We start from the raw sequence: 233,437 nt of genomic DNA, 5'->3' as shown, positions 1-233,437 counted from the left end.
CACTAATTCATTTTATCCTCACAACAACCCTATGAAGTAGGTACTATTATTATCCTCTTTTTGCAGATGAGGAAACTGAGGCACAGAGGGATCAAGTAAACTTTCCCAAGATCAAAGAGCTAGAAACTGTTGAATCAGGTTTTGAATCCAGGCAGTCTGAATGCAGAGTCTGACTGCTAACTACTCTACATACTGCTCTTCTACATATATGTTTAAACATTCATATTCAGTTAAATATACACAAAATAAAACTGATAATTAGGAAGAATTAATGTTTTGTATTATTCAGTTCTTCCTGACTTCGTTCATTCCTCTCACTTCTCTTTCTCAACCTTCTTCAATATCATTTACCTCCAGCTCAGCCTCATTAGAACTGTATACTAATTTCCATAAAGATGTTAACTGATAATTAAGTTGTTAGAACGAGATAATTTACATTTTTAGGGCTAACTCTTGGAAACCAAAACAATTTTACCATCCAAAAGAATGAAGCCAGTGGCAGGTGTTAAGATTTACATTTTTGGGTAAAGTTAACATTGTTGGGTAAGAGGACCTGGTTAAAATTTCTTCATATAAGTGACTATATATTTATCTGTGTGTGCATACATGAGTGCATGTGCCTATGGTTTGTATGTGATGTAATGTACATTTGAAATTAGAGATGAGATCTGTGCATTAACATTTTACTTATTCTGTAACAAAAGCTATAAGAAAAATTTCCATTTACTCTAGGAGCCAGGATTTTCAAAGTGGGAAAAGGAAGCTAGAAACACCAATGAAGGAAAAGCAAGCACAAATGATATGAAATTGGTCTGGCATTAGCAGTATCCATAGGTATTTATATAAGCCCATTACTTAATATATATATATTAAATCATATGAAATTGCCACTTTTCCCAGAAAGATCCTATAAGCAATGACTCCAGTAGCAGTGAGCCTATCAAGTGCCCAATAATTTGTTTTCTAAACACCATTTCCCACTAAAAGGAACCAGGATCCTTGGGAAAATTGCTAATTCCAGGGCTGAGCCAGGAACCTGGAACATCTGCCAAAGAGTAAGGAAGTACTCAAGAAATGGCATACTTAAAAAAAAAACCACAAAGCTTTTGAGTATTAAAAAAAAAAAAAAACCACAGGAGTCAGCTGAAGAGATGCCTAGTAGTCAAACATTGGACAAATTGTGTATTGATATGAATGAGAGTAATAAATTATAACCCAATGAATACAATAAGAATCCATAAGTCCATTCTGATAAGAAAAGGGAGGGTAGGAGGGGTGAAAGGGCAAGTTCTTTCTTACAGTACAGTGCCAAATAAGAAATGTGAAATAATGATAGAGTTGGAAATCACAGCTATAATAGTGTTAATTTATTCAGATAAAAATTATCAATGGATCGAGACTTCTGAAGATGACAACAGAGCAGGGAGATCCAGGACTCAGTTCTTCTACCAAAACAACTAATAACAGGCAGGAATTTTCTGAAACAACTATTTTGAAGTTCAGGAAGCCCGAAGAACGTTGTACAGCATCGAGGGAAGAGCAGGAGTCTCTTTAAAAAGGCTGATCATTTACAGTAGAAAATAGTAAGTTGCTCTTTTTGTATGGTGGTTACTGGTGCCCATCCCCCACTCTCGTGGCAGGCTACCTTGGGGTCCAGTCCCTGCCTAGTTCACAGAAAGACAAAAAGGAACATTAAAAATCCTCTTCCCCAAGAATGGGGAATGCATAAATGCTAGTATTATTGTATTATTGGATTGTGTTGTTTGGCATATAACTCAACTTTTTTACTTCCTACAGGTGCTAAAATGCAAATGCATAAAAAATAATTAATTTATGTTTTTGGACATACAATGTACAAAGATATAAGTGGTAAAAACTACAAAAACATGGTGGGTGACATGGGGGGGTATAGGAAAAGTATATGTGCATTCGATTGAAGGTAAGTTGGTATCAAACCACATATGATTATTATATATTTAGGATGTTAAATTTTAACCCCATGATAACCATAAGGAAAATAGATGAAAAATATATAGAGATAGAAATGAGAAGACAATCAATGGTACAACACAAGAAAGCAAATAAATATAAAAGTAGGTTACAATGGAAGTGAGGGACAAAAAATGGGTATAGCTCTACAAAGACTAAATAGCAGAATGGCAGAAGAAAGTCAGTAGCAACTTTAAATGCTAATGGGTTAAACTCAATAGTCAAAAGACAGAGATTAATAAAATGGATTTAAAAAGCATGACCCATGACTCTGAGGGATGAGCCTGGCCCTGGCACCATGGGCTCAACAATGCGTACCTAGTCAAAAGTGGAACAAGAAATGTAACAAAATAATGTATCAGTGCCTAACAGATTTCAAGTAGAATCAAACTATTCTGGAGGTGACTCTTATACAAGCTTGAGCTACACATTGCTAATTACTATGTTTTAATTCTTACCAATCTTGTGGGAGCAGCCATTTCTTTTAATCCTGATTCAGTACTATAGGTTGGAAACTTTTGATTGGGTTATCTCCCTGGAGATGTGACATGCCCAATTGTTGGTGTAATCTTTTGATTAGATGGAGATGTGACTCCACCCATTCTAGGTGGGTCTTGATTAGATTACTAGAGTATATAAAAGGGGAAACATTTTGGAGAGAGAGTCAGAAATGGCAGAAGCCTCATAGCTGACAGAAACTTCACAGCAGAGCTGACAACAGACGTAGACATATGAAGAACAGATACATGGATATTCAGAGATGTTTGGGGCCCAGCAGACATTGCCATGAGATGTTAAGCAAGCTAGAACGTGGAGAGAGACAAGGGAGGCCAAAAGATGAAAGCCATCCCTGAAGAAGCAAAGTGAGGATCCCTAAAAGGAATAGAGGTTAAAGACATTGGAGCCCTGGAGCAAGGGACCAGCAGATGCCAGCCTTGTGACTACCCAGCTGACAGAGGTGTTCCAGACCCATCAGCCTTCCTTGAGTGAAGCCAACCTCTTGTTGGTGCCTTAACTTGGACACTTTCACTTCCTTAGAACTGTAAGCTTGTAACTTATTAAATTCCCCTTTTTAAAAGCTGTTCCAGTTTGGTATATCGCATTCCAGCAGCATGCAAACTAACACACCATGCTAGACCAAGCCCCAACCAACAGTATTCCTGTAGACACTAAAGAACACCCAGGGCTCTATTAAGTTTCACTCACTAAGTTTATTTTTTCAGAAACCTAACCCCTCCAGATGGTTCCTAGACCAGAAAAGCCCTGAAATCAGAGTTACCAGACTCTCCAAGAACATCAACCAGTTGCATCCTTCTACCCCATAATGTTGATGCACTTTTTCAACATGAAGAAATTATAATTACTATTGCCCAAATATCCCTCAAGATTGGGAAAGGTATCAAAGGAGAAGAAGGATTTGCAATAGAGAAGAAAGGGTTTAACAAATGATTATATGCTGGTTTGAAATTGTGCCCCAGAAAAGCTATGTTCTTTGATTCAAATTCAATATTGCTGGGTGGGATGTTTTTTATTGTTTCCATGGAGATATGACCCACCCAACTGTGGGTGTTACCTTTTGATTAGGTGGTTTCCATGGAGATGTGTCTCTACCCATTCAAAGGGGGGGGGTCACTTACTGGAGCCCTTTAAGAGCCATTTTGGAAAAAGTTTCAGCGCCTACAGAGCCCACATAGCTAGAGGCCTTTGGAGATGCAGAAGGAAAACACCTCTGGGGAAGCTTTATGAAATGAGTAGAGAAAGCTAGCAGACGTCATCATGTGCCTTCTCAGTTGAGAGAGATGTCCGGAAGCCAAAGACCCCAAATGATGCCAACCATGTACCTTCTCAGCTGACAGGGGTGTTATGGATGGTATCAGCTTTTCTTAAGTGAAGGTAACCTTTTGCTGGTCCCTTAATTTGGACATTTTTATGGGCTTAGAACTGTAAACTTGCAACTTAATAATTCCCTTTTCAAAAGCCATTCCATTTCTGGTGTATTGTATTGCACAGCTTTAGCAAAACAGATTATGACTACTGAATTATATATTGATATTTCTTTTTAGTCTCCAGTGACTTGGACCATCTAGAAGGGAATATTGAAATTATGGAATTGTAACCCACATCATACATTGAAATTTGTTATATAACTACTTGATGAAATGTACTTCGAAATTTACCACTTTTTAAATATATGTGTTATATTTCACAATAAAAAGTGTGTTTAAAAAAGCATAATCCTGGAATCTTGAATAGGGCATGAAATTTTGTTGATTTGTCCAGGTTAGTGTAAATCCTGGTTAGTGTAATCCAGGTTAGTGTAAATCCAATAAATCCTAGAGTAATTTGGGTAGTGAATAAAGAGTATTTGCAATGTTGCCTTGGGGGAATGGGGAGAGAGGAGGAAATATTCAACTTCCCCATTTGGAGAATTTAGAATATTCTCTCAAGCAGTGGGGACAACCAAATCCATACGCTAAGCCCTTGATCTGGAGGTTCATCCCTATGAAACTTATTCTTACAAAGGGTAGGCTAAGCCTACTTAAAATTAGGCCTTAGAATCACACTAGAGAACCTCTTATGTTTCTCAGATGTGGTCTCTCTCTCTAAGCCAACTCAGCAGGTGAACTCATTGCACTCCCTCCTACATGGAACATGACTCCCATGGGTGTAAATTTCCCGAACAACATCGGAGAGTAATCCTTGGATAAATTGGGACCCAGCATTAAGGGACTGAGAAAGCTTCTTGACCAAAAGGGGGAAAAGAGAAATGAGACAAAATAAAGTTTTAGTGGATGAGAGATTGCAAACAGAGTTGAGAGGTTATCCTGGAGGTTATTCTTACGCATTATATAGATATCTCTTTTTACTGTATGGTATTTTGGAGTGGGTGGAGGAAAATACCTGAAACATCTTGAAGATGATTATGGAAAAGATATAACAAACAGTTGCAGGGTTCCAGGCCAAGATGGCGCCTTAGCAATGTGTGCGATTTAGTTTGTCCTTCAGAACATCTACTAAATAACCAGAAACAGTACAGAACAGCTCCTAGGGCCATGTCAGTGACTGGACACACAGCATACCCCAATCTGGACCAGCTGGACTGGATGTGAGTCCCCCCAGAACCGTGAGTTCCCCAAGCCATGGTGGCTGTTGCCCCTCCCTCACAGGCTGCTTCCCAGAGGGGAAAAGAAAGAGACTTAACCAGCAGCAGGGACAGAGCCCAACCAAACACCAATTGTAGAATTAATTAACAAATTCTGACAACTAAAAATAGGCCCACAGCTCAGGTGAACCTGGATAAAGCTGAGGTCACTCATTTCTGCCCTGGCACCAAGGGGGCAGGTCTGAGAGAAAAAGAAATAGACGTTTTTGTGGCTGTGTTTCTACAAAGGCTTGACTGCCTTTGGATACAGCAGCAGAACTTCTCAGGCTGCAACTGCCCCAGGCATAGGCAGAAACAAGTTCGTTTGAGGGCTTGTCTGGAGACTGTGCCTTCCCCAGGGGAGGGGTGAAGCCCATCTCAGGTGGAATCTCTCCCTTAAGGAATTCAGACACCAGGGCTTGGTAATTTGAAGCCATTAAAACCAACCTACAACCTCTCCTCTGTCTCCACCATACCCCCAGCAGGGAGAGTCTGCTGAAGTTAAAGGTACCGCATCATCTTATGTTGGTGGGACCTGCAGATTGACAAGAGCCACATACTGGGCAGTATAAGAAAAACAGAGCTCAGAGACTTCACAGGAAAGTCTTTCAAACTGCCGGGTCTCACCCTCAGGGAAAAGCAATGCAGGTGACTCTTTCCTCTTGATAGGAGGTCAGTTTGGTCTGGGAAAGTCCGGCTGGGGTCTATAATACCTAAGTAGACGCTCCTAAGGGTGGGGGTGGGGGAAAGGCACCATACAGGCAGGGCAAGAAACAAGAAAATAAGAACTGAAAAATACTCCTCTGTTAAACAAAACTTAGGCTAGGGGTCCAGTAAAAGCTGAACTGAATGTCAAAGAACAGATAGACAACAAATTCATCCAGCAAGAAAATCCAAGGTAAAAGAAATGAAAGCAATCTCCAGAATAAACTAATTAAGGTAATTAAATGCCTAGACGCCAGCAAAAAATAACAAATCACACTAGGAAAATTGAAGATACGGCCCAGTCAAAGGAACACACCAACAATTCAAAAGAGATACAGGACTTGAAATAATTAATTTGGAATATACGAACAGACATGGAAAACCTCATCAAAAATCAAATCAATGAATTGAGGGAGGATATGAAGAAGGCAAGGAATGAACAAAAAGAAGAAATCGAAAGTCTGAAAAAACAAATCACAGAATTTATGGGAATGAAAGGCACAGTAGAAGAGATGAAAAAAAATGGAAACCTACAATGGTAGATTTCAAGAGGCAGAAGATAGGATTAGTGAACTGGAGGATAGAACATCTGAAATCCAACAAGAAAAAGAAAATGTAGGGAAAAAATGAAAAAATATGAGGAGGGACTCAGAGAATTGAATGACAATATGAAGCACACTAAAATACGTGTTGTGGGTGTCCCAGAAGGAGACGAGAAGGGAAAAGGAGGAGAAAAACTAATGGAAGAAATTATCACTGAAAATTTCCCAACTCTTATGAAAGACTTAAAATTACAGATCCAAGAAGTGCAGCGTACCCCAAAGAGAATAGATCCAAATAGACATACTCCAAGACATTTACGAATCAGAATGTCAGAGGTCAAAGAGAAAGAGAGAATCTTTAAAGCAGCAAGAGAAAAGCAATCCATCACATACAAGGGAAGCCCAATAAGACAATGTGTAGATTTCTCAGCAGAAACCACGGAGGCGAGAAGACAGTGGGAGGATATATTTAAATTACTAAAAGAGAAAAAGTGCCAACCAAGAATTATATATCCAGCAAAATTGTCCTTCAAAAATGAGGGAGAGGGGCAGGGCCAAGATTGCGGCTTAGTAAGGTACGTGCGTCTTAGTTCCTCCTCCAGAGCAACTACTAGGTGAACAGAAACAGTGCAGAACAGCTCCCGGGGCCACGGCAGGGAATGGACACACAGCGTACGCCAGTCTGGACTGGCTAGTCTGACTGCGAGACTCGGCTGCGGTGAGATCCCCGAGCGGCGCGTGATTTCCCGAGCAGCGGCAGCTGTGGTGGCCGGAGCTCCTCCCTCCCTCCTTCCCAGGCCGGCTGAGAGTCTCGGAGAGGCAAGTTTCCCAAGCTGCGGCGGCCAGCGCCCCTCCTTTGCGGGCGGCTTCCTAGACCGGCTACGAGTCTCAGATCAGAGGGCTACCCAAGCCGCGGTGGCCCTCCTCTGCAGGCGGCTTCCTGGTCCAGTGGGGAATTCCCCAGGCCGCGGTGGCCGGTGACTGACGCCCCTCCCCTGCGGACGACTTCCTGGTCCGGTGGCGAATTCCCCGGGCCCGCTGTGGCTGGCGACTGACACCCCTCCAGGGAGAGGAAGGAATTTCCGACAGTGGCAGGGATTGGGTCCAACCAAACACCAATAGAGGAATTAATAAAGGAGCCACAGGGTCCCCTCAAGCCGCGGCGGCTGACGCCCCCACCACACGCGGCCCCCCGAACCAACTGAGAGAATTGGATCGGAAATCCCCAGGCGGCGGAGATCGGTGACCGGGGGGATCCCTTCCAAACACGTGAGACAAACATGTGCCGCGAGCACCACCTACTGGGCAGGATAAGAAAAACAGAACCCAGAGATTTCACAGAACAATCTTACAACCTTGTTGGGTCCGACACCCAGGGAAATCTAACTAAATGCCCAGACGCCAGCAGCAGAAGATGACGGTCCACACTCAGAAGATTGAGAATATGGCCCAGTCAAAGGAACAAACCAATAGTTCAAATGAGATACAAGAGCTGAGACAACTAATGCTGAATATATGAACAGAAATGGAAAACCTCTTCAAAAACGAAATCGATAAATTGAGGGAGGACATGAAGAAGACATGGCTGAACAAAAAGAAGAAATAGAAAAACTGAAAAAAAATCACAGAACTTATGGAAGTGAAGGATAAAGTAGAAAAGATGGAAAAAAACAATGGATACCTACAATGATAGATTTAAAGAGACAGAAGATAGAATTAGTGATTTGGAGGATGGAACATCTGAATTCCAAAAAGAAACAGAAACTATTGGGAAAAGAATGGAAAAACTTGAGCAGGGAATCAGGGAACTCAATGACAATATGAAGCGCACAAATATACGTGTTGTGGGTGTCCCAGAAGGAGAAGAGAAGGGAAAAGGAGGAGAAAAACTAATGGAAGAAATTATCACTGAAAATTTCCCAACTCTTATGAAAGACCTAAATATACAGATCCAAGAAGTGCAGCGCACCCCAAAGAGAATAGACCCAAATAGGCGTTCTCCAAGACATTTACTAGTTAGAATGTCAGAGGTCAAAGAGAAAGAGAGGATCTTGAAAGCAGCAAGAGAAAAACAATCCATCACATACAAGGGAAACCCAATAAGACTATGTGTAGATTTCTCAGCAGAAACCATGGAAGCTAGAAGACAGTGGGATGATATATTTAAATTACTAAAAGAGAAAAACTGCCAACCAAGACTCCTATATCCAGCAAAATTATCCTTCAAAAATGAGGGAGAAATTAAAACATTGTCAGACAAAAAGTCACTGAGAGAATTTGTGACCAAGACCAGCTCTGCAAGAAATACTAAAGGGAGCACTAGAGTCAGATACAAAAAGACAGAAGAGAGAGATATGGAGAAGAGTGTAGAAAGAAGGAAAGTCAGATATGATATATATAATACAAAAGGCAAAATGTTAGAGGAAAATATTATCCAAACAGTAATAACACTAAATGTTAATGGACTGAACTCCCCAATCAAAAGCCATAGATTGGCAGAATGGATTAAAAAACAGGATCCTTCTATATGCTGTCTACAGGAAACACATCTTAGACCCAAAGATAAACATAGGTTGAAAGTGAAAGGTTGGGAAAAGATATTTCATGCAAATAACAACCAGAAAAGAGCAGGAGTGGCTATACTAATATCCAACAAATTAGACTTCAAATGTAAAACAGTTAAAAGAGACAAAGAAGGACACTATATACTAATAAAAGGAACAATTAAACAAGAAGACATAACAATCATAAATATTTACGCACCGAACCAGAATGCCCCAAAATACGTGAGGAATACACTGCAAACACTGAAAAGGGAAATAGACTCATATACCATAATAGTTGGAGACTTCAATTCACCACTCACATCAATGGACAGAACATCTAGACAGAGGATCAATAAAGAAATAGAGACTCTGAATATTACTATAAAGGAGCTAGACTTAACGGACATTACATCCCACAACAGCAGGATACACCTTTTTCTCAAGTGCTCATGGATCATTCTCAAAGATAGACCATATGCTGGGTCACAAAGCAAGTCTTAACAAATTTAAAAAGATTGAAATCATACACAACACTTTCTCGGATCATAAAGGAATGAAGTTGGAAATCAATAATAGGCGGAGTGCCAGAAAATTCACAAATACGTGGAGGCTCAACAACACACTCTTAAACAACGAGTGGGTCAAAGAAGAAATTGTTAGAGAAATTAGCAAATACCTCGAGGCGAATGAAAATGAAAACACAACATATCAAAACTTATGGGATGCAGCAAAGGCAGTGCTAAGAGGGAAATTTATTGCCCTAAATGCCTATATCAGAAAAGAAGAAAAGGCAAAAATGCAGGAATTAACTGTCCACTTGGAAGAACTGGAGAAAGAACAGCAAACTAATCCCAAAGCAAGCAAAAGGAAAGAAATAACAAAGATCAGAGCAGAAATAAATGAAACTGAAAACATGAAAACAATAGAGAAGATCAATAAGGCCAGAAATTGGTTCTATGAGAAAATCAATAAGATTGATGGGCCCTTAGCAAGATTGACAAAAAGAAGAAGAGAGAGGATGCAAATAAATAAGATCAGAAATGGAAGAGGAGACATAACTACTGACCTCACAGAAATAAAGGAGGTAATAACAGGATACTATGAACAACTTTACGCTAATAAATACAACAACTTAGATGAAATGGATGGGTTCCTGGAAAGACATGAACAACCAACTTTGACTCAAGAAGAAATAGATGACCTCAACAAACCAATCACAAGTAAAGAAATTGAATTAGTCATTCAAAAGCTTCCTAAAAAGAAAAGTCCAGGACTAGACGGCTTCACATGTGAATTCTATCAAACATTCCAGAAAGAATTAGTACCAACTCTCCTCAAACTCTTCAAAAAAATCGAAGCGGAGGGAAAACTACCTAATTCATTCTATGAAACCAACATCACCCTCATACCAAAACCAGGCAAAGATATTACAAAAAAAGAAAACTATAGGCCAATCTCTCTAATGAATATAGATGCAAAAATCCTCAATAAAATTCTAGCAAATCGTATCCAACAACACATTAAAAGAATTATACAACATGACCAAGTAGGATTCATCCCAGGTATGCAAGGATGGTTCAACATAAGAAAATCAATTAATATAATACACCATATCAACAAATCAAAGCAGAAAAATCACATGATCATCTCAATTGATGCAGAGAAGGCATTCGACAAGATTCAACATCCTTTCCTGTTGAAAACACTTCAAAAGATAGGAATACAAGGGAACTTCCTTAAAATGATAGAGGGAATATATGAAAAACCCACAGCTAATATCATCCTCAATGGGGAAAAATTGAAAACTTTCCCCCTAAGATCAGGAACAAGACAAGGATGTCCACTATCAACACTATTATTCAACATTGTGTTGGAGGTTCTAACCAGAGCAATTAGACAAGAAAAAGAAATACAAGGCATCAAAATTGGAAAGGAAGAAGTAAAACTATCATTGTTTGCAGAAGATATGATACTATACGTCGAAAACCCGGAAAAATCCACAACAAAACTACTAGAGCTAATAAATGAGTACAGCAAAGTAGCAGGTTACAAGATCAACATTCAAAAATCTGTAGCATTTCTATACACTAGCAATGCTCAAGCAGAGGGGGAAATCAAGAAACGAATCCAATTTACAATTGCAACTAAAAGAATAAAATACCTAGGAATAAATTTAACTAAAGAGACAAAAAACCAATATAAAGAAAACTACAAAAAACTGCTAAAAGAAATCACAGAAGACCTAAACAGATGGAAGGGCATACCGTGTTCATGGATTGGAAGACTAAATATAGTTAAGATGTCAATCCTACCTAAATTGATTTACAGATTCAATGCAATACCAATCAAAATCCCAACAACTTATTTTTCAAAAATAGAAAAACCAACAAGCAAATTTATCTGGAAGGGCAGGGTGCCCCGAATTGCTAAAAACATCTTGAGGAAAAAAAACAAAGCTGGAGGTCTCGCGCTGCCTGACTTTAAGGCATATTATGAAGCCACAGTGGTCAAAACAGCATGGTATTGGCATAAAGATAGATATATCGAACAATGGAATCAAATAGAGTGCTCAGATATAGACCCTCTCATCTATGGACATTTGATCTTTGATAAGGCAGTCAAGCCAACTCACCTGGGACAGAACAGTCTCTTCAATAAATGGTGCCTAAAGAACTGGATATCCATATGCAAAAGAATGAAAGAAGACCCATATCTCACACCCTACACAAAAGTTAACTCAAAATGGATCAAAGATCTAAACATTAGGTCTAAGACCATAAAACAGGAAAATGTAGGGAGATATCTTATGAATCTTACAAGTGGAGGCAGTTTTATGGACCTTACACCTAAAGCAAGAGCACTGAAGAAATAAATAAATAAATGGGAACTCCTCAAAATTAAACACTTTTGTGCATCAAAGAACTTCATCAAGAAAGTAGAAAGACAGCCTACACAATGGGAGACAATATTTGGAAATGACATATCAGATAAAGGTCTAGTATCCAGAATTTATAAAGAGATTGTTCAACTCAACAACAAAAAGACAGCCAACCCAATTACAAAATGGGAAAAAGACTTGAATAGACACCTCTCAGAGGAGGAAATACAAATGGCCAAAAGGCACATGAAGAGATGCTCAATGTCCCTGGCCATTAGAGAAATGCAAATCAAAACCACAATGAGATATCATCTCACACACACCAGAATGGCCATTATCAACAAAACAGAAAATGACAAGTGCTGGAGAGGATGCGGTGAAAGAGGCACACTTATCCACTGTTGGTGGGAATGTCAAATGGTGCAACCACTGTGGAAGGCAGTTTGGCAGTTCCTCAAAAAGCTGAATATAGAATTGCCATACGACCCAGCAATACCACTGCTAGGTATCTACTCAGAGGACTTAAGGGCAAAGACAAAAATGGACACTTGCACACCAATGTTTATAGCAGCATTATTTACAATTGCAAAGAGATGGAAACAGCCAAAATGTCCATCAACAGACGAGTGGCTAAACAAACTGTGGTATATACATACGATGGAATATTATGCAGCTTTAAGACAGAATAAACTTTTGAAGTATGTAACAACATGGATGGACCTTGAGAACATTATGCTGAGTGAGACTAGCCAAAAACTAAAGGACAAATACTGTATGGTCTCAGTGATATGAACTGACATTCGTGAATAAACTTGTAATATGTCGTTGGTAACAGAGACCATTAGGAGTTAGAAATAGGGTAAGGTATTGGGTAATTGGAGCTGAAGGGATACAGACTGTGCAACAGGACTGGATAGAAAAACTCAGAAATGGACAGCACAATACTACCTAACTGTAATATAATTATGTTAAAACACTGAATGAAGCTGCATGTGAGAATGATAGAGGGAGGAGGGCTGGGGACATAAATGAAATCAGAAAGAAAGATATATGTTAAAGACTGAGATGTATAATCTAGGAATGCCTAGAGTGTATAACAATAGTGAAATGTACAATGTACAAATTTTAAAAATGTTTTTTCATGAGGAAGAATAAAGGAGTGTCATTATTGCAGGGTGTTGAAAATGGATGGTAATTAATACTTTAAAATGTCACCTTATGTGTGAGACTAAAGCAAAAAATGTTTATTTGTTACAAAATTTATATTTTACTAGAGCATTTCCTAATATAACTCATGTAGATAGTTTGATTGAACGTCATAAGTACTTGGAATCTCAGGTAGGACATGAGATTTTGTTGGTTTGTCCAGAGTGATGCCCCCATGAATCCCAGAGTGATTTGATCAGTGATTGGAGAAGTATTTGCAAGCCCCCTGCGGGAATGGTGAGAGCGGGGAGAAATTCAACTTTCCCAATTCGAATCTTGATATTCTCACAAGCAGTGTGGACAACCGAAACTACAGGCTGAGCCCCCAGTCTTGGGGTTTGTTCACATGAAACTTAACCCCACAAAGGATAGGTCAAGTCTACTTAAAATTTAGGCGTAAGAGTCATCCCCAAGAGAGCCTCTTTTGTTGCTCAGATTTGGCCTATCTCTCTCCAGCCAATATGACGAGCAGTCTCACCACCCTCCCCCTCTCTGTGTGGGACATGATTCCCGGGGGTGTGGACCTTCCTGGCAATGTGGGACAGAGATCTTGGAATGAGCTGAGACTCAGCATCAAGGGACTGAGAAAAACCCTAGAATGAGCTGAGAATTAACATCAAGGGATTGAGAGAACCTTCTCGACCAAAAGGGGGAAGAGTGAAATGAGACTAAGTGTCAATGGCTGAGAGATTACAAACAGAGTCGAGAGGTTATCCTGGAGGTTATTCTTACCCATTAAGTAGATATCACCTTGTTGTTCAAGATGTAGTGGAGAGGCTGGAGGGAACTGCCTGATAAAGTAGAGCTGTGTTCCAGTAGCCATGTTTCTTGATGATGATTGAACAATGATATAGCTTTCACAATGAGACTCTGTGAATGTGAAAACCTTATGTCTGATGCTCCTTTTAGCTACTATATCAACAGAAGAGTAGAACATATGGAATAAAAATAAATAATAGGGGGAACAAATGTTAAAATAAATTCAGTTTGAAATAGCGGTAAATGAAAGTGAGGGGTAAGGGGTATGGTACGTATAGTTTTTTCTCTCTATTATCATTTTATTTCTTTTTCTGTTGTCTTTTTACTTCTTTTTCTAAATCGATACAAATGTACTAAGAAATGATGAATATGCAACTATGTGATGATATTAAGAATTACTGATTATATATGTAGAATGGAATGATAGCTAAATGTTTTTTTTGTTTATTTTTTTTTAATAAAAAAAGTTAAAACAAACAAACAAAGAAAAAAAAGCCCTGCAGATTCTTTTGCCCTATTCCAAATTAACAAACCTGAATCTCTTGGGAGAGATGAAGCCCAAAAACATATTTTGAACAAAATTATGTGCTCAGGTGCAGAAAATACTTTGCAAACACTGTAGTCTGCAATAGGTGATTTACATTTATTAGAATACCTGTTAAATTGATAAAATTTTTAACATAATCTCAAACTTCTGATCTCAGAATCCTGTTTATATTCTTAAAATTGAGGACTCTAAAGAGTTTTTGTTTATGTATATTTGACAGGTAGTGTGTCAGAAAAAGAAGAGAAAACTGAGCTGTTTAAAATATTGATTTGTTTTAAAAAGTTATGCCATAAACAACATGTCATGAAAAATGTTTTTTAAATAAAAGATGTATTGTTGTACAAAAAAAAAGAGTAGAACATATGGAATAAAAATAAATAACAGGGGGAACATATGTTAGAATAAATTTAGTTTGAAATGCTATTGGTAAATGAAAGTGATGGGTAAGGGGTATGGTATGTATAACTTTTTTTCTCCATTATCGCTTTATTTCTTTTTTTGTTGTGTTTTTATTTCTTTTTCTAAATCGATGCAAATGTTCTAAGAAATGATGAATATGCAACTATGTGATGATATTAAGAATTACTGATTATATATTTAGAATGGAGTGATATCTTATTGTTTTGTTTGTTTGTTGTTAATTTTTTTAATTAATAAAAAAAAGAAGAAAGACTAGAGACCTAAACTAAAACAGGAAGAACTAGAAAAAGAAGAGCAAACTAAAGCCAAACAGCAGAAGGATGGAGATCACAAAGATTAGACCAGAGATAAATTAAATAAGAAAAAAGAGCACGAGAGAGAATCAAGTAAACCAAAAGTTGGTTCTTTGAAAAGACACAAAGTCAACAAACCTTTAGCTAGATTGTCAAAAGAAGAGAGAGGATACAAATAAGGAAAATCAGAAATGAAAAGGGAGACATTACTACTGACCCCACAGAAATAAAAAGGAGTATAAGAGGATACTATGAACAACTATATGCCAATAAATTAGATAGCCTAGATGAAATTGACAAATTCTTAGAAACACAAACTACACATATTGATTTAAGATTACATAGAAGATCCCAGAGTGATTTGAACAGTGAATAAAAAAGTATTTGCAAAGTCCCTTTCAGGCAATGGTGAGAAAGGGGGAAAATTCAACTTCCCCATGTGGAGAATTCCTGACACTCTCATGAGCAGTGAGGACAACCAAAGCAATAGGCCTCAACTCTTGGGGTTTGTTCATATGAAACTTATCCTCACAAAGGATAGGCTAAGCCTACTTAAAATTAGGCCTAAGAGCCACCCCAGAGAACCTCTTTTGTTGCTCAGATGTGGCCTCTCTCTCAGCCAACATGACAAGCAACTTATTCAACACTTATTCAATACTCTTATTCAACATTGTACTGGAAGTTCTTGCCAAAGCAACTAGGCAAGAAAAATAAATAGAAGGCATCCAAATTGGGGGCAGTGCAACAGTGGCTTAGTAGCAGAATTCTCGCCTGTCATGCCAGAGACCCAGGTTCGATTCCCGGTTCCTGCACATGGAAACAAAACAAAACAAAATAAACAAACAAAAAAACCCAAATGTGTTTAAAAGGCATCCAAAATGGAAAGAAAGAAGTAAAACTTTCCCTATTTGCAGATAATATGATCCTATATACAGAAAATCCTGAAAATTTCACAACAAACTCCTAGAGCTAATAAATGAATTCAGCAAAATAGCAGGGCATAAGATCAACATCCAAAACCTAGTAGGGTTTCCATGAGCAATAAACAATGAGAACAGGAAATCAACAAAAATACCCCATTCACAATAGCAACTAAAAGAATAAAATATCTAGGAATAAATCTAACTAAGGATGTAAAGGACTGCTTCACAGAAAACTACAAAACATTGCTCAAAGAAATCAGAGAAGACCTAAATAAATGGAATAATATCCCATGATCTTAGGTTAGAAGACAGAATATCTTAAGATGTTAATATCATCTACCCAAAGCAGTTTATAGAGTCAATGCAATCCCAGTGAAAATTCCAACAAACTTCTTAGCAAAAATAGAAAAGCTAATCATCAAATTTACATGGAAAGATAAGGGGCCCCAAATTGTTAAAACCATTTTGAAAAAGAAAAATGAAATTGGAGGACTCACACTTCCCAATCTTAAAACTTATTACAAAGCCACAATAATCAAAATAGCTTAGGACTGGCACAAGAAGAAATATATAGAGCAGCGGAAAAGAATTGAGAGCTCAGAAATTAGCCCTCACATTTATGGCCAACTGATTTTTTTGTTTGTTTTGTTTTTACATATTTTTATGGAGAAATCTTCACACACATATAGTCCATACATGGTATATAATCGTGGTTCACAATATTATCACATAGTCGTGTATTCATCACCATGATCATTTTTAGAACATTTGCATCACTCTGAAAAAAGAAATAAAAAGAAACAAGGAAAACCCCATACATCCCATACCCATTACTCTTCCCTCTCAATGACCACTAGTATTGCAATCTACCCATTTTTTTTTTTACCACTTACCTCCTCTATTATTTATCTATTTATTTTTCCTTATTTTTATACTCATCTGTCCATACCCTGGATGAAGGGAGCATCAGCCACAAGGTTTTCACAGTCAAACAGTCACATTGTAAAAGCTATATAGTTATACAACTATCTTCATGAATCAAGGCTACTGGAATACAATTCAACAGTTTTAGGTATTTCCTTCTACCTATTCTAATACAGTAAAAATAAAAAGAAATATCTATAAAATGCAGAAGAATAACCTCCAGGATAACCTCTGACTCTCTCAGCCACTGAAACCTTACTTTGTCTCACTTCTCTCTTTCCCATTTTGGTCAAGAACGTTTTCTCAATCCTATGATGTATGGTCAACTGATTTTTGACAAAGTGGCAAAGACCACTCAGTTGGGAAAGGATAGTATCTTCAACAAATGGTGCTGGGAAAACTGGATCTCCATTTGCAAAAAAAAGAGGGAGGACTCATACTTCACACCATATACAAAAATCAACTCAAAATGATTAAAGAGCTCAATATAAGAGGTAGAACTATCAAACTCCTAGAAGCATCTCCAGGACCTGTGTTAGGCAATGGATTCTTGGACTATATACCCAAAGCAACAAAGGAACAAAAAAGAAAAAAAGATAAATGGCACCTCATCAAATTTTAAAATGTTTGTTCCTCAAAGGACTTTATCATGAAAGTAAAACCACAACCTATATAATGAGAGACAATATTTAGAAACCACAGATCTGATAATGATTTAATATCCAGTATATATAAAGAAATCCTTCAATTAAACAACAAAAGGCAAACAACCCAATTAAAAAATGGGCAAAAGACTTGGATAGGTCTCCAGAGAAGATATACTAATTGCCAGAAAGCTCATGAATAGATGCTCAACATCATAAGCTATGAATGCAAATCAAAACCACAATAAGATATTATTTCACATGCATTAGAATGGCTACTACTTAAACAATGGAAAATAAGAGTTGGAGAAGATGTGGAGAAATAGCAGCACTCATTCATTGCTGGCAGCAATATAAAATGGGGCAGCCGCTGTAGAAGGCAGTTTTGTGGTTCCTAAGAAAGTTAAAGATAGATATATCACATGACCCGGCAATTCTACTAGTAGGTACATATACAAAAGCATTGAAAGCAGGGACTCAAACAGAAGTTTACATACTGATGTTCTTAGTAACATTATTCATAATTGCCAAAAGATGGAGGTAACCCAAGTGTCCTTCAACCAATGAATGGATAAATAAAATGTGGTATATACATACAATGGAATATTATTCAACTGTTAAAAGGAATGAAGTCCTGGGTGGGCCACGGTGGCTCAGCAGGTAAGAGTGCTTGCCTACCATGCCCGAGGACCTGGGTTCGATTCCCAGTGCCTGCCCATGTAAAAAAAAAAGGAATGAAGTCCTGATACGTGCACATGGTTGAACCTTAAGTTCAACCTGAGTGAAATAAACCAGACATAAAAGGATGAATATTATATGATCTCACTGATTTGAAACAATTAGATAAGCAAGCTCATGAGCCAGAATCTAGAATATAGGTTACCAGGGTACAGGATATGGATAGGAAATGGAAAGTTAAGACTTAAAATATATAAGGTTCCTATTGGAATGATGGAAATCTTTTGGTAATGGATTGTGATGATGGTAGCACAGCACTGAAATAGGTATCTGAACACGATTAAAAGGGGAAATGTTAGGTTGTATATATGGTAACAAAAGAATTTTTTTTTAATTCTATGGAATTATACTACACAGTAAACCCTAAGTTAAACCATGGATTTTAAATAATAGTACAACTATAAAAATGTGGTATCATCAATTGTAACGAATGTTTCACACCCGTACAGTTTGTTGTTGGTGGGGTGGTGTATGGGAATCTTGTATTTTATGAATGATTGCTCTGTAAATTTACAACTTCTCTAATAAGAAAAAAGAATCATCAATGGATGCAAAACTTAATGGATGAAAGTTTGACGAGGAATAGAATGTTTGCATAGTCTTAAAGTAATTCTCAGAGAGTACTTATTAACTTTACTGTGATGATAACTTTATAGTGGAGAAACCTTGTGGACATTATCTTAATCAAGTCATCAAAGTTAACATTATCCATAATAAAACGAAGAATGCCTCTTGATGAGATGCACTGAGAAGTACACAATCCCACTGACATCATATTCCTGGCTATTAAAATGCACCAACCTGCATGTAATCCTGATAAAACATCAGATAAATCCAAACCGAGATTCATTCTACAAAAACTGGCCTGTGCTCTAAGAAGATCCACATCACGAAAGACAAGGAAAGACTTAGCCTGGTCCATCTTACGGAAGACTAAAGAGACATGACAGCTAAATAAATGTAATGTGGATCCTTGATGAGGAATAAAAATTTCTCGAAAGGACATTAATATGACCACTGGTGAAATTTAGATATAGAGTGTATATTAGATAACAGTATTTTATCAGTGTTAAATTTCCTTAATTTGACAATTGTTCTGTGACTATCTAAGAGATTATATTGTTCTTAGGAAATAGAAACTGAAGTGTTTCGAGGTAAAGAGGCATAATCGTTCAGAAAAATATAACATTAGCAATAGTAATAATAATAATGTGCATATGATGTGTAGTCAGAGAAAAAAGAGAGAAAGCAAATAAACCAATTGTTAACATTCTGCCTCATTTGCTTATCTGGGTGAAGGATGTATGAGAGTACTTTTTATTATTCTTGAACCTCTTCTGTAAGTTTGAAAATATTTCAAAATTTGCTAAGTGAATATACTGGTATATTCATGCAAAGGAATTTTATTCAGCCATAAAAACAAATACTAATACATATACAACATGGATAAACTTTGAAAACCTTATACTAAGTGAAAGAAGTCACACACACAAAAGGACACATATTACACAGTTTCATTTATATGAAATATTCATAGTAGACAAATCTGCAAAGACAGGAGGCAGATTGCTGGGTGCCAGGGGATGGGGTAAAGAGGGAACAGGGTAGAGGTAAAGGGTTTCTTTAGAGGTGATGAAAATGTGCTGGAATTAGATAGTGGTGTATATTGCACAACTGTGTGAATAAAGTAAAAAACACTGAATTGTACTTTAAAATGGTGTATTTTATGGTATGTAGATTATATCTCCATTAAAAATTAATGCAGAAAAATTGGGGATTGAGAGGAACACTGCTTCACTAAATTGTCAGGATCTTGCTTCCTCTTTCCCTTCTAACACACATACAAACCAAAAAAGGCTTAAAATTGGCACATATTCTGTCTTTTAAAAGAGATTTCATAAAATGCCAATTGTTCCATATTTACAGTTTGTTGTTTTAGCACCAAGACTTGTCATGGTTCCTAGGTAGTCCTGCCTTGCTGTGTTTCATTCACAAATATGCTCACATCTTGCTCATTCCCACATGTTCCTATAAAATCTCTCAGGCACCCACAGTGTTGCAGCTGCCTATGTTGGCAGTATTTATATCCTGAAAAAATCTGTCTCTCTTCCCATTGCTGTACAAAAAAAAGAAAGAAAGAAAGAAAAAGCCCACTTTGCCATAATTAGCTGTACATAGGAAGTATGTGACTTATGCCTTAGGGACAAGATCAAAGACAGGTGCCTCACCAGAGGTATGTCACTTAAAATAGGATGTTGCAGCCATGAACTTTCTTTTTTCTTGAGTAAACACACTCCAAAGTCTTTATTCTTCATCCTGCAGAACATGCTTTTAGGGCCCTCAGGTTCCTTCCATTCTCAAGATTCAGTGTGTTACATTGATCTTAGTTACAAGAAATCCACATTTAAAACTGGGGGTTTGAGGCTGAAGGTGTGGGGAGGCTGCCTGCTACTCAGCTGAGCCTTGGGAGCTCCAAGGTCAGCAAGAGTATGACTAAGCTTAGGGAATGGGACATAAACACAGGGCACAGGAATGGAGATATACATGGGAGGCTCTGCACTAACTTGAGAGCTGAGGACCAAATCTTCCCTCTTTACAAATATACTGGCTTCCTGACTGCCCTTTCCAATGTTCTCTGCACCATCGCCACTAGAAAGGAGGCAGGAAGGGAAGAGATAATATCTCTTCCCAGATGCTCTTGCTTTTTTGTATGCCTCCAGCCAGACATGAGAGGATCAAAGGCCATCCCCACCAGCAGGTGGGCGGGGAGCAGTCACAAAACCCTGCCTCCCAGTGTGGGCAGTTTGACGGGATACTTGGGGGCTTGTTGGCAATCTGATCAACAGCCAGAATGCACTCCATTCCAAGCCTGTGCCCCTACTTGGTCACTGAGGCTGACAGCTGACTCTACTGGCCAAGCCTCTGAGGCAGCAGGTCAGAAATCACCCCAGAGCCCTTCTGAGACTGAGGTTCTTGGCTGGGCGCTAGAGTAAATACAAAAGTTAGCCTCTGGTTTCCAGAGAGCCTCTGGCTACTTTTGCCAAATCCTGACTTTGCTCCTAACTCTTCTCCTCACCTCAGTTTACTCCTTGAAGAAAAAGAAAGTGTGTTCTTCCAAATACTAACTCAACAACCAGGTTAAGAGAAGAGTAGCTACTGTTCTCTTTCCAGGGTAAGGCAAAACACTGGGTATGGTCAGAAGAGCTGTACCAAAAAGATGGCTGTTAAGCATCTTTTGTTGTTTTGTTTTAAGACCTGATATCATTGTCTGAATGTCTCAGCAACTGACTCATCAACATATCTAGAGAGTCAGAGGGGGTTGGGGTGGGGATGGAGCAATGGAAGCAAGGATGCTGGTCCCCGGGCTGGAGTTTGCAGGGAATGAGCTAGTACATTCTCAGGCTAAGAAAGGTGATTTAATCTCAGGAGGAGAATTGGTGCTAAAGATTTCCTGGTGACCAATATCTCAGGGAAGTCTTGGCCTCTGCTACATTCAGTGGTCATATCTGTCTTCTTCCCAATGACATATGTAACCACAGATGGCACCGAGTGGGAGGGAAGGTCCAGGGAACTTGCTGGCACCTATGTAAACCAGTATATTTGATCACTGAGGCCCCATTTCTAGAAAATTTGGCCACCACCACTCATTGGGTTGGGATTTTTCTCTTGGAAACAGTAACAAGGTATAAATTGAAGTCTCAAAGGAAGAGAACCCACTGGTAATAGGCAATGCAGTTGTGCTGAAAATAACCAGGTGATTCTGAAATTTATGTCAGGCTGTACCATAGGCCTCACCCTCTCACACAGGTGTTTCAAGCTTTAAGGATGGATTAAATGGGGTTGTACATGAGTGGCAGCATAGGGGCACACTGCTCCAGGCTGCTCAAGCAGCAGAATAAAGCTCATAAAGGTGGATGGTATTGGGCGGGGACAGGAATCTGCTCAGCAGGATGGCAAAGGCCATCTAGCATTAAAAACTCTAAGCAAAGTCAGAAAAGAGCTCAGCAGAGTAGAGCTTCACACAAGCCAGCTCCAGCTCCAGAAGCAGAAGGAGGCCATTCTAGCAGAGAAGAGGCATTTGAGCACCAAGGATGGCCTTTCCCATCATGTACTTGTGGTGCCCCTGCATAACAGGATTTCCCTGCCAGAAGCCTTTCGCCTGCTTCAGGATAGGGACACAGGGGTAATACACTTAAGTGAATGGGGAAGCACCCATAGCTTTATGCCGCTATGCCCCTGTTGAAACATAGGTGTTTTTCACATCTGCAAAGCCAAGGGATCTGCTATTGTGTTAGACATGGCTAAAGTTGCTGATACCATCCTGTTCCTCCTCGATTCACTAGAAGGCTGGGACAGCACTGGGGAGTACTGCCTTTCCTGCCTCTTTGCTCAGGGCCTTCCCATATATACACTAGCTGTCCAAGGGGGTTCTGTTCTCCCACTGAAGAAACAAATAGATGCCAGAAAGAAGCTAAGTAAAACAGTGAAGTATTTTCCTGATGACAAACTCCTCCTGTTAGACACTCAAAAGGAGGCAGGGATGCTGCTCAGGCAGTTGGCTAGCCAAAAGGAATGACATCTTGCCTTTCAAGGATCAGCAGGCCTACCTGTTTGCTCACACTGCAGACTTTATGCCTAGTGAGAGAATGGCTTGGTAGATGCATTGAAAGTCTCAGGCTACGTTCTTGAGCAGACCCCAAATGTAAATAGCTTGCTGCATATCATTGGACATGGTGATTTCCATATGAAACAGATAGGTGCTTTTTCCTTTAAATCCTAGAGTGATTAAATCCCGAAAGGATTCAGGCCTGGCAATGGAGATTGGTGCTACTGATGCTGTAGCCGATATGGAAGAAGACCTTAAGGTCCTAATGAAAGCAGACCCTGAGAAACAGGAATCTTTGCAATCAGAGGCTATCCCAGATCCATTGGAGAGGGAGCAAACCTGGCCTAGTGAGGCGGAGCTGAGTGAGACAAAAGACTTGAAGGAAAATTCCAAGGTGGTAAAGAAGGTCCCCAAAGGAACATCCAGTTATCAAGCTGAATGGATTTTAGATGAGGATGCTGAAAGTGGTGGGGAAGGAGATGATTACGACGATACAGAAAATGAGAATTTTATGGAAGAACACTCTCTGGATGAGAGTAGTGAAGAGGAAAAAGAGGAGGAATGGGAAGCTATCACTATAGGAGGGTCTGAGCGTAATGATCTGTATGATGAGAAGGTGGATGAAGAGGCTGAGGAAAATTGTTAGAGAAATACAAACAAGAACAACTGAAAGAGATGTTTCCAGATGAAGTGGAAACCCCTCAAGATGAGGCTGCTAGAATTCGATTTCAGAAATACAGAGGCCTGAAGAGCTTCCAGACATCTCCATGGAAGCCCAAGGAAAACCTTCCTCAAGATTATGCTCAGATCTTTTAGCTTCAGAACTTTACTAAAACTAGGAAATGCGTCTTTAAAGAGATCGAGGAAAAAGAAGTTGAAGGAGCTGAGTTTGGCTGCTTTGTCACAGTTCATGTCTCTGAAGTCTCTGCCTCAGTGATTGAGTACTTCGGGGTGGGGGTGGGGGCACCCTTGATTGCATTTTCCTTACTACCTCATGAACAGAAGATGTCAGTATTTAATATGGTGTGAGCCTACACCCTGGCAACAATGAACCTGTGAAAGCCAAAGAGAAGCTAATCTTCCGCTGTAGGTTCAGGTGCTTCTGAGTCTCACCTTTATTCTCTCAGCACACTGTAGCCCATAAGCATAAATTTCAGAGATTCCTGACTGCTGATGTGGCTCTGGTGGTAACAGTTGTATGCTCCAATCACTTTTCCTCCTGCATCTGTGCTGTTTTTCAAAAAGAACAGCAATAAATGCACAACATCATTGCTACAGGCCATCTGTTGTCAGTGGATCTGGACAGAATGATCATCAAGAGGGTTGTTCTGAGTGGTCATCCCTTCAAAATTTTTACTAAGATGGCAGTAGTGTGGTACATGTTCTTCAACAGAGAGGATGTGCTGGGGTTTAAACCAGTGGAACTGAGAACCAAGTGGGGCTATAGGGGATACATCAGGGAGCCTTTGAGTAATCTTGGCCATATGAAGCGTGATTTTGACGGGAAGTTAAAATCTCAGGACACAGTTCTAATGAACCTCTATAAAAGAGTTTTCCCCAAACGGACTTATGATCCTATGTTCCAGAACCAGTACCTTGGGGGAAAAGTGAAATTTCTTCAACAATTTCTGAGGTGGACATGGAGTAATGCATTCCAAGGACTCTTTCTTATTGTTGCTAGTTAGCACTGTAGGGTCAGCAACCCATAGGTTGTGATAAGGTAAGTTTGTGTTTTCTACTTCAGCCTATAGGTCTGTCATCCCTTTTATAAAAGACTCTTTTTGACCTTGGCAAGGGGTCTCAGTTAGATAAGGATATTCTTCTATTGCTACTCAGTCCAACAGACTATGAAATCTTACTATATAACAGCAACTCTCAATTAGGATTTTGAAAACTTTTTAAGAGGGAATGATAGAAAGTTGACAGTGGCCAGGAAACAAAATTTTCAATTGTCTAGAGACATTAAACCCCATCTTCTCCACTGGCATAAATTAAACAGAAACAGATTGATATAGGATTGTTTCACCCAAGTTAGGGAGGTTAGGTCTACATTTCCACCACTGAGCACAATACAAATGTTCTTCACTTTTGGGGAAACTGAAAACGTTAAGACAGCACAACAGCCACTCCAATACCAGTATAGTTTCAATGAGTAGTTTCATCCTCTTCACACCAGCTGGGTTGCACGCGGTTGGACAGAAGGAAGTAATAATGAACTGGGAGAAGGGAAAAGGGCTTATTCATTTCATTGTAAAGGCCAGATAAGGGTATGTGCCCATTCTGATTTTTTTCGTTGTTGCTTTGTATGGGTGTTTGCCAACAAAGGGCTGAGCTTTTCTTTTATTCCATCTCTGCTTCTACTGTTGAAAGAGTTGTTTTACTACAGGTAGGGTACCACCCACATGTCATGAAGTCATCTAGTCAAGTCCATAATGCTACTCATAACAAGAGAAATTTATTTTGCCTAAAAAGTTGCTTCCTTCTTTTGTTATTTCCTGTTAGAGCCTCACCTTTATTTGATCTTCTGTGACAGTGAAGACATCATCACGAGGTCCCTTATAATAGTCCAGGTGTTTAAGCCAATGCTGGACTTGACACCATCTGCTACGATCTCTGGAGGATAAGGATTGAGGGCCAGTTCCCCCTTCAGTTTAGATTGGTAGCAGTCATCTGCATTCAAGGACTCAGTAGCATATACCTTCACACTAAGTCTCAGAACCTAGAAAGAGGAATATTTGGCACATTACAACTAGTCACAGCATTGCCCACATGCCTAAAATAAAATACGCAGTATAGCTACATTTCTGCCCAAGTAAGAGGCTTCCTTTTGATGATGCATTTGATGAAGAGAGGACCTTTAAAACACTTTATAAATTATGTCTAATACTGGCCTTAAGTGCCCCAGATTACATCTGGTTCTGCTGGTAATTTGGTAATAGTAGTCTCTGACTTGGATAATAGGCTGGTGAGATGGAATTCAAGGATATATGACTGTGTAGACATTTACTCATTGTAACTGCTTTTGTGCTTTAAAAGTTGTCATGAATTAAGAAGAGGGCAGTAAAGTCCCCTTCAGGGAATGGTGAGAAAGGGGGAAAATTCGACTTCCCCAAGTTGAATTCTTGATATTCTCACAAGCAGTGTGGACAACCAAAGCTATAGGCTGAGCCCCCAGTCTTGGGGTTTGTTCATATGAAACTTAACCCCACAAAGGATAGGTCAAGTCTTCTTAAAATTTAGGCCTAAGAGTCACCTCCAAGAGAGCCTCTTTTGTTGCTCAGATGTGGCCTCTCTCTCTCCAGCCAACATGATGAGCAGTCTCACCACCCTCCCCCTGTCTATGTGGGACATGACTCCCAGGGGTGTGGACCTTCCTGGCAACATGGGACAGAAATCCTAGAATGAGCTGAGACTCAGCATCAAGGGATTGAGAAAAACTCTAGAATGAGCTGAGACTCAGCATCAAGGGAATGAGAAAACCTTCTTGACCAAAAGGGGGAAGAGTGAAATGAGACAAAGTGTCAATGGCTGAGAGATTCCAGAGTTGAGAGGTTATCCTGGAGGTTATTTTTACGCATTAAGTAGATATCACCTTGTTATTCAAGATGTAATGGAGAGGCTGGAGGGAACTGCCTGAAAATGTAGAGCTGTGTTCCCCTAGCCATGTCTCTTGAAGATGACTGAATAATGATAAAGCATTCACAATGTGACTGTGTGATTGTGAAAACCTTGTGTCTGATGCTTCTTTTATCTACCTTCTCAACAAGACAACTAGAACATATGAAATAAAAATAAATAATAGGGGGAACAAATGTGAAAATAAATTTAGTTTGAAATGCTAGTGATCAATGAAAGGGAGGGATAAGGGGTATGGTATGTATAATCTTTTTTTTCTGTTTTCATTTTATTTCTTTTTCTGAATTGATGCAAATGTTCTAAGAAATGTTGATGATGAATATGCAACTATGTGATGATATTGTGAAATACTGATTATACATGTAGAATGAAATGATCAAATGTTAAAAAAAAAAATGAATAAAAGAGCCCTTGGGTCTTGGGTTAAAGCCCCAGTTTGGCAGCTATTAAAAAAAAAAAAAAAAAAGAAGAGGGCAGTGAGACAGATAAAGGGCTTCCATCTCAAGTGCCAAGGGGTGGTGGGAAGGAACGGCACTTTTGTGGGGAATGTTCAACAAATATCCACAATGTACTATAATTTAAGATAAAATTCATGTCTGAAAAAAAAAAGAATGGATTATATGGGAATGTTCTCATATTGATTGTAGTGTTGAATGCATAACTATGTGATTATACCAGGAGTACACTTCGGATGGACTGTATGGTGTGTGAATAAAACTGTTTAAAAAGAAAAGTACAAGTGCTGGAAAGGATATGGAAAAATAGGTATACACTTATTCACTACTGAATGGTGAAGCCACTCTGGAAGGCAATCTGGTTCCTTAGGAAGCCAGTATAAAATTGTCATATGATCCAGCAATCCCATTACTAGGTATATATTCAGAAGAACTGAAAGCAGAGACACAAATAGTCATTTACATTATGGCAGCATTATACATGATTGCCAGTGGATAGAGACAGCCCAAATGTCCATCAACTGGTGTGTGGGTGGGTGAACTGTGTTATATACCTATGAGGAAATATTGTGCAGCTGTAGGAAGGAATGAAGTTGTGATGCATGCAACAATATGGATGAACCCTGAGAACATTATGTTGAGCAAAATAAGCCAAAAACAAAAGAACAAATATTGAATGCTTTCACTAATATGAATTAATTATAATGTACAAACTCTAGGAGTTAAATTAGAAAGCATAGGCTATCAGGAGATAGAAAGAGGGCAGAGATTGGGCAATCGATGCTTAAGGAGAATAGAATGTTCAATAAGGTTGATTGTAAAGGTTTGGAAATGGATAGCACAATACTGTGTGATGATACCACAGTACTGTATGTATAAATAACAAAGCTGAGTGTGAATATGGTTGAAAGAGGAAGGGTAGTGTCTTGTATATCACTGGAAGGAAAGCTAGAGGATAAAAACTAGGACCATATAACTTATCCAAACCTAGAGTTGAGAATGAGAGTGGCTAATTGTACAAATATAAGTTCTTACATGAACTAGAACAAACATACGTCACTATTATAAGATGTTAATAATAGGGTGGTATATGGGAAAAATACAACTAATGTAAGCTAAGGTCTATAGTTAACAGGAACATTGTAATATTCTCTTATTAATTGTAATAAAAGCACTATACCAAAGCTAAATGTCAACAATAGGGAGATATAAGGATAGGGGATTTTTTTGGAAGAAATGAGAACATTCTCATATTGGACTGTGGTGGTGAATGCATAACTATGTGATTATACCAAGAACCATTGATTGTACACTTAGGATGGATTATATGGTGTGTGAATAAAATTGTTTTAATTTTCTTAAATACAGAAAAAAAAGAGAGTACCTACACAAAAAGAATGGGTTATAAATATTTAGGTTTCTCTTTTGATGATGGGGTGCTGGAGATTCCATATTGTCCACAAGGATGTTCTTATCTTCCAGTCTAATGACAATGGGCTCTGTAGTAGGAGGCAGGTCTGGGTTTTTGTGCATATGGGGCAAGCTGTCCCTGCTGCTGTCCAAGATGAAGACACTGAGGATGGTGGTGACAAAGCCAGTGAGGGTGCCTGCAATGTCCATGGCACACATACTATGCCGCTCCATAGAGAGGACAATAGAGGAGGTAACCACCACTATGGTGAAGGACACGTAGTAGATGGAGAACACCAGGGAGGTCCTGAAGATGTCCAGTGCCACAATGAGGAAGTTGACCTGAGTGCTAGCAAAGATGCCAGGATGAGGGACAGGATATGGGGGAGGGAAAGTTGCACAACTGGCATCCCCTAGAAGATGTTGCTAATGGTGAATCCAGACCCTTGATGCAGACACGGAAAAGTCCCCATCACAGAGCAGAGGGTGATATAAATTATGATATTCCTTTGCTCATAAGATGGGGTGATGACGAAGATAAGGGTGAAGGAAAACAACAGAAGCACAGTAAATGTGATGAACCATCATCTTGGAAACCATCTGGATGACTATGGTCCTTCTCTTCTTCAGGGGAATGTACCCCATCACATTGCTATCAGCACATAGATCACACCACCCAGATTTCCCAGCAGATTCAGACCCTCTCCCAAGAAATATCAGGAGAGGATGGCGCTTATGAGGATGCTCAGAACTCCGAGAGGCAAAATGACCCTCTCAGGGAGTGAATGTGTAGGCTCCATTTTCAGCAGTTTTTCCAGCAGCCATGGTGAAAAATCCAGCCCCCACATTTTTCCTTCAGGTAGCTGTAATCTCTGTCCACAATTTCTGAGTGGTCACCATGGTCACCCAGTCACAGGGAATCTTTCTTCTTGAGGATGACATTGACTCTGAAGGAGAAGCTAGACAGGAAGGCCAGTCCCAGGTCAATGTAGGAGCTATAATTCTGCATGATCCTTTCCTGCCAGCCGTTAAAGGTGGCACTGGTGGGCACCTCGGAGCTGAAGGCTCTGAAGATCTAGCACAGGACTTGTTGGGAGAAGCTGTATGGGCTGGATCAGGGTACAATCCTCACAACTGGCAGTGCTGGCCAGCAGCTCCATGGGACCCTGCGTGTACAGTCGCCTCTGGCTTCTCAGCTTCAGAGCAAGTGGTTGTGACTTGTCCTTGGCAGGGCTCATGTAAGAAAAAGATATTCATGGAAATGAGTATGTCATTTCAAACTGAAATAAGTTTTTAAGGAAATGAACATAAAACAAAAAGAATCCGACCTAGACTAGAGGAAGGCTTTCCTGAAGAGGTAATACTTGAGAATGAAAGGTAGAGTTTGAGTTAATTAGGCTGGTAGCAGGGAGAAGGAAGAGGGAACAGCATTTGCAAAGCCCTTGTGGCAGGAGGATAATGATGAATTGAAGGAAATTTTGTAAAAGCCAGTGTGCATAGAAAGTGAAGGGCATAATATGGAAAGAGGCTGGAGAAATAAGATAGAAATCATACTATATAGGCTCTGTAGTTAATGTCAAAAAAAATCTAGCCTTAATTATAACAGCAATGAAAAATCATTGAAGAGTCTTATGTAATGACATGATGAGACTTGTGTTTTAAAAAGTGCACTCTGCACTCTGAAAAATAGTTTGGCAGTTCCTTTCAAAACTAAAAATAGACTTTCCATATGATCCAGCAATTGTACTCATGGGCATTTGTTCCAAAGAAATGAAGACTTATTTTCACACAGGAACTTGTATGTGAATGTGCCACAAGCTTTATTTGTGATAGATCCAAAGTAGAAACTAGCAAAATGTCCTTCAATGGGTGAACGGCTAACCAAGAACAAAGTACTGGTAGACACAGTTTGGATGAACCTCCAGAGAATTATGCTGAGTAGAAAAAAGCTCTTCTCAGAAAAGACACATACTGCATGGCTTGGTTTCCTAGGGCTGCTGTAACAAAGTACCACAAACTGGATGGCTTAAAACCACAGAAATTTATTGTCTTATGGTTTTATGTGTGTGTGTATGTGTTTTTGTCTCATGGTTTTGGATGCTAGAAATCTGAACTCAAGGTGTCAGATGGGCCATGTTCCCTCTGAAGTCTGCAGAGAAAAATCTTTTCCATGCCTCTCTCCTAACTTCTGGCAGTGCCCAGCAATCCTTGGCATTCCTTGGCTTGTGGCATAACTCAATCTGTGCCTCCTGCTACCTTCATCCCATGGCTGTCTTCAGACTGAGAGTTGGTCTGTGTCTCCTCTCTCCTTCTTATAATGATACTAGTCCTACTGGATTAATGACCCACCTTACTGCATATGACTTCATTTAAACTTGCCTAATTCTATCTGTAAAGACCTTATTTCCAAACAGATCACATTCTGAGGTGCTAGGGAGGAAAAAACATATCTTTTTGGGAGACACAATTCAACCCAGAATACTGCATAAATCCATTTGTGTGACATTTGTGAAAGAGCACAACTATAGAAATGCAGAACAGGTTAGTGGCTGCCAGGATTAGAAATGGAAAAGGACTGAATGTGTCTAGAAAGGAGTAACACAAGGGAGTCTTGTCGCAAGGGAGTCTTATGGTGAGAGCTTCTGGTCAAGCATCTTAATTATGGTGTTGGTTACTCAAGGCTATATGTGATAAAATTGCATGGAGCTATGTGCACACACACAAACACACATACACAATTTGGTGCATGTCACCGGCAAAATCTGAATAAGTTCTATGGATTGTACCAAGGTCAATTTCTTGGTTTTTATATTGTAATATAGTTCTACATGATGTTAACATTGGGGGAGTCTAGATGAAGGAAGCTTGAAAAAAAAAAGAGCACCCTGGTTACAGGGTGGAAAACAGACTGGAAAGAGGGTAGGGTGGATATGGGGGAAAAAATTGGTGACTATTGCATTATTCCAGAAAAGAAACAAATAATCATGGGAGGTCTTGGGTAGTAACAATAGGGATAGTGAAGAATAGATACATCTGAGAATATTTAGAAGGTAAATTTTATGTAATCTGATGATACATGGGATATAAGAGGTGAATGAGAATGAGGTTAAGAGCATCTTGAAGTCAGACTTTGCTCCATAATTTGTAGCATAGAAAACAAATTTATATTTAGGACACGGCACCATTTTATGACAGAACGTATTCCAGAATGGGAAGTGCTCTTGATATTAGGTCACTTAGGGAGCTTTTAGGCTAAAATATACACACATTGCGTTGAAAATCAATGTGTTGCCTCTCAACTCCAAAGCTACCTTTCATTGCCTGCTCTGCAAAAAAGAGCTAGATCCTTTAAATATTTTTCCTTTGCCACATGGTATGATATTAAACTTTGTGTCAGTAGAGGGGATGAGAGACATTGTAGAGGAAAGAGCTCTCCTTTCTGTTCCAGTGTGATGCTCTTGGTAGGCTCCTGCAGCACTAACAAGTGCTAGATTCTTACTGATCCCTCAGAGATTGCTGTTGTGATTCCCTTCCACTGTGAGCTTTTGATAGTCTATCCATATTTGTCAACAAAGGGCTCCTGGATATGGTTAACCAATGTGTAGAGGTTGCTAGACTGAACACAGTTGCAATTATTATCATAAAAGCAATCAAACCTTTTGGGGGAAAACTCTCCCAACCTCTGCATAGACTGTAGCCAGGCTTCAACACACTGAGGACCTACAGGGTGCAACTTTCACATAAAGGTTTGTAGCTGTGACAACCATGGTACTGAGTATCAATAACAGTGATGGGGGATATGGATGGACCTTCATGGGAATCTGACATGTCTAAGATAAGCAGAAGTGGAATAACATGACAGAGGCCATGAGGGGGTGAAGAGCATTTGTTTCAGAGCACAGGTATGCTCCTGCTCCTCCCGCGACTGTAAAGAATAAGGACATGTGTGACAGACTTATGCAGTAATGGGCCTAATTTGTTCTGCCTCCCTTGGATAATCCACTTCCACAATGACCCTAGGCTTGGCCTATGAATTGCCATGGCCCATGAGATACAAGCAAAGTCTTGAAAAGTGCTTGTATTTTTCTACTTTTGTACATCCTGCAACTATCACCATATGAGAAAGCCCAGGTCAGCCTGCTGGAATGTAACACATGCCCTGCTACGGAAGCCAACCACTAGACATGTGAGTGAGGCCACTGGCCACCAGTTGTCCACAAATGCCTGAGTCTGTCGAACCATCACTACATTCTTCTGAGAAAAGCCTTCTAGTCTGATTACTCATCCACAGAACCGAGAACATATAAATGGTTGTTGTTTTAAGTTACGAAGTTTTGGGGCGGTTTGTTACATAGCAAAAACTAATTGACATAAGTGATACTGATAAAAGCTAAGTGATAATTGCTAATGATACTCCACAGTCTGGTGTGCATATGTCCTGAGGAAACTTGAGTTGTATCACATTTCTGTCTGCTAGACCTTCCCACTTCAGAATCAAGTGTCCAAACCTAAGCTCATCCTCATCCCTCCTCACCACCAAACCTTCTTTCCCTGTATTCTGTGTTATCTAATACAGGCCTGGGAGCAAATTCCTGATTTGTTCCTCATTTTTCACTCCAAACAATTACCATGTTGTCAGTTTTAACCACAATTGTAGATACTCTATCCCACCTCAATATGAAGCCCCCACTGATCTCTTGCCTCATTTTCCACATCATGTTCTAATGCCTTGTGCCTCTCCAATCTACCTTTTACCTCTTAGCCAGAATGATCTTTCTAAAATAAGATGTGATCATCTCACTCACCACCTTAAACCCTTTAGTGTTTCCTTATTGCCTTTAGAATAAAATCCAAGATTCTTGATATGGCATGCATTACCCTTCACAGATCTGGTCCAGTTACTTCCTCAAAATCAACTCTTGACACTTCTTAAGATGTAGCTTATGCTCCAGCCACTCCAAAATACTTAAGGTCCCCTCAAAATAAATGCTTTCTCACCTCTCTTTTCATTGAGAAGTTCTTTTCTCTCTGATTAGAAGACCCCATTTGCCCTTGCAGTCTGTTTGGCTAATTCCTACATATTCTTTTTAAGGCTCTCTTCAAACATTACAAGCAATCTGCCTCCTAAACTGAGTACAGGGACTCTCTCCTGCATTGACATGATGGTCGATTACAGTACTTAGCACTTTATATTGTCAAAGTCAGTTTAAATCTCTACTACCTTCCTTAAACTGTGAACTCCTCAAAGAGAAAGATCATTGCCTTGCTAATCACTATATCATTGAGTGGCAACGCTGGGTACCAAATGGTTTACAAATGTAGGTCACTAAATCTGCTCATTGCTTTTGAATTACAAGCAGATTTTCAGACCTAATTTCCAGAGTTCTGATTCAGTAAATTTAGAAGGGCTTGGGAACTTGAAATTTTAGAATGCTATCCAGATAATTCTGATATTTAACAACCAAGTAATCAGGAGTTGGAAGGCAAACTCATCTAAAAAATCATGGTTAAGTAAGATGGACTTTTTCTTCCTGATGAATCATCAAGAAGAGGTCAATTTATTTATCTTGATTTACATATAATTTCTGAGTTTTTGGCTTTAGGGAACTGCAACCAGGAATTCTAAATCTCTTAGCAATTATTTTTTTTCACAATCTCTTCTGCACTGAGGATTATATAATAAAAACTGTACATTTCCTATTGACTAATATTTTCAAAGTGTTTTCACATCTTTCCTCAACCCTGAGAGGTAGAGTGAAAGATCCAATTTACCTTATCATACTTACCAAAACCCCTTCAATTCAGTAGTCCCAAGTTTTGAAAACTTACTATGTGCCGGGCACAGTTAGGTACCAGAAGATGCAGGAGTCAGCTGGACAAAATTCCTGCCTGCATGGAGCTTATCTTGTAGTGGGGAGGGGCTTTCCCTCAGATGTGCCTTTGCACCTATGAAACATTTCCCCCAGCCTATCCTAGTCCGAGTCTTCTAAACAGAAATTTCCCCAAAATTTTTATTAGAAAAATGGTAAGACTTGCTCCTGAACAGCCATATCCTATATTTTAGAGGCAATTCCACTGCTTGTCTGTTATGTAGCTGTTAAGATTACACATTGGCTTCACCTTCCCTCTAACATTGTATGTGCGGTTGTGTGAATTCTATGGTCTTGTCTCTGGAAGGATGAGACTTCTCTTTTGATTAGTTTGAGGTCTTCAGATGATTAACGAGTGTTTTCCAGTGATCCTGGCATTACAATAAGTCTAGCGTCTTACCTGTTTGAAGATTAGATCTGCATCTACAGATTTTCTTTAGTAGGATAATTGGAAAGCCTAACAACAAAACGGGGAGAACAATTTCGTAAAAGTACGTCAAAGAATGTCAGAGCTAGAAGAAACCTTAAGGGGCCCCACTGCCTCTTGTAGAACCGAAACCCGACACCCAGAAAGGTTCCCTGAGTTTCCTCAGGTCACACAGCCCAACTGATGCATGTGGAATCAGTGATCAAATCCTCAATCACACAGGGCGACCTCCTTCTAAAATTTAAAGTCTAAAAGAAATGCAGCCTCCTCGCCGCTTCTACCCACCCTCCTTTCTTGCATTAATTCCACGTCGGTCTTTCTTGAAGAGTCAAATAGTGAAAAAGGGAAGTTAGAGCATTCCACTAACAGGTGTCCAGACCACGGAGTCATTAGTATAGTTCTCCAAATACCCGCTGAGAACTCTCCAGCTCCCGCTTACAAAGTTTTCTCGGATCGTACGTTCCTTTTTCAGATCCTTGGCTGCGAGGCCAAGATGCCTGCTGTCGCCTCCGATGAAGTTCGCAGATGCCATTTCTTCACAGAAGCCCGGCCCGGCGCATCCGCCGCAGGGCCCGCGTCCTCGGGCCTGGCAGACCACAGGGGAGCGCGGGGCGGGGCGGGGCGGCCCCTAGGCGCGCACCGCCCGCTCGGCAGCCCCGGTGCGGAGCGAGTGGCGCGAGCGGGCCGTGGGGGGGCTGAACCCAGGCAGAGCGCGAAGCGGCGGCGGCGAGAGGGGCCGCGGGACGAGGCAACGGCCCCCGCCCCCTGAAGTCCGTCCCCGCGCGGGGCTGGGGAATCTCAGGGCGGGGAAGCCGCGGGGCTGCGCCACGTCCCTCGCCCGCCCCAGAGCGGGCGTTGCAGGCGGCTTTTGTGTCTGCGACTCCGGAGCGGCGAGAGCTCAGACCTCCTCCTCAGAGGGCGCTGTGAGTGAGCCGCCAGGGCCGGGCCGCCCGCCTCCTGCCTCCCCTGTCAGCAGCTCCTGAGGCGCGGCGGCGGCGGCGGCGGCGAAGAAGAAGGAGTGGGAGGAGGCGGCGGCGGCGGCGGCGCTCTAGTCCTCCGCACATGCTGGCCCCGGGCGGGGGGCCGCCCCCAGGCCGCGCTCCGGGCCGTAGCCGCTGAGCTCGGCCAGTCCCCGCACGCCGCCTGGCCGCCCCGAGGCCTCGTTCTCCTCCCAAACTTTGCAAAGTCGGCCCGCGTCCCCGCCGCCCTGAGCGGCGCCTCGGCTCGAAAGCTCGCCTTGCAGCCGCAGCGGCCCCGCGAGGAGGAGGAGCCGCCGCCGCCGCAGCATCAAAGAGACCGAATTCCCGCGGCCTGGGGGGGAGTCATGCTTTGCGGTTTGTAATGTCAGCAGAACAGGAGAAGGATCCCATTTCGCTGAAGAGAGTTCGAGGTAACCGAGAAGGGCACCAGATTGGGGGGACCGGGGTGAGCGGAGTGCGCGGGGACCCCGTGCCTGGCGGCTGGGGAGGCCACGGTGCTCTGTCCGGGCCTAACTCCGCGCAGCCCGCGTCCCACTTGCGCCCAGGGGGCCGAGGCTGCGGTCCGAGCCGCGCGGCCCCGGCGCTGCTCGGCCCCCAGACACCGCGCGGAGCCCTCGCCTCCCCCGACTTTGTGTTAGGCGGCAGTTGAAGGCTCGTTCAGCATCCCTTCATACCCCGTTGCTCTCCTACCTTAGCTCATTCTCAAGACGTAGCACAATAGGCACCTCAGAGGGTGAAAAAGAAACACCCCAATGGCAAAGACCACGAACGATGCCCACCCCCTCAAAAAAAGTAAGTTGGGCTGCTCAAGAGTTGACGCTCTCGAAAAAGGTGTTAAGGGGCCTTTGCAACTCTCCCAACCCCCTTTCGCAACCCCACCCCCCACCCCCAAAAGGCAACACATAATCTTTAGCTTATTTTCCTTAGGTTTAAGGGGAGGAACTATGTAAATTCAGAGGGCATTTTCTTTATTGGTTTATGAATAAGAATCACATCACCTAATTTCAGTTTAATGCATGATTGGTTTTCTTCCTCCGTGCCAACTAGTCAGGAATTTTACTGCTTTCTGCCTAAGAAAAATGAGAGGGAGCCATGTACCAGACAAAAGCTACTGTAAGTTCACAGACGCTGTCTGTGAAATTTGGAAATATACTCCAGCTCTTCTAGCTCTTAATAGGGCTACGGAAAGTCCCAAAGTTGTAATAATAGTTCTGTTTGTTCATTAAGCAAATATTTACCGAACATCTACTATGTACTAGACACTGTTCTTGGCACTGGGATAGAGCAGCGAACACAAAGCAGATAACTAACCTTCAGCTAAGAGGAGTTCATACTCTTCTTGGGTAAACAAATGGTAAACAAACAAAATGTATAAAATGCCAAGTGGCTGTGTTCTACAGAGAAAAACAAAGCAGGGAAGGGGATAGGGAACATGTATTGATGAGGGGGTGGGAAAGAGGAAGAGTAGTAGTTATAAAAAAGGTGATGGTGAAAGGATTTACGTGGAAGATGACGTTTGAGCAAGACCCAAAGGAATTGATAGATCAGAGCCATATGAATATATGTGGTAAGAACACTCCAGGCCAAAGGAATAGTAAATACAAGGACCCTGGGAATAAAATTTGGCTAGTGTCTTCAAGAAATAGCAAAGAAGGTAATGTAACAGGAATAGAGTGAGCAAAAGGGAGAGTAGTATGAGATGGGCTGCTGGGTAGAACTATTGTGTATTTGGCCTTGTGGACCATCTAAAAGACTCTGAGATGGGGAGCCATGGACAGTTTTGAACAGAATCATTGATCTGACTTACATTGAACAGGGTTTCTCTGGCTGCTGGGTGGAGAATAGACTCTAGAGAACAAGGTTTAAGCAGGGAGACTAGTAAAGAGGCTATTGCAATTATCCTTTTTATCCAAACAGGTTAAATTACTTTATAAATCAGTAAGTAGTAAGGTAACTACTTTAAGTGACATAGAGATCAAGACCCGAGTCATTCATGCCTTTTTTTCCAATATGACTAGAGTTAAAACACATAGAATTGACTTGTGACAATTTGACAATGTAATATCCAAAAAAAACCCCACCCATTTAAAAGTATTTAGGTAGAGATTAACTTTTTTTGCCATTTAAGGAAAAACAAATTTAGAGTAGAATATTGTTTTTAAAGGCTTAATATCAGCATAACCCTTCATCTGGTGAAGCTTTTCTGTTTCAACCCTTTTCTCTGTTTTTGGTTACAAGTTCTCAAAGCCTTTAAGGAATAGACTTTCTGAGATACAGTTATTCTGATATTGTTGCCATAATATTTTGGCTATTAATATAAATTACTTTGGGATTAAAGAAAGATAGCTATCAGATTTCTACCTTTAAGCTCAATTATTGGTCTTGATCAAATGTAATTGTAAATAAAATGGATAATTATTCTATTGTGGGTCAAGATGATCATTTTCTATATTGGTTTATGAATAAGAATGAAATCACCTAATTTCAGTTTAATGCATGATTGGTTTTCTTCCTCCTTGCAAACTAGTCAAAAATAATGGATGATTATTTTATTGTGGAATTTATTGTGGAAGATTTATCTTTATTTTATTCCAGTCGCTGCTTTTAAGTTTGATACCTTAGCCATTGGTAGTTGGCTCAGGTGTCAGCTCAAGAATATTCTTAAGATTGAAGAATGAAATACTTTTTAAAATTAAAACGTCAATATGAGATGGTGGGCCACAGTGGCTCAGCAGGCAGAGTTCTCACCTGTCATGCCAGAGAGCTGGGTTGATTCCCAGTGCCTGCCCATGCAAAAAAAAAAAGAAAAGGCAATATGGGAAAAGATTTTACAGTAAGTTGTTTTGTAATAATTAGAAAATTAATTTTAAAACTTTTTGTATTATTTTATAATCCATAAAAGGTAATAGTATTTACATGAGCCCCTCTGAAGCACAAGTTTGCTGAACTTTACTGCCTTGGAACTTTTGGTTAAAATTTATATCATATTACATGCAGAATCAGGTGTTTGCAGTTTACTACATTGCATAAACTCTTAAGCAATGCTTCTTAAACTGTTTTCCACGAACTGATGTATACAAGACAGATCTTTTTATTGGTTACATATCTATTAAAAATATATAATTCTTTTCTGTATACCAACAACTTCTCTAGTTTAAAAAATGGGAAAAATAAAAATAAATGAACAATTAAAAAATGTATAACTCATCAAATCCCTTGCTTAGGATAAAGCTAAGTTATATATATTATTTTTAAGAAATCGTAGAAATTATTAAGACAATAATAATTACAGATGGAAAGAAGATATGGCAAAATTATGATAATATGAATGACTGAGGACTTTACAATAGTGTTCTGTATAGACTAAAACAGCAGACTGAACTGTGATCCCCCAATATTCTGGGATATTTCTTTATATCTTTACCATGGTCTTCAATTGATCCTATACACTAAAGTTTGAGAACTGTTACTGATAGCTCTGTATTGCAAAAGTGAGTTGTTCCAGTTTGCTAACTGCCAGAATGCAATATACCAGAAATGGAATGGCTTTTAAAAAGGGGAATTTAATGAGTGCTAGTTTACAGTTCTAAGGCCAAGAAAATTTCCAATTAAAACAAGTCTATAGAAATGTCCAATCAAAGGTACCCAGGGAACGATACTTTGGCTCAAGAAGGCCAGTGAATTTCAGGGTCTCTCTTTCATCCAAAAATGCACATGGCGAACACAGTCACGGTTTCTCCCTCAGCTGAAAGGGCACATGGCAAGCACAGGGTCATCTGCTAGTCTTATCTCCTGGTTTCCTGTTTCCTGAAGCTCCTCGGAAGACGTTTTCCTTCTTCATCTCCAGAGCGCTGACTGATGGACTCTCTGCTTCATGGTACTGCAGCATTCTCTGCTCTCTCTGAATCTCCTTCATTCTCCAAAATGTTTCCTCTTTTATAGGACTCCAGAAACTTATCAAGACCCACCCAAATGGGTGGAGACATGTCATCACCTAATCCAGTTTAACAACCACTCTTGATTAAATCACATCTCCAGGAAGATGATCTGATTACAGTTTCAAACATACAGTATTGAATTGGGGTTATTCTACCTTTATGAAATGGGATTTTGATTAAAACATGGCTTTTCTAGGGTACATACATTGTTTCAAACCAGCACATGAGTAGAGGTAGCTGATTTGTGGTCTTCTGAGCTTGTCCTGATATATTAACATTAGATTCAGAATTACTATTCAGTGGTAATGTATCTTACTCCTATTTTCTACCAGTTCTTGCCACCGCCAGACCCTTGACTATCTTTTTTCCCCCCTTCTTCCTGTTCCTAATTGCCTTCCCCATAGTAAATATCAAATGAATGACTGACTGAATATATGAATTACCTAATTAATTTGTCTTTATGCTACTGCTCTCTTATTGTCCACAGCCCTTCTACTACCTTTATTTGCCTTTTTCCAAATGAATGCCACTTGTCATCCTAATTCTAACTAAAATTGCCATTCTCCAGTATTCTTAAAACTCTGTTGAATGTTGATCTCATGGCAGTATTCATTAATTTATTCAACAAAATTTGGGAATATATTATAAGACATAACCTCTGTGTTTAAGAAATTTTTAGTCTAATTCAGGATACTGAAAAATAGTTACAAACAGCATGATAAGCTGTTAATCATCTATAGGAAATAAAGGTACATATAACCTATCTTTAAGGAAATCAAAGAGGCCTCCTAGTGAAGAGTTCTAAGAAGCAGTGGTGTTCCTATGCATTAAATGATGTAGAAAAGCAACAAGGAGATGAGGAATAAAGGAGTCTAGGAGATCACTGGTGACTTTTGAGAAGGCAATTTTGGGAAGGACCCACATTTCAAAGAGTTGAAAAATAGTGATGAGATGTGGTGTACAGAATATTTTTAAAAGAAGCTTTGTGGTAAACAGAAAGACATAGCCAATAGCTTGAAGAAATGTGGGTGTATCTTTTCTTTTCTTCTTCCTTTGAAGAAAGACTTCAGTGTAATTGTGGATTTGCTGAAGAACCCAATGTAGGGAGAGAAGGGAAAAATTGAAAAGGCAACAGAAAGAAAGGATAAGTAATTACTAAGGCATTCAATACATGCTTTTTAAAGTATCGACTCTATAGTAGGCACTCACTGTTCCAGTCGCTGGGGATGAGTCAAAAAAGGCTCCTATTCTCAATAAGCAGATTCCTGCAGAAAAAGGAAGGGGAATAGCATCAAGGATACAAATGAGGGGTAGTCTTATAATAAAAAATAGAGAATGTAAAAAGAAAGATGGAAATTTAGAGATGAAGAAGGGTGTTGAGAACTTTCATTTCAGATAGAATGCTTTTAACCCGAGATAGAGATGACATGGGAGCTATTAGAATGCATTTTAGAATAGGATTATAACACAAAAATGCTATAAAAGTACTGAAAATAGATTGTACTAGAAAATATAGACTGTCTTGATGGAATGATGTATATGAAAGATTTGGATTAAGGCTGCAGAGGAAGCATAATTTACAGTTACTGAATGGAGAGAAGAGCTGGTGGGAGAGAGGGTCTGAAGGAAACTTTTAAAACTAGATCCATGTACAGTCTAGGCAGATAATGGGAGAAAATGAATTTGGTTTTAGAAACATGATATTCTAATGTAGGCAATGGATGTATGTGGTTTGGAACTGAGATGAGTGGTCTAAGTTAGAAATAGATTTTGGAAATCACCAGTAAACAGGTGAATAATAATTGATGCCTTGGGAGTAGATGAACTCACCCAAGTGGTGGTGAAAAATGAAAAGAGAAAAGCATCAAAAACAGCACTTTTGGGGACACTAACTTTTAGGAAATGGAAAGAAAAGAAAAGCCTGAAAAGAAGAATGTGACGTAATAACCAGAGATGTAAGAAAAAAAAAAAATAAGAGGATGGTGTCACAGAAATACAGGAGTGTATTTATGAGGAGGAGATAAATGAATTCTGTTTTTTAATATAACATAATATAATATAATATAACATTTAACATAAATAACATGTTGAATGAAAGATATCTGCCTGTGAGATGTACAGTCTTTACTTTATTCCATATTCCCTACCATCATTTATCCAGCGGCCCAAAATAAAAATATGAAGTCATTCTTTAATTCTCCGTTTTCCAATCCCATCCCCCACTCCCACTCAATTCTGCCCCAAAGTCCTAGATTATCTGAGTCCTTATGCTTTGTATCCATCACTTTCTTGACCTTCCCACAGCCATTCCTTCAGTTCAGGTCTTCCTTATCTCTTTGATTATTACTTCCCACAGCTACTTCTTTAGGTCAGGTCTTGCTTATCTCTTCGATTATTATAATAGCCCTCTCACAGATTTTCTGGTCTTCCATTTTAACAATTTTCCACCTTTCCTACTACTGGTGATAAATAACTAGCACCTATTGAATATCTGCCAAGCACTTTGAGAAGTACTTTGCTAAGGACTTTAAATGGATTATCTTGCTTAATCCTGTGAACAACCTTATGAGTTAGATGTTAACATCATTCCTGAGGAATTGATGCCCAGAGAGGTTGAGGTTAATATGTGGTTAAGTAATATGTTCGAGTTTATCCAGCTATAAGTTGCAAAGCCAGAACCCGAACTCCAGGGACCGAGCTCTTCCCCACTGTGTTCTATTGCTATAGTGCTTCTAAAACACAATTCAATCATGTTTCCTAGTTTTACAGAATTCTTCTGTGGTTCCCCATTGCATTTAGGATAAAAAGCCAACCTCCTTTTCTTGATCTTTTTATCTGGTACAGGTCTACCATTTAGTCCTCTATTCGTCACGTTCCATTAAATTCTCCCTCTTGTTGCCTGTGTTCCAGCCTTGAGTATTTACACTTCTTCTTTAGATGTTGTCATGATCTCTCTCGCACGTTGTGTTTCTGCTAATCATGCCCCTTTTTTCCCACCTTTACTGATATGCAAAGCTCCAGCTCACTCAGAACCTTCCAGGATGTCTTCCCTGACACACTTCCTTAATCAGGATTAGGTAGGAATTCTTTGAGCTCCCTCAGCAACCAGTGATCATCTCTATTATAGAATTTATCACTTTAAATTTAAGAGTTTAAAAAAAGAAAGAAAAATTTAAGATTTCCTCTAGATTATATTTTCAGAAGCTCAATAAAAAATTTCTTAAATTTAATTTGATGAATATTAACAAAGAAGTTAATTACTAGTAACCAGGTACTCAGCCTCCGTAGTTTACTTCCCCAGGGGCATCCAGAATTTACCTCTTGGGAAGAGTACCCAATTCTTTCTTGTTACACCTTACTCCAGGTTATAGATGTCTAAATTATGTTCATCAAGATTAGCCTAAAAATATAGACAAGAGATTTCAAGTCTCCTTTCCTTTTCCCAACTTCTGTAGATTTGCCAGTATTAGAAATTGCAATATTGAGAAACAGTGCAACCTTGTGATTCTGGAGCCAGACTGCCAGGGTTCATGTATCAGCTCTGCTAATTACTAGCTTTGTGGTCCTTGATGAATTACTTAATCTCTCTGCATTAATTTCCTCAGCTACAAAATTTGAACAATAATGGCACTGTTTTATGGCATTGTTGAAAGGATTAAATGAGTTAATGTATAAAACACCTACAAGAGTGTGTTGTACATTGTAAGTGATCTGCGAGTATTTATTACTAAAATTAGAAATAGAATACTAATTTTGATTAATATGATCAACATTCACTTTTAGGTACCTATATTTAAACAGTAGGTGTAAATGACCTACAGCATATTATTTCCTTCTTTTTATATTGGAGGCAGGTGTGAAGAGAACAGAATGAAAGTTTGCTCCCTCTGGGGAGAAAATAAAGAGCAAAGGAAATATGAGCAGAAACTTCTCAGATTTCACAATTTTGCTGAAAAAAGACAAAGGCTATTTATTGAGAGATTTGTGTGAATATCTGCAGCTTTGTTCTGCCTGCCTTCTAAATATTTTTGTCTAAAAAATTTGGCTGACTGTTAATAAAAGATGTTCATTATTAGAGATATTGTATGGACTCAGCTTCACACATGGATTCCATCTACCCACTCTCCTAGGTTTTACCTCTGTAAGTAACCTTAAACCTCATTGACGTCAGTAATGCACAGATCATTACTTTAGGGAGAAGAGCTGGCACAGGAGCCACAAATACTTGAAACTTTAAATTTGCTGATGCTGAGAGCCTTCTGAATTAATATTTCTTACATGCTCAGATTGATCTAGGTTCTGGTCAACCCATAATGGATACACTGCCTTACATTCTTAAAGGAAGTAACAGCATGTTTGTTTTGTCCTATAAGCCTACTTTTACCGACAGATACTTGCTGGGATTTTAATAATACTATAGTCACAAATTAATTCATACATATTTCCATTCCCTCATGGAGACTAGTATTACAAAAATACTTGTTTCCAATGAAGAAAGAGTTGTTAAGATATTTACATCCATAGTGAATGATAAATACATAACATTAGATCCCAGACTTCTGTGCTATTATAAGAAACTGATTTAAGGCAGGCAAGTCTCCCTGGTGATGTGGGAGATGACTCCCAGGGATGAATCCAGACCTGGCACTATGGGATCAACAATTACATTCTGAACAAAAGGGGGAAAAAGTGTGATTATAAAGTTTCAGTGACAGAGAGAGTTCAAATAGAGTTGAGAGGCTGCTCTGGAGGTTGCTCTTATGCAAGCTTCAATTAGACCTTGCTACCTATCATAACCTGCCAACCTCCAACCAGGACCATTCCAGCCAATCCTAAAGAACACCTAGGGCAAGATATAAGATTCCACAAGGGTTCCATGCACTAGAGTAACTTTCAGAAACCTACAACCTCCAGATGGTCCAGATGAGTTCTGAAACCTAGCCCAGCCTCTCCAGAACATTAGTTAGCTACATCTCCCTACCCCATATTAGTGATAGACCCTTCCAACATCAAAAATTTAGAATTGCCATAGCCCAAACAACCCTGAAGAGAGGGATGGAAAGATCAAAGGTGATAGTGTAGTTATACATAGAAGATATGATTTAACAAATGAATATGAATGCTGAATCATTAAATTGATATCTCTTTTAGTCTCCAGTACTTTAGAGCAGCTAGAAGTAAAAACCTAAAATTTTGAAATTGTAACCCATGTCAAACTCTGAAATATGTTCTACAACTAATTGTGGTGCTGTGCTTTGAAATTTATAGCTTTTTTTGTATATATGTTATTTTTCACAAAAAAAAAGAAGGAAAAACGTCAGTTGTGATGATAAAAAAAAATTTAAGCACTCTAGCCTCCTATATTCTGGAGCAGCTAGAAGGAAAAAATGTGAGAGGATCGTATGTTAGCCCATGACAAACTCTGGGATCTGTCCTGTAACTACTTGTTGAAGAGTGCTTTGAACTATTGCTTTTTTATTTCTTTGCTCTGTATATATGTTATGCTATAGAATAAAAAAAGTTAAAAAAAAATTTAATGCAGGCAAACTAATATTTTAGAGCTAGATAAACCTGCTTTTTACTGAAGCAAAGAAAAAAATTGATAAATTGGACTTTGTGAACATTAAAAACTTTTGTGCATCAAAAGACATTATCAAGAAATTGGGAAGACAACCACAGAATGGGAGAAAATAATTTCAAATCATGTATCTGAAAAGGATCTAGTATTTACCACAATATATAAAGAACTCTCACAATGCAATAGTAAAAAGACAACCCAATTTAAAAACAGGCAAAGATTTGAATAAACATTTCTCCAAAGAAGATAAGCAAATGGCCAATAAACACGTGAAAAGATGCTTAATATCATTAGCCAAATGCAAATCAAAGCTACAATGAGATACTACTTCATATCACTAGGAGAGCTACAATAAAAAAGACAGATATCTCACCTCCCACTGCTCTTGCACTAGGCATACCCTGGATGGTAAAAAAAAAAAAAAAAAAAAAAAAAAAAGATAATAACAGGTATTAGTGAAATGTAAAGAAATTGGAACTTTCATACGTTGCAGGTGGGAGTGTAGCTTCTATGGAAACAATTTGGAAGTTCCTCAGAAAGTTAAGATGTAAAGTTAGCATATACCCAGCAGTTCAGAACCCTAGGTTATTCCCCCCGAAATTGGAAATATGTAGTCACACAAAAACTTGTACACAATGTTCACAGCAGCATTATTCGTAGTAGTCAAAAAGTGGAGACAACCTAAATGTCTGTCAGCTGATGAATGAATGAACAGAATGTGGTATATCCATACATTAGAATGCTGTTCAACCATAAAAAAAAAGTATTGATACAAGTTACAATGTGAAGGAACTTCAAAAACACACTAAGTGAAAAAACTGAGACACAGAAAGCCACATGTTATTTATTGCATTCATATGAAATGTCCAGAAAAGGCAAATTCATAGAGACAGAATGTAGACTAGTGATTGCCAGAGGCTGAGGGGGGAAGGGGAACAGGAAGTGACTGCTAACAGGTACAGGGTTTCTTTTGGAGGTGATGAAAATGTTCTGGAATTAGATGTGATGGTTGTACAACCTGGTGAATATACCAAAAACCACTGAATTGTACACCAAACTAAAAAAATCCTTCTAGTTTTAGATTTTGGTGCTTCTTTAACCAATGGGTTGACCCCCTTAGATTCCATATAATTTTCTTCTTTTTATAAGTGGGGATGACTTACCTACCTCATAGGTTTGTTATGAAGATTAAATTAAACAGCATGGATGTAGTATCTACACATTTCTCAATTACGCTGTAGAATAAGCGACTTTAAATAATCTCTCTTTTTTAATACCAAGTAAATGAACCAAAAGTAACATTAGAAACAAAACAAAAAGTGTTTGGCAACAGTAAAAGACAAAGGAAGTAGTACAACCCCAATATCATAAATCTGAAATAAGGATAAATACAGAAAGAATATAGAGAGACTTCTAAGACAGCCCTTGCCCCTTGGTAAATTACAAAATTTTGAGAACTCTCACTAATATCGTCACATCTTCTCAGTCCTTTGAGTAAGAAAAGAGGAAATGAGGCAGAGAAAGTTTAAAAAAAAAAAAAAAGACTGACTTTCTCTGACAGAAAAGGGATACAAACTGAATCAGGGGACTCAGTGGAAGCCCCATGGGATGGATTACTGCACACACACACACACACACACACACACACACACACACACACACACACACACACACACACACACACACACACACACACACACACCCGGTTACCTGGGTAGAAGAGCATTTAACAAAACCTCAGAAATAAGAGCCATGGGATGGATTACTGCACACACACACACACACACACACACACACACACACACACACACACACACACACACACCAACCCCGGTTACCTGGGTAGAAGAGCATTTAACAAAACCTCAGAAATAAGAGCCAGGAACATGAGATGCTGATCCCTCTCCCTCTCTAACATAGGCAGACATTCTAAACAGAATGTTAGCAAACCCAGCCACATAGAAATGATAAATTCATATAAAATGAGTGAATTGTGTTTATCCTAGGAATGTCAGACAGTGTTCTCGTTTGCTAGCTGCCAGAATGCAACACACCAAAGATGGATTGACTTTTAATAAAAGGGGATTTATTTCATTAGTTCTTCAGAGGAAAGGCAGATAACTTTCAACTGAGGTTCTTTCTTACATGGGAAGGCACAGGATGGTCTCTGCTGGCCTTCTCTCCAGACCTCTGGGTTCCAACAGCTTTCCCGGGGATGATTTCTTTCTGCATCTCCAAAGGCCTGGGCTGAGCTGCAAGTGCTGAGAGATGAGGTATGCGGAGCTGCTTGGGCTGTGCTACATTGCGCCCTCTCATTTAAGCATCCAGCCAATTATATGTCATATCTAATTTTCCTTCTTTTTACCTTTACTCATAGTCTTCCTTTCTACACTCTTCTCTACCCCTCTCTCTTCTGTCTTCGTATCTGTCTCTAGTGTTCCCTTTAGTATTTCTTGCAGAGCTGGTCTCTTGGTCACAAATTCTCTCAGTGATTTTTTGTCTGAAAATGTTTTAATTTCTCCCTCATTTTTGAAGGACAGTTTTGCTGGATATAGAATTCTTGGTTGGCAGTTTTTCTCTTTTAATAATTTAAATATATTATCCCACTGTCTTCTCGCCTCCATGGTTTCTGCTGAGAAATCTGCACATAGTCTTATTGGGCTTCCCTTGTATGTGATGGATTGCTTTTCTCTTGCTGCTTTCAAGATCCTCTCTTTCTCTTTGACCTCTGACATTCTAATTATTGGAGTATGTCTATTTGGATATATTCTCTTTGGGGTGCGCTGCACTTCTTGGATCTGTAATTTTAAGTCTTTCATAAGAGTTGGGAAATTTTCAGTGATAATTTCCTCCATTAGTTTTTCTCCTCCTTTTCCCTTCTCTTCTCCTTCTGGGACACCCACAACACATATATTCGTGCGCCTCATGTTGTCTTTCAATTCCCTGAGTCCCTGCTCATATTTTTCCATTTTTTTTCCCTATAGTTTCTGTTTCTTGTCGGATTTCAGATGTTCCATTCTCCAGTTTAGAAATCCTATGTTCTGTCTCTCGAAATCTACCATTGTAGGTTTCCATTGTTTTTTTCATCTCTTCTACTGTGTCTTTCATTCCCATAAGTTCTGTAATTTGTTTTTTCAGACTTTCAGTTTCTTCTTTTTGTTCTTTCCTTGCCTTCTTTATATCCTCCCTCAATTGATTGATTTGGTTTTTGATGAGGTTTTCCATGTCTGTTCATACATTCTGAATTAATTGTTTCAGCTCCTGTATGTTATTTGAATTGTTGGTTTGTTCCTTTGACTGGGCCATATCTTCAATTTTCCTAGTGTGATTTGTTATTTTTTGTTGGTGTCCTGGCATTTAATTACCTTACTTAGTTTATTCTGGAGATTGCTTTCACTTCTTTTACCTAGGCTTTTCTTGCTGGATGAATTTGTTGTCTATCTGTTCTTTGACATTCTGTTCAGCTTTATCTGGACCTTTAGCTTAAGTTTTGTTTAACAGAGGAGAATTTTTCAGTTCTTGTTTTCTTGTTTCTTGCCCTGCTTGTGTGGTGCCTTCCCCGCCACACACATTTAGGAGGGTCTACTTAGATATTGTAGACCCCAGCCAGATTTTCCCAGACCAAACTGGCCTCCTATCAGGAGGAAAGAGTCGCCTGCGTCGGTTTTCCCTGAGGGTGAGACCCAGCAGGTTAAAAGACTTTCCTGTGAAGTTCTGGACTCTGTTTTTCTTATCCTGCCCTGTGTGTGGCACTTGTCTGACTACAGCTCCCACCAGCATAAGATGATGCGGTACCTTTAACTTTAGCAGACTCTCCCTGCTGGGGGCATGGTGGAGACAGAGGAGAGGTTGTAGGCTGGTTTTAATGGCTTCAAATTACCAAGCCCTGGGGTCTGAATTCCTTGAGGGAGGGATTCCACCTGAGTTGGGCTTCACTCCTCCCCTGGGGAAGGCACAGGCTCCAGACAAGCCCCCAAAAGAGCTCACTTCTGCCTATGCCTGGGGCAGTTGCAGCCTGAAAAGTCCTGCTGCTGTATCCAGAGGCAGTCAAGCCTTTGTAGATACACAGCCACAAAAACTTGTTTCCTTCATTGTTTCCCCCCCTTTTTCTGTCAGTACTGCCCCCTTGGCGCCGGGGCAAAAATGAGCAACCTCCGCTTTGATCAGGTTCACCTAAGCTGGGGGCCTATTTTTAGTAGTCAGAATTTGTTAATTAGTTCCACAATTGGCGGAATTGTGAAACTAATTCCAGTCCCTGCTGCTGGTAAAGTTTGATTGTGTCCAGTCCCTGCTGCTGGTAAAGTCCTTTCCTTTCCCCTCTGGGAAGTGGCCTGTGGGGGAGGGGCACTGGCCGCCGCAGCTTTGGGAACTCACGGTTCTGGGGGGTGCTCGCAGCCGGTCCAGCTGGTCCAGAATGGGGTACGCTGTGTGTCTGGTCACTGACGTGGCCTCAGGAGCTGTTCTGTACTGTTTCTGGTTATTTAGTAGTTGTTCTGGAGGACAAACTAAAATGCGCACGTTGTTAAGCCGCCATCTTGACCCGGAAGTCGCATCCAGCCAATTAAATCAAACATCATTCATTACAGCAGGCATGCCTCTTAGCTGACTGCAGATGTAATGAGCAACAGCTGAGGTTCACGTACCATTGGCTCATGTCCAAACAGCAAATGAACTAGGCACCTTCACCTGGCCAAGTTGGCATCTGAGCCTAACTACCAAGACAGATTTTACATTAAAATCTTTTAAAGGAAAAGAATGATTCTCTCAATAAACACAGAATACCACCTCAGCCAAGCAAACAATCTGAGAGGTGAAAAGGAGGGACTCAAAAAGTCACCTGTGTCATAAATGAAATCAGAAAGAAAGATGGACGATAAAGATTGAGATGCTATAATCTAGGAATGCCTAGAGTGTATAATAATAGTGACTAAATGTACAAATTTTTAAAATGTGCATGAGGTAGAACAAAGGAATGTCATTACTGCAGGGTGCTGAAAATAGATGGTAATTAATATTTTAAAATTTCACCTTATGTATGAGACTAAAGCAAAAAATGTTTATTTGGTACAAAATTTATATTTTGACTAGTGCATTTCCTAATATAACTTATGTAGATAGCTTGATTCAACACCATAAGTACTTGGAATCTTGAGTAGGACATGAGATTTTGTTGGTTTGTCCAGACTGATGCCCCGATGAATCCCAGAGTGATTCGATCAGTGTGTGGAAAAGTATTTGCAAAGTCTCCTTTGGGGAATGGTGAGAACGGGGAGAAATTCAACTTTCCCAAGTTGAATTCTTGATATTCTCACAAGCAGTGTGGACGGCCAAGGCTATAGGCTGAACCCCCAGTCTTGGGGTTTGTTCATATGAAACTTAACGCCACAAAGGATAGGTCAAATCTTCTTAAAATTTAGGCCTAAGAGTCAACCCCAAGAGAGCCTCTTTTGTTGCTCAGATGCGGCCTCTCTCTCCAGCCAACACAACAAGCAAACTCACCACCCTCCCCCGTCTACGTGGGACATTACTCCCAGGGGGTGTGGACCTTCCTGGCAGCGTGGGACAGAAATCCTGGAATGAGATGAGACTCAGCATCAAGGGATTGAGAAAAACCCTAGAATGACCTGAGTCTCAGCATCAAGGGATTGAGAAAACCTTCTGGACCAAAAGGGGGAAGAGTGAAATGAGACAAAGTGTCAATGGCTGAGAGATTCCAAACAGAGTCGAGAGGTTATCCTGGGGGTTATTCTTACGCATTAAGTAGATATCACCTTGTTATTCAGGATGTACTGGAGAGGGGCGGGCCACGTTGGCTCAGCAGGCAAGAATGCTTGCCTGCCATGCCAGAGGACCCGGGTTTGATTTCCAGTGCCTGCCCATGTTAAAAAAAAAAAAGAAGATGTAATGGAGAGGCTGGAGGGAACTGCCTGAAAATGTAGCGCTGTGTTCCGGTAGCCATGTTTCTTGAAGATGATTGAATAATGATATAGCTCTCACAATGTGACTGTGTGATTGTGAAAACCTTGTGTCTGATTCTTCTTTTATCTACCTTGTCAACAGAAGAGTAGAACGTATGGAATAAACATAAATAATAGGGGGAACAAATGTTAAAATAAATTTAGTTTGAAATGCTAGTGATCAATGAAAGGGAACGGTAAAGGGTATGGTATGTATAATCTTTTTTTTTTCTGATGTCTTTATTTCTTTTTCTGAATTGATGCAAAAGTTCTAAGATGATGAATATGCAAGTATGTGATGATATTGAGAATTACTGATTATATATGTTGAATGGAATGATATGTTAATGTTTGTTTGTTAATTTTTTTAAATTAATAAGTAAATAAAATTTTTTTAAAAAGTCACGTATGTCAAATCATAGCAAATAAAAGGTCTGAGCAAAGTTGTTCAAGAAAAAATAAAAATAAAAGCACGATAACTATGCAAGCATACTATAGCAAACTAATAGCTAACAAAAACAAGAAGAAAGGAAACAGCATGCAAACGTGAAGAACTCATAACCTGCAGGGTAGAAGGAAATACTTCACATGTGCTTCAAAGGATAGAATAACTTAAGAACATATGTTCAGAAAAACAACTCAAAGACAAGATGAAAATACAGCAGGATGAGATGAAAAGGTAAATTGCAGACCTGTGGAAACAAATTGAGGGCTAAAACAACATAATTATAGAACAAATACACAAATTAGGAATATAGAACAGAATATAGCATACAATTGAATTACATAATGGAAAAGCTTCAGATAATCAGAGCAAGCACAGATGAAAAAAAACAAAGTGAAGTCAGAGAAATTAACTAATAGACATAGAGCCAAAAATTTCTCTAGCGTAATGATAAATAGTTCCCCTGAAATAGAGTATTGAAAAAGTAAGATGAGGTCTGAAAGTATATTTTCAAATTTCAAGGTAGAGAATCAGTCAAGGCTATCCAAAACGGAAAAAAAAATTCTTCAACTTAATGTTTTTCTTGATATCTATTCTTAACTTAAAGGATTTTTAGAAAATTTCTGTTTTGGTGAAGAATCATTTGGCATATTCTTCACTTTAACATTTCTTTTTATTTTATTGATTCATAAAGTTAAATTTAATGTTTTTTTAATTAAAAAAATAGTATCCCAGTTTTCTAAAAGCATTAGTATTGATATATGTAAATAAAAGGGAAAGTAGGTGGGATTGGAGGTGTTTATCAGTAAGTCAGAGTCTAGTCAGGAAATAGAAACCATACCAATTGTTTTTAGCAGGATGAATTTAATATAATGAATTAATGTGTATTGAACAGAAGAGGCAAAACAGGACACAAGTTTTCATGGAGATAGCAATTGTAGGAAGAAGCTACATTCTTAAAGGAAAGTGATAGGGAGTTTTTAAATATACAACCTCAGAGGAGGGGGCTCTGTGGAGCTTAAAATTGGACCTCTGAGAAGTGGGTGCTGCTTAGGTTAGTAATTAATGCCTTTGGGCTTGGAGAAGGGGACAACTGGTCTGGGTTTTGGTGTCTCGAGAAGAAAACAATGATGTTGCTTCTGCACATGTTGGAAATACTGCAAACTGGGTTAACTGCTACAACTGCTGTTACTGGAACAAATTGCTCTTGTGGGAGAATAAAAGTGAGGGTAAGATGCCACTGAAAGGAACAGGAGGAACAGATTGTATCTTCCTCCTCCAGCTTTCCTGTCTCCCTCTAGCACTCCCTATCGGCGTCGCTTAACAGTGCTCCAGTAAAGTATAGAATAGTAGGTTTGAACTGGCACAGGGTGATTTTTTTTCTTTCTTTGTATCTATATGCATTGCTTAGACTTCTCTATAATGAGCACACACTATTTTCTACAAAAACAAGAAAGTGAATAAAATTATTTAAGTACCTACCACAGGGTTTGGCATATAGCTCAGAAAAGGAAGATAGCATAGACTAATGGGGATGGACTCGTGTAGTATAACTCAAAGAGCGGTTTTTGGACCAGAAACTTGATAGGAATCCAAATTTGTGGGTTTACCCAATCAGATTCTCTGGGGTTGAGGCTCAGGAATCTGTTTTAATAAGCTCTCTGGGCAGTTGTTACGCACACGAAATTTGAGAAAAACTGGGTATGCCAAGCAGTGGGGACAACCAAAGTAATAGGCTGAGCCCCCAGTCTTGGGGTTTGTTCACATGAAATTTAACCCCACTAAGGATAGGCTAAGCCTACTTAAAAGTAGGCTTAAGAGTCACCCCCATGAGAACCTCTTGTTGCTCAGTTGTGGCCTCTCTCTCTCTCAGCCAACACGACAAGCAAACTCACTGCCTTCCCCCTCTCTATGTGGGGCATAACTCCCAGGGCAACATGGGACAGAAATCCTAGAATGAGCTGGGACTTAGCATCAAGGGATTGAGAGAACCTGAACCTTCTTGACCAAAAGGGGGAAGAGATAAATGAGACAAAATAAAGTGTCAATGGCTGAGAGATTCCAAACAGAGTCGGAAGGTTATCCTGGAGGTTATTCTTACGCATTAAATAAATATTACCTTTTTAGTTAAGGTGTAACAGAAGGGCTGGAGGGAACTGCCTGAAAATGTAGAGCTGTGTGCCAGTAGCCATGTTTCTTAAAGATGATTGTATAATGATAAAGCTTTCACAATGTGACTGTGTGATTGTGAAAACCTTGTGTCTGATGCTCCTTTTATCTACCTTGTCAACAGATGAGTAGAACATCTGGAATAAAAATAAATAATAGGAGGAGGAAATGTTAAAATAAATTTAGTGGATTGAAATGCTAGTGATCGATGAAAGGGAGGGGTTGGGGTATAGTAGGTATAATTTTTTTTCTGTTTTCTTTTAATTTCTTTTTCTGAATTGATGGAAATGTAAGAAATGATCATGATGATATACAACTATGTGATGAAAAAAAAGAATGTTCATATTGTATGTCGATTGGTTTTATTAATAAAAATTAAAAGAAAGAAATACAGCATACAAAAAATACTATATATACATATTTGGTTAAAAACTTCATACAGAGGCTTTTGAGTCAGAAAGACACAAAACTGTGTGACTTTGAGCAAGTTAATCAAATCTGAGCCTCCAGGGTTGCATGGGTAGTTCAGTGGTAGAATGCTCACCTGCCATATGGCTGGCCTGGGTTTGATTCCTGTCCCTTGCCCCCCCCGCCAAAAAAAAAAAAATGGAGCCTCTGTTTTCTCATCTGTAAAATGGGGATAACACTGTAGGATTCTTTGAGGAGCAAACAAAATAATTCAGATAGAATACTTATCACAGTACTTGACACACAGTAAACATACACCATTAAATTAATATTATTAAACAGCATTTCCTTTCCCTTCAATTTTGTAACAATCTGCTATAGCATAAATTATCTTTGTCTTTTAATATTTTAGATTTTATAGCTTAAACTCGGTGTGATTCAGCAAACATTTAAAAAGTTTTAAATGTATGTATTAAAATGAAAACAACAGCAAACATTTATCAAGTGTCAGTGGAGAAGGCAATATGTTATAGGAAGAGACAAAATAAGGCATAGATATAATGGGAGAAGCAGACAGTAAAAGTGCCTGTATATACACACACATCTATATATATATTTACATATACATATAGATTTGTTATAAATTTGTAATTTGTTACAAATACCTTGAGGAAAATAAATTCAGTGAGTTGATAAAGAGAATTATAGTTTTGCAATTTCTCAGAAAAAGATGTTTAAGCTGAGACCAAAGGATGATAACATCTCTCATGTGAAAAAGAGAAGAAAGAGCCTCTAGGTAGAGAGGCTGAAGATTCTCTTAAGTAGGTGTGTTTGAGAAATTTAGAAGAGGCCAGTGCATGAACTCTGGAGAGGGTCTCTATAAGAGGTTGAAGAGATGAGCAGGGACCAGATAACTGCAGTTTGTGATAAGGAATTTGGATTTTATTTGTAGAACAATGGAAGGTCATTTAAGGGTTTTGGTCAGGAAAGTATTTTTTAAAAGATTAGTTTAGGAGCTGTATGGGGAACAGTTTAGTGGAGGGTAAGGGTAGAAGCAGTAAGACAAGTAAATGATACCTTAATAGTAGTGGTTCAAGAAAGAAATGGTACTTGGGAATGAAGAGAAATAGTATAATGGAGACAGCTTCCACATAACAGAACTTAGAACAGAATTCAATAGGAGCTTTTTAGTGAGAGTGGGAGTAAGAAACTATGACAAACCAAATCTAGTAAGGGTTCTGGCTATAAGTTTACTATTTAAACATCAAAAACCTTCTTATATACAAACTGCAATCAGTTAAAATATATAACAGAAGAAAACATTTTATTTACAGAAACAAAACTAAACTAAAACAGCTAGAAATAAATTTAACAGGAAATATACAAGATCAATATGAATAAATCTTTAAAACTGTATCAAGGGACACAAAGGAAAACTTTTAATAAATAGAAAGGTATTCCTGGTCTTAGAAATACTGAATATTAATAAGCTTTTGGTTCCCCCTAAATTAATCTGTGAAATCAACATGATCTTAGTAATAAACCAACAGCATTTTTTTTAATGATACAAGTCGATTCTGCAGTCATATGTAAAAAAGATTTCTGAAAGAATGCTTAGGATAATTCTGAGAAAGAAAAGTAATGAAGTATTAAAATAATAGAATCATTTAAAAAATTGATTTGGCTTTTCTAAGTCCCTTGCATTTCCATGTGAATTTTAGGATCAGCCTATCCATTTCTGCGAAAAAGCAAGTCAGAATTTTGATAGGGATTGCATTTAATCTGTCATTCAGATTGGGATTTCCCCAGCTGTGATAACAAATACATAAAATAGGTTGCAACAGGAATTTTGCAGCTCATATTTTCTTTTTCTTTGGGGGGAATGGGTTCTTGGGCTGGGAATCAAACCCAGGTCTCCCACATGGCAGGCGAGCATTTTACCATTGAACTGTCCGCGCACCCTGGCTTTGGTTTTGAGGCTAGAAGTCATCCAAAATTGAGGCATCAGTAAGGTGATGCTTTCTCCCATAAGAAAGCATAGTGTTCTGGGGCTACTTCCCAGCAATGTTTGGGCCCTTGGCTTTTATGACTCATGGCAATGTACATAGTGATGTCCTCTCCTTTCTCTTCCGGGTCCCACTGACTTCCAGCTTCTTATTTCCACACGTGACTTTGTCTTCATAAAGCCTCCAGGAATAAAGAGTAAGGCCCAACCTCATTCAGTTGAGCCATCCTTAGCTAAAAAGAACATCTTTAAAAGGTCATATTTACAATGGGTTCACACCCACAAGGGATGGATTTAGATTAAACACTTTTTTTCCCCTTGTAGTTCATTTACCATATCATCTTATTAATTGTCTTCCAATCTGTGAACACGGGATGTCTTTCCATTTATTTAGCTCTTCTTCAATTTCTTTTAATAATATTTTGTAGTTTGAAGTGTACAAGTCTTGTACTTTCTTGGTTAAAATTATTCCTAAGTATTTTATTCAATTTGATGCTATTGTAAATGGAACTGTTTTTCAATTTCATTTTTAAGTTGTTCATTACTAATGTATAGAAATACAATTTTTTTTTTTTTTTTTTTTTAAAGGAAAGACAGAGAGAAGGAAGGAAGGATAGAAGGAAGGAAGGAAGGAAGAAAGGGAAACATTTTTAAACATTTTCTTGTTTTATTGTATTCTGTTTCTCCGTTTTTGTTACATGGGCTGGGGCCGGGAATCGAACCGAGGTCCTCCGGCATAGCAGGCAAGCACTTTGCCCGCTGAGCCACCGCGGCCCGCCAGAAATACAATTTTTATACATTGACCTTGTATCCTGCAACTTTGCTGAATTTGTTTATTAGTTCTTATACTTTTTTTTAAATTGTGGATTCTTTACTGTCCTCTCTATATAAGATCATATCATCTACTAATTGGCAAAGTTTTACTTCCTTTTCAATCCAGATACCTTTTATTTCTTTTTTTGCCTAATTGCCTTGACTAAAACTTCCATTAAGGTTGAAAATTGTATAAAAGTCATTAATGTAGACACCCTTTGTTCCTGATCTTAGGGGGAAAGCTTTGTCTTTTACCATTAAATATGATGTTAGCTGTGGATTTTTAATAAATGTTCTTTATAAAGTTGAGGAATTTCCTTTCTATGCCTAGTTTTCTGCGTGTTTTTATCATGAAAAGGTGTTGGATCTTGCCCCGTCTTACCTACGTCTGTTGGAATGATCATGTAAATTTTTTCTTTATTCTATTAATATGGTTTACTACATTAATTGATTTTCAGATGCTGAACTAACCTTGTATTCCTGGTATAACTGTCACTTGATCTTGGGCATAATTTGCTGCTGGGCGGTTTGCTAATTGTTAAGGATTTTTATGCCTATATTTGTAAGAGATATTGGCTGTGATTTTCTTTTCTTGTGATATCTTAGTCTGTCTTTGGTATCAGGGTAATATGGCTTCATAGTTTGAGTTAGAATGTGTTTCCTCCTCTTCTATTTAAATGGGTATCACTTTAAGCTGCCAAATTTGTGGTAATTCTTATGCAGTAAAAAAAACTAATATAGCTGCTAAAAAAGGAGCATAAATGACATGCTTCCTGATGTAAGAACTGACTACCCTGTGAAGAAGTCTTGCCAAACAAAAGACAAAAAACAACACAAAACAAAAACAACCAATAAACCCAGAATTTTATCAAGCCTCTAGTCTAGATTCAACTACCAATTTACAGGAATAAGAAACATGTTAAAGTACACTAAGGAGATGCAACAGCAATATTCAGATGTATCAGAAAGATACTAGGTAGGAAAATATAAACCACAGCCATTATCTAATTTAGTTTATAATAAAATTTAACAAGGAATTGGTTGAACAGGTGTTAAAGAACTGAAAGAAACAACAAGATAGTGAGATAACATGGAGAAAGTAATTATAGGAAGGAACTACCTCTCTTAGGGCTGAGGGAACAAAGAAATGAAGTTGGGGTTATTAGAACCTAGAAACTTGGTAGAGGGACCCTATAGAGTTTGGACTCAGACTCTGAGATTGGGAGGGTCTGCCCAGTTGGTACTAATACCTCAGAGAGATATGTTGAATCTGGTTTTAGGAGGCGGGGGAAAGCTTGAGACTGAAACCAACTGTCAATCCATACTGAAGTGGTATTGCTGGGGTGGCTCAGGTAGGAACAGCAAGCAAACAGGAAGGAACAAAAATTCCCTTCTCACCTTCTCTAGTCTTCTATGATCCTCTAGTGCTCCTGTTGAAAGAGGAGCTTTCTTTGCTCCTGTTGGCTGTGAGGGAGCCAACTGGCAAAGAAGAAATGCCCCACCATCACAAAGGGTGGGTTGGGAGCTGAAAGACTGCAGTTTAATAATTGGTATAGTAATCAACCTGATTCTCTGAATTAATAAATTTTAAGAAAAAAGAGATGGAGGGAAAACCTATCAGTTAAATGATATATTAGTCAGTTGCAACGTGTAGGCCATATTTGGATACCAATCTAAACAAACCATAACAAATATGGAATATTTGAATTGAATGTTAGATAATATTAAAGATATTTTAATAACTTAAAAAAAGCATAATCACAAAGCTACTCTTAAATGGAAAGTGGCTTTGTGATTATGTTTTTTTTAAGTTATTGGCTTTTAGAAATATAATCTGAAATATTTACAGATGAAATTTTATGAGGTCTAGAATTTGCTTCAAAATGGTAACAGAAAAGTGGAGCTGGTGTTGAAGGAAATTGTTGATGGTTTTTAGGGTTGGGTAGTGGGTATGTGGGGTTAATTTTACTCTTTTGTCTAATTCTGAATATGTTCGGAATTCTCTACAATAAAACACTCTAAAAGGAAAAAGTTCCATTGATAAACCTTATTTTCACCTCTTAGGTTGATTGTGACACTTTTGCTTTTGCTGGATCATACAATATTGGTGAGAAAAATACTTTTATACATTGTTGCATTTTAAGACTTTTACGAATTAAAACACACATACTTTTGATACTGTAATTTCAGTTCCTGGAATGACTTGTACATATATATAAAGACATTTGTACATGAACTTTTCATTGTAGCAAGAGTAGAAAATTGAGAACAACCTAAATATCTATCACTGGTAAGGGGACTAGTGTAATAAATTTTGGTATATTTATACTATAGAATACTGTTCAGTAGAGAACAAAGCAGTACTGTAAGTACTGATACATAATGATCTCTAAGTAAGAAAGGTAAGGTACAGACTGGTATTTTTGATATACCATCCCATGCCATCATTTGTGTACCTCTGAAAGGATATGGTTGCAGGCATTCCAGGTTATCTTTGGAGAGATACACCAGAAACTAGTAACAGTGATGCTCTCAGAGATAGGGAATCAGATGACTGGGGCCTCAGGGGTGGGAGGGAAACTTTCTTCTTCATTTAAAGAATAGTAAATCAAAGAAAGGGAGGGGTAAGGGGTATGGTATGTGTAATTTTTTTTTCTGTTTTAGTTTTATTTCTTTTTCTGTTATCTTTTTATTTCTTTTTCTGAATCGATGCAAATGTTCTAAGAAATGATCATGATGAATATGCAACTATGTGATGATATTGTGAATTACTGATTATATATGTAGAATGGAAAAAAAAGAATGGTAAAAAATACTATGGAAGTAGAGATATATGACTATTTCTGGTTGAAATTTGGGGAAGACTTTATGAGGAACAAAAATAATAAAAGCTCAGTATTGTTTTTATCTAACAAAAGCAGAGAACAAATTAAAATAATTATAATATATTGCTATGAAGGATTTAAAATTATTTCACTTAAAAATGGAACTACTCTCTGGATTTTAATTTTTTTTTTTTTGTAGGTGGCGATAGTGGACTGGATGGGTTAGGAGGACCAGGTGTACAACTAGGAAGCCCAGATAAGAAAAAACGCAAGGCAAATACACAGGTAAACTGACACCCTAGAACTTAGTGTTTTCGGTATACTTTAGTAGCTTCTCCTTGAAATTGAGTTAGGCAAGAAGGTTAGATCCTGTTGTTATTTAATTTTATGGATATTTGAGATTTTAAAGGTATTTTTAGTTCGAATGCTGTAGTATTTTAAGTCAAAGGCTTTAGTGTTATAGATAAGCCTATTAAATGGAAATTATGATAATAAGGCCTGTTTTGAAAAGTTGAATACTTTTTGGATTTGATGTAAAAATGGATTTCAGCTCAGAAAAGCATAACTCATTTCCTTTCCTAAAAGAAAGAAACCTACATATTTTAATTATTAAATATAAGTACATTTAAACATTAATTGGAATTGAAAGGTCAAGTGAAAGGTTAAATTTTTTAACACTGCAGCACATACCAGGTTCATAGGTATTAAGATAACAGGACAATTTTAATGGCTTCTCTGAACAAAAACATGTATTTTACTTTACATTCTCATTTCAGGGTCCTTCTTTTCCTCCATTGTCTGAATATGCTCCACCACCGAATCCAAACTCTGACCATCTAGTGGCTGCTAATCCATTTGATGACAACTATAATACTATTTCCTATAAACCACTACCTTCATCAAATCCATATCTTGGTCCTGGTTATCCTGGCTTTGGAGGCTACAGCACATTCAGAATGCCACCTCACGTTCCCCCAAGAATGTCTTCCCCATACTGTGGTCCTTACTCGCTCAGGAATCAGCCACACCCATTTCCTCAGAATCCTTTGAGCATGGGTTTTAATCGGCCCCATGCTTTTAACTTTGGGCCACCTGATAATTCAAGTTTTGGAAATCCATCTTATAATAGTGCACTGAGTCAGAATGTTAACATGCCTAATCAACATTTTAGACCAAATCCTGCTGAGAACTTCAGTCAGATGCCTCCACAGAATGCTAGCCAAGTACCTAACCCTGACTTGGCATCTAATTTTGTTCCTGGAAATACAAATTTTAATTCTCCATTAGAATCTAATCATTCTTTTATTCCTCCTCCAAACACTTTTGGTCAAGCAAAAGTACCATCCCAAAAACAAGACTTTAGTCAAGCAGCAACCAAAAACACGAATCAAAATTCCTCTGCTCATCCCCCTCACTTAAATGTGGATGACACAGTGAATCAGAGTAATATTGAATTAAAAAATGTTAATCGAAACAATGCAGTAAATCAAGAGAACAGCCGTGCCAGTAATACTGAAGCTACAAACAACAACCATGCAAATGGGACACCAAACAAGCCTCGACAACCTAGAGGTGCAGCAGATGCATGCACCACTGAAAAAAGCAATAAATCCTCTCTCCACCCAAGTCGTCATGGCCATTCATCTTCTGACCCAGTGTATCCTTGTGGAATTTGTACAAATGAAGTGAATGATGATCAGGATGCCATCTTATGTGAGGCCTCTTGTCAGAAATGGTTTCATCGGATCTGCACAGGAATGACTGAAACAGCTTATGGCCTCCTAACTGCAGAAGCATCAGCAGTGTGGGGCTGTGATACCTGTATGGCTGACAAAGATGTCCAGTTAATGCGCACTAGAGAAACTTTTGGTCCACCTGCAGTGGGCAGTGATGGTTAATCACAGGCATTATCTAAAGTATTTGTTATTTTCCTGTGTTTTACAAAGGTTTGGTGACACAGGATTTTAATGTTTTATATTATTTTTTAAATGCATACACAGATCATTTACCTTTTGGTTTTTATTAATAATCTACTTCAGTACTAGTGCAAATTTTGTATTGTCTTTACTGTCTTAAATGACAATAATGTATATGGGGGTGCTTTAGAAAGTACTGTATTTAGTTGTTGTTCATCCCAAACATAAACACCTCTGGAAGCTTCAAAATAATATATAGCAAATGTAGGGAAGTTTTGACTTTTAAAAGGTAGTGTCATTGAAAGATGTATATTTCATTGCTAAACTTTGAAGATACCACATTAAACATTTAGTTAAAAAATTATTCAAGGATCCATTTGACATGTTTTCAGAACAAAATTATGTAGCTATCTCATGGGGGAAGCATACATTTCAATGAATATTTTTTAAAATAATGGAGTATGATACCAGAATTCTCCCCCACTGGGGTCCTTGAAATTAGTGACTTTCATATTTCCAAGACCATCATTTCAGGGTATCTGTTTATACAGATATGAAACAAATCTTAGCACATAAGTAGATGCTTGGTAAATGATTGTTGATTAACTGGTGGATTGTACCACATGAAATTGCAAATACTGATCAGCTGAAGATTGACTGCAGTTAGTAGAGTTGACAAAGTACGTTTCCATTAATGCTATGTAGAATTAAATAGTTTTATGCTCTTAAATTTCCTTTGATTATTGAGTTGTTTGGTTATTGTTTGTTTTCCAGAGAAATAAAATAGAGTACCTTCAAAAGAATTGCTAATACTTTTTAAATACAAGTTTTAGCTGGGGCGTATTGCAAATAAAGCAGATTGAAACATCAGTTCAACCTTAGAACTACTCAATGGCAATTAAAAAAATTTTGTTCTGAGGACCTGAATTTCAAAACTGAGCCTCAGGGGAAATAAAAAACATTTAAAAATAAGAGTCAAGGTGAAAGCTATCTCAACAAACAACAATTTGAGGCCTTTCAGCAGTCTGAGGAGTTTCTACTGTGATTGGGGAAAGTGTAAAAAAATGGACAAGAGAGTACCCTCTTGAGAGATGAGCAAAAACAGTTGGAGTTATGCTTATTAAGATTCAAAACAGCAGAAACCCATTTTTGGAGCAAATCATAACCTATGACAAAAAAGTGGATACTATGTGGCAATTGTTAGCAATTTATACAATGCCTGGATATTTGTGACATTCTCAAACATGTGCCAACATTACTGTGACCAAAAAAAGTTGTGAAGACTGTATGGTGGTCTACAGAAGGGATAATTCATTACTACTATTTAAATCCGGGTGAAACAATAACAGCATCGGCATATTGTCAAGGAATTAAAAGTGTACATAAAATTTTTATTTAAAAACAGTATCCTTTGGATAAGAAACATGAACTCACACTTTTGTCACATGCCACAATAAGCAAAATTGTTTTGGGATATTAAATTTTGTCACATCCACTAAAATCACTGGACCCTTCTGCAGTGAAGGACAATGTTTTTTAGCATCTGGACCTTTTTCTAAGAAACTATACCTTCCCCAATTTTAAGAAACAGTAATTGGACAATTTAAACAATTTTTTCAGTCTAACAAATGCCCAAGTTTATAAAAATGAAAAATATTACTTAATGTCTCATTGGGAGAAAACTGTCAGTGCTCACAGTCCATATTTTTATTTAATAAAACATTTTTAATGCTTTTAATTTTGACCTACGAAACAACAATTTCGTATGGTACAAGGTAACAGAAGGTTTTGTCCATTTACTCCTGACAAGTTAGACGTGAGGACAAAATATTTTCAAAAGTGAAATATCTGTTTACAATTTTAGGAAATAAAATGGCATAAACTCTAAAGACTAAGTACTCCTTTGTGTGAAAACATTATCAGTGGAAGCTGGTTAAAATGTAATATTTTTGGCTGACTCTGACAATTAATGTTGTTCACTATCATACTTGAAGATCTCATTTTGCTAACAGTTTATTTTTTGTTAAAGATAACATGTGTTTTTAGGTGTTTAAGGACTTAGCATTCCCACGAGTGCTGATTTTTAAGACGTGATGTACTACATGCTGTATGGCCAGTCCTAGGGTCAGATCCTGATTTCTTTTGACTCAGAATAGAACCAGATTGATATTGTGAGTAAAAACCATACAGTGTTCTCAGGAGTTAAAACTTTCCATTGTAGTACTTGAGTTGTGCTCATTGCTAAAATTAAGATATTTCTTAAGCCCTCTATTGCTTACAGTTTCAGTAGAGAGCTGTTTTGTGAAAATGAAATAACTTCTCCCAAGCTAGTCTTAACATTTATGATTCTTTCGTTCCCATTTCCAAGTAGTTTTTAAAAACTTACAAGTGAATTTTTTATTTAAATATTAGGCCTTCAAAGCACCTTACTTAAATAAGAATCTTTTTCTTATTTAATTTTATTTAAATAAGAATCTATTCAAAAGGAAAACATGCAATTGATTAACTACACTATAATCAGCTAATGAATGATTTCATACATTTGAATTAATTTTCTTATTAATTCCACATTCATCTCTATATTAAACTAAGTCAAAAGTTATCTAGGTGCTTTTTGTAAGAAAAGTGATGGACTCTTGGAATGGCCAGATATTAATTTACCCAAAATTAACTGATCCAAAGAAGGTTATCATACAAATTTAGAAGCTTTTCTTAGAACAAGTGATGAACTGCCTTCAAACTTTTAAAAATATGCATGATGGAAAGAAATGCACATAAGTGGAACAATCTTCTGTAACATTGCACCTTTTTTTGGTGTAATCCTTTCCTTTCACTGAAAGTCCCTATCTCATACGTGCACACGTACACAAAGACACACACAAAATTGGGCAGAAAATGAGTTTCAGCAACACTCTCAAGTTTTGCCAAAGTTGGATTAGGCTAACTATCTTTAAAGCATCACATCCTTTATCAGAACTTGCTTTGCTCATTCACTTGCTTCTAGATGTTACTGGACTCACTAGTAGTAAAATAGCTTAGTTTGTAAAAGAAAGCAAATTGCTCTTCAGACAGAGTGCTTAGAATTAGATTTGTAGGCAGTGTTTTCCCTTTGTGTGAAATATTTCTGCTACTATGATTCTTGTTATCCAAATTAGAAGGCTATGTAAATAAGTGAAGATTTTCTTGTACTGGTGCTTATTCTTCATAGACAAACATGCAAAACTATGAAGTGTTTTTTTTTTTTTTAAGACTTCCAATGACCTAGTGATAGAAAAAAATACTCTCAACAGTATGGGTTGCTGTGAAATCTGACACTAACCATCGCATATAAAAAGTATCGCATCTCCATCTAATCTAATATTCTTTCAGACTTGTTTATCTTGAACACATTGAGTGCTACTACTTATTGTCCAACAACTGTAGTAATTGTTTGTTCTTAATAATAAGAAAATACATAAGCAATGATTTTTAAAAGGGAGCTCTAAAGAGTTTTTGGATTTCTTTCTTGCCAGTTTGTTGAGGATTCATATGCATGAACATTTATGCTATTTTAGACTTTTTAATTAAAAAAATTAATTGAAAGCATTCAGGCTCCCAAAGTTCATTTGTAAATAGTGACCTGGGACTCTATAAATGATTAGATTCCTAGAGAAGTTCAAAAAGCTTATTTAAACCATAATGTAGTTAAACAGTAGTACATTGAGGTCTCAGTTTTCTTTAGGGAACCAATTGTAGAAGGGAGCAAGAAGCAGAGAAGGTCTTTCCTTTTTCCTCATGTGATACAGGAAGGTTAAGTTTGTCTTTGTAGTGAGTGTTTCCCAGTTGCCCTATTAGCATCCCAGACTCTCTGGTGGAATGCTATATAAAAAAAATACCCTCTTAAAAGTATGTGTTGCTGTGAAATCTGACAATAACCATTGTGTGTAAAAAAGTATCAAGAGTTTCCAACTAATATTCTTTCAGACTTGTTTGTCTTGAACACATTGAGTGCTACTACTTATTGTCCAACAACTATAGTAATTGTTTGTACTTAATAAGAAAATACATAAGTAATAATTTTTAAAAGGGAGGTCTAAAGAGTTTTTGAATCTCTATCTTCCCTCGACTTAGAATTCCCGTTTCTATTTACCACCAAGATGTGAATGAAAATAGTGAAGAAAGTGAAATTACATTTCTTTTTTTTTTTTTAAAAGGCTGCTTTTTTTTTTGTTCAGAATGAATCTCTAATATTTACATCTCAGATAATATGACATTTCAGGCACTGTGGAAAGCAGTATTTTTGGTGAATTGGCTGGTACTATCTTGAGAGTACTTCAATTTCTTTTTGTCCTGACTTTTCAGAGCTTCCTTTCCTCTACTTCTGGTAGCTTCCTCTTGCTTTCTCCTTCATCTAATCCAGTAGAGCAGTATAAAATCACACCTGCATTTTCCAGCATTTGGTTGTATGGTGATAGGAGTTTGGAGGTACCCCGGAGCATAGAGGCTAGGGATGGCATTAAAACCTCCCAGGCACATGCTCTAGGGAAGATGAAGGGAAGAAAGTTGCCATATAAAAACTAGGCATTAATACATCAGAGGCTGCCTGTATTTCATTTAAAACTTAATGAAACCCAATGGATAAGCTTTATCTTTGTTGAATTTTATCAATAGTACTTTACTTGCAGTTACATTAAAACTTATCCTAAATATCTGTACCTTTCTTGTCCTATAGATGATGTAGATGATGTTGCTTGTTAGTTAAAATATTACCTTTTATAAAAGAAAGTCCTGCTTCTTACCATGATGTATGTGACTTAAATGACTGTTTCATATTAAAACTATTTCTTCCTTATGTACTGTTTACATATACCTCTTTTTGGGATATTAGTTCAGTACTTTTATACAAATCTGAGTGTGTTCCACATTGGTGACATGTATTTTTGGAGTAATTTTTTGTTTTGTTTTTAGAGCATGTCTGAAGTAACACATGCACTGTGCTGTAGTCTGTTGCAAAATTACTGTAATTCAAATTGGAAAAAAAAGTTTCCAGACTTTGTCCAACATTTATTCCTATTGCCAAAGGAAATTACTATGTAATACTAATTATTTCTTATGCTGGTATGTTTTAAGCTACTCTATGAAGTATGTGAAACATCAATATTTGTGGATTAGTAGATGGCCTGATGTCTTTGAAATGGGAGAGGGGTAAATTTTGGTTAGCAATTCATGACATTCATAATACAGTAAATACTTCTTAAATTTTTTGATCTTTGACTTGCAGGTATAATTTAGTAAGGAATTAACATCTTAAGGGACAGTGTATACCTGTACTATTAAAAAATGATAGATTTGAAAAAAAAATTTTTAATGATAGATTTGACTTCAAACTTATGCTGATATTGTCTAGTCAAAAAAAGAAAACATTCACTGTTCCCTCCATGACCAAAATAAATACTAATTTTTATTTATGAAGAAGTTGATTTGATACCACAAAACTCGACTAACTCATTTAGAGTTTAAAATTATTGATACAAGGACTTGAATGGTGTCAAGTTTGTACTATCTGATGAAGGATTTGTTAGTAAAAGTAATAATATAAACAATGTCTCAAAGAAAATGTTTAATCTTAAGGACAAGTTTTAAAGCCTTTTAGAGGCATTTAAGAATACTAGTAAAAAGCATTCTTATTTAGTCATTAAAACAGGTACCCAAAGTAACTGTATCAGGTTATACATGACTAATGCAAATCTGTGTATTTGAAATCATATGCTTGAAAGAAAAAGGAATGTTTATGAGTGCTTAAACTGCATATCTTTTTAGAATATTCAAAGTTTTTAGCCTTTTAACAACTCAAGCAATCCTGAATTAATGAGGATTTACTACATCAATGATGTATGTTACAAAGTGTCTACCTATGTTATGTTAATGATATCTCTATACAGCATCATTTTTGGCATGGTTGTGATATGTTTTGTACTTCTGATTATTGAATACTTATAAAACTGACATAGCAATAAATCTGATTCCGTTTTTAAGATTTTTTTTAATGCCAAAAATCATGTGGTGTCATAATCCAATTATATATTATTTTAATGCCCAATATTTCCATGGGCCTATTTTTTTTGTTAAAAATTATGTTAGAAGTTTATTTTAGGCTGGTACAGTATTTTCACAGATAATCTTCCAGAACTGTGTCTGTTTCTAATTCAATCAGATTTAAAGAAGTATTAGTATTAAATGATTCATGAATTGCTTTGTGGAAAATTTAAATAAAATAGAATTAAATGGCTAGATTATCCCAAATTATTTATTTTTTTTATGTGGTTAAGGTTCGTTACAATTTTCAGAAAAATAAAAGTGGCTTCATAGCTAATTGATTATAATAGATAATGGATAGTTTGACTATTTGAGGTCTCCCAAGTTTTTATACACTTTCAATTCTAAATTACTTTATAATCTTTATTTTAAGTAGTAGTAAACCAATTCTTCTTTTTATTTTTGAACTATTTAAATTTCAGTTTTCCCCTTCTGATCCCTTTCCCTCTTCAAGCACATACCATGCTAGAATTTAAAATTGGAGGAATTTAATTTGTCTTCCACATTTTAGTTTTTTATTCTATAGGTAAGTAGTAAGACAAGTAGAGGTCCTACTGTCAAGATAGTCCATATTACTGTGGCCAGTCTTTTCAGGGATAATGCTAAATGTCATGTGCATTGTGTAAGGAATGTTGTTTATCAGTATGTAGACTTACTGTTGGTAGAAATGATGTATGGCAGGCTTTCTTGAACAATATGTATTGTAAGTTGGTTTCCTATAGTGTTATTTTGCTTCAGATTCTTTTAAATAAAGCTAGTTTTTAAAGAATAAAATAACTTTTTTAAGTGCTTGACTTTCATCAGGAAAAGCAGATGTGAGAATCTTGGTTTTGAGTGGGAGATGTCTGAGAAAACATGAAGCAGAGCAATAGTCTACAAACTGCCAGGAACTTGATTTGATACTGAGGAGAGGACCAATGTTTTTCTATGTACATAGTATTTTTCCTGTACATAGAAGTTTTATATAGCACTGAGTCCTGAGTTTTCCTAAGAAAATGTGAGCATACATATAGAGAAATGCAAATGTATATAGATAAAGGTTTTAACAAATTAGGAGTTCCTATCTGTTGTAGAAAATTAATTGGAGAAGAGTTACACAACCTCAACAGCTTTAAGATCCTTGAGACAGTGACACCACTGTAACAATATTAAGAACAGACTTACTTAATGATAAGATTAGGTTTACAAAAGGCCACCAAATTCTGTTTGAAACAGCCATTAGATGACTTAAGTCTGTTACATGAAAAGAGACTACATAAAATGTGAATGTGTCTGTTGATGCAAGCTTGGCATAATAGGTAGTAAGAGTGACAAGACAGAATTACATCAAGATAAACTTTGAGTTTGAGAAAGCACATAGCAATGATAGATAAATGTGAAAAGATAGAATTGGATTGGCTAATAAATGAGTACAGCAAAGTGGCAGGTTACAAGATCAACTCTCAAAACTCTGTAATGTTTCTATACACTACTACTGAACAATCTAACGGGGAAATGAAGAAAAAACCATTTACAATTGCAACTAAAAGAATAAAATATTTAGAAATAAATCTAAGGATACAAAAGACCTATATGAAGAAAGCTACAAGAAATCGCTAAAAGAAATCACAGAAGACCCAAATAAATGGAAGGGCATACTGTGTTGATGGATTGGAAGACTAAATATAGTTAAGATGTCAATTCTACCCAAATTGATTTACAGAATCAGTGCAATACCAATTAAAATCCCAAAAACTTACTTTTCAGAAATAGGAAAACCAATAACCAAATTTATCTGGAAGTCAGGGTGCCCTGAAAAGCTGCAAGTATCTTGAGAAAGAAAAATCAAGTCGAGATCTCATACTACCTGACTTTAAGGCGTATTATGAGGCTATAGTGGTCAAAACAGCATGGTATTGGCATAAAGATAGATATACTGACCAGTGGAATCAGTGTTCAGTTCTCATCTATGGGCAATTGATCTTTGATAAGGAAGTCAACCCAACTCGCCTGGAACAGAACAGTCTCTTCAATAAGTGGTGCTTGAAGAAGTGGATATCCACACGCAAAAGAATGAAAGAGGACCCATATCTCAGACGTTATATGAAAATTAACTCAAAATGGATCAAAGACCTAAATATTAGAGCTAAGACCATAAAGCTTATAGAAGAAAATGTAAGGAAATATCTTATAAAACTAGTAATAGGAGGCAGTTTCCTAGATCTTACACCCAAAGCATGAGCATTGAATAAAGAAATAGATAAATGGGAACTCCTCAAACACTTGTGCATCAAAGAACTTTGTCAAGAAATTAAAAAGGCAGCCTACACAATGGGAGACAATATTTGGAAACAATGTAATCAGATAAGGGTCTAGTATCCAGAATATAGAGATTGTTCAACTCAACAACAAAAAGACAAATAACCCAATTACAAAATGAGCAAAAGACTTGAACAGATACTTCACAGAAGAAGAAATACAAATGGCTAAAAAGCACATAAAAAGATGCTCAACAAAAAAAAGAAAAAGAAAAAGAAAAGATGCTTAACTTCCCCGGCTATTAGGAAATGCAAATCAAACCACAATGAGATATCATCTCACATCCACCAGAAAGGCCTTTATTACTAAAACAGAAAACAACAAGTACTGGAGAGGATGTGGAGAAAGAGCTACACTTATCCATTGTTGGTGGAAATGTAAAATGGTACAACCACTGTGGAAGGCAGTTTGGCTGTTCCTCAGGAAGCTAAGTATAGAATTGCCATATGATCTGGCAGTACCATTGGTATCTATTCAGAGGACATGAGGGCAAGGACACAAATGGACATTTCCACACCTGTTTATATCAGATTATTTACAATTGCCAAGAGATGGAAACAGCCCAAATGTCTATCAACAGAGGAGTTGTTAAACAAGCTGTGGTATATACATATGATGGAATATTATGCCGCTGTAAGACAGAATAAAGTCATGAAGCATATAACAATGTGGATGGACCTTTAGGACCTTATGCTGAGTGAGACTAGCCAGAAACAAAAGGACAAATACTGTATAGTCTCACTGATATGAACTAACATTAATGAATGAACTTGGATAATTTCAGTTAAGAACAGAGGTCATCAGTAGATAGAAATAAGATAAAGATTGCATAATTGGAGCTGAAGGGATACAGATTGTGTGAGAGGACTGATTGTAAAAATTCAGAAATGGATAGCACAATACTACATGATTGTAGCACAATAATTTTAGTACATGGAATGAAGCTGAATGTGAGAATGATAGAAAGAGGAGGGCTGGGAGCACATATGAAACCAGAAGGAAAGAAAATGATAAAGACTGAGATGGTTTAATCTAGGAGTGCCTAGAGTATACAATGATAGTAACTAAATGTACAAATTTAAAAATGTTTTTGCATGAGGAAGAACAAAGGAATGTCAGTATTGCAGGGTGTTGAAAATAGATGGCAATTCATATTTTAAAACTTTTACTTTTGTGTGAGACTAAAGCAAAAAATCTGTATTTGGTACAAAATTTATATTTTGACTAGTGCATTTCCTAATATAACTTATGTGGACAGTTTAATTGAACACAATAAGCACAATGAACCTTGAGTAGGGCATGAGATTTTGTAAATTTGTCCAGAGTGATGCCCTGATAAATCCTAGAGTGATTTGAACAGTGAATAAAGAAATATTTGTAAAGTCCCCTTGGGGGAATGGTGAGAAATGGGAAAAATTCAACTTCCCCAAATGGAGAATTCCTGATATTCTGACAAGCAATGGGGACAATCAAATCAATAGGCTGAGCCCTCAATCTTGGGATTTGTTCATATGAAATTTATCTCTGCAAAGGATAGGCTAAGCCTACTTAAAATTAGGCCCAAGAGTCACCCACAGAGAACCTCTTTTGTTGCTCAGATGTGGCCTCTCTCTCCAGGTCTCCTTGGCAGGTTTACTTATTGCCCTTCCCCCTACGTGGGACATGACTCCCATGGGTGTAAATCTCCCTGGCAGTGTGGGATCTCACTCCTGGAGATGAGCCTGACCTAGCATCATCAGAATGAAAAAGCCTTCTTGACCAAAAGGGGGAACGAGAGAAATGAGACAAAATAAAGTCTTAGTGGCTGAGAGATTCCAAACAATGAATCAGGAGGTTATCCTTGAGGTTATTCTTACACATTATATAGATATCCCTATTTAGTTTTAGGTATATTGGAGTGGCTGGAGGGAAGCACTTGAAACTGTTGAACTTTGTCCCAGTAGCCTTTATTCTTGATAATGATTGTACAACTATATAACATTTACAATGTGACTATGATTGTGATAACCTTGTGTCTGATGCTCCTTTTATCCAGGGTATGGGCAGATGAGTTAAAAAAAAAAAGTAAGGATAATAAATAAATAATAGGGGGAGATAAAGGGTAAAAAATTAGGTAGATTGAAATACTATGGGTCAATGAGAGGGAGGGGTAAGGGGTATGGGATCTACAAGTTCTTTGTTTTTCTTTTTCTTTTTTTTTTTTTTTTAAAGGAAAGACAGAGAGAAGGAAGGAAGGATGGAAGGAAGGAAGGGAGGAAGAAAGGGAAACATCTTTAAACATTTTCTTGTTTTATTGTATTTTGTTTGTTTGTTACATGGGCTGGGGCCGGGAATCGAACCGAGGTCCTCCGGCATAGCAGGCAAGCACTTTGCCCGCTGAGCCACCGCGGCCCGCCCTGTTTTTCTTTTTATTTCTTTTTCTGGAGTGATGCAAATGTTCTAAGAATGATCATGGTGAAGAATACATAACTATGTGATGATATTATGAGCCACTGATGTATAGTATGGACTGTACATGTGTGAATATTTTTCAATAAAAATATTTAAAAAAATCAATAACAGAAAGATAGCCGGAAATCCCAAAATATTTGGAGATTTAAAAACATACTTCTAAGTGACAAAGGGATGGAAAGAAGAAACCTCAAGAGGAATTTTTTAATATTTTGAATGAAACAAAAATACAACTAATCAAAATCTGTGGTATTTATTGAAAGTAGTACTTAGAAGGAAATGTATAGAATTTAATGCATGTATTAGAAAAGAAGAAAGATCTAAAGTCAGTAATTTAAGATTCCATCTTGTGAAACTCAGAAAGGAAAAGGAAATTAAATACAAATCAAGCAGAAGAAATAAAAAATTAGAGCAGTGCAGCGGTGCTCAGTGGTGGAATTCTCGCCTGCCTTGCCAGAGACCCAAGTTGGATTCCCAGTGCCTGCCAATGCAAAAAAAAAAAAAAAAAAAATTAGAGATGAAACTGACAAGAAGGAAACAACAGAGAAATTTTACAAAACCAAAAACTGGTCCTTTGAAAAGATCAATAAAATTGATAAATTTATAGTCAGGCTAACCAAGGAAAAAATGGAGACGGTCACAAATTACTAATATGAAAAATGAAAGCCATGCTATCACCATTGTTCCCATGGAAAATAAAAGGATAATAAAGGAATATTCAATGAACCAATTCCTTGAAAGACAATCTACCAAAATTCACACACAGAGAATAGGTAACCTGAATATACCTATATTTATTAAAGAAACTGAATAACAATAATAACCTTTCAAAATAGGAAGGATGAAGCTCAAATAGTTTCATTGGTGAATTCTACAAAACATTTAAAAATATATGCCAATTATCTACAAAATCTTACAGAAAATAAAAACAAAGGGAATACTTTCCAACTTACTCTAAGAGTCTAGCATGACTGTAAAACTAAAACCAAACAAAGACTTTACAGGAAAGCAAACTACAGAACAATAACACTCACAAATATAATTGCAAAAATTCTCAACAAAATATTAGCAAATAAAATTCAACAATGTATATAAAAATAAGAATGATATTAACATCAAGAGACTGAGAGAACCTTCTCGACCAAAAGGGGGAAGAGTAAAATGAGGCAAAGTGTCAATGGCTGAGAGATTCTAAACAGAGTCGAGAGGTTATCCTGGAGGTTATTCTTACGCATTAAGTAGATATCACCTTGCTGTTCTAGATGTAGTGGAGAGGCTGGAGGGAACTGCCAGTCCTGCTCAAACGCTTCAAAAAAATTGAAGTGGAGGGAAAGCTACCTAATTCATTCTATGAATCCAACATCACCCTCATACCAAAACCAGGCAAAGATATTACAAAAAAAGAAAACTACAGACCAATCTCTCTAAAGACTATAGATTCAAAAATCCTCAACAAAATTCTAGCAAATCAAATCCAGCAACACATTAAAAGAATTATACACCAAGACCAAGTAGGATTCATCCCAGGTATGCAAGGATGGTTCAACATAAGAAAATCAATTAATGTAATACACCATATCAACAAATCAAAGCAGAAAAATCACATGATCATCTCGATGCAGAGAAGGCATTTGACAAAATTCAACATCCTTTCCTGTTGAAAACACTTCAAAGGATAGGAATACAAGGGAACTTCCTTAAAATGATAGAGGGAATATATGGAAAACCCACACCTAATATCATCCTCAATGGGGAAAAATTGAAAACTTTCCTCCTAAGATCAGGAACAAGACAAGGATGTCCACTATCACCACTATTATTCAACATTGTGTTGGAGGTTCTAGCCAGAGGAATTAGACAAGAAAAAGAAATACAAGGCATCAAGATTGGAAAGGAAGAAGTAAAACTCTCACTGTTTGCAGATGATATGATACTGTACGTCGAAAACCCTGAAAAATCCACAGCAAAACTACTAGAGCTAATAAACAGTACAGCAGAGTAGCAGGTTACAAGATCAACATTAAAAAATCTGTAGCATTTCTATACACTAAAATGAACAAGCTGAGGGGGAAATCAAGAAACGAATCCCATTTACAGTTGCAACTAAAATAATAAAATACCTAGGAATAAATTTAACTAAAGAGACAAAAAACCTATATAAAGAAAACTACAAAAAACTGCTAAAAGAAATCACAGAAGACCTAAATAGATGGAAGGGCATACCGTGTTCATGGATTGGAAGACTAAATATAGTTAAGATGTCAATTCTACCTAAATTGATCTACAGATTCAATGCAATACCAATCAAAATCCCAACACTTATTTTTCAGAAATAGAAAAACCAATAAGCAAATTTATCTGGAAGGGCAGGGTGCCCCGAATTGCTAAAAATATCTTGAGGAAAAACAACGAAGCTGGAGGTCTCACGCTGCCGGACTTTAAGGCATATTATGAAGCCACAGTGGTCAAAACAGCATGGTATTGGCATAAAGATGATATATTGACCAATGGAATCGAATAGAGTGCTCAGATATAGACCCTCTCATCAATGGACATTTGATCTTTCATAAGTCAGTCAAGCCAACTCATCTGGGACAGAACAGTCTCTTCAATAAATGGTGCCTAGAGAACTGGATATCCATATGCAAAAGAATGAAAGAAGACCCATATCTCACACCTTATATAAAAGTTAAATCAAAATGGATCAAAGATCTAAACATTAGGTCTAAGACCATAAAACAGTTAGAGGAAAATGTAGGGAGATATCTTATGAAACTTACAATTGGAGGCGGTTTTATGGACCATAAACCTAAAGCAAGAGCACTGAAGAAGGAAATAAATAAATGGGACACTTTTGTGCATCAAAGAACTTCATCAAGAAAGTAGAAAGCCTACACAATGGGAGACAATATTTGGAAATGACATATCAGATAAAGGTCTAGTATCCAGAATTTATAAAGAGATTCTTCAACTCAACAACAAAAAGACAGCCAACCCAATTACAAAATGGGAAAAAGACTTGAACAGACACCTACCAGAAGAGGAAATACAAATGGCCAAAAGGCACATGAAGAGATGCTCAATGTCCCTGGCCATTAGAGAAATGCAAATCAAAACCACAATGAGATATCATCTCACACACACCAGAATGGCCATTATCAACAAAACAGAAAATGACAAGTGCTGGAGAGGATGCGGAGAAAGAGGCACACTTATCCACTGTTGGTGGGAATGTCAAATGGTGCAACCACTGTGGAAGGCAGTTTGGCGGTTCCTCAAAAAGCTGAATATAGAATTGCCATATGACCCAGCAATACCATTGCTAGGTATCTACTCAAAGGACTTAAGGGCAAAGACACAAACGGACATTTGCACACCAATGTTTATAGCAGCGTTATTTACAATTGCAAAGAGATGGAAACAGCCAAAATCTCCATCAACAGAAGAATGGCTAAACAAACTGTGGTATATACATACGATGGAATATTATGCAGCTTTAAGACAGGATAAACTTATGAAGCATCTAATAACATGGATGGACCTAGAGAACATTATGCTGAGTGAGTCCAGTCAAAAACTAAAGGACAAATACTGTATGGTCCCACTGATGTGAACCGACATTCGAGAATAAACTTGGAATATGTCATAGGTAACAGAGTTCAGCAGGAGTTAGAAACAGGGTAAGATAATGGGTAATTGGAGCTGAAGGGATACAGAATGTGCAACAGGACTAGATACAAAAACTCAAAAATAGACAGCACAATAATACCTAATTGTAAAGTAATTATGTTAAAACACTGAATGAAGCTGCATCTGAGCTATAGGTTGTTTTTTGTTTGTTTTTTACTATTATTATTACTTTTATTTCTTTTCTCTATATTAACATTCTATATCTTTTTCTGTTGTATTGCTAGTTCTTCTAAACCTATGCAAATGTACTAAGAAACGATGATCATGCATCTATGTGATGATGTTAAGAATTACTGATTGCATATGTAGAATGGTATGATTTCTAAATGTTTGGTTAATTTCTTTTTTTCCATTAATTAATAAAAAAAATGAGGGAGAAATTAAAACATTTTCAGACAAAAAATCACTGAGAGAATTTGTGACCAAGAGACCAGCTCTGCAAGAAATACTAAAGGGAGCACTAGAGACAGAAACGAAAAGACAGAAGAGAGAGATGTGGAGAAGAGTGTAGAAAGAAGGAAAATTAGATATGACATACAAACACAAAAGGCAAAATGGTAGAGGAAAGTACTACCCAAACAGTAATAACACTAAATTTTAATGGATTGAACTCCCCAATCAAAAGACACAGACTGGCAGAATAGATTAAAAAACAGCATCCTTCTATATGCTGTCTACAGGAAACACATCTTAGACCCAAAGACAAACATAGGTTGAAAGTGAAAGGTTGGGAAAAGATATTTCATGCAAATAACAACCAGAAAAGAGCAGGAGTAGCTATACTAATATCCAACAAATTAGACTTCAAATGTAAAACAGTTAAAAGAGACAAAGAAGGATACTATGTACTAATAAAAGGAACAGTTCAACATGAAGACATAACAATCATAAATATTTACGCACCGAACCAGAATGCCCCAAAATACATGAGGCAAACACTACAAACACTGAAAAGGGAAATAGACACATCTACCATAATAGTTGGAGACTTCAATTCCCCACTCTCATCAGTGGACAGAACATCTAGACAGAGGATCAATAAAGAAACAGAGAATTTGAATATTACAATAAATGAGCTAGACTTAACAGACATTTATAGGACATTACATCCCACAACAGCAGGATACACCTTTTTCTCAAGTGCTCATGGATCATTCTCAAAGATAGACCATATGCTGGGTCACAAAGCAAGTCTCAACAAATTTAAAAAGACTGAAATCATACAAAACACTTTCTCAGATCATAAGGGAATGAAGTTGGAAATCAATAATAGGCAAAGCGCCAGAAAATTCACAAATATGTGGAGGCTCAACAACACACTCTTAAACAACCAGTGGGTCAAGGAAGAAATTACAAGAGAAATCAGTAAATATCTCAAGGCAAATGAAAATGAAAACACAACATATCAAAACTTATGGGACGCAGCAAAGGCAGTGCTAAGAGGGAAATTTATTGCCCTAAATGCCTATATCAAAAAAGAAGAAAGGGCAAAAATTTGGGAATTAACTGTCCACTTGGAAGAACTGGAGTAAGAACAGCAAACTAATCCCAAAGCAAGCAAAAGGAAAGAAATAACAAAGATTAGAGCAGAAATAAATGAAATTGAGAACATGAAAACAATAGAGAAAATCAATAAGACCAGAAGTTGGTTCTATGAGAAAATCAATAAGATTGATGGGCCCCTAGCAAGATTGACAAAAAGAAGAAGAGAGAGGATGCAAATAAATAAGATCAGAAATGGAAGAGGAGACATAACTACTGACCTCACAGAAATAAAGGAGGTAATAACAGGATACTATGAACAACTTTACGCTAATAAATACAACAATTTAGAGGAAATGGACGGGTTCCTGGAAAGACATGAACAACCAACTTTGACTCAAGAAGACATAGATGACCTCAACAAACCAATCACAAGTAAAGAAATTGAATTAGTCATTCAAAAGCTTCCTAAAAAGAAAAGTCCAGGACCAGATGGCTTCACATGTGAATTCTACCAAACGTTCCAGAAAGAATTAGTACCAATTCTCTTCAAACTCTTCATAAAAATCGAAGTGGAGGGAAAACTACCTAATTCATTCTATGAAGCCAACATCACCCTCATACCAAAACCAGGCAAAGATATTACAAAAAAAGAAAACTATAGGCCAATCTCTCTAATGAATATAGATGCAAAAATCCTCAATAAAATTCTAGCAAATCAAATCCAGCAACACATTAAAAGAATTATACATCATGACCAAGTAGGATTCATCCCAGGTATGCAAGGATGGTTCAACATAAGAAAATCAATTAATGTAATACACCATATCAACAAATCAAAGCAGAAAAATCACATGATCATCTTGATTGATGCAGAGAAGGCATTTGACAAAATTCAACATCCTTTCCTGTTGAAAACATTTCAAAGGAGAGGAATACAAGGGAATTTCCTTAAAATGATAAAGTGTATATATGAAAAACCCACAGCTAATATCATCCTCAATGGGGAAAAATTGAAAACTTTCCCCCTAAGATCAGGAACAAGACAAGGATGTCCACTATCACCCCTGTTATTCAACATTGTGTTGGAAGTTCTAGCCAGGGCAATTAGACAAGACAAAGAAATATAAGGCATCAAAATTGGAAAGGAAGAAGTAAAACTATCACTGTTTGCAGATGATATGATACTATATGTCAAAAACCCTGAAAAATCCACAGCAAAACTATTAGAGCTAATAAACGAGTACAGCAAAGTGGCAGGTTACAAGAACAACACTCAAAAATCTGTAGTGTTTCTATACACTAGTAATGAACAAGCTGAGGGGGAAATCAAGAAACGAATTCCATTTTAATTGCAACTATAAGAATAAAATACTTAGGAATAAATTTAACTAAAGAGACAAAAGACCTATACAAAGAAAACTATAAGAAATTGTTAAAAGAAATCACAGAAGACCTAAATAGATGGAAGGGCATACCATGTTCATGGATTGGAAGACTAAATATAGTTAAGATGTCAATTCTACCTAAATTGATTTACAGATTCAACGCAATACCAATCAAAATCCCAATAACTTACTTTTCAGAAATAGAAAAAGCAATAAGCAAATTTATCTGGAAGGGCAGGGTGCCCCAAATTGCTAAAAGTATCTTGAGGAAAAAAAACAAAGCTGGAGGTCTCACGCTGCATGACTTTAAGGCATATTATGAAGCCACAGTGGTCAAACAGCATAGTACTGGCATAAAGATAGATATATTGACCAATGGAATCGAATAGAATGCTCAGATATAGACCCTCTCATGTATGGATATTTGATCTTTGATAAGGCAGTCAAGCCAACTCACCTGGGACAGAACAGTCTCTTCAATAAATGGTGCCTAGAGAACTGGATATCCATATGCAAAAGAATGAAAGAAGACCCGTATCTCACACCCTATACAAAAGTTAACTCAAAATGGATCAAAGATCTAAACATCAGGTGTAAGACAATAAAACAGTTAGAGGAAAATGTAGGGAAATATCTTATAAATCTTATAATTGGAGGTGGTTTTATAGACCTTACACCTAAAGCAAGAGCACTGAAGAAAGAAAGAAAGAAAAAGAAATGGGAGCTCCTCAAAATTAAACACTTTTGTGCATCAAAGAACTTCATCAAGAAAGTAAAAAGACAGCCTACACAATGGGAGATAATATTTGGAAATGACATATCAGATAAAGTTCTAGTATCCAGAATTTGTAAAGGGATTGTACAACTCAACAACAAAAAAGACAGCCAATCCAATTACAAAATGGGAAAAGACTTGAACAGACATTCTCAGAAGAGGAAATACAAATGGCCAAAAAGCACATGAAGAGATGCTCAATGTCCCTGGCCATTAGAGAAATGCAAATCAAAACCACAATGAGATATCATCTCACACACACCAGAATGGCCATTATCAACAAAACAGAAAATGACAAGTGCTGGAGAGGATGCGGAGAAAGAGGCACACTTATCCACTGTTGGTGGGAATGTCAAAGGGTGCAACCACTGTGGAAGGCAGTTTGGCGGTTCCTCAAAAAGCTGAATATAGAATTGCCATATGACCCAGCAATACCATTGCTAGGTATCTACTCTGAGGACATAAGGGCAAAGACACAAACGGACATTTGCACACCAATGTTTATAGCAGCATTATTTACAATTGCAAGGAGATGGAAACAGCCAAAATATCCATCAACAGAAGAGTGGCTAAACAAACTGTGGTATATACATACGATGGAATATTATGCAGCTTAAGACAGAATAAACTTATGAAGTATGTAACAACATGGATGGACCTTGAGAACATTATGCTGAGTGAGACTAGCCAAAAACTAAAGGACAAATACTGTATGGTCTCATTGATATGAACTGACATTAGTGAATAAACTTGGAATATTTTGTTCATAACAGAGACCATCAGGTGATAGAAATAGGGTAAGATATTGGGTAATTGGAGTTGAAGACTATGCAACAGGATTGAATACAGAAACTCAGAATTGGACAACACAATACTACCTAACTGTAATATAATTATGTTAAAACACTGAATGAAGGTGCATGTGAGAATGAGAGAGGGAGGAGGGCTGGCGGCATAAATGAAATCACAAAGAAAGATAGATGTTAAAGATTGAGATGGTATAATCTAGGAATGCCTAGAGTGTATAATAATAGTGACTAAATGCACAAATTTTAAAAATGTTTTTGCATGAGGAAGAACAAAGGAATGTCATTACTGCAGGGTGCTGAAAATAGATGGCAATTAATATTTTAAAATGTCACCTTATGTGTGAGACTAAAGCAAAAATGTTTATTTGTTACAAAATTTATATTTTGACTAGTGCATTTCCTAATATAACTTATGTAGATAGTTTGATTGAACGCCATAAGCACTTGGAATCTCAGGTAGAACATGAGATTTTGTTGGTTTGTCCAGAGTGATGCCCCAATGAATCCCAGAGTGATTTGATCAGTGAGTGGAAAAGTATCTGCAAAGCCCCCTTCGGGGAGACATTCAACTTCCCCAGGTTGAATTCTTGATATTCTCACAAACAGTGTGGACAACCAAAGCAGAGCCCCCAGTCTTGGGGTTTGTTCATATGAAACTTAACCCCGGAAAGGATAGGTGAAGTCTACTCAAAATTTAGGCCTAAGAGTCACCCCCAAGAGAGCCTCTTTTGTTGCTCAGATGTGGCCCCTCTCTTCAGCCAACACAATGAGCAGTCTCACCACCCTCCCCCTCTCTGCGTGGGACATGACTCCCAGGGGTGTGGACCTTCCTGGCAACGTGGGACAGAGATCTTGGAACAAGCAGAGACTCAGCATCAAGGGATTGAGAAAAACCCTAGAAAGAGCTGAGATTTAGCATCAAGGGATTGAGAGAACCTTCTCAACCAAAGGGGGAAGAGGGAAATGAGACAAAGTGTCAATGGCTGAGAGATTCCAGACAGAGTCGGGAGGTTATCCTGGAGGTTATTCTTATGCATCAAGTAGATATCATCTTGTTATTCAAGATGTAATTGAGAGGCTGGAGGGAACTGCCTGAAAATGTACAGCTGTGTTCCAGTAGCCATGTTTCTTGATGATGATTGTATAATGATATAGCTTTCACGATGTGACTGTGTGATTGTGAAAACCTTGTGTCTGATGCTCCTTTTATCTACCTTGTTAACAGATGAGTAGAATATATGGAATAAAAATAAATAATAGGGGGAAGAAATGTTAAAATAAATTTAGTTTGAAATGCTAGTGATCAATGAAAGCGAGGGTTAAGGGGTATGGTATGTAAAAATTTTTTTTTGTTTTTTATTTTTCTGTTGTCTTTTTATGTCTTTTTCTGAATTGATGCAAATGTGTGGGAAATGATCATGATGATGAATATGCAACTATGTGATGATATTGTGAATTGTTGAGTGTATGTGTTGGGAATGTGTGTGCTTCTTGTAATTTTTTTAGTTAAATAAAGTATGTTTGCGTTTGTTCGTTGTTATATATTTTTTAAAAATTTAAAAATTAATGAAAAAAAGGCCTTAAATATGCTGAACTAGCTAAAGGAAAACACAAAGAACTAAAGGATATCAGGAAAGCTATATATGAATAAAGTGGAAATTTTAATAGAGATAGAAATTATAAAAAGCACGAAATAGAAAAACTTGAGTTGAAGTCTTCAATAATTGAAATATAAAAACACTCCTAGAGGGGTTTAACAGCAGATTGGAACTGGCAGAAGAAGTAATGAGTGAAGTTAAAGACATGACAATTGAAAATTTTCAGGCTGAGGAGCATAAAGAAAAATGAACAGAGCAAAAAAAAACCTATGGGACACCATGAAAAAAATGTATTTTGGGAGTCCCAGAAGGAAAACGTGAAAGGGGAAGAAGGAATATTTGACAAAATAATGGCTAAAAGCTTCTCAAATTTAATGAAAGACAGAAATATATACAACCAAGGATCCCAATGAATCCCAAACAGGATAAACTCAAAGATAATCATGCCCAGTCACATTATAATCAAACTGTCAAATGCCAAAGATACAGAGAGAATCCTTAAAAATGCAAGAAACAAGTAACATGTCATATATAAGGGGGCCTTAATAAGATAAAGTGCCAATTTCTCATCAGAGACATCGAGGCAAGAAGGCAGTGGGGTGAAATATTTAAAGAAAACCTATAACTAGACTGAAGTTCTAGCAGGTCCCTAAAGGTGAGATACAAAGTGTGACCCATGAGGCAAGTGTGCTGTACTTCAAAAGAATGATTTTTCCAATTTTGTAATACAGAAATCTGGGGGAATTATTTGGGAATGAATTTTAAGGGTGTGAGAAAATGGTGGAAGGAATATAAAGTTGGATCAGGCTGAATTTATTGAGATGAACCCACTAACAGAGATTCTGGTTTCATTGTTGTAGCTCAAGACGTTAGAAAGGGGTCTAACAGTTTGTTCAGTTGATTGTTTGAAATATGGATCAAATGGTGGCCTACATGGAAGGAATTTGAAATGCCAGAACTAGCCTTGATATAATGTAGAAGAAAGTATCCAAAGATATAGAGAGATAAGATGTTAGATTGTATTTATCATGTCAGACCTGCTTATCCACCCCAGCAGTGTCCAGAGGACACACTTTTCATCACAATTGTGAGAAATAATATCTTTATATATATGTGTGTGTGTATAAAAGTTTATTCTGTTTCTCTGGAGAGCTGTGATTTGTACACTAACATGAGACAAAAGTACCAGGATAAAACGAGATAAAAAGTGCTTCATAATTACTTGTAGGCACAGATAAAAACAAGGTCACTGTGCCACCCATAAAATGTCAAATCCCCTTTCTTTGCTAAAATGAATGCCTGATACTTCTTTACCCAAACAGAATTGCCCTCACTTTCTGAGAAATGCTGAATCTGGAGGAATTCTTCCCTTCCTTAAAAATTCCTCCAAATTCTAGAAATTCTAACAGCCCTTACTCATGGTTCCCTAATGTGTGTTCTTCCTTGTTCAATGAGCAATAAGCCCAACTATTCAACTACAGGTATATTTGTGGTTTTAGTTGAAGGGTATTGACAATATATATTTTTCAAATATCTTCTTTTATCTTTATTGTGCTTTTCTGTGAAGTAGAGTTCTTAATTTTAGTTCATTTTCAATCTTTCCTTCATGGTTAGTGCTTTGAGGCGTCATATTTAAGTAATTTACTTTTACTCCAAGATCATACAGATAGTGTCCTTTTTCTTTTTTTTTTTTTTTTAAGTTTCAAAGTTTTGCTTTTCACTTTTATGCTTTGGTCCATCTGAAGTTGATTTCTGGGTGTGACACCATATGTATGTAGAGATCCAATCTCATAATTTTCCCCATATGGTAACAATTTCTCCCAGTACCATCATATTCAATAGTCATTTCCTTCTTTTTTTTTCCCCCACTTATATTCAGAGCCACCTTTACCATATATCAAGTTTCTATGTATCCATGGGTTAAACTTTTTTCAATCTAATTAGAAATAAAAATTAAGTCTTTACTTTAAGTTAGTTCAAGGTTTGCAAAATATTGTTGTTAAAAGCTAAAGATGGGAGGATCCAAGATGGCGGCTTAGTAAGGTACATGCGTCTTAGTTCCTCAGACTCCAAATCAACTAATAGGTGAACAGAAACAGTACACAACAGCTCCCGGGGCTACAGCAGGGAATGGACACACAGCGTAACCCAATCTGGACTGGTTAGACTGACTGCGAAACTCGGCTGCGGTGAGATCCCCGAGCGGCGCACGATTTCCCGAGCAGCGGCAGCTGCGGCGGTCCGAGCTACTCCCTCCCTCCTTCCCGGGCCGCTGAGAGTCTCGGAGAGGCAAGTTTCCCAAGCCGTGAGGGCCGGCACCCCTCTTTTGCGGGCGGCTTCAAGTCTCGGCTTCGAGTCCGCAGATACGAGTCTCGGATCGGAGGGCTATCCAAGCCGCGGTGGCCCCACCCACGCAGGAGGCTTCCTGGTCTGGTGGGGAATCCCCCAGGCCCGCTGCGGCCCGCGACCAGCCACAGGGTCCCCTCAAGCCGCGGCAGCTGACGCCCCCACCACGCGCAGCCCCTGAACCAACGGAGAGAATTGGATCCGAAATCCCCAGGCCGCGGAGATCGGTGACTGGGGGAGACCCATTCCAAACACTTGAGACAAACATGTGCCACGTGCGCCACCTACTGGGCAAGATAAGAAAAACAGATCCCAGAGATTTCACAGAAAAATCTTACAACCTTGCTGGGTCCGACACCCAGAGAAAGCTGAATAAATGCCCAGATGCCAGCAGCAGAAGATAACTGTCCACGCTCAAAAGATTGAGAATATGGCCCAGTCAAAGGAACAAACCAATAGTTCAAATGAGATACAAGAGCTGAGACAACTAATGCTGAATATACGAACAGAAATGGAAAACCTCTTCAAAAATGAAATCGATAAATTGAGGAAGGACATGAAGAGGACATGGGCTGAACATAAAGAAGAAATAGAAAAACTGAAAAAGCAAATCGCAGAACTTATGGAAGTGAAGGATAAAGTAGCAAACATATAAAAAATAATGGATACCTACAATGATAGATTTAAAGAGACAGAAGATAGAATTAGTGATTTGGAGGATGGAACATCTGAATTCCAAAAAGAAACAGAAACTATCGGGAAAAGAATGGAAAAATTTGAACAGGGTATCAGGGAACTCAAGGACAATATGAACCGCACAAATATACGTGTTGTGGGTGTCCCAGAAGGAGAAGAGAAGGGAAAAGGAGGAGAAAAACTAATGGAAGAAATTATCACTGAAAATTTCCCAACTCTTATGAAAGACCTAAAATTACAGATCCAAGAAGTGCAGCGCACCCCAAAGAGATTAGACCCAAATAGGCGTTCTCCAAGACACTTACTAGTTAGAATGTCAGAGGTCAAAGAGAAAGAGAGGATCTTGAAAGCAGCAAGAGAAAAACAATCCATCACATACAAGGGAAACCCAATAAGACTATGTGTAGATTTCTCAGCAGAAACCATGGAAGCTAGAAGACAGTGGGATGATATATTTAAAATACTAAAACAGAAAAACTGCCAACCAAGACTCCTATATCCAGCAAAATTATCCTTCAAAAATGAGGGAGAAATTAAAACATTCTCAGACAAAAAGTCACTGAGAGGGCGGGCCACGGTGGCTCAGCAGGTAAGAATGCTTGCCTGCCAAGCCCGAGGACCCGGGTTCGATTCCCAGTGCCTGCCCATGTTGAAAAAAAAAAAAAAAAAAAAAAAGTCACTGAGAGAATTTGTGACCAAGAGACCAGCTCTGCAAGAAATACTAAAGGGAGCACTAGAGTCAGATACAAAAAGACAGAAGAGAGAGATATGGAAAAGAGTGTAGAAAGAAGGAAAATCAGATATGATATATATAATACAAAAGGCAAAATGTTAGAGGAAAATATTATCCAAACAGTAATAACACTAAATGTCAATGGACTGAATTCCCCAATCAAAAGACATAGATTGGCAGAATGGATTAAAAAACAGGATCCTGGGGCGGGCCGCGGTGGCTCAGCGGGCAGGAGTGCTTGCCTGCCGTGCCGGAGGACCCCGGTTCGATTCCCGGCCCCAGCCCATGTAAAAAACAAACAAACAAACAAAATATAATAAAACAAGAAAATGTTTAAAAATGTTTCCCTTCCTTCTCTGTCTTTCCTTCCTTTCCTCCCTCTCTCTTAAAAAAAAAAAAAAAAAACAGGATCCTTCTATATGCTGTCTACAGGAAACACACCTTAGACCCAAAGATAAACATAGGTTGAAAGTGAAAGGTTGGGAAAAGATATTTCATGCAAATAACAACCAGAAAAGAGCAGGAGTGGCTATACTAATATCCAACAAATTAGACTTCAAATGTAAAACAGTTAAAAGAGACAAAGAAGGACACTATATACTAATAAAAGGAACAATTAAACAAGAAGACATAACAATCATAAATATTTACGCACCGAACCAGAATGCCCCAAAATACGTGAGGAATCCACTGCAAACACTGAAAAGGGAAATAGACTCATATACCATAATAGTTGGAGACTTCAACTCACCACTCTCATCAATGGACAGAACATCTAGACAGAGGATCAACAAAGAAATAGAGAATCTGAATATTACTATAAATGAACTAGACTTAATAGACATTTATAGGACATTACATCCCACAACAGCAGGATACACCTTTTTCTCAAGTGCTCATGGATCATTCTCAAAGATAGACCATATGCTGGGTCACAAAGCAAGTCTTAACAAATTTAAAAAGATTGAAATCATACACAACACTTTCTCGGACCATAAAGGAATGATGTTGGAAATCAATAATAGGTGGAGTGCCAGAAAATTCACAAATACGTGGAGGCTCAACAACACACTCCTAAACAACGAATGGGTCAAAGAAGAAATTGCTAGAGAAATTAGCAAATACCTCGAGGCGAATGAAAATGAAAACACAACATATCAAAACTTATGGGACGCAGCAAAGGCAGTGCTAAGAGGGAAATTTATTGCTCTAAATGCCTATATCAGAAAAGAAGAAAAGGCAAAAATTCAGGAATTAACTATCCATTTGGAAGAACTGGAGAAAGAACAGCAAGCTAACCCCAAAGCAAGCAAAAGGAAAGAAATAACAAAGATTACAGCACAAATAAATGAAATTGAAAACATGAAAACAATAGAGAAAATCAATAAGACCAGAAGTTGGTTCTATGAGAAAATCAATAAGATTGATGGGCCCTTAGCAAGATTGACAAAAAGAAGAAGAGAGAGGATGCAAATAAATAAGATCAGAAATGGAAGAGGAGACATAACTACTGACCTCACAGAAATAAAGGAGGTAATAACAGGATACTATGAACAACTTTACGCTAATAAATACAACAATTTAGATGAAATGGACGGGTTCCTGGAAAGACATGAACAACCAACTTTGACTCAAGAAGACATAGATGACCTCAACAAACCAATCACAAGTAAAGAAATTGAATCAGTCATTCAAAAGCTTCCTAAAAAGAAAAGTCCAGGACCAGACGGCTTCACATGTGAATTCTATCAAACATTCCAGAAAGAATTAGTACCTACTCTCCTCAAACTCTTCAACATAATCGAAGTGGAGGGAAAACTACCTAATTCATTCTATGAAGCCAACATTACCCTCATACCAAAACCAGGCAAAGATACTACAAGAAAAGAAAACTACAGGCCGATCTCTCTAATGAATATAGATGCAAAAATCCTCAATAAAATTCTAGCAATTCGTATCCAACAACACATTAAAAGAATTATTCATCATGACCAAGTAGGATTCATCCCAGGTATGCAAGGATGGTTCAACATAAGAAAATCAATTAATGTAATACACCATATCAACAAATCAAAGCAGAAAAATCACATGATCATCTTGATTGATACAGAGAAGGCATTTGACAAAATTCAACATCCTTTCCTGTTGAAAACACTTCAAAGGATAGGAATACAAGGGAACTTCCTTAAAATGATAGAGGGAATATATGAAAAATCCACAGCTAATATCATCCTTAATGGGGAAAAATTGAAAACTTTCCCCCTAAGATCAGGAACAAGACAAGGATGTCCACTATCACCACTATTATTCAACATTGTGTTTGAGGTTTTAGCCAGAGCAATTACACAAGAAAAAGAAATACAAGGCATCAAAATTGGAAAGGAAGAAGTAAAACTATCACTGTTTGCAGACGATATGATACTATACGTTGAAAACCCGGAAAAATCCACAACAAAACTACTAGAGCTAATAAATGAGTACAGCAAAGTAGCAGGTTACAAGATCAACATTCAAAAATCTGTAGCATTTCTATACACTAGCAATGAACAAGCGGAGGGGGAAATCAAGAAATGAATCCCATTTACAATTGCAACTAAAAGAATAAAATACCTAGGAATAAATTTAACTAAAGAGACAAAAAACCTATATAAACAAAACTACAAAAAACTGCTAAAAGAAATCACAGAAGACCTAAACAGATGGAAGGGCATACCGTGTTCATGGATTGGAAGAGTAAATCTAGTTAAGATGTCAATCCTACCTAAATTGATTTACAGATTCAATGCAATACCAATCAAAATCCCAACAACTTATTTTTCAAAAATAGAAAAACCAATAAGCAAATTTATCTGGAAGGGCAGGGTGCCCCGAATTGCTAAAAACATCTTGAGGAAAAAAAACGAAGCTGGAGGTCTTGCACTGCCTGACTTTAAGGCATATTATGAAGCCACAGTGGTCAAAACAGCATGGTATTGGCATAAAGATAGATATATCGACCAATGGAATCGAATAGAGTGCTCAGATATAGACCCTCTCATCTATGGACATTTGATCTTTGATAAGGCAGTCAAGCCAACTCACCTGGGAGAGAGCAGTCTCTTCAATAAATGGTGCCTAGAGAACTGGATATCCATATGCAAAAGAATGAAAGAAGACCCATATCTCACACCCTACACAAAAGTTAACTCAAAATGGATCAAAGATCTAAACATTAGGTCTAAGACCATAGAACAGTTAGAGGAAAATGTAGGGAGATATCTTATGAATCTTACAATTGGAGGCACTTTTATGGACCTTACACCTAAAGCAAGAGCACTGAAGAAGGAAATAAATAAATGGGAACTCCTCAAAATTAAACACTTTTGTGCATCAAAGAACTTCATCAAGAAAGTAGAAAGACAGCCTACACAATGGGAATCAATATTTGGAAACGACATATCAGATAAAGGTCTAGTATCCAGAATTTATAATGAGATTGTTCAACTCAACAACAAAAAGACAGCCAACCCAATTACAAAATGGGAAAAAGACTTGAATAGACACCTCTCAGAGGAGGAAATACAAATGGCCAAAAGACACATGAAGAGATGCTCAATGTCCCTGGCCATTAGAGAAATGCAAATCAAAACCACAATGAGATATCATCTCACACCCACCAGAATGGCCATTATCAACAAAACAGAAAATGACAAGTGCTGGAGAGGATGTGGTGAAAGAGGCACACTTATCCACTGTTGGTGGTAATGTCAAATGGTGCAACCACTGTGGAAGGCAGTTTGGCGGTTCCTCAAAAAGCTGAATATAGAATTGCCATACGACCCAGCAATACCATTGCTGGGAATCTACTCAAAGGACTTAAGGGCAAAGACACAAACGGACATTTGCACACCAATGTTTATAGCAGCGTTATTTACAATTGCAAGGAGATGGAAACAGCCAAAATGTCCATCAACAGACGAGTGGCTAAACAAACTGTGGTATATACATACGATGGAATATTATGCAGCTTTAAGGCAGGATAAACTTATGAAGCATGTAATAACATGGATGGACCTAGAGAACATTATGCTGAGTGAGTCTAGCCAAAAACTAAAAGACAAATACTGTATGGTCCCAATGATGTGAATCGACACTCGAGAATAAACTTGGAATATGTCATAGGTAACAGAGTTCAGCAGGAGTTAGAAACAGGGTAAGATAATGGGTAATTGGAGCTGATGGAATACAGACTGTGCAATAGGACTAGATACAAAAACTCAAAAATGGACAGCACAATAATACCTAATTGTAAAGTAATCATGTTAAAATACTGAATGAAGCTGCATCCGAGCTATAGGTTTTTGTTTTGTTTTGTTTTGTTTGTTTTGTTCTTATTATTATTACTTTTATTTTTTTTCTCTATATCAACATTCTATATCTTTTTCGGTTATATTGCTAGTTCTTCTAAACTGATGCAAATGTACTAAGAAACGATGATCATGCATCTATGTGATGATGTTAAGCATTACTGATTGCATATGTAGAATGGTATGATTTCTAAAAAAAAAAAAAAAATGGTCAGCACAATACTGCCTAATTGTAATGTAATTATGTTGGAACGCTGAATGAAGCTGCATCTGAGCTATAGTTTTTTTTTTGTTTTTTTTTTCTCTTATATATTTTTGTAGTTTTTATTTTTAGTTTTGTTTTCTCTCTGTGTTATCACTTTATTTCTTTTTCTGGTGTCGTGCTATTTCTTTCTCTAAATCGATGCATATGTACTGAGAAATGATGACCATACACCTATGTGATGATATTAAGAATTACTGATTGCATATGTAGAACGGAATGATTTCTAAATGTTGTGTTAGTTAATTTTTTTAATTAATAAAAAAATTAAAAAAAAAAGCTAAAGATGTTTTAAAACGGTATCAGATTCAGTAACAAAACGTTTAAAAATATATAACATATTCAGAGTATAAAAAAATTGTGAGATTAAGGTAGTTAAGAGAAGACAATTTCTCTGTATTAACGAAGTAATTTGTAATATGTTCTCCTGAAACCCCAAACAGCACAAAGTATTTTTATTCTCTCCCATACATAATACCACTTGTGTTTTTATGTAGTGGGAGCACTTAGACTTCAAAACTTTATGTGAAAGGGATGCAGAAATCCTGCCTTTTGAGTTATATGAGAGTTTGAAACAAAATGGTAAAAGTAGGAATGGATCCAAAAGGGGAAGCACAAAAGGCAATGTAAAAACGATCCACAGAATCCATAGGTTTTGTTGCCTAGGGGCCGGAGGAAAAGGAAGAAGTCTAAGATAAACTCCAGAATTTACGGGAAACTTGAGATGAAGAACTGTTGACAAATTTGGTCAAGGTAGATGTGGTCTGTTTGGGGGAAAGACTGCTCCCGCCTCCCCCACCTCCCCAAGTCTGCCACTCCTAAGGCATTTCCCGAGAGCTTTGAAATTTGTGTTAATGACCTACAAAAGTAAAAAGTTTAAAGTCCAAACCCCTAGGTGACAAGTCATTTGTTGGGGATTAATTATCGTGCAAATTTATTGAATCAGCATTAAATTCCAGTTATTGATAAACTGGGTCTACAGAAAGCAAGCAGGAAGAACACTGGAAAGGGAGTTAAAAGAACAGGATTTTAACTACGCTCTACCACATCTGTTTCGTAACAATGGATTTAATGTGTATAGGTCTCGGATTCCTTAAATAAGTATGTAGGATGAGACTAAACGAACTCCAGGTTGACGTCCAGCGATAAAATTCAAGAGTCTACTTATGCAACTGCACAACGAAACGCGCGTAAATCCAATTATTCCTACACCTCAGCTGCAGCAAGTCATTTGTCAGATGTGAGTCCCGGAGTCGCTTCTTTCCAGATTTAAAACCTTGGAGGAAACCCTACCTAGGTGCTTTTGGGCACCTTACTAGTAACAGCATTTGGAGGACTACAATATGGCAAGCAAGCTCCCAGGCCAGGCTGTGTGCCTGATGGAGAACTTTTCAAAGCAGGAATACCAAATAGTGCCAGCCCCGTAAAAAGGGGGGTGGGGGTGGGGTAGGAAGGCCCAGGGCTGTAATGGCGCCTGGGCGCAGCATCTACTCTGGTCGCGCTTTCCCGCGCCGTAAACCAGCATGTCTCTGCATCTTCAGGCTCTTTTCTTTCTAAAGCAGATAAGAAGATGAGGGCCTACTCTTTGGACATCCGTTCAGACTGTGGGAAAGGGGACGAGACCTCAAGAGGTAGCCTAACGTACCACCCCAAGAACCCAGGAAGTCGTAAAGGGTGCCCGTAGGGCGGCTACCCATGGGTACCCAAGCCATGCTAGGCACGCGAGGCGAGGATGCCCGACTTAACCCGGAAGAGCTGGCGCGAGCTGACCCCAACTTCCGTAGCAACCGAGAGTGTGTGGCAACCTGCTTCGTCGTCCGCCGGGGCAGCCTCTCGGGATGCCTGTGCAGGTTAGCGATTACAGCTGGCAGCAGACGCAGAATGCAGTCTTTCTCTCCGTGCCCCTCCGAGGCGCCTGCGTCAGAGATACGGACGTGTTCTGCACTGAAAACTATCTGAAGGTAGGGACGCGAATCATGCCTGCGGCGTCCTCGGGGGTGTGGTCCGAAGCGTCTGCGAGAGCCGTTATGAGTTTATGTTACCTGCGCGTCCTTGAGTTAAGCGTCTTAAATTTTTAATTTTGTTTTTTAAAAAAACAAATGTTATATGGTGGTAGCCAGATGTCATCAAATCCGAGGAGTCGGGCGGGTTATGGTGGCTCAGCAGGTAGAGTTCTCGCCTGCCAAGCCAGAGACCTGTGTTCGATTCCCAGTGCTGCCTCTGCAAAAGAAAAAAAAATCCGAGGAGTCCTCATACACCTTCCTAATCTTTCACGATCTGGGATAAATTTAGTGGGTATTTAAAGAAATAATTTTGGCTTCTCTGTTACTTATTTCTTAATGGCAGTATCTTTTATTTGTAAATTAAATTAACTTCCGTGTTTCCTCTTTTGAATAGGTCAATTATCCTCCATTTTTATTTGAAGTGTTTCTCTATGCCCCCATTGACGATGCGAGCAGCAAAGCCAAAATTGGGAATGACGCTATTATCTTCACCTTGTATAAAAAAGAAGCGGCCGTTTGGGAGGCCCTTTCTGTGTCAGGTGGTAAGGTCTTTGTTCAAAGATGTTTTTCCATTAGTGCTTTTTCTATTTCACATTTTTTTTTTTTAAATATTTTGAAACAACTGTATTCTTTAGGAAAAATAATACACATGAGCCTGATTCAAATGAGATTATCTTTCAGCTTTACTTGAAATAAACAAGCCCTAAGATTGAATTATTCAAAAGTTAGAGCATATTGATAATAGCTCTTAAGCAGAAGATGTGAGCCTATACCTTAGGAAGCTGAGACCTTCCTCTTACAGACATTATTGAGCATTTATTTTGAGTTAGGCATTAACACATTTGTTAATTCTTATAATAATCTTATCATTTAGGTATTATTACAGGTGAAGACACTGAGGCACAGTAGGGTCGAGTAATTGGCAGCTGTTAAGTGCAGAGCTGGGATTAGAACTTTAGTGAGCTTTGACTCCAAAGCAGTGGTTCTCAGCTCTCTCTACATTAGATCTCCTGTGGAACTTTTAAATAATACAGATTTCTGAACTTTACCCTTTGCCATTCAAATCAGTTTCTGGGAGTGTGGCCCAGGCATCTGTAGGTTTTAGAAGCTTTCTAGGAATTGTGATATACAACCAAATTTGAGATCTCTTGTTTTAAAGCTATTCTCTGTGCTCTTAATCATTACTCTATTTTGCTGCCAATATCAGCTTTGTGTGTCAGTTATTGTTCTCTGAGGCTTTAGCCCTCTTTTCTTCCTCCTTGTTCTAGTTGTCATGTTTTCTAGTACTTTATTGCCTAGAATTTCTCTTAGGCCTCTTGCAGTTAAGGTTTGAGCAGGGATTATTGAGAATGGAAGGAATTGCAACTATCTTTATGTTAATACTTTCTTGGCTCCTTGCAGTGGAATTTTATTTTTTAATTTCCATGACCATGACTGAGTTAGAATTTTTCTCTAAGATCTGATATTCAGTTCAGAAAATGCTGACTAAAGTAGGTTACTATAGCCAGGTTGCTTTAGTTCCTTAGTGGGTCCCAAACTACCTGAGGAATTTTTATTGTTGTTGTTATTGTTTTAAATTAGATTGCTTCTATCCTGCCCTTGCCTCCTTTTTTGATTCAGTAAACCTGTGGTGCAGCTTTGGGAATATGCTGTAAAATATATCAAGGATGTTCTAAATATTTTAATTTGTTTCAACTCCTGTTGATACACTTAATTTTGAAGTTAAAAGGGATCTGAACCACCATCTATTTATAATGGTTCATGTAAAAATAAACAGGTGAAAAGGGATACAACTCCCTACATGATTCTGATGACTGGTCAGGTTGGATAACCATTAACTTAGATATTTATGTACATCTCTCTTTGGGTAGCCAAAAGGTTTCCTCAAGAAATATCTGTCCACTACCTTTTTAGGATATAAAAAAAGAGTCTTATCAGGAATCTTGAAACTTTCCCCATGACAGAGTTTTTGACAAAAACACTTTCTATGTCACGTTCCTTTCTTAATCTTAGGGCTGCCTTATCTAGTGATGAGAAGGTGATTTTCTTTCCTAATCATGATCTTTCTTTTTGTTGTACACTTTCTCCTTTTATTGAAAAGCTACTTGGCTCTCTTCTTTCTTGGTTTAATGGTCAGTTTTTCCAAATTTTGGCTCTTTAGACCAGGGTTTGGTAAACATTTGCTATAAAGGCCCAAACAGTATTTTAGGCTGTGTGGGCCATATTGTTCCTGTCACAACTACTCAGCTCTGTTATGTAGCATGAACATACCCATAGACAATACCTAAATGAATGACATAGGCTGTGTTTCAATAAAACTTTATTTATGAACCCTAAAATTTGAATTTCATCTAACTTTTATCTGTCACAGAATATTATTCTTCTGATTTTTTTTTAAACATTTAAAAATGTAAGAGCCATTTTTAGCTTTTGGTCTATAGGAAAACAGGAGGCCAGATTTGTCAGGTGGGCCATAACTTGCCAACACCTGATTTAGACTAATCAAAACAGTCTAAACTCATATAACAATTAATGAACATTGAAACCAGGTTTTAGATTCTGAGTAATCAAACTCAGTTAACATACTACTCAGTGAGATTACTTATTTAAACAATTTTTTTCATATAAAATATCATGGACCGCCAATCTATATTTCAAACCTGTCTGCCTCATTATACAAAATATATTTGTTCCATCTTTTCCTGGAAGTTCTTTCTTTAAAAAAAGAGAAAAAAAAAACCCTTTTTATCATGGTAAAAAATATATGACACACAAAAACGCACGATTTTAACCAATAGTGGTTACAATTTTTGAGTGCACAATTAAGTGGCACTAATTACATTCACAATGTTGTGCAACCTTCACAGCCATCCACTTCCAAAACTTTTTTTATCATCCCAAACAGAAACTCTGTTCCCATTAAGTAATCACAGCTTATTCTCCCTTCCTACCTCATCCTGGTAATCCCTGATCTACTTCCTGTCTCTATGAATATGCCTATACTAGATATTTCATATGAGAGAAATATACAATATTGTCCTTTTATCTTAAAATTGTTTTATGATTAACTCTTTACTTCTTTTAGGTATGGAACATTGCATTTGAAAAATTGATATTCTTTTGCTTGTTTCTCTTTTTGAAGCTAGTCTTTCTACCTCTCTGTTATTAAATAGGGGGACAATTGGGGAGGGGCTTCCAGACCTAATTCCAGTCCTAATTCCCAGCCAAGATCTTAGATGAATAAAAATTACATCCTTTTTGATTACCTCCAACTGAAATTTAACATTTCCTTTAATTGTGAATGTAGGTGACAAACAAGGGTAATATCAACAGAAATCACAAATATTTTCATATCACAGATGCCTTTATCTTTTGCAGTCATTAGTACTTTGAAATTATAGTTTCTGATTAGACTTGTATATTACTTAATGCATTAATAAAGAAAACACATATCACAGATATCACTTTTAGTATTTTTGAAGTATATTTTAACATAACTGGTTTTCTTTTAATCCTTTGTGTTTTGTTTTATGCATTAAAAAGATTATTCTGAGGAAGAGTACATAAGGCTTCACTGTACTGCCAAGGAGTGTGCTACACGAAAAAGGTTAAGAATCCCTCTCTAGAGCCTGACTTATGCTTCCCCTACCTGCCCTGCCCCCCACTTGAGTTTCCTCCTTTCCCCTTCCTTTTTTATATTCTCAAAGGCCAGATCCATTTCCTTAGAGGATGATCCCTCCCCTAAGATAATTTATGCACTAATAGATTCCAAACAACAGGTTGTAAAACACTGAGTTGATAAATATAAAAATGATTATGAATGATAAAGTTCTTTGTATAACATGGCATGTCACTTTATAATTTTCTGAGGGCTAGCCTTGTGCTCTTCATATGCATAAATTACCACTTTAGGCTTGTCAAGGTGATTGATCTTATGGAGTGGTCTCAAACCATATTTCTTTTCTAGGAATCCCCATAGTAATGATTTACTGTGATCAGGTTTATAAGTAAATAGTCCTAGTTTAACAGCTGGCAGAAAGAGGGAGGAGAGTATATGTGTGTTCCTCCCTCTGTCCTGTCCTCCTTCCTTCCTTGCTCTTTCCTCCCTTCTTTTACTCTCCCTCATCTATTTCTCCTTTGTGCCCCCCCCCACCCCATGTTCATGCCCTCCCTACCCTTTGTACCCCCTTGTTCATTTTGTAATACTTCATTATTATTATTATTACAATTACTTGCTTATCTTTTGTTATTAGCTTCTTGGCCATCTAAATTTTGGTCAAAAGAAATCTCATCCTGTTAAGCATTTTTCTCTTAAGTAAGTAAAATGCATCCCAATTCTAATTTAGTGATATTCTTTACGGTTTAGTTGACAAACAGATGATGCAAAGAATAAGGGAAAAATCTATTTTACAAGCACAAGAGACAGCGAAAGAAGCTGCCGAAGCAAAAACTGCAGCAAGGCGGGAAGATCAAAAATATGCACTGAATGTCATGATGAAGGTAAGTTGCAGATTGATAGGAAAGTTCTTTAATTAAAGAAATATTAGTAATCTAGATAAGGGTAGTTAGTTCTAACTACTGTATTTCCTCAGCATTTTGTTCATGCTTTGGTTTTGGGACTTACTGTGTGTTATAGATATAGGCTATCTGCTACTTATTTACATGTGTTCCTGAAAATCTGTGTGAAAGTTCAAGGCATAAAAGTTGCACCATATGGATGTTGTTTATGATTAACACTGCAAATATAGATAAGTTCTTTCATGAACTGTTACAAATGTGTGACACTGTACAAAGAGTTAATAATAGAGTGGTATATGGGGAAAAAGTACCTGTTGCAAACTATGACTATAGTTAACAGTAATATTAATTAATATTCTTTCCTCAACAGAAACAAATATACCACACCAAAATAGGGGTCAATAATGGGGGTGGGATTAGGGGTAGGGGGTTGTTTCAGTTTGCTAAAGCTGCCAGAATGCAATATAACAGAAATGGATTGGCTTTTACGATGGGGATTTATTAACTTAAAATTTACAGTTTAAAGTCATGAAAATATCCTAATTAAGGTATCAACAGGATGATACCTGGACTCTGAAGACAGGGCACTGGCATCCGGGATACCTTTGTCACATGGGAAGGCCCATGGAGATGTCTCCTGGTTTTTCTCTCCCAGGTTTCCTTGCTTCCAGCTTTAGGCATTGGTGGCTTCTCTCAGTTTCTCTGGGGCATCTCTGAGCTCTCTGGATTTTTTCTATGTGTCCTTTATCCTCTCATAAAGGACTCAACAGTACAACACACCCTCTATATGTGGAAGTAGGTGGCTTAACCTTTGTGAAGTTAAGCTTGAATACCAACTGAGTGATTAGTGGCTAAATATAGGATTATGGAAAAGGGGTGAATTTTGTAGGATCACACATGAATAATACAGATTAGGGTGTTAGCTTGGGAAAGAACAGAATATGGGAGAGGAAACTTTTGCTTCAAAGAAATGTTCAAAGATTGTAAGTGACTAGGTAGTACCTATGTCCTCAGTAGCAAGGTTTTTGAGATGGAAGTAGCACAATCAATTGGGCAGCTCTAAAGAAGGAAACAGTTTGTAAAAATCTGTTATCAGAGATGAATGAGATTACTGAACAGGGAGGACAACATGAAGGCTAAGGAACAAAAGTATAATATTAACTCATTTTCATCAATCCAAGCCTGGTTTTAAAAAGCTACTAAATTTTATTTTGTCTTTCAGTTTTGTCAAATTTGTTTCTTGAATGTGAAGGCTAGTTAAGCAGAAGCTTTTAAATGTACATAGCATGAAATATCCTAGTATTGTATCTTGGTCTGCAATAAACCAGGGCCCTGGCTTAAGAAAGCTTTCTTGATCAGAAAGCAGAAGCGAATCTTTAAAAGATACCAAACCAATCATGACAAGTTATGGAACTGTAGAGTATAAAAATTAAGAATTTTTCCAAAAAAGAAAAGCCCTGGACGAGATGGCTTCACAGGTGAATTTTACCAAGCATTCCAAGAAGAATTAACACCATTCCTGCTGAAGCTCTTCCAAAAAACTGAAGAAGAGGAAACACTGCCTAACTCATTCTGTGAAGCCAACATCACCCTAATATCAAAGCCTTCTAAAGATACTATAAAAGAAAACTACAAGCAGCTAGAAGGAAAAATATGAGAGGAGTTTATGGTAGCCCATGAAAAACTCTGGGATCTATCCTATAATCACTTTTTTTTTTTTTATTTTTATTTTTTTAATTTTTTAATTTTTTTATTAACGGAAAGAAAAAAAAAAAGAAATTAACACAACATTTAGAAATCATACCATTCTACATATGCACTCAGTAATTCTTAACATCATCACATAGATGCATGATCATTGTTTCTTAGTACATTTGCATTGGTTTAGAGGAACTAGCAACACAACAGAAAAAGATATAATATGTTAATATAAAGAAAAGAAATAAAAGTAGTAGTAATAGTAAAAAACAACAACAACAAACAAACCAACAAGCAAACAAAAACAAAAAAAACCCTATAGCTCAGATGCAGCTTCATTCAGTATTTTAACATGATTACTTTACAATTAGGTATTATTGTGCTGTCCATTTTTGAGTTTTTGTATCTAGTCCTGTTGCACAGTCTGTATCCCTTCAGCTTCAATTACCCATTGTCTTACCCTGTTTCTAACTCCTGCTGAACTCTGTTACCAATGACATATTTCAAGTTTATTCTCGAATGTCCGTTCACATCAGTGGGACCATACAGTATTTGTCCTTTAGTTTTTGGCTGGATTCACTCAGCATAATATTCTCTAGGTCCATCCATGTTATTACATGGTTCATAAGTTTATCTTGTCTTAAAGCTGCATAATATTCCATCGTATGTATATACCACAGTTTGTTTAGCCACTCTTCTGTTGATGGAGATTTTGGCTGTTTCCATCTCTTTGCAATTGTAAATAACGCTGCTATAAACATTGGTGTGCAAATGTCCGTTTGTGTCTTTGCCCTTAAGTCCTTTGAGTAGATAAGTAGCAATGGTATTGCTGGGTCGTATGGCAATTCTATATTCAGCTTTTTGAGGAACCGCCAAACTGCCTTCCACAGTGGTTGCACCCTTTGACATTCCCACCAACAGTGGATAAGTGTGCCTCTTTCTCCGCATCCTCTCCAGCACTTGTCATTTTCTGTTTTGTTGATAATGGCCATTCTGGTGGGTGTGAGATGATATCTCATTGTGGTTTTGATTTGCATTTCTCTAATGGCCAGGGACATTGAGCATCTCTTCATGTGCCTCTTGGCCATCCGTATTTCTTCTTCTGGTAGGTGTCTGTTTAAGTCTTTTTCCCATTTTGTAATTGGGTTGGCTGTCTTTTTGTTGTTGAGTTGAATAATCTCTTTATAAATTCTGGATACTAGACCTTTATCTGATATGTCATTTCCAAATATTGTCTCCCATTGTGTAGGCTGTCTTTCTACTTTCTTTTTTTTTTTTTTTTTTTTTACATGTACAATCAGTAATTCTTAATAACATCACATAGTTGCATATTCATCATTTCTTAGTACATTTGCATCGATTTAGAAAAAGAAATAAAAAGACAACAGAATAAGAATTAAAAGAATAATAGAAAGAAAAAACAAACAAACAAAAAAAAAACAAAAAACCTATACCTCACATGCAGCTTCATTCAGTGTTTTAACATAATTGCATTACAATTGGGTAGTATTGTGCTGTCCATTTCTGAGTTTTTATATCCAGTCCCGTTGTACAGTCTGTATCCCTTCAGCTCCAATTACCCGTTCTCTTTTTTTTTTTTTTAATTAATGGAAAAAAAGAAATTGACCCAACATTTAGAGATCATACCATTCTACATATGCAATCAGTAATTCTTAACATCATCACATAGATGCATGATCATTGTTTCTTTTTTTTTTAATTTTTTTATTAATCAAAAAAAAGAAAAGAAATTAACACAACATTTAGAAATCATTCCATTCTACACATGCACTCAGTAATTCTTAGTATCATCACATAGATGTATGATCATCATTTCTTAGTACATTTGCATCGATTTAGGAAAAGAACTAGCAAAACAGCAGAAAAAGATATAGAATGTTAATATAGAGAAGAGAATTAAAATAATAATACTAATAATATATATATATATAAAAAGGAAAAAGAAAAAAACAAAAACAAAAGATACAAACACACAAACAAACAAACAAAAAACCATATTTCAGGTGCAGCTTCATTCAGTGTTCCAACCTAGTTACATTACACTTAGGTATTATTGTGCTGTCCATTTTTGAGTTTTTGTATCTAGTCCTGTTGCACAGTCTGTATCCCTTCAGCTCCAATTACCCATTATCTTACCCTGTTTCTAACTCCTGCTGGTCTCTGTTACCAATGATATAGTCCAAGCTGATTCTCGAATGTCGGTTCACATCAGTGGGACCATACAGTATTTGTCCTTTAGTTTTTGGCTAGACTCACTCAGCATAATGTTCTCTAGGTCCATCTATGTTATTACATGCTTCATAAGTTTAGTCTGTCTTAAAGCTGCATAATATTCCATCGTAGGTATACGCCAGTTTGTTTAGCCACTCGTCTGTTGATGGGCATTTTGGCTGTTTCCATCTCTTTGAAGTTGTAGATAATGCTGCTATAAACACTGGTGTGCAAATGTCTGTCTGTGTCTTTGCCCTTAAGTCCTTTGAGTAGATACCTAGCAGTGGTATTGCTGGGTCGTAATCCATTCTGCCATTCTATGTCTTTTGATTGGGAAATTCAGTCCATTAACTTTTAGTGTTATTACTGTTTGGATAATATTTTCCTCTACCATTTGGCTTTTGTATTATATATATCATATCTGATTTTCCTTCTTTCTACACTTTACTCCATACCTCTCTCTTCTGTCTTTTCGTATCTGACTCTAGTGCTCCCTTTAGTATTTCTTGCAGAGCTGGTCTCTTGGTCACAAATTCTCTCAGTGACTTTTTGTCTATAAATGTTTTAATTTCTCCTTCATTTTTGAAGGACAATTTTGCTGGATATAGGAGTCTTGGTTGGCAGTTTTTCTCTTTTAGTAATTTAAATATATCATCCCACTGTCTTCTAGCTTCCATGGTTTCTGCTGAGAAATCTACACATAGTCTTATTGGGTTTCCCTTGTATGTGACAGATTGTTTTTCTCTTGCTGCTTTCAAGATCCTCTCTTTCTCTTTGACCTCTGACATTCTAACTAGTAAATGTCTTGGAGAACGCCTATTTGGGTCTATTCTCTTTGGGGTGCGCTGCACTTCTTGGATCTGTATATTTAGGTCTTTCATAAGAGTTGGGAAATTTTCAGTGATAATTTCTTCCATTAGTTTTTCTCCTCCTTTTCCCTTCTCTTCTCCTTCTGGGACACCCACAACACGTATATTTGTGCGCTTCATATTGTCATTCAGTTCCCTGATCCCCTGCTCAAGTTTTTCCATTCTTTTCCCTATAGTTTCTGTTTCTTTTTGGAATTCAGTTGTTCCATCCTCCAGTTCACTAATTGTAGCTTCTGTCTCTTTAGATCTACCATTGTAGTTATCCATTGTTTTTTCCATTTTTTCTTCTTTGTCCTTCACTCCCACAAGTTCTGTGATTTGTTTTTTCAGATTTTCTATTTCTTCTTTTTGTTCAGCCCATATCTTCTTCATGTCCTCCCTCAATTTATTGATTTGGTTTTTGAAGAGTTTTTCCATTTCTGTTCGTATATTCAGCATTAGTTGTCTCAGCTCCTGTATCTCATTTGAACTATTGGTTTGTTCCTTTGATTGGGCCATATCTTCAATTTTCCGAGCGTCATCCATTATTTTCTGCTGGTGTCTGGGCATTTGATCAGATCTCCCTGGGTGTGGGACCCAGCTGGTTGAAAGGTTTTTCTGTGGAATCTCTGGGCTCTGTTTTTCTTTTCCTGCCCAGTAGGTGGCGCTCGTGGCGGTCGTTTGTCTGCGGGGCAGTCGGCCCGGGAAACCGCGCGTGGAGGCGGGGGTCGCTGGCCGTGGCTTGGGGGAGTGCCGGTCCAAATTGCCCAGCTGGCCCGAGACGCCAAGCGTGACGGGAGGGCCCCACTATCCAACGTTCCCAGTCAGACCGGGGAGCCACGTGCGTGGAGGGGACCCCAGACGCCAGCCACCCCAGCCGGGAAAACGTGCACCCCTCGGGTATCTCACAGCAGTGGATTCTCCCTACCCGTTCAGCCGTTCCAGAATGGGGTACGCTGTCTTTTTTGGTCTCTGTCGTGACTCCGGGAGCTGTTTTGTATTGTTTCTGTTTCTTTAGTTGCTTTTCTGGAGGAGGAACTAAGACCCGCGCGTCTTACTAAGCCGCCATCTTCTCCGGAAGTCTTTCTACTTTCTTGATGAAGTTCTCTGATGCACAAAAGTGTTTAATTTTGAGGAGCTCCCATTTATTTATTTCCTTCTTCAGTGTTCTTGCTTTAGGTTTAAGGTCCATAAAACCACCTCCAGTTGTAAGATCCATAAGATATCTCCCAACATTTTCCTCTAACTGTTTTATGGTCTTAGACCTAATGTTTAGATCTTTGATCCATTTTGAGTTAACTTTTGTATAGGGTGTGAGAGATGGGTCTTCTTTCATTCTTTTGCATATGGATATCCAGTTCTCTAGGCACCATTTATTGAAGAGACTGTTCTGTCCCAGGTGAGTTGGCTTGACTGCCTTATCAAAGATCAAATGTCCATAGATGAGAGGGTCTATATCTGAGCACTCTATTCGATTCCATTGGTCGATATATCTATCTTTATGCCAATACCATGCTGTTTTGACCACTGTGGCTTCATAATATGCCTTAAAGTCCGGCAGCGTGAGACCTCCAGCTTCGTTGTTTTTCCTCAAGATGTTTTTAGCAATTCGGGGCACCCTGCCCTTCCAGATAAATTTGCTTATTGGTTTTTCTATTTCTGAAAAATAAGTTGTTGGGATTTTGATTGGTATTGCATTGAATCTGTAAATCAATTTAGGTAGGATTGACATCTTAACTATATTTAATCTTCCAATCCATGAACACGGTATGCCCTTCCATCTATTTAGGTCTTCTGTGATTTCTTTTAACAGTTTTTTGTAGTTTTCTTTATATAGGTTTTTTGTCTCTGGTTAAATTTATTCCTAGGTATTTTATTCTTTTAGTTGCGATTGTAAATGGGATTCGTTTCTTGATTTCCGCCTCAGCTTGTTCATTACTAGTGTATAGAAAAGCTACAGATTTTTGAATGTTGATCTTGTAGCCTGCTACTTTGCTGTACTCATTTATTAGCTCTAGTAATTTTGTTGTGGATTTTTCTGGGTTTTCTACATATAGTATCATATCGTCTGCAAACAGTGATAGTTTTACTTCTTCCTTTCCAATTTTGATGCCTTGTATTTCTTTTTCTTGTCTAATTGCTCTGGCTAGAACTTCCAACACAATGTTGAATAATAGTGGTGATAGTGGACATCCTTGTCTTGTTCCTGATCTTAGGGGGAAAGTTTTCAATTTTTCCCCATTGAGGATGATATTAGCTGTGGGTTTTTCATATATTCCCTCTATCATTTTAAGGAAGTTCCCTTGTATTCCTATCTTTTGAAGTGTTTTCAGCAGGAAAGGATGTTGAATCTTGTCAAATGCCTTCTCTGCATCAATTGAGATGATCATGTGATTTTTCTGCTTTGATTTGTTGATATGGTGTATTACATTAATTGATTTTCTTATGTTGAACCATCCTTGCATACCTGGGATGAATCCTACTTGGTCATGATGTATAATTCTTTTAATGTGTTGTTGGATACGATTTGCTAGAATTTTATTGAGGATTTTTGCATCTGTATTCATTAGAGAGATTGGTCTGTAGTTTTCTTTTTTTGTAATATCTTTGCCTGGTTTTGGTATGAGGGTGATGTTGGCTTCATAGAATGAATTAGGTAGTTTTCCCTCCACTTCGATTATGTTGAAGAGTTTGAGGAGAGTAGGTACTAATTCTTTCTGGAATGTTTGATAGAATTCACATGTGAAGCCGTCTGGTCCTGGACTTTTCTTTTTAGGGAGCTTTTGAATAACTAATTCAGTCTCTTTACTTGTGATTGGTTTGTTGAGGTCGTCTATTTCTTCTTGAGTCAAAGTTGGTTGTTCATGTCTTTCCAGGAACCTGTCCATTTCTTCTAAGTTGTTGTATTTATTAGCATAAAGTTGTTCATAGTATCCTGTTATTACCTCCTTTATTTCTGTGAGGTCAGTAGTTATGTCTCCTCTTTCATTTCTAATCTTATTTATTTGCATCCTCTCTCTTCTTCTTTTTGTCAATCTTGCTAAGGGCCCTTCAATCTTGTTGATTTTCTCATAGAACCAACTTCTGGTCTTATTGATTTTTCTCTATTGTTTTCATGTTTTCAATTTCATTTATTTCTGCTCTAATCTTTGTTATTTCTTTCCTTTTGCTTGCTTTGGGATTAGTTTGCTGTTCTTTCTCCAGTTCTTCCAAGTGGACAGTTAATTCCTGCATTTTTGCCTTTTCTTCTTTTCTGATAAAGGCATTTAGGGCAATAAATTTCCCTCTTAGCACTGCCTTTGCTGCGTCCCATAAGTTTTGATATGTTGTGTCTTCATTTTCATTTGCCTCTAGGTATTTACTAATTTCTCTTGCAACTTCTTCTTTGACCCACTTGTTGTTTAAGAGTGTGTTGTTGAGCCTCCATGTATTTATGAATTTTCTGGCACTCCACCTATTATTGATTTCCAACTTCATTCCTTTATGATCCGAGAAAGTGTTGTGTATGATTTCAATCTTTTTAAATTTGTTAAGACTTGCTTTGTGACCCAGCATATGGTCTATCTTTGAGAATGATCCATGAGCACTTGAAAAAAAGGTGTATCCTGCTGTTGTGGGATGTAATGTCCTATAAATGTCTGTTAAGTCAAGTTCATTTATAGTAATATTCAGGTTCTCTATTTCTTTATTGATCCTCTGTGTAGATGTTCTGTCCATTGATGAGAGTGGTGAATTGAAGTCTCCAACTATTATGGTATATGTGTCTATTTCCCTTTTCAGTGTTTGCAGTGTATTCCTCACGTATTTTGGGGCATTCTGGTTCGGTGCGTAAATATTTATGATTGTTATGTCTTCTTGCTTAATTGTTCCTTTTAATAGTATATAGTGTCCTTCTTTGTCTCTTTTAACTGTTTTACATTTGAAGTCTAATTTGTTGGATATTAGTATAGCCACTCCTGCTCTTTTCTGGTTGTTGTTTGCATGAAATATCTTTTCCCAACCTTTCACTTTCAACCTATATTTATCTTTGGGTCTAAGATGTGTTTCCTGTAGACAGCATATAGAAGGATCCTGTTTTTTAATCCATTCTGCCAGTCTATGTCTTTTAATTGGGGAATTCAGTCCATTGACATTTAGAGTTATTACTGTTTGGATAATATTTTCCTCTACCATTTTGCCTTTTGTATTATATATATCATATCTGACTTTCCTTCTTTCTACACTTTTCTCCATGTCTCTCTCTTCTGTCTTTTTGTATCTGACTCTAGTGCTTCCTTTAGTATTTCTTGCAGAGCTGGTCTCTTGGTCACAAATTCTCTTAGTGACTTTTTGTCTGAGAATGTTTTAATTTCTCCCTCATTTTTGAAGGACAATTTTGCTGGATATAGGAGTCTTGGCTGGCAGTTTTTCTCTTTTAGTAACTTAAATATATCATCCCACTGTCTTCTAGCTTCCATGGTTTCTGCTGAGAAATCTACACATAGTCTTATTGGGTTTCCCTTGTATGTGACGGATTGTTTTTCTCTCGCTGCCTTCAAGATCCTCTCTTTCTCTTTGACCTCTGACATTCTAACTAGTAAGTGTCTTGGGGAACGCCTATTTGTGTCTAATCTCTTTGGGGTGCGCTGCACTTCTTGGATCTGTAATTTTAGGTCTTTCATAAGAGTTGGGAAATTTTCAGTGAAAATTTCTTCCATTAGTTTTTCTCCTCCTTTTCTCTTCTCTTCTCCTTCTGGGATACCCACTACACATATATTTGTACGGTTCACATTGTCCTTGAGTTCCCTGATACCTTGTTCAAATTTTTCCATTCTTTTCCGGATAGTTTCTGTTTCTTTTTGGAATTCAGATGTTTCATCCTCCAAATCACTAATTCTATCTTCTGTTTCTTTAAATCTGTCATTGTAGGTATCCATTGTTTTTTCCATCTTTTCTACTTTATCTTTCACTTCCATAAGTTCTGTGATTTGTTTTTTCAGTTTTTCTATTTCTTCTTTATGTTCAGCCCATGTCTTCTTCATGTCCTCCCTCAATTTATCGATTTCGTTTTTGAAGAGGTTTTCCATTTCTGTTCGTATATTCAGCATTAGTTGTTTCAGCTCCTGTATCTCATTTGAACTATTGGTTTCTTCGTTTGACTGGGCCATATGTTCAATTTTCTGAGCGTGATCCGTTATCTTCTGCTGGCGTCTGGGCATTTAGTCAGATTTCCCCGGGTGTTCGACCCCACAGGTTGAAAGATTTTTCTGTGCAATCTCTGGGTTCTGTTTTTCTTATCCTGCCCAGTAGGTGGCGCTCGTGGCACACGTTTGTCTGTGGGTTCCACCAGTGAAAGTTGCTGTGGGTCCTTTAACTCTGGAAAATTCTCGCCGTAGGGAAGGTTCGGCAGCCGAAGCGTCTTGGAAGAATGCCAGCCGGCCTGAGGTTCCGAATGCGGGGAGGGTAGCCGGCCGTCGCAGCACAGGAGAGCGTCTGGCCAAATTAGCTAGTCGGCCCGGGGCACCAAGCGTGGCGGGAGGGCGCCAGCTGTCGCAGCCGGGGAGAGTGCACTGTTCCCAGCCGACGGGGGAGTCACGTGTTTGGAAGGGATCCCCCGGTCACTGTTCTCCGCAGTCTGGGGATTTCCGACCCAACTATCTCAGTTGTTCCGGGGGGCCTCGTGTGGTGGGGGCACCAGCCTCCGCGGCCTAAGGGGACCGCCTGTCCAATTCTACCAGCTGGCCTGGGAAGGTGGAAGGGAGGGACTCCGGTCGCTTGCCATCCCACCCAGGAAAGCCCGTGCCCCTTGGTGATCTCACCGGAGCTGGTTCTCCCAGATAGTCAGCCGTTCCAGGATGGGGTACGCTGTCCCTTTGATCTCCCTCATGGCTCCGGGAGCTGCTCTGTATTATCTCCACTCCCCCAGTAGCTGTTCTGGAGGAGGAAAGGTGAGGGCGGCAAGGCTGTCGAGGCTGGTGGCGGAGGAGCACGGTGAAGGCGGGGGAAGAGGGCACCGTGGTGGTTGGAGAGCAGCCGGAGCAGGAGGGGGAGGAGGGGGGAGAAGGAGGGCGGGCGGCTCGGCTGCTGCGGGGCGTGGGCGCCGCGCGGCGGGCCGGTGGAGAAAGAGAGGGGAGAAGGAGGGCGGGCGGCTCGGCTGCTGCGGGGCGTGGGCGCCGCGCGGCGGGCCGGCGGAGAAAGAGAGGGGAGAAGGAGGGCGGGCGGCTCGGCTGCTGCGGGGCGTGGGCGCCGCGCGGCGGGCCGGCGGAGAAAAAGCTATAATCACTTTTTGAAGAGTCCTTTAAAAACTATTGCTTTTTTATTTCTTTACTTTGTATATATGTTACACTATACAATAAAAAAAGTTAAAAAAAACAACTACAAAAAAAAAAAAACAAAAAAACAACTACAGACCAATCTCTCTAATGAATATAGACTCATTATATTCAATATAGAATGAAGACCCATGTTATTCAGAGTTCCTCTCTCAACTGGAAAGGCACATGGTGAAGTCTGCTAGCTTTTTCTCCAGGCTTCTTGTTTTTATGAAGCTCCTGCAGGGGTGTTTTTCCTTCTCTATCTCAAAAAGTCTCTGCCTGAGTGGGCTGTCAAGTTTTTTCCAAAATGGTTCCCTCTTATAGGATTCCAGTAAGCAACTCCATCTTGAATGGGTAGAGACACATCTCCATGGAAACCATCTAATCAAAAGTTACCATCCAAGACTGAGTGGGTTACATCTCCATGGGAACAATCAAAAAGCTCCCACCCAGTAATATTGAATGAAGATTAAAGGACATGGCTTTTCTAGGGTACATAAGAGATTCAGTCTTGCACAAATACCAATAAAAATTCCAACAGCCTACTTTGCACAAATGGGAGAGCTAATTATCAAATTACTTGGGAGGGCAAGAGACCTTGAATTGCTCAAAGCATCTGAAAAAGAGGAATGACGTGGGAGGACTGACACTTCCTGACTTTAAAGCATATTATAAAGCCACAATGGTCAAAACAGTATGGTACTGGCATCAAGACAGACATTTTGATCATAAGAATTTAATTAAGAACACAGAAATAGACCCTCAGGTCTATGATCATTTGATTTTTGACAAGGCTCCTGTGTCCACTCAACTGGGATAGAACAGATAAATGGTGCTGTGTCCTGACCAAAAGGAGAAAAGAAATGTAACAAAAGAAGGTATCAGTGGCTAAGAGAGTTCAAATAGAGTTGAGAGGCTATTCTGGAGGCTATTGTAGTTATGCAAGCTTCAGTTAGATAGTGCTAATTGCCATGGTTTGCCAAATCCCTACCACCATCATTCCTGTTAACCCTAAAGAACACCTAGGGCTCTATCTGAGATTCTACAACTAAAGTTTCATGCCCTAAGTTTACTTTCCAGAAACTTGTAACCTCCATATGGTTCCTAGGCCAGATAAGTCCTTAAACACAGGCCAGCCTCCCCAAGAGCATCAACTAATTCCATCCCCCTATCCTCTTTACAACAAGGAAAACTTAGAATGAGCATAGGCTTAATATCCCTAAAGATAGGGAGAAGTATCAAAGGAGAAAGAGGAGTTGCAACAGCAAAGATAGGAATTAACAAATGAGTATGACTGCAGAATCATTATATTGCTATTTCTTTTAGTCTCCAGTGGCTTGAAGAAGCTGGAAGGAAAAACCTGATGGTGGAAGGGTAACCCATATCAAACTCTGAAATCTGTTCTATGACTGTGTTAAAATGTATTTTGAAATTTATTGCTTTTCTGTGTATGCTTTATTGCACAATAAAAAAACATAAATAATATCCATTTGTAGAAGAATGAAAGAGGACCCCTATCTCACACGCTATACAAAGATTAACTCAAAATGGATCAAAGACCTAAATATAAGAGCCAGTGTCATAAAATTCTTGGAAGAAAATATAAGACATAGGAGTCTGTGCCGAGCAAAGATTCTTCATCCTGCTCCTTCCTTCTAGGTGCATTCAACATTGACTATACTGAGTAGTCCACTTCACTGGGGCTGACTCCTGGCTGAGTCCTCTGAACATGACCTTAGTAACTGAGCCCGACATGGGAGAGGCACATTTCACCCCCAAAACCAGAACCCAATGTTTGCTGTGCTGTGCACACACTGCATTCATCAACTCCCAAATCTGATTTTTCCACCCATTGTTGATTCAGACCTTTCCATAAAGGTTGAAGTTTAATTTCTCGGTTCTGATGAGGTAGCATATTCAAGGTATGTGGCTTAGCATACCTTCTAGTCCCCTTCTCCCTGTCTTTGCACTCCTGTGGGCTCTGCGCTTCCATGTTAGGCCCCAGTTTTCTGCTTCTCACTTCCTCAACTTTTGCATCCAGGGCTGCCTGTGGATGTGGCCCCAGGCATCCCAGAACTGTGGGCACCTCCACAGTGTGTTGTGCAGGGACTTAGCTCGCGTCCTTGTTCTGGAAGCAGCCCCATGACCCATGACTCACCCCACACCCCATGCATCTGAACCCTGTCACCTGCCCCCACTCCCCTCACTCCAAGCACTCCTGCCCCACCAATCCCCAGTGCATGTACCTGCCCCACCCTCCTACCTCAAGTGCAGCTTATCCTACCTCTCCTGCACCCCTTCTGAATACTACCTCCCCCTCCCTGCTTCTTGCAGGCTGTCGCCAGTTGTGGTAGGTAGATTCAGTGTCAGCTTGGCTAGTTGAAGGTGCCTAGTCCTATTGCTGTGGGCATGAGCCAACAGTGTGTGAACCTCATCTGTTGCTGATTACATCTGCAGTCGGCTAGGAGGTATGCCTGATGCAGTGAATGATGTTTGATTTAATTGGCAGGTACTTAAATGAGAGAGCTCAACGTAGCACAGCCCATGCAGCTCAGCATACTTCATTTCAGAACTTGCAGCTCAGCCCAGGGTTTTGGAGATGCAGAAAGGAATCACACCAGGGAAAGTCATTGGAACCCAGAGGCCTGGAGAGAAGGCCAGCAGAGATAACCTTGTGCCTTTCCTCATAAGAAAGAACCTCAGTTGAAAGTTAGCTGCCCTTCCTCTGAAGAACTATACATTTTTAACGAAATAAATCCCCTTTTATTAAAAGCTAATCCATCTCTGCTGTGTTGCATTCTGGCACCTAGCAAACTAGAACACCAGTACATAAAGGCTGTGGGAGCATACCTCCATACTCAGGCTACACCAGCCCCTGACCCATAGTATTGCACAGCCTCACCCCACCCACCCTGAGTTCTGCACATCAGTTTACAGCACTCCTAGACCCATGTGTGTAATTGGCCCCCAATCATGTCCTTCAGCTCTGGGAACATGAGTTTATTGCATTCCTAGACCCGCACATTCACATGGCCCTCAATCACACTTCCCAGCTCTGAGAAAGCACTGACCTAAACAGCCGGGTCACATCCATACTCAGCCTATGCAGGTATAACACCGACCCACTGCCATAGCTCTGTGCATGTGCATAAAGGGCCCTGTGCCCTAGACCAGTACACGCTAGGGTTACCTTCCCCAGACCTGTCTACCCACACAGCTACATCTTCCCTGGCTGCTGTCTGCCCACGTTCACAAGCATCTGTGTAACATCCCCAGTGTGTGCCTATACCTGTGCTGCAATGCATCACTGCACTGTTGTGCCCCATCCCATACCCTGCACCCTGCTACACATCCACCCCACAAACACAAGGCTTTAAACTACTAGAATAAACCAACTCCCAAAGTAAATCAATCAAGATATTTACATGTGACAAAAACAACAAAAGCTTACTAAGCATATCACAATGCAAATACAGCCCAGCCTAACAACCAAATTAAAATACCAGAGGAGACACAGACATTCAAACAACTAATCAAAGATGTTCATATAACTCTACTTAATAAAATAAGTGGGATGGCTAATGACATAAAGGAGATCAAGAAGACGGTAGATGAGCATGAAGAGAAATTTGAAAGAATAAACAGAAATACAGCAGATGATATTAACAGAGATTAAAGACTCTGTTGACCAAATAAAAAATATACCAGAGGCACACAACAGCAGATTTGAAGAGACAGAAGAAAGAATAAGCAATAATGAAATGAGAAGGGAAAACTGATTTCAAACATTCAAGACAGCAAATGGCAAAAAAGATGGGCGGTTTATTTTTTTATATTTTTTAACATATTCCGTTCTACATGTATAATCAGTAATTCACAATATCATTACATAGTTGCATATTTATCATCATGATAATTTCTTAGAACATTTGTGTCAATTCAGAAAAAGGAATAAAAAGACAACAGAAAAAGAAATAAAACAAAAAACAGAAAAATAAATTATACATACCTTACCCTTCCCTTTCATTGATTACTGGCATTTCAATCTAAATTTATTTTAACATTTGTTCACCCTATTATTTATTTTTGTTCCATATGTTATACTCATCTGTTGACAAGGTAGATAAAAGGAGCATCAAACATAAGGTATACACAGTCACATTGTGAAAGCTATGTTATTAAGGATGGAAGATTTTGAATAGGATCTCAGGGAAATGATAGACAAAGCACATGAATATAAGAATCATTGGTGTTCCAGAAGGAGAAGAGAAGAATAAAGGGCTGAGAAGAGTAATTCCCCAAAACACAAGGATATTCATTTTTCTCTAGTGCTCATGAAGCATTCTCTAGGATAGATCATATGCTGGGGCGCAAAGCAGGTCTTTATAAATTTTAAAACATTGAAATTATTCAAAGCGTTTTATCTTATCACAATGGGATGAAGTTGGATCTCAATAACCACCAAAGAACGAGAACATTCACAAATATGTGGAGATTAAGTAACATACTCTTAAACAACCAGTGGGTCAAAGAAGAAATTGCTAGAGAAATCAGTAGCTATCTGGAGATGAATGAAAATGAGAATTCAACTTATCAGCACTTATGGGATGCAGCAAAAGCTGTGCTAAGAGGAAATTTATTGCTCTAAATGCCTATATTAAAAAACAAGAAAGAGCAAATATTGATGACTTAACTGCTCACCTGGAGGAACTTGAGAAAGAACAGCAAACTAACCCCAAAGCAAATAGAAGAAGAGAAATAGCAAAGATTAAAGCGGAGATAAGTGAGTGGGAGAACAAAAGAACAATAGAAAGAATCAATAAAATGGAAAGTTGGTTGTTTGAGAAAATCAATAAAATTGATGGGCTACTAGGAAGATTGGCAAAGCAAAATAGAGAGGATGCAAATAAACAAAATCAGAAATAAGAAGGATGTATTACCACAGACACTGAAGAAATAAAAGAAGTCATAAGAGGATCCTATGAACAACGATAGGCCAACAAACTAGACAACCTAAATGAAATGGACAAATTCCTGGAAACAGACAAACAAGCTGCACAAACTCAGGAAGAAATAGAAGATTTCAGCAAACCAATCACAAGTAAAAAGATTCAATCAGTCATCAGAAGTCTTCCTACAATGAAAAGCCCAGGGCCAGATGGGCTTTTCCAAAAAGAACTAACACTAATCCTGCTCAAACTTTTCCAAAAAATTGAGGAAAAAGGAACTACACCTAACTCATTTTATGAAGCTAATATCATTTTAATACCAAAACTGGGTAAAGATGCTATAAGAAAGGAAAACTACAGACCAATCTCCCTGATGATCATAAATGCAAAAGTTCTCAATAAAATATTAGCAAATAGAATCTAATAACACATTAAAAGAATTAAACACCATGACCAAGTGGGGTTTATACCAGGAATTCAAGGATGGTTCAACACAAGAAAATCAATTAATGTAATATAGCACATTGACAGATTGAAAGGTAAGTATCACATGATCATCTCAATTGATGCTGAAAAAGCATTCGACAAAATTCAATATCCTTTTCTGATAAAAACACTCCAAAAGATAGGAATCAAAGGTAACTACCTCAATATGATAAAGGGAATATATGGAAAAATGATAACCAGCATCACACTCAATGGAGAGAGACTGAAATCATACCCCTAAGATCAGGAATAAGACAAGGATGCCCAGTGTCACCACTGTTATTCAACATTGTGCTAGAAGTTCTAGCTAGAGCAATCAGGCAGGACAAAGAATTAAAAGACATCAAAATTGGAAAGGAAGAAGTAAAACTTGCTTTATTTGCAGATGACATGATATTGTACTTGAAAGATCCTGAGAAATGTGCAGTAAAGTTACTTGAGCTAATAAAGTCACAAGGTGGCAGGATATAAAATTAATGTGTAAAAGCAGTAACATTTGTATACACACACAATGACCAAACCGAGGAGTCAATTAGGGAAAAAATTCCATTCAAAACAGCAACATAAAGAATCAAGTACTTAAGAATGAACTTAATTAGAGACATAAAGGATTTGTACACAGAAAACTACATAACATTGCTAAAAGAAATCAAAGAAGATCTAATTAGATGGAAAGAAATTCCCTGCTCATGGATAGGAAGGCTAAATATAGTTAAGATGTCAGTTCTATCCAAATGGATCTACAGATTCAACACAGTACCTATCAAAATTCCAACAACCTATTTTGAAGACTTGGAAAAGCTAGTTACCAAATTCATCTGGAAGGAAAAGAGACCCCAAACTGCTAAAAGCATCCTAAAAAAGTAGCATGAAGTGTGAGGATTAACACTCCCTGACTCTAAAGCCTATTGTAAAGTCACAGTGGTTAAAGCTGCATGGTACTGGTACAAAGATAGAAGCAATGACCAATGGAATTGAATCCAGAGTGCAGAAATAGACCACTAAATCTGTGGTCAACTGATTTTTGACAAGGACCCCAAATCCAGTGAACTGGGACAAAACAGTCTTTTCAATAAATGGGCATGGTAGAGAATCTCCACAAACGAATCACAAGTTAAGAGATTCAATCAGTAATCAAAAATAAATGAATAAATAGTGTAATAAGAGTTCTTTCTTATCCTAGTCTATCCACATAATTTCCAAGGCACTTTATAAGTTTACTTAGTTATAAAGTAAGTTCAACTATCAACTTAATTAAACCAAAGGCAGAATAACTTATGTCATTATTTGCTGGAATATTGAACAAATTTCTCCCATTTATTCATGAGTTTGTTTTTTTAATTTATAGATTAATTAACCTTTGGTTTTCTCTATACCTCTCATTACTATAATGGAGCACTTTTAACCTATTTAAAATTCTGCTTAAAGTAAAAGAGAAGAGCCAGGAAGTGAAATGAACATCAGTTTTGTTATATCTTAACTTTGGCTGTAGTAGATACCTATCTCATTCTAAACATCAGATAGTCATTTCCGCAAAATATAAATAAGCAACTAAATAATTAAATTCCAAAAGTTGGCAGCCAAGAGAAAATTTTAAACAATATCACATTATTTATTAAACTTTAGATCATGAGTTAATACTTTAATTTTTTGTTGTTGAAGATAACTCACTGTCAAAGATGTACAGCTAGCTGCATGTGAAAGAAAAAACTTTAAGATATCTGCATTTTGGCTTAGTAATCAGAATTTGTTTCAAAGTTTTAAAAATTAAATCTTTGGAGTAGTGTGAGAATTTCAGACTTCTTCCTTTTGATAATAATAGCACTTCAATATTTTCACAAGATAACTTTTATGTGCTAATAAACAGCACATAGATTTTTTAATAGCTTTTTAATTACTGCGTGAATAGATTAACGCGATCACCTTGCCCTGTTACTATATTGTTATAAAATATGTTTCAATATCCCTTAAGGAAAATCTCTACTCTCATTCCCAAGTGTTTTCAAATTTTTTGAGTTATTATTGCTTTCTTTTAATTATTTTAAAGCATTAGGAACATTATTCAGGTCTAATTTACATGCTATAAAATTCACCCATTTTAAGTTTACAATTCATTGAATTTAGTAAATTTATACAGTTGAGTAATCATGACTAGAATCTAGTTTTACAGCACCTCTGTCACCCTAAAAAGTTCCAACTGTTCTTTGCTGTCAGTTCCTTTTCTTACACCCAGCGCTTTAAATCACTGATATGCTTGCTGTCTTTATTGTTTTGCCTTTTCTAGAAATTTTATGTAGAATTATGTAATACGTGGTCTTTTGTGTATTGTTTCTTACACTCTGCTTGTTTATAGGTTTATCCAAATTATTGTGTGCAACAGTAGTTTGTTCCTTTTTGTTGCTGAGTAATATTTCATTGTATAGATATACCACATTATTTATCGCTTTACTTTTTTTTCCTATAGGTATGCTTTAATTTCTTTTTCTTGCCTTATTGTAAGAAATTGGCAAGAACCTCTTTTTTTTTTTTTTTTTTTTTTTTTACCACTGCCTCTTTCATCTGGTCTTTATTCAAAATAACGTGTCCAAATGATTTTGAGTTTTACAGAATGAGCAGTTTAGACAGCAGACTTCTTTTCTTCTGTGGTAGGTTTCTTTTCCGCTGGCTTCTTGGTAACTGCAGCCTCCTTTCCCAAATGCTTCTGCTTCTGTGCCTTTTTAACAGAAACAGCTTCTTTCCTTTCTTCTCAGCTACAGGCTCCTTGCTTGGAACCTCCTTCTCATCTGATTTGGCCTCTAGTGTTGCTGCAGCTTTATCTGCCCGGAGTTTGTGATTCCTGACCTGATGAAGAATGGTGTTTCAGTGCATAATCTTTGCATATGATTTAGTTTCAAAATGATTCTTGGGTTTTAGGACTCAGTGATGAATCTTCTTGCGTAGTGCTCAGAGGGCTCTTTGGATCTCTTGACTTTTCAAGATTCTGCTAAGGTTTGTATTCATCAGCTTGTGCATGGGAAGGTTGTAGTTACTCTTGAGGGAGGCAGCTTTATTCCAGGTGATATATGGTTTGTCTAACTTGTGGAAAGCACTTTCAGTCCAAATGTAGAAACATCCCACATCTCCACCAGGAGCAAGTTTCAAAATGTTCAGCTTGCTTACATTAAGCAGAATAATTCCAGGGACATTTCTGAAGGCGTTGATGATACCATTGTCCTCATTATGAATGTTTCATGGTCTCCTGTGCTGTATGCGATTACAGTTTCTCATTTTGCCCTTGTTAACTCTCGTTCACTGAGAAACAATCATTTTTTAATATCATTCCTGGCCTTAAGTTTCTTAAGAAGCAAAACAGCCTCCTTGGACTTCTTGTAGCCTTCAACTTTATCTTTGACCACCAACGGAAGTTCAGGAACTTCCTCAATACAATGACCTTTAAACATGACCAGTGCTGGTAAGGCTGAAGCAGCCAATGCAGAGCAGATGGCATATCACTTCTGTGTTGTGTTTACTCTGTGGTGCCACCTACACCATGTTTGGGTTGGTGCAAACGTGCAGCCTCCACAACACTTATTTCCGAAAGCACCCTGGCCAGATCTGTGCTCAAACTCAGGGAATTTGAACCACAGCTCTGCCAGTGCCCCAGGATTCAGCACTGCTTAATGATCTGTTAACTCACTGACAGCATAGGGCTGTCTGTTGTTTTTGCACAGGTTGATGTGAATGAAGATCATAATATCCAATCTAATGGGAGCCTTGAATACAGCAGACAAAGTAACATTTTTGCCTGATGATTCCCTCTTTTCAGAGTACACTGATATCAGTGGATGAGTGCATGCCACGGTGGGGAGAGAAGTCCATGCTCCTCTCTGGCTAAAACTTCTAATATAATGTTTACTTGAAATGGCTATAGAAGACATTGTACCCGTGTTCCTGATCTTAGGAAGAAAGCATTCAATCTTTCATCATTAACTATGATGTTAACTTTAAACTTTTCATAAATACCTTTTATTGGGATGAGGAAGTTCTCTTTTGTTCCTCATTTTAAGGCTTTTTTTTTCATGAATAGTTGTTAGATTTTTGTACGCACCATTTAATGTTTGTCTACATCCATTGAATTGACCACATGGATTTTGTCCTTTATTTTGTTATTATGGTATATTACATTAATTGAGTTTGCGTTGTTAACCCAACCTTAAATTCTGACATAAATTCTATATAAAACTTTTTGTATATGTCTATATTTAGTTGACTTGCAAGAATTTTGTTCAAGATGATTGCCTCTATGCCCATGAAGGATTTTGGTCTTTAATTTTTCTCCCCTGTGATGTCTTTAAAAAAATTAACAACAAACAAAACATTAAGATATCATTCCATTCTACATATACAATCAGTAATTCTTAATATCATCACATAGTTGCATATTCATCATTTCTTAGCACATTTGCATCGATTTAGAAAAAGAAATAAAAAGACAACGGAAAAAGAAATAAAACGATAATAGAGAAAAAAAAGATTATACATACCATACCCCTTACCCCTCGCTTTCATTTACCACTAGCAATTCAAACTAAATTTATTTTGACATTTGTTCCCCCTATTATTTATTTTTATTCCATATGTTCTACTCTTCTGTTGATATAGTAGCTAAAAGGAGCATCAGATGCAAGGTTTTCACATTCACAGAGTCTCATTGTGAAAGCTATATCATTGTTCAATCATCATCAAGAAACATGGCTACTGGAACACAGTTCTATATTTTCAGGCAGTTCCCTCCAGCCTCTCCACTACATCTTGAACAACAAGGTGGTATCTACTTAATGCGTAAGAATAACCTCCAGGATAACCTCTCGACTCTGTTTGGAATCTCTCAGCCATTGACATTTAGTCTCATTTCACTCTTCCCCCTTTGGTTAGAAGGTTCTCTCAATCCCTTGATGTTAATTCTCAGCTCATTCTAGGGTTTTTCTCAGTCCCTTGATGCTGAGTCTCAGCTCATTCCAGGATTTCTGTCCCACGTTGCCAGGAAGGTCCACACCCCTGGGAGTCATGTCCCACGCAGAGAGGGGAAGGGTGGTGAGACTGCTCGTCATGTTGGCTGGAGAGAGAGGCAACATCTGAGCAACAAAAGAGGCTCTCTTGGGGGTGACTCTTAGGCCTAAATTTTAAGTAGACTTGATCTATCCTTTGTGGGGTTAAGTTTCATATGAACAAACCCCAAGACTGGGGGCTCAGCCTATAGCTCTGGCTGTCCACACTGCTTGTGAGAATATCAAGAATTCAAATTGGGGAAGTTGAATTTCTCCCTGCTATCACCATTCCCCAAAGGGGGCTTGCAAATACTTTTCCACTCACTGATCAAATCCCTCTGGGATTCATCGGGGCATCACTCTGGGCAAACCAACAAAATCTCATGTCCTACCTGAGATTCCAAGTACTTATGACATTCAATCAAACTATCTACATAAGTTATATTAGGAAATACTCTAGTCAAAATATAAATTTTGTAACAAACATTTTTTGCTTTAGTCTCACACATAAAGTGGATGTCTTTGGTTTTGATATAATATAATATTAGCCATAAAGTGAGTTAGAAAGTATTCTCTTTTCTGCTTTCTGAAAGTTTGTGTTATAGGACTGTGTTGAGGATTGAATCATGTCCCTAACAAAAGGCATCTTCAAGTCCCAGCCCTTGGTTCTGTGGGTTTTAACCCATTTGTAAATAGGATCTTTGAAGATGTTATTAGTTAAGTTGTTTCCAAACAGAATGAGGTTGGGCTTTAATCCAATTTGGCTGAAGTTCTTATAAGCAAAGAAAATTGGACATGGGGGAGAAGCCACAGAGAGCAGGCAGAAGCTGGAAGTCAACAGAATTTGGAAGAGATCAAGGATTGCAAGTGCCAGCCCTAGAATACCACAGTCTTTAGGGAGAAAGCAGCACTTTACTGTTGCCTTGATTTTTTTTTTACTTCTTCTACCCTCAAAATCATGATCCATTCAGTTCCCCTTATTTAAGTCAATCCATTATATAGCATTTGTTTTAGCAGTTAGGAAATTAAGACAGACTGATAGTATTCTTTGCTTAAATGTTGATTAGAGTAGTCATTAAGCTTATTACTTCAATTTCTTCACTTGTTACATATATATTAAAATTTTCTGTTTCTGTTTGATTCAGCTTTGGTAATTTGTATTTTTTAGAAATTTATCTATTTCTCCTAAATTTTCTCATTTGTTGGCAATAAAGTTGTTCATAATGTTCTTTTATAATACTTTTAATGTTTCTAAGGTCAGTAAATGTTTGGTAGAGTTTCAAGTGAAACCATCTGGACTTATAGTGGATTTTGTAACGTTATTAATTAATGATTCAGTTTCTTTTAGTGATATAGAGCTATTCTGGTTATCTATCTCTCCTTGTGTGTGTGTTTTGCTGGTTTTGTCTTTTAAGAAGTTGGTCCAGTTCACCAAACTTATCAAATTTGTTGGTCTAGTTCATCAGATTTGTTGGTCCTTTATCAAAGTTATCAGATTTGTTGCTCATGATATTCCTTTACTTTCCTTTTAATCGCCATAGACTAAATAGTGATGACTTCTCTTACATTTTTCATGTTGGTAATTTGGGCCTTTCTCTTTTTTTCTTAATTAGCCTGTTCTAGTTTGCTAGCTGCCAGAATGCAATATACCAGAAATGGAATGGCTTTTCAAAAGGGGAATTTAATAAGTTGCTCGTTTACAGTTCTAAGGCTGAGAAAATGTCCCAATTAAAACAAGTCTATAGAAATGTCTAATCAAAGGCATCCAGGGAAAGATGCCTTGGTTCAAGAAGGCCGATGAAGTTCAGGGTTTCTCTCTCAAGTGAGAAGGCACATGGTGAACACAGTCAGGGCTTCTCTCTCGGCTGGACAGGCACATGGCGAATATGGTGTCATCTGCTAGCTTGGTCTCCTGGCTTCCTGTTTCATGAAGCTCCCTGGGAGGCGTTTTCCTTCTTCATCTCCAAAGGTCGCTGGCTGGTGGACTCTCTGCTTCATGGTGCTGCAGCATTCTCTGCTCTCTGAGTCTCTCTGAATCTTCAAAATGTTTCCTCTTTTATAGGACTTCAGAAACTAATCAAGACCCACTCAAATGGGTGGAGACATGTCATCCCCTAATCCAGTTTAACAACCATTCTTAACTAAATCACATCAACCAGGGAGATGATCTCATTACAGCTTCAAATATACAGTATTGAATAGGGATTATTCTACCTTTAAGAAATGAGATTTATATTAAAGCATGGCTTTTCTTAGGGGGCATACTTCCTTTCAAACCAGCACATAGCCTATCTAGAGTTTTATCAATTTTATTGATCTATTCGAAGAACCATCTTTGAGTTCTGTTGATTTTCTATATTGTTTTCTTTTTTCCAATTTCATTTTAAAAATATTTTTATTGAGATATCTTCACACACATACAGCTCATCCAAATTATACAGTCTGGCTCACAATATCATCATATGGCTGTGTGTTCATCACCATGATCATGTTTAGAATATTTGCATCCTTCCAGAAAAAGAAATAAGACAAAAGAAAAAAACTCATCCATCCATACTCCTTACCCTCCCTCTCATTAACCATTAGTATCTTAATTTACCCAATTTTTTTTTACTCCTTATCTTCCCCCTATTTATTTATTTTCTATTCTTATTTTTTTGCTCATCTGTCCATACCCTGGATAAACAGAGCATCATACACAAGTTTTTCACAATCACATGGTCACACCATAAAAACTATGTAGTTATACAGTCATTTTCTAGAACCAAGGCTATTGGAATATAGTTCAACAATCTCAGGTACTTCAGTCTAGCCAATACACCATAAACTAAAAGATATATCTATATAATACATAAGAATAACCTACCTCCAGGATAACCTTTTGACTCTTTGAAATCTCTCAGCCACTGAAACTTTATTTTGTCTCATTTCTCTCTTCCCTCTTTTGGTCAAGGAGACTTTCTCAATCCCATGATGCCAGATCCCAGCTCGTCCCTGGGAATCATGTCCCACATTGCCAGGGAGATTTACACCCCTGGGAAGACTGTCCCATGTAGTGGGGAAGTTAGAGAGTTCACCTGCTGAGTTGGCTTCGAGAGAGAGGCCACATCTGACCAGCTAAAGAGGTTCTCTGGGTTGTCCCTTAGGCATAATTGTCAGTAGGCTTAGCTTCTCCTTTGCAGGAATAAGTTTCATAGGGGTGAACCCCAAGAGCAAAGGTTCAGCCTATTGAATTGGTTGTCCCCACTGCTTGTGAGAATATCAGGAATTCCCCAGATAGGGAAGTTGAATATTTCTTCCTTTCTCTCCACTTCCCCAAGGGAACTTTCCAAATACCTTTTTATTGGTGCTCAAACTACCCTGGCATGTATCTGGGCATTACACTAAGCTGTACAAACCAACAAGATCTCATGCCTTATTCAAGATTCCATGTAATTATGGTGTTCAAATAAACTTTCCATACAAGTTATACTAGATAATGCACTACTCAGAATATAGCTTTCACATCAAATAAACATCTTTTCCTTTAGTCTCACATGGATATTGAAGTTATAAAATTTGAACCCTATCATCCTTACCCTGTATTCTGATTTACTTTGGTCCTATCCAGGTGAACTTCATTAATATTTCTAGTCGAAGTCTGATCACTTTTTTGACTTTTTTATCAGTTGCTGTATGAAGTAATGTTGACTTTCATAGCTTCAGAGCTTTAACTCTGAGTCTCAGGTGATATCATTTATTTCTGCTCTAATTTTTTATCATTTATTTTCTTCTGCTTACTTTAGGCTTAATTTGCTCTTCTTTCTTTAGTTTCCTAAATTGAATGTTAAGATTATTGATTTTAGGTCTTTATTCTTTTCTAACATATGATTTAATGGTATAGATTCCCCCCTAAACATTGCTTTCTGTACATCATGCAAATTCTGATATGTTTTGGTTTTATTTAGTTAAAAATATTTAAAAGTATCTCTTGAGACATCTGTGATCTGTGTGTTATTTCAATGTGTATTGTTTAATTTCTAAATTTTTAAAGATTTTTTTCAGATATGTTTCTGTTATTGATTTGTGTTTTATTTTTATTACGGTCTGAGAACATATTTTGTATGACTTCTGTTATTTTCAGTTTAAGTGTGTTTTATGGCCCAGAATATGATCTGTTTTGGTGAATATTGCATATGAGTATGAATAGAATTTGTATTCTGCTGTTATTCATTGGAATGTTCTATAAATGCTACTTAGAGTAGGTTGATTGTTAGTGCTCTTCGTCATCTATATCATTACTGATTTTATGCCTGCATGAGCTATCAATTACTGAAAGAGGGCTGTTGAAGTCTCCCTCTGGTGGATTTTACTATTCTTGCAGTTCTATCAGTTGTTGCCTCACATGTTTTGACAGTCTGTTATGTGCATATATGTCTATGGTTATTATGTTTTTTAGAGAATCGACCCCATTATCATTATGTAATGTCCTTTCTTTATCCATAATTTTCCATATTCTTAAACTAATATAGCTATTTTCCCTTTCTTTTAATTAGTGTTAGTATGGTATATCTTTCTGTATACCTTTATTTTAATCTCTTGAGTCTTCATATTTAAAGTCAATTTCTTTTAAAGAACATATAATTGGGTCTTGTTTTTTTAATCCACCCTGACAGTATCTGTTTTTTAATTGGTGTATTTATACCATTTACATTTAAAGTGATTATTAATTTAGTTGCATTAATATCTACATATTTATAACTGTTTTTTCTATTTGAAAATCTTAATTTTTCTCCTCTTTTTCTGCCTTCTCTGATTTTAATTGTACATTTTCTATGATTTCACTTTATCTCCTCTTTTAGTGTATCAATTATATTTTTAAAATAATTTTTGTGGTTACCCTATAGTTTAAAATACACATTTTTACTCTCATCTATGACTACCTTCAGATAACACTGTATCTCTTCATGGGTAGTATAGGTACCTTATTACAGAGTAGTCCCATTTCATCCCTATTTTGTGGTATTGCTGTCATTTATTTTATTTTTCCATATACTATATTTACCCAATAAGCTGTACTATTATTGCTTTAAAGATTTATCCTTTAGATCAATTTAGAATAAGAAAATAAAAAATTTTGTCTTCATTTGTTCCTTTACTTTCCTTTCTTGCAGAAAAGGTTTACTGGTGATGAATCCCTCAGTTTAGTTTGTTTGAGAAAATGCTATTTCTCCTTCACTTTTTTTTTTCTTTTTGACTATTTTTTTTTTGCATGGGCAGGATCTGGAATCAAACCTCGGTCTCCAGCATGGCAGGTGAGAATTCTGCCACTGAGCCACTATTACACTGCCCACCTTCACTTTTTTTTTAAATTAATTTTTTAATTTTTAAAAAAAATATAACAACGAACAGACAAACATTCTTAACATATGATCATTCTGTTCTACGTACATAATCAGTAATTCACAATATCATCACATAGTTGCCTATTCATCAGCATGATCATTTCTTAGAACATTTGCAGAATTGTTTGCAATTCAGAAAAAGAAATAAAACGACAACAGAAAAATATTCATACATACCATACCACTTACCCCTCCCTTTCATTGATCACTAGCATTTCAATCTACTAAATTTATTTTAAAATTTGTTCCCCCTATTATTTATTTTTATTCCATATGTTCTACTCTTCTGTTGACAAGGTAGATAAAAGGAACATCAGACACAAGGTTTTCACAATCACACAGTCACATTGTGAAACTGTATCATTATCATTATACAATCATCTTCAAGAAACATGTTTTCTGGGACACACCTCTACATTTTCAGGCAATTCCCTCCAGCCTCTCCATTACATATTGACTAACAAGGTAATATCTATTTTTCCATCTTGACTAACAAGGTGATATCTATTTAATGCATAAGTATAACCTCCAGGATAACCTCTCCACTCTGTTTGGAATCTCTCAGCCATTGGCACTTTATTTTGTCTCATTTTGCTCTTCCCCTTTTGGTCAAGAAGATTTTCTCAATCCCTTGATGCTGAGTCCCAGCTCATTCTAGGATTTCTGTCCCACATTGCCAGGAAGGTCCACACTCCTGGGAGTCATGTCCCACGTAGACAGGGAGAGGGCAGTGAGTTTGCTTGTTGTGTTGGCTGGAGAGAAAGGCCACATCTGAGCAACAAAAGAGATTCTCTTTGGGGTGACTCTTAGGCCTAATTTTAGGTAGGCTTGACCTATCCTTTGTGGGGTTAAGTTTCATATGAACAAAACCCAAGACTAGGGACTCAGCCTATTGCTTTGGTTGTCCCCACTGCTTGTGAGAATATCAGAAATTCTCCACTTGGGGAAGTTGAATTTTCCCCCTTTCTCACCATTTCCCCAATGGGACTTTGCAAATACTTTTTTACTCACTGTTCAAATCACTCTGGGATTTACTGGGGCATCACTCTGGACAAACCTATAAAATCTCATGCCCTACTCAAGGTTCCATGTACTTATGGTGTTCAATTAAGCTGTCCACATTAGTTATATTAGGAACTGCACTAGTCAAAATATAAATTTTGTACCAAATAAACATATTTTGCTTTAGTCTCACACATAAGTTAAAATTTTAAAATATTAATTGCCATTCTCACATTCAGCTTAGAATGGTACGCTGGCCACCACGACTTGGGGCACTCACGGTTCTGGGTGGGCTCACAGCCGGTCCAGCTGGTTCAGACTCGGGTATGCTGTGTGTCCGGTCACTGATGTGGCCCCAGCAGTTGTTCTGTACTGTTCCTGGCTATTTAGTATCTGTTCTGGAGGATGAACTAAATCTCATACCTTGCTAAGCTGCCATCTTGGCACTCCCCTGTCCTTCACTTTTAAAAGATAATTTTACTGGATGTAGAATTCTAGATTGATGTTTTTCTTTTGATACTTTAAAAATATTTTACTCTATCTCTTTCAGCTTGCAAGGTTTCTGACCAGAAATCTGCTGTAATTCTTATTCTTGCTCCTCTATAGATACGGTCTTCTTTCCTTTGATTCTTTTCAAGATTTTCTCTGTCTTTGGTTTTATGCAATTTGAATATGCCCTGGTAGTTTATTGGTGTTTATCCTGCTTGGTGTTCTCTGAGATTCTTTGATCTGTGGTTTGTTGTCTCTTGTTAATTTTAGTGAGTTCTTGGGCATTATTACTTCAAATACTTCTCCTGTTTCATTCTTTCTTCTTCTTCTGACTCTCTTCTATTTTTTTTTCATTCTCCTTTCTGTTTGAATGTCAGTTTGGGAAGTTTCTTGGACCTATGATCATTTGCACTGATCTATGAGCTCATTAAAAGCATTCTTCATTTCTGTTACAATATTTTTACTTCTAATACTTCCTTTGATTTGTTCTTAGAGTTTTCATCTTTCTCCTTACATTAACCATCTGTTTTTTTGTGGTGTCTACTTTTTTCATTAAATCCGTTACCATATTAAAAATCGTTATTTTAAATTCCTTTACTGATAATTCTGACATCTATGTCATATGTGAGTCTGGTTCTCATGACTGCTTCATCTTTCTATTTTTTTCTTGCCTTTTAGCATGGCTTGTAATTTTTTTTTTTTTGTATACTGTATGGTGTGGGTCACATTTCATTCTTTTTCCATGTGATTATCCCATTATTGCAGAACCATTTAGTAAATTTTTGGGGGGGTGGCATGCATGGGCCAGGCATCAAATCTGGGTCTCCCACATGACAGGTGAGAATTTTACCATTGAACTATCTGTGCACCCTGGAATGCCTTGTAATTTTTTGTTGAAAGCCTGACATGTTTTATTGGGTATTAGAAGCTGAGGTTACTAAACCTTTACTGTAAGGATTTATTTTCATCTGGCTAGATTTTTAATTTGGACCATGTTTAATATTTGTTGTAGCTATAGGTACTAGAGGTTTCAAATTTCTCTGGTATCCTTTCTTTTTTGTCTCCTCTTCTGATATTGGGCTTCCCTATGTACTCCTTAAAGAAACTCTGTATCACATGGTTCTTTTAAGTATGACCCACTGTCAACATACTGGAGTCATGTTGGTGTGGTGATATGTAGTAGGAAAGGGGAAGCATTCAATAACTTTCAGTTAAATACCAAGTCTTGAGGCTGCAAATTTCACAAGTATTTTTCCAGTGGCGTAATTATTCCCCCTTCTTTCTGGGCTACTCTGTTGGTTTGAAAGGATGTATGTACTCTAGAAAAGCCATGTTTTAATCCTAATCCCATTTTGTAAAGGTAGCCATGTCTTCTAATCCTTGTTCAGTACTGTATGTTTGCATCTGTAATTAGATCATCTTCCTGGAGATGTGACTCAATCAAGAGTGGTTGTTAAGCTGTATTAGGTGGAAATGTGTCTCCACCCATTCAGGTGGGTCTTGATTCATTTACTGGAATCCTATAAAAGAGGAAACATTTTAGAGAAAGCTGGAGATTCAGAGAGAGCAGAGAAAAGTGACATAGCTATGAGAAGCAGAGAGTCCACCAGCCAGTGCCCTTTGGAGATGAAGAAGGAAAATGCCTCCCAGGGAGCTACATGAAACAGGAAGCCAGGAGAGAAAGCTAGCAGATGACACTATGTTCGCCATGTGCCTTTCCAAATGAGAGAGAAACACTGTTCACCATATGCCTTCTCACTTGAGAGAGAAACCCTCAACTTCATTGGCCTTCTTGAATCAAGGTATCTTTCTCTGTATGCCTTAGATTGGACATTTCTATAGGCTTACTTTAATTGGGACATTTTCTTCGCCTCAGAACTGTAAACTTGCAACTTATTAAATTCTACTTTTAAAAAGTCATTCTGTTTCTGGTATATTGCATTCCAGCAGCTAGCAAACTAGAACAGCTACTATGCCCTTCTCTGACTGCAGTGTTTGCAGACTATTTCCTTGAAGTCCACACTTGTCTAATTATGTTCCCCCTGTTTCCCCTTAGGTAAGAGAGGAATGTGGGAATGAGCTGAAGTGAGAAGGATTCCTTCCTCCAGCTGTAATAAGGCTCTGGCAAAGTCCTTTTCCCTGTAACTTTTGAGAGTAGTTAAAAGAGAAGGCTTTGGTGTATTCACAATGATTACTACTCTTCTCTTCCCTCTGCCATAAAAATATCTTTTTTGGATCTTCACTGTGATAACCTGTTGAGGTTTCTAGAGGTAAAGCTCACAAAAATATGAGAATTCCCAAAGACTGCAGCCCTCAGGGGTTTCTCACTCTTGTATTAGTCTGTACTTAGGCTCCAGTAATTCATCCAAATCATCATTTAAGTGTACCTTATCTATTATTGCTGTAGCAGCTTCTGCTCCAGGTAAGCACATCTTGGCTCTGGTTCTCTAAATGGATTTGTGTCTCCGGAATGGGGGTAGCAGTTTGCTTCTGCTTGGTTCAAGAAAAGTTATTCATTTTCAGTGTTTCTAGCTTCTTTTTTTTCCAGCTTCCTGTGGAAAGGGATGGGTATAACAACTACTAAGCTCTTTATATGTCAGAGACAAAACTAGAAGTCCTTTGTTGTTTTCTTATTTATATATATATATAGTTGTTTTTGCACTATGCATCTTTAACTTATCACAGTCTACTTCAGGTTAACACTGATTCAATTTCAGTAAACTAATCAACTTTGTTTTATTACAATTCCATTTTCCTCTCCCTCGTGCTATTGTCAAGTACACACATATATATGCATATACATAGATTCTTAAACAAATTAAGAGAAGAAAAGCACAAAGTATACTTTTTATTTTATATTTACTGTGAAGGTTTGAAACTATTAGGTACCCGGGAAAAGCCATGTTCTTTTAATCTAAGCTAATCTTGTGGAGGCAGACCTATTATAGGGTGGGACCTTTTGAAGAGATCATTTCCATGGGGCTGTGAACCCTGCCTATTCAAAGTGGATCTTAATTGATTTATTGGAGTCCTTAAAAGAGCTCATGGAGAGAGAGAAAGCTCAGAGCCCATACAAACACAGATGCTTAAGCACAGATATTTGGAGATGTTTGGAGAGCCATATAGAAAGTCACTGGAGTTAGAAGCTGAAAGCAACACAATCCAGGAGAATGGACCAGGAGATGCCAGTCTCATTCCTTACCAGCTGACAAAGAAACCCTAATATGATTGGTCTTTCCTGAATGAAGGTATCCTCTTAATTTGGACATTTTTAGGGCCTTAGAACTGTAAACTTGTAACTTAATAAATCCCCTTTGTAAAAGGTAGTCCACTTCTGGTATATTGCATTCCAGCGCCTTTAGCAAACCAAAACATTTACCCACATGTTTACTATTTCCCATGTTCTTCATTCATTTTGTGTGTCTGGAGCCATTTCCTTTCAGTCTAAAGAAATTTCTTTAGTATGTTTTCTAAGGCAGGTCTAGAAATACTTTCTCTTGGTTTTCGTTTATCTTATAATGCTTTATTTGTCTTCACTTATGAAGGGTAGTTTTGGTGGATATAGAATCCATGTTTTATAGATTTTTTTATTCCGTTGCTTTGTTATTTTACTGCCTTCTGTCCTCTTTTTTTTTTTTTTATGAAAATAGCCTTTAACTGTATCATTCTACTATACATATGGAGTCATTTTTTTCTTTCTTGCTTTCACGATTTTTCTCTCTGTTTGGCTTTTGTATTAACGTAGCGGATTAAGTTTTATATAGCTGTGGATCTCCTTGTGTTTATCTTACTTTGGATTTGTTGAAATTCTTGGATCTATAGATTAATGTTGTTGTCAAATTTAGGAAATTTTTAGCCATTATTTCTTGAGATATTTTTGGTTGAAAATGAAATATTTTTGTTAATAGATAATAACAAGTCAGGGTTCTTCTTCTTCTTTTTTTAAATGTGATTGCCATTCATTTTTTACTAAGTTGCCTCAACTTAAATTGTGGAATCAGTCTACCTTAGGGTTACACAGCTGTTATGGTCTCAGTTCACAGTTTTTTAGTTCTTATTTTGTCTTTTAGATTGACTCCCTTAGGGTGATCCCTGTGTTGCATAACTTAATGTTTACCTAATGATTTGGGCAGTGGTGGTAATTACTTTTTACTTGATAAGCCTTCAGTCAGTTGCTGATTGATCAATGTTTGGGTTTGGGAATGCATTAAAAGTGTGGCTAGTTCTCAAGGTTCCCTTGGTTTTCACTTTAAATACCAGGGTTTTTCAGGTCTCTCCCACCAGTAAAGCCTACCCTTTAGCCAAGAGTGTACGGCAAGCTTATACCACTCCTGCTATGGTTCCCTTGTTCACATGATCTCCCCATTACATTTTTGACTAGTTGGGTATCCAGTCTAACCAGGACCTCAGCCTCAGACTAGCAAAACTGCCCATTTTCCCTCTTCATTCCCAACTAAGTGCACCACTATTGTATGTTAAAGCTACAGGTTTTTGTCCTTCTACCCAGAAATGAGTCCACCCATTTTTCAGCAAGGCTGGGTTTTTTATTTTCTATTTATTAATTAAAAAGAAATTAACAACAAACGAACAAAAACATTCTTAACATATGATCATTCTGTTCTGCATATATAATCAGTAATTCACAATATCATCACATAGTTGCATATTCATCATCATGATCATTTCTTAGAACATTTGCATCAATTCAGAAAAAAGAAATAAAAAGGCAACGAAAAAGAAATAAAAACAGAAAAAAAAGATTATACATACCATATCCCTTACCCCTCCCTTTCATTGATCATTAGCATTTCAAACTAAATTTATTTTAACATTTGTTCCCCCATTACTTATTTTTATTCCATATATTCTACTCATCTGTTGACAAGGTAGATAAAAGGAGCATCAGACACAAGGTTTTCATAATCACACAGTCACATTGTGAAAGCTATATCATTATTCAGTCATCATCAAGAAACATTGCTACTGGAACACAGCTCTGCATTTTCAGACACTTCCCTCCAGCCTTTCCATTACATCTTGGATAACAAGGTGATATCTACTTAATGCGTAAGGCTGGGTCTTTATAGGTAGCCTCACATCGGCAAAACTACGTGCTTAGCCATTCCAACTGAAGTTGGGTGATTAGGTACTGCCTTAGGTAAAAATGCCACAACTTCCCACTCTTTTTACCTTTCACTCTGGCAGTTTTTCAAGAATAAATGCTTCTCATTTTGTGTTCTACCTTTGGTTAATTTCCAGTGAGCTGAAATATATATATTTAAAAGAAATGTATTATGGTGAAATATGTAAAACATAAAATTGGCCCTTTTGATAGGTTTAGCCTACTTAAAATTGTGATTCCCAAGGCCTAAGAGTGATCCCCAAGAGAACTTCTTTTGTTGCTCAGATCTGGCCTCTCTCTCCAGCCAACACAACAAGCAAACTCACCACCCTCCCCCTGTCTATGTGGGACATGACTCCCACATAGTAGGAAAGGCAGGTAGGGGTGTGGACCTACCTGGCAATGTGGGACAGAAATCCTGAAATGGGGTAAGACTCAGCATCAAGGGATTGAGAAAACCCCTAGAATGAACTGAGACTCAGCATCAGGAGATTGAGAAAACCTTCTTGAAGAGTAAAATGAGACAAAATGAAGTGTCAATGGTTGAGAGATTCCAAACAGAGTTGAGAGGTTATCCTGGAGGTTATTCTTACACATTAAATAGATATCACCTTGTTAGTCAAGATGTAATGGAAAGAGGGGAGGAGCCAAGATGGCAGCTTAGCAAGGTGTGGGATTTAGTTCGTCCTCCAGAGCACCTACTAAATGACTGGGAACAGTACAGAACAGCTCCTGGGGACACGTCAGTGACCGGACACACAGTGTACCCCAGTCTGGATGAGCTGGACCAGCTGTGAGCCCCCCAAGAACTGTGAGTTGCCCAAGCTGTGGCAGCCAGAGCCCCTCCCCCACAGGCTGCTTCACAGAGGGGAAAGAAAAGAGACTTTACCAGCAGCAGGGGCTGAGCGCAACTAAGCTTCAAATGTGGAATTAATTCACAAATTCTGACAGCTAAAAATAGGCCCCCAATTCAGGTGAACCTGGTGAAAGCGGAGGTCGCTGATTTTTGCCCCAGCGCTAAGGGGGCAGGGCTGACGGAAAAAGAAAAAAAGAGAGAGAGGTTTTTGTGGCTGTGTTTCTACGGAAACTTGGCTGCCCTTGGAAACAGTGGCAGGGCTTTTCAGGCAGCAACTGCCCCAGGCATAGTCAGAAACAAGCTTCTTTGAGAGCTTGTCTGGAGCCTGTGCCTTCCCCAGGGGAGGGCTGAGGCCCAACTCAGGTGGAATACCTCCCTCAAGGGAGGTATTACAAACTCCAGGACTTTGTAATTTGAAGCCATTATAACCAGGCTACAACCTCTCTTCTATCTCCACCACGCCCCCAGCAGGGATAGTCTGCCAAAGTTAAAAGTTCCACATTATCTTATCCTGGTGGGACCTGCAGGCAGACAGACACCATGTACTGGGCAGGATAAGAAAAAACAGAGTCCAGAGACTTCACAGGAAAGTCTTTCAACCTTCTGGGTCTCACCCTCAGGGAAAACTGACACAGCTGATTCTTTCCTCCTCGCAGGAGGTCAGTTTGGTCTGGGAAAATACAGCTGGGGCCTATAATACTTAAGTAGACCCTCCTAAGAGTGGGGGGGAAAGGCACCATACAGGCAGGGCAAGAAGCAAGAAAACAAAAATTCAAAAATTCTCCTCCGTTACACAAAGCCTAACCTAGTGGTCCAGAAAAAGCTGAACTGAATGTCAAAGAACAGACAGACAACAGATTCATCCAGCAGAAAATCTCTAGGTAAAAGAAGTAAAAACAATCTCCTGAATAAACTAATTAAGGTAATTAAATGCCTAGATGCCAACAAAAAACAACAAATCACACTAGGAAAATTGAAGATATGGCCCAGTCAAAGGAACAAACCAACAATTCAGATGAGATTCAGGAGTTGAAACAATTAATTTAGAATGTACGAATAGACATGGAAAACCTCATCAAAAAACAAACTGAGGGAGGATATAAAGAAGGCAAGGAATGAACAAAAAGAAGAAATCGAAAGTCTAAAAAAACAAACCACAGAACCTATAGGAATGAAAGGCACAGTAGAAGACATAAAAAAAAACAATGGAAACCTACAGTGGTAGATTTCGAGAGGCAAAAGATAGGATTAGTGAACTGGAGGATGGAACATCTGAAATCCGACAAGAAAAAGAAAATATAGGGAAAAAAATGGAAAAATATGAGCAGGACTCAAGGAATTGAATGACAATATGAAATGCATGAATATATGTGTTGTGGGTATACCAGAAGAAGAAGAAGAGAAGGGAAAAGGAGGAGAAAAACTAATGGAGGAAATTATCACTGAAAATTTCCCAACTCTTATGAAAGACTTAAAATTACAGATCCAAGAAGTGCAATGTACCGCAAAAAGGATAGAGCCAAATAGATGTACTCCAAGACACTTACTAATCAGAATGTCAGAGGTCAAAGAGAAAGAGAGAACCTTGAAAACAGCAAGAGAAAAACAATCCATCACATACAAGGGAAGCTCAATAAGACTATGTGTAGATTTCTCAGCAGAAACCATGGAGGTGAGAAGACAGTGGGAGGACATATTTAAATTAATAAAAGAGAAAAACTGCCAACTAAGAATTCTATATCCAGCAAAATTGTCCTTGAAAAATGAGGGAGAAATTAAAACATTTTCAGTCAAAATATCACTGAAGAGAATTTGTGACCAAGAGTCCGACTCTGCAAGAAATACTAAAGGGAGCACTAGAGGCTGATAGGAAGAGGCAGAAGAGAGAGGTATGGAGAAGAGTGTAAAAAGGAAGACTATCAGTATAGGTAAAAGGAAGAAAAATTAGATATGACATATAAAATCCAAAAGGCAAAATGGTAGAAGAAAGTACTACCCATACACTAATAACACTAAATGTTAATAGATTAAACTCCCCAATCAAAAGACATAGACTGGCAGAATGGATTAAAAAACAGGACCCATCTATATGCTGTCTACAGGAAACACATCTTAGACCCAAAGATAAACAGAGGTTGAAAGTGCAAGGTTGGGAAGAGATATTTCATGCAAATGACAATTAGAAAAAAGCACGAGTAGCTATACTAATATCCAACAAATTAGACTTCAAATGTAAAACAGTTAAAAGAGACAAAGAAGGATAGTATGTACTAATAAAAGGAACAATTCAACATGAAGACATAACAATCATAACTATTTATGCACCGAACCAGAATGCCCCCAAAATACATGAGGCAAACACTACAAACACTGAAAAGGGAAATAGACACATCTACCATAATAGTTGGAGACTTCAATTCCCCACTCTCATCAGTGGACAGAACATCTAGACAGAGGATCAATAAAGAAACAGAGAATTTGAATATTACAATAAATGAGCTAGACTTAACAGACATTTATAGGACATTACATCCCACAACAGCAGGATACACCTTTTTCTCAAGTGCTCATTGATCATTCTCAAAGACAGACCATATGCTGGGTCACAAAGCAAGTCTTAACAAATTTAAAAAGACTGAAATCATGCACAACACTTTATCAGATCATAAAGGAATGAAGTTGGAAATCAATAATAGGCAAAGTGCCAGAAAATTCACAAATACGTGGAGGCTCAACAACACACTCTTGAACAACCAGTGGGTCAAGGAAGAAATTACAAGAGAAATCAGTAAATATCTGAAGGCGAATGAAAATGAAAATACAACATATCAAAACTTATGGGACGCAGCAAAGGCAGTGCTAAGAGGGAAATTTATTGCCCTAAATGCCTATATCAAAAAAGAAGAAAGGGCAAAACTTTGGGAATTAACTGTCCACTTGGAAGAACTGGAGAAAGAACAGCAAACTAACCCCAAAGCAAGCAAAAGGAAAGAAATAACAAAGATTAGAGCAGAAATAAATGAAATTGAAAACATGAAAACAACAGAGAAAATCAATAAGACCAGAAGTTGGTTCTATGAGAAAATCAATAAGATTGATGGGCCCTTAGCAAGATTGACAAAAAGAAGAAAAGAGAGGATGCAAATAAATAAGATCAGAAATGGAAGAGGAGACATAACCACTGACCTCACAGAAATAAAGGAGGTAATAACAGGATACTATGAACAACTTTATGCTAATAAATACAACAATGTAGATGAAATGGACAACTTCCTAGAAAGGCATGAACAACGAACTTTGACTCAAGAAGAAATAGATGACCTCAACAAACCAATCACAAGTAAAGAAATTGAATTAGTCATTAAAAATCTTCCCCAAAAGAAAAGTCCAGGACCAGATGGCTACACATGTGAATTCTACCAAACATCCAGAAAGAATTAGTACCAGTCCTGCTCAAATGCTTCAAAAAAATTGAAGTGGAGGGAAAGCTGCCTAATTCATTCTATGAAGCCAACATCACCCTCATACTAAAACCAGGCAAAGATATTGCAAAAAAAGAAAACTACAGACCAATCTCTCTAATGACTATAGATGCAAAAATCCTCAACAAAATTCTAGCAAATTGAATCCAGCAACACATTAAAAGAATTATACATCATGACCAAGTAGGATTCATCCCAGGTATGCAAGGATGGTTCAACATAAGAAAATCAATTAATGTAATACACCATATCAACAAATCAAAGCAGAAAAATCACATGATCATCTCAATTGATGCAGAGAAGGCATTTGACAAGATTCAACATCCTTTCCTGTTGAAAACACTTCAAAAGATAGGAATACAAGGGAACTTCCTTAAAGTGATAGAGGGAATATATGAAAAACCCACAGCTAATATCATCCTCAATGGGGAAAAATTGAAAACTTTCCCCCTAAGATCAGGAACAAGACAAGGATGTCCATTATCACCACTATTATTCAACATCGTGTTGGAGGTTCTAGCCAGAGCAATTAGACAAGAAAAAGAAATACAAGGCATCAAAATTGGAAAGGAAGAAGTAAAACTATCCCTGTTTGCAGACGATATGATACTATACGTCGAAAACCTGGGAAAATCCACAACAAAACTACTAGAGCTAATAAATGAGTACAGCAAAGTAGCAGGTTACAAGATCAACATTCAAAAATCTGTAGCATTTCTATACACTAGTAATGAACAAGCGGAGGGGGAATCAAGAAACGAATCCCATTTACAATTGCAACTAAAAGAATAAAATACCTAGGAATAAATTTAAGTAAAGAAACAAAAAACCTATACAAAGAAAACTACAAAAAACTGTTAAAAGAAATCACAGAAGACCTAAATAGATGGAAGGGCATACCGTGTTCATGGATTGGAAGACTAAATTATATAGTTAAGATGTCAATCCTACCTAAATTGATTTACAGATTCAACGCAATACCAATCAAAATCCCAACAACTTACTTTTCAGAAATAGAAAAAGCAATAAGCAAATTTATCTGGAAGGGCAGGGTGCCCCGAATAGCTAAAAGTATCCTGAGGAAAAAAAAATGAAGTCGGAGGTCTCACACTACCTGACTTTAAGGTGTGTCATGAAGCTACAGAGATCAAAACAACATAATACAGGTATAAAGATATAATATCGACCAGTGGAATCAAATAGAGTGTTCAGATATAGACCCTCTCATCTGTGGACAAGTTGATCTTTGATAAGGCAGTCAAGCCAACTCCCCTGGGAAAGAACAGTCTGTTCAGTAAATGGTGCCTAGAGAACTGAATGTCCATATGCTAAAGAATGAAAGAGGACCCATATCTCATACCCTAACTCAAAATGGATCAAAAGACCTAAACATTAGATCTAAGACCTTAAAACTGTTAGAAGAAAATGTAGGGAAGTATCTTATAAATATTATACTTGGAGGCTGGTTTCTGGACCTTACACCCAAAGCAAGAGCTTTGAAGACAGAAATAAATAAATGGGAACTCCTCAAAATGTAACACTTTTGCGCATCAAAGAACTTCATCAAGAAAGTAAGAAGACAGACTACACAATGGGAGACAATATTTGGAATCGATATATCAGATAAAGGTCTAGTATCCAGAATTTCTAAAGAGATTGTTCAACTCAACAACAAAAAGACAGCCAATCCAATTACAAAATGGGTAAAAGACTTGAACAGACACTTCTCAGAAGAGGAAATACAAATGGCCAAAAGGCACATGAAGAGATGCTCAACGTCCCTGGCCATTAGAGAAATGCAAATCAAAACCACAATGAGATATCATCTCACACCCACCAGAATGGCCATTATCAACAAAACAAAAAATGACAAGTGCTGGAGAGGATGTGGAGAAAGAGGCACACTTATCCACTGTTGGTGGGAATGTCAAATGATACAACTGCTGTGGAAGACAGTTTGGCGGTTCCTCAAAAAGCTAAATATAGAATTGCCATATGACCCGGCAATACCATTGCTAGGTATCTACTCAGAGGACATGAGGGCAAGGACACAAACGGACCTTTGCACACCAGTGTTCATAGCAGCATTATTTACAGTTGCGAAGAGATGGAAACAGCCAAAATGTCCATCAACAGACGAGTGGCTAAACAAACTGTGGTATATACATATGATAGAATATTATGCAGTTGTAAGACAGAATAAAGTTATGAAGTATGTAACAACATGGATGGACCTTAAGAACATTATGCTGAGTGAGATTAGCCAGAAACAAAAGGACAAATCGTGTATGGTCTCACTGATATGAACTGACATTAGTGAATAAACTTGGAATATGTCATTGGTAACAGAGACCATCAGGAGGTAGAAATAGGGTAAGATACTGGGTAATTGGAGCTGAAGAGATACAGATTGTGCAATAGAACTGAATGTAAAAACTCAGAAATGGATAGCACAATACTACCTAACTGTAGTATAATTATGTTAAAACACTGAATGAAGCTGAATGTGAGAATGATGGAGGAGGGCTGGGGGCACGTATGAAATCAGAAAGAAAGATAGACAATAAAGATTGAGATGGTATAATCTAGGAATGCCTAGAGTGTATAATGATAGTGACTAAATGTACAAATTTTTAAAATGTTTTTGCATGAGGAAGAGCAAAGAATGTCATTACTGCAGGGTGCTGAAAATAGATGGTAATTAATATTTTAAAATTTCAACTTATGTGTGAGACTAAAGCAAAAAAATGTTTATTTAGTACGAAATTTATATTTTGACTAATGCATTTCCTAATATAACTTATGTAGACAGCTTAATTGAACACCATAAGTACATGGAACCTTGAGTAGGACATGAGATTTTGTTGGTTTACCAGAGTGATGCCCCAGTAAATCCCAGAGTGATTTGAACAGTGAATAAAAAGTATTTGCAAAGTCCCCTTCGGGGCATGGTGATAACGGGGGAAAATTCAACTTCCGCAAGTTGAATTCTTGATATTCTCACAAGCAGTGGGGACAGCCAAAGTTATAGGCTGAGCCCCCACTCTTGGGATTTTTTTCATATGAAATTTAACCCCACAAAGATAGGTCAAGCCTACTTAAAAGTAGGCCTATGGGTCACCCCCGAGAGAACCTCTTCTGTTGCTCAGATGTGGCCTTTCTCTCCAGCCAGCACAAAAAGCAAACTCATCACCCTCCCCCTGTCTGCGTGGGACATGACTCCCAGGTGTGTGGACCATCCTGGCAAGGTGGGACGGAAACCCTAGAATGAGCTGAGACTCAGCATCAAGGGATTGAGAAAACCTTCTCAACCAAAAGGGGAAAGAGTGAAATGAAACAAAGTGTCAATGTCTGAGAGATTCTAAACAGAGTCCAGAGGTTATCGTGGAGGTTATTTTTACACATTAAGTAGATACCACTTTGCTATTCAGTGTGTAATGGAGAGGCTAGAGTGAACGGCCTGCAAATGTAGAGCTGTGTCCAGTGGCCAAATTTCTTGAAGATGATTGTATAATGATACAGCTTTCACAATGTGACTGTGTGATTGTGAAAACCTTGTGTCTGATACTCCTTTTATCTACCTTGTCAACAGATGAGTAGAACATATGAAATAAAAATAAACAATAGAGGGAACAAATGTTAAAATAAATTTAGTTTGAAATGCTAGTGATCAGTGAAAGGGAGGGGTAAGGGGTATGGTATATATAAATTTTTTTTCTGTTGTCATTTTATTTCTTTTTCTGAATGGATGCAAATGTTCCAAGAAATGAACATGATGATGAATATGCAACTATGTGATGATATTGTGAATTACTGATAATATATTAAGAACACAATGATCAGAATTGGAATGTTTGCATTTGTTTGGGGTTTTTTTTGATATTTAAAAAAATAAAATTAAAGAATTAAAAAAAAAAGAATTATTATCCATCTTGCTCAAATTCTTCAAAAAAATTGAAGAGGAAGGAAGCCTTCCTAACTCATTCTATGAAGCCAACATTGCCCTCTTACCAAAGCCAGACAAAGATATTACAAGAAAAGAAAATTACAGACCAATCTTTCTAATGAATATAGATGCAAATATCTTCAACGAAATTCTTGGAAATTGAATCCAGCAGCACATTTAAAGAATTATACACCATAACCAAGTAAGATTCATCCCAGGTATGCAAGGATGGTTCATCATAAGAAAATCAATTAGTGTAATACACCATATCAACAAATCAGAGTAGAAAAACCACATGATCATCTCAATTGATGCAGAAAAGGCATCTGACAAAATTCAACATCCTTTCTGTTGAAAACAGTTCAAAGAATAGAAATAGAAGAGAACTTCCTCAACATTCCTTCATATAAAGGGAATATATGAAAAACCCACAGCTAGCATATTCCTCAATGGGGAAAAACTGAAAACTTTCTCCCTAAGATCAGCAAAAAGTATGATGGTTTTAAAGGATGTATGTCCTCTAGAAAAGCCATGTTTTAATCAAAATCCCATTTCATTAAGGCAGAATAATCCCTATTCAGTACTGTATGTTTGAAACTATAATCGGATCATCTCCCTGGGTATGTGATTTAATCAAGAGTGATTGTTATGCTCAATTAGGTGATGGCATGTCTCCACCCATTTGGGTGGGTCATGGTAAGTTTACTGGAGTCCTATAAAAGAGGAAGATTTTTGAGAATGAGAGATTCGGAGAGAGCAGAGAATGCTGTAGCACCACGAAGCAGAGAGTTCATGAACCAGCAGCCTTCGGAGAAGAAGGAAAATGCCTCCCAAGGAGCTTCATTAAACCGTAAGCCAGGAGAGAAAGCTAGCAGATGACACCGTACTCACCACGTGCCCTTCCAGCTGAGCGAGAAACCGTGATTGTGTTTGCCATGTGCCGTCTCACTTGAGAGAGAAACCCTGAACTTCATCAGCCTTCTTGAACCAAGGTACATTTCTAGAAACTTGTTTAATTGGGACATTTTCTTTGCCTGAGTACTGTTAATTAGAAACTTATTAAATTCCCCTTTTTAAAAGCCATTCTGTTTCTGGTATATTGCATTCCAGCAGCTAGCAAACTAGAACAAGAAGACAAGGATGTCCACTATCACCAATTGTTATTCAAAATTGTGTTGGAAATTCTAGCCAGAGCAATTAGAAACACAAGCCATCAAAGTTGGAAAGGAAGAAGTAAAACTCTCACTGTTTCCAGATGATGTACTGTATGTTGAAAACCCCGAAAAATTCACAGCAAAACTACTAAAGCTAATAATTGAGTACAGAAAAGTGGCAGATTACAAGATAAACACTCAAAAATCTGTAGTGTTTCTATACACTAGTAATGAGCAATCTGAGGAGAAAATCAAGAAAAAAATTCTATTTACAATTGCATCCTGAGGAATAAAATATTTAGGAATAAATCTAACTTAGGATACAAAAGACCTATACAAAGAAAACTACAAGAAATTGCCAAAAGAAATCACAGAAGACCTAAATAAACAGAAGGGCATATTGTGTTCACGGACTGGAAGACTAAATTACTTAAGATGTCTGTTTTACAGATTCAGTGCAATACCAATTAAAACCCAAAAAACTTATTTTTCAGAAATAGAAAAGCCAGTAGCCAAATTTATCTGGAAAGGCAGGGTGCCCCAAATAGTTAAAAATCTCCTGAGAAAGAAAAATGAAGTTGGAGGTCTCACACTACCTGACTTTAAGGCATATTACAAAGCTACAGTGGTCAAAACAACATGGTACTGGCATAAAAATAGATATACTGATGAATGGGATTGAATAGAGTGTTCAGATATAGACCCTCTCATCAATGGACAATTGATCTTTGATAAGGCAGTGAAGCCACCTCACCTGGGACAGAACAGACTCTTCAATAAATGGTGCTTGGCGAACTGGATATCCACATGCAAAAGAATGGAAGGGAATCTGTATCTCACACCCTATCAAAAATTGACTCAAAATGGATCAAAGACCTAAGCATTAGATGTAAAACAATAAAACTTTTAAAAGTAAATGTAAGGACATGCCTTATAAATCTTCTAACAGGAGGCAGTTTCATAGATCTTACACCAAAATCGTGAGCATTGAAGAAAGAAATAGATAAAAGGGAACTCTTCAAAATTAAACACTTTTGTGCATCAAAGAACTTTGTCAAGAAAGTAAAAAGTCAGCCTCACAATGGGAGACAGTATTTGGAAACAACTTATCAGTAAGGGTCTAATATCCAGAACATAGAAAGAGGTTTTTCAACTCAGCAAGAAAAAAGACAACCCAGGTAAAAAGTGGGCAAAAGACATGAACAGACACTTCTCAGAAGAGGAAATACAAATGGCCAAAAGGCTCATGAAAAGGTGCTCAACTTCCTTGGCTATTAGGGAAATGCAAATCAAAACCACAGTGAGATATCATCTCACACCCACCAGAATGACCATCATCAATAAAACAGAACACAACAAGTGCTGGAGAGGATGTGGAGAAAGAGGCACACTTATCCACTGTTGGTGGGAATGTCAAATGGTTCAACCGCTGTGGAAGGCAGTTTGGCAATCCCACTTTTAGGTATCTGCTCAGAGGTCATGAGGGCAAAGACACAAGCGAACATTTACACACCAATGTGTATAGCAGCACTTCTTAAAATTGCAAAGAGATGGAAACAGCCCAAATGTCCATCAGCAGACAGGTGGCTAAACAAGCTGTGGTATATATACATATGATGGAATATCATGTAGCTGTAAGATAGAATAAAGTCATGAAGCATATACCAGTATGGATGGACCTTGAGGATTTTATGCTGAGTGAGGTTAGCCAGAAAGAAAAGGACAAATACGATATGGTCTCACTGATATGAACTAACATTAGTGAACTTGGAGAACTTCAGTTTAGGAACAGAGGCCATCAGAAGATAGCAATAGGGTAGTTTTGGGTAATTGGAGCTGAAGCGATACAGATTGTGCAATGGAACTGATTGTAGAAATTGAGAAATAGATAGCACAATACTACCTAATTGTAGCACAATAATGTTAGTACACTCAATGAAACTGAATGTGAAAATGTTGGAGGGAGGAAGTCTGGGGCCACAAATGAAACCAGAAGAAAAGATAGATGATTGATTTGAACAGTGAATAAAAAAAGTGTTTGCAAAGTCCCCTTGGGGGAACAGTGAGAAATGGGAAAATTCAACTTTCCCAGTTGGAGAATTCCTGATATTCTCACAAGCAGTGGGGACAGCCAAATCAATAGGTGAAGCCCGCAGTCTAGGGGTTTGTTCATATGAAACTTATCCCCACAAAGGGTAGACTAAGCCTACTTAAAATTGGGCCTACGAGTCACCAACAGAGAACCTCTTTTGTTGCTCAGATGTGGCCTATCTCTCTCTCAGCCAGCATGGCAAGCTGACTCACTGCCTCCCCCTCTCTACATGGGACATGACTCCAGGGGTGTATACCTCCCTGGCCACATGGGACAGAAATCCTAGAATGAGCTGGGACTCAACATCAAGGGATTGAGAAAACCTTCTTGACCAAAAGGTGGAGGAGAGAAATGAGACAAAATAAAGTGTTGATGGCTGAGAGATTTCAAACAGAGTCGAGGTTATCCTGGAGGTTATTCTTACACATTTTATAAATATCCCTTTTTAATTTAAGGTGTATTAGAGAGGCTTGAGGGAAGTGCCTGAAACTGTAGAGCTGTGTTCCAGTAGCCATGTTCCTTGAAGATGATTGTATAAAAATACAGCTTTCACAGTGTGACCATATGAGGGTGAAAACCTTGTGTCTGATGCTCCTTTTATCTACAATATTGACAGATGAGTAAAAAGATTATGGCTTTAAAAGAAATAAATAATTGGGGGAACAAATGTTAAAATAAATTGTATAGATTGAAATACCAGTGAACAATGAAAGGGAGTGATAAGGAGTATAGAAAAAAATAGGGGGAACAAAGTTTAAAATATATTGAGTAGGATGGACCATGGTAGCTTAGCAGGCAGAGTTCTCGCCTGCCATGCTGGACACCAGGTTCAATTCTTGGTGCCTGCCCATGTTAAAAGAAAATATATATATTTATATATATACATAGTAGATGGAAATACTAGTGGTCATTTAGAGGGGAGAGTGAGTTTTTTTCTTTGTATCTCTTTCTGGACTGATGCAAATGTTCTAAAAAATGATTCTGGTGATGAATATACTACTTATGTGATGTATTGTGAGCCATTGACTGTACATCATACATGGAATGTTTGTATGTTAAGAGTGTCTGTGTTTGTGTATTGTTTTGGTTTGATAATAAAAATAAATTAAAAAAAAACAGGAATAAAGTACTATGAAAAATTCCAGTCAAAAGAAGGTTCAAAATAGAACTGAACTCTCTGAAAATATACAATTTTCATACAAATACAAAATAGATAGTTTTTTTAAAGGAAAGTAATGGTACAGAGTAATTGCAGTCCTTTCCACAAAGGAAGTCTTTATGTTAAGAAAAAAAGTTTGTCATGGTGTAAATGAGTCTGGCTCATAAGGAAAACTGAACTATATCTACAAAGTTCTGTCCATAAAAATAATTATGGTATATCTTTAATATTCAAGAAATAAACTATTAAAAAATTCATACTAAGAATTGTTTTTAGGAAAAGATTATTTGTGCTCCTTTGTGGAATTTATTAAAGTTCCATGGGTGGAGAGACGGCCAAGATGGCAGCTTAGCAAGGTGTGGGATTTAGTTCGTCCTCCAGAACAGCTACTGAATAACCAGGAACAGAACAGAACAGCTCCTGGGAACATGTCAGTGACTGGGCACACAGCGTACCCCAGTCTGGACCAGCTGCGAGCCCCCCCCCCCCCAGAACTGTGAGTTCCCCAAGTCGGGTTGGCTGGCACCCCTTTCCTGCAGGCTGCTTCCCATAGGAGAAAGGAAAGCGACTTTACCAGCAGCAGGGACTGTGCGCAACTAAGCTTCAAGTGTGGAATTAATTCACAAATTCTGACTATGGAAAATAGGCCCCAAGCTCAGGTGAACATGGTCAAAGCAGAGGTCACTCATGTTTGCCCCGGCGCCAAGGGGGCAGGGCTGACGGAAAAAGAAAAAAAAAGAAAGAGAGGTTTTTGTGGCTGTGTTTCTACAAAGGCATGACTGCCTTTGAAAACAACAACAGGGCTTCTCAGGCTGCAACTGCCCCGTTCATGGGCAGAAACAAGCTTGTTGGAGAGCTTGTGTGGAGACTGCCTTCCCCAGGGAAGGGGTGGGGCCCAACTCAGGTGGAATCCCTCCCTCAAGGAATTCAGACTCCAGAGTTTGGTAATTTGAAGCCATTAAAACCAGGCTACAACCTCTCCTCTGTCTCCACCACGTCCCCAGTAGGGAGAGTGCCAAAGTTAAAGGTACCACATCATCTTATCCTGGTGGGACCTGCAGGCGGACAAGCGCCACATACTGGGCAGGATAAGAAAACAGAGTCCAGAGACTTCACAGGAAAGTCTTTCAACCTTCTGGGTCTCACCCTTAGGAAAACTGATGCAGGTGACTCTTTCCTCCTGACAGGAGGCCAGTTTGGACTGGAAAAAATCTGGCTGGGGTCTGTAATACCTAAGTAGACCCTCCTAAGGGTGGGAGAAAAAAGACACCATATAGGCAGGGCAAGAAACAAGAAAACAAGAATTGAAAAATTCTCCTCTGTTAAACAAAACCTAAGCTAGTGGTCCAGAAAAAGCTGAACTGAATGTCAAAGAACAGAGAGACAACAGATTCATCCAGCAGGAAAACACTAGGTAAAAGAAGTGGAAACAGTCTCCAGAATAAACTAATTACTGTAATTAAATGCCTAAACGCTAGCAAAAAATAGCAGTTCACACTGGGAAAATTGAAGATATGGTCCAGTCAAAGGAACAAACCAACAATTCAAATGAGATACAGGAGTTGAAACAGTTAATTCAGAATGTACGAACAGACATGGAAAACCTCATCAAAAATCAAATCAATGAATTGAGGGAAGATATAAGGAAGCAAGGAATGAACAAAAAGAAGAAATCGAAAGTCTAAAGTCCCATGGGTTTGTTTACTCTCCAGTATTTCTTATTGACCAATTCCAAAGAAAAAGAATCATTAAATACAGTGAACTAGCCAGCTGTATCAAGGTTTATCTGATTTGATTCTCCTTTGTTCCTAAGTTTTTTAAAGCTAACCTCACAGCCAGTGATTTGGATAAGTGATAAATAGTGGCATTGCCTGAATCTTGTCAGCACTCATCTTTTTCTGTAAGTGTGGATGAGGCCTGAATACTAATTTAATTTCACTAACACTATCTAGTACTGGATAAGTTGACAGAATTGTATTGTTATTACTAAGCTCAAACCCAGAATTATCTGATGTTTTGGTCCTTTTGTTACTAGGTCCTGCTTCCTGATTGCTTGTGTGGATGCATTACTACTGTGAGAACTGTCACCATTATCTTCTGCTCTATTACCATTTTAATCTGTTGTTTCTTGCCTCACTGTACTCTGTTCATGGCCTGTATCTTCAGTCTTTTCTCAGTACTTCCCTTGGCTCTCTCCAGGTTCTGGCTTGCTTAACATCGTAAGGTGACATCTGCTGGGATCCAAGCATCTCCAAACATCCATGTCTCTGTTCTCCATATGTTGGCATCTGTGTAACCTCTGTTTCTGAAGTTTCTGGCTCTCTTTCCAAAATGTTTCCTCTTTTAAAAGATTCCAATAATCTAATCAAGACCCACCTGGAATGGGTGGAGTCACATCTCCATCTAATCAAAAGTTCACACCTACAGTTGGGTGTGCCACATCTCTGTGGAAATAATCTAATAAAAAATTTCCAGCCTAGATTATTGAATCAGAATTAAAAGAAACCCTGTACCCACAAGATTAGATCAGGATTAAAACATGGCTTTTCTAGGGTACATAATACTTTAAAACTGGCACAGTAGGCCACTTGTTAATGATTTTTCCAACTATTTTTCAAAGACTGTATTCCTTGACATATATGGCCATCAAAATCTGTGTTTCTTTAGCTTTTATTCAGCCAGTGTTTTAACAGAGATATTGAATGCCAGGAGCATTTTTAAATTGTCATTTTCTTGATTTAGTATTCACTTGGTTCCTGTAAACTACTGATTGTTTTCTAGAGTTCTGACAAAATTGGTTCTGACAGTTTCTGCTTGTTTTATGTCTTTGTGGTAGGACAGTAGTTTGTCAGTGTACTTTCCTGTTTGTTTTCCTAAAATGGTTATTTTTGATAATTTTTTCAAATTTTATATTTATGGAGAGCTATCATTGATATCCTCATGCTTGCTTAAAACTTACACATTGTCTTTTGCAGATGCATTTTAGATTTACTTATCAAGTTCCTTAAGAAGTCCTCTTGTTATTTTGATTGGATTTACATTGACTTCATAAGTTAAGTTTCAGGGAGTTAACATATTTACAATATTGATATTTCTCTCAAGGAACATGATATTTATCTCTATTTATTCAGGATTTTCTTTATGTCCATCAGCCGAATTATTTAGTATGCACATAGGACTTGCTTGTATTATGTTATTCTTAGCATTTTAAAAGATTTTCTTACAATTACTAATGAAATGAAATTTTTACATCGTATTTTGTAGTTCTTTTTTTTCCTGTGTGTAGGGAAGTGTGGTAGTTAGATTCAGTTGTCAACTTGGCCAGGTGAAGGCACCTAGTTCTGTTGCTGTGGACATGAGCCAATGGTACATGAACTTCACTTGTTGCTAATTACATCTGTAGTCAGTTAGGAGGTGTGTCTGCTGCAATGAATGATGTTCACTTAATTGGCTGGTGCTTAAATGAGAGAGCACAACGGAGCACAGCCTAAGTAGCTCGGCATTCCTCATCTCAGCACTCGCAGCTCAGCCCAGGCCTTTGGAGATGCAGAAAAAAGTCACCCCAGGAAAAGTTGTTGGAACCCAGGGGGCCTGGAGAGGAGGCCAGCAGAGACCATGCCGTGCCTTCCCACGTAAGAAAGAACCTCAGATGAAAGTTAGCTGCCTTTCCTCTGAAGAACTAACAAAATAAATCCCCTTTTATTAAAAGCCAATCCATCTCTGGTGTGATGCATTCCGGCAGCTAGCAAACTAGAACAGGAAGTTAGTTTTTATAAGTTGATCTTATATGTGACTGCCTTCCTGAATTCACTTTTTTTTGTTACAGTAGGCTGTCAGCTAATTATGTTATTTCTTTGTTAGTTTTCAATATTGTTTTCAAGTAGTGGCAATTTTGCCTTCTTGTAATCTATATTATATTTCTCATTTAAAAAATTCTATTATAAAGATTGTGACCTCTAGGAAAATATTAAACTGTAGGCATACTTGCCTTAGTGATTTTGCTAGAAATATTTCTAATGTTTCACCATGAAATATGGCATTGTCTGGGTCCTTTTCTCAAGTTATGACTTTTTTTTTTTCCTATTCCTACTATTAACTGATACTTTGACATGTTTTGAGATCACACTATTTTTCCCTTTTGGTTTCTTAACATCATAAATGAGAAAGGCCCTATTTGGTCAAGATTATTATAATTTTAATATGTTCCTTGATTTAGTTTGTTGATACTTAATTTATGATTTTTGCATGTAACTCTTAGGTAACATTGGCTGGTAAAGAACTGTGCCTTGCTTAACCAGACATTCTTTCCAGATTGAAATAACTGTAGATTTCCTCTTTTTCATGAATTTGGTTTAGAGCTGCTCATTGTTCTCATATTGTGTTTGCTGCCCATGTTAAACTAAGATCCCATATTATTTGGCATGTGTTTTGGTTTGCTAAGTGCTGCATGCATGTAATACACCAGAAATGGAATGGCTTTTAAAAAGGAAATTTACTAAGTTACAAGTTTACAATTCTAAGGCTGTAAAATGTCCAAACTAAGGCATCCAGAAAAAGATACCTCAACCCAAGAAAGGCCGATGGTGTCCAAACACCTCTGTCAGCTGGGAAGAGATGTGGCTGGTATCTGCTGGTCCTTGTGTTTAGTTCCGTAGCTTCTGATACCAGTGGTTTCATCTCTAAGCATCTGCGGGCCTTCAGTTAGCTTCTCCAGGGCTCTGGTGTGCTTAGCATTTCATGAGAAGACACATAGTAGTGTCTGCTCTTTTTCTGTCAGCATTCCAAGCATCTCTAGATGTCTCTCTGTTGGTTCAGAAGCAGTTCTCTGAGCTGATAGAGAACTATCTTGGAGGAAGTATATGCTCAGAAGCAATTGTTTGGAGGAAGAAAAGTTTAGGAGGAAATGTTGGCTCATTAGCAATTGTTCTGTGAACTGACAGAGAACATTTTTAAGAAAGTGTCTGCTTCCCTCCAAAATGTTTCCCCTTTTAAAGGACTCCAGTAAACTAAAAAGGACCCCTCTTGAATGGGCAGAGTCACATCTCCATCTACTCAAAAGGTCACACCTGTACCCACAATTGGGGTTTGTCACATCTCTATGAAAATAATCCAATAAAAAGGTCACCTCCACAACTGGGTGTGCCACATCTCCATGGAAACAATCAATCAAAGTTTCCACCCCACAATATTGAATCAGAATTAAAAAGAACATGGCCAACCCCAAAGATTGGATCAGGAGAAAGGACATTGGCTTTTCTGGATTACATAACAGCATCAAAACCAGCACAGCATCTTTTTTTGTTGTTGTTGTTTTTCAGACCTTCATGGATTCTGATTTCACTTCTATTTGATGTGTAATCTCTCTTTTTCCTTTATCGATTTGGCTTTGCGTTGTTTCTTTCTTCATGGTTTTCTCTTCATTCTAGTTCCTTCTGTCAGCTTCTGTTTCCTACTCTATGAAGCCTTCCCTGCCCCCTCCCTTTACTTACACTCCTCCCTGAAGAATTAGATTATTTTTCCGTTTCTAATATAGTTTATTATAAATTAAGATTATATGTATATATTTCCTTAACTACATCTTGGCCGTAATACCATACCTTTCCTGTTAGTTTTGGTTCTAAGATCAGTCTCATTTTGGTAATTAACACATAGTTTGATATGTTTTTAAAAATGTCTTCCATAATTGACTGCTTGCAAGGATTACAAGGAATGAGGGTGTTCTGGCTGTTTGTATACTTTTCCCTTCTCCATATGTTGGGGCACAGAGGAAGGAGAGGAAGAAAAGACAGACGTCATTGTTTAACTGGGTGAAGCTGTCATCTCCATTTATGTTGTGGCTGCCTGTTTGGCTAAGACTAACTACTCATCATGCCCTGTGGACAGGCTTTAATTGCTGATTCACTCATGGGCCTGTGGGTAGATTCTTCCTGCCCCTACCTATTGGCTGCTTACAGGCAACACTCTGAACTCAGAACATATGATAATTAGCATTGTTTGTGTTTAACTTAGGCCTTAGCTGCAATTCTGGGATTGTAGGAAACTCCCATTCAACATCCTTTGAAATTTACTTTCAAGTCAGTGGTTCACAGTTCAATAAGAAAATAAAGAATCATTCTTCCAGAAGAGAGTATTAAGTTATTGTTCTAGTTTGCTAGCTCCCAGAATGCAGTATAACAGAAACAGAATGGCTTTTAAAAAGGAGAATTTAGTAAGTTGCTAGTTTACAGTTCTAAGGCTGAGAAAATATCCCAATTAAAGTAAGTCTGTAGAAATGTCCAATCACAGGGATCCATCCAGAGAAAGATACCTTGGTTCAGGAAGGCTGATGGAATTCAGGGTTTCTCTCTCAAGTGAAAAGGCACTTGGTGAACAAAGTCACAGTTTCTCCCTCGGCTGAAAGGGCACATGGCGAGCACTGTGTCATCTGCTACTTGTCTCTCCTGGCTTCCTGTTTCATGAAGCTCACGGGGAGGCGTTTTCCTTCTTCATCTCCAAAGGTTACTGGCTAGTGGACTCTCTGCTTCGTGGTGCTGCAGCATTCTCTGCTCTCTCTAAATCTCTCACTTTCTCCAAAGTGTTTCCTCCTTTATAGGACTTCAGAAACTAATCAAGACCCACCCAAATGGGCGGAGACACACCTCTACCTAATCCAGTTTAATAAGCACTGTTGATTAAGTCACATCTCCAGGGAGATGATCTAATTACAGTTTCAAACATGTAATACTCAGTAGGGATTAGAACAAATGACTGCCTTTACAAAATGGGATTAGGATTAAAACGGTTTTTCTAGGGTACATACATCATTTCAAACCAGCACAGTTATGCAGATATTAGTGTACATTTTTAATACCCATAATGTTAGATCTGTATCCTAGGAAACATCATTTCAGCATTTTAGTGGTGTACCAGGTATACTTTAAAATTTTAGATTAATTTAAATTTACATTAATGAAACATAAATTGAGGTCCTTGGTTACGCTAGTCATATTTCAGGTACTTAATCACATGTGGACAGTGCAGAACATTTCCTTCATCAAAGAAAGTTTTATTGGACAATGCTTCTTCCAAGGATAAAGCTGAGAAATTTTTCACACCATAAGAAAGATACATAGAAAAGGCAACATTTTAAAAAGTCCCAAATAAAGGCTGAGAGAATCTGTTGTTAGCAGACTTACCTTACAAGAAATACTAAAGGAGTCTGAGGGTGAAAGGAAATGAGAGCAGATGATAACTCTAATTTGCATGATGAAATAAAGAGCACCACTAAAGGTGGTTACATAGGTAAATATAAATGACAATATGACTATCTTTTCCTTTCTTAACTAATTGAAAATATAATTATATAACAATAATTATAAAGCTGTATTGTTGGGCTTATAAAAGATAAGCTGTAAAATACACAATTATCATACGAAGGAGGGCAGAGGACAGAGGGAATGAAGGTATGGGGGCAAGGAAATGCATGAGACAGTAACTTGAATTCACATGGAGACATGAAGAGTACCAAAAAATGATAAAGGGCAGTTGGAGATTTCAGTACCTCACTCTCAATCATTGACAAAAAACAAGTAGACAAAAACAGTGAGGGTAAACAAGACTCAAACAATACTGTCAAACACGTTGCCTGATATCCATAGGACATACCACCCACCAGCAGCAAAAACATGTTATTTTCAAGCACGTATGAAACATTCTCCAGCATAGACCATATACTATGCCACAAAGGAAGTTGCAATTAAATTAAAATTGTATAGGATTGAAATATTGCAAAGTATATTTTTTGGCCATAATGGAAGTGAATTAGAAATCATCCACAAAAGGAAATTTTGGAAATCTACTAATATTTGGAATTTGTACAACACTATTCTAAATAACCCATGGGTCAAAAAAGAAATCACAAGGGAAATTAGAATATATTTTTAATAAATTGGGGGAAAAATCAAAATTTATGGGTTGTAGCTAAAGCATATATAGAGAGAAATTTATAGCTTTAATAGAAAAAGAGGAAAATACTAGAAAAAGAAAAATAAACTAAGCCTAAAGCAAGCAGAAGGAAGAAAATAAGTATCAGAGTTAAATCAATACAATGGAAAATAGAAAAACAATTGAGAAAAATCAATGAAACTAAAAGTTGCCTTTTTGAAAAGATTAAAATATTGGTAAAACTTTAGCTAGACTGAACAAACAAACAAAAAAAGACAAAACTTAACAAAAACAGGAATGAAAGAGGGATCTATCTACTGACCTTAAAGAAATTAAAAGGGTAATAAGGGAATACTCTGAAGAGCTTTATGCCAATAAATTTGACAAATTAGATGAAATGGACAAATTCCTAGAAAGATAAAAATGACCCATACTGACTCAATAATAATAGAAAATCAAGATAGAACTATAACAAATAAAGGAATTGAATTTGTAATTTTAAGTCTCCCACAAGAAAATTCTGGTCCCAGGCAGCCTCACTGGAGAACTCCACAAGTCATGTAAAGAAGAAATAGTACCAACCTTCATAAACTCTTCCAGAAAACAGAAGTGGAATAAACACTTCCCAACTCATTCTATGGGGACAGTATTTATCCAATACCAAAACCAAAGATATCACACACAAAAACCAAAGACCAATATACCTCATCAATATAGATGCAAACATCTTCAGCAAAATGAATTATATATTTAAAAAAGATTGTTATGTTAGGACTGCCAAGTTTGATTTAAGACCCAGAAATCACTTAGCATTATACACCATATAAAGGGATAAAAGTACAAAAATCAGCCTCATCTCAATAGAGAGAAAAAGTACTGGGCAAAATCGAAAATCTATTCAAAGTTAAAATGCTCAACAAAGCAGGAATAGAAGTAAACTACCATAATCTGATAAAGATCATCTATGAAAAATGTACAGCTAACACCATACCTAATTGTGAAAGATTGATCTTTTTCCCACTGAGAATAAGGCAAGGATGTCAACTTTCACCACTTCTATTCAACATTGTATTAGAAATTCTAGCCAATCCAATCAGGGAAGAAAAAGAAATAAAAGGCATACAAAGGAGAAAAAAAAAGATACATAGATTCAGTCTTATACACCAACCAGTTACTCGATTTCACTCTATTTTTTCTTACCTAAGTGAGGGAAGTTTATGAAATGGGAAAACATTGGCATACTCCTATACAAGATACTGCTCTCAAAACCATCTGATGTTTAACTTTCCTTGTCAAAATTTCAGATAACTGCTTGTGCATAGTTGGCAGCAGGATTCAGGACTCAAACATTTCTAGCCTCCAGAGACTAACTTTCCTTAATTCTTCATTCCCCTTCTACTAATCTCTCATTCCTCAGATGAAGTTGGTACAACTTCAGTCCTAAAACAAGGTAAGGGAGGATTAAAAAGAAAACAAAATGTGTATATGTGTTCATATGTGTATATATGTAGGCTTTGAGAGAGTGTCTTAACTTTTAACTTTTAAATAAAGAAAATCTTATTTTATTTTTCACCAGCCCTTAGATATCATCTAATTAAATGCCTGCCCATATTTTACATATGGGTAAACTGAGACTAGAAGAAATGATTTCTGTAGCTAATAGCCAAAATTAATGGTAGATCTGGGACTAGAGCCTATGTTTCATGATTCCCAAACAATGGGCATTCTACTAAATCTTTCCCACTTTAAGTTTATTGCATTCTAGTGGTTACTACAGAGACAATAACAAGAATTTAGAGGTAAGAATAATTATCTTAATGAATATCTTATGTAAAAAATGTTTTTATGTGTTTTAAAGGATTTGATTATTGAAATTTTTATAGATTGAAGAACAAGAGAGGAAAAAAATAGAAGATATGAAAGAAAATGAACGGATAAAAGCAACTAAAGAATTGGAAGCCTGGAAAGAACATCAAAGAAAAGCTGAAGAACAAAAAGAAATTCAGAGAGAAGTAAAATTAAGTCAAGAAAAAAAGCAAATTGAAGAAGAAAGAAAAAAATTACAGCATAAAAAAAGTCTTAATAGAAACCTGGCATCTGGAAATCTTGCCACAAAAGGTACAATGATTACAAAGTGAATCCTGTTGGTGAAATATTTATGCCACGTTTTTGTAAATCTATTTGTAGTATCAGGTCATAATTTTGCTATATTGAGAATAAGAAATACAATACAAAAACTAAAGTGAAAGACTCATTTCTTCTTTTAGGAAGTACTGAAGTTTTCATAAGAAAATGATCAGGGATTCAGTGTCTTCTTTACTTGGGAGCTGCCTTTGAAATTTATGCAGGGTTATTAAATATGTGCTTCCCTCATGACCAGGTTGATGAAGCCTTGGATTGGACTAAGTGCCAGGAGCATTCAGTTTTCCCTTTAGAAATAAAACTAGGAATTTTTGTGAAATATGTATTTTTTCACATGACTCAAGAAAATGAGAATTATAAGCAGAAAGTGCTTTGTAGTCTTATATCTGGAAGCAGATTGGAACCTGACTGCTTCTGGCCCTTTGACCCTGATATATTCAAAGACAGAAAGGAGAATGTAATTTTTTATTAAAAGTTAAAAGTTCAATCATTTTTATCTCATTATAGAATATTAAACTTTGGGGGTTATTTAGTATTTATTATACACTAGATGATTTTTATAGGTTATGTCATTCAGTCTTTACAACACCACTTCGAGATAAGTGCTGTTAGCAGAGATAAAGTAGATATTCAGAGATAAGTGACTATACATTAAGTAAATCTGTGGAATTTGAACCTCAGTCTTTATTCATCTAAAACCTGTGCTGTTTCAACCTGGCTGTATGTGGTGAGCTTGAGTGTTGGCTCAATGAGTCCTGGAATTTTGAAAAGTCAAGTTTTAAGGAGAACCATGATTAAATTTATATAATTATAGTTTAATATTGACATACAAGATAATCACCACACTATGTTTTTTAATGCCATTTCACCTAAATGTAAAGATTTCCTTCCATCTGTTAAAAACTGCTAAACAAACTGGATGTTTTCAAATACTATTAGAACTCAAATACACTTTTATGGATAAGGCGTATCCTGAAGACCTTAAGAAAAACAAACAATAAACCTTCATGGATAATAAGGGAGGGAATAAAGAGTATAAATTAGGTGTTTCAGATTCTTACTATAGAAGCCCTTTTCCTCTAATTACATTAGCATCATTACAGATCCCTTCTTCCATCTCATCTATCCATGCAACAAATATATACATAATGTCTACTCTGTGCTAGAGGTTATAGAATATACAAATATGACTTCAGATGTGGCCAGTGCCTTCAAGTGACTTAAAATGTTTTAGAAATGAATATATTCAGTTAACTTAGATTTGTAAATAGCTGTTTTTAAAATTTCACATTTTATCATCTCTCTTCTGGCTGTATAGTGGCTTACTTAATCCATTTTATAAATGCCAACAATGAGTTTTTTTCACATCCAGTATGTAAGACAGAAGGGCATGATCAACAGGTCTGCCCATTCTTACAGATAGCAGCTTCAAATTCACCAGAATTGGCAGCAGCAGTCTGGACAGCATAATCAGCCTGAGAGACGTCAATAATCATGTTTTTTACAAAGTCTTTATGTCCTGAGACATCAATACCAGTCGTAACTCTTGCCGGTGTTAGATTTCCATAGGGAGATATCAGTGGTAATATCTTACTCACGTTGAACTTTCAGTTTATCCACAACCCAGACATACTTGAAAGAGTCCTTTCCCATCTCAGCAGCCTCCTTCTGAGGCTTCTTTTTCAATGGTTCTTTTGTGAGTTCCACCAGATTTGTGGTATTCATGTAGCTGGTAGTGGTGAACTTTCCTGATTCTATGAATCCATGATAACAATATTAATATGAGTCTTTTTCTTTCCCATTTTGGCTGAAGCTTTAACAATGGTTTTCATGATACCTGTGTTCTGGTAGGTGTCTACCGTTCTTTTTACTAAAAGAATCATGATTTAATGTAGGGGCAGAAGAAATGAGCCTAGCTGAAACTCTAACCTCTTGAAAATTTGAATACTGATGAAGAATTTAAGGAATAATTTCAAATTTTTCCTAGATGTGATAATAGTATTTTAGCTATGTGTTAACGTCCTTGTCTTGTAAAGATACAAACTGACATATTTATCCATAAAAATAATGTGGTACCTGAGATTTGCTTTAAAATAATATGGTAGTAGACGGAAGTGAAGGCACTTCACTAATGGGTCTATAAGTAATATTACCATGTTGAAAGTGAATGTGATTGAAAGGGGTTGTATAGACCCATGTGTCCCACTGATTAACACTGCAAATATAAATAAGTTCTTGCATGAACTACTGCAAAGGTATGAATCTTGTACAGCAACACCAGGGATAAATAATGAGGGGAGGGACAAGAGTGAAGGCGAGGTTTGGATTTTCTGTTTGCTGAGGGTGTGTTTATTGGTTATCTTTCTCTTGGGAACAATGAAATTATCTAAAATTGAAAGTGTTGATGGACTTTGGACATTATCCATGATGTCCAATGAATGGAAGTGACTAAAGGATGCACAGACTGAGAAGTACATTTGTGAACGATGATGTATACATATGATTGAATATTGTACTACTACAAAAAGGAATGAAGTTGTGAGGCATTCAACAATGTGAATGAACCTGTGGGACATTTGGTAAGGCAAAGCAAGCCAAAAATAAAAGAGTAAATACTGTACAGTCTCATTTAGACAATATTTAAAAGAAAATTGGGGCCCAGATTGTAAGCTCTTAGAAACAGTCACATTTAGTCTGGAGTGGTAGTTGTTATTTCTGGATTTTGAGAGGCTATTTATATATGTATAACCTGATGTTTAGAGATAAGAAAGTGCTGATCATGTCAGGATTAAGGGAATTCAGAATATAGGGGTAAGGAAGATATCTGTATTTTAGAACTTCACCTACTCTTTGAAACCAAAGAAAGAAAGGTTTATTATGTCTGGAACCTGAATTTTCTGTAGCACATAATCTAACTCTACCTGTCTGGATAGATCATTTAAACAATCCAAACACAGGGAGCCCAGAATAAGAATGAGGGCCTTTAATCCTGTATAGCTAGACATAATGCTTGGATACATCCCAAAGTATATTAAACAGATAACCAAAAAGTATTGGCAAAGTCCCTTGAGGGGTGGGAGAAAAAATATGGAATTTTTAAACTTTACCATCAGGGAATCCCCTGATACTGTGTCAGACATTAGGGACACCCAAATCAATAAGCCAAGCCCTTGATCTCGAGGATCTTGAGTCTGCTTTTATGAATCTTATATATGTAGCGGAGAAGCTTAGCCTACCTATATGTATGCCTAAGAGTCACCTCTGGAGGACCTCTTTTGTTGCTCATATGTGGCCTCTCTCTCTCTCTCTCTCTAAGTCCAACCATGCAAGTGAAATCATTGCCCTCCTCCCTACGTGGGATATGACACCCGGGGGTAAAAGTCTCCCTGCTGGTGTGGGAGATGACTCCCAGGAATGAGCTTGGCACTGGTATCATGGGATCAACAATGCCATCCTAAGCAAAAGAGAGAAAAGAAGTATAACAAATAAGGTAGTAGTGGCTGAGAGAGTTCAAATAGAGTCAAGGAGGTCATTCTTACGCAAGCTTCAGTTAGACATTGCTACCTATCATAGCTTGCCAAACCCCAACCAAAACCATTTGTGCCAATCCTGAAGAATGCTTTGGTCTTATATAAGATTCTAAAAAGGTTTCATGTACTAGGGTAGCTTTCCAGAAACCTACAACCTCCAGATGTGTCCCTAGACGAGATAAGTCCTGAAATGCAGAGGGGCCAACCTCTCAAGAATATCTACTACCATCCCCTTCCAACATGAAAAAGTATTTAAGGGTATAGCCCAAATATCCCTAACGAGTGGGAGAAAGATCCAAGGTGATGGTGGAGTTATATAGAGAAGGTAGTGTTTAATAAATGAGTGTGAGTGCTGAATCATTATATTGATATTTCCTTTAGTCTCCAGGACCTTAGATCAGCTAGAATTTTAAAAACCTAATATTGTAGAATTGTAATCCATACCAAACTTTGAAATCTGTTCTACAATTAATTGTTGTGATGTGCTTTGAGGTTTGTTGCTTTTTTATATATGTGTTATTTTTCACAAAACTGTAACCTATACCAATCTTTAGAATCTGTTCTATGACTACTTTTTAAAAATGTATTTGGAAACTTATTGTTTTTTTATATATATATTTCACAATTTAAAAAAAGTTTAAAAAAAGAGAAAGAGGTCAGGCAACAGTGGCTCAATGGCAGAGTTCTCGCCTGCCATGATGGAGACCTGGGTTCAGTTCTAGGAGCCTGCCCATGTCAAAAAAAAAAAAAAAAGAAAAGAAAAGAAACCCAAAATGGCAGAAACCTCAAAGGACAGAGAATGGGGGTGGGGGGGGGGAGATGATAGTAGAAAAGAAACATTAATACAATTTAAATCAGGAAAGTGGATGGATAAGTGTCATTTGACTTAATAAACCAGAAATATCTAAACTCCAAGCCTGTAGAGGGGAGTAGGGGATTAATAAGTAAATTGAAATGATTCAATACTTGTATTATGCAGGTACTATAGGCAAGCACAACTAGCAACAGACATTGTAATGTAATATAAAATGTATATCCCTGTCCAGGTCTCTGATCTCTGAGCTACATATGCATAAGGAAGGCTAAGCAGCCTAACTAAAGCAAACAAACAAAAAACCAGAATTGAGAACTGGTCTCCTTCCCACCATGGGTGCAAAAGAGTTCGTAGTTTGTCTGATCAAGTTAATTGCCATATGTTTCAGAAATATATAAAAGAAGACAGTCTCCACAACATAACATTCACAATGTCTAGGATTTGATCCAGAATTACTTAACTTATTAGAATCAGGAAAGTGAGATTCATTGTCATTTGGAAAGACAATCAATAGAAGCCAACTTCAAAATGACCCAGATATTAAAATGATTAGACATGGACTTCAGTGTAGCAGTTGTAACTATGCTCAATGAAATGAAGAAAATTAAACTTGTAATGAATGACAAGATAGGAAATATCGGTAGAGAAACAGAAAACATAAAAGAGCCAATGGACATTTTAGAAATGAAAAATATGTTTAAAATAAAAAATGTGCTGAATAGGCTTAATAACAGAATGGAGAAGAAAGGAGAGAGAGTTGCTGAACTTGAACTAATCAATAGAATTTATTCAGGCTACAAAAGAGAGAAAAAAGATTGAAAAAATGAACAGTCTCAGGAATTACTGGAATATCAAAATCTTGAACATATTGATAATTGGAATCTGGAAGGAAGGGAAAAACACAGTTAAAGAAAAAATGGCTGGTCAGGGAATTGCCCCTGATGTTGTGTCAAACTTTAGGTTAACTTTAGCTCCCTACTCTGCCATCTTCCCCAGAAGTTCCTGGAAATAGGGTATTTGTAGATATAATTAAGTTAAAAATTTCAAGATGAGAACACCCTGGATTTAGTGTGGGTCCAAACTCCAACGAGCAGTGTTTTTACATAAGACAGAAAAGTAAACGATACTAATGCACAAAGGAGAGAAGGCCATGTGAAGAAAAGAAGATTGGAGTGAGGCATCCATAAGCCAAGGAATGCCAAGGAGTGATGAAAGCCACCAAGAGCTTGGAGTCATGGAATGTATTCTCCTTCAGAACCTCCAAAAGGAGCAAACCCTGCTGACACCTTGATTTCAGACTTCTGGCCTGCAGAACAGTGAAAGAATCAATTTCCATGCTTTTAAGTCACCAATTTTGTGGTACTTTGTTACAGGAACCCTAGAAAACTAATATAAGTACTCTTTTACAAACCATAGAGTCCTGAGTTAACAGGTTTGTTTTCTTTTAGCACTTTAAAGCTATTGTTACGTGGGCTTCTGGCCTCCAAAATTTCTTAGTATCCTCTCATTACCGCTTTTATTTCTGCAGGGTCAGTGGTTATGTTTCCTCTCCTGTTTCTGATTTTATTTATTGCATCCTCTCTCTCCTTCTTTTTGTCAACCTTTCTGTGGGTCCATCAATCTTACTGATTTTCTCATAGAACCAGCTTTTGGTTTTGTTGATTTTCTCGATTGTTTTCACATTCTCAATTTCATTCATTTCTGCTCTAATCTTCATTATTTCTTTCCTTTTGCTTACTTTGGGGTTAGTTTGCTGTTCTTTCTCTAGGTCTTCCAATTGAGCAGTTAATTCCTTGATTTTTTGCTCTTTCTTCTTTTTTGATATAGGCATTTAGGGCATTAAATTACCCTCATAGCACTGCCTTTGCTGCATCCCATAAATTTTGATATGCTGTGTTTTCATTTTCATTTGCCTCGAGATATTTACTGATTTTTCTCTTGTCTAGTTTGCTAGCTGCCGGAATGCAATATACCAGAATCAGAATGGCTTTTTAAAAGGGGAATTTAATAGATTGTTAGTTTACAGTTCTAAGGCCGAGAAAATGTCCCAAATACAACAAGTCTATAGAAATGTCCTATCAAAGGCATCCAAGGAAAGATACCTTAGTTCAACAAGGCCGATAAAGTTCACAGTTTCTCTCTCAAGTGAGAAGGCACATCGTGAACAGAGTCACAGTTTGTTCTTTCATCTGGAAAGGCATATGGTGAACATGGTCAGGGTTCCTCTCTCATCTGGAAGGGCGCATGGTGAACATGGCGGCATCTGCTAGCTTCTCCTGGCTTCCTGTTTCATGAAGCTCCCTGGGAGACATTTTCCTTCTTCATCTCCAAAGGTCAGTGGCTGGTGGACTCTGCTTCTCTTAGCTATGTCATTCTGCTTTGCTCTCTCTTAATCTCTTTTTCTCCAGAATGTTTCCTCTTTTATAGGACTCCAGAAATTTATCAAGACCCACTCAAATGGGTAGAGATATGTCGTCACCTAATCCAGCTTAACAGCCACTCTTGATTAAATCACATCTTCAGAGAGATGATCTGATTACAGTTTCAAACATACAGTATTGAATAAGGATTATTCTGCCTTAATGAAATGGGATTTAGATTAAACATGGCTTTTCTAGGAGACATATATCCTTTCAAACCAGCTCATTTTGTAATTTCTTCCTTGACCCACTGGTTGTTTAAGAATGTGTTTTTGAACCTCCATGTATTTGTGAATTTTTTGGCCTTCCACCTATTATTGATTTCCAACTTCATTCCTTTATGATCTGAAGTGTTTTGTATGATTTCAGTCTTTTTCAATTTATTGAGACTTGCTTTGTGACCCAGCATATGGTCTGTCCTTGAATGATCCATGAGCACTTGAGAAAAAGGTATATCTTGCTGTTGTGGGGTGTAATGTTCTATAAATGTCTGTTAAGTCTAGTTTATTTATTGTATTATTCAAGTTCTCTGTTTCTTTCATTCACCCTCTGTCTAGATGTTCTGTCCTTTGAGGAAAGTGGGGAAGTGAAGTCTCCAACTATTATTGTAGATGCGTCTATTTCTCTTTTCAGTGTTTGCATCATGTATTTTGGAGCACTCTGGCTTGGTGCATAAATATTTATGATTGTTATGTCTTCTTGTTGAATTGTTCCTTTTATTAATACATAGTGTCCTTCTTTGTCTCTTTTAATTGTTTTACATTTGAAGTCTAATTTTTTTTATATTAGTATAGCTACTCTGTTTTCTGATTGTTGTTTGCATGAAATATCTTTTCCCAACCTTTCACTTTCAACCTATGTTTATCCTTGGGTCTAAGATGCATCTGCTGTCGACAGCATATAGATGGGTCCTGGTTTTTAATCCATTCTGCCAGAATGTGTCTTTTAATTGGGGAGTTTAATCCATTAAAATTTAGTGTTATTGCTGTAATGGCAATACCTTTTTCTACCATTTTGCCTTTTGGATTTTATATGTCCTTTCTAATTTTTCTTCTTTTTACTTTACTGATAGTCTTCATTTTTACATTGTTCTCCACACCTTTCTCTCCTGTTTTTCCTGTCTGTCTCTAGTGCTCCCTTTAGTATTTCTGGCAGAGCTGGTCTCTTGTTCACAAATTCTCTCAGTGATTTTTTGTCTAAAAATGTCTTAATTTCCCCCTCATTTTTGAAGGACAGTTTTGCTGGGCATAGAATTTTTGGTTGGCAGCTTTTCTCTTTTAGTATCTTAAATGTATCATAACACTGTCTTCTCACCTCCAGGGTTTCTGCTGAGAAATCTACACATAGTCTTATTGGGCTTCCCTTGTATGGGATGGATTGCTTTTTTGCTGCTACTTTTAAGATTCTCTCTGGCTGAGAAATTCGAAACAGAGTCAAGAGGTTATCCTGGAGGTTATTCTTACACATTAAATAGATGTCACCTTGTTAGTCAAGGTGTAATGGAGAGGCTAGAGGGAACTGCCTGAAAATGCAGAGCTGTGTTCCAGTAGCCATATTTCTTGATAATTGTACAATGATATAGCTTTCACAGTGTGACTGTGTGATTATGAAAACCTTGTGTCTGATGCTCCTTTTATCTACCTTATCAACAGATGAGTAAAACATATGCCATAGAAATAAATAATAGGGGGAACAAATGTTAAAATAAATTTAGATTGACATGCTAGTGATCAATGAATGGAAGGGGTAAGAGGTATGGTATGTACGAATTTTCTTCTGTTGTTGTTTTATGCCGCGGTCCAGCCGCAGCAGAGGGAACGGGCTTGAAGGTGTGGAGGGTCGTCGGCGCGAGAACACCAAGAGACAGCTTAGAGTGCTCTGAGAAGAGTCGCTTAAATTTATTTTTGCTTAACTGATTTTATACCCTTATTCTTGGCAAAAAAACAGGTATCACAGGATCATGGTTACGTCATGGCTTACATTTTAGGTAAGGTTATAGGTTCAGGGAAGCAAAGCGAAAGTACACGTTCTGATTTTCTTAGGAACATGTACATAAGATTTCGATAGCAGCAAGATATTGGCTTAAGCCGCAGACATTGTGTTTGCAGTTTTTCTGAGTTTAGACTTTCTGTTCCTATTATTCTACAGGTGAGGCTATATGTCAAGACCTATTTTAATTTGGTTTATGATTAAAAGGTTACATTGTCTACTTAGATTTTTTATTGTTTCATAAGCATGGACCGGCGCCGTGGTGGGGGAGATTGGGTGGTGATAGGTATCAGTTTTTCTTATTCCTTTATTTCCTCTTGAAGTTTTTGGACAGGTTCCCTGAACCAGGGGCAGCATGTTAAACTCCATTTTAACTGTGATTTTACTAACTGTTGTAAAAGATCTCGTTTTGTTTTAGGCCCCAAAAAGACACCAAGGGGGGCTTGCTCTTCTAAGTTTTTCTATAAATGATAAAGAGTTAAATCTAATGTGCCTACCGTTGACATTTACAATTCTATGGCCATCTTCATTGTAAGCTCCTGTGTATGGTAATGGAGGGTCAGGGAATCTTTTCCTATTGACATTAGCTCCTTTAGGGGGTTCCCACCATTTGTCTCCAATTTTATATTTCACATTAGGTGGTCCTTGCGCGGTGGGAAGTAAATTTCTAGGATGGCTCAATGCAGGGTTTTTAAATTGTAATTGTTTACTCTCTATGGGGTACTTTTCTGTGACTAGTTCTAAAAGCACTTCTGTCTGCTGCATCTGCAGCATGACTTGCTTAATGGGGGCATCCCAACCTAATTTTTGCCAAACAGTCATTAACAAAGTTTTGCAATTTGTATCATTTTTTCCAGTTCTTAATACAAAATTTTTTGCTTTCTGATTTGTTTTGATATAATGTTTGGAGCACAACCAGCAACAAGAAACACACAATTAGTGTCGTTAATCCCAGTATTTTTCTATTACACCATTTTATGCCTCGTCCTCTTTTGGAGCGTTGAAGGCCTTGCCACTGCCCTTCCTTCCAGGGAACCATGTCAAACCGGGGAGGAAAAAGAGGACGCGGCAGTTTTATTTCTTTTTCTGAGCAGGTGCAAATGTTCCAAGAAATGATCATGATGATGAATATGCAACTATGTGATGATATTGTGAATTATTGATTATATATGTAGAACGGAATGATCAAAAGCTAAGAACCTTTGTGTTTGGTGTTCTTCGTATTTAAAAAAACTAAAAAAAAATTTTTAAATTTAAAGTAAAGATTCTCTCTTTCTCTTTGACATCTGACATTCTGATTAGTAAGCGTCTTGGAGTATGTCTATTTGGATCTATTCTGTTTGGGGTGCACTGCACTTCTTGGATCTGATATTTTAAGTCTTTCATGAGAGTTGGGAAATTTTCAGTGATAATTTCCTCCATTAGTTTTTCTCTTCCTTTTCCCTTCTCTTCTCCTCTGTTATACCCATAACATGTATATCCGTGTGCTTCATGTTGTTTTGTCATTCAGTTCCCTGAGTCCCTGCCCATATTTTTCCATTCTTTTCCCTATATTTTTGTTTGTGTGCAAGATTTCAGATGTCCTGTCCTCTGGTTCACTGATCCTATCTTCTGCCTCTTGAAATCTAACATTGTAGGTTTCCATTGTTTTTTTCATCTCTTCTCCTGTGCCTTTCATTCCCATAAGTTCTGTGATTTGTTTTTTCAGACTTTCGATATTTTCTTTTTTTTGTTCCTTGCCTTCCTTATATCCTCCCTCAGGTCATTGGTTTGATTTTTTATGAGGTTTTCTATGCCTGTTCAAACATTCTGAATGAATTGTTTCAATTCCTGTATCTCATTTGAATTGTTGGTTTGTTCCTTTGACTCGGCCATATCTTCTATTTTCCTAGTATGATTCGCTATTTTTTGCTGGCATCTAGGCATTTAATTTCCTTAATTAGTTTATTCTGCAGATTGTTTTCACTTTTTTTTTTTTACCTAGGATTTACTTGCTGAGTCACTTCATTGTCTGTCTGTTCTTTGACATTCAGTTCAGTGTATTCTACTCCTCTAGCTTAGGTTTTATATAACAGATCAGAATTTTTCAGTTCTTGTTTCTTGCCCTGTATTGTGCCTTTTTTTCCCCCTTAGGAGGGTCTACTTAGGTATTATGGATCCCAGTCAGATTTTCCCAGACCAAACCAACCTCCTCTTAGAAGGAAAGAGTCATCTGTGTCAGTATTCCCTGAGGGTGAGACCCAGCAGGTTGGAAGACCTTCCTGTGAAGCCTCTGGACTCAGTGTTTTTCCTACCCTTCCTGGTATGTGGCACTTATCTGCCTGCATGTCCCACCAGCATAAGGTGATGTGGTACCTCTAACTTCAGCAGACTCTCCATGCTGGGGGTGTGGTTGAGACAGAGGAAAGTTTGTAGGCTGGCTTTAGTGGCTTCAGTTTTCCAATCCTGGGGTTTGAATTCCTTGAGGAAGGGGATTCCACCTGAGCTGGGCTCCACCCCTCTCCTGGGAAAGGCACAACCTCCAGACAAGCTCTCAGACAAGCTTAATTCTGCCCATGCCTCGGGCACTTGGAGCCTGAGAGGCTCTACAGCTGTATCCAAAGAGCAGTGAAGGCATAGAAGCACAGCCACAAAAAAGAAAAGAAAAAAAAAATCCATTTCAGGGCAGTGTGATGGTGGCTCAGTGGCAGAATTCTCACCTGCCATGCCAGAGACCTGTGTTCAATTCCCGGTGTCTGCCCATGCAGGAAAAAAAAAAATCCATTTCAGAGCAGGACCCCCATTCCTCAGGTTTGCCAGTGAAGAACTTAATTTGGTACAATTACTCTGTGTATCTCCAGGTCCTATGTGCCCCCTCCTTTCCTTCAGGGCCCAGACCCTTTAAGGTCTTTTGTGCTGTCTGATCCAAAAAACCTGTTTTTGTTTTTGTTTTTTTTCTTTTCCATCAGCCCTGCTGCCTCCGCACCGGAGCAAAAACCAGCAACCTCAGCTTTTACTCGAGGTTCAGCTGAACTGAGGGCCTATTTTTAGTAGTCAGAATTTGTTAATTATTTCCACAATTGGAGCTTGGTTGCGCTCAGCCCCTGCTGCTAGTAAAGTCCTTTTCTTTACCCCCCTGGGAAGCAGCCTGTGGGGGAGGGGTGCCAGCCGCCACGGCTTGGGGAACTCACAGTTCTGGGGGGTCTCACAGCCGGTCCAGCTTGTCCAGACTGGGGTGTGCTGTGTGTCTGATTACTGATGTGGCCCCAGCAGTTGTTCGGTACTGTTCCTGGCTATTGACTAGCTGCTCTCGAGGACGAGCTAAGTCCCACTCCTCACTAAGCCGCCATCTTGGCTCCTCTCCTCCAAAATTTCTGATGAGAAATCTCTAGTTATGAGAATTGTAACGTTGTCATTTTTGTCTGCTTTCAAGATTTTTGTCACTATTGTTGGCTTTGAGCAATTTGACCAAGAGGTACCTAGTCAGGGTTTTCTTTTTATTTATCCTATTTGAGATAGGAGGTTGCTCTTACATAAGCTTCAGTTAGACCTTGCTACCCATCATAGCCTGCCAAACCTTAGCCAGGACCGTCTAGCCAATCCTAAAGAACCCCTAGGGCAATATATAAGATTCCACAAGGGTTCCATGCACTAGAATAACTTTCCAGATTAGGTTAGATCCTGGACCAGATAAAGGTCCAGCCTCTCCAGAACGTTAGATAGTCCTGTCTCCCTACCCCATATTAGTGGCAGTATGAAAAAGTTAGAATGGCCTTAGTCCAAGCTCCCCTGAAGAGAGGGATGGAAGGACAAAGGTGATGGTGGAGTTATACAGAGAAGATAGAATTTAACCAATGAATATGAATGCTCAATCATTAAATTGATATCTCTTTTAGTCTCCAGTATCTCAGAGCAGCTGAAAGTAAAAACCTTAAATTGTGTCATTGTAACCCATGTCAAACTCTGAAATATGTTCTACAACTAATTGTGGTGCTGTGCTTTGAAATTTATTGCTTTTTTGTATATGTGTTACTTTTCACAAAAAAGGAAGGAAAAAAAGTCGATTATGATGATAAAAAAAGATTTAAGCCTTCTAGCTCCTATCCTCTGGAAGTTGTCCTGTAACTACTTGTTGAAGAGTGCTTTGAAAACTATTGCTTTTTTTATTTCTTTGTTTTGTATATATGTTATACTATACAATAAAAAAGTTAAAAAAAAAAAGAACAAATGGCTGAAACTTGTCAAGAAGTGTAGTGAATCTCAAATAGAATAAATAAAAAGAAAACCCTGCCTAAGTACCTCTTGGTCAAATTGCTGAAAGCCAACAATAGTGACAAAAATCTTGAAAGACAAAAATGACAAATTACAATTCTAATAACTAGGGATTTTTCATTAGAAATTTTGGAGGCCTGAAGTCCATGTAACTAATAAAGCAAACTTGTTAACTCAGGACTCTATGGTTAGTAAAAGAGTACTTGTATTAGTTTTCTAGGGTCTCTGTAACAATGTACCACAAAATTGGTGACTTAAAAGCATAGAAATTTATTTTTTCACTGTTCTGCAGGCCAGAAATCTGAAATCAAGGTGTCAGCAGGGTTTGCCCCTTTTGGAGGTTCTGAAGGAGAATACATTCCATGACTCCAAGCTCTAGGAGGCTTTCATCACTCCTTGGCATTCCTTGGCTTGTAGGAGCATCACTCCCATCTGCCTTTCTTCACATGGCCTTCTCTCCTTTGTGTATTAGTGTCGTTTACTTTTCTGTCTCTTGTAAAAACACTGCTTGTTGGAGTTAGGACCCACACTAAATCCAGGGTGTTCTCATCTTGAAATCTTTAACTTAATAATATCTACAAATACCCTATTTCCATGCTCTGTGCTTCATCTATTCAACCCTCCCCATCTCCTCCCAAATGCTGGCAATAATTGATCTTTTCATTGTATAGTTTTGCCTTTTCCAGAATATCACATGCACGTATACAGTAGCCTTTTCAGACTGGCTTCTTTCACATAGCAATATGTGTGTAAAGTTTTTCCATGGCTTTTCATAGTTTGATAACTCATTTTTAAAAATCTTGGAATAATATTCCATTGTATCTATGTACCACAGTTTGTTTTGTTTATCCATTCAGCTACTGAGTGGTATCTTGGCTGCTTTCCATTTTTGGCAATTATAAATAAAACTGCTCCAAAAATTAAAAAACAAACAAACAAAAAAAAAAACCTATTTCCAGGAACTTCTGGAGAAGATGGCAGAGTTGGGAGCTGCAGTACTTGCTCCTCCTCCAAAACCAGCTAGTAGACAGGCAGAAAGTATTTGAAACAACAGTTCTGGGGCTCCAGAGGCCAGGACAAGAGGCATACAGGAAAGAGTGAAATGAAGAGGCTAAGACACTGCAGCAAAGAACTGTGAATGAAGGACTCAGTGGTGACTGCATGTGCCCAATTCCCACTCTTGAGGCTACCAGCCTTGGGTCCAGGGCCTGGCTTGCAGCTGTGGCTGTAAACGGGCATGGTAGCCTCTTCCCCAAGAATGGGGCAGGAGAGATGGGAGGCATGACAGAGTACTGATCCTGGCTTTTGAATGGCAAATTTGGATTGTTGGTTCTGGCTTTGAGCCATGATTTTAACCCATCCCAGAGAGGCACTACCACTGCAGCCATTGTTTCAACATTGCCCCCTAGACGGGGGCAAAGGCAGTGGACTGCCTTGGACCTGCAGGAAAAAATTTGTTGAATAGCACCATCTGCTGGAAAGGCCAAGAAAACAGCTTTGGGGAGATGTCAAAAAGTCTTTTGGCTGTCTTTCTTGACCCTGTCCCCATGTCTCTTTGGAACTCATCCCCGGCCCTGTTTTGGCTGGAAAATACTGTCTTGGGAAAGTACTCTCCAGGGTGACCTACCTCCCAGAGGTTGCACTCTATGCAAAAGCAGCTAGAGGCACTAAAATGTAATAGTAATTTTTAAAAAAACATAGACAAAACAAAACAAACAACACAGTTCAAGATTCCTGGAGAAGGAAGAGAGGAAAGGAAGCTTTCCCCTAAGTCTGAAAGAGTTGTACAACTATTGCAATCCTAAAAATACCACATTTTCACGTAGAAGAGCTGAATAAAATTTGATAAGTTAAGCAGAGGCAATTCTAAATGTCTAGAATAAGTTTATTCAAGTATCCAGGAAGACCCTTAACAAAAGCCAATCAATAGTAAAATCCTAGTCAAGAGAGAGAAACTGATCCTCAGAGTAAACTAATCAAGATAAACAGGTGCCTCAACATCAGCAAAAAATTACAAGGCCATATTAAAAAGCATGAAGATATGGCCCAATAAAAGGAACAAATTAAAACTTCAAGGAAGGCACAGAATTTGGAACAACTAATCAAAGATCTTCAAACAAAGCTTCTAAATCAATTCTAGGAGATGAAGGAAAACATAGCTAAAGAGATAAAGCATATTAAGAAGACACTGGGTGAGCATAAAGAAAAATTTTAAAGAATGAAAAGAAACAACTTATAGGGAAAGGCACAATAGAAGAGATTAAAAATACACTACAGGCATGCAATAGCACATTTGAACAAGCAGAAGAAAGTATCAATGAATTAGATAAGATGATCAAAATCTCATAGAAGAAAAGATGGAAAAAATTAAGCAGGATCTTAGAGAATTGAATGATAGTATGAAGCGTACAAATATACACGTCATGGGTGTCCCAGAAGGAGAGAAAGAAATGGGGGCAAAAAGAGTATTAGAGGAAATAATGGCTGAAAATTTCCCACCTTTCAGAAAGATGTAAATATACATGTCCAAGAACATACTCCCAACAGAATAAATCCTAGTAGACCTACTCTGAGACACATACTAATCAGAATGGCAAATACCAAAGATAAAGAGTGAATCCTGTAAGCAGCAAGAGTAAAGTGATTCATCACATGCCAGGGATCCTCAATAAAATTAAGTGCCAGTTTCTCATCAGAGACCATGGAGGTGAGAAGGCAGTGGTATGGCAGAAAGTACTGTAAGAGAGAAACTTCCACCAGGAATTCTCTATCCAGCAAAGCTGTCCTTCAAAAATAAGGGACAGACCAGAGTGATACCTCGACAAATCCCAGAAGGATTTGAACAGTGAAAAAGTATTTGCAAAGTCCCCTTGGGAGAATGGTGAGAAAGGGGGAAAATTCAACTTCCCCAAATGGAGAATTCTTGATATTCTCACAAGCAGTGGGGACAACCAAAGCAATAGGGTGAGCCCCCAACCTTGGGGTTTGTTCATATGAAACTTAACTCCACAAAGGACTAAAAGCCTATACCTACTTAAAATTAGGCCTAAGAGTTACCCCCAAGAGAACCTCTTCTGTTGCTCAGATGTGTCCTCTCTCTCTCAGCCAACACGACAAGCAAACTCACTGCCCTCCCCCTCTCTACATGGGGCATGACTCCCAGGGGTGTGGACCTTCCTGCCAACGTGGGACAGAAAGCCTAGAATGAGCTGGGACTCACCACCAAGGGATTGAGAAAACCTTCTCAACCGAAAGGGGAAAGAGAGAAATGAGACAAAATAAAGTGTCAATGGCTGAGATTCCAAACAGAGTCGAGAGATTATCTTGGAGATTATTCTTATGCATTAAATAGATATCACCTTTTTAGTTAAGGCATAACAGAGAGGCTGGAGGGAACTGCCTGAAAATGTGGAGCTGTATTCCAGTAGCCATGTTTCTTGAAGATGATTGTATAATGATAACGCTTTTGCAATGTGACTATGTGATTGTGAAAACCTTGGGTCTGATCATTCTTTTATCTACCTTATGGACCGATGAGTAAAACATATGGATTAAAAATAAATAAGTAATAGGGGGAACAAATGTCAAAATAAATTTAGTAGATTGAAATGCTAGTGATCAATGAAAGGGAGGGGTAAGGGATATGGTATGCATGAATTTTTTTTTTTCCTGGTTTCTTTTTATTTCTTTTTCTGGATTGATGTAAATGTTCTAAGAAATGATCATGATGATGAATATATAACAATGTGATAAAAAAAGAATGTTCATATAGTATGTTTATTGGTTTTATTAATAAAAATTTTTGAAAAACCCGAAGAGAGATATATAGGGGCCAAGGTGGCAGCTTAGCAATGTGCACATTTTAGTTCATCCTCCAGAACAACTACTAAGTAACCAGAAACAGTACAGAACATATCCCGGAGCCACAATAGTGACCGGACACACAGCATAACCCAGTCTGGACCAGCTGGACCGGCTGTGAGTCTCCGGAACCGTGAGTCCCCCAAGCCACGGTGGCTGGTGTCCGGTGCCCCTCCCCCACAGGCGGCTTCCCAGAGGGAAAGGAAAGAGACTCTAACAGTAGCAGGGACTGAGTCCAACCAAACACCAATTGTGCCATTAATAAACAAATTCTGACTACTACAATCGCAACTAAAAGAATAAAATACCTAGGAATAAATTTAACCAAAGAGACAAAAAACCTATATAAAGAAAACTACAAAAAACTGCTAAAAGAAATCACAGAAGACCTAAATAGATGGAAGGGCATACCGTGTTCATGGATTGGAAGACTAAATATAATTAAGATGTCAATCCTACCTAAACTGATCTACAGATTCAATGCAATACCAATCAAAATCCCAACAACTTATTTTTCAGAATTAGAAAAACCAATAAGCAAATTTATCTGGAAGGGCAGGTTGCCCCGAATTGCTAAAAACATCTTGAGGAAAAAAAACGAAGCTGGAGGTCTAGCGATGCCGGACTTTAAGGCATATTATGAAGCCACAGTGGTCAAAACAGCATGGTATTGGCACAAAGATAGATATATCGACCAATGGAATAGAATAGAGTGCTCAGATATAGACCCTCTCATCTATGGACATTTGATCTTTGATAAGGCAGTCAAGCCAACTCACCTGGGACAGAACAGTCTCTTCAATAAATGGTGCTTAGAGAACTGGATATCCATATGTAAAAGAATGAAAGAAGACCCGTATCTCACACCTTATACAAAAGTTAACTCAAAATGGATCAAAGATCTAAACATTAGGTCTAAGACCATAAAACAGTTAGAGGAAAATGTAGGGAGATATCTTATAAATCTTACAATTGGAGGCGGTTTTATGGACCTTAAACCTAAAGCAAGAGCACTGAAGAAGGAAATAAATAAATGGGAGCTCCTCAAAATTAAACACTTTTGTGCATCGAAGAACTTCATCAAGAAAGTAGAAAGATAGCCTACACAATGGGAGATAATATTTGGAAATGACATATCAGATAAAGGTCTAGTATCCAGAATTTATAAAGAGATTATTCAACTCAACAACAAAAAGACAGCCAACCCAATTACAAAATGGGAAAAAGACTTGAACAGACACCTACCAGAAGAGGAAATACGGATGGCCAAGAGGCACATGAAGAGATGCTCAATGTCCCTGGCCATTAGAGAAATGCAAATCAAAACCACAATGAGATATCATCTCACACCCACCAGAATGGCCATTATCAACAAAACAGAAAATGACAAGTGCTGGAGAGGATGCGGAGAAAGAGGCACATTTATCCACTGTTGGTGGGAATGTCAAATGGTGCAACCACTGTGGAAGGCAGTTTGGCGGTTCCTCAAAAAGCTGAATATAGAATTGCCATACGACCCAGCAATACCATTGCTAGGTATCTACTCAAAGGACTTAAGGGCAAAGACACAAACGGACATTTGCACACCAATGTTTATAGCAGCGTTATTTACAATTGCAAAGAGATGGAAACAGCCAAAATGTCCATCAACAGAAGAATGGCTAAACAAACTTTGGTATATACATACGATGGAATATTATGCAGCTTTAAGACAGGATAAACTTATGAAGCATGTAATAACATGGATGGACCTAGAGAATATTATGCTGAGTGAGTACAGCCAAAAACTAAAGGACAAATACTGTATGGTCCCACTGATGTGAACGGACATTCGAGAATAAACTTGAAATATGTCATTGGTAACAGAGTCCAGCAGGAGTTAGAAACAGGGTAAGACAATGGGTAATTGAAGCTGAAGGGATACTGACTGTGCAACAGGACTAGATAAAAAAACTAAAAAATGGACAGCACAATAATACCTAATTGTAAAGTAATCATGTTAAAACACTGAATGAAGCTGCATCTGAGCTATAGGGTTTTTTTTTTTGTTTTTTTTTGTTTTTTTTTTTACTATTATTACTACTTTTCTTTTCTCTATATTAACATTTTATATCTTTTTCTGTTGTGTTTCTAGTTCCTCTAAACCGATGCAAATGTACTAAGAAACGATGATCATGCATCTATGTGATGATGTTAAGAATTACTGATTGCATATGTAGAATGGTATGATTTCTAAATGTTGTGTTAATTTCTTTTTTTTTTCTTTCTGTTAATAAAAAAAAAAAAAAATTCTGACTACTAAAAATAGGCCCCCAGCTCAGGCGAACCTGGTCAAGGTGGAGGTCGCTTATTGGGCTAAATGAAAAAGAGGAAAGGGGACGAAACAGAGGTTTTTTTGGCTGTTTCTACGGAGGCTTGGCTGCCTCTGGATTCAGCAGTCGGACTACTTGGGCTGCAGCCGCCCCAGGCATAGGCAGAAACAGACTGCTTTCAGGGCTGTCTCCCACCTGTGCCTTCCCCAGGGGAGGGGTGAAGCCCAACTTAGGTGGAACCCCTCTCTCAAGGAATTCAGACCCCAGGGCTTGGCAATTTGAAGCCATTAAAACCAGCCTACAATCTCTCCTCTGTCTCCACCACGCCCCCAGCAGGGAGAGCTTCCAAAGTTAAAGGAACCACAACATCTTTTGCTGGTGGGACCCGCAGGCACACAAGTGCCACATACTGGGCAGGATAAGAAAAACAGAACCCAGAGACTTCACAGGAAAGTCTTTCAACCTGCTGGGTCTCACCCTCAGGGAAAACTGATGCAGGTGACTCCTTCCCCCGATAGGAGGCCAGTTTAGTCTGGGAAAACCAGGCTGGAGTCTGTAATACCTATGTAGACACTCCTAAGGGTGGAGAGGGAAAAGGCACCTTACAAGCAGGACAAGAAACAAGAAAACAAGAACTGAAAAATTACCTTCTGTTAAACAAAACTTAAGCTATAGACCCAGAAAAAGCTGAACTGAAGGTCAATGAACAGATAGACAACAAACTCATCTAGCAAGAAAACCCTAGGTAAGATAAGTGAAAGCAGTCTCCAGAATAAACTAATTAAGGTAATTAAATGTCTAGACGCCAGCAAAAAATAACATATCACACCAGGAAAATTGAAGATATGGCCCAGTCAAAGGAACAAAACAATAGTTCAAATGACATACAGGAGCTGAAAAAACTAATTCAGAATATACGAACAGAAATGGAAAACCATCAAAAACCAAATCAATGAATTGAGGGAGGACATGAAGAAGGCAAGGAATGAACAAAAAGAAGAAATGGAAAGTCTGAAAAAACAAATCACAGAACTTATGGGAATGAAAGATATAGTAGAAGAGATGAAAAAAACAGTGGAAACCTACAATGGTAGATTTCAAGAGACAGAGGTTAGGATTAGTGAACTGGAGGATGGAACATCTGAAATCCAAAAAGAAACAGAAACTATAGGGAAAAGAATGGAAAAATATGAGCAGGGACTCAGGGAATTGAATGATAATATGAAGCACACAAATATACGTGTTGTGGGTGTCCCAGAAGGAGAAGAGAAGGGAAAAGGAGGAGAAAAACTAATGGAAGAAATTATCACTGAAAATTTCCCAACTCTTATGAAAGACCTAAAATTACAGATCCAAGAAGTGCAGTGCACCCCAAAGAGAACAGATCCAAATAGACGTACTCCAAGACACTTACTAGTCAGAATGTCAGAGTTCAAAGAGAAAGAGAGGATCTTGAAAGCAGCACGAAAAAAGCAATCCATCACATACAAGGGAAACCCAATAAGACTATGTGTAGATTTCTCAGCAGAAACCATGGAGGCAAGAAGACAGTGGGATGATATATTTAAATTACTAAAAGGGAAAAACTGCCAACCAAGAATTCTATACCCAGCAAAATTGTCCTTCAAAACTGAGGGAGAAATTAAAATATTTTTCAGACAAAAATTCACTGAGAGAATTTGTGACCAAGAGACCAGCTCTACAAGAAATACTAAAGGGAGCACTAGAGACACATACGAAAATACAGAAAAGAGAGGTGTGGAGGAGAGTGTAGAAAGAAGGAAAATTAGATATGACATATAAAATACAAAAGGCAAAATAATAGAGGAAAGTACTACCCAAACAGTAATAACACTAAATGTTAATGGATTGAACTCCCCAATCAAAAGACATAGACTGGCAGAATGGATTAAAAAACAGGATCCTTCTATATGCTGTCTACAGGAAACACATCTTAGACCCAAAGATAAACATAGGTTGAATGTGAAAGGTTGGGAAAAGATATTTCATGCAAATAACAACCAGAAAAGAGCAGGAGTAGCTATACTAATATCCAACAAATTAGACTTCAAATGTAAAACAGTTAAAAGAGACAAAGAAGGATACTATGTACTAATAAAAGGAACAATTCAACAAGAAGACATCACAATCATAAATATTTACGCACCGAACCAGAATGCCCCAAAATACATGAGGCAAACACTGCAAACACTGAAAAGGGAAATAGACACATCTACCATAATAGTTGGAGACTTCAATTCCCCACTCTCATCAATGGACAGAACATCTAGACAGAGGATCAATAAAGAAACAGAGAATTTGAATATTACAATAAATCTTGAGTAGGACATAAGATTTTGTTGGTTTGTCCAGAGTGATGCCCGATGAATCCCAGAATGATTCGATCAGTGAGTGGAAAAGTATTTGCAAAGTCCCCTTCAGGGAATGGTGAGAACGGGGAGAAATTCAACTTCCCCAAGTTGAATTCTTGATATTCTCACAAGCAGTGTGGACGGCCAAGGCTATAGGCTGAGCCCCCAGTCTTGGGGTTTGTTCATATGAAACTTAACCCCAGAAAGGATAGGTCAAGTCTGCTTAAAATTTAGGCCTAAGAGTCACCCCCAAGAGAGCCTCTTTTGTTGCTCAGATGTGGCCTCTCTCTCCAGCCAACATGACAAGCAGTCTCACCAACCTACCCCTCTCTGCGTGGGACATGACTCCCAGGGGTGTGGACCTTCCTGGCAACGTGGGACAGAGATTCTGGAATGAGCTGAGACTCAGCATCAAGGGACTGAGAAAAACCCTAGAATGAGCTGAGAATTAACATCAAGGGATTGAGAGAACCTTCTAACCAAAGGGGGAAGAGTGAAATGAGGCTAAGTGTCAATGGCTGAGAGATTCCAAACAGAGTCGAGAGGTTATCCTGGAGGTTATTCTTACGCATTAAATGGATATCACCTTGTTGTTCAAGATGTAGCGGAGAGACTGGAGGGAACCACCTTAAAATGTAGAGCTGTGTTCCAGTAGCCGTGTTTCTTGATGATGATTGAACAATGATATAGCTTTCACAATGAGACTCTGTGAATGTGAAAACCTTGTGTCTGATGCTCATTTTAGCTACTATATCAACAGAAGAGTAGAACATATGGAATAAAAATTAATAATAGGGGGAACAAATGTTAAAATAAATTTAGTTTGAAATGCTAGTGGTAAATGAAAGCGAGGGGTAAGGGGTATGGTATGTATAATCTTTTTTTTCTCTATTATCGTTTTATTTCTTTTTCCGTTGTCTTTTTATTTCTTTTTCTAAATCGATGCAAATGTGCTAAGAAATGATGAATATGCAACTATGTGATGATATTAAGAATTACTGATTGTATATGTATAATGGAAAGATATCTTAATGTTTTGTTTGTTAATTTTTTTAATTAATAAACAAAGTTAAAAAAATTGTATATAAACTCAAAAAAAATTTTTTTGAAAAACCATTTAAAAATGTGAATTTGATTGTTAAAGTAGAAAATGAAAAATAAATTACTTGTTAATATTCTTTTGAAGGGAGAAATTCAGAAAATATATTTTTTGATAAGTTTAATGAAGACAATGTTCCTCCTCCTCGCTCTGTTGGCAGTATTAAAATCAACTTTACTCCTCGAGTATTCCCAACTGCTCTCCGGGAATCACAAGTAGCAGAAGAAGAGGAGGTATATCTACTTGCTGTTAGTTGCGCTTACCACAAATGAAAATGCTTAAATTCTTTTTTTTTTTTCATCTATTGAAACTAGTACTGGCTCTAAATTTCATCAGTATTTGTTATACTGAAAATACTACTTTCAGGAATGTATTTTACTATTTCCTTATGAGAAAATATTTTTATAGATTTTATTTTGCTCTCAAATTCTGATGAGAGAACTGTGCTTTAATACACAGTATTTTTGTGTAATCCAGGAGGTAAACGTTATACTTGTCACTTATTTTATCAAATAAATCATTTTCTATAGTAGATTTGTAAACTCAGATCAGTATGTGTTTTGGTGAGAAGAGATTTGGGAACAAATTGCTGTTGAGTATTTTCTATTGTGATATTTTGGAAATAATAGCTTTCATTCATTTAGAAGTTCCTATGCCTGGAACTTAGAATTTTTCATATAAATTAAAATTGTATATCTTTGGTTATAAAAGCACTGACAGGGAAGGCTCAGCTGGCAGAGTTCTTGCCTGCCATGCCGGAGATCCAGGCTCGATTCCTGTGCCTGCCCATGTAAAAACCAAAAGCTAATAAAAAAAAGCACTCGCAACTGCATTTTTTAGTGTAAGATATTAATTGATGCTTCTCTGAATTGAAAACTTGTAGAAATAATTGAAGATCCTTAAGGCAGAATGACTGTTTATAAATACTAACTTTTTTCTGATTATTAAGCAATACATTATTTTTGTATTTTATTGTTTATAAATTTATTTCTATGATTAAAATTATAATAATTAAAAATCACTTTATATTTCATGTTGAGAAAAATTAAAATACAAATAAATAAAAATAACCATGACGAACTCCCAAAATTGATAGTTTGGACTAGACATTTTTATATATTTCATATCAATCAGCTAGTGAGATTTTTTATAGAAGTATGAAAAAATGGAAGTTTAAAATCAACATCATCATCTACTATTTCCATTTAAAAGTCATTGTTAAATAAAATAAACCTCCCTTTGTGCCTTTTATAAGACTTCTTTCTCATTTCAGTGGCTACATAAACAAGCAGAGGCACGAAGAACAATGAATACTGATATTCCTGAACTTTGTGATTTAAAAGAAGAAGAAAAGAACCCAGAATGGTTGAAGGACAAAGGAAAGTAAGTTTGAACTCTGGCCATGGAATTTATAATAAATTTATATAGACATTATTACTTACCACATTATTTAGTTACCTTGAGGGGTATGTGTGTGTGTATATGTGTGTTGGAAGGGAAAGTGATTGTAAATCAGCACATTAGGTAAGTGGGGCCTCGATATTTTAAAAGTCAGATTAAATAATAAGTAAGACTCTTACTCTTGCTTTTGTACTTAAATATCATAAAAAATTTTAAATCACATCTTACAAAATGGTTATTAAAATCCCTTTTTGGTCACTTTTATATTCAACATAAGTCCTTCTTGTTATCTCCCTCAAAAAAGCAAACTCACTGCCCACCCCCTCTCTACGTGGGGCATGACTCCCAGGGGTATGGACCTTCCTGGCAACGTGGGACAGAAATCCTAGAATGAGCTGGGACTCAGTATCAAGGGTTTGAGAAAACCTTCTCAGGCGAAAGGGGGAAGAGAGAAATGAGACAAAATAAAGTGTCAATGCTGAGAGATTTCAGACAGATTCTAGAGGTTATCCTGGAGGTTATTCTTATGCATTATATAGATATCACCTTTTTAGTTAAGTTATATTGGAGAGGCTGGAGGGAACTGCCTGAAAATGTAGAGCTGTGTTGAAGTAGCCATGTTTCTTGAAGATAATTGTATAATGATATAGCTTGTGCTGGTTTGAAAGGAAGTATGCCCCCTAGAAAAGCCATGTTTTTATCAAAATCCCATTTCATAAAGGTGGAGTAGTCCCTATTCAATACTGTATGTTTGAAACTGTAATCACATCATCTCCATGGATGATGTGATTTATAGAAGAGTGGCTGTTAAACTGGATTAGGTGACAACATGTCTCCACCCTTTTGGGTGGGTCTTGATTGGTTTATTGGAGTCCTATAAAAGAGGAAACATTTTGGAGAATGGGAGATTCAGAGAGAGCAGAAAGATGTAGCCACGAGACACAGAGTCCACTAGCCAGCGACCTTAGGAGATGAAGAAGGAAAATGCCTCCCGGGAAACTTCATGAAACAGTAAGCCAGGAGAAGAAGCTAGCAGATGATGCCATGTTCGCCATGTGCCCTTCCAGATGAGAGAGGAACCCTGATCGTGTTCACCATGTGCCTTTCCAGATGATAGAGAAACCCTCACTGTGTTCGCCATGTGCCCTTCCACTTGAGAGACAAACCCTGAACTTCATCGGCCTTCTTGAACCAAGGTATCTTTCCCTGGATGCCTTAAATTGAACATTTCTATATACTTGTTGTAATTGGGACATTTTCTCAGCCTTAGAACTGTAAACTAGCAACTTATTAAATTCCCCTTTTTAAAAGCCATTCTGTTTCTGGTATATTGCTTTCCTGCAGCTAGCGAACTAGAACATAGCTTTTGCAATGTGACTGTGTGGTTGTGAAAACTTTGTGTCTGATGCTCCTTTTATCTATGGTATGGACAGATGAGTAAAACATAGGGATTAAAAATAAATAATAAGGGGAACAAATGTTAAAATAAATTTAGTAGATTGCAATGCTAGTGATCAATGAAAGGTAGGTATAAGGGGTATGGTATGTATGAATTTTTTTCTTTTTTTCTTTTTATTTGTTTTTCTGAATTGATGCAAATGTTTTAAGAAATGATCATAATGATGAATCTACAACTATGTGATGATATTGTGAGTTATTCATTATATACCAAGAATGGAATGATCATATGGTAAGAATGTTCATGTTTGTATGTTGTTATGTTTAAAAAAAATACAATATTAAAAAAAAAAAGAATAAGATTGCTCCAAGTATGACCATCAGACAGAAGAAGATATTCACAGTTGGATAGAAGAGGTAATGGACGTGATCATTGGAACCAATTTCCAGCCGGGGTGAAAGATGGCGTCATCCTCTGCGTACTACAGCCAGATTCGGTGAAGAAGGTCAATGAGTCTTTCTTAGACTGGCTTCAGTTGGAGAATATTGGCAACTTTATTAAGGCTATCCAGGCTCATGATATGAAACCACATGACATATTTAAAGCAAATGATCTTTTTGAGAATGGAAACATGACTCAAGTTCAGACTATGTTGGTGGCTCTAGCAGGTGTGGCTAAGACAAAAGGATTCCATACGACCATTGACACTGGAATTAAGTTTGCAGAAAAACAAAACAAGACATTTTAATGAAGAAAATTAAAAGCTGGCCAAAGTGTAATTGGCTTGCAGATGGAACCAATGAATGTGCCATCTAGGCAGATATAACTGCTTATGGGACTAGGAGGCATCTTTATGATCCTGTGCTGGTATGAAAGGATATATGCCCCCTAAGAAAGCCATGTTTTAATATAAATGCCATTTCGTAAAGGTAGAATAATCCCTATTCAATACTGTATATTTGAAACTGTAATGAGATCATCTCCCTGGTTGATGTGATTTAGTTAAGAATGGTTGTTAAACTGGATTAGGGGATGACATGTCTCCACCCATTTGAGTGGGTCTTGATTAGTTTCTGAAGTCCTATAAAAGAGGAAACATTTTGGAGATTCAGAGAGACTCAGAGAGAGCAGAGAATGCTGCAGCACCACGAAGCAGAGAGTCCACCAGCCAGCGACCTTTGGAGATGAAGAAGGAAGATGCCTCCCGGGGAGCTTCATGAAACAGGAAGCCAGGAGAGAAAGCTAGCAGATGACGCCGTGTTCGCCATGTGCCCTTCCAGCTGAGAGAGAAGCCCTGACTGTGTTCGCCATGTGCCATCTCACTTGAGAGAGAAACCCTGAACTTCATCGGCCTTCTTGAACCAAGATATCTTTCCCTAGATGCCTTTGATTGGACATTTCTTTAGACTTGTTTTAATTGGGACATTTGCTCGGCCTTAGAACTGTGAACTAGCAACTCATTAAATTTCCCTTTATTAAAAGCCATTCCATTTCTGGTATATTGCATTCCGACAGCTAGCAAACTAGAACAGATCCCAAAATGCAAACTGACAAATCTTTTGACCAAACCACAATTAGTTAGTCTCCAATGGGCATGAACAAAGGAGCCAGCCAGCTGGAAATGTTAGCACCAGGTACCAGAAGAGACATCTATGATCAGAAGCTGACACTACAACCCGTGGACACCTCGATAATTTCTCTATGGATGAGTACCAACAAAGTTGCTTCCCAGAAAGTAATGAGTGTATATGTGCTCAGGCAGTAAGTACTTGATCCCAAATACTGTGCTGCTCCAACAGAACCTGTCATTCATAATGGAAGCCAGGGAACAGGAACAAATGGGTTGGAAATCAGTGTTATTGATTATCAGACAGAATATCCTGATAAATATCATGGTGATGTGATACCAAGATGACTACACTAGAGATTACCAATATGGGGACCAAGGCATTGAATATTAGATTCACAAAAACAAGCTCAGTATTTAGTCCATTGTTTTTACTCAAGAACTAAGCTAGCCTTGAGTAATTTTTATCTTGTCTTCCTGAAACACTGTTATGCTTATTGTAACTAAAAGAAATATTGCCTTACATACATTCCTTTTTCCTTTTTCTGCCTCTTCCTTAAATAGTTGCTTTTAATGCTGTAACAGTTAAATCATACAGTATAATCAATAACTTGCATAAGAAGAAAAAGGAATACTGTGAAAGGAGAGTACTCCTGTACATCTAATTCTTTTATTAAAGATGTATGCATTTAAAAATAAATCAGTTGGGAGGGTGCATGTGTGGTTCACTGGTTGAATACTCACCTGCCATGCAGGAGACCTGGGTTCGACTCCTAGCCCATGTACCCAAAAAGAAAAAAATTGGCGTTAGATGTGAGGGTCTATTTCTGAACTCTCAGTTCAGTTCCATTGATCTACCCTTGTACCAGTACCATGCTATTTTTACTACTGTAGATTTGTAAAAAGATTTAAAGTCAGAAAGTATGAATCCTCTAACTTCATTCTTTTTCAAGCATTTACGTATTTGGGGCCTCTCATTCTTCTAAATAACTTTGATCATTGACTTTTCTATTCCTGCAAAGAAGTCTATTAGAATTTTGATTGGGACTGTGTTGAATCTGTAAATTGTTTTGGGTAGACTTGACATCTTAATGATACTTAGTCTTCCAATCCATGAGCATGGAATGTCTTTCCATTTATTTAGATCTTTTATTTCTTTTAGCAAAATTTTATAGTTTTCTAAGTCCTTTATAACTTTGGTTAAATTTACTCCTAGATATTTGATTCTTTTAGTTGTTGTTGTAAATGGATTTTTTAAATTGATTTTCTCCTCTACTTGCTCATTAGTATTGTCTAGAAACACTACCGAGTTTTGCGCATTAATTTTGTACCCCACCACTATGCTGAATTTGTCTATTAGTTCTAGTAAATTTGGTGTAGATTTTTTGGAACTTTTGTATATATAGAATCATGTCCCTAGCAAACAGTGAAAGTGTTATTTCTTCCTTACCCATCTGGATGCCTTTTATTCATTTTTCTTGCGTTATTGTTTTGACTAGAACTTCCAGTACAATGTGGAATAACAGTGGTGACAGTCGTTATCCTTGTCTTGTTACAGATCTTAGAGGCAAAGCTTTTCATTTTTCACTATAGAGCATGACGTTAGCAGTGGGTTTTTCATATGTGCTCATTATGTTGAGGAATTTACCTCCTATTTCTATTTCCCTAAGTGTTTCTATCAAGAAATGGTGCTGGATTTTGTCAAATGATTTTTTTCTGTGTTAATTGAGACAATCATGTTTTTTTTCCCCTTTGTTCTGTTAATGTGTATTACATTAATTGATTTTCTTATGTTGAATTGCACTATCATACCTGGGATAAATCCCACTTGTTCACAGTATTTAATTTTTTTTAATGTACCGTTGGATTCTATTTCTTGCCAATTTTTGCATCCATATTCATAAGTGAAATTGGTCTGTAATTTTATTTTCTTGTAGTACCATTATCTGGCTTCAGTATTAAGGTGATGTTGGCCTTATAGAATGAGTTAGTGTGTTCCCTCCTCTTCAATTTTTTGGAAGAGTTTGAGCAGGATTGGTATTAACTTTTCTTGGGATATTTGGTAGAAGCCATTTGTTCTGAAATTTTCTTTTGGGCGGTTTTTGATAACTGATTCAATTTCTTTACTTGTAATTGGTCTGTTGAGATCTGTTTCTTCTAAAATCAGTGTAGATCATTTGTGTTTCCTAGGAATTTTTCCATTTCATCTAGGTTTTCTAATTTGTCGGTATTCAGTTGTCCAGACTCTTTTTATGATCCTTTTTTATTTCTGTGGGATCAGTGGTAATGACCCCTCTCATTTCTAATTTTGAGATCTCTCTCTTTTTTTTCTTTGTCAGTCTAGCTAAATGTTTGTCAACTTTATTGACCTCTTCAAAGAACCAGTTTTGGTTTTGTTAGAGATTACTATTGTTTTTTAAATTATATCTTTCATTTATTTCTACTGTAGTTTTTATTTCTTTCCTGTTGCTTGCTTTGGGTTTAGCTTGCTGTTATTTTTCTAGTACTTCCTGGTGTGCAGTTTGGTGTTTGATTTTACTTTATCTTTGCTTTTAATATCAGCATGAGGCTAAAATTTCCCTCTTAGCACTGCCTTCAGTGCATCCCATAACTTTTTTTTTTATAGATTTGTACCAAATAAACATTTTTTGCTTTAGTCTCACACATTAGTTGAAATTTTAAAATATTAATTACCATCTATTTTCAGCACACTGCAGTAATGACATTCTTTTGTTCTTCCTCATGCAAAAACATTTTTTAAATTTGTACATTTAGTCACATCATTATACATTCTAGGCATTCCTAGATTACACCATCTCAATCTTTATCGTCTATCTTTCTTTGTGATTTAATTTATGCCCCAGCCCTCCTCCCATCATTCTCATATGCAGCTTCATTCAGTGTTTTAACATAATTGTATTACTGTTAGGTAATATTGTGCTGTCCATTTCTGAGTTTTTATGTTCAGTCCTGTTGCACAATCTCTATCCCTTCAGCTCCAATTACCCAATATCTTACCCTATTTCTATCTCCTGATGGTCTCTGTTACCAACGAAATGTTCCAAGTTTATTCACTAATGTCAGTTCATATCAGTGAGACCATACAGTATTTGTCCTTTTGTTTCTGGCTAATCACACTCAGCATAATGTCCTTAAGGTCCATTCATATTGTTACATACTTCATAACTTTATTCTGTCTTACAGCTGCATAGTATTCCATCTTATGTAAATGTCACAGTTTGTTTAGCCAACTGTCTGTTGATGGACATTTTGGCTGTTTTCATCTCTTGGTAATTGTTAATAATGCTGCTATAAACATTGGTGTGTAAATGTCCATTTGTGTCCTTGGCCTTGTGTCCTTTGAGTAGAGACAGCATAGATGGGTACTGTTTTTTAATCCATTCTGCCAGATTATGTCTTTTGATTGGACATGGATTATGTCTTTTGTTGATGGAGTTTAATCCATTAACATTCAGTGTTATTACTGCATGGGTAGTACTTTCTTCTGCTATTTTGCCTTCTGGGTTTTATATATCATATCTAATTTTGCTTCTTTTTACCTTTACTCATAGTCTTCCTTTCTATACTCTTCTCCACACCTCTCTCTTCTGTCTTCATATCTGTCTCTAGTGTTCCCTTTAGTATTTCTTGCAGAGCTGGTCTCTTGGTCACAAATTCTCTCAGTGATTTTTTGTCTGAAAATGTTTTAATTTCTCCCTCATTTTTGAAGGACAATTTTGCTGGATATAGAATTCTTGGTTGGCAGTTTTTCTCTTTTAATAATTTAAATATATTATCCCACTGTCTTCTCGCCTCCATGGTTTCTGCGCATCCCATAACTTTTGATATGTTGTGTTCTTGTTTTCGTTTGTCTCAAGACATTTGCTGAATTCCCCTATGATATCTTCTTTGAATCATTGGTAGTTTAAGAGTGTGTTGATTAACTTCCATATATTTATTATTTTCCAGTTCTGTGCCTCTTATTCTTTTTTTTTATTAATTAAAAAAGATTAACAACAAACAAACAAAACAATAAGATATCATTCCATTCTATGTATATAATCAGTAATTCTTAATATCATCACATAGTTGCATATTCATCATTTCTTAGAACATTTGCATCGATTTAGAAAAAGAAATAAAAAGACAACAGAAAAAGAAAACGATAATAGAGAAAAAAAAAGTTATACATACCATACCCCTTACCCCTTGCTTTCATTTACCACTAGCATTTCAAACTAAATTTATTTTAACATTTGTTCCCCCTATTATTTATTTTTATTCCATAACCTCTCGACTCTGTTTGGAATCTCTCAGCCATTGACACTTAGTCTCATTTCACTCTTCCCCCTTTTGGTCGAGAAAGTTCTCTCAATCCCTTGATGTTAATTCTCAGCTCATTCTAGGGTTTTTCTCAGTCCCTTGATGCTGAGTCTCAGCTCATTCCAGGATCTCTGTCCCACATTGCCAGGAAGGTCCACACCCCTGGGAGTCATGTCCCACACAGGGGCGGGGGGGAGGGTGATGATACTGCACGTCATATTGGCTGGAGGGAGATGTGCTTCTTATTCTTTTCCAGCTTCATTCCATTTTGATTAGAGAAGATGATTTGTATAATTTCAGTCATTTTAAATTTATTGACACTTTTTTTGTGATCCAATATGCAGTCTATCCTGGAGAACAGTCCATGTGCAGTTGGGAAGAATGTGTATCCTGCTGTTTGGGGTGCAGTGTCCTGTCTATTAGGTCTAGTTCATTTATCATATTATTCAAGTTCTCTGTTTCCACACTGATCTTTTGTCTAGATATTTTATCTGTTGATGAGAGTGATGTATTTAAGTCTGCAAATATTATTGTAGAGGTATCTGTTTTTCCTTTCAGTTTTGCCAGTGTTTGCCTTATGTATTTTGGGTACTATGGTTACAAGCATAAATATTCATGATTACTATTTCTTCTTAGTGGTTTGACCCTTTTATTTATATATACTGTACTTGTTTGTCTCTATTAACAGCTTTTTTGACTTACAGTCTATTTTGTTAATTATTAGTATACCTACTCTAGCTCTCTTTTGGTTACTATTTGCATGGACTATCTTTTTCCATCTTTTCACTTTAAAAACTTTTTGTGTCTTTGGGTATAATTTGAGTCTTTGGTAGGCAACATATGGTTGGAGTGTGCTTTTTTATCCATTCTGCCAATGTCTTTGGATTGGAGAGCACAGTCCATTAAGATGACAAACTGCTCAATTTTTTTCTATTCTTTCGTCTTTTCAGCCATTTTTATTTCTGCTTTGTTTTTTTTTTTATTTTTTTAAATACAAAAAACAAATAAATGCAGACATTCCTATTTTGATCATTCCGTTCTACATATATAATCAGTAATTCACAATATCATCACATAGTTGCATATTCATCATCATGATCATTTCTTATAACATTTACATCAATTCAGAAAAGGAAATAAAAAGGCAACAGAGGCCACTTGATGTTTCTGAACCTTAAGTTCTCATCTATTGTGAAAACTCAGATGTAAAAATATGAATGCTTGGCAGTCAGGACCCTTGATCATCTTGTCACCACCTCCAGTTTGATAATGAGGAAGTGTTTCCCCAAAAATCGCCTGCCACTCCCAACGATGAAAAGTTCTTTTCATTTCCAATTGCCAGTCATTCCTGTAACTGGCCCTGTGGCCCAACTCTACAGTTTACCCCCTGAAGTGGATGACAGAATGGATGAAAGTGATGACAACGATGATACTGATTTAGAAGCTGAAAATGAAGATGACCTAGATCAAAATTTTAAGGCACTGGGAATCAAACCCGGGTCTCCGGCATAGCAGAATGATGATGTTGAAACGGATATTAACAAACTAAAACCCCAACAAGAACCAGGACGAACGATAGAAGAACTAAAAATGTATGAACACCTTTTCCCTGAGCTTGTTAATGATTTCCAGGACAAAAATTGCCCAAGATATTGAGAGGCTAATACATCAAAGTAATATCATAGATCGAGTAGTTTATGATTTAGATAACCCAAATTACGCCATTCCAGAAGAAGGAGGTATTTTGAAATTCAACTCCAAATTTGAATCTGGAAATCTGCGCAAAGTAATTCAAATTAGAAAAACTGAATATGATCTTATTCTGAACTCAGATATAAATAGCAATCATTATCATCAGTGGTTTTACTTTGAAGTCAGTAGAATGTGGCCAGGTGTTGCTTACAGGTTTAATATCATTAACTGTGAAAAGTCCAATAGCCAATTTAATTATGGTAAGATAATTATCTTTCCCGATTGAGATCGTATGCAGCATCTTTACTATAGGACAGAAACTAAAAAAGAATTTATTAGCAACATATTAAAAATGTTTGAAATGTTCTTCTTTTCTCTAGTTCTCAAAATTTGTACTTTTGTCATGCAAAATTTGAAATGGGCTAAGCTTGGATTTATTGGTGAAAAGAGCAATAAACCCTTGTATAGGCAAGTCCTTTGAAAATTTAATGGGTTTGGCTGATTTTTTCCAGAATGCATATAATTAAAGATGTTTTCTGAATGCTGCTTAAAATTGAGTTTTTAACATTAGTTACTCCAAAAGAAATATTTTTAACTTTTTATTTTGAAATAATTATAGATTCATAGAAGGTTACAAAGTTACAGAAAGGTCCTTTGTTCTCCTTAAGGTTGCTACAATAGTTACATCTTACCTGTAGTATGTTGGGTAGCTGATGGCTGGGGGTAAGTGGCCTTACTGAGTCAGTCACACAGACACACAGCACACAGCACAGCGACTCAGGAGACAACCCTCAGGGGTGAGTGGAAGGCGTCCGCTTTATTGAGAAAGTGCACAGGCTTATATAGGCTGGGAACATGCAGGGATACGTGTCAGGCTGGGATTGGTCACCGTTGTTGCTAGGGTGGAGGGAAGATTTCTGGGATTGGTCACCGTTGTTGCTAGGGCAGAGGGCAGACTTAAGGTTAGTGCTTTTGGCACGAACCACCACCAGTTCCGGGAAGAAAGCTGGTCACGGCTAGGCCATTTTGTGTTGCCTTGCATCAGCCACGGCAGCCATGTTGACAATATTTTATGGCTTCTCCATCAGTAGTACATTATCAAAACCAGAAAACTGACATTGGTATATATTGGTCTATATATTAGTATATAGTTCATTTTCATCACATTTATAGATTTTTGTATATACCACAGCAATCGAGATACAGAACTCTGCTACTCCTGTAAAAGTATGATACTAGCTATAGGTTTTCTGTACATTTTTAAATTTAGTTGAGCAACATCTTTCTATTCTTAATTTGTTGAGAGCTTTTGTCATAAATAGGTATTGAATTTTGTCAAATGCTTTTCTGCATGAGTCAATCTGATCATGTGATTTTTCTTCTTTAGCCTGTTAATATGGTGTATTCTACTGATTAATTTTCAAATGTTGAACCAGCCTTTCAGCCCTGCAATAAACCTGGCTTAGTCACAGTATCTAATTCTTTTTATGTATTACTGAATTATATTTGCTAATATTCTGTTAAGAATTTTTGCATTTATATTTATGTTCATTTTTGCATTTATGTGCACAGATATTAGTCTTTAGTTTTCTTTTTTTTTGTACTATATCTGTTTTTTACATCATGGTAATAATGGCCTCTTAAAATGAGTTGGGAAATTATCTTTCCTCTTACTTTCTTTAAGGGCTTGTGTAGAATTCTCCAATTAAACCATCTGGGCCTGGAGATATCTTTCTCTGGAGTTTTTAAAATTAGAAAGTCAATTTCTTTAATAGTTATAGAGCTGTTAATATTATCTGTTTCATATTGGGTAAGTGATAGTAGTTTTGTGCTTCTGGGTAAATTGGTCCATTTAAGTTGTCAAATGTGTGTGGAGTATGTGTTTGTAGTATGATCTTTTTGATGTCTGAGGTGTCTGTAGTGATATCTCTTGTTTCATTCCTGATATTAATAATTTGTATGTTTGTTTTTTTATTACTCTTGCCTACAAGTTTGTGAATTGTATTGACCTTTTCATAGAACCCACTTTTTGTTTCATTGGTTTCTTCTACTGTGTTTCTCATGATGTTAAAAAAAAAAAAAAAAAAAAGTTTATGTTAGACCAGCAAAAACTTAAGTGTAGCTTCATTTGAGTCTTCTGTTTTAGTACTTTAATAAATACAAAATTAGGGGTTAAAAAAAAAGACAACAGAAAAAGAAATAAGACAAAAACAGAAAAAAAATTATGCATACCATATCCCTTACCCTTCCCTTTCATTGATCATTAGCATTTCAAACTAAATTTATTTTAACATTTGTTCCCCCTATTATTTATTTTTATTCCATATGTTCTACTTGTCTGTTGACAAGGTAGATAAAAGGAGCATCAGACACAAGGTTTTCACAATCACACAGTCACATTGTGGAAACTATATCATTATACATCATCAACAGTCACATTGTGAAAGCTGTATCATTATATCATCATCAAGAAACATGGCTGCTGGAACACAGCTCTACATTTTCAGGCAGTTCCCTCCAGCCTCTCCATTACATCTTGAATAACAAAGTGATATCTACTTAATGCTCTGCTTTGTTTTTTATATGTCGTATCATTTTTGGCTGTCTTTTCCTTTATTGCAGTCTTCTTTTCTGTATACTTGATCCTATGATGTTTATGATTGATCCCTTTCTCTTTTTTTATCAATATTTTTTAGATAATTTCTTTATAGTCATCTGGGATTTATATTATATAATCTCTGACTATAACCTACTAATTTAAAAAGATACCAAGTTAGTTTCAATAGCATACATATCCCTTAGTTTCCCTTCTTTATGTTATTTTTGTCCCATATTACCTCTTTATATTTTGCTTGTCCATTATCAGGAAATATGACTTTCCCTTATTCAATTATATTCTCACTGTTATAGGAATTAAAGAATAGAGTTATATACTGAGGATACAGTATAATTGGGTTTTGCATTTACCCTTTTAGTTACCTTTACTGAAGAGCTTCACTTCCTCAAACTTCTCCAAGCCACTCTTTCCTGTCTTTTCCTTTCATTCTGTAGAACTCCCTTTAGCTATTCTTCTAGAATCAATCTTTAGGTGAATTACTCTCTCAGTTTCTGTTAATCTGTGAATGTTTTAAAGTCTCCCTCATTTTTGAAGGACAGGTCACTGGATAAAGAATTTTTGCCTGGCAGTTTTTCTTTCAGTACCTTAAAGATATCATACCACTGCCTTTTTGCCTCCCTGGTTTCTGATGAGAAGTTGGTACTTATTTCTATTAAGGATCCCTTAAATGTGACGAATTGCTTTTCTCTTGCTACTTTTAGGATTCTCTCTATCTTTTGACATTTGACATTCTGATTAGTATGTGTTGGAGTACATTGCATTTCTTGAACATGTATATTTATGTCTTTCATAAGAGTTGAAATATTTTTAGACAGTATTTCCTCTAATAGTCTTTCTGCCTATTTTCCCTTCTCTCATCTTTCTGGAACTCCCAAGACACATATGTTGGTGTGTTTCCTGCTGTCACTCCAGTTCCTGAGACAAACTGCTCAATTTTTTCCTATTATTTTTCTCTATCTGTTCTTTTGACTGCATAATTTTTATTGTCCTGTCCTTTAGTTCACTGATTCTTCTGCTTGTTCAAATCTGCTGTTTATGCCTCTAGTGCATTTTTAATCTCCATTGTTGTGCCTTTTATTCCCATAATTTGTTATGCTTCTTTTTTTACTTTCTAATTCTTTTTGCTCACACATTGTCTTCTTAATATCCTTTAGCTCTATATTCACCTTTAGTGTATTTTTATCCATATTTTCCTTCATCTCCTTGAATTGACTTAGGAAATTTGTTTGAACTTCTTTAATTGGCTTTTCTAAAATTTGTGTTGCTTCTGAAGTTTTAATTTGTTTCCTTGACTGAGCCATATATTTCGGTTTATTCGTATGACTTGTAATTTTTTGCTGATGTCTGGGCATCTGGTTATTTTGATTTGCTAACTGTGAATGCCAGTTTCTCTTTCTTGCCTAGAGATTTATTGTAGATTGATTTTGTGTTAGAGCATATGATTTGATTAACTTCTCTCCCTCACTCAATGCCTTCTTTTCATTATACTTTTCAGTTTGGGGCCTGCCCTGACTTACAGCACTTTAGTTTCACACACCCTTTGTTTTTTCTTTGTGAGGTTTTTCTGCCTTCTTTCACTTACCCAATTGGGTATTCCACCCAAGGAATCTAGATGGGCTCAATCTAAAAAGGTTTGTTTTTTAGTTAAGTGAGCCAGTAATCAGAGTCTAGACTTGCCAACAGTTCTGCCGGGTTCTCTTTTTTTTCCCCTGGGGGCACTTTTGTATGCAGCATTTCTCAGCTTCTTGTGTTCTGCCCTGGGTCTCTGCAGACTTGGGTCCCTGTGCCTGGAAATGTGTGAAGTTCTGACTCAGTGCTATGAGTAGCTCTATGGTTTGCCTCCATGGCATGAGGACCTGGGCTGTGCTGCCTCTCTGTGACTCCCAAGCTGTGTGAGATCAAGTAAGTGGGAGAGGTCCTGAGTAGTGGGTCCAGATCATAAATCTACCTTTTCTCAGTGTTTTGTTTTGTTTTTTCTTTTATTCATCATTTATGGAGAAAAAAATAATAATTTTTATTATTTTTGATTTTTTGTGGTAACATACAACACAAAATTTCCTATTTTAACCATATACGATTATACAATTCAGTGGTGCTAATTACATTTACAATGTTGTACAACATTGTGCTAATTACATTACAGTGTTGTACAACATCATCCTTTACCACAACGTTTCAATCACTCTAAATAGAAACTCTGTACCAGTTAGGAATTAACTACCCATTCCCTAGTACCACCCCTGTACCTGGTAACCTGTATTCTAATGTCTGTCTCTATGAATTTGTATGGCCTAATTATTTCATATAAATGAGATCATACAATATTTGTCTTTTTTGCCCCACCACTTCTGATAGCTATCATAATTCTCTTCTGTCCCTTTCTGTTCTGTCCATACTGTCTCTGTCACTCTTCCTTCTTTTGTTCCATCTCCCGTGCTCAACTTTCATATAAAAATGTTTGGCCCTTTGGATCACTGCCAGTCAGAATGTTCCTTTTACCACAAAAAAAAAAAAAAAAAACAACCAGTCATTCATCATAAAAATGGCAGGAGTGCTTATAATAGTCCCTGATTGCTTTTTTCTCACTGTTTACCCCGTATAGTAAGCACTCAGTTGTGTTGAATGAATGAGAAATTTTGCAATTTTTTTTCACTACCGTTGCCTTATTAGGAGCATCTTAATTGTTATTAGCTTCTCTGGTTAAATTTGGTGTTGAAGGGCTATTGCATTTTGGACCAAGAGGTTTAGATTTTCCTGTCATATTGAAATTTGTTTATTTCTGAGTTCGCAACCATTCAAAAGCCATAAAGCAGATTTTAGGATATTTGTAGTGGCATTTAACTTTCTGGAGCATAATGTTTGTTTGAATTTATGCTTTATATGTGTAAGTATCTAAAAAAGATTAAAAAAATACCTTATATTTCTGCTATTATGCCTCCACAGTGTCTCTTTTGATGCAGACCACTGTAAACTTTTCCTTCCTTAAACGTTAGAGAGTTTTCTAATAGAGTAGTTCTATTATAAATCTATAAACTTTTATTGAAAATGAAAACTGGAAATGATCTTAAATGTATAGTTGTATATAGAATTTGTTTTATATATTAGATTGTTACCGAACAAAGGCCATGGGTTCTTTTTCCCGACATGCTCAATAACCAATTCTTGAGACACTGGGCTTTCAAAGAGAGAAGAGTTTATTAGTAGGTGTGTAGTAGGAGAGCAGATGGCCTAGCGGCCCAAAATCTTTCTCCCCAAACTGCAGTAATTCGGATAGTTTTATTAGAGAAAAGATGGGCAGGGTTTAGGATAATGAACATCATGGCCCATGTGATATAATTAGAGGTAATGTGATTATTGAGCTTGTGCAGATTGATTACGTACTTAGTCACAGGATGTATGAAAGAAAATAGCAGAATGAGGTATAGGTGTCTTGTAGGTTAAAATCTAAGATATTGTGCATGTCCAGCTGGCCCACTTTGGTTAGATCCAGTCTCCATTGTCAAGATAACTTTAGATTTAGGGTGGGTTGGTTCTGGGCTGACCCAAGACCCTTCATTAATAAACATTAGGGGCTGTCTTTAGTGATTACAAGACTTTGAAGTTGAAAAACTAGATAACTTGGTACAAATGAAGGTTAGTCACAAGGTTTTTTACAATCACAGGGGCAAAAAATAAGGGCAATGCAATCATTATCAGTGATCAAGGCAGCTGGATTACAATTTAGAGATTTCAGGAATTTCCCTGTCTGCTCCAATATACCAGAAAGCAAAAAGGAATTTCTATATAATGATTCAGTAATCAAAATCATCCCTTAAATCCTGATTTCTTAGTTACAAAGTTGCCTAACCAACAATTATTCTCCCCCTTTATACTTATTAGCTTAGGCTCTATTTTGTTTAGGTATATAGCCCTCCCCGATGTGACTTCAGATGGTGAAGCTATCCCTACTGCAGTGTTAGATACTGATTGACTTAAACAAATCAAGGTGGTAAGTTTTTTTGTTGTTGTTATTAGAAATATTTTTTTCATTTATTTATTTCTTCACTTAATTACATTTTTTTTCATTATAGTGAAATTCATGTAACATAAAATTAACGATTTTTTTTAAGACATAAGTGGTGAAGTTTATTCAAAGAGAAGTTTATCTCCCTGGCAGCATGGGAGATGACTCCCAGAGATGAACCTGGCCCTGGCACTGTAGGGTCAACAATGTCATCCTGACCAAAATGGGGGAAAGAAGTGCAACAAATAAGGTATCAGTGGCTAAGAGAGTTCAAATAGAGTCGAGAGGCTACTCTGGAGGTCACACTTACCCAAGGTTCAGTTAGACATTGCTACCATCGTAACTTGCCAAACTCCAACCAAAACCATTCCTACCAATCCTAAAGAATACCTAGGGCATTATATAAAATTCTACAAAGTTTCCATACACTAGGATAACTTCCCAGAAACCTACAACCTCCTGAAATGGAGAGGGACCAGTCCTTTCAGAACATCAACTATCATATATTATCGACAGCCCCTTCCAATGTGAAAAAATTAGAATGGCCATAGCCTAAATACCCCTAAAGAGTGGGAGAAAGATCAAGGTTGATGATGAGTTATACAGAGAAGGTAGGATTTAACAAACACATATGATTGCTGAATCATTATATTGATATTTCTTTTAATCTGCAGTATCTTAGAGCAGCTGGAAGTAAAAACCTAAAATTGTGAAATTGTAATCCATAACAAACTCTGAAATCTGTTCTACAACTAATTATTACAATGTACTTTGAAACTTATTGCTTTTTTGTGTGTATGTTATTTCTCACAAAAAAAAGAAAAAGAGAAAGAAGGAAGAGTATATTAGAAGAGATAGGATTTAACAAATGAATATGACTCCTGAATCAATATGCTGATATTCCTTTTGGTCTCCAGTGTCTTGGAGCAGCTAAAAGAGACAGTGAAAAATTGTGGGATTGTAATCCATACCAAACTTTAAATTCTGTTGTATAATTACTTGTTAAAATGTACTTGGGAATTTATTGCTTTTTTGTATGTATGTTATTTTTCACAATTAAAAAACCGTTAAAAAAAAAGATGTTTATTAAAAGGAGAGAGTACATGTTAGAGAGGTTAAGGTGGATGTGCTCAAAGGAGGGACACATACTGAATGGAGTGGCCCAGCTTGTTTTATAGGAAAGTTTTACCAATGACAGGTTTCCATAATAAGCTTTGAATACTGGGTGTCTTCTTTGTTCTAGGAGGAGATAGCAGAATTCATGGTTTGTTGTCCCATACCTGAAATTTGTCTTTGGACAAATGGCTAACAATCTTTATGATCCTATGCTTCCTAATATTAACTAAGAGTTTGTTTTGGGCCCAGAATTTTACAAGCTTTTATGGTTGGGGAGGTTTCAGTGGTTTGGGGAGGTTTGGGGGCTTTAGGGAAATTTTTGTCTCAGGAAGTTTGTAGCTCTGTATTAGTTCCTTTGGAGCTAGATAAGAAACAAGGGACTTGGAGTTGAATAGAAAACCAGGGGCTTACAATTGTCCTATTTTATCCTGCTTCAGTCTCCCCTGAAAGAGTTTAAATCTCTTTAATTTTAAAAGAAGTTGAGGGATTTTTGATATTTTCAGAGTTGAGAGAGTACATGTAGGAATGTGCATAATTGCCAACAATGTTGGGGGATATTGGAAAATGCAAAAGTATTATTATGTTACAATCCACCCCATCCCACCACTTTTACAATCGCTCTGCCACCTCTTCCGCATAAGTCCCTCAGCGTGGGAATGGGAGGTTACAGGTTTGCAGCTTGCAATGTTGAGAAAGAGAAAACAATACCTTTTGGGGAAAGGCAAAAGGCTTTGCCCCCTGTTCATTTCATTTATTTTGTTATATAATGATGTCCCAGTCACACTGAAATGTGGACAGACATCCTGTGTGCTGGTATGCAGTTGAATCAGGAGTTCTGGTGCCCAGGATGCCACTTTTAGTAATTACCCAGATTGAGCTGTTCCAAATACGTCACAGATGGGCAGGGTCTGTTTAGATGTACTCTTGCTTCTTTTAAAAGTTTCTTTTTGTTGAAAATGAATTTCTGATTTGTAGTTTACTGCAAACAGAAATACAGATCTCAAGGGCCAGTGTCTTATGTGGAAGATGCTGCTCTCCTCAGATCTTTAGAAATCATTCCTGGCGGGCTTGCCAGAATATGTGACCGATTCAGCTGAGCCCCGATCCTGGTTTGATACTCAAAACTAAAAGAGTTTAGAGATCAGAGGGCTAGTAGGCATAAGTAGTAAGGTTTATTAAAAGAGAAATTTATTTAAAAGAGAGAATACATGTTAGAGAGGTTAAGGCAGGCATGCCCAAGTGAGGGACACACCAAAATTAACCATTTTAAAGTGAATAATTTGGTGACATTTAGTACATTCACAATGTTGAACAGTTACCAAGTCTATCTAGTTTATTTCCTCTAAAAGGAACCCTTGTACCCATTAAACAGTTACTCCTCATTCCTTTCTCTTCCTTTGCCCTTTGCAGTAATCATTGTACTTCACTTTTATGGATTTACCTATTCTGAATACTTCATATGGAGAAATCATACAATATGTGATATTTTTTGTCTCACCTTTTACTTAACACAATGTTTCTGAAGTTCATCCTTATTGTGGCATATATCTGAGCTTCATTCCTTTCTATGGCTAGATAATGTTCCACTGAATGGATATAACACAGTTGGCTTACCCATTCATCCATTTATAGACATTTTAGTTGGCTCTACCTTTTAGTTATTGTGAACAGGGCTGCCGTGAACATGTTTGTTTGTGTCCCTGTTTTCAATTATTTTGCTGTATACCTAGGAGTAGAATTGTTATATGTTTAACTTTTTGAGGAACTGCCAATCTGATGTTTTTTTTAAGGGTAGGTTTAGTCAGTACTGGGAAATGGGTGAGCAGGGAGTTTTCTGGGAAATGTTTTCTTGCTCTTATAGAACATATATCAGAAGATATTGTGCCTCTTTTTCTAATGAGTATTGTGCTTGCATATGGCATCTTGAATGAATGCAGCCATTTTACAGCCATGAGGAAACCAGTCTAGGATGAAATAGCTGCTAGGTATAATCGAATATTGAGATGAAAGAAACCTGAGGCCTTGATAGCAATCTCCAGCTGCTGATATATTAGACACGATGCTTTTTCCACAGTTTCTGGACATTTTTTTTTAATGTGAGGTAATTTATTTCCTTACCGAAGTTTGAGTAGTTTGAGTTGGGATTCTGTTACTTGTAGTCAAGTGTCCTAGCTGATATGAGACATTTCAGAAACATAGAATCAGCTTTTCTAGTTTGTACAAGTTATTTTAAACTCATGTTAAGCTTAGGTTACATGTCACAGTGATGTCAACTTACCTTTTAATCATGATTTACTAGTTTTGTGGATCTACTTTTTTAAAAATTTATTTATTTATTAATTAAAAAAATTAAGAACAAACAAACATTAACATGTCATTCCATTCTACATATATAATCAGTAATTCTCAATATGTGGATCTACTTTTGATGTCATTGTGTTAGTATTTTAGATCTACAAAGTATACAATTAACTGGAAATGAATACAAAGTGTTAAATGAATACAAAGTATTATATATGACACTTTTATATTTGGCATAGTTTTTTCTATTTTTCAAAGTCCTTAGGTATTTTCAAAATTTATAATTTGAAATTATACTTAAAAAACAAGAAAGTTGTATTTTAAATAGATCCTTTAACCATATATATCTTTTTTATTTTAAGAGATTTTTACTTATGTAGAATTTTAGAACATTTGAACTGGAAGAATGGATGCTTTTATTTACTAGTAACCAGAAATCCAATTCAAATTGACTTTTATGTTGAAGGTATTTATTGGTTTATATAACAAAAAAGCTAAAAGTAGTTTGCATTTCAGACAAGACTTGATCCAGAAACTCAACCATATCATGAAGGATGCAGTTTTTTTCTGACTTTTTAATTCCTTCCATACTTCCATAATATCATCTTTATTCTAATGGTGTTAAAAATGGTCAGCAACCAGATGTGGACTCTCTCTCCAGCCAACACGACAGGCAAACTCACCACCCTCCCTCTGTCTATGTGTGGGACATGACTCCCAGGGGTGTGGACCTTCCTGGCAACGTGGGACAGAAATCCTAGGATGAGCTGAGACTCAGCATCAAGGGATTGAGAAAAACCCTAGAACGAGTTGAGACCCAGCATCAAGGGATTGAGAAAACCTTCTTGACCAAAACGGGGAAGAGTGAAATGAGACAAAGTGTCAATGGCTGAGAGATTCCAAACAGAGTTGAGAGGTTATCCTGGAGGTTATTCTTACGCATTAAGTAGATATCACCTTGTTGTTCAAGATGTAGTGGAGAGGCTGGAGGGAACTGCCTGAAAATGTAGAGCTGTGTTCCAGGAGCCATGTTTCTTGATGATGAGTGTATAATGATATAGCTTTCACAGTGTGACTGTGTGATTGTGAAAACCTTGTGTCTGACGCTCCTTTTATCTACCTTGTCAACAGACAAGTAGAACATATGGAAAAAAATAAATAATAGGGGGAACAAATGTTAAAATAAATTTAGATTGAAATGTTAGTGATCAATGAAAGGGAGGGGTAAGGGGTATGGTATGTATGATTTTTTTTTTCTGTTGTCTTTTTCTTTCTTTTTTTGAATTGATGTAAATTTTCTAAGAAATGATCATGATGATGAATATGCAACTATGTGATGATATTGTGAATTACTGATTATATATGTAGAATGGAATGATCACATATTAAGAATGTGTTTCCTTCTTGTAATTTTTTTTAATTAATAAAAAGAATTTTTAAATGGTCAACAACAATTTGGGCTATGTATGTACTTCATTCATATCCAGCAGGGGGAGAAGTTTTCCCAGTGTTTAATTCTCCAGTCTTGGAACCAAAGTCACAGGCTTCATTCTGAATAGACCAATTTAAGTCACAAGCCCACCCCTGAGTCAATCACTCTAGCAAGGAGGATTGGAATATGCCTACTGGGAGTCATTCTTGGCCTACTACTAGAGGCATGGTGCGGGTGGGGGTGGGAATGAGGGGTGGGGGCCAAGGAAGGGGGGCAGTGAGTCAGTCCCATTCATACTACATGCTGTTAAATGTGGAGCGGTGGAGTCATTGCAACCAACAGTGTCCACTCTACAGGAATACAGAAGAGGCAAGCTATATCTTTTGCCAAATGTCATTAGATATTATTCCTGTGTTTCTGTTTCAGTGTTAACAGTGTTTTTCTTTTTGTTTTTGTCTTGCTAGCAAATTGTTTGCAACAGAAAACTATTTGGCAGCTATTAATGCATACAACTTAGCCATAAGACTAAATAGTAAGATTCCTTTGTTGTACTTGAATCGGGCTGCTTGCCATCTAAAAATAAAAAACTTACACAAAGCCATCGAAGATTCTTCTAAGGTATATATATCTACTTATTAGTACAGAGTGCCTTATAATTATCTTCCTATTTATTGGTTTAAATGATGCCCTTACTGTTAAGTTTAAATAATTGAGGACTTGCAGAATCATCTTGTTTTTATATCTTATTACTGATTTTTTTTTCCCAAGTGGACAAAGAACAGATGTTTTTTGGGGAATTCAAGTTAGATTAGAAATTCTCTATTAATTATTTCTGTATTGCCGTGGTATCAGTTGAAGTTCACAAGGAAATTAGTAAATAGTTGTCAGTTTGTGTTCATTCTTTTTCTTATTAAAGCATATCCTGATTTCCATTACTAGTATCTCGTGTCAATATCTTCAGCTTCTACAGTTTTTTCTGGTTTTTCCACATCAAGTAATGTGTTGTAAGGAAATACCATGTGAAAAATCTTTTGTGTGGCTCATTGAAATTGAGGATCTAGAGGAAACAACCAAACCTCCATACTTTGATCTTGATAAGCTACAGAACATCTGATAACATTTTTATGACCCAGTTTTCCTTTGACTGATATAGTTTCTTGTACAAACAAATGTTTATTGAATGAATGAAATGAACTACCCAATGTGAATATGAAACCACAAATTCTGTATACTCATTCCTGCTGGTAATGGTAAACTGTAGAGATTTCAAATGATAAAACAGATCATAATTTTGAGGAGAAAGTATGAATCTCAAATAGGAATAATTGAACAATTCCTTAAATTGTTCAACATAAATATATGTATTTGATAAATTCCTATACAAGCTAATCTAGAAATTTAGGTGGGTGAGGGTTTGAGGCCTGTTTCAAAGTTAAAATTTTTACCATGTTTTTGCTCAAGTTTAAATTAGGAAATTATATCTTTCCCCTATTAATTATATATTCATTTTTCTGAGGCGTTGGAATTATTGACACCACCTGTTGCAGGCAATGCTAATGCAAGAATGAAGGCACATGTACGACGTGGAACAGCATTCTGTCAACTAGAATTGTATGTAGAAGGTAAGAAATTGATAGAAATGTTTTATGTTCCAAGTTATACTTAGAAGAAAATATCATGTGATTATTTAAGATCACAAATTTTTAGAACTCTAATATTTTATATTTATATCATTTAATTTATATTTTGCAACTTATCTGACAAAATAAAAAATTATTTTGAAACGATATTTTAAAAATATCATTTTAGAAGGGAGTTAAAACAAAATGTGAACAAGTTTAGAGCTAATGATGTTATAATAATCATATCCTTTCAAGTTCCATAATTCAGAACTATGTATCTAGAAGCTACAGCTTTTTTTTTTTTTTGGCATTTTTAATAATATATCCAGTGACTATTTTCAGTTACTCATATTGTACCAAAGGCAAAAGTTTATAGTTTATCTTCAAAATTCCTGTTCCCATGCCTCCTTACCCAGATGCTCCACTCAGCTTCCCTTCACTCAAAACCTACTCTTTTTCTTTTCATCTCATGGTGTTTACATTTTAATGTATTTTGGTGAGTCTGTTAGTTTGTAAGCTCTCATGGAGTTTACTTTTTTTTCTTTTTTTTATTATAATCATTCTGTTCTACATATATAATCAGTAATTCACAGTATCATCACATAGTTGCATATTCATCATGATCATTGCTTAGAACATTTATATTAATTCAGAAAAATAAAAACAGAAAAAAGTTCATATATACCATACCCCTTACCCTCCCTTTCATTGATCACTAGCATTTCAATCTAAATTTATTTTAACATTTGTTCCCATTATTTATTTTTATTCCATTTGTTTTATTTGTCTGTTGATAAGGTAGATAAAAGGAGCATCAGACACAAGGTTTTCAGAATCACACAGTCACATTGCGAAAGCTATATCATTATACCATCATCTTCAAGAAACATGGCTACTGGAACACAACTCTACATTTTCAGGCAGTTCCCTAAAGCCTCTCCATCTATTTAATGTGTAAGAATAACCTCCAGGATAGCCTCTCGACTCTGTTTGGGATCTCTCAGCCATTGATACTTTATTTTGTCTCATTTCACTCTTCCCCCTTTTGGTTGAGAAGGTTTTCTCAATCCCTTTATGCCAAGTCTCAGCTCATTCTAGGATTTCTGTCCCATGTTGCCAGGAAGGTCCACACCCCTGGGAGTCATGTCCCATGTAGGCAGGGGAAGGGCAGTGATTTTGACAAGACCTACTCTTGATGATGCCTTAACAGGAAATGGGTTCCACATTATACATTTTTATTATTTCTAATACATTGTTAAACCTGGTTCTGTCATTTTTAGAAGATATTTCTGACCTAAGCAACCAAACTGGGTTTATATGCCCCATCCATTTTTTAGCATCTTACTCACATTTATGAAGACAGAAATGATCAGGACAGCATTGAAATTATAGCATCTATAGCTTCATTGATAGCAGCTATAATTTCAGCTCCAAGGACCTTTATTTTAAAAATAAGAAAATGGAGGCTTGGATGAGTTAAGTGATTTCCTTCAAGTGACCCAGCAGAGCAATAGCACTTTAGGGACTAGAACTTAGGTTTCCTTAGTCTCTAAGAAATATTTTTCCACTGCTTTTTTTGGTAAAGATTTAGATTCAATTGCAAATTTTAACAACCAGCTCACAGTGCTTTCCTTTTCAACTAATTTTCCTCAAACAAATTTTGTAGATATATCTACCAAAAAAAACCACATACTATATTCTAATCTGTGAATTATATAAAGTATGAATGGAGTCTAAAAAAGTTATTTTTATGTTAAGAATCTTAAGAATGTATGTGTTTCTTTGTTGTCATATTTAAAAAAAATTTTTTTAAATGTAAACAAGAAATTTTTAAAAACATAGAATTCATAAATAAAATGCCATTTAGTATCTTTTCATTAAAGTGATAGAAATGCTTTGGATGTTGAAAATTTTGAGTCTGTTCATACTTAAATAAGTTTAAGATGTTAGCTTTTTGTGTTGAAACTAAAGTAAAGCAAATTTTTTTTCATTGCAATTCCTTTTTGAATGAGTAAGAGGATGGCAGTACATCAATTTTGAAACTTTTACTTCTATAAAGCAACTTTTTGTAACTTCTCTAGCAGTTCAACCCAGTTATCAGACTTTATGTGGAGACAAGATTGCATTTCCTTTTGAGTGAAATAATTCTGAAAAATTTCTGTAATTAGAGGTATGGTGTTTGTATGTGAAGATAGGAGTCTGCATTAAAACCTAGTACTTGTTCTGAACCATGTTGTTAGTGGTTATTTTTATTTTTAAGAATATTGTCTAGATAACACAAGTATTTAAAAAATATTCATTTTATTGCTGTTTATTACTCTGTAAATATAGGCCTACAGGATTATGAAGCTGCACTTAAGATTGACCCATCCAACAAAATTGTACAAAATGATGCTGAGAAGATTCGGAATATAATTCAAGGAACAGAACTAAAATCTCAATGATTACCAGAGACAACTTGGTATTGTTTTAAGTTTTACAAAAATAACTGGAGACATTTGGAATCTCTATACATTCTATGGCTGACTGGGCAGTATCACTTCCTGTTCAGTACTCTAGTTCTGTAAAGAGCAAAATATTACAAATCTGTAGAAAACGTAATGTTTGACTTGAAAGGTTTCTGAATTTGAAAAAACAAAATAAGAACAATCTATTTTAATTCTTTGTTTCTTTATTTTAATACATAATTTAATTATACTTTTTTTCTTACTGAATTAGAGTTTACTCTTGTAACCAACACAGTATTTGTTGGTGTGATGGTGTAAAGAAGGATTTTATAAAACTTAACAGTAGCTAACTTTTCTTATGTAAAGAAGGATTTTATAAAGAAAAGAGTTATGGGCCCCATCAGGCTAAAACAACCCGGGACTTCCCAGGGGCGGTTATCTGCTGCCTTTGTTATGCAAGGTTTTCTGCTGCCTTGGTTATGCAAGGTTGTAACTGCCGGAGAAAGTTTATCTAAGAATGCAACTGAGAAGGTTGAGTAAGGGAGTTTTGCACGAGACAGCTGCTTCTTGCAAGAAGCAGCTCCCATGACTCATGCGCGAAAAATGTTTGTTATCTGCTTCTTGCAAAATGTTCGTTATCTACTTCCTGCATAAAGCAGAACCTGTAACTAATGTTCAACCCTCAAACCCCACACCCTTATCCTGGCCCTCAAAAGGCTTCCCAAAACCCAGGTTCGGGGCTCTCTGTTCCTGCGTGTTCAGTGAGCCCCACGCATGTGTGGTAAATAAACCCCTTGCGTGTTGCATGAGAGAACGTCTCTTGGAGTCCTCCTTTGCGCGGCAAAACTCTCAAATTCTTACATTTGGAGGCCCCACCGAGATCGGCTCTTCGTAGGGGAAGGCTCCAACAGCTCTTTCTCTCGGGGTAAGTAAGGCCTTTTTTGTCTGAGGTGCGATCGCTTAGTCTGTCAGACTGGCAGTGACTGTCGGGGAGTCGCGTGAGCACTCCCCGACCGCAACCGACAGACGTGTCCAGGGGTTGCAGGTCACTCTCCCGAGGGACGCCTCGGGATTGGGGGACCTCCGGGGACGCCTGGAGGCTTCCTACAGGGCCGACTCTGATTCTGTTTCCCTTCTGACGGGGGGAGACTCGATCACAGTCATCGGGCCAGTCTGAGCTGTGTCTCTGAAACTGTGTAAACGTGGTGTGCCGGCTCTGTGTGTGTCTGTCTGTATTTGTGTGTTAGGAATTGTTTTTGTTTTACCAAAGATGGGTCAGGGAATGTCGACTCCACTTTCTCTGACCTTAAGACACTGGTCGGAGGTCAGGGAAAGAGGTCAGAATCTATCTCTTATTGTAAAGAAAGGCAAATGGCAGACCTTCTGCTCGGCCGAGTGGCCCTCCTTTAACGTGGAATGGCCTCGTGAAGGAACTTTTCATCTACCCTTGATTCGGGCCGTCAAGTCAGTCATCTTCCGCCCTGACCCGTATGGCCACCCGGACCAGCAGCCCTACATCATGGTTTGGCAGGACCTGTGTGAAAACCCACCTCCATGGGTAAAGCCGTTTCTTACTCCTCTTGGTCAACATGACTCTCCCTCTGTACTCCCAATCAAGGTGCCGGGTCCTTCTCAAGCTCCGAAACTCTATCCTTCTTTGTCTCCTGCAGTCCTACCGGAATCCCAATCGGATCTAATCCTCTTCGATGCAGGTCCTTCTTCCCCTCCTCCCTACCCTTCAGCTCCGGTACAGGACCCCCCCTCTCTTAGCTCACCTTCTCCCTCCTCTAGTACTCTCTCTCCGCCCTCTTCCATTCCCTCTCCGCAGGTTCACCAACAGACGATCCCAGATGAACCAGGACCGGCACATAGTACACGAAGCAGACGAGCACTAAGCCCATCTGATGTGGCGGTCACTCTCCCCCTCAGACCGTATGGGCCTCCAGTGGATGACGGACACGGGGGAGAAATGCCCGCTCTACAATACTGGCCCTTTTCCTCCTCTGACTTATATAATTGGAAAAATAATAACCCTCCTTTTTCCGAGGCTCCCACTAGGCTGACTGGATTGGTGGAGTCCCTTATGTTCTCTCACCAGCCCACTTGGGATGATTGTCAACAACTCCTGGGGACTCTCTTCACCACGGAGGAGCGAGATCGGATCCTACTGGAAGCCAGGAAGCAAGTTCCTGGACAAGACGGGAGACCCACCCAACTCCAGCATGTCATCGACGATCGGTTCCCGCTGCGCCGCCCTAATTGGGACCCGAACACCTCTGAAGGTAGGGAGCATCTGTCCATCTATCGCCAGACTCTAGTAGCGGGTCTCCGAGCAGCTGCACGCCGGCCCACCAATTTGGCCAAGGTAAGAGAGGTTATTCAGGGAGCGGACGAATCGCCCTCAGTCTTTTTAGAAAAACTAATGGAAGCATACCGTAGGTATACTCCCTTTGATCCTCAATCGGAGGATCAAAGAGCCTCAGTGGCCATGGCCTTTATCGGCCAATCAGCTCCAGATATTAGACGCAAGCTGCAGCGCTTAGAGGGGTTGCAGGACCTAGCCTTGCGAGATTTAGTCAAAGAAGCTGAAAAAGTGTTTTATAAGAGAGAAACAGAGGAGGAAAAAGAACAAAGGAGAGAGAGAGAGAGAGAGGAAAAAGAGTTGGTAAGAGAGAAAAGGAGAACAAAAGAATTAACAAAGATCCTGGCCACAGTAGTTGAAAGAAACACTGAAGGTAGAGGACGAGCTGGAGAAAATCCCTCTGGTCGGCGTTATTGTACCCCTCTTAGTCCAGACCAGTGCGCCTACTGCAAAGAAACTGGGCACTGGGCCAAAAACTGTCCGAAAAAACGGAGGGGTACTAGGCCCCCAAATTGGCAACAACCGGCCACATTGGCTCTAGAAAGTGAGGACTAGGGGAGTCAGGGCTCGGCACCCCTCCCCGAGCTCAGGGTAAAATTTAATGTGGAGGGGGTACCAATTAATTTTGAAGTCGACACAGGAGCAGTAGTGTCGGCCCTCCAAGAACCTATAGGGCCACTCTCTACAAAAAGGTCCTTAGTGCGGGGAGCAAATGGCAGTCGCTACCGCGCCTGGACTACCAAAAGAACCATGGACCTGGGGAAGGGGAAGGTTCAACACTCCTTCCTAGTTATCCCTGAGTGCCCTGCCCCGCTTATGGGAAGAGACTTGTTAACTAAACTAAGGGCAAGAATCACCTTCAATCCTAAGGGGCCAAAGGTGGAATTTTTAAACCCGCTAGTAAGCCAACCTGTAATAACTGCCCTCACCTTGCCAGTCGAAGAAGAATATCAGCTGTACATAAAACCAGAACAGCTCCACAGTTCAATTCCTCAGGCCTGGCTTGAAGAATTCCCTAATTCCTGGGCAGAAGTTGCCGGGTTAGGGTTGGCAGTCAATCAGCCCCCAGTAGTAGTGACCCTAAAGCCCACCGCCTCTCCAATTCGGGTAAAACAATACTACTTAAGCAAGGAAGCCCGGGAAGGAATCAAGCCCCATATAGAGAAATTCCTTGGCTTGGGAGTACTTAAGCCCTGTCAATCAGCCTGGAACACTCCCTTATTGCCGGTCAAAAAGCCAGGGACTAGAGACTATAGACCGGTGCAAGACTTACGGGAAGTAAATAGCAGAGTGCAGGATATACATCCTACGGTGCCAAATCCCTATAACCTGCTCAGCACTCTCCATCCTGAAAAGACTTGGTATACTGTGCTTGATCTAAAAGATACTTTCTTCTGCCTGCCCTTGCATAAGGACAGTCAACCCTTGTTCGCTTTCGAGTGGATCGATCCAGAGACGGGATCCTCGAACCAACTGACTTGGACACGCTTGCCCCAGGGGTTCAAAAACTCCCCCACCATTTTTGACGAAGCTCTTCATAAAGACTTAAGCTCCTTCAGAATTCAGCATCCCAGAGTCACCTTGCTACAATATGTGGACGACTTACTGTTGGCAGCAGACACTAAGGAGGACTGTGAGTATGGAACCCGAAAACTGTTAAGTGAGCTAGCCACACTGGGGTACCGAGCCTCGGCCAAAAAGGCCCAAATCTGTAAAAGGGAAGTAATCTTCCTGGGATATACTCTTAAGAATGGAAAGCGATGGCTCACTGAGGCTAGAAAGAAAACTGTAACACAGATACCCCCGCCCACGACCCGAAAGCAGCTACGAGAGTTCTTAGGGACAGCGGGATTCTGCCGGTTGTGGATCCCAGGGTTTGCAGCCCTTGCTGCCCCATTATTCCCCTTGCTCAAAGGGAGCGCTGATTTCCAGTGGGGAATAGAACAGCAGGAAGCCTTCGACAGCATTAAGAAAGCGCTCCTGTCAGCTCCAGCTTTAACCCTCCCAGACGTGAATAAACCTTTCACGCTCTACATAGAAGAAAGGAGAGGCGTGGCTAGAGGGGTCCTAACACAGGCTTTAGGCCCCTGGAGGAGACCGGTGGCCTATCTGTCCAAGCGATTAGACTCAGTTGCCAGCGGATGGCCACGCTGTCTCAAGGCCATCGCGGCAGCTGCCCTCCTGGCAAAAGACGCAGACAAACTCACTCTAGGACAGAAGCTGACCATAATAGCCCCTCATGCCCTGGAGAGCATAATCCGCCAGCCTCCAGATAGATGGATGTCAAATGCCAGAATTACCCACTATCAGAGCATCCTCCTAGACAAAGACAGGGTGACTTTTGGGGCCCCATCAGCTTTAAACCCGGCTACCCTGCTCCCGGACGAGACCGCGGGACCTGTGCTGCACACTTGCCAAGAGATATTAGCTGAAGAGACCGGAATCCGCAGAGACTTAAAAGACCAACCATTACCTAACTCGGAGGTAACCTGGTTTTCGGATGGAAGCAGCTTTCTCCAACACGGTAAGAGGCGAGCGGGAGCGGCGGTAGTCAGTGGGACAAAAGTTATTTGGTCTTCTAGCCTCCCGGAGGGAACATCTGCCCAAAAAGCTGAACTAATTGCCCTCACAAAAGCTCTAGAATTAGCAAAAGAAAAACGAGCGACTATCTATACAGATAGCCGTTATGCCTTTGCTACTGCCCACGTACATGGGGCAATTTACCAACAAAGAGGGCTATTAACCTCAGCTGGTAAAGAAATCAAACACAAGGAGGAAATTCTTAAACTCCTGGCAGCAGTCATGTTTCCCAAAGAACTAGCCATTGTCCACTGTGCTAGCCACCAAAGAGGTTCAGACCCAATAACCATGGGTAATAAGCGAGCAGATGAAGAAGCAAAAGCGGCAGCATTAAGGGACCCTGTAAACTTGGTCCTAATAACCAAAGAAAACCAGCAACCCCCTGAAACACTATCTGAGGTTACACCCCAAGGAGAATCGGAAGCCCTAGCTTACATACAGCAGGTCCACCAGCTCACTCACCTGGGGACAGGGAAACTACAGCAGCTCCTTCAAGACCAGAGGGAATTGTACCCTCTGGCAGCCTCAAAAAGGAAAGAACTGGCAGATCGCGTAGCCAGAGAATGTCGGGCATGTCAAATTGTGAACGCCTACCCCACCAAAGCTCCTAACGGAAAAAGACTAAGGGGAACTCGACCTGGGCAGTTCTGGGAAGTCGACTTTACTGAAATTAAACCTGCAAAGTATGGACTTAAATACTTACTAGTTTTTATAGACACCTTTTCAGGATGGGTTGAAGCCTACCCAACTAAGAGAGAAACGGCCCAGGTCGTAGTCAAGAAGATTATGGAAGAAATTTTTCCCCGGTTCGGTCTACCAAAGGTAATAGGGTCAGATAACGGACCCGCATTTGTAGCCCAGGTAAGTCAGGGTGTGGCCAGGATATTGGGGATTGATTGGAAATTGCATTGCGCATACAGACCCCAAAGTTCAGGGCAGGTAGAAAGAATGAACAGGACAATTAAAGAGACCCTAACCAAATTAGCTATAGAGACTGGCTTGAAGGATTGGACCATGCTCCTGCCTTATGCCCTGTTCAGGGCCCGGAATACCCCCTCTGCTCTCATGTGTAATCTAACCCCTTATGAAATCTTGTATGGAGCGCCACCTCCAGTCAAAGACATATCCTCCATTCTAGAGATTAATAGTTCCCTCCATACCCCCTTGCTTGACAGGCTGCGAGCCTTGGAAAAAGCCCAGCGGTTCCTGTGGCGGCAGCTCTCCACCTCCTACCAGCCAGGAGATAACAGAACTCCGCATCAATATCAGGTGGGAGACTTCGTCTACGTCCGCCGCCACCAGGTACAGACTCTTGAACCTCGCTGGAAAGGACCGTATCAGGTACTCTTGACCACCCCCACCACAGTCAAGGTCGATGGCATCGCATCCTGGATCCATGCGTCTCATCTCAAACCTGCGCCTTCGCCCTCTGAGTCCCAATGGAAACTGGAAAGGACTGACAATCCTCTCAAGCTGCGGGTTCGTAGGGTTACTACTCCTTCTCCTCCTTCCCCTAGGGGAATCCAATTCCAACCCGCATAAGCCTTGGAAATGGACAATAACCAGATGGGATGATGGGAAGACTATAAAAACTTGGGAGGGAGCAGGGGAGCCTTCTTTTCTAGTGACCCCTTGTAATCTTACCACTCTGGGAAACGAGCCCTGCTGCGACCTGACCCCCATCTACCTATGTCCCGCATCCAATCAGGGAAAAAGTTACTGTAACAGCCCAGGACACTATTATTGTGCCTACTGGGGCTGTGAGACTTTAGCTTTAACATGGACAACCTTAGGCGACCCCTTCCTCAAAATAGGGTACCAGAAAACCTGTTCTAATCCTGGAAGCTGTGGGTCTGATGGATGGCCCGGGGCCCACCATGGAACACTCATGACCGGCGGTAGGCCTACAACAGATTTCTCACAAAACCCTTGTGCTAAAATTTGGCTTAATATCACTAACCCCTCAGATAATAGTTGGATAACTGGAAAAACCTGGGGAGCCAGATTATACGAAACCGGCACAGACAGGGGGAGGCTAATACTAATTAAAAAGGAAGAAATTCCCCAAAAAGCTATCAGGGTAGGCCCCAACCCTGTTCTGACTATGAAAAACCCAGGGCCTCGTGCGAAGCCTACGCCCCCAGGAAGGCCTAGCAATAGCTCCCTAATTCCCACTTCTTCCCCCCTTCCAACTCCCAATAGTACTTCTCCCTACAATCCAGAGACTCCTGGTGACCGATTATACAACCTAATTCTAGGAGCCTTTTCTGCCCTCAATCACTCCCGAGCTAATCTCACCCAGTCATGCTGGCTTTGCCTGTCAGCTTCGCCACCCTATTATGAAGGAATAGCTATAAATAAGTCATATACCATCCTCCCTAATGGCACGTCTTGCGACTGGGACAGCGACCATAAACTCACCCTGTCTGAAGTTACGGGACAAGGAACTTGTATAGGTAACCCTCCTCCCCACGTTAAAATCTTATGTGCCACCATTAATCAAACCCAAAATAATGATAAATTCCTTCAACCTCCCCCAGGTTTAAAGTGGGCATGTAACACTGGAATTACCCCTTGTGTATCTACAAAGGTTTTTAACAACTCTGTCAACTATTGTGTGTTGGTTTCTATATACCCCCGAATTCTCTATCATTCAGGGACAGAATTAGAAACTATACTATTAAGCCAAACCAGATACAGAAGGGAACCAATCTCAATAACCCTGGCAGTTCTTATGGGGGTAACTGCCGCTGCCAGTATAGGCACAGGGACTGCTGCCATTGTACATAGCAATCAGCAAACCAGTCAATTACAGGCCACGATAGATCAAGACTTAAATGAAATAGAAAGATCTGTCTCAGCCCTTCAGAACTCTCTAACCTCCCTTTCAGAAGTAGTTCTGCAAAATAGGCGAGGACTTGACTTACTTTTCCTTAAAGAGGGGGGACTATGTGCAGCTTTAAAAGAACAGTGCTGTTTCTATGCGGATCACTCGGGTGTTGTTAAAGAGTCCATGACAAAACTCAGAGAGCGCCTTCGTGAAAGACAAAAAGAACGAGAGGCGCAACAGGGGTGGTTTGAATCTTGGTTTACTAAGTCCCCCTGGTTGACAACGCTATTATCTGCTCTCGCTGGGCCTTTAATTGTGTTACTTTTAATAATAACTATAGGACCATATATTCTAAATAGAATTATACAGTTTTTACAAAGGCAGATTGGAAATGTCAAATTAATGCTCATCAGACAACAGTACTCAGTATTAAATAACCCAGAAAATCTCTAAGATTAGAGATATGTACAAAAAGGAGTGGGGAATGTAAAGAAGGGTTTTATAAAACTTAACAGTAGCTAACTTTTCTTATGTAAAGAAGGATTTTATAAAGAAAAGAGTTATGGGCCCCATCAGGCTAAAACAACCCGGGACTTCCCAGGGGCGGTTATCTGCTGCCTTTGTTATGCAAGGTTTTCTGCTGCCTTGGTTATGCAAGGTTGTAACTGCCGGAGAAAGTTTATCTAAGAATGCAACTGAGAAGGTTGAGTAAGGGAGTTTTGCACGAGACAGCTGCTTCTTGCAAGAAGCAGCTCCCATGACTCATGCGCGAAAAATGTTTGTTATCTGCTTCTTGCAAAATGTTCGTTATCTACTTCCTGCATAAAGCAGAACCTGTAACTAATGTTCAACCCTCAAACCCCACACCCTTATCCTGGCCCTCAAAAGGCTTCCCAAAACCCAGGTTCGGGGCTCTGTTCCTGCGTGTTCAGTGAGCCCCACGCATGTGTGGTAAATAAACCCCTTGCGTGTTGCGTGAGAGAACGTCTCTTGGAGTCCTCCTTTGCGCGGCAAAACTCTCAAATTCTTACAATGGGTACTAGAACTTACTGATTAATTTTTAACAAAATAGAATTTTTAAATAAAAGATCATGTTTATAAAACATTTTAGTTTGTATTTGTCTGAATAGTTGGCCTTGGTATAATCAATACTGATAGGTTTCTGCTTTTTTATGAACTGCACAAAAGCTTATTTAAAAAAATTTTTTTTTCTACCATCTATTGACCAGCCCAGTCTAGCAGAACAACTGCTTATAAAACCTTATTTTCTATTCTACTTAAAGGTAGTATTTCCCCAAAAAACATTGATCATATTTCATAACACTAACCCAGAAAATCAGGATTTAAAGGGATGATTTTGATTGCTGAATCGTTACATAAATAATCCTTTTTGCTTTCTGACATAATGGAGTAGGACAGGGAAATACCTGAAGTCTCTGAATTGTAATCCAGCTGTTTTGATCTCTGATAATGGTTGTACAGCTCTTATCTTCTCAGTTGTGATTGTAAAAACCTTGTGACTAGCCTTCATCTATACCTAATTATCCAGTTTTTCAACTTTAGTCTTGTAATCACTAAAGATTGCTCCTAATGTTAGTTAATGAAGGGTCTTGGGTCTTTGAGGAACTAACCCACCCCAAGTCCCAAATTATCTTGATGACTATCTTGATTATCTTGAGACTAGATTTAACCTAAGTGGGCCCATCTGACTTGCGCAGTAGCTTAGACTTTAACCTACAAGTCATCTATACCCTATTCTGCCATTTGCTTTCATACCCTCAGTGACTAAGCATGTAATCAATCTGAGCATGCTCCAACAATTAGATCACCTGTAATTATATCATCTCGGGCCACTGTGCCCATTATCCTAAGCCCTGCTCACCTTTTCTCTAATAAAACTACTTGAATTACGGCAGTTTGGGGAGACAGATTTTGGGCTTCCAAGCCCATTTGCTCTCCTACTACGTGCATAGTAACAAACTCATTGAAACCCCGGTGTCTCAGGCATTGGTTATTGAGCGCGTAGGGCAGAAGAATGCATGACTTTTGTCCAGTAACAGCACTATCTGGTGAAGATGAGTTTTCTAGTTAGATTATTTTCTAATACCTTCAAACAGAAACTAGAAAAAAATAAAGACTGCAAAGGGTGAGATGCTAATTTAGGATATTATGTTATGGTCATTGAATTGCACCACCATTTGGTTGAATCACTTTGTGATGATGCAAGCATGCATTAAGCACAATACAGCTTCTCTTTTTCATGTAGTAGTTGTCACAACTCACTAATTATATTTAGAGATCTTTAGTAAAATAAAATTGGGATAAGTTTTTATAGTATTGTTTTATCATCTGATATTGTCATTCAAATGGATCATAAAACAGCCCCATTCAGTGTTTTCATTGCAATTCCTTTTTGAATGAGTAAGAGGATGGCAGTACATCAATTTTGAAACTTTTACTTCTATAAAGCAACTTTTTGTAACTTCTCTAGCAGTTCAACCCAGTTGTCAGACTTTGTCAGAGACAAGATTGCATTTTCTTTTATTCAGCCCTGTTTTATTTTTTAAATTAAAGAAAAAATGTACTTAAGATAAAGATGGGCTTCCCTGTGGCAAAATACCAGTTTGACATTCAAAAAGGCTTTGAAAGCAAATTTAATTATTTCTGAAATTCTTTGACCCATACATCAAAAGGGAATTCTGTTTAACAAGAAAATTCTCTTAGATCTTTAAAAGCAAGCAAAAGGGAATTCTGTTTAACAAGAAATTCTCTTGGATCTTCAAGCAGCTGCTCAAAAACATTTCCAGGGGTGGGCCACGGTGGCTCAGCAGGCAAGAATGCTTGCCTGCCATGCCAGAGGAGCTGGGTTCGATTCCCGGTGCCTGCCCATGTTAAAAAAAAAACAAAAACATTTCCAGGAGCCACTCAAGCATCATTCTTATTCTGGTCTAACTTTTTTGAGCTGGCAGCCCCACTCCTTTATAAGGTCAATCAACCTGGTCTTTCCTCAGGCTCTCCAGATTACCATCCCAATCAATAAACAAAAGAGCTGTGTTCAAAAGCTGCTCTTGGGCGGGCCACAGTGACTCAACAGGCAAGAACGCTTGCCTGCTGTGTCCGAGGAAAGTCTTAAGTAATTATATGTCAGTATATTTGCCCCTATCCCCTAAATAAAATCTTTGTATAAATACAATAAACACTCATTTGTATTCAAGAAGTACTTGATTTCTTTTGATTTGAGCAATATTCTATGGTTTGTAAGGGCTTTTGTCTTGGGTTGAAGTGGTGATAGAGTTAAAATAGTGATATAGACATGTCCATTTCCTTTTTTGATAAAAACATGCTTCCCAAATAATATTGCCATTTAAAGCCTATGAATAAAAGATAAGAAAAATTTGGGTAGCCTTTTGATTTTTTTCCATAATGCCAATTTAATTATTTAATGAAATTTAATTTCTATTAAATGTAGCAGTCATAGAAATGTAAACTGGAGGAACCTTTACTCTCCCATTACTTTGTGGTTATCATACATAGATATGCCATGTGCACATTTGTTAAAGAAAACTTTTCAGATAAATGTAATTATGAAAAAAAAGTTAAATCACCATATTGTATTCAAAGGAAAGGCCCCTAGCTAGCCAATTTTAGCAATTTATGCTTTATAGGAATAAGAATTAGATAATCATTGTTGGATTAGATTAAAAGCAACGTTTCCTTGTAGGTCACTAGCCTCTTGACTGACAGTTACTTAAGAGAGTTGCTGGAGTAGATGTGTAACTAGCTTCCTCAAACCAGCCTTTATCTCATTTAAATGTATAAGCATTTTATCAGAAATATTCATTTCTTCCTTTCTTCCAAGAAAGAGCTGTGAATTACATCAAGAAAAAAGTTCTGTCCCATACCAAGTTTGATTAGTTTTCCTTTTACACATTTTAGCTCTTTACTGGCCTTGGTAAAGGTAATAATTCTAGTAAATAAATATTGTGCAATAGTTCAGTGGGAAGTAAAGACATATGTTTATATTAATATACCCTGTGCTGGTTCCCTAGCGAGTGGAGTACTTTCCAGGTCACATGTAGGCAAGAAGAGCAAAGAATTTTACATATTGCTTGGAGAAAAGATTAGTAGGTGATTTCCCGAAAATCCTGAGAGCAGAAGTGTCTTTGATTTCCTTATTAAGTTGATCTGACTCAGTCTTACTGCATAGAAATCTGATTGTGTGACTATCCATGTTTCACTACATGAGAACAGACCCATCTCTGAGGATCAAAAACACATTAAAAGCTCAGGAGTTTAAATAAAACAGAATGTCTATTTATTAATTCATAATCAGAAATTTAGTGAGAATGACCATTACCACTATAGGTTATATGACATCTCATTTTCTCCTTATAGGCAGATCAGTATGGGAAATTAAATTGTCGCTTGGCAAACATGAAATAGGAGCAAAGAATTAGTGTGATGAATGGTATGTTTCATGGCACCATGCATACAATTCTATACAAAAGGCTTCCTTTTTCCTATAATGCTTATATGATTCCCTTTGTTTCAAGCCTCGAGGCATACCAGTAACTATCATGTTCTAACAATGAAACAAGCTTACCAGCATCATCTCTTTGCCTTGTCCAGTCTTTGAAATGTATTTACCCTTTTAAAAATGTGAAATGACCTTCAGATCATCTTTCTAAAGGTATTATCTTTAAGGAACTATTTTGACAGGAACTATATATATATAAAATAATATATATTTATAATAAATAATAATATATAGTATATATATATAAAATATATACTAAAATATATTTTAGTATATTCTAAAAATATACTATTTTATTTAGTGTATCTCATATGGCAGAATGTAATACTTTATAGTTCATTCCCTAATGCTTCTTTTAGGTTGTTCTTATGTATCTTAGTTCTAGGTATAAGTTGTTGAATAAATCTGTGTTCAGCCTATCCTTGCTCTTGATTTTTTATACTTTGATCACATTTTCTGTTAGTTTTTTTAAATATTAAGTAAACATTACTCTATTAGTCATTTAATAAAAATTAAATATGTTTTATTTACCCTTTTTTTTCATGGGCAGGCACCAGGAATCAAACCCGGGTCTCCAGCATGGCAGGCGAGAACTCTGCCACTGCACCACCATTGCCTGCCCTATTTACCCTTTTTAATGACCTGAATAACCTGGTTTTTGGTAAATGAGCTAACAGGTGTAAACCGATCAGTATAGTACATTAACCCATACGGTAAAAAAAAACAACTAACTTTATTTTGTCAAACATATTAGTTTCTTAATGGGTGTAATGGTTAAGTTCATGTGTCAACTTGGCTAGGTTATGGTGTTGAGTGGTTTGGTTAAGCACTGGCTTGTTGTTACCTTGAGGGTATTTTATAGATGGATTTAAATCATTAGTCCATTGATTATATCTATGAATGATTCCATCTCCAGTCAACAAAGAAGACCTGCCTTCAGCAATGAGAGGACTATCCTCATCCACTCAGATGGAGACTAAAAACAAGAACTGAGGAGTTTTTTTTTTTACTTAAAAATTTTTTTTAAATACCAAAAAACACCAAACATTCTTATTTTGATCATTCCATTCTACATATATAATCAGTAATTCACAATATCATCACATAGTTGCATATTCATCATCATGATCATTTCTTGGAACATTTGCATCTATTCAGAAAAAGAAATAAAAAGAAAACAGAAAAAAATTCATACATACCATACCCCTTACCCCTCCCTTTCATTGATCACTAGCATTTCAAACTAAATTTATTTTAACATTTGTTCCCCCTGTTATTTATTTTTATTCCATATAGAACTGAGGATTTTATCAGTCAGAAGGAAGAATTTCTGTCTCTACTTCCACCGGTCAGGTTCTCCTGAGGATTTCAATGTCACTTTCATCAGAATTTCCATCTTGTGGCCTGTTCTGTGGAATTCGGATTTGCCAATCCCTACTGTTGTGAGCCAATTCCTATAATAAATTTCTTAATACTTACATATACATCTCGTTGGTTCTATTTCTCTGGAGAATTCTAATATAATGGGCTAAAACTATATTTCTGATACTCTTTTGATTTATAGCTAAAAGAGAGGAAAAGGACCTACATAGATAGGTAAAATATTGCTTGGAGAAGATAGACTTTCAGTTTTACTAGAACCTGGGAGCTGATGCTGTGTATCCAGTAATGATGCAACAAGAGGTGGAACTTCAGCTGTTCTGATAATTGTGTGAAGTAGGAAAACTTGCCTAAAGTATGTGACTTTTAAAAAAAATTAATGTTTTAATATTTCATAGAATAATTGAGTTTTCAACTTGTTTATCTGAAATGGAGGCTTTCTTTTGGAAGGATCCAATTAGCATAACTAGAGTGAAAGATTACTGCCAGAAACACCATGAAAATTTCGGGCAGTGGGATGAAAATAAGATTAGAAGGTTGAGTAAAGGTGTTCTGATTCTGATGGTGACACCAAAGCTAGAAGAAACCTGTAAAAATGAAAGAGAAAGAGGAGGATAAATAAGGATGAGCTTCCTTCTGCTTCTGATGGGGACTTTTGTCCTCCATAATGTCAAAAAATCATATTTAACAGTTATTGTATTATTTCATTCATGAAGTGTTCTTAATCATCAATAAGCCATACATTATTATTATTTTTTACATTATAGGGTAACAAATTCTAAAAATAAACTATTTTATTTAGTGTATCTCATATGGCAGAATTTAATACTTTACAGTTCATTCCCTAATGCTTCTTTTAGGTTGTTCTTATGTATCTTAGTTCTAAGTATAAGTTGTTGAATAAATCTGTGTTCAGCCTATCCTTGCTCTTGATTTTTTACACTTTGATCACATTTTCTGTTAGTTTTTTCAGATATTAAGGAAACATTACTCTATTAGTCATCTTCAGCTACATTTTCTCTTTAAAACATTACTATAGAGGGACACCTACACACTTGGGAATGGTTACACTTGTAATGAGTCCAAGTGTAGAGAAAAGGGCTTAAAAAATGTGTTCCCTCAGGATTCCAGAGACCTTTTCAGGAGGTCTGCAAGGTTCTTTCTTTTCCAACTACATATCATATATGAAACCAGATTTTCTTCATATTTTTCAACCAAAACAATATATTACAACAGATTGAATGCAGTAGCTGAGATTCTAGTTGTCTGTTATTAAGCCAGGCATTAAGGACATGTGCAAAAATGTAAAATAACACTCTTTCATTAATTTTTGTTCATTTAGAAAAATATAGGTGCTTTTCATTAAAATGTTACATGCATATCCAAGGACTGATTGTAATTTAAAAATAATAAATATTTCTAAAAATTTTTAATGTAAGCTCTTTGGGGCCCTCAGTGAGTTTTTAAGTAGGAAGTGCTTCTGACATCAAAAAGTCTTTAAACCACTGCTTTCAGTCATAAGAATATGATTTTCAACAGGAAAAGGAAAAATAAGTCTTTAGTGTTAAAAAAGTTATATTCAAAGTTCATTTATAAGTTTGCTGTTTAGTACTCAAAAGACAGAAGTCTCATGGATACAAACAATATAGCAAATCACCTAAATCTTCCACCTCCTCTGTCAATCTTCCTTTCACTTTGCTCTAATTGAAACTGTCTCTCCATGGAAAATACTGCTGCCCTGGAAGCCCTTTCAAGTGGTATCTGTTTTCTCTTCTATTCCCTCCCAAGTGCTGGGCCTAAAGGTGAGAGACATTTCCTCCTGGTTGATTCCACAACCAGTATTTCCTCACTGAAAACCCCCAGTTTTGAAATGCGGCGCCGTTAAACTCTACCAAAGGTAAGACCTCTTGTACGCCTCTGAATCGCTCTCATTCCTTGAGAATTTTATTATTTGGCCCATCATAGTTCTCAGTGATTTCATTATCCATGTATATGATAATTCCATTATATTGACCACTCACTTCCTTGAGTTTCTCATTTCCTCCAGTGACTGTGGTTTCTTTCCTGTCTCAATCTTCCACACCCACAGTAGTCTGCTAGACCTTGTTTTTACCTATAACTGCATTCTCTCCACAATCTCACTTTCAAACATCACTATAATCAAGCACCACTTCTTGTCTTTCCACCTCAGTTCTAGAACTCCAAGTCCCTCAGTTCTTTGACCCCATAGGGTCCAACAATCTATAGCTGCTACTGTCTTTTCACGTCCTCACTTTTCTCCTTATTCAGCTTAGTTTCCATCAGCCATTATTATAATCATTCCCTTGCATACATTCTCAAATTCCTTGTCCCTTTCTACCTTCTCAGTTTTTGGTAATTATATTGTAATCGAAAAGAACTTACACATATTTCTGCCAACACTTTTATCAGTCTACTTGCATCTGTTCCCATATACATTATTACCTCTCACTATTGTGGATGAACTATTTCTGTTCTTACACAGGCCATTGTGTACTGGATCCAACTGAAGCATATTGTTCCCTCTTCTACCTCATTACTTTTTTTTCTCTACTGGAGAATTCCCATCAGAATTAAAATATGCTATATTAATATCCCATCTTAAAAAAATAAGCTTTGACTCCACATCTTCCAACTATCACCCTATTTCTCTGTTCAGTGTACTGCAAAACTACTCAAAAGTAGTGTCTACTTCTATTCTTTCTTAAACCTATTCCAATAAAGTTCCCATCTCTACTAACAGGGAAACCCTTCTTGTTAACGAACATCACCAGTGACCTTTACATTGCCTAATTATGGGTCAGTTCTCAATCCATATGTTATCTCCCAGGATAATTCACACAGCTGGATCATTTTCTCCTCTTTTATTTGGCTTACAGGCATCATGATCTTCCTAATTTCCTCTTAACGCACTAGCTTTCCTTTTTGGTCTCATGTGCTTATTCCTGTTCATCCCACTGACCTCTTCAATTTTTGAGCTCTCTAGAGCTTAGTCCTCAGATTCCTTTTCTTTTCTTCTTTTTTTAAATGTTTTTGTTTTATTGTGAAATATATATACCAAAAAAAAAGCAATTTTCCAACTATACTCCACCAAACAGTTACAGAATAGATTTCATAATTTGATATTGGTTACCCTTCCACAGTTTTAGGTTTTTCCTTCTAGCTGCTCTAAAACACTGGAGACTGAAAGAAATATCAATATAGTGATTCAGTAGTCATACTTATTTGTTAAATCCCATATTCACTGTTATAACTCCTCCCCTTCCTTGGATCCTTCTACTACTCTGTAAGAATCTTTGGGCTATGTCCTTTCTAACTTTTTCATTTTAAAAAGGTGCGTTGATAACATAGGATGGGGGGTGGGATTAGTTGATATTCTTGGAAGGGCTGGTCCCTCTAGGTTTCAGGGCTTATCTAGCCTAGGAACCCTCTGGAGGTAATGGGTTTCAGGAAAGTAAACTTTGTGCATTAAACTTTATGAGCTCAGTTAGAGCCCTAAGTATTCTTTGGGGTTAATAGGCATGATGTTGGTTGGGGGTTGGCAAACCATGACAATTAGCAATATCTAGCTGAAGCTTGCATAAGTGTAGCCTCCTAGATAGCCTCTCCATTTGAACTTTTTAAGCGTCTGATATCTTGTTTTTTTTACCCTCATCCTGCCCCCCATTTTTCATTTTTTTTTTTTACCTACACTTTGTAGTCCTATCTGGCCTCATCACTTTAAGTAACATCTTTGTGCAGATTGTGTTCAAACTGATATTTTCAATTTGGGCTTCTCCTTTGAACTTCAGATTTATATATTCAACTGCCCCACAACAGCTTCACTTTCCCCAGATATTCTTCACTTTCCTCAGATGTCTGGTTCCTTATCAGAGATCTTCCTGACTAACCCACTAAAAGAACCCCTTGCCCAAGCACTCCCTCTAGCCCTATTTGATTCTTTTCCATACACTTTCCACCTGACATGTTTTATATGTATAGTCATGAACAAACATATACATATAAATATGTAAATGTTTACATAAATATGTATTTATAGATATGATTTTTGGTCTCTTTTCTCCTACTAGAATCTAAGCTCCACGAAAACAGGGTATTCTCTCGTGGGTAGAATAGTGCCTGGACTTTAAAATGTACTGAATAGATAGTTGTTAAAATCAATGAATGAATGAATGAACATGGGGGCATTCCAGACAACATGCCTGATTCAAAGATATTTATCCTTATAGTAGGTTGAATTATGTATTGCAGAAAGAAACATGTTCTTAATCTTTTTTTTTTTTTTTTTTGCATGGGCAGGCACCAGGAATCAAACCCGGGTCTTTGGCATGGCAGGTGAGAATTCTGCCACTGCGCCTCCGTCGCCGCCCCATGTTCTTACTCTTAATTCCATTCCTCTGAGACACAAACCTATTGTAAATAGGACATTTTTTTTTTAATTTTTAAATTGTTTTTTAAAAAATATAACAAAAAACATTCTTATGATCATTCAGTTCTACATATATAATCAGTAATTCACAATATCATCACATAGTTGCATATTCATCATCATGATCATTTCTTAGAACATTTGCATCAATTCAGAAAAAGAAATAAAAACAGGAAAAAGTTCATACATACCATACCCCTTACCCCTCCCTTTCACTGATCACTAGCATTTCAATCTAAATTTATTTTAACATTTGTTCCCCCTATTATTTTTATTCCATGATTTACTCGTCTGTTGATAAGGTAGATAAAAGGAGCATCAGACACAAGCTTTTCACAATCACACAGTCACATTGTGAAAGCTATATCATTATTCAATCATCTTCAAGAAACATGGCTACTGGAACACAGCTCTACATTTTCAGGCAGTTCCCTCCAACCCCTCCATTACATCTTGACTAACAAGGTGATATCTGCTTAATGCGTTAAGAATAACCTCCAGGATAACCTCTCGACTCTGTTTGGAATCTCTCAGCCATTGACACTTTATTTTGTCACACTTCACTCTTCCCCCTTTTGGTCGAGAAGTTTTTCTCAATTCCCTGATGCTGAGCCTCAGCTCATTCTAGGATTTCTGTCCCACGTTGCCAGGAAGGTCCACACCCCTGGGAGTCATGTCCCACATAGACAGGGGAGGGCAGTGAGTTTGCTTGTTGGGTTGGCTGGAGAGAGAGGCCACATCTGAGCAACAAAAGAGGTTTTCTTGGGGGTGACTCTTAGGCCTAATTTTAAGTAGGCTTGACCTATTTTTTGTGGGGCTAAGTTTCATATGAACAAACTCCACGACTGGGGGCTCAGCCTATTGCTTTGGTTGTCCCCACTGCTTGTGAGAATATCGAGAATTCAACTTGGGGAGGTTGAATTTTCCCCCTTTCTCACCATTCCCCCTAGGGGATTTTGCAAATACTTTTTTTTAAATAGGGCATTTTGAAGATGTTATTTTGGTTAAAGTGTGGCCCAGCTCGATGTGGGAGATGGCTCCTAGAGATGAGCCTGGCCCTGGCACTGTGGGATCAACAAAACCATCCTGACCAAAAAGGGTAAAAGAAATGTAATTAAAAAGTTACCAGGGGCGGGCCGCGGTGGCTCAGCGGGCAAAGTGCTTGCCTGCTATGCCGGAGGACCTCGGTTCGATTCCCGGCCCCAGCCCATGTAACAAAAAACGGAAAAACAAAATACAATAAAACAAGAAAATGTTTAAAGATGTTTCCCTTTCTTCCTTCCTTCCTTCCTTCTATCCTTCCTTCCTTCTCTCTGTCTTTCCTTTAAAAAAAAAAAAAAAAAAAAAAAAAAAAAAAAGTTACCAATGCCTGAGAGAGTTCAGAGTCAAGAGGCTACTCTGGAGATCACTCGTATGCGAGGTTCAGTTACACATTGCTACATATTATAGCTTGCCAACCCCCAACCAAAACCATTACAGCCAATCCTAAAGAATACCTAGGGCAATATATAAAATTCTACAAGGGTTCCATGCACTAGGGTAACTTTCCAGGAACCTACACCCTCCAGATGGATCCCTGAACCTAATAAGTCCTGAAACCCAGAGGGGCCAACCTCTCCAGAACATCAATTAGTTCCTTCCCCCTATTGCTTTTTATCAACAGCCCCTTCCATCATGAAAAAGTAAGAATGAGCATAGTCCAGATACCCTTAAAGAGTGGGAGAAAGATCAAAGGTGATGGTGGAGTTATATAGAGATGATAGGGTTTAACAAACACATGTGATTGCTGAATCATTAAATTGATATTTCTTTTAGTATCCAGTATCTTAGAGCAGCTAGACGTAAAAACTTAAAATTGTGGTGGTGTAGCCCATACCAAACTCTGAAATCTGTTCTATAACTAATTGTTGCATTGTGTTTTGAAATTTGCTTTTCTGTATATATGTTATTTTTCACAAAAAAGAAAAAAAGTTTAACAGAGAAGATAGGATTTAACAAATGAGTATGACTACTGAATCATTATATTGGTATTTCTTTTGGTCTCCAGTGTCTTGGTGCAGCTAGAAGAAAAAAATGAAAAATTGTGGAACTGTAACCCATAACAAACTTTAAAATTAAAGTTATAACTGCTCGTTGAAATGTACTTGGTAATATATTACTCTTTTTGTATATATGCTATATTTCACAATTTAAAAAAATGTTAAAAAAAAAAAAGTGTGGCCCAACTGAGTGAGGTTGGACCTTAATCCTATTACTGGAGGCTTTATAACGAGAAAGCCATGTGTAGAAGAACCTGGAAGAGAAAGGAGAAGATATCGCCATGTGATGGAAAAGCCAAACCCTAAAAATTGCTGGCCAGCCAGAATGATACTCTCCCTGTGAGAGAGCAAGCCTTCTAGCCCCTGAAACCGTAAGCCAATAAATACCTGTTGTTAAACCAATCTATTGTATGGTATATGTATAGCAGCATGGAAACAAACACATAGCTTATCTGAGAATTTTAGCAATAACAAAATAACAAAAATGGGCCTAACCTCCTGTGAAGGAATGTGAGATTTGGTTAGACTTGGAATTTGAGGCTAATATCTAGATTCTGTAGCTTAAAAACTAGAACTCACTTGTCACAAATTGGGTAACTGCAGTGAAGGGAGAAAATTGTTTAAATAGTTAATACAGGTAGAAAAGGCTGATAAACTCAAATTCTCTTGCATCATTCACTGGGAAATCTTGTGCAGTGTCTCAGTATTTGATATTTCTGAGGAAGTAAACTGTTTCGGTTTGCTAAAGCTGCTGAATGCAATATACTATAAATGGGTTGGCTTTTATAAAGGGGATTTATTAAGTTACCTGTTAGAATTCTAAGGCCATGAAAACATCCAAATTAAGGCACCAACAAGAGGATACCATCTCTCAAGAAAGGCTGATCTGTCCCAGGTTTCTCTGTCACATGAAAAGGCTCATGGCGATGTGTGCTGTCTTTCTCTCCTGGCTTCTAATTTTAAACAGCTCTCTTGGCCCCTGTGGGTCCTTTGACTTCCCCTTGGGCATTCTGCTTCTGCATCTTCAAACGTCTGTCTAGGCATCTGCTTTCATTATGGGTTCTGAACTCTCTCTCATTGTGAGTTTTTTTTTTTAACTTTTTTTTTTGTATAATGCAACATATATTCAAAGCGAAAAAAGTTTTCAAGCACTCGTCAACAAGTAATTACAGGACAGATCCCAGAGTTTGTCATAGAATACAATATCATCATCTCAGATTTTTCCTTCTAGCTGCTCCAGAACATTAGGAGTCTAGAAGAAATAAATATTTTTTTATCATCACAATCATTTTTTTCTTTTCTGTGAAAAATAACATACATACAAAAAAGCAATAAATTTGAAAGCACAGTGCAGCAATCAGTTGTAGAACAGATTTCAGAGTTTGATATGGGTTACAATTTCACAATTTTAGGTTTTTACTTCTAGCTCCCCTAAGATAGTAGAGACTAAAAAATATCAATATAGTGTTTCAGCAACATACTCATTTGTTAAACCATACCTTCTCTGTACAACTCCGTCACTTTTGATCTTTTTAGGCGTGTTTGGGTTATGCCCATTCTAATTTTTTCATATTAGAAGGGGCTGTCAATAATATGGGGTAAGGAGATGGAATTTAGCTGATGTTCTAGAAAGGCTGGCCCCTTTAGGTTTCAGGACTTATCTGATCCAGGGATCCATCTGGAGGTTGTAGGTTTCTGGAAAGTTATGCTAGTGCATGAAATCTTCACAGAATCTTATATATTGCCCTAAGTGTTCTTTAGGATTGGCTGGAATGGTTTTGGCTGGGGTTTGGCAAGCTATGATAGGTAGCAATATCGAACTGAACGTTGCATAAGCGTGACCTACAGAGTAACCTCTTGACTCTGTTTGAACTCTCTCAGGCACTGATAACTTTTTGTTACATTTCTTTTCCCCCTTTTGGTCAGGATGGCATTGTTGATCCCACGGTGCCAGGGCCAGACTCATATCTGGGAGTCATCTCCCATGAGGCCAGGGAGACTTTTACCCTGGATGTCAAATCCAACTGTGAGTTCTTTTAAGGACTCTAGTAAACTGAAACCCACCTTGAATGGACTGGGTCACACTTCCATGAAAATAATCTAATCAAAAGTTCCCACCTGTTCTAGTTTGCTAGCTGCCAGAATGCAACACACCAGAGATGGATTGGCTTTTAATAAAAGGGGATTTATTTCATTAGTTCTTCAGAGGAAAGGCAGCTAACTTTCATCTGAGGTTCTTTCTTACATGGGAAGGCACAGTAGGATGATCTCTACTGGCCTTCTCTCCAACCCTCTCGGTTCCAACAACTTTCCCCGGGGTGATTCCTTTCTGCATCTCCAAAGGCCTGGGCTGAGCTGCTTAGGCTGTGGTACATTGTGCTCTCTCATTTAAGCACCAGCCAATTAAGTCAAACATCATTCATTGCAGCAGGCACACCTCCTAGCCGACTGCAGGTATAATCAGCAACAGATGAGGTTTGTTCACACACCATTGGCTCCTGTCCACAGCAACAGAACTATGTGCTTTCACCTGGCCAAGTTGACACCTGAATCTGACTACCACACCATCCTACATGAGGAAGAACAAAGGAATGTTATTACTGCAGGATGTTGAAAATAGATGGTAATTAATATTTTTAAAATTCTAACGTGTGAGACTAAAGCAAAAAATGTTTATTGGGTACAAAATTTATATTTTGACTAGTGCATTTCCTAATATAGCTTAGGTAGAGAGCTTAATTGAATGCTATAAGTACATGGAACCTTGAGTAGGGCATGAGATTTTGTTGGTTTGTCCAGAGTGATGCCCCAATAAATCCCAGAGTGATTTGAACAGTGAACAAAAAAGAATTCGCAAAGTCCCCTTGGGGGAATGGTAAGAGAGGGGGAAAATTCAACCTCCCCAAGTTGAATTCTCGATATTCTCACAAGCAGTGGGGACAACCAAAGCAATAGGCTGAGCCCCCAGTCGTGGAGTTTGTTCATATGAAACTTAGCCCCACAAAAAATAGGTCAAGCCTTAAAATTAGGCCTAAGAGTCACCCCCAAGAAAACCTCTTTTGTTGCTCAGATGTGGCCTCTCTCTCCAGCCAACCCAACAAGCAAACTCACTGCCCTCCCCTGTCTATGTGGGACATGACTTCCAGGGGTGTGGACCTTCCTGGCAACATGGGACAGAAATCCTAGAATGAGCTGAGGCTCAGCATCAGGGAATTGAGAAAAACTTCTCGACCAAAAGGGGGAAGAGTGCAATGAGACAAAATAAAGTGTCAATGGCTGAGAGATTCCAAACAGAGTCGAGAGGTTATCCTGGAGGTTATTCTTAATGCATTAAGCAGATATCACCTTGTTAGTCAAGATGTAATGGAGGGGTTGGAGGGAACTGCCTGAAAATGTAGAGTTGTGTTCCAGTAGCCATGTTTCTTGAAGATGAATAATGATATAACTTTCACAATGTGACTGTGTGATTGTGAAAAGCTTATGTCTGATGCTCCTTTTATCTACCTTATCAACAGACGAGTAAATCATGGAATAAAAATAATAGGGGGAACAAATGTTAAAATAAATTTAGATTGAAATGCTAGTGATCAATGAAAGGGAGGGGTAAGGGGTATGGTATGTATGAACTTTTTCCTGTTTTTCTTTCTTTTTCTGAATTGATGCAAGTGTTTTAAGAAATGATCATGATGATGAATATGCAACTATGTGATGATATTGTGAATTACTGATTATATATGTAGAACGGAAAAAAAAATCTTTAAAATAAAAAGTTCCCATCCACCATAGGTCTGCACTCAGATTGCATTAGAAGAACATGACTTTTCTCGGGTACATAATAGTTTCAAACCAACATACAAAGAAAACTAATTTTTCTGTTCCCTTGTGCCATTACCCATATCAGTTTTGGGAGTATTGAAGAAGGTGATGGGGCTATAGAGTTTCAGCTGTTTCCCACATATCAGGCCATTTTTGTAAATAGAAGTAAGGCTCAGCTTTTCTGACCCCACAGTGACTCACAGGATTTTCTAACTGATATTAATATGCTGAACCTGGAATTACAGGGAAAAGTAAGAAAACTGATTTTTTTTTCACTTAAGTAAAGGTAATCATACCCAATTATAACATATGGTTTAAGCAGCTAAGTCCAGGTATGGTAGAATCACAAAATTTGAAGAAATGTCTATACCCCTGCACCCACCATTAATCACCCATTGTATTAAAAATATATCACATTAATTACATAAAATATACCATATTCTCTTATTACCAGACAAAGGTATTAACTTTTCTGTCCAATGCATTCAAATGACCAATTCCTCAGATTTGGGGTGTTTTAGTTTGCGGAAGCTGTCAGAATGCAGTATACAAAAAATGGAATGGCTTTTAAAAAGGGAATTTGTTAAGTTCCAAGTTTACAGTTCTAAAGCTGTGAAAATGTTCAAATTCAGGCATCAAGGGAAAGATACCTTAATTCCAAAGAAAGGGCTGATGAAGTTCAGGATTTCTCTCTCAACTAGAAGGGCACATGTTGATATCTGCTCGCTTTCTCTCCTCATTTCATAAGCCTTCCCTGGGGGCATTTTCCTTCTGCTCTACAAGTCTGTGGCTCAGTGGGCTCTACTGATTCTGAAGCTTTTTTCAAAATGTCTCCCTTTTAAATGGGAGACATTTTGAATGGGTGGAGATACATCTCCATGGAAACCATCTAATCAAACGTTACCACTCATAATTGGGTGGGTCTCATTTCCATGGAAACAGTAAAAAAGCTCCCACCCAGCAATATTGAATGAGGATTAAAGACATGTCTTTTCTGGGGTACATAATAACTTCAGACCAGCACACGGGGTTTCAAAGAGAGAAAGAATTTATTGCTAAGCGCTAAGCAGGAGATCGGATGGCTTATAAGCCCAAAATTCTGTCTCCCCGAACTGCAGTAATTCTGATAGTTTTATAATATTAAAAAAGACAGGTTTTAGAATAATGAGCACAGTGGCTCCAGATGATGTAATTAGAAGAGATCTAATTATTGAGCATGTGCAGATTGATTACATGCATAGTCACAGAATGTATGTAAGAAAACAGAGGCCTTAATATGATGATGGACATAATTTTTAGTATTATAATGAGGTATAGGTCACTTATTGGTTAAAGTCAAATTTACTATGCGTTTCAGGTGGGCCCATTTTGGTTAGATCCAGCTTAAGTTACCAAGATAACTTTTGAATTTGGGTGGATTAGTTCTGGGCTGACTCAAGGCCCTTCATTAATAAATATCAGGGGCTGTCTTGAGTGGTCATAAGAGTCAGAAGTTGAAAAACTGGATAAAATGGATACAGGTGAAGGTTAGTCACAAGGTTTTACAATCACAAGGGCACAAGATAAAGGCTATATGATCATTGTCAGAAACCAAGGCAGCTAGATTACAGTTCATCGATTTCAGGTATTTCCCTCTGTCTAATATACCAGAAAGTAAAAAGGAGTATATAATGATTCAGTAATCATAATCATCCCTTAAATCCTAACTTCTCAGTTACATTCTCACATCTTTGTAGTTTTATATGTGTACTTTCTTCTCCCTGGAATTGTAAAGAAGGATTTTATAAAACTTAACAGTAGCTAACTTTTCTTATGTAAAGAAGGATTTTATAAAGAAAAGAGTTATGGGCCCCATCAGGCTAAAACAACCCGGGACTTCCCAGGGGCGGTTATCTGCTGCCTTTGTTATGCAAGGTTTTCTGCTGCCTTGGTTATGCAAGGTTGTAACTGCCAGAGAAAGTTTATCTAAGAATGCAACTGAGAAGGTTGAGTAAAGGAGTTTTGCACGAGACAGCTGCTTCTTGCAAGAAGCAGCTCCCATGACTCATGCGCGAAAAATGTTTGTTATCTGCTTCTTGCAAAATGTTCGTTATCTACTTCCTGCATAAAGCAGAACCTGTAACTAATGTTCAACCCTCAAACCCCACACCCTTATCCTGGCCCTCAAAAGGCTTCCCAAAACCCAGGTTCGGGGCTCTCTGTTCCTGCGTGTTCAGTGAGCCCCACGCATGTGTGGTAAATAAACCCCTTGCGTGTTGCATGAGAGAACGTCTCTTGGAGTCTTCCTTTGCGTGGCAAAACTCTCGAATTCTCGCATTCTTACATTTGGAGGCCCCAGCGAGATCGGCTCTTCGTAAGGGGAGGCTCCAACAGCTCTTTCTCTCGGGGTAAGTGAGGCCTTTTTGTCTGAGGTGCGATCGCTTAGTCTGTCAGACTGGCAGTGACTGTCGGAGAGTCGCGTGAGCACTCCCCGACCGCAACCGGCAGACGTGTCCAGGGGTTGCAGGTCACTCTCCCGAGGGACGCCTCGGGATTGGGGGACCTCCGGGGACGCCTGGAGGCTTCCTACAGGGCCGACTCTGATTCTGTTTCCCTTCTGACGGGGGGGAGACTCGCTCAAAGTCATCAGGCCAGTCTGAGCTGTGTCTGAAACTGTGTAAACATGGTGTGCCGGCTCTGTGTGTGTCTGTCTGTATTCGTGTGTTAGGAATTGTTTTTGTTTTACCAAAGATGGGTCAGGGAACGTCGACTCCACTTTCTCTGACCTTAAGACACTGGTCTGAGGTCAGGGAAAGAGGTCAGAATCTATCTCTTATTGTAAAAAAGGCAAATGGCAGACCTTCTGCTCGGCTGAGTGGCCCTCTTTTAACATGGAATGGCCTCGTGAAGGAGCTTTTCATCTACCCTTGATTTGGGCCGTCAAGTCAGTCATCTTCTGCCCTGACCCGTATGGCCACCCGGACCAGCAGCCCTACATCATGGTTTGGCAGGACCTGTGTGAAAACCCACCTCCATGGGTAAAGCCGTTTCTTACTCCTCTTGGTCAACATGACTCTCCCTCTGTACTTCCAATCAAGGAGCCGGGTCCTTCTCAAGCTCCAAAACTCTATCCTTCTTTGCCTCCTGCAGTCTTACCAGAATCCCAATCGGATCTACTCCTCTTCGACACAGGTCCTTCTTCCCCTCCTCCCTACCCTTCAGCTCCGGTACAGGACCCCCCTTCTCTTAGCTCACCTTCTCCCTCCTCTAGTTCTCTCTCTCCGCCCTCTTACATTCAGGTTCACCAACAGATGATCCCAGATGAACCAGGACCGGCACATATTACACGAAGCAGACGAGCACAAAGCCCATCTGATGTGGCGGTCACTCTCCCCCTCAGACCGTACGGGCCTCCAATGGATGATAGACACGGAGGAGAAATGCCCTCTCTGCAATACTGGCCCTTTTTCCTCCTCTGACTTATATAACTGGAAAAATAATAACCCTCCTTTTTCCGAGGCTCCCACTAGACTGACTGGATTGGTGGAGTCCCTTATGTTCTCTCACCAGCCCACTTGGGATGACTGTCAACAACTCCTGGGGACTCTCTTCACCACGGAGGAGCGAGATCGGATCCTACTGGAAGCCAGGAAGCAAGTTCCTGGACAAGACGGGAGACCCACCCAACTCCAGCATGTCATCAACGATCGGTTCCTGCTGCGCCACCCTAATTGGGACCCGAACACTTCTGAAGGTAGGGAGCATCTGTCCATCTATCGCCAGACTCTAGTAGTGGGTCTCCGAGCAGCCGCACGCTGGCCCACCAATTTGGCCAAGGTAAGAGAGGTTATTCAGGGAGCGGACGAATCGCCCTCAGTCTTTTTTAAAAAAAAACTAATGGAAGCATACCGTAGGTATACTCCCTTTGACCCTCAATCAGAGGATCAAAGAGCATCAGTGGCCATGGCCTTTATCGGCCAATCAGCTCCAGACATTAGACGCAAGCTGCAGCGTTTAGACGGGTTGCAGGACCTAGCCTTGTGAGATTTAGTCAAAGAAGCTAAAAAAGTGTTTTATAAGAGAGAAACAGAGGAGGAAAAAGAACAAAGGAGAGAAAGAGAGATAGAGAAAAAAAATAGTAAGAGAAAAAAAGAATAATACAGCTAATTAAGGACCAAATTAATTCTGCCCTAAGCAGGCCCATTCAAGTGCATTATCACCGGCTTCATCTCGCTAACCAAGGTATGAAACCAAAATATCTGACTGCTACCCACCCTCTCGGGTAAGAATCCCCACTCCTACGGGAGCAGCATACAACTCGAAAGTATGCTTCTAGCTTATGCTATGATTGGTACCGCTGGGTGCAAGGCAAAGCACTGCAAAGGAGGGCCAAAACAATTAAAGGCCATTTTCGAGCTCCTTGAGAAGTATGCCTCATCTTGCATAGAGGTTCACTCTGCAAAAATTCCTCTCCCCAGAAAAACAGAGCCACAAACAACCTGGGGGATGAGGCCTCTACTTCCCCCAGCAAAGGTTAATGCCAAAAGAATGCTGGATCAGCATTCTTCCTCCATCCTTTAAAAAAAAAAAAAAAAAAACAAAGGGAGGAAATGTTGGGGACAATTAAAATAGCATGTATAAAATCCACCCTCAGCGATGCCGGAAACATGCAACATGGCCGCCAGGGCTGAAACAAAGAACTAGCCATTGTCCACTGTGCTAGCCACCAAAGAGGCTCAGAACCAGTAACCATGGGTAATAGGCGAGCAGATAAAGAAGCAAAAGCGGTAGCATTAAGGGACCCTATAAACTTGGTCCTAATAACCAAAGGAAACCAGCAACCCCCTGAGACACTATCTGAGGTTACACCCCAAGGAGAGTCGGAAGCCCTAGCTTACATACAGCAGGTCCACCAGCTCACTCACCTGGGGACAGGGAAACTACAGCAGCTCCTGCAAAACCAGAGGGAATTGTACCCTCTGGCAGCCTCAAAAAGGAACGAACTGGCAGATCACGTAGCCAGAGAGTGTCAGGCGTGTCAAATCATAAATGCCTACCCCACCAAAGCTCCCAAAAAAAAAAAAAAGACTAAGGGGAACTCGACCTGGGCAGTTCTGGGAAGTCGACTTTACTGAAATTAAACCTGCAAAATATGGACTTAAATACTTACTAGTTTTTATAGACACCTTTAAAGGATAGGTTAAAGCCTACCCAACTAAGAGAGAAACGGCCCAGGTCATAGTCAAGAAGATTATGGAAAAATTTTTCCCCGGTTCGGTCTACCAAAGTTAATAGGGTCAGATAATGGACCCGCATTTGTAGCCCAGGTAAGTCAGGGTGTGGCCAAGATATTGGGGATTGATTGGAAATTGCATTGCGCATACAGACCCCAAAGCTCAGGACAGGTAGAAAGAATGAACAGGACAATTAAAGAGACCCTAACCAAATTAGCTATAGAGACTGGCTTGAAAGATTGGACCATGCTCCTGCCTTATGCCCTGTTCAGGGCCCGGAATACCCCCTCTGCTCTCATGTGTAATCTAACCCCTTATGAAATCTTGTATGGAGCGCCACCTCCAGTCAAAGACATGTCCTCCATTCTAGAGATTAATAGTTCCCTCCATACCCCCTTGCTTGACAGGCTGCGAGCCTTGAAAAAAGCCCAGCAGTTCCTGTGGCGGCAGTTCTCCACCTCCTTCCAGCCAGGAGATAACAGAATTCCACATCAATATCAGGTGGGAGACTTCGTCTACGTCCGCCGCCACCAGGTACAGACTCTTGAACCTCGCTGGAAAAGACCGTATCAGGTACTCTTGACCACCCCCACCGCAGTCAAGGTCGATGGCATCGCATCCTGGATCCATGCGTCTCATCTCAAACCTGCGCCTTCGCCCTCTGAGTCCCAATGGAAACTGGAAAGGACTGACAATCCTCTCAAGCTGCGGGTTCGTAGGGTTACTACTCCTTCTCCTCCTTCCCCTAGGGGAACCCAATTCCAACCCGCATAAGCCTTGGAAATGGACAATAACCAGATGGGATGATGGGAAGACTATAAAAACTTGGGAGGGAGCAGGGGAGCCTTCTTTTCTAGGGACCCCTTGTAATCTTACCACTCTGGGGAATGAGCCCTGTTGCGACCTGACCCCCATCTACCTATGTCCCGCATCCAATCAGGGAAAAAGTTACTGTAACAGCCCAGGACACTATTACGTCTTGCGACTGGGACAGTGACCATAAACTCACCCTGTCTGAGGTTACGGGACAAGGAACTTGTATAGGTAACCCTCCTCCCCACGTTAAAATCTTATGTGCCACCATTAATCAAACCCAAGATAATGATAAATTCCTTCAACCTCCCCCAGGTTTAAAGTGGGCATGTAACACTGGAATTACCCCTTGTGTATCTACAAAGGTTTTTAACAACTCTGTCAACTATTGTGTGTTGGTTTCTATATACCCCCGAATTCTCTATCATTCAGGGACAGAATTAGAAACTATACTATTAAGCCAAACCAGATACAGAAGGGAACCAATCTCAATAACCCTGGCAGTTCTTATGGGGGTAACCGCCGCTGCCGGTATAGGCACAGGGACTGCTGCCATTGTACATAGCAATCAACAAACCAGTCAATTACAGGCCACGACAGATCAAGACTTAAATGAAATAGAAAGATCTGTCTCAGCCCTTCAGAACTCTCTAACCTCCCTTTCAGAAGTAGTTCTGCAAAATAGGCGAGGACTTGACTTACTTTTCCTTAAAGAGGGGGGACTATGTGCAGCTTTAAAAGAACAGTGCTGTTTCTATGCGGATCACTCTGGTGTTGTTAAAGAGTCCATGACAAAACTCAGAGAGCACCTTCGTGAAAGACAAAAAGAACGAGAGGCGCAACAGGGTGGTTTGAATCTTGGTTTACTAAGTCCCCCTGGTTGACAACGCTATTATCTGCTCTCGCTGGGCCTTTAATTGTGTTACTTTTAATAATAACTATAGGACCATATATTCTAAATAAAATTATACAGTTTTTACAAAGGCAGATTGGAAATGTCAAATTAATGCTCATCAGACAACAGTACTCAGTATTAAATAACCCAGAAAATCTCTAAGATTAGAGATATGTACAAAAAGGAGTGGGGAATGTAAAGAAGGGTTTTATAAAACTTAACAGTAGCTAACTTTTCTTATGTAAAGAAGGATTTTATAAAGAAAAGAGTTATGGGCCCCATCAGGCTAAAACAACCCGGGACTTCCCAGGGGCGGTTATCTGCTGCCTTTGTTATGCAAGGTTTTCTGCTGCCTTGGTTATGCAAGGTTGTAACTGCCGGAGAAAGTTTATCTAAGAATGCAACTGAGAAGGTTGAGTAAGGGAGTTTTGCACGAGACAGCTGCTTCTTGCAAGAAGCAGCTCCCATGACTCATGCGCGAAAAATGTTTGTTATCTGCTTCTTGCAAA

At 37.9% G+C, this 233,437-nt stretch overlaps 3 protein-coding genes and 4 pseudogenes across 10 annotated transcripts; 5 read left to right on the top strand and 2 right to left on the bottom strand.

Annotated features, from left to right (window-relative positions):
* The first annotated feature begins 22,102 nt into the window (after positions 1-22,102).
* LOC143655466 (pre-rRNA-processing protein TSR1 homolog pseudogene) lies at positions 22,103-24,510 on the top strand (annotated as a pseudogene).
* A 3,783-nt stretch (positions 24,511-28,293) lies between these two features.
* LOC143655167 (magnesium transporter NIPA4 pseudogene) lies at positions 28,294-29,523 on the bottom strand (annotated as a pseudogene).
* A 6,240-nt stretch (positions 29,524-35,763) lies between these two features.
* Positions 35,764-62,424, top strand: PYGO1 (pygopus family PHD finger 1). Of its 3 annotated transcripts, XM_077127983.1 has the most exons (4): positions 36,252-36,432; positions 59,018-59,060; positions 59,978-60,063; positions 60,555-62,424. In XM_077127983.1, exons 1-4 carry the CDS (start codon positions 36,412-36,414, stop codon positions 61,674-61,676), a joined length of 1,272 nt encoding a protein of 423 aa, XP_076984098.1. In that variant the 5' UTR covers positions 36,252-36,411; the 3' UTR covers positions 61,677-62,424. The 3 variants fall into 3 exon arrangements, with proteins under 3 accessions (XP_076984099.1, XP_076984098.1, XP_076984100.1); XM_077127984.1 differs by lacking the exons at positions 36,252-36,432; positions 59,018-59,060 and adding an exon at positions 35,764-36,050; XM_077127985.1 differs by lacking the exon at positions 59,018-59,060 and having other exon boundaries at positions 36,254-36,432.
* Positions 62,425-91,714: 29,290 nt separating this feature from the next.
* Positions 91,715-215,805, top strand: DNAAF4 (dynein axonemal assembly factor 4). 6 transcript variants are annotated; one of them, XR_013162412.1, is made up of 12 exons: positions 91,715-92,604; positions 93,041-93,188; positions 97,013-97,146; positions 153,190-153,424; positions 176,184-176,329; positions 177,370-177,479; positions 198,412-198,565; positions 199,464-199,569; positions 201,901-202,030; positions 214,184-214,256; positions 214,876-214,911; positions 215,622-215,805. XR_013162412.1 is itself a non-coding variant. In XM_077127982.1 (10 exons), exons 1-9 carry the CDS (start codon positions 92,482-92,484, stop codon positions 202,011-202,013), a joined length of 1,269 nt encoding a protein of 422 aa, XP_076984097.1. In that variant the 5' UTR covers positions 91,715-92,481; the 3' UTR covers positions 202,014-202,030; positions 215,622-215,805. The 6 variants fall into 6 exon arrangements, 2 of the variants coding, with proteins under 2 accessions (XP_076984097.1, XP_076984096.1); XR_013162414.1 differs by lacking the exon at positions 214,184-214,256 and having other exon boundaries at positions 93,041-93,185; XR_013162413.1 differs by lacking the exons at positions 214,876-214,911; positions 215,622-215,805 and adding an exon at positions 214,342-214,448.
* LOC143656150 (large ribosomal subunit protein uL4 pseudogene) lies at positions 116,288-117,625 on the bottom strand (annotated as a pseudogene).
* LOC143656525 (calponin-3 pseudogene) lies at positions 179,194-181,007 on the top strand (annotated as a pseudogene).
* On the top strand, positions 205,067-209,696 carry LOC143656149 (uncharacterized). The gene is made up of 2 exons (XM_077127980.1): positions 205,067-206,902; positions 207,674-209,696. Exons 1-2 carry the CDS (start codon positions 205,129-205,131, stop codon positions 208,498-208,500), a joined length of 2,601 nt encoding a protein of 866 aa, XP_076984095.1. The 5' UTR covers positions 205,067-205,128; the 3' UTR covers positions 208,501-209,696.
* Positions 215,806-233,437: the final 17,632 nt, after the last annotated feature.

This window comes from Tamandua tetradactyla, chromosome 14, assembly GCF_023851605.1.
Source record: "Tamandua tetradactyla isolate mTamTet1 chromosome 14, mTamTet1.pri, whole genome shotgun sequence".
NCBI lineage: Eukaryota > Metazoa > Chordata > Mammalia > Pilosa > Myrmecophagidae > Tamandua > Tamandua tetradactyla.
Note: the sequence above shows the minus strand (reverse complement) of the source record. Positions and strands in the feature narration are given on the sequence as shown.

Bases quoted from the DNA above. Each gene is read 5' to 3' on its own strand.
- LOC143656149 (XM_077127980.1), top strand. From the start codon at position 205,129: ATGGACCTGGGGAAGGGGAAGGTTCAACACTCCTTCCTAGTTATCCCT. The intron at 206,903-207,673 runs GTAAGAGGCGAG...TAGTTTTTATAG, and splicing joins AAGCAGCTTTCTCCAACACG to ACACCTTTTCAGGATGGGTT.
- DNAAF4 (XM_077127982.1), top strand. From the start codon at position 92,482: ATGCCTGTGCAGGTTAGCGATTACAGCTGGCAGCAGACGCAGAATGCA. The intron at 92,605-93,040 runs GTAGGGACGCGA...TCTTTTGAATAG, and splicing joins GCACTGAAAACTATCTGAAG to GTCAATTATCCTCCATTTTT. The intron at 97,147-153,189 runs GTAAGTTGCAGA...AAATTTTTATAG, and splicing joins CACTGAATGTCATGATGAAG to ATTGAAGAACAAGAGAGGAA.
- PYGO1 (XM_077127983.1), top strand. From the start codon at position 36,412: ATGCCCACCCCCTCAAAAAAA. The intron at 59,061-59,977 runs GTGAGAAAAATA...TTTTTTTTGTAG, and splicing joins TGCTGGATCATACAATATTG to GTGGCGATAGTGGACTGGAT. The intron at 60,064-60,554 runs GTAAACTGACAC...TTCTCATTTCAG, and splicing joins AACGCAAGGCAAATACACAG to GGTCCTTCTTTTCCTCCATT.